The 258,578-nt window shown below is 41.7% G+C and overlaps 7 protein-coding genes and 1 non-coding gene across 15 annotated transcripts in view; 6 read left to right on the forward strand and 2 right to left on the reverse strand.

Annotated features, from left to right (window-relative positions):
• Positions 1–1,554: 1,554 nt before the first annotated feature.
• On the forward strand, positions 1,555–12,176 carry hand2 (heart and neural crest derivatives expressed 2). The gene is made up of 2 exons (XM_056368960.1): positions 1,555–2,726; positions 8,694–12,176. Exons 1-2 carry the CDS (start codon positions 2,106–2,108, stop codon positions 8,826–8,828), a joined length of 756 nt encoding a protein of 251 aa, XP_056224935.1. The 5' UTR covers positions 1,555–2,105; the 3' UTR covers positions 8,829–12,176.
• Positions 12,177–40,633: 28,457 nt separating this feature from the next.
• Positions 40,634–40,706, reverse strand: trnat-ugu (transfer RNA threonine (anticodon UGU)). The gene has a single exon. It is a non-coding gene; the product is annotated as a tRNA-Thr (tRNA).
• An 838-nt stretch (positions 40,707–41,544) lies between these two features.
• Positions 41,545–79,925, forward strand: LOC130166221 (E3 ubiquitin-protein ligase DTX1-like). Of its 3 annotated transcripts, none has more exons than XM_056371656.1 (12): positions 41,545–41,869; positions 42,963–43,189; positions 60,203–60,417; positions 62,433–63,310; positions 73,184–73,245; positions 73,421–73,582; positions 73,773–73,834; positions 73,957–74,123; positions 74,207–74,360; positions 74,462–74,551; positions 75,167–75,265; positions 75,368–79,925. In XM_056371656.1, the coding sequence occupies exons 2-12, from the start codon at positions 42,979–42,981 to the stop codon at positions 75,497–75,499; spliced, it is 2,232 nt and encodes a 743-aa protein (XP_056227631.1). In that variant the 5' UTR covers positions 41,545–41,869; positions 42,963–42,978; the 3' UTR covers positions 75,500–79,925. The 3 variants fall into 3 exon arrangements, with proteins under 3 accessions (XP_056227631.1, XP_056227630.1, XP_056227632.1); XM_056371655.1 differs by lacking the exon at positions 41,545–41,869 and adding an exon at positions 42,152–42,678; XM_056371657.1 differs by lacking the exon at positions 41,545–41,869 and adding an exon at positions 42,152–42,384.
• Positions 79,926–81,726: 1,801 nt separating this feature from the next.
• On the reverse strand, positions 81,727–83,164 carry LOC130167016 (ladderlectin-like). The gene is made up of 5 exons (XM_056372932.1): positions 82,933–83,164; positions 82,725–82,816; positions 82,476–82,601; positions 82,000–82,099; positions 81,727–81,913 (listed from the first exon to the last, which is right to left on the reverse strand). The coding sequence occupies exons 1-5, from the start codon at positions 83,162–83,164 to the stop codon at positions 81,837–81,839; spliced, it is 627 nt and encodes a 208-aa protein (XP_056228907.1). The 3' UTR covers positions 81,727–81,836.
• A 13,526-nt stretch (positions 83,165–96,690) lies between these two features.
• On the forward strand, positions 96,691–105,809 carry LOC130166484 (uncharacterized). Its single transcript, XM_056372110.1, has 2 exons — positions 96,691–96,812; positions 104,732–105,809. The coding sequence occupies exons 1-2, from the start codon at positions 96,797–96,799 to the stop codon at positions 105,583–105,585; spliced, it is 870 nt and encodes a 289-aa protein (XP_056228085.1). The 5' UTR covers positions 96,691–96,796; the 3' UTR covers positions 105,586–105,809.
• A 14,171-nt stretch (positions 105,810–119,980) lies between these two features.
• On the forward strand, positions 119,981–152,317 carry LOC130166854 (glycine receptor subunit beta-like). 4 transcript variants are annotated; one of them, XM_056372648.1, is made up of 11 exons: positions 119,981–120,203; positions 131,907–132,036; positions 139,093–139,199; positions 140,374–140,441; positions 141,153–141,379; positions 141,505–141,587; positions 142,280–142,417; positions 144,219–144,371; positions 146,669–146,817; positions 147,466–147,624; positions 150,775–152,317. In XM_056372648.1, the coding sequence occupies exons 2-11, from the start codon at positions 131,912–131,914 to the stop codon at positions 151,069–151,071; spliced, it is 1,506 nt and encodes a 501-aa protein (XP_056228623.1). In that variant the 5' UTR covers positions 119,981–120,203; positions 131,907–131,911; the 3' UTR covers positions 151,072–152,317. The 4 variants fall into 4 exon arrangements, with proteins under 4 accessions (XP_056228623.1, XP_056228625.1, XP_056228624.1 ...); XM_056372650.1 differs by having other exon boundaries at positions 150,778–152,317; XM_056372649.1 differs by lacking the exon at positions 150,775–152,317 and adding an exon at positions 148,221–148,514.
• A 9,128-nt stretch (positions 152,318–161,445) lies between these two features.
• LOC130166200 (glutamate receptor 2-like) lies at positions 161,446–241,805 on the forward strand. 3 transcript variants are annotated; one of them, XM_056371623.1, is made up of 20 exons: positions 161,446–162,691; positions 177,232–177,372; positions 183,792–184,031; positions 184,859–184,980; positions 186,497–186,571; positions 189,044–189,097; positions 189,444–189,602; positions 189,917–190,084; positions 191,505–191,609; positions 191,700–191,807; positions 195,380–195,443; positions 195,918–196,060; positions 196,684–196,899; positions 198,894–199,048; positions 201,600–201,798; positions 203,296–203,543; positions 213,994–214,108; positions 220,491–220,625; positions 227,362–227,537; positions 236,204–236,344. In XM_056371623.1, exons 1-19 carry the CDS (start codon positions 162,622–162,624, stop codon positions 227,530–227,532), a joined length of 2,688 nt encoding a protein of 895 aa, XP_056227598.1. In that variant the 5' UTR covers positions 161,446–162,621; the 3' UTR covers positions 227,533–227,537; positions 236,204–236,344. The 3 variants fall into 3 exon arrangements, with proteins under 3 accessions (XP_056227598.1, XP_056227599.1, XP_056227600.1); XM_056371624.1 differs by lacking the exon at positions 227,362–227,537 and having other exon boundaries at positions 236,204–241,805; XM_056371625.1 differs by lacking the exons at positions 213,994–214,108; positions 227,362–227,537 and adding an exon at positions 214,819–214,933 and having other exon boundaries at positions 162,613–162,691; positions 236,204–241,805.
• A 5,770-nt stretch (positions 241,806–247,575) lies between these two features.
• gpm6ab (glycoprotein M6Ab) overlaps positions 247,576–258,578 on the forward strand; it is a 29,786-nt gene continuing 18,783 nt past the window's right edge. The window contains exon 1 of the mRNA XM_056372374.1: positions 247,576–247,778. Within this exon, the coding sequence (XP_056228349.1) occupies positions 247,742–247,778 (37 nt within the window). The 5' untranslated portion in view covers positions 247,576–247,741. The remainder of the gene's footprint in view (positions 247,779–258,578) is intronic.

The raw sequence follows: 258,578 nt of genomic DNA on the forward strand, positions 1-258,578 counted from the left end.
CATTAAGAAGTTAAACTGGGGATGGTCTTATAGTTTTTGGAAAGTGGCTTTTGTGGAAGCAGCAGTAAATTATTGAAGAGGTCAATTCAAACCCAGTTTGTAAAGAAACACTGTAGCATCTCAAACACTGTACATATTACAGTCCACGGCTACAGCAACAAAGCAGCTACAATATAAGAGTCTTCACATGCACAATTATCAACAGAAACTGAGCAATTCATTCGTTTTCAATGTGTCACAATCAGCAGACAACAGGTTACAGAGTGTGAGGTCACAATTCAAAAAGGGAACAGTACAACAGTAACGACAGCAGACGCAGGCCTCTTTTAATCTTAGTGTCTTTTCTTCCTTCAATAAATAAACTCAGGCACGCTTCCTGTTGTCTTCTGCCTATAAGACTTTACTGGCGATTGTACTGGACTCACTGGGAGCTGTGGTCCTGAGGCTCCCGCTCCTCCCTCTCTGTTGTCACATCCACAGTTAACTACAGGCCCGTGTCAGGTCTCTGTGTTTCCTCTTACATTTGCAGTTACACGCCTTTACGGTTTGTTGTTGGTATGAAGCGAGTCAGCGACTGTCCGCTGCCTCGGTGTTTACACCGCGCTGAGAATGTGAACGCGTAACGGTGAAGCGCGTGGGCGGAGCTGCGAGAGCGAGCGGAGCGGAGTTAGCCGAGGAGGGAGACAGATGTGAAGGACATGATTGCAACAGAGACCCACAGCGAACCGCTGAGCTGATTACCACGATAAGGCACCATCTAAGCCTCTCTCTCTCTCTCTCTCTCTCTCTCTCTCTCTCTCTCTCTCTCTCTCTCTCTCTCTCTCTCTCTCTCACCAGTTATCGTATGCGTTATGTTTTTGGCCTAAATGGGAAAAGTCCCGGTTCTCCCGATGGTCACTCCACTTTTGTATTCAGAAAGAAATGTTGAATTATATGAGGAAAAAAACATTTTAAAGACAAACAGGCCTCAACAGAAATTTGCCTAATCAATAATCTAATCCCAGTGGCTTTAATGATGGGCAGACACTACCTTTGTATTCTGCGCTCTTCACGTACACACTTAAAGAAATCACATATGCCTAATGTAGAATATTAGCATGTTCCTAATTAAAACTGGGGAGCAGTGCAGCTTCAGTGGAGCCAATAAAACTGGTGACTGTATTTCGTTAAATACATTTTAAAATGCATCATTAAATATGTCAATAACTAATATAATGATAACCTTCAATGCAACAAACAGCAGGATCATCTCACTTTACTCTTGACCTTGTAGCTAATGGTTGCGGTGTATAGGCGTGAGCGTGGCCTGTGTGTGTGTGTGTGTGTGTGTGTGTGTGTGTGTGTGTGTGTGTGTGTGTGTGTCTGCGCGCGCGCGCCAGCAGGTCTATTTAGCAGGCCCATTGACAAGCTAACAGATCCTGCAGACAGGGCCAGCAGAGGGAGCGGTGATTCGCCATTGGCTGATGGAGGCTGTGACGTTGGTTTCTCCTCCCCGGTAGTAAAGATGACGTAGTAAATCAGACACACACTCTCTCTCTCTCACATACAGACAAGTTGGCTTTACAATAGCTCAGTATCAACTTGCCAGTAGTGACCCAGTGACTGGCCAGACTGTTCCTGCCTTGCCAAACGGCTCTGAGGCTGACAGCTGCTGACTGCCGCACAGAGAGAAGATGAAGTAGCTACAGAGAACAACAAGGAGGACAGTTTCTTCAGGAAGAGGGAGTAATAAGCGCTGCCTGCTGTGACTTTATAACGAAAGGGAGAGGGAGAGGAACAATGTCCTAGAGGAGGAGGAGTTGTTTGGACAGAACTGAACGGCCTGCAGGGCCACTACTGACAGGACGAGCCGGTCTAGCCTACCGCTGCGCGCCCGTGACGGTCGGTATTCCAGCTGTTTCTGTGGGGAAACCTCTGGGGAGATTACTCAGGATGCAAGCATCAGCTCTGGATAACCGTTAAACGGCGAAGGCAAAAGCCTACAGCTGCAGCATCCGAGAAAGACCGGTGTGCGTGCGTGCGCGCGCGCATGCAACAGAGCGTGTGTGTGTGTGTGTGTGTGTGAGTGCGTGTGTGTGCGTGAGTGCGTGTTTGTGTGTGTCACCATGAGTCTTGTGTCGGGCTTTCCTCACCACACGGTCATGCACCACCACGACAGCCATCACTACTCCCTGCACGCCGCCACGGCCGGTCGGTGTCACGAGGAGACCGGTGCTCCTCCTTACTTCACGAGCTGGCTCATAAGCCACGCGGACATGTCTCCCACTGAGTACAGCCTCGCGCCCGGCTACAGCCCAGAGTACCATGGCAACAGCGGCGGCGGGTCTACGGGCGGCCTGGATCCCCACCATCACCATCACCACCACTACGGACCCGGCGGCTTGGTTCCAGGGGCCGGCACCATCTCAGTGAACGGAGCTACGGTCGGTATGCACCACCACCACCACACACACCCCCGGACGGTGAAGCGGAGACCCACGGCCAACCGTAAGGAGAGGCGGCGGACCCAGAGCATTAACTCGGCCTTTGCGGAGCTGAGGGAGTGTATCCCCAACGTCCCGGCCGACACTAAGCTGTCCAAGATCAAGACTCTGCGGCTGGCCACCAGCTATATCTCCTACCTGATGGACATCCTGGACAAGGACGGACAGCACGGAGACACGCAGGCTTTCAAGGCCGAGCTGAAAAAGACAGAGGCTCGGGAGGAGCGGAGGAAGAGAGAGGCGGTAAGAGCGCGTAATGATTATCAGCTGAAATGAGATAAATGCTGTTTGTCCGCACAGAGCTTTTATAATAAGAGCACAAATAACTTAATCATATGTTAGCCACTCCTTTTTAGCTGCATGACCGTAACAGCCTGGACCTATAGTCCCCGCTGACATTAGCCAGTCTTCCCTCTGGTTAGCTGGGTGAAGCCCTTTAATAAAACAACACTGGGATAGTCTAAAGTTGACTTTAAGACCCGGAGAGCAACAGCTGACCGACCTGCAAACATCTTCTGTCCATGAGGTCTAAAGGCAGCGTAAGAGGAAACAGCCTACATTAGCGCGCTAACATAAAAACTCTGTAGGCCTGTATTTATTGTGTTCATTGTTTTTGTCATTGTCTCCAAAATCCATGTAAAATGGTGTAAAATCAGGTGGTAGAACATGAAACGCCTTGAATTAAAAAATGTTTTTTGAAACATTTGATTTCAGATCAGCGTCACGGGGCAAATTCCTTAAATGTAACTTTGATCAACTTTAACTTCAAATTGTACTTGTGTTGTTTTGTGTCTTATAGGCTGGCTAGAGTTTTTTTTTCTTATATAATGAGCAGCTTGAACAAATGGTTAAAAATAAATAAAAATATGAAATTATAAAAAAAGTAATAGTATATGATGCTGCTTCGTGTATTTTATATCAACGGAATATATGTAGGATCCTGCACGGCTGTTTTTTTGTTTTTTTTTACATTAACATTTGCGAGATTGCCGCCACGTTTCTTTTCTGTCTTCTCTATGATCTGTAAATATTTTCTTCATCATGACAAAATGCCATAATAAATAGGGTTTGAAGCAGCAACTAGCCAAGGATATTTGCTGATTGGCTGCAGCCTAATCTAGTTTACTGAGGAGAAGATGAAGACGGATATAGGCCTTAAATTGTCAGCTCTCAGTACAGGCCATTTTACACTTGGTGCCAGAGCAGTAAGACGATGCGATTCATAATAGAGACCAACACAGGAATGTCAATCAGGAAACCGTTGGTTCTAGAAGGTTTTTTTAATTTCGCCATGGTTATATTAGAATCCTGTGTAGGCCACATAATATACAAGTACCCTACCTGCACCAGTCCTCTGTGGAGACATCACTGTGGACCCTCCAAAGATCATTATGATCTACAAAATCAGCTTCTGTTTTTATTCCATACAGTGTTGAAGTGAGAGAGGAGGCCAGAGAGCTGGAGTCTAAACTCAGCTAAAAAAAAAGTAAACAACACAGGCTTTTCCTGTGAAGGAATTACACACACACACACACACACACACACACACACACACACACACACATAGGCTATATATACATTTAATGGAGAGTAATCTTATAGCTCAATTTATTTGGGGGGAGGAATTTAAAAATCCTGTCGTGGAGCACATGGGGCGCCTGCTAAAGAGAGTAAACAGTAAAATGTAGAATGTAAGTGTTTACCCGTAGTTGTAATGGATACTTGACTTCTTAATCATACAGTTGAGCCATATAAACAGTCTAATGGCTGGTCTATGGTCCAAACCAGTTTCCTTCCTCATCCACCTTGGGGCCGTGCAGGAGGGCCAGGTTCAGTCACATAGAGCCGCCACTATTACTCCCAGTGCTTGATGGCTTCTGCTCTATCGTCCACATCCTTCTGACCTCAGGTCTGCTCTACGCTGCTCCTTCAGCTTCCAGGGAAATGTTTGGCACATCCAAGAGATTTACAGATTTTTTTTTACATACATCTACACATGCTCTCTCAAACACAGTAGCCAGTGTTGCTGCTATTTTATTTTATATTTGAGTTATTATCCTCTTTATGATCACCGGCTAAAGGTCGTGATTTATGATCTTTTTATTTACCACTAACAGATCTAAGCGTCACGCCGTTCATTCTACATGCTCTGACAAAAAGTAGCTGCCGCACATTTATTTCATGATATACGGCTACATCTTCACCACCACATCTTCCGACAACAAGCTTTAAATTATATGTAGAAAACAAACAACACAGAGCAAGTCAGAAGAAGAGGAGGGAATAATGATTTCCAGTCTGCAGTCTCAACGTGCTGCCTATAGGAAGTGTTGTGCATAATGGGAGCCAGAAAGACATTTTTTCCTCACATTTCAAACTGCAATCACTAATAGGAGGATGTTGTCCTACTAATAACTCATGTCAAGTCTTTCTTGAAACTGCACTTCACACTCTCCTGCTACAACTGTTGAAAAGAAAATTATTAAGACGAAACATTTATTAGAGAAGTAATTGCAAATGAGTTTGATCCTCGTTGTTTTAGTTGCTCATGCTTATGCAGATTTTGTACAATTCCTAAGATTTTTTTTTCATGCACATTGCTGTACATTTTTTTTTTTATCACTGATTAGAGCTGTGCCTTAATATCAACTTATGGTCTGTTTGGTTTGTTGTACAGTGGGAAGATCTGTGGATCCAGACTTATTTTAGCTCACCCTTTGAATCCATGTTTTTATTATATTTGCTCTATTTTTCATTTCATCTTGACTTACGTAATTATTTTTATCACAGTGCAGCAGCTGATTACAAATATACATTTGGATCATTATTTGAAATAATTTTTTATAGGAAAGGTTTAAGCTTTAGTGAATGACAGACCTGCATGTTCCAGCACAACCTTTCATTTTGTTGCAGTGTTTCATCCTTTAGGAAAAGAAACAGTTCATGTTGCTGTCTGTATGTCATTGTGGTTGTGTGTGAGTAAGTGTGCAGGGTAGAGAGAGCTCAGGCAGTGGCTCAGTGTCTCCTAGAAATGACGTTTGAATACAACTAAACTGGAAGAGTAAATAGGTTTTGTAGGCGACGTAATGCGATATGCAGCCAAGCAGACTAACAGTGTCTGGACCTCTGTCGTGACAGATGAGTGGGACGTTCAGAAATCCTTCTATGAAGTGGTGCACAAATAATAAAACACTGACCAAACCCCTATTAGGTTGATATAAACATGAGGTGTGTGGGGTTGTAGATAAAAGAGCCAGTGGCTGTGAGCGTGCTCGGGTTTTTAGCGAGCCCTTCAGCTGAAGTGAGGAGGCAGATGACGAGCAGGCTACACGGCAGAAAGTGATAGTGGTTGTGACTCATTCAGTCGGAATAACATTTTAAGATGTTTAGATGTTTAGCAAACGATTATGTGACATTAAAAAAAAATGTTATAATGATTTTATAATCTGCTTGTAATTCATAACGGTGACGTATCGTAGTGGAGGCTGAAGATAAAGCGTGTGCTCGTGTAAAATCACAAATTCTTTATTTACAGATCCAGTTATTATTTTATCCACATGCATTTTTTTGTTTTCATTTGTGTTATCTCTGTGTTAGTATTTTTAATATTTGATGACGTGTGCTAAAGAAACGGCCTTTCCGAGGCTTTGCATGTCTGTGCGGTTTGCGCATTATTTAATTCCGGACACTTTCTGCTGCTGGCAGCGCTCGCATTTTATTGGACCTTGTGGTTTTATTAACACACCTGGACAGAAATAGTGAATGTGTCAGTTCGATTTTTAGGTTTTTATACTTGACCTGATACTTCAACGTTTTTGCCTTTTTTTTTTTCTCCGCAGAGAGAGAGAGAGAGGAGAGAGAGAGAGAGAGAGTCAGTGTGACTTCAAAGATCTGGCAGTTTGACGCGAACTGTCTGATCTTTTATTAGCAGCCTACTACACGCACATTTCTGGACGAGCACCAACGTTTAGAACCTCAGAGCTCTCCTTTATTAAACTCCTATCATCTTCTTTGTTTTTATTTCACTGGTAATTATACAGACTATTGCTAATAAAAGAGCCACTTAAAAGTTGAATTTACAACATATTGACAAATAAAAGCAAAAATTGCTCAGTGAAAATCTAAGCACGAGCAGGAAAATGACACATTTAAAAAAAAAAAGCGAGTTTAAATGAAGTCTATGAATAATATAAGTGAAAGCGGCAGCTGTCACAGAAAATCATTTAGCAAGTTTTGAATGATTGTGGAGCTCAGCCTCAGCCCGGTGCGGATCATCTGTCCATGTGAGATGACCGCGTTAAACTTCCCTCTGCAAAGTAAGAAACGCCAAATGAAAGCAAATGGTTGTTGTTTCCCGCCTCTCGCGCTACACTGGATGGATGGTTTCCTAGTGGATTACAGAGTGTTTACCGACCTGAAGGCTGGTTTACCGCTCCAGAACTGACATATAGCTGAAAGCAAGGCGACACATTTCCATGTAGTTTGAAAACGATGAGTCGGGACAGGTGTAAATCCTGGAGATCTTCTTTCAGCCGTGAATACATGGACTGAATATGGACGAGCAGGCCCACATTCAACACTGTGGGAATATAACAGGTCGCTTCCACTGTGTCATCAGACCACACTCTGACACTCAGACTGACGCCTCCAAGTCAATCATCATTTTCACTATTCTCCAGACATTAAGCTGCACATTGTCCAAACAATCACTTGCCGCAGCAGTGAGTGGAGAAATATTATAAAATAATAATTAGTTCATGTCCAGCTCGGCCTGTGCTTGTGTTACTGAGGTTATTCCCGCCTAGAGCGCCTTCTCTTATTTTGTTTTTAAACGTTGTTTCTCACTTATTATTATTATCATTATTAATATTGGTATTATTATTAATATTATAAGTATCATTATTATTATTGTTGTTGGTGTTGTTGTTAAGTAAGAAACGTGAAGGCTACACTCTCTCGGTAGAGGGAGTTCGACAGTAATCCAAATAATCATTAATCCCTCATCTTTAAAGATACAACGTGTGAGCACATTTGTACATGTATATGTGGAAAAGGAAATCTGCATAAAAACAATATATTTGCTATAGTGTTTTCTAAATTATATTGATTTATTTTCAATTAGGCTAAATACTGTTTCTGGAACAGTTGTTGGCTGATGGAAACTGCAAGCTTTAACAATTAAACATGCAGAATCAAAATAGATTAAATACACTGACAATAATAATAATAATAATAATAATAATAATAATAATGAACATGATAAATAAATTAGGCTAATACATATGAGGTGGTTGCAGCATTAAACATTAAGAGCTATTTCCCTTTGGTTAATGCTGAAACATTAAATCTTATCAGGGCTGCATAATATGCCAAAAAAATAAAATCATTTTGCAATTATTTTGGCAGATATGTGATTTCAGTTAGAATGTTCCTTTTTTTCTTTTTCAATGATATAAATATAAAAATGATGATGATGTGATTTTTGTTGGAAACATCTGGAGGTTAGGATTTGTAGTCCGGGGCATCTCTGCGGAACCACAACACTTATGGTGCTAACAATGCACGACAATGTTGTTACATATTTTACCTTTATCAAAAAAAAACCCCATATATTTCCATAATTGTGCAGCCCTAGTTCTGAGTGTTTGACGTGTTTTACAGCGAATAAATCCACATGAGCAGAACATTTTAGTTGAGTTAGAGAATATACCTGAACACCTGGGCCACTCGTGGGTGACTCAGTCTGATTTCTGTTCAGTCCTGTCGCTTTGAAACACCCAGCACATGACGTCTGGAGTACAGCAGCTTTATTTCCTTTCTCTTCTTCTCTTTCTTTCTTTTTTTTTTTTTTTTTAAATCAAAACACACTGTTGATGTGTCATGTTCCCATTTTGACTGTTGTATATTAATGCATATTCCAACACATCGTTACACTACAAACACACTCGTGCTACAAAGTGGAACATGAAAACCAACAGGTGCTCTCATGCGTGGTGAATGAATCTAGTTATTTGAACGTGGAATTATTTCTTCATCTGTATTTTTTCATTTGTGTTTTTAAAAAAAAATGTGAAGACAGAAAAGTAAAACTGTTTCCATGGTAACAAAGGCCACTGTCAATCGCTTATCTAGCTTTATTTTCTATCTCATAAAATACCGATATGAAAAAAGTTATAATGATGAATAAAATACAAATGTATGCGTCTGCAGGTGGAGATCCCTAAGACGACTTCATCATCATCACCTTCATTCTCATCGTTGTCCTCCTCATCAGCGGGCGACAGGAAGAGTAAAGGACGGACAGGGTGGCCTCAACATGTCTGGGCTCTGGAACTCAAACAGTAGCGCCTCCCCTCCCTCCCTCCCTCGCGCAGGTTAACAGCACTCCCTTGCTCCTCCGGCCTTGTCCTGCAGAAGAGTGATGGGACAGTACCGACCCGCTCTGATGAACTGTAATGGCTGCCATCATCGTATCTCTGGACCTTGAGGCTGTCAACTTCCCACAGAACAGTGGACGCTGTATAAACTTTTATAGCTGTGTTCACTTTTTTTTTGGAGTAGATTTATAACTCCCCCACCTTTCATCAGCAGAGACGCTTTCCGTGGCTTTGTGCTGTGTAAGGGTTTGACCTTGAACCCTGATTTCCTCTTTAAAGTTTACCTCGAGAAAAAAAAAAACCCCACTAATCACAGATTCCATGCTCTTTTTTTTTTTTTGATTGAAGATTTTAATAGAAAAAACATTTAAAAACACAAAAAATAGAAATATTTACAGCTTCACCAAATATAAAAAAAAAATCCCAATCATCATTTCCCAATAATTCAAAATAGCCTATTTGATGTGAGTGGAAGGCTAATTTAAAATACAGTAAATGTCTGTGGACTTGAACTATATATATATGTACGTTAGAGACGGACCAGCTGGGTGGGGTCAGAGGGGTTAAAATAATATATTATCTGTAACATTTGACCTCGTGAATCAATAGGATCCACTGTTACATTCATCACACATCCAACTTAACCAGCTTTGCTCAAGTTACTCTCCCTGCCTCTGCTCTCCTTTCAGGGAGCTGACAGTCTAATGAAATAGGTGCCATTTAGTGGATGGGATGTATGCTGATTTAAGAGTGGTCCATGGGCTCTTAGGTTCCAACACGTGTACCCTGCCTCTGAGAAAAGTAGTTCCTGCCACTGCTGGAGTGTGAACGGAGAGCGGCAGAGTCTCTCTTCCTATTGAGGGGAAAACAGAGTTGGGGACGTGCAAAACCATTTCTCTCTCTCTCTCTTTCTCTCTCTCTCTCTGTCTCTCTCTCTCTCTCCCTCTCTCCCTCTACTCAAATACTCAAAACAACCCAGCCCACCCCCCCCCCAACCCCCACATACTCACACACACACGGGGTGTTGACATGCGCTCTGATTTATTTAATGGAATATATTATGTGCAATGTGGCCAAAGACCAAAACAGACTGACAACAGACATTTACTGAGTTTCATTGAACAACAAGGTTTATGGGTTTATGGTTCCATCTCTCTCTCTCTCTGTCTCTCTCTCTCTCTCTCTCTCTCTCTCTCCCTCTCTCCCTCTCTGTCTTTTCTCTTGCAACTTTGAATTGTAAATGTAGTGACGTCACAGTGATGATGAAGTGTCCATGTTGTGGTGTGGAAAATATAGTGGGAGTCTAAATAATACTTAATGTGGGATGTAAACATTGTCATGAATTGAATAAACCACCACCTGGTTACATGCTAGTTGATGCAAACTGGGTTGATTTCTTACTTTAAGTCGGTCGTGCAGTTTTCTGTTCACATTCATTTAGGTTTGAGAATGACTCAGAAATCAGCAGGTTATGTTATCCACAGCAACTTCATGAGCATTTAGGAGGTAAAACACTTCTCTGTCAGTTTTGTGCTGATCCGGATGTAAATAGAACTCTCAGTTTTTAAGCTGAAAAGAAATACTTTCAAGTCGCAACAAAAACTGACACTAGATTTAAAACTGAATTTTCGACAGCCGCACAAAAAATAAATCATAGTCTACATATCGAAAGGACAAACATATTTTTAGTTGTCATATTTTATAGGACATTATTGGTGTGATTTAGATTATCCTTCGTTGTCTCCTTGTGATTTCCACATTCACCACTTTTTAAAAGGCCATATTAAATTTAAGTTATATTCACAAATTAAATTCAAGAATTTGACTCAATGACAAAAAATATTTACTTTCTAATATAACAGTTGCTGTATTAGAAACTGACAATAACTGAAAAAATGATTTGTAATACACAGACCCAAGATGACTAATCATAAACTCAGCAGTGGATGACCTTCAGCAGATATCGCTCTCAGTCCGTGAGCACTGATGTTGTATTTGTGTGAATGTTAAATGTGAATTACTCTGAACAGCAGGTGGATTTGTCGCTGTTTTTTTCCGCCTGTGGTGACACACTTCTGTGATCTGTGACACCAGCAAGAAAATATGAGAGTCAAACATTCTCACATCCCGTTGAATAATGATCAGGAGGCCGGAGCGAAAGGGTCATGGTTTCAATCTTATCGGTTTTTCTGTTAAAATATCTGAAATATGTCACAGCATGGGTTGAACTCGTCCCATCACTTTGCTCTATCTAAATGACGGCTGCCATTAAAGCCTTTCTATTTTTACAAACAATAGGCCGAGATCCCTGTCGGTCCTGCAGAGGCTTCATCATGTTTCTGTGGCAAACCTTTGTGGCGCCTTTACTGTGGCACGTTGGGCGACCCACTGCGGCTGATGTGCGAGTCCTCAAAAATGTTAACAGTCATGTGGAGAGTCTTCATGGTCAAACTGAGCTTCTTCATTTATTCTGCTACATTTCTCTGGTGCCGGCAGGGTTAGTTGTTGAGAAGACCATGAAGGAAATACTAGGGAATCTTCTTGTTTATAGCAATGCTGGTTGTTCCTATCACTAAGCACTGCCTAATTGTATACAATATATCGATAACTCATAAACTTAATGTGGAGAACGATGATTCACTACATACACACTGTTTTCCACCAATGTAAAGTGAGTATATTTGCAGCTCTAGTTATAAATGGATGTGTATTTAGCATGATTTATGAATTAAATATAAGTTTCTACGTCCTGAGAAAATAAAAATTCCATATACTTTGATTTGTTTTATATTTGTGGCAAATAAATGATCCAAAACTTGTACCAGTCAAACACAAAAACAAATAACTGCCCGACTATGATTTTTGTCATGTTAACAGCAGGAACACCGGCACGCTTTCAGACAACCCCATAGAACAGTTATTGACATGCTGCGTGCTCTTAACATTACCAAGGTATCTGATGGAGCTGTCAATCAGCTGTCCATTGATCAGGCCTTATCTGGCATCCAGGTCGGTATGCTGATAGGAGACGGGGAAAAAGAGCTTGAGAGGATAAGTCTCGTTCTGACAAAGACTAGCACGAGATGTAATGGCCTGAGTCTGGCCTCGGGTGAAGACAGGAGTGCAGATAATTAGTGAGAGAGCTGGCGTCAGACAGAGATGACCTCACAATGACCGGGACACAAACCTGCACACGCACACACACACACACACACACACACACACACATAAATACCCATGCACCTACCAAAAAGTGGAGTGGAAATAACAATCAGCCCGGGACTTTAGACCTGGACTGGCCCATCGAAACCCTTACAGCCCCTGTAATAAACAAAGGTTAAATTAACCATGATGCTTTGCTTTGTATAACAATACATGAAACAGAAGCATCAGCACATGATTATATTTGTATAATTTCATAATGTTGTTACAAAACATTACATGTTGTTATAATAATAATAATAATATAATAATGATTATATGATGATTATATTGCTCATATATTTCATATTACAGTCCACAACTACAACAACAAAGTAGCTACAGTGTGAAAAATGACCATGTAACTGAGTCAACAGTACATTGGATGTCTCTGTAATAAAATTCTGTATGTTGGAGGTAATCACAGAATTTCTAGTGAAACCAGAAAACAACACAACGTATATTAAATAAACTCAGCAGGTTGTTTTCTGCTGCTTTAAAACTTGACTTGTGTTTGTACTGGACTCACTGGGAGCTGTGGTTCTGCTGTCTGCACTCACTGCATAGTGTAGTCAGCTCGGGAGGGAGATGGTGGCCACAGTGGGACATGCAACCTGCCCGACTGGGCTGATCAACATCCATAAAGTAATATCTATATCTTGATCTCTCCATCTCTCGCTATTTTCTCCACCCCTCTCTGACACTTGATATTTTGGACATTAGCATTAGCAGGCAGGGACAGATGGAATAAAGTAGTGTCCACACACAGAGCCTCACGTCTCATAGCCAAAGATAACATCTCCAACAAACACAAACTGAGAGCTCAGATCAGCTGAGTCTGTTTTTCAGCCTTTCCCTTCACTACGACATCAGCTGCGTCCAGTGAAACTGTAGCAGGTCCATAAATTAATTATTGGATAATTCAAATTCAAATTGCATTTATCAGAATTTTTTTTTATCCAGCTCTATTATCAAACAAATACACTGACCTAAATGCAAACAATGCACATATAATGAATTATTATGGTCAACTCTTGAATGTTAAATCAGCTACTGACTGAAGCTTCAGTGGAGCCACAAAAGGAAAGTGAAACTGCAACTTTTTTACAACTTGTTTGGACCAATTTTTGGTCGTGCACATGCCACTTGCATCAAATGTAAGGATGGAAAGAATTTGACAGGATTGATAAATCCGTTACTGAGCTACAGTGGCACAGTACAGTACAGTCATACACTCATTTTTGACACCTTGCCTGGGCATATCATCAGTAATGTATCCTGAGGTTATTGGGGTGTGTTGGGTATTTCACCATCAGACTAGTCCAGGCAACCGATCTGAGGCTGTATACAGCCTGCATATTGCGGATATGATGCTGAGGCTACGTCCACACTGCCACGTTTTCATTTTGAAACATAATCAATCTTCATCCAGACGACCGTTTCAGCTCCATATCAGAAATGCTCTCTGTTCACACTAACACACCTGGAAACACATACATACGTGAGCATTCACGTGCACTGAGCATGTGCGAGCTGGTGTAAACAGGAAGCAAGCTGGCTACTCTGCAGTTGGTTAGTCACACAAAATACTACAAAGGAGGAAAAGCAAAGACAGTTGTTGCATTAAAATGCAGAATTTAACTAAACAACAGCTGCTGGCAAAGACAACACGGTCAGTAACACTGTAATTCATTATCATGGTGTATTCACCACTGGTAGTCAAGGCGGATAAGAGCCAATCAGGAGAGACCAAGGGTGTCTACATCATAATTTCCAAAGATTTCAGTTTCTGTTTGTCCATACTACAACACAACCGCAGAGTTTTCAAACTAAAACACAACCCAAAAGTTTTCAAAATAAGACCAGCAGTGTTTCCAAAAGTCTCTGTTTTTGGAGTTTTAAAACTCCAGAGTCGTGTTGAAGGCAGGATTAAATGTAGGAAAAGAAATTGCGTTTATAAACAAACAAAAGTAATGTGGACGTAGCCTGAGTGCAATGTAGGCAATGGCCCTGCAAAGACTCAGCAAATAACCTCCATCAGAAAGTACCATGTTCAAAACCTTCATCTATAGGAGTGTCAGAGCTCAATCATCGGATTCCAATGGGCTTGAGCAATGAGATGAGGGTCTGACGGCCCACATTACTTCTGGGTGTTGGGCTTCTGTGCTTTTCAGCCAATAGCTAGTGAGTTCTATAATGGTCTTGAACCCTTTCCTGACAAAGAGTCCTTGATGGATTATCCACCAAGCCTTGTAGTAAAAAATGAAAGGATAGGGAGGAAATCAAATATGGCCAGCAGCAGACACATGATGCAGTGTGGTTTGCCTTCTTGCTCCTATTATGTTCACTTGCTTTGTTGCTTCATCTGTAAGTGCTGGTTCTGTCCTCCTAAATGGCTGCTCTCACCTCACTTCAGCCTTTTCAGACCTCTGTTGTCCTGAGGGGGTTGCAAACATTCCTCATCTGCTCTTTTCTTGGTCACCACCTTCATCGGGACTCCATATTTTAGCCTTGACTCCAAATTCTAAAGATGGACCAACTAAAGGCAGCACTGAAAATGTTTGGAAACATGACACAGCACCTTCTTTGGGCCAATCAATGACAATGATACAACAACTCCTCCAACCTGAACAACCATCAACCCTCTGATACCACCCATGGCAGCGCCCCTACGGGTTGTCATGGTTTCTATAATTAACATACGGAATGTACCGAAAGTAGCAAACCTACGTCCGTCGCCATGGTTACTATAATAACGATCATGGCTTGGTTAGGTTTAGGAAAAGATGGTGATTTGAGTTAAAATGTCGACATTTGACAATCTTTGTTGTCATGGTTACACTAACTACAACAAACAGTCATGGATAATAGAAACAATATAAACAGCTAGTTTGACATGGTAATCAAACACCGCTCTCCTGTGTCGTATTCATCCATCCACCACAGCCTCCTCCTGACGTGGACTTTGTCTCTCTTTATACTACGTCACCGCACTTTCCCCTTTGCTCCCGTCATAATTACTACGACCACTAGATGTCGCCTAGCAACGAAATCTAACAATGGGTCAGAAAAACCTGCTGATGACCTATGGGCTCGTTGATGACGGAAGGAAAGTCTCCAGTGATAGGCTGTGACTAGTTGGTCGTGTCATCACAGCAGAATGCTGAGTGACTGGTGGAGTCATGGTGACAGCTGCCTGGAACTGGTCCGAGTTTCTGTTTTTTGCTATTGAAAACGAAACTGTTGAAAAATCCCAGGCGAACATCTTCCTCCCCAAGAGACCATTTAATCTTTGCCTCCTTTGATCATGCAAATGAACGGAAATAGCAGAAAATCATTCTGTATCAAATTGATCAAATAAATAAAAAACTACTACTGCATCACAGTGGAGGAAACAAAATACCTTATCCTTGTTTGCAAGGCCAGGAAAGAGCCTGACTGCACTATGATGTTTTATTCATCTTTCTAAACCTTTACATTCAGAATCAGTTTCTCAGTGTTGAAAAAAACACAGTTATGAACCAATAAGGTTTAAAATAATGGAGGAATATGTTGTGTTACACACAGCTTCAACACTGTAAACAGTTAATGGTTGCCATTAAAATGTTCATTCTTCTCTGCTCTCTGGTTGAAATGATTCTAAATGACCACTCATTGCGGGGGCCATTTGCAGACCTCTTGGACCCAGAAACTGCAGGTTCCTGGGCCTCTAATGGAGAACAAATGCCACAAATCAAACCAACAAACTTTTACATATTTCATATTTTGATATCAGACCAGGAGCTTCCCCTATGACCTGAGCCACGTGCTGTGAGTGCCTAAATATAACCCTAAAAAAGTTTAATAATGCTGTAGTCACTACAAGTGTATACTGCAAGATGTTTTGCATACCTGTGCACATTTTTACTGATCCATTCATTATCAACGTATGTGCAGCTTGCCAAAACACCGAAATGAACAACACAACCTAATTATGTGAGTAGGAAAAGTAATCCAGTAGTTACTACTAAAACACACTGAGACATCATATAAAGCATTCAACAATACATACTAGTATCTAGGTTTATACCAACAACCCCCCTCAACACACGCACACACATACACACTTATACACACACACACACACACACACGCACATCACAGACACCCCCACACACACACTTATCTCCCTTCATGTCTCCTTTCTGTCTGTCTGGCGGCCTCTAAGTGCAGTCGACTGGTGAACATGATAGATGACTACGGCTGGAATACAATTTTTCCCTGCGATAATACCAAAACATCTGGCAGCCATTACTTCATGCAGACCCCTCCCTTTCTCCCTTCCTTCTCCTCCTCCTTTTTCCTCTCCCACTTCCCGATCATTATGTGCTGTTGTGTTTCCCCTCCACCAGGGGGCCCCATTTCTCCCAAGTGACCTGGGCTGTTTTTTTTCTTTGAAGGTCCATTTTGGCCTTAAAAAACAAAGATAAGAATGATTCTTAAATGAGGAGAATAACTACGGATGATGTGTCACTGACTACATTAGTGACTATAAACTAATGCAGTCAGTTTACAGTAGTAAGCTACCTCTGGAACAGATTTTTGGTTGCTACTGTGGAACATTATTAGCCACAACAGTGAACATGGTGGGCGAATGCTGTGAATCCGGAGCACATACACCAATTACAAAAATGTGTGATTGTGTTTGTAACTTGAAAAAGCATTATGTTGAAGGCCGAATGGAAAAAGAGGCAGAGAGGGAGAAGAAAAGAGAGGTGGAGGAAAGAGGAAAGCAGAGAAGAGGGTGGGCCCTTGGCAGCCTTTGAAACAACCCACCAGGTCACTCCATTCACCCCATAACTGCTATGCTGCTATGACACAACGCTTTACACACACACACACACACACACACACACACACATGGACACATACACACACACATACACACACACACACACACACACACAGACAGAGAGAGAGAGAGAGAGAGAGAGAGAGGGAGAGATAGGGCTTTCCATCAAAAGACTATGACAAAATGTTTTTTCTTCTTCTAATCAGCCCTTGCCATGAGGGGGAAGTATTGGATTCATTATCAGCCAAACCAAAGACAGCAAGCCCATTGTTCTCTTTTTATAGATGGTTGGAAAAAAGAGAAAAGAGAAAAAGAAAGAACCAGGAAATAGAGAAAAAAAATGATCTGGAGAATTTATAGCTTCTTACCATATGGAACCTTCTTTCAATTAAGCCTGTGGAGAGCAATCAACAGCACAGCATGTCTTCAGCCCATGGCTGGGGACACAACATGGGTCACACTGCTTTTCCAGCGCCATGCCCGCACAATGAAAACAAAGTACTGGAGTCCTTTACTCTTTTTTTCTTTGTGTTCATGTTTCATTGTTCTGAATTCTGTGCTTAGTTGTGAGTTTAGTTCAAACGTATACAGCCGAGCTGCCACAGGCCGCTCCGACGTTTTTTTGTTTCGTTCTGTTTACATGCAAACAAATATTTACACATCTTCAGGATGCATTTATGAACACATTATGGGTAGGGCAGAAATGATTAGTCAATTAGTTGATTAGTCAATCCACAGCAAATGTTTGTTAATTGCTTAATCATTCATGTATTCAAAAATACATTCACTGATTCCAGGATCTGATTTTATATCATTGCACAGGAATATCTGATTGGACAAAACAAGTTATTTAAAGATGCCATCTTAGGCTTGTAGAAAAAAATGGTGGACACTGTTTCACAATTTTTTGACCTGGGGCTGGGTTCACGAAGATATTTCAGACTGGTTTGTAGTGTTGGACCAGTCTAATGTAAGTCAGACTGTTTCATAAAAATAACATTAGACACCTTACCCCCAGGCTAACTCAGGTCTGAGACCCAACAACAAAAAACAGGAAAGCATGGCGCATAATTTGAGCAATGAGAAGGGAAACATTTTTTTTTCCCAGATCAGATTTATCTCTTCACTGAATTACCAAAGTGAAACATCCAGTAACTGCTGAATTCTTCCAAAAGACAAATATTTTCTGCTGGGGTGGATGTTGGTCCTCGGTTGGCCATTTTTTTTTTATTTTGAAAAAAGTCTTAATTTACCCAGAATTCATTGTACCACAGTCTGGCTGAAGATAGTCAAGAACTAAACTGCTTTCTGCAACAAATGAACTTAGACTCAGTCAATCTGAATGATTCATTGATTAATTGTAACAATAACTGTCAGAGGAATAGATCATCAAAATAACCTTTTGTCGCAGCTTTAATTTATGACTAACAGACCATGAGGGTAAAAACGTTTGATCTAGTATTTTGATTGTTTTTTTTTTTTTTTTGTTAATTGCTAAGCTTCTGGTGTATATGAAACAACAGCAGTAAGATGTGTCATCAGTCTATGTACAACCAGCAATACAAGCTAACCTGTCACATTATTGAGCTAAGTGACATACAGTGCAGCAAACTCTGAAAGAAAGACCTCATTGTTAATGACTCTGTGTCGGGCCTGAAGATAACAATGACAAGTTTCCTAAAGTCTGAAGTTGATTATGTGAAACTCAAGTGTCACTTTTCCTTGCACTGACACTTTGTCAGCTATTCTAATTTTTATTGTTCTTATTTAGTTTTTGAATCTGTATCATACCAAACTAATTAGGTCTGAATCCCACATGGGATTACAAGAGACTGTTGTTTATCACACATAAAGAATATGACATGCATCAAATGTAAAACCAAAAGAAAGAAAAGCTTGTTATGACATTATACTGCCAAACAATATATTCATACTGTACGTATGATATGTACAAAATCAATGTCTGCTTTCATTAAAGTTGTACACCATTCTCAATAAAAAGACAACACAACATGGGACTATTTTCTGTATCATAAAGTACATAATGTAATAAAATGCCAGCTCTCAGTCAGGAAAGTACTTTGTATATATATGTATTTATATTTTTATTCTTAAATGTATGCACTTTTGGTTTAGTCCATGTATCATCAGCCCACAGCTCTTCACTTGGCTAAAAAAGATTCTCTTAATAAATGAATATATTGATTTTTTACTATTAAAAAGTCTTACTAAACTTTTACTCGTACTTGTACTTTTTTCACCCAAATAAATATATTTCTTGTCAGCATGCCTTCTGCCATATCAAGTAACTGATTCCATGGATGCACCAGCAAATGTCTTAATATCTTGCAGCAAACCGCACAGTTTTGACTGCTTTATTAATTTTTGTATATTTCTGGCTAAGTGTTGTGACATTGCTAATGCCACCAATGATTTATGATTTATGATTTATTCGTATTAATACACAACGACTCCGACTTCTCTTCCTGATCATGTGACGTACAGTTCTGGAACCATATTTTTAAGCTTACATCATCACTGTCACATGAGCGCCAACATGTGTTAATGAACCTGGCTTCCATTCACTCATTCTGGGTCACAGCCCGGAACACAGCAGAGCAGTTTAAAAGGTTTCCATGCTCTGTATCAGCTGCACAGGTCAGCAGGGTCACAGTCTCTCCTTCCAAACAATACACACAACAGATGACCCTGCTCTCCCTCCCACTCTGACCAGCACTGCTCTGACTTTCCTTTACTGGGACGTCTGGATTGAAATAAATACAGGCGACAGTTAAGACGTATAGTGAGTCTCACAAATATTTTAGAACCATGGAATCATATGAATATGATTCATATAAAATTGACTTAAATGAAAACATTATCTGTCTGTAATGTTTCCACTTGTACGTCTTTTTATTTGAATTTTCATTTTACAGACTTAGCTATGACGTTTGTGATAATTAAATGTGAAAAAGATGTTAGTAACACACATTTCTGCATGTTTTGTAATTATCTGTGCAAAAATACTTTTAACACATTTTATATGGATCTGCCCCTACACTTGCAAAGAGTCATGTAAGAAATGAACCAGATTAAAATCTAAGCAGCTTTCATTTCAGCTTCTGTAGCACTGATAAACATCTCCAGTCTGAAGTTGGAAATAGTCATCTGTAATTTAACTGCTATTTTTGATTCTCACCTTCCATTTCACGGTCACAGAGCACAATCTTGTTTAATTCAGGCAAATTGACCAAGTCAGAAGTAGTGGAAATAAAAATGCAACTAAAATCATTTCAGTTTTATTTGTATAGCGACAAATCACAACATACATGATCTTTAAAGCACTTTACAGGATAAGGTTACTTACTTTATTATAAGAGAAACCCAACAGTTCCCACAATGAGCAGCACTTGGTGACGGGGGGGTGGGGGTGGGGGGGGGTGGAGAGAGACCTCCAACAGTACCAGACTCAGGTATGATTAAACCCGCCGCGCTGTCGTCCATCTTCACTGGCTCCCTCTGAGTTTTAGTTTAACTTGATCTGAACTCCACCACGCTCTTCTGACCCACAACACAGCCACAGATCATCCGGCAGCTTCTCTAGTTCTTCCTATAACTTTTAAAACTCAGTTTTACATGAAGGCATCCGTCACGTCAAGTCAGCTAGTAACTGTACTGACTCGTGGGTTTTTCTACAACAGGTCTGCCAGCTCCATCAGCAAGGACTCACACTTTAAAATGTCTGGGTGACAGATTTGACTTGACTCTAAGTCTTGGCTCCATGCGGGTCAGATCATAAAACTCAATGATTTAAATCTCATCTAAAAACCCGTAGCATTTTACTGTTTCTTTTGCTTTCCTTCTATATTTATTCAAATATTATTTATTTTCTTTCATCTGACAAATTCACATTTTTCTATTTCTATTTTTCTATTGTAACTAATTGTGAAGCATTACAAAACTTTTACTCACTTATTACTTACTACTGTATGTTTGTCCTTTGCTTTTTTTTTTCAAGTTAGTTTTCTGTTTTCACAATATTCTCGTTTGCTATTCCATTGTGGTTAAATTCAAATTTTGATTGGTTGAGTTTTGGTTGTAATCAAATATTATATTAGGATTTTCTGACATCTCAGACTTCCAGGTCAGCTACTTAAATTGCACTTATGTGTCACTGTTAAGGGAATCCAAATGCGCCTGGCATTAGTGTGAAGCAAAACAAAAAACACCACAGGTTTTTGATTCCTACATAGAAGGCTTGCTCTCTGTTGTAAAATATCTAGATGACCATTTTTCGTTTTAAATCAAATATTCATCACGTATGAAAAGCATCCTCTGCAGCCGGGCCTGTGTAACTTCTGTTCAGGCCTCATTCTCAGAAAGTTTTGACCAGTTTTTTTCTGAGTATTTTTCCCATTTTAATAGAGATTTTACGAGAAGTTACATTTGTGATAAGATCTTTTTATAAGCCTACAACATTTTCTTTTTACCGACCTGAAATGAAAGATGATTCCAGATGGGTTTTTGGCTTAAATCAGGCCCCTAATGGAAAACCTGATGTCAGTTCACGGAGGAGTCTGTTTCTGTTTGAAATCCATAATGTCACTAGTCATGAATGTAAGTAGGTATAATAAGCAGTTATTTATAATGTATAGGTTAATAGAATGGAATCGATTTCATTAATCTGTCATGCAGTAGGTATGTGTGTGTGTGTGTGTGTGTGTGTGTGTGTGTGTGTGTGTGTTAGGGTTAGGGGAATAATGATAAAGATCCAGGAGACTAATATAAGTCAAAGAATGAATCTGAAGTGATGGATACATAAGAGTGCATTTATGTAAACACACACACACACACACACACACACACATACACACACACACACACCAATGATCCTGAAAAATGCTTCAGTAACTTAAAATAACACCTCAAATATCACTTTCTTTTCCATTATCATGATTACTAATAGTTGTAATAGTAGCAGTGATGATGGTGCTAACAGCAGCAGACTGTCCAAATTAACATGCAAGCAGCACCACCTGACAGTGATACCTGATAACCTGATATGATATTTCATATTTTGGATTTCTAACAACTGACAGTTTTACAACACAACACACAGGGATTATTCATTCTTTGTAAATCTGAAAAATCCTTCACCATTTTATATCTTATTTATATTTTAAGCCTGTTTAAGCCTAAAGAAAACTGTCTGTACATATCACATCACATCTAAAGAGAAATATATTGTGCTGGAGGTTGACATTAAAATTTTTATAAGAGTTAAATTTTAAAATATCAAATGATTCCTCCATATACTATACATGCAAATTCAACTAATAGCAACTGTCTTGCCTTTTATCTGAGTCTTTTCCCATGTATTCTTGTATATAATTGTTCATTTATTAATATTGATTCAAATAATCTCATCGTCACCACTAAACGTGGCACCATTGTTGAAAGAGTCAAGCTATACAAATGTCTTGGTATTGGGATTTAGAAGTTGTCCTCTAAGAATCATATATCGAACCTGGTGAGTAAATCAAGGCTTTTTCTCTTCTATAGGAATAAATCCTGCTTCCTGTTGCTCTGTAGAGAAACTCAACACAATGCTTTTATCAGTTTTAGATCATGACCTTGTACAGTCTCTTGTTCAGTCTTCGGCTGCAACTCTAAATCCCCTTGATGCTGTCGACCACTCTGCTCTTCGGTTCATCACTACTGATGCTTATAACCCTGGTCATTGCCTCCTGGGGTTGGATGGTCCTCTCTGTCTCTGAGAGGCCTGATTAGTATGTGTATTTGTTTAATTACAAAGCCCTTCTTGAAAAACTGCCTTCATATCTTACAGCCATATTAGTCTGGTCCACTGGACCACATGACACCAGGACTAGTGACTGGCTCACGGCCCATGTCGCTCCAGTGGAAGAACGGCTCTTGGCTTCTGTGCTCCGTCCGCCTGAACTCACTACAAAACTTTAAAAATGAATTTGTTTGTGTCATTTTAGATTCTTAATCTCTAACCTTTGATTTCTGTTTGTACCTGTTTTAATTGATTTTAGGGTCCAAGCACCAAAGGGTGCCTATTGAAACCTTGCTGATTACTAATTGTATTTATATGTTTGTTTTAATAGATGTTCTTAATTGGTATTTTTATCTACTCTACATCTTTGTAAATGAAGGCTTTACCCTCGATGATTTTTGAGTTTAAATAAAGAGTTTAAAGAAACATATATTTCTTGATAATTCTTGATATATTTATTATATTCTTGCTCTGCATGTTTTAATCTTTAATTTTATTTTTTTTTTTAAATTCTGGTTGTATTCCTTTCTTTTGTATACCAGCCCAGCAAACACGGGTGGTGTTGTACTGGTGCGCATTATATTGACATGTTTCTAAAATGGTGCTGCCCTCATGTATAAAGGTGGGGTGGACTTTCAGCATAATTCAATACAGTATAACACCATCACACAGTTTCACCTCAATAATAATCACAACAAAAACTTAACATTTCTAAGGCCTTGTGAAAGTAGAATGAATGGCAGAGCTGTTGTATCTGATTGCATTGGATTGATCAGGTGTAACTAATAAAGTAGACAGCAAAAAGATGATGACATAAACAAATGTAACTTCAAATTATTGTTAGATTTTTTCAGCATCTTGAGATCTGAGCAGTGGTGGTAGACTCTTGTGTTAGACTCATAGACTGTATATGAATACATGGACTTATATTTATTTCCTAGAGACTTACTCTAACCGAGGGGTGGGCAGTAACTAAATAAATTTACTTGAGTATATTTTTCAGTATATTGAGTTTATTTTTTAGAAACTTCTGACTTTTCTAAGAACTACACTTAAAGGCAAATATTGTACTTTTAACTCCACTACATTTCTATGAAGTACTCTTACTTTGAAGCAGAGCTTTTAGTCAGTGGGACGAATTTTCTGTGTTCATCACAGGAGAAAAACCAATTACTGTCAGTCATGTGTGAACCTGTCAGTGTCCTAACGATGGCGACGTTAGAGAAAGATGAGGCAGAAGATTCTTCACCAGAGACCTGATCTGATCTGAGGTCTGTGTTTGAAGGTTTACAAATAAAGAAAGATTCATTTACTTATCTTTGCTGTGTTTACCACGGCCAGACTTCATCACTGAGTACAGGTTCTACAGGTTCTACAGGTTCTACAGTCAGTCAGTCAGTCAGTCAGTCAGTCAGTCAGTCAGTCAGCCGCTTTAGAGTCATTAGGTTTTGTAAATGTGGAACAATACAATGTGTTGACATGATATTGGCGTGATAATCGATCTGGAGGATCTGTACTGTGACTCCAGTGATGAGCTGAGGACTTTGTCCACCTCTGCCTAACCTTAACTTAACTTTAAAACATAATGAGACTATGTGAACAGATTTAGGGCCCCACAGTGTGAGAAATATCAGCACCACACACACACACAGAGAGAGAGAGAGAGAGAAAGAGAGAGAGAGAGAGAGAGAGAGATACACACACCTTTTGTTAACATAAATAAATGAATGATAAAATAAGAATCCAATATAAAATAAAATATATCACTACAACAGAAATGTTCACCTCCGTGTACCCAGGTTTTAATTGTAAAATAAAACAGCTTCAATTAAATTAAATAATCTTTGAAAACACAGTTATGACATGAATCCATTTCCACCTTTCACTCTCTTCTCTCCTCCTCTGTCTCTCTTTTATTCTCTTTTGATTTACTGCAGTGTGAGCAGGTCAGTCACGCTGGCAGTTTATTGGTCATTAGATGCAATGTTGGCAGGTCTCACACCTCTTAATCCTGGGTGGCCTTCTCCCTACCTTGGCCTCAATCAAAATCAAACCCAGGAGTTTGTCTGAGGGGAAAACACATCTTATCTGCTCTAGTTCAATCATTTCTACCTTGTTTTTTAATCAAATAATTTTGTTCAGACAAAATTGCTTTTTTAGTCTTGTGTTCATTTACACTACTTTTCCTAAACAAAAAAGTGTAATACATTAATTTATTATAAACCACAAGATGAATAAATGACCCCCCCCCCAATAGAGAACAGAGCCCTTAGTAAAGGCTGACAGAGACAATCCTGAGAAGCATATTTAGCATATTTAGCACATTTTTAATCACAATATTAATGATGAATATCTTTAAATAAATTCTGCTGTAACCCTTCATGTATACACAGATTGCTCAGCAACTCCCATCATCTATTTCTTCATGTGAAATTGCATGGATATTAGTCACTTTAAATGATTTCAAACACACCTCTTGAACAATTCAAAGACTAAATCGTGTAACTAAGTGTAATGCACTTGCAAAATGCCTTTCATTTCTTTGTTTTAATGTTTTTTCCTCTTCTCTTTATTTTATTTTTAATCTCATGAGACCATGTTGATTACAGAAAAGTAAAACAAAAAATTAAAATTGATATTTCAGACCCGTGGAAAGTTTTACTAATGTTAATCACACAGTACCTGACAACTGACCTGTTTTCATGGGTTTCAGGCTATTAACTCATATAATGACTTTTTATATAGTAATGTTCTATAACTAATTTTAATGCAAAAATTGAGAGAGAAAAACACAAGGGCAGTACCGACTTTTCCCAGAGCCTGATGGTGCTGACGGCAAAACTTCAGTCACCTTAAGCATTTATCCTGGATTTGAGAACAACAGAGGATTTCTGTTTGGCTCCTGTTTGTGGATCAAGAGGACAGATGAAATAAAGTGAAATAAATAAAGTGAAATAAATAAAGCCACGCATAGCAGTGATCAACTTGCTAGCGGCTCACAGTGCTGGACTTTATGTCACTGCATGGAAATAACACCCATCCTGTTGATTCACTCATTGTCATGCTTTCACCTGAAAGGAAATTTAAACACCCTCGGGTCTGTGACACTCGTCTAACACACTTGATCTGGAAATGAGACTGTTGTAAAGAGATACAAGCTATCCAGCAACATCAGTAACTAACATCCCCCAGAACACACACACACACTCCCAGCTTGCTGTAAATCCTGAGACCACCCGGGTCTGAGCAGACCACCAGTCTACTGCTGCATGTTTTTGATCACCAGGTCTGGGAACATGCATAAAACCTGGTAAAAGGTGAACACACACACATATGCATGGCCATAACACTGTCACACACAGCTACACACAGGCACACACATGGTCAATAATGTAGCCCTGGGTTTTATGTTTTTATTTATGTCCGGCTGTGAGTGCATTTGTGTGTGTGTGTGTGTGTGTGTGTGTGTGTGTATGTGTGTGTGTGTGTGTGTGTCTGTCTGTGTTTGTGTGCGTGCGTGCGTGCGTGCGTGCGTGCGTGCGTGCGTGCGTGCGTGCGTGCATGTGTGCGTGTGTGTCTGCATGTGTGTGTGTGCCCAAAACCATTAAGGCTGTGTGTGACATGATGAGAACTAATGGGCTGACTGATAGAGGCACACACAGTGGGAGAGTGAGTGTGTGGATGGGGATTAACATGGGGGACACCAGAAACACATCCAGGACTAATTAGAGTTCACTTGGTACAGGATGTAAGCCAATGCTGAGAGTTTTGTATTGAAGCTGCTACTGAAAATGTCATTAATTTGGTGCAACAGCAAACTCAACTAGCACAAGTAGCCATTTACATTTGAGCAAAACGCTGTGTATTGAGACATGTAAAGAAAGAAATCATTTCAGATGGAATGAGGAAGGCAAAAGGAGGAAATGAAAAAGAAAAATATTAAGGGCAGTAAAAGTAGAACAGAAGAAAAGAAAGGAAATGAAAGAATTCAAGTAAGCACGGAAAAAGGAAAGATAGAAGGAAGAAACACGGACAACAAGAAAGAACACAATGAAAGAGAGAAGGAAATAAAGAAGGTAAGTAAGCAGTAGTAGTAAGTAAAGAGAAAATTAAACAAGGAAGGATGTTAGAAAAGAAGAAAGGAAAGGAAAAATGAATATACTAAAGTGATAAGGCAAAGTAGCCAGGAAAGAAATTAGGGACGGAAAAAAGGGGGAAAAAAAGAATGGATGAAATAAGGAAGTATAAGTATAAGGAGTATCATATCCTGTTAGACAGCCTTATGCTCTAGACCAACAATATGGGCAACGCCACCATTTAGCCTTAAAAGAAATAACCCATATAATAAATCTCCCAAAGGTTTAATTTGGTGATTCTAACGCTTTTCACAATGCTACAGGCTATGGGCCAGACTGAGGGAGCATGTACAACATCACATCCGCTCAACCCGGCCAGGAACCCACTGCACCCTGGTGGATTTTGCTACATGGCTCCAGGGTGAAGCAGTGTGTCAGTCTGCCGCAACTCAAGTAAGACATCTGATTCTCGACTTCATGCAAACCAGGAGATCAGTGCTGAGGTCAGCTCCTACAGTGGACCACCATACTGCATAGTACTAACACCAACTCCCTTTCAGCCTTTTGGAAAGCTAGGGACCAAACCCAAAGCATGCCAATACTGCAACTCACCTGATCATTGAATAATTAAATGCTAAGAGCTGAAGGATCTGAGCACAGAGAATGTAATGGATTATAAAGAGACATGCTCAAAGGTCCTATATCTGAATCCCCCGGTTCAGCTCTTCCTCCTCAGGACGTACAGCCTCTTCTTTTGATTGGATCAGATAACTTTCACCTTATAACTCGCACAAAGAAAGTCTGCTCAGGTCCACCAGGGACACCAGTAGCCCTCCAAACCAAGCTGGGCTGGACAATACTCCAGGAGCATTCAGATGCCACTCAAGCTCTCTTCACCTCAGCTGGTAACCTCTATGCAGAACTCAGTCAGGTAAAGGAATTATGGCAGATAGATATTGTCCCCTTTAAAAATGAAAAACTAAGATCAAACAGGACAAGGAGGCCATGGACTTGCTGGAGGCCAAAACTTTCAGAGTAAATATTGATGGACCGAACACTATGCAACACCTGTCTTTCGTATCCACGATGGCACAAACCTACTAGCACCCAAGAAGTCAGTTATGCCCTTCATGCGCCACACCGAAAGCCATCTAGTCAAAAACCCAGAGTTAGTCCAAACCCACATTTGAGAAATTGATGAGTTAGTGCAGGCAGGTTATGTAGAAAAACTGACTATTGACAAAATACCTACTTTGTAGAACACAATGAAAAAACATTGCATAGTTTTGAATTATTCATTCTCCTACCAAGGCTAAGCCTGAAATGACTAACTCTTCCCAGTTAAAAAACACTGTTTTTTGACACAACAAAGTGGCAATCACTGGGGATATTAAGTCATTGTTTCATTACATAAGACTCCTACCAGGAGACAAACTATAAAGATTCCTGTGTCGTGACTTGAATAGAGAGGATCCTCCAAACGTACAGTATATGAGTGGAAAGTACTGCCATTTGGCACAACTTGCAGCCTCTGCTATGCAATTCATGGTGTTCAATGACATGCACAAGCCCATCAACAGCACAGTAAAGATGTTTCAGCAACTGTGTACATTCTCTTCATTGTCCTCTAGAGGTCAAAGACCTGGTTATTAAGTTGGGAGAGATGCTATCAAGATGAGATGGAGTTCAAAGCACTTTTTCTGTAACACAAAAACAACTTTGTGTTTTCTGTGTAGCATCTGAAAGGGGTTACGGCTTTGTAACCTACTTGAGGATGGAGGATGAGCAAGGAGGGACTGGTGTTTCATCTGCTATGGCTTGATAACGAGTAGCTCCCAAAAAACAGCTCACCATCCCTCACCTTGAGCTGTCTGCAGCCCTGACAGAAGCACAGCTGGCTCAGTTATGTGCTCTGGTCAGATTCCACTGTTGTCCTGACCTAGCTACAGTCAGAATCATGCAGGTACAAAGTCTTTGTTGCCAACCGTATCACAGAGATCCAAGACCTAACCTCCCCTAACCAGTTCCATTATGACGAAAAGACTCAAAATTCTGCCAACTTTATTCAAAGAGACAAGAGACTAATGGAGCTGACCAAACCTTGCAGATGGAACAGAGGCACAGAATGTCTGGCTTTGCCTTCTGATCAATGGCCCTGATTCCAGAAAACCCATGTTTTGTAACCTCCCACAGACCAACGAACACTCAACGAATCGCTCAGATCTACCAGATCCCAGTCAGCAAAATCTTGTCCAGGCAACCCACGCAACCCAAGTACCCAAGTCTTCAGATTACTGCTAAACCCACCCCCATGAGAAGCCCATCATTCATCCAAGCTGAGGTTGAAGCACTTCCTCTTTCACAAGCTCTGTCAGAAAGTTTTACAGATGATTTTCAGGTCCTTCAGTCCAGCAAAGAACTTCCTGCTCACAGTCACCTCCTTCTCCTTTCACTCTCCCCAGTTTGGGCATAAGCTAAACCTTATCAGAGTAGGATGCAGACTCCACCTGAATCCCATTGTCCTTGATGCCAAGCATACAGTAGCCCATCTGAAAATAAAGGACTATGATACATGTGTCCTTCACCCCGGCACTGAAAGGGTCTTTGCAGAGATAAGACATTCATACTGGATTCTTTGTGTTAATCCCCAAAATGGCTGACTTGCCCCCTTGCGGTCTGTTTAACTCAGCTGCCAGTTTGGACTACTGGGATGGACTGTTTTGCCAAACTGATAAAAGATAGGGGCTCCTGTTCAAATGCCTCATAACTCACTGTATTCACATAGAAGCCCTCACAAGCCTGGACACTGACAGCTTGCTAATGGCCCTGCGACATTTCACAGCATGCCTAGGTCAGCCCTTTGAACTCCTACCAGACTGTGGGACAAACTTTAAAGGGGGGCTAAGAAACTCAGTGAAGTCTTTGCTCCTGTGAATCCATCACTAAAGGAACTGTGTGGAAAAAGGAAGATCCAGTTCAGATTTAACCCACCATACTCTCCCACCCTCCCACTTTGCAGGAATGGAGGAGAGGGAGGTGAGATCAATTAAAACAGCACTATGAGTAACACTGGGGGCACAAACGGTTATAGAGGAGGTGCTCAACTCTGTTTTGATAGAAATTGAAGGCATTCTCAACTCAAAACCACTTGGATATGTGTCATCAGACCTGGCAGATCCTGACCCCAAATCTGCTCTTCATGGGTCAGTGGGATGCTTCCCTTCCTCTGCCTTCAAACCTGCCAGAAATGGCAGAGGGACACCACAGGTATGATGTGTCTGCTGTAGTTATGGTAATGGACCCACAGTTGCAGGACTCTGGCCCGTTACAAAGGTAACCCATCTCATTTCTAGTGAGGATGGGTGTGCCCGTACAGTAGAGGTTGACATTAAAGGTGCACTATGCATTCCTGCATGATGTCACTTCTGTTAACGTTCGAAGTAAATACCAAACAAAACAGAGCAAGCTCGCCCCCCCCCCCATGTTTGCATCGGACTGGAAGCCCTTCTGGCGACCTTTGAATCAATTCCCCAATATAAATGCGGGTTTTCGTTCGTTCCTTCTCCATTTCTCTCCTCCTCGCCATATATTCATCCGAACGTCTTTTCTTTGGTCGTGTCCGTGCCTTCGCTGAGTCGTTGAGTCGTTAGACCTAGTTCACGGCGCAGTCCAGCTATCTACTGTCAGATACTCACGCTACTCTATCACCCCCCCCCCCCCCCCCCCCCCCCGTTTGCCGTTTGTGATGCCTGTGCTGTCTCCATAGACCACGCTTTTTCACAGTGTTTTCAGGGGGCAGGCAGCTAGCGGATCAAGGGGAGATGCCTATGATTTGAGACAAAAATAAAATCGCGCTGAAACCATGCAGGAATGCATAGTGCACCTTTAAGGGAAAGCTGTACATCAGACCTGAACTGATAGGAGTCCTGGATGAGGCCCTGCTCAGTCTCTGCCTTTGTTTGCTGCAGCATGTATATCTGAATGTGATATTGCCTGAAGTTACATTTCTTAAAGTTGACTGTACATCGGATGCATTATTTGAGTAAGTATATATTTGTTGTAGTTATTGCTGTTTATTTTTTTGGTAGTAAAAGAGTGCCTTGATTAGATATATTAGAGTCCCCTGTTTACTGATTATTGCTGATTATCTGGTCCTCATGCTTTAACTGGTGTGCCAAAGCAGAAGCTCTTTGGATAACCCAGCTACCCAGTTGATGATTGGACCATAGACCAATGCCGCCATCTTAAAGTGGCATCTGCCCATGCCGATTTCACTTCACCTCTTCCCTGACTCTCAACCAGACTGTATCATGCTGCTCCTCCATGCAAATTAAAGGTTTAAATAACTATGGTAACCTAGGGCTGGGGTTGGCCTAGAATGCGCTGTCTCTCAAAGCTAGATCAAATGAATGATTGGTAATATGTTATTTGATAGCCTGGTAATCTTTATATGAGTCATATTCATACTGGTTTAAAGAACAGTATTTCCCATCTTTGCTGTGCACGAATTTTGTGCGAAGTGAATTAAAGGTCTGTCTCATGTAGGCACCTTTCCCAAATATAGATTGGTTGAATTCATTGACTGAAGAAAATAAAAGACTTGGCCATCATTTGAAGTTTTACGGTTATTCTGTTGGACAACAAATTGTTGTGGCACTGGACATAGTTGGGAGTGGGGAAAGGGGAGTTTTTTTTTAATCAATCCCCTGGACAGAAGAAGGTAAAGCCATGATAGCTCTGGCCTTGAGCCTTTGGGAAGGCCTAGGGCTATAAATCAAAATGTGATTGGTCAATTCACCAGCAACTTTCAAATAAACAAACACACGTGGCTATGGGGGCTCAGGCCGTCTGTCCTGGTTATGAAGTCCTAACCAATAAGTGATACAGCTAAGCTTTTCTCTGGTTAGTCAACAAAAACACTCTATTTTCATGGTTTAGGACAGTAATCCTTTCATTTCTGATGCTAACTTGATAGACAATGGGATTAAAATAGAATTAGAATTAGAAGAAAATAATCCTTAAATGTAAGATATTAGATATAACATTTCATATGTTTGGTCCTGTCTGAACGCTGTCTGATGTAAAATAATTCAAGAAGGTACTACTCTTACACTCCTGCCGTCCAGTTGCTTGAGCTGGCTGGGAAGCAAATGAATACAATCCAGTAAAAGCAGGGATCACACATTTGTGGCTGTAGTTGGTAAATTTCCATGTACTGTAGATGTAGTCTATCTGTTGGGTCAGGCACCTACACTAACAGATCAGATGGGGTTTGGAATTTATTATTATATTTAGAGATAATACTGAGCTTTAAGGGTGTGGTATGTTTGTTAAAATGAACATAAAGGCTTTGTTTATAAAAATGTCTCATAAATTAAAATGATAGCTCATGTAGGGTATGTATACTATCTTTGTATATAGGTATATTGATAATCAAATCCGACTTGACTGACTTTTCAAGTAGGTTAGTCTCAATCAAATCAGAGATATCATTTTTCAGTAATGTCATCATACTTTGCTACAGTGAATAAAATGCTGTCCTGCAGCACCACCGTGTGGCTTTCCACTGTCACTCCTAGTTCAGAGACTTATCACAGAGCAGTTATCAGCAGTTAGTCTGGTTCTAAATTAAAACAGTTCATCTTACTTACAATATTTAAGGTCAAATACACGATTCATTGTGGTAAACATAATTTGAAAGAAATAAACAAAAAAGTGATTTCAAAGAGGAAATTTGTTCCCAGCAGCTTACAGGTGTGGCAGTGTGGTCTCAAACCAAGGGATTTTGATAGTACACCCAGTCCTTCTGTAACCTTCCCCACCCAATCTCCTCCCCGGTTCCCTGACAGGTGAATCTCCACCCACCCAGTCTAACAGAACTGACATATCAGCTTGAGATTCTTGAACAAAACTACTGTCATATATTTGGTTTTGACCTAGTCTTGTTTCCTCGCACTTAGGCACCAAGGGACAGGCGCCTAAATGATCTTCTCTGATTGGCCAAAAGTTTTCCAATCTCTGAACAGTGCCCACCCCTGGCTCCACAGATACAGACATGTGTTGTGCAAAAGTGAGAGCGTGCAGAACTTGTCATTTATGAGTGAAAAAACTGCTTTTGAGACTCGGATTAGAAGATTCAAGCAGTTGTAGTTATTGTGTTTGTGCTGCAAAAATATCCAAGAAAAAAAAATGCATTTGTGAGAAGATATTGTAGAGGTGTGCAGTTCTCATTGCATGAATACACATTCTGATTAGCAGATGTGCATATTTTATCCATGACTTCACATTATGTGATACAGGTGTGTGAATGTATGTTGCACATTCACTGGAGCAACTGTAGCAAAAATGCAGCTTGTGAGTTTCTTAATTTGTGATTTTTTAAAACAATATTTCTGCACCTGCAATGAAGAATCTGAGAAGGTGTAACTGCTGTGTTTGTGGGAGAACTTAAATTTACTGGTACATATATGTGACTATTTTATACAACTACTTATTCCACTGTGACAGGTGCTCCGTTGTTTTGCACCAAAAATACCTTCCTATTTTTGTTTAAATACTGAAGCACACCTATGATGCAGAAGTGAGTAAAGTAACCTCTGTTCCTACGGTGGCAAGTCAACTTTAACTGACCACACCATATACAAAGTCATTATATCACAACTCCTTTATTCACAAAAAAAAACTGATTCCAGTAACACTGCCATAGCGGATTATGTCCATATTGTTTCAGTATCTTGTTATCAATCAAATTAATATTATATGACAGACCGCAGCCAATAATTAAGCCATTTTTGTAAATAAATGAAGACTACACTGATGGACTCTCGCAATAAGTTTGTATTATTTTGTAATTAGAACTAGTATTTGTATTATGACTCAAGAATAAAGTGCTCATAAAATCTATTGGAAACATAACTAAATACTGCAAACAGTTGGCCTATTTAAAATAGTAAAACGCTGCCACACTGTTAAAAAAATACAGTTTTCCCAATAAACTTTACACTTTTTCCACTCTATTTCAAAATAAGAGGAAAATCTTATTAAAATGACAAGAATAAAGAGTTTACTGAAATGTTCTGTGATAAACTGAATTCATTAAATATGCTCTCTGTGGTGCAGAAGCAGAGGTTAAGACTGATAAACTCTCCGTGACCTCTTGTGATGAGGTGTTGTCCTTCATCGTTCGTATGTTAGGGTTAGGATTAGAAACATCCAAGAAACAAACTGAAGGGTGATTTCTGCATCGTCCACAGAATAGCATTTACAAGTTTTTTGAATGAGATGAATTTACAACACAGCTCACTATTTGTAGTGTGTTCATGTTTAAAAGATCATCACCACAAATCCCCTATGGAGGAAGTTGGGATGTGATGGTGTTCAGGTGTGCATAGCAACTGACTTTAATACCACAGGGATCGTGTTTTCTTCTTCCTGACCTTTCACTAACCTTAACCACTTACCTTAACCTTATACCTTAACCATTAACCTTGACCAAGTTGATGTTTTTGGAATGTTTCCATGACCAGTTTCTGAAATTTTCATACTTACTCACTAAAAATCTATTTTGGTGTAACTTGTTGGTCAAATGCTGCCAATAGTTTCTGTCAGGGGCAGCAGAACCTGAGGAGGGTGTACCAGAGGGCAGTGAGAGGGTGTCTCTCCTGGTGCCAGGTATCAATAAGCAGCGCACACACAACACCCTTCTGCATCATTCAGCTGTGTAGGATTTCATCCATACTACACTGTTTAAAAAAATTAATCTTAACTTAATGATCACAGTATAACACCAACTCAGTTAAACTTCAGTGATATCAATCTGACCATTCAGGAAGCACAAGTGATTGTGAATCAGTTTCAGCTGCTTTGGTGCAGATGAAAGTGATAACAGGTGCAATGGAGGCAAAAGCAAGACAACCTCCAAAAAGGGAATGGTTCTACATGTGGTGTCCACAGACAGTTGCTCTCTCCTGATCCTTCCTGACTGATTCTTCTCTAGTTCTGTGTTTTGCTAGTGTCCTTGTCACTACTGGAAGCATGAGGCGGTACCTGCAGCCTGTCAGGTTGCACAGGTAGTCCAGCTCCTCCAGGATGGCACATCCATACCTGCGGTCGCAAGAAGGTTTGCTGTGTCTCCCAGCACAGTCTCAAGAGCATGGAGGAGATACCAGGAGACCGGCCGTTACAATAGGAGAGCTGGACAGGGCCGAAGAAGGGCATCAACCCAGCATCAGGACCACTACCTGCTCCTTTGTGTGAGGAGGAACAGGAGGAGCACTGCCGGAGCCCTACAACATGACCTCCAGCAGGCTACTGGTGTACATGTTTCTGACCAAACTGTCAGAAACAGACTCTATGAGGGGGGCATGAGGGCCCCACGTCCTCTAATGGGACCTGTGCTCACAGCCCAGCACCCTGCAGCTCGACTGGCATCGCCAGACAACACCAGAATTGGCAGGTCCACCACTGGCGCCCTGTTCTCTTCTCAGATGAGAGCAGGTTCACACTGAGCACATGTGACAGGCGTGAAAGAGTCTGGAAACACCATGGTGATGTTATGCTGCCTGTAACATCATACAACATGACCGGTTTGGCGATGGGTCAGTGATGGTCTGGGGAGGCATATCCTTGGAGGGTCTCACAGACCTCAATGTCCCAGCCAGCAGTACCCTGACTGCTGTTAGGTACCGTGATGAAATCCTCAGAGTGATTATCAGACCTGACGCTGGTGCAGTGGCCCTGGCTTCCTTCTGCTGCAAGACAATGCCCGGCCTCATTTTGCAAGAGTGTGTAGGCAGTTCCTGGATGACGAAGGCATTGATGCCATTGACTGGCCTTCATGTTCCCCTGACCTAAATCCAACTGAGCATCTATAGCACATTATGTATCAGTCCATCTGACGCCGCCAAGGAGCTCACTGATGCCCTGATCCAAGTCTGGGAGGAGATCCTCCAGGACACCATCCACCAACTCATCAGCAGCATGTCCAGACGTTGACAGGAGAACATACAGGCACGTGGGGGCCATACACACTACTGAGTCACATTATGAGTTGCTGTGATGAAATTCATGCAATTTGGATCAGCCTGTGATTTCAATTTTTTACTTTGATTTTCGGTGTCATTCTGAATCTAGCCCTCAATGAGTTGATGAATTTCCATTGACTGTTGTTAAGTCATTTTGTTCTCAACAAATTTTACAATGTACATAACACAAGATTTTCCCTTAATTTTTATGAGCAGTGTAGTTCAGTCGGCTGTAAAATCAAGTCTTGTGCAAAAACATGAGGCATAGGCCAGGTAGTCGTGGCTATGCCTGCCTAAGGTTGTCCCCAGGTTCTGCAGGGGGGGATCTTACCCATCATAGGCAAACCAGTCTTCCATACCTGCCTGCCTGTTCTTTATTCCACACTGTACAAAAACACTGTGACAGTGACCTTGTGCACTGGGCCTGCTCACAGCAGCGTTGACTCGGATTACAGGGAAATAAAAAAAGACCTTAGTAACCACTTTGAAAAATCCCTGCAACAAAAGCTCAGACTCACTGATGGATAAAAACTCCCCCCGGAGTTTGATATCGTGCAGCATGTGAAATGACAATGCAGGAGCCCCCCAATGGCCCTATCCCTAACCCTAACCCTGTTTCCCAACGTTGGAGAGCTCTTGCTATAAGCTGTGGCACATGTACTCCAGTCACCAGAGCAGGATCCTCTGCTGACCCGTTCTGCATGTTGAGCCACAAAGTTAATGTGATCCTCTGTGGTACCAGGAGGTACTGGTAGGTTAACCAGTACCAGCAAATTTGATTATAACTCATCATAATTTCCCGCGAATTGAACCAAATAAAAAAATAAAATATCTACAGTTCACATAATCCGGTTGATATTTATGTACATTTTAAGCAGTTGAAGATCTGATCATCAAGAGTCTGTCATGTAGAGAGCTGATAAAAACAAATATTGTCAAAGTTGTCAAATTGACATTTAACCTCCTAGGACCTGGCGTCCACATATGTGGACCTCACATTTTGGGTTCTCTAGACCACATTACGAACTTTTTCTCAACAAGGGCCTGGTGACCACATATGAGGATATTATACTGCCACTCAGTAATCGAAATTTAAAACTAATGTCCTCATATGTGGACATCATTTTTCTCAAGTCCCAATCAGCCTATATAGCAAAGAATAGAGCTCGGGTCTTAGGAGGTTAAGGTGTATTGATTGATTTCCACATTTCCAAACATCAATCACGCATCAAGCAACACTCAAGAAAAAACATTCCACCTTAAAAGATGCCAGTAGCCTCTGAGCTGCTCAGTGAATTAGATTGTTATTTAGTAAAGATGAAAACACATAAAACCTCCTTTCATTCATCATTCACTCATGATGAAACTGTTTCATCAGCAGAGATTGTGGGGTGGGGGGTTATAAATTCATAAACTCATGAGGTTATTATAAAGATCAGCCCTGCCTGTGATTAAGATATTCTTTTTCCCTCTAAGATTTGTGAAGACTGGGTCACCACCTGCACTGCACTGGATTTATTCTCACTGCTAAAAGTTGCCTTCCATTTTTAATGAATTGTACAAAAAAAGATAGCAACAATTTTTGCAGTTTTTATTTTCTCCTGCAGTTTCATTGTAAAAAAAACACACCTAAAAACACTGCAACTTTCATTGCAAAGAAAAGCTGCCACGCAATCAGATATTTTAGCACGCAACAATCCCAAATAAAAGCCTGAAAAAAGCCTGTGGAATCCTGGAGGGACTGGTTAACTGTGAGCCCTAACAGTGAATCAGCTGCAGGGGGGGGGGGGCTGTCGATGGGAGGACGAGTAAGAAGGAAGTCGAGAGAGGGAGGAAGAGAGGAGGAGGAGCAGACAGCTGTAACTAAAGCTGTGTGTCTCCTCCTCCTCCTCTCCACTTTCTCCTTCGTCATTCTCCCCCGGTTCCTTCAGCTGACCCCCCCCCCCCTCCCTTTTCAGCTGATTCACTGTCATGCCTCACAGTTAACCCACCACTACCTCATGGTACCACAGAGGCTTATGGCTCAACATGCAGAACTTCTCAGTGTAGGATCCGGCTCCTGTCACCCTGCATAAAGACTGGTGACTGGAGAACATGTGACGCAGCTGATCGTACTGTCAACACTGAGCTCTCCAACACTGAGAAAAATGTGTTGAGGGGCCACATGCTACACAACGCCACATGCTGATGGCGATAGTAATACCAAAAGAGCTAACCCCCCCCTGTCTGGTTATCTTGCTGCTTACCTCCCTGCAGGTCTTCCGCTCGCTCTCCTCTACCCTTGCCTGGTCCTGATCTCTCTCTCTTGATCTTAAGCAGTTGCCTCCTTATGGACTGCTGCCTCAACGTATTGAACTCCTGCTGCTGCACTGTGTCACCTGAAACTAACATAAGAGAGGTTCAAATCATGGGCTTTATGAAAGTGGTGAGGCTGCGGGAATAAAAAACAGTTGATGACATTTCACAGTTACTGTGTGTTTAAGACTCTTTAATAAATATTTGTCAGGCTCTTTGTGTTCACAGTTTCAGTCTTTTCTGTCTTTTCAGTCTTTTCTGATTTTCTGGATTCGGTGACAGCTGAATCAGGATCAGCCTGATGGCTGAAACTAAATAAATAAGAGGGTAAAAATGGGTTATGAGATAAATGTCATAGGATGGTTAGTAGGACAAGAAAGAAGAAGAAAAGTTGCAGGAATGAGTCCTACAACCCAGAAATGAGTTAGCATGTTAGCATCTGCAATTCCCTGGTCCAGAAGTCTATGGGTTTTTGTATGGGTCTCTGGTTAACACAAGCAAAAGACATTTTTACATTTTATTCTACAACATAAAATATATAAATAAATACTCCAGTCCTGATTTCTTTAAGCTTTTACATCTGTGAACAAAGGTTCGTTGCTAACAAGCATCTAAATGAGACTACAGAGGTTGTCAGGGACGTTAAACATCATCACATTGAACATGAAAACTGATCTACTCTCCAGTCCACCTTTACAGCCTCGTTGTGTTTATACTAACTGTGTCAGAGGAAAGGCTTTTGTAGAAGAGGTCAGAGCTAAATTGAACTACAAGTGGAAGTTTAGTGGTAGTGATGGTGAAGTCATGTGACCGTGGTGTAGTTGCTTTATAGCCTAACATTAGCTTTTTAGTTCTGGCTTCAAAAATCAGATTATCCGTCTGAACAAAATGTGTCAGTATCACAAACTCAGTTTATTTCTGCAATGATCTAACAGCCCATGTAAAAATCCCATAGGCTTTTTTGTGGAGGGAACCAGGGCGATAGCGTCTGGATACTTCATCCCTGCAGCTCTCTAATGGATATTATGGACTTTTCTCTAATGTTTGCTTTCACCTCTCAGAGCCTTAAACAATATTTAAATGAAATCATCAGCGCAGTTTGGAGGGAAAACTCACACATCTTTAACATGGCACAGGGAGACATTTGTTTGTTCTTTAACAATGCAGTTTACCTTTATCTTATCATACTGTAATTGTTTTAATGTAAAGGTTAATCTCACTGGTAACTACAGCATTACTGAGCCTCAGTATTAAAACCACACATACTGAGTAAACCCACATTTCCAAGTGTTTTTTGTTAGTAATGAATTATTAAGTAAATTAATTAATTTACTTATTCAAGACAAAATGCAGAACAAGAATTATAATATACAGACTTTAAAGTGACTGTATATGTAGCCTATAGGAGGTATCGCATGCTTCTATGACACTGTGTGACTGTGTGAATTGTTTCTTACAATTAATTAAAGAGAAGCTTTTTCTGTAACATGACTGATTGAAATTGTGCAATGTCACAATTGAAAGGACTTTAAACCATTCAGTCAATGTGTAATTACTACAAATTCAGTAAAGTTTGCACACATGCAAAGTTTACAAGTGGAAATTACATTGTGCCTTTCCTTTTACATCTTCAGATTACAGCACGTCTCACTGCAGTGTTGTTTGCAATGTAACTAACTAACTGTCCAACACATTAAGGTTCTAATAAACAGAAGAAGAAAAGTTAAAGCAGAAACAGCTGGAGTGGTCTTACCTCTCCAGTGGTTCAGGTGGGAATGAGGTGAGGAGCGTGTTCACCTTCAGATCTGCAGTTGTTCCATTGTGACGTCACAGGAAGCACAACAGCAGCGGTTCTAGTTCTAATGGTCTGTTCTCATGCAGCGTTCTACTGGTGACACATGTTCCTTTGTACAAAGGTCACATGTTCAAAACATAACATGTAGCTAAGCACAGCTATATATATATATATATACATCCATCTATATATATATAGATGTAGGATAAAAACCATTTCTTTCAGAAGAAGTTCAAAAAATCCATACTACTGGACTTAGTACTTCTTAGACAAAATGTTTCACCTAACTTGCTGGACTTATTAATACATAGACGTCATGCACAAATAGTATTAGCTACTTTTTCTGTGTATTTCTTAAGTAATCCAATGTCAAAGCCAACTCCAGACTGGCAAAACATCCTCAGTGTTGAATACTCCCACCACCACGTTCCACTCTGGTTTACATACACAGGAGTATCAGTTCATTACACCTGTCTGTTACTGCCACAAATCTGACACTGGATCATTTTTCAAATCATAGCAGTATGTCTTAGCCTACTCTAAGCATACAAGGCCACTGATAAAAATTCAGAAGTGGAGTGACCATCAGCCAGGAGCAGAAGACTATAGTTGAGATAAAATAATAATATAATTTATTGTTATATTGAAGTATTATTAGACTTATTTAGCAAAGCATGCCTAATAAATTAGCAACTGAGTGTATGTATGAAGTGAAAGCAATATCATGTTCAAGATAAAACGAAAATGACATTAGGCCCCAGCGAGATTTGAACTCGCGACCCCTGGTTTACAAGACCAGTGCTCTAACCCCTGAGCTATGGAGCCGGTGATGCGCATACGTCACGATCTCATGCTCTTAACTAGATGTTTCCATTGATGGCATGCCGCTAGTACTAATATTAATTTTCTCTACATATTATGACGGTAAAACTCAATCTCTGTTGCGTGGTAGACGCTGGAAATCGCACCCAACCTTCACTGTCATAAAGAAGTAGCCTATATAGGCAACCCGGTTAAAGACAGTAAGAATAGGAGCCTCTATTGAAGTTATACCTGATATGGTATTAAAGTTACAGATACGCCTGGTAACATTAATTCAAGCCATGATATTGTATACCCGCCCTCAAAAAATACTTGATCTGCATTGAACATTCATGATTTCTCGAATGTAACCTGCCTCAATAAATCGAGGTGAGATTCCCCATTTATCCACCAGGTGGGAGAATGTAACCACCTTCAAAAGCAGTGCGTGTCTCCACGCTCCACATTACTCTCAATAAAGAGGCTGCTGTTAGTGAAATTTAAAGTTGCTTAAGGAGAAATTAAGTTTGATGCTTCTGTAACATACGTACCATAATTTCAGCCTGGTATTAATAGCATTTCAATTAAATGATGGCTGTTCTATTACAATTCAGAGAAAAAAATGTCAAAATCTAATAAAAGTAGGTCACATAAAGTCTTAAAAGTAGAAGTCAACGGTGCTTTATCAACATGGGGGAGCCTGGCATGAAATGTCTTGGGAGCCCCTCTTTGTATATTGATTGTCGGCCCTTGATTACCGGGGGGGGGGGGGGGGGGGGGGGGGGGGGGGGGGGGGGGGTTCTGGGCGTGGTGAGGGGAAAAGAGTCGGGGGACTGTTCAGTCCCCTGAAGCCACATACGAGGTTGCCCCACTGCATGATAAAGATGGACGCGAAAGGATAGCATAATGATAAACGTGGAGTTTACTTCAACTCATCATGGACATACCACTTTCTTACCCATAACCTCTTAGAGGAAAAAGATTCCTCTCTGAGTGGATTTTGCCTTTTATTATAAAGAGAAAGATGTGCGACCGCATGTGCGACCACCGAGGATAGAGGGGGAGAAAGAAGAGCCATGGTGGAGCCGAAAAGGTAGATTTAACCCATTAAGAGGTCTGTGGCGGTCCTGGATTTTGTACCAAAAGTCTTGGACTAGGAGAGTGGACCCAGAAACTCATATTAACAGGTGCGTATTCAGACCCTGCTGCTTTTTGTGCAGTGGTGAAAAGAGTTACACATGATTAAGTAGATAGATAAACAGTGTCACCATCATCAGGCTGCTGCATCAGAATATTAACACTACAATTAATACTAACACTGTAGTAAAAACTTATAAATATGATGCATAGCCTACGTGTAATAACACGTAAAGGCATCGCCTGTGGACCAAATATGACAGTTCGTTAGTTACATTTGTCTGTAAAACAAACATCCATTATTGTGTTTAATTTTCCCGGGATCCAGACCAGTTGAACCTGTTCTGCTCTTTCCCGGGTTGGAAAGTCGTTACTACCGAGGTTGCGCTGTTGGAAGCCACTACTTTCTCAACATTTCGGTTTACTAGGCCCCGGACTACGGGATAAAAACCACACATTAGTTGTTATCTACACACTGCCGAGGCTGGCTCTGCCGTGATTCATGTGCTGGTAGATGTTTCTCTCGCCCCACAAGAAGTGACCGCGGACGAGCTGGTGTTTAAAGGTATTTTCCCTACACCGAAGGGATTTCTTCCACCGTGGCAGGAATCCCATAAAGCGAAGAGGCCGTCGGCTGGAAACAAAAACGACTCGCCGAAGAAGCTATCCGTGTGTCGGTTTCTAAGACCGCTTTATTGTCTGTTTAGTCAGTGGATATTTTTGACATCGTGTTAATGTTCAAACAAAGACCATCGAGCAAAGACCGTGATTTCCTTCTCCCCCTCACCATGCGAGGAGTTCGGATCTTCGTTGAAGAATGTGTCGCTGTCTCCCAGCGTTAGCTCAGCCGCGGCTCCATGTAAGATACTAAACCTGGATTTGTTTTTAGCTTTCGGGCACAGTCGCCTTTTATTAATTCATCACCATGTTAAAAGCTCACAGTCAGACAGGGCCAGATTAAAATGGATAGCGTAATAAAAAAAGACTCTTGTGTGCAAATGCCACCTTGTTTGCTGTGTGTTCGGCCTCTGCTTCCGGCAGGCTATATTTTGGCGAACAAATCCCTCATCTCGGAGGGGCTTTGGTACTTGTAGCAGACAACCAAGTGTTTTCCTGGTGTTTCATCATTCATTCCCCTTCCAGGGCCAGCGGTAACAACATGCTCCTGGCCTCTGCCGTGGTGGTGTGGGAATGGATGAACGAACACGGCCGGTGGCGGCCCTACAGCCCCGCCGTCTCCCACCAGATAGAGGCGGCCATCCGGAGCAGCGACCCCCGCGGAGGGAGCGTGGTCCTCGGCCAGGTGGACAGCCGACTCTCGCCGTACATCATAGATCTCCAGTCCATGCACCAGTTCAGACAGGACACAGGTAAGACTGGGAGAGGGGGAGGTGCAGGGAGAGATGCAGGTGGAGGGAGAGGATGTACTGTGTAAACATGTCATGGTTGGACTTTTTATTCAGGGTGGGGGGCCTCAAAACTTAAGTTGTAATATATGAGAGTGCCACAACTGGCTTTTCAATTGAACTGTAGCATCTTAAAGTGTTGTGCATCACTGTACAATTAGTTTCTTTGGTATTTGTGTGTTGCTTGCTATTGGTCATGGCTTTTTTTTACCTTCATGTCTCATTAAAAATTGGAATATTACTTGAGTTTCTAGACTTTGTATGTCTAGATCTGGGTCTAACCTAATGGGACAAATGTAGACTGCAATGCACCATGTCTCGGTCAGTGTAGCTAAATAGAAATGTGATCAGTGAGTCTTATTAACATAATATACATTATGGTGATAATGAGCTATATTTGGGGACAACTGTGTTGAGTTGTGGCTAAAATGTGGATTGAAAGAATGAAACGGTAAAACCTAGTTTGAGTTTCAATGCTGATCCAAAGATCTATGTAGGTGCAGCTCTAAGTAGTGGCACAGATTATAAAATAAACTGCAACAGTTTTTTGTCAACAAAGTCAGCAGAGTGATTAGTATAGGCTGACTTGTTAACAACCCAATCCATAATTGTCCTCACCAATTAAAATTGAGCTACACTGGCATGAAACATTTTATTTCTAGGGGAAAAAATGTCATAATTGCACATATTGGCCACAACAGCAGTCATCACTGATGTAAACAAAGCCATAATATCACCAGAAAACAATAATAACTTAGTTGTTTTAATTGTAGACTGTGTGAGTGATAGCAGGATCTAGTCCTTTTTTAACATATAGTGATAGGGACACTTTTTATGCTCACATTTGGATTGTAGCATAGAGCCTTAAAGTAAGATTTAAGTGAGGTAAAAAATGCAGTGGTGTTATGGAGAATTAATTTCTTCTCTGTAACATAATTTAGTGGTTGGATAGTTTTCAATGAGCGAGAAATGATTGCCTTTTTTGATACCATTCATTCAGGTTACATAGGATCATAAACATTTATTTTAAAATGTACCTTATTTGTTGTGGAGTGGGTCAAAGACCCTCTGGCAGGAATTGGCTTCTATGTAACCTAGCTGTATACAGGGCAAAGAGAAAGCAGTATCACAGTATCAGGTGCTATTTTACTTTAGATCAACATCTACTGGTGCTACAAATTATTCTGTTATGCACTGAAATTTCCAATATGTCTGTGTGGTGATCTGTTGATTTACTTGATGTAAAGACTTTTGTGTGAATTCTGTCAATTAGACAGAGAGACAGGGAGAGAGAGAGAGAGAGAGTATAAGTATGTGTGGTGGCTAAGTGTTGTGTTGAGATCCAGCAGCATGATGATCTGGGGCAGCTGTAAATGACCACTTCACCACTGAGTTAGCAGCATTCTTTAGCTCTTATGCACAAGCGCTACACTCAGAATCACACACACACATACACACTCACACAGGCGCACAGCAGCTGCACACTCCTCACATGAAAACAGAAACAGAAGACCCTTGATTCTGTGGAAAGAATATTCAAGGCCTAATGAGCAGAGAGTCCATGTTAGTTGTCCTCTGTCTCTCCCCTCTCTCTTTCTTTCCCTCTTTCTGTTGTTGAAGTGTTTAGTTTCCCTCTCTCTTGTACAAGTATTTAATTTTGAAAGTAGGCAAAAGTCCCAAGGGTCTTTCAGTTTTGGCATTGACATATTGTAGGATGAGTGTGTGTTGTGGAGGAGGGGTGGGGTGTGTGTGTGTGTGTGTGTGTGTGTGTGTGTGTGTGTGTGTGTGTGAGAGAGAGGGAGTGGGGGTTGCAGACGGAGTGAGATAGTCTGTATTCTGTCCCTCTCCTTTCCTCACTCTCTGTCTTTTGCCCCTCCACCATTGTTGGACTTTGTTGAACAGATGTGAGTTACTCCATTGTTGCCGTGAGACACACACACACACACGAGGTGAAAGTCTGAGGGTTCAGAGGAGCAGAACAGACCTCTGTGGCAGGAGGGGGTTGTTGTTAGGTTTGGGGGCCACAGTTGTTACAAGTTCACTAAAGTGGAAGATGAAGAGAAGAAAGACAAAAAAGGGAGCAGTCAAATATAAAGTTGGGTACTGAAAGCCCTTTTTCCACTTGAGATCCAGTTTTGGGTCTGCAAAATACCAGGATTTACCCATCTCATATCAGACCCTTAATTTCTCCTAGTTCCTTTTGAATTTGCAAGGAACAATGTAGACAGCATCCACATAGCAGGGTGAATGAACTTTTTTTCTTGTGCCAGTTTTGCGTTTAATGTATCTGTGATGTGGCAGACAGGAAATGTGGGGAGTGAGAGAGCTGTATAACATGAAACATGCAGGACATTATATGGTATGTACCTTAATCATTTGGGTAGCATGGTATTCCAGATGTCCCTCACCCCAGCAATGTTTTCCAGCTCCTCCTTGGGGGTCCCAAGGTGTTCCAGGTTAGATGGGATATATAAAACTTCCAACAAGTTCTGGGCAAAATGTGTTTGACTTTGCACAGAGAATACAGACATAGCTCTCACCTCGGAACCACCTCGGGATCCCCCAAGTGGGAAGAAACATTTCTGGGGTGAGGGACCTCTGGAATACCCTGCTTCCCAGCCAAGTGATTACGGTACATGCCATATAATGTCCAGATTGTTCCATGTTATTTGGTTTAACGAGGACCGGATGGCTCACGGCGATTGTCCTGGTACCCCATACTTCCACAGTACACCCAAAGGATGTCCCTGGGGCACACGGTTGTAAACCTTCTCCAAGTCCACAAAACACATGTAGACTGGTTGGTCAAACTCCCTTGACCCTGCAAGAAAAGAAGAGCTTGTCCGCTGTTCCACAGCAAGGCCACAATCCACATTGCTCCTCCTGAATGTGAGAAACGACAGGCAGTAGATTAACTTCCTGTCTACAGTCCTACAGCTTTAGCTTCACTCTCACTTACAATTACTCAGGAGAGAGGTGTTCCAGGTTAGATGGGATATATAAAACTTCCAACCCCAAATGTATATTATAATATATCTTGTCCCTTATGAATGTTTTGCTGACTCAATACACTCCAAATATGCTTCTGTTTTCATAACACAATGGCAGGAGAGTTACGCTTAAACCAGTTATTAATTATGGAAGATTAAAAAATCACATGAACTAGCTTTGAGGTTGGAAAAATGAATCCCACACTGTCAGCAAATTCCTAACCCTATTCAAACTAACTAAATGTAAACAACTCTGTCTTTACCAAGACAAGGGTGTGACCTTTGCAATAAAAATATGCTTAGGTAAATGCAATTGTTGAGGTGCTGGTAAAATGGGAGATACATATTTTGTTTTACTTTAAAGACATATTTGTCATGGGTTTCTTTTGAGGGGCATTTTTCAGAGTTTGAGGGCATCTTTGTCCATGCTCCTGCAGCATGTTCTTCCTCTCGTTTCAGCTGCTCCTGCTGAAGGAGTAACATTCCCAGACCCCCACAAACACCCTGTGGCTTTAGGGTCATGGTAGAAGGGGGTAGGGTGTAGATGGTGGATTCCCTAGAGACGAAGAGGAGGAGGTGAATTGTGAAGACAAGAAAAGGGGAACCAAACATTATCCCTGACTATGTTACCATGCACAGCAACCCAGGTTATAGGGACAAAGCAGGTTATAACAGAAGGTTTAGAAGTTTCCATGCACGGCAGTGATCTGGTTACTGTAAAATCTGCACTTACATGTTCATGTGTTTTGAGATGCTTCCTTAAGGTTAAGGCTTACAGTTCCTTAAGGTTTTTTTGGCCCATACTGCAGTGCTGTAGTTAAAGAGCACACAGGTTTTCCAGAGAGTGAACAAAAAAAAGTGAAAGTGAGAAAGGTCAGCTGTCTACATGTGACAAACCTGAATTCTAGGAGCTGATATTCTCAGTTTTATTGTGAGTGTCAGTCTTGGTGCAACTTTGGATTGAATAATTTAGAATACAAAGATGCACCTCCGGGATTTCTTTTCACATTGCTGCACTGCTGTTAATGCTAGGCCAGGTGTTTATCCTCACGTCCTCAATATGTTTTTTTTTTTTTTTGTACTGACGTAAGTGTGTACATAGCAGAGAGATGAGACTGAATTAAACAATGAAGTTGCCGGCTGTAAAACCAAAACAACACGGTTAAAGAGGATTTTACAAACTCAATACTATTGAGTGGAACTGCAGAGTTGTGTGATAATGTTCTGTTGGTTTATCACTAAGAGTGACTCCTTTCACATTACACATTTGACCTGTCGTGAATTAATTATAAAATATTTATTCGTGCAGCATTAACTTTTAGCCTATTACATTTAGAAGATTTTTATGACCTTTTGTGTTAATATTTAACATTTCGGAGGTTGTTTACTTTTGTTAAATAAATAAAGGGGTTTGTAGAAAACATAACTACAGGCCTCAAAACATAGCATCATTTATTGGATTTTGTATAAGCCTTGGTATTGTATCAGCATTCATTAATAATGAAAAGTTTAAGTACCCAGCCGTGAGGTCTTATGTATATGCACTGTTATATAAACTCCGTTTGAAATCTTTTCTGAAGTGCATGTAAATGGGATGTGTGTAGAAACGCTTGCTAATTTATCGGCCCCTGCAGAATTTTGCAGAATGCTTTTACGCCTCCGTGCCGGCGGCGGCCTAGTCCTTCCCATTCTCTTGAACATGATGAGAATTTCTTCAGACTTGGACCACTTGTTTGATGTACTAATTAGATCCAAAAGGTCGAAGATCAACTTCACCGTGATGTCATAATGTTAACACTTCTGGTCATTTCAACACTGTACAACACTCCTCAGGAAGGAGAGAGATTGTGACCATGTTTCCTGCAACTTGACTGGCTGTTTAAGACATACAACATTTTGCAATAATTTCTAGGCTAAATTCTCACCACATGTTGTTGCTATCGCTACCATTTTTATGTCGACGAAGCACTGAAGTGTTGGGGAGGCTGTCCAGCAATCTTCAGTCTTGTAGCCTTTATACTTTTAGAGATATTCATGATTCATTAAGTGTCATCAGGTTTTGCTAATTCCCCATAAAAAACGATTATATATAAAATTAGCTGTTACAGATATCAGCTCCAAAAGTCATAGTACCTAGCTCCTGAACATTTTAGCTTTGAAACCACGTTTCAAGCCACAAGCATGTAGCGCGTGTTGCAGGAGTAGTAACTATTTCTGTTAAGCAATTATTGTTTGTTTTTGTTTTTTTTTTTTTTTGCATGAAAATTGTATTTTTTTCAGACTTATTTGTTTTTCAGGTCTGTACAAAAAAAGCCAAATATGGTTGCAGTTGGATGAAACATTCAAGACTTATAGCAGGTTGTTATTTATTGCAGGTTGAATTGATTTGACCACGCCCACAAATGTTTATCAGCCAATATTAAACGATATATGATATCTCAAATCAAACATGTGGGCAGTATTCTGGGGTCATCCAAACACGGTATGTACCAAGATTGGTGGAGCTTAGGTGTAAGATGCAGGATAGGGAGTCAAAAGCATAGAAACATTTGTGTAAATGCAGTGATGGCTGCTTTTCAACATTGTCGCCATATTGGACAGGGCAAGACTGGCCTGTAAACATGTTTTTTCTGGATGAAAAGCACTAATGCTTACATTTCTCAACTGATCTCAATGAGTCGTTTTTATAATCAAGGGTTTATGATCTATGTAGAGTAAAAATCAAAGTATGGTTTCCAGTTACTTACAAGCGTGATAGTTTAGGCTGTCATCACTGTTTTCCATAATGAGGTGTGTGTGTCAATGTTAGGTTTATATGAACTAAATTATTTATTTGGTGGAAAATAATTCATTGTTATGATGAGTTGGAAAAACCCACTTTTGTCAGGCACAGGCTTGGCTTGAGACGGCCCTGATATAATATCATTTAATGTACATGAAATGTGCAGAAAGTTTTTACATTGTGGATATTGCTATTGCAACCATTTTTGAGCACGTGAAGCACTGACGTACCGGGAAGGTATTCACAAAGTTTCAGTGTTCTAGCCTTTAAAGTGTCTATTATATTCCTCATGTTTCATCATATTTTGCTTATTCCCCATAGAAAACCATTCAGGGAAAAAAAATTATAAAACAATTCGTATAAAATCAACTTTTACAGATATCTGCACCAAAAGTCTCTGCAGCTAACTGCTAAACATGCTTAACAGTTTTCCTAGCATCAAGCTGGTAAAACTAGTGGTGCGCCAAAAATGTACGGAAGAAAAAGGAAGAATAATAAAGATTTAACTGCTTGCTTCAATCATACAATAAAGCGGGAGGATCTCAATGTCATTGCTGTCTGCTACCCCACTAATAACAATAAAAAGCAAGGATCTCAATAGTGTGAGTTTTGGAGCAATATCACAATAAAGATTTTGATGAGTATAGTTCCCTGACTGGTAGAGCTAAGTTAACGTCAAGTTAGCATACTGGATCCTGTGTGTTTTTGCCTGTTTTTTTTTATGTGGAGGCGTCATAAATCACCGCAGTGGGAACAGTGGGAAGGAAACCCAGAGAAAAGGGGTCACAGTCTGAGTTGTTGTTGTGAAACTCTGCGTGTCGAGTTACTGTTACTGTGAGGCCTCTGGGGGGATATCACTCCCTGTCCACAATACACACACTAGCAGCAGATTTACTGTATGTGAAGAAATACATTAATGTTTATTTCACTGATGCATTATCATGGACCCCACTGTAGTCATGAACAAATATTTTTAGCCTGGGTTTTTTTTATTTTGAACACATCCAACCCAAACCGGAAAAAGAAAAACATGACAAAAAGGTCTATGACGTTACCATTGGCTGTAACTTCACACTTACAAACAGAACAGTCACAGCTTTTCTGCCCATAACCCAGATCCCAGATCCATAACTGTAAAACACTGTCCAGGCATAACACCAGAGACAGACACACACACACACACACACACACACACACACACACACACACACACACACACACACACACACACACACACACACACACATACAGTATTTTCTGTGGCTGATGACTTGTGAGGGGGTTTAGAGCGGCTACAGGGAGGCAAAGTATTGTATAATGTAATGCAGTGTAATGGCGATAGCAGAAGAATTTACTGTTTGCCAAAGTGTTTTTAATTTTGACCATTCATTTTGTTTTTTAATGTCATTTTAATATAAAATGACTTGCAACAACTATTTCTATCTCATCTATGCTCAATGTAATTTTTCTTTAACCAAATATAATGTTGCTAGGTAACTATGATGATGATGTACCCAGTGGGGCTGTAACTTTTTGTTAGAGACTCAAATTTTAATTTGTGTGGGAGAAATAATTAAAAACTGAAACGTCGGGCTCAGCTTTTGGCACTCAGATTTGATAGTTGATTTTTTTGTGTGTGTGTTCAGGACTAAATACTACTACACCATGTATCATTTCAATCCAGGTAATGTAATGCACATTGAAATTAATTTTTTCCCAGTTGCCATGGTGTGGAAATTTTCCCCCCATTTCAAAAGAAAAGACACGTGCTGGCTTAATATCTGTAGATTAGAATTGTTACCTCCAGATGCTGCCATCAGACAAACTTTGCATCATTAATGATGTTGTCAAGTTTCCTTTTGGCATTGGGTTTAATATACCGAAATATTGCCAAATACGGGCTTTTTCTTTTCACTTTGCACCAAATCATCTGCCGTTGTCTTGTTGGTCGACTCTCCTCTAATCATGTGATAAGACTGTGTTACTCTGTGATGTGATTGTGCTCTGCTGCTGTATGGAGCAGACATTTTCAGTTTATAATTTCTTTGTCTAAGTATTGATAAGTAGTATTGAATGTGACTCTGCCGCTGATACACAGAAATTAGCCAAATGGGTTTTATGTCTATAAAAATATGCAAAAAGGTCACTAGGCAACTTATGCAATCAGTGTGTGCCAGAACACCGTGTATCACTGTGTAACACCAGTAAGACTGACAACTGCAGCAACTCTAATATTTATCCACCTTCTTTTACTAAACATGGTCATGACAGCTGGGTGGAAAATCAGGTTTGAGGGTTTCCATTCATGTTTGGGATTAATAAAAGAGGGAATCAAGCAGTGAGACAAAAATGTATAAATACACTGAGTCAGTGTTAGTAAAAGGGGAAAAAGGAGAAGTGAAGGCAAAGGAATGTATGGCATCAGACAGCAGAAGGGATAAGATAAACGAATCAAAAGAGGGAAACAAGGGAACAGAGGATGTGGGAAAGTGATGAAAAAGTACTAAACAAGAGGAGATGAAATGAGTGTGTGAAAGAAGTTTTGTCTTGGTCAGCTTGACCTTCTAGATAATCTGTGATCGTATCCCCTTTGTTTCAGCCTCTATGTTCTTCTCTTATCTCATGCTTCTACTTCATCTTTTGACTCCCTCTTCCTCCTCACTCCCATCTCCTCTTTACCTTTAGAAAACAATTCCATTGCCATTTAATTCAGCTTCCTCTGGGCATTGGCTTTGTCTTTCTGTTCTTCATTTCAGTCTTTTTTTTTTTTTTATAGTACAAGCCCTCATTTTTCAGATGGTGTGACCTTCTCAGGGGTGTCAATTTCAAATTAGACTTTAAACCTTTATTGAGACTCCCATATTATACATCACTTTTTTCCATTTCCTCAACCAGAAAAAGGCAGATAGGCAACTTATTTAATCAGTGTGAGCCTGAACACCCTGTAACACCTTGTAACACCAATAAGACTGACTACTGCTGCAACTTTTAAAAATATTCTTTTTTTAATGCGTCTTTTTTGACAAAACTTGGTCCTGGTAGCTGGATGGAAAATCAGGTTTAAGGGTTTCCATTCATGTTTGGGATAAATGAAAGAGGGGAGGCAAACAGAGACAAAGATGTATAGAGCCCTCGTGTGAAAACCTACTGGGGTAAAAGCAGTGAGTCTACCTCTGAACGTGCTATTTGCCCTGAGCAAGAAAAAGTAAACTCTGTCCATACTTACCACTGCAACTATGTGCATTCACTCCAGTCTTGCTATCTCGGGTAAATGCAAAAAGTATCACTTTGCCAAAAGACGAAATCTGTATAACCTCCAGCCTTTGCAACAACCCTCACCCACATGTGCCTCCTTATCTGTTGGGCTATGCAACTGCCAATCTGCAATTAACAAAGCTAATCTCATTTCTGCCTATGCTAACCAGATATTCCTTGAGCTTCTGGCACTAACTGAGACTAGGATCAAATCAGATCACTGCTATCCCACCTGTGCTCTCCAATAACTACACATTCTCCCATTCTTCCCGTCTGTCCGGCTGAGGAGGCAGAACTGGTCACTTAATTTTCAACAAATACAAATTCACTGAACCGTCTCCTCCAAATAACCACGCAGTTATGGTGACCGCTTCGGTAAAAGTTTCTGTGGTTGCCATTTACCATCCAGCGGGAGAAATCAGTGATTTTGTGGATGATCTCGGCTCACCACTGTATTCCATTCCTGAACATGGCTTAAACAATGTGAGCTCTGCAGACTTCCTGTCCCCAACATACTCATTTGACCTAAAACTGGTTTGTAGCCCTCCGACTCACAAAGTAAAGACAGTAAAGAACACGATCGCACTCTCACGAACAATTGTGCTAAAAACTGCCTACCAGTCACACCTCTGCACCTCTCTGACTGCTATTTAATTCGCTCCACTGTTTGCCTCTCCGAGCGGCCGTCTATTCCACCATTTCTAGTTTGTCCGTCACAAGCTCCGTAGCTTTCTCCCACCCATTTTTCCTCATTGCTCACCTACACCCCACCTCCTCTTAGCACATTTCCACACTAGAGGTCATTAATGCAAGAGTCTCCCTGCTCTACACTAACCTTGTGTCTGGATAGCCTGTGTCCTCTATCCACCAAACTGGCTCGCTCTAACCTGCCTCACCAATGGCTGACTGACACCATCCTTATAGCTGCATACTGATCTCAGAGCTGTGCAGAGAAAACAGTGTAAAACCAGTGACCCCACTGATCTCAAAGGTTATCAGTCATTCCTATCTTTTCTTCTCATCCAGCATCAGTGCTGCCAAAATAGCTTTTTACAATAATAAGACAAGCAGTAGCAAAGACATTCTGAAACAATTTTCCACCTTCAAAACATGATTCAATCCTCCATGACACCCAATATACACAAACTGCTTAGCTGATATCTTTGCCTCCTTCTGTACTGAAAAAGTGGCAGCCATCAGTAGCCAATTCTCTGAATCTCTGTCTCAGTCTCACCCAGTTAAGGGCACATCACCCTCCGAGGGTAATGCATCTGAAAGGCAAAGATATATACCAATCCTCTGCTCTCACGCCCTGCTCAGTCTCCCCAGGTAAAGGGTGCATCACTTCTGTCACTCACCCTTCTCGCTGAAAACATGTCAAAACTGCTGACTATAGTCGTCCAACCACATGTGCGCTGGACCCCTTTCTCACAAATCTGCTGCAAACCGTATCTCCCACCATTGTACCAGCAATTGCACATGATTAATGCTTCACTGTCTTTGGCAACACTTCCCACTGCTTTGAAACAGGCACAGGTAACAACTCTGCTCAAAAAGCCTTTACTTGACACTGGTCAAGGTAAGAACTATCAACCGCTTTCATTACCCAAGTGTATAGGAAGTGTGGTTTTCAAGCAGGTATCAGAATTTCTCTCACAGAATGCCCTCCTTGATTTAAATAAGTCTAGCAGAAGCCGCAAGGGCAGCTACAGCTGCAGGTCAGTCCTCGGTTTTTATCCTGCTGGGCCTATCAGCAGGTTTTTTCACGGTGAACCACTGCATCCAGCTATCTGTACTCTCTGACATGGGCATCTTGAGCAAAGCGCTTTCTTGGTTTGACTCCTATCTCACTGGGTATTTCGTCAGTGTGCCTCGGCAAGGACAAACATCCTTATCCCATCCTCTCCCCAGAAGGATCAGTACTGTGGGCTCCTATCTTTGCACTATACACAACCTCCTTGAGTCAAATTATACGCTCGCATGGCTTCTCATATCACTGCTACGCAGACGACACCTAACTATACCTGTCATTCCCACAAGACGGAACGACAGGCATGTGTGGACTTCGGCTTGTCACCCTGACTGGTCCAGTGGCAGAGAAAACATTCGCCACCTGCCCCAGGCCTCTTTGTCCTCTCCCACTTTCTCATGCACATCACACACTGCAATATCCCCAACTGCTACCTGTACTACCCGTGTTTACTTCTACCTTCAGGTCGATCCCTGAAGGCAGTTGTTTCACCTTTCAGATGTTGTACAATTTTCATTCAAGAACTTAAGAGAATTTTCTTTTATGTGGACAAAGCAAAGATGATTCATGTATTTAAAACCTGGCACTCACACAAACACGCGGTCTAACCAGTGCGTAGATCCGGAGTGGCCACATTGAGACATGTTGCACTTGATTTTGACTGTGACTGATGTGAAAGTAACAGCTGGCCAGGTCTGCTGTGTACAACACATAGACAGATACGTACACTGTACAGCTGTAACTGTCAGAGCCACTAACACCTGCTTTTATCTTTTGTGTTGGTTTGTAGACATGGGATATACCCTAGCATACCTACATTCATATACACACGCAATTACACAGACACACACACAGAATTTTTTGTGCTCATTAACTTCTAACTATAGCGTATTACATTTTGTTGAACTGCACAAAGGTGTGGGTTTCCTCGAATATAAATTGTATACATTCATCTACGAATGCTGATATCCCACTTTATGGTATATTGGTATCCGATACTGATTAATCATCCAATACCACAAATCTCTTTCTCAAATTTAAACTCTGTTTAACATGACCTCACTCCATGGAGCTCAGTGGGTTAACAGGCCCATCATAACCTAAATGTAATTCGTTTGAAACACAGTATCATTGCATAAATATACACATATATTGGTATCCGCTTAGATATGAGCTAACAAATGACAAGAAACTGGAGCACAGAAATGCCAAAGATATGTTTTGAAAAGGTCACCATTCTATATTTTGTTCACCAGAAAGAGTAGGTTTATTTTTTAACTGTAAAATATCCTGCCAAGTACATTTCTGGTCATAATTGTTTTAAAAATGTATATACAATGTGTGTGTGTGCGTGTGTGTGTATAATTCAGAAATATTTATTAATGTTATGGGTTGTGTAAAGAAAATTAATATTGGCCAAATCTAAATAAAATCTGGTCAATAATATGTCTATTATCCAGCAGGGCATTGACTTTTTTTTTTTCTTCTTATGGTGGTGAAAAAGGAAGGTATCCCTGCGGTTTGGCGGTTACACAGTTGCTGGGACTAGGCTCAGAACAGGCAAAAAACATGTTATGTTACGTTCAGCAAACAATGGAATTATGATTAAACGATTAGTAACAATAACAATAAGAGGAGGACTAATGGGGGCTAATAATCTCATTTATAAGCTAATTTGCAGTCCAGTACAAGAGCCCACATAAAGGTCTAACTACACACAAAATACACAGTCATCTACTTGACAGTCATTATGGAATGCATGTCTCCCTTTCCCATTGTGGCTCTTCCTTATTAATACATTAACACATTAATACATACACAAAGACAATATCCCTTCTGGGATCAATAGAGATGTGCATTGTTCCTTTTATTATTGATATAATGAAAGAGTGCCCGTGTGGTGGTGTCCTCTTGGAGTGGACAGTTTGTCATTGCAGTAGATGCTGTTTGTCTCCTCAGCAAGTCAATGTGTTTCGGAAAAGTCACTGTCAAATAAAAAAGAATAACCAACATTTAAATCTGCACATCATAGCAGCTTTTTATTTTGCCTCTGTGTCGGCAGCAGCCAGGGTGAGGCATCATGTTTTCGGGTTGTCCCTCTGTCAGTCCCTTTCTTGTGAACGCAATATCTCAGTAACACCAGGTGGGAACTTCTTCAAATTTGGTAAAAACGTTCATTTAGACTTAATGATGAACTGATTAGAATTTGGTGGTCAAAGGTCAAGGTCTCTGTAACCGCATAAAACACTTTTTAGCCTTAGCTCAAGACTTGACATAGCAATTATGACAAAATTACAAAACTAGTTAATATTTTATATGACTCTGGATAAGCAGGAATTATCATGAAAGTAGTCTGAGTGGCGGACAGATTCAACCACAAAGCCTTTGAGTCCTTGGGTGTGGGTGCATCTGTTCCACACACCTCGGTTGTGTCCTGACATTCTTGGAATTTAGGCATTCTGAAGAGATTTTTATGTCCATGTAAAGATGTATGACTTATTTGACATAATATATCGGTATGCATTAAATAAACCTTGAAGAAATAACATTATTCCATACTGAAATTTCTCTTACTTTAAATTTAGAAAATGTCTAATGGAAAAATGATTTGATTGCATAATTTGGCCATGGTGGAAACTGTGTGGAGCTGCTGTAGTCTGCTAGAACAGAATGGACTCTGGAGTTTGAGGGAGAAACTATATTTCACATAGTAATCACTTAGGTTGAGTGTATCCTGCTGCTCTGGATTCATGCATCAGAGAGTTAAGCCGCGTTTCGACCAAAAAGTACCTGGAACTTAATTGCGTCCCGTATATATTCAATACAGGAGGCAGCATTTTATTTTAAAATACAGGACGATCCGTGACTGGTGGCAACCTTCGCCACTCCGGTTGTTGTGGTCCTTTATTTTTTTGAAGACCTGTTTCAGTTTTTTTTACCTTCCCCCGGACCTGTTTCGCAGTGTGGAAAATGTGTTTGCTCGCTCGCTCACTCCCTGCGAACTTTTAAACATGGCGGGTGAAATAAAATGCAGCAAGTACTCGACCAGTCGGAAATGTTCAGCACTGCAGACCACACCCCCCAAAGTTCCTGAACCTTTGGAAAGTACTACCCCCCGACCAGGTACCTTTTTTGGGGGTCGATCAATTACCCCAGAACTAAATTTAGACCCTGGTTCCTGCGGTGGAAACGCGCAAAGTTCCTCAAAAGCTTCCTGGTTCCTGGGGAAAGAGGAGAAGAGGATAGGGTCATATACTTTCACAGGCGCTTTTTAAAAATCTTTTTCTCATTCACTTCATATCATTCCTGCATATCTGTCCGTCTTTTGCTGTAATGCCTCACAAGTGGTCTATTGGCATGTTAGCGTCTCCTTTTTAGATATTACTGCAGCAAATACATTATTGTACAACTACAGAGACAATAAAGTGGGTGATATCTCAGTTTGATTATTCACTTTGTCCCTGTCTCCGTCGCCACCAAACAAATGCAGCTCCCCATCCATTCAACCCCGTCCTTTTGATGTCTGTGTGTCCATGCCCCACCCCTAAACACACACACACACACACACACACACACACACACACACACACACACGCCTTCCTCTCCTTGTCCTGGCATTGACTGAATAGCCCGTTACCCCTGGAGACAGAGGTAGTTTCTGGTTGGTTGGTTTAGGGACCCTCCCCCCACCCCTCTATCCCACTAGGAGACAGAGAGACATTGTTGTGTTCTGGTTAGTTATGTGTGTTTTTGATTATTAATTCAGTTGTTCTTAGATTTTTTTTAGCAGCTCCTTTGTCAGTGACGTGTTGAACTGAAAGTGAAAACACAAGCATATGAGTATATGAATGTGAAATAAGGAGCAAAGTGGATGAAGTGCTCCGTTTAACTTTTTAACTCAGCACTCTGCAGGGCTCAGGGTCACAAGACCGGCATCCCCCTACCTCCGTGACTCTAATGGATATGTTTACCCACTCACCCAAGTATTTTAATGAAAATCATGCATCTAGTTAGAAGGACTACATCATGGCTCTGTCATCATTAGATGTTGCATAAACATATTTTCAGGACTCCTTGCCCATCTCTGATCGGCCTGCAGGCAGGCTGTTTATCTATAGCTAATAGAAACCCAACTAACTCACATTTTTTGCAGCATTTTAAATTAAGACTGAATGGAAACAAAATATGTAAACAGATATGTTGCTTAACATCGTTTTTCGGTATTGAAATCACATCACATCAAGTTGTTTAATTAATTTTCATCACACTGAAATACACAAGAATGGGATTTTAAGGTAGAGCCTTCATTCCCAAGAATTTTAGACTTCATTCTGGGAGTAATGTAACATAATGTAGTAAATTGTAGTTTCCACAAATCTTCTTTTATTTCAGAATTGTTCTTAGGATTGATTCATTAGTCATGATCAATGGAAACATGCAGTGTATGTTGCAGCGCTGGCAGTCTTGACGTGCTCTATTTGCAGATGCCCCCTCAGCCATTTTAACAAGGAGCTACAACACCCCCAGATGTTCAATCTGCATCTAATAGAATATTATATATAGTGTTAGTGATTACAGACAGAATGCGAAGCGTACCATGTAAATGCTGATTTAATTATACAGAGATGTTTTACAGATTAGTGGTCTGCATATTTAACACTTGGCATGAAGTGTCGTCTTTCTCAAGGGAGGAAATAGTAATTGTTGTAGAGGAGGAACGTGAATCATTTATTTCCTTGCTTAGATTTTTTGTGACAGTCAGGTGATTTCAGCCATTGTGTATGTGGTGTCTGTGAGCCACAGGCTACTACTGTCTTTGGCTTGGCTTAATCCTTCATGATCACTGAGTGTAAGATCCTCTTCATCATTCTCTGAGGTAGACTCTGGCTGGGTATCGCCACTGCTATCCCAAATCTAGTCCTGGACTCCAGCACCACCACATTGTCACAAGGTCCCCATTCCATGCAAATTCAGTTGATTCGATATATTTTGTTAGAGATATTTCAACTACAGTACCAATTTTATTTGGATATGAATGAGATTCTCGGAGAACTAAAGCAGTAAATTGTTCCTCTAACCTGCTGCATTAAAAATATTAATGTTTGTTTAAATTAAGATTGGACCAAAACGGTTCACATGGCTTCTTCTTCTATCAGCTTCGTCTTTCACATCTTGTGTATGGCTTTGCTTTCGTCCAGCTCTTCACTGCAAATGCAACCAAACATTTGCCTTTAGACTTTGGTGCATTCAGTGGACCCAATATCAGATAATTCAAATGAAGATCGTTTTGAAAATCCTTGTTTCAACCCAGCCCTAATCTAGACCAAAGACCATACCATTCCTCTAGTAATTTTTTTTTTATCCTTTTTTGTTGGTTGTGTGCAGGTTTTTCGGACGTTACTATGTCAGGGCTGCTTGATTATGGCAAAAATCATAATCATGATTTTGATCAGTTTTGAAATCATGATTATTTACCAGGATTACTCATTGACTTTGGAGACACCAAGCATTTATTGAACTTTAAGAAAAAAAAAAATATTTTTAACAGTGGACTTTTTTCAACTTGAAATACAATTAAATGAAAAAAGAAATGAAAAAGGTCATTTTTAAAAATTTGATAAATTATGAAATAAATAATAATGAATAAATAATCAATGTATACATAAATTAGATAAAAATAAACAAGATCAACTATGTTGTAGTGCACTGCACCAACATACTGACTCCAAAACATATTTCAACATTTTGGTAAACTATATTCAACATATACTTGCCAGTAACTCAGTCCAAGGAAATTAAAGGGTGGCCCAACCCTGAACCAGCAAAATGCTCAAGATTTCTCACTCCTACGTACGTTGCTAATGTACGCTGAAACATAACCTGGAAGTGGATGAGGGGATGAAATTTGTTGTGAAACAGAATGCAGCACAATGATTGTTTTATCTCCTTTATCTTTTTTTCATTATAGTTTGAGGCCAAAATCATAATTGAAAATAAAAATTGATTAATTGCCCAGCCTTATACTACTGGCTCGCTTCCTCACTGTTTTGGCTTTGCTTCTGAAACCTTGTGTCTTTTATTCAGCAGAGGTACTTTTTATTTAATATTATAGAACTGTGCTGGTCACTAGTAGAAGTTATAATTTGTTAGGACAGAGAAATTAACTGAGGCACATTTTTATATTTCCTCCTCTTTTTCAGGAACCATCCGTCCGGTGCGGAGGAGTTTTTATGACCCAGCCTCGGCCCCGGGTCAGGGCTGGCAGTGGGAATGGGAAAATGATGCAGGTACATGGACGCCCTATGACATGGAGGTGGCCATAGCCATCGAGAGCGCCCACAACCGCCAGCAGCCCTGCCTTGACCTGACACCACTCGGCTTCTGCTACTTTATTGATTATCAGAACATGACACAGGTTTGTTTCAATACTTCACATGGACATCAGCAACAGAACCAACTTTACCAAATAACAATGGTGATAATAATAATTGTTTATTTGTGTAGCACTTTTCAATACAAGTAACAAAGTGTTTCACTTGAGTCAAACAGAAAACATCCAAACAAATCAAAGTGAAATGTAAATTAAATTTAAAAAGACATCACACAATAAAAGCTTTTTTTTAAATATAAATTGTGTCTTAAGAAGCGAAGAAGATGAAACTGAACTGACTCTGAGAGTCTGATCTCCTCTGGCAGGTTGTTCCAAAGTTTAGAGCCCTGGCAGCAAAGGCCCCGTCTCCTTTTGTTTTCACCATAGACCCTGGAATGACCAGCAATGAACTACCAGAGGATCTCAGAGTCCTCGATCATAGGGGGATAAAAGCTCAGAAATATAAGGAAGGCAAGCCCGTATCTGCTGCCAGTGAATGAGCTGCCAGTGTAGAGATCCCGAGACTGGGGTTAATGTGAACACATTGTTTGGACTGAGTTAGGAGCGGAGCTGCAGCGTTCTGAACTAACTGTAGGAGATGGATTTTTGACTGAGACAGCTGTATAGAGAGTTACAGTCTTCAAGATGAAAGAAAATAAAAGCTTGGATGAGATTCTCCAGATCTATGGCTGAAATAAAAGACTTCAAATTGGCTATATTTCTCATGTGACAAAAACATGACTGAACAAATTTCTTCACCTGGGATTCAAAACACAAATCCTGATCAAAAATTACTCCCAAGATTCTTAGCTGAGGGCTTAACATAATTTGTTAATTGACAATTTTTCTATGCTTTGAATTCTTTTTGTGAGTGGACCAAGTATGATGACCTGAGATTAGGGTTGTCAAAAAAATCGATACTCAGACACTAATCAATACTAAAAATTAGTATTGGATTAAATACTCATTTGCAATAGTATCGATACCAACAGTGCCATCTTCCCTGCTCCAGTCCACACAACTTCATACAGCACCACTGCAGACAGGCAGGCACACAGCCCTCCCCTCACTTGCAGCTGAACACATGAACGCTAGTTGATGTTCACAACACTGAGCTGGCGTCGACAGCCTAAAAATAAATTTACATGGCAAGTGCTGCTGCTGAAGGACCTTCGCGACCTGTTTTAGCTGAAATTTAAAAAGCAAAAGTGCCGTTTGGAATTATTTTGCTTTAATATTTTACCTGGCCGGCGGCACACCTTAACCCTAGCTATTCAACTATTAGCAATTAGACGATAGCCACATTAGCCGCCTGTTAAGTCATCATTAAACTGCGGCTTTGGCTAATAATAGAACGACTAACATTAATGTGGGAGCTAGGCAGGAAACGTTATCAGTCTTGCCGGACTGTAACATTAATAGACAGTGTCAATTTAACAGGATAACATAATTATTTGTATCTGAAAAGTGTTATATTTCTCTTAAAGTCCCAGATTGAAGCTGAGAAAAGTCGACCAGCAACTAGACAGAAACGGCAGCAGCCTACCTGACAACTCTATTTAATCAGCAACGAAAATATAAGTCACCAGAAGCACACATGTTTGTATTGTTGTAATCTTTATTTAAAAAAAAAGGGTTAGGTTCATTTTTTCTCTTCTATTTTTTCTGGGTATCGAGTTTAAAATTCTAGTATCGTGACAACCCTACCTGAGATTTTGTCGTTTTGTAAATTGTAAGAAATTGTCTGACATTCAGTTTTTTATTTCAGTAAGACGTGTGGAGGGTTGTTATGTTGGACTGGTCACCGGGTCTGATTGGTAGCTAAAGTTGTGTGTCATCAGTGTAGCAGTGAAAATGAACACTGTATCTGCAGACGATGTCGCAGAGAGGGAGCATATTAAATACAAAATAAACTGGGACCGAGGAAGGAGCCTTGGCGGACACCGTAGGATGAGTTAGCAGAGGGAGAGACTGAACCAGCCATCGATGGGTGATATTTAACTTTCAGGCTGGAACATTACAACATTTTCAACATGTTTTTCTTCTTTTTGCTCCTGCAGGTGAACAGACAGAGCCAGAGATGTCGGAGGATCCAGAGGCGTGCTGACATGGCCTACCCTTTAGTGTCTGGTCCTCTCCCTGTTCCCAAAGGAGGAGGTGTAGGAGCAAGTGGAGGGCTAACAGGAGCCTTGCTGGGTGTTGGAGTGTCAGGGGCCAGCATGGGGATTGGATCCGTCTATCCTAATGGAGGCTTACTGGCTACTGGATTGGGCCAGCCTTGTTCCTGCCAGCAGTGCATGCTGGTCCTTAGTGTGAAGACCAATACAGGAAGAGCAGGGGGAGGAGCTGCAGGGTTACAGACTCTAGGTAGACGCTCGCTAACCATGCAGCGACCTAAGAACTCAGCCTCCAAACCTCTAAGTCCGTCTAAATCGGCCACACTGGGACGAGGACAGCCTCAGAACTCCAGCTACTATCAGACGCTGCCGCACGGCCTCGCCATCTCCAAAAACACTGCCTCACCAAGAAGGAACGCTCAGCTCTTCGCTCAGTCGCTGGCTGCCCTCACCACTTGCACGTCCTCTCTGGGTATCTCCTCGTCTTCCGTCAGGCCGCCTCCCCCATCCCTCCCACCTCCTCAGCCCCCATCATCCAACCCAAATTTGAACCCTCCGTCCATTCCGGCCAAGCACTCTTCATCTTCAGCCGGTGAATCAGTGCCGACTGGTACATTAATTACCCCTGCCAGCAATGTGACCACACCCCCTTCTCCAGTGCCATCTCCGTCGCCAATGGTGATGAAGCCGCAACGCATGGTGTCGTCCACGGCAACAGTGTGCCATGCCCCGTTGCCACAGAGATCCAGCTTAGCCGGGCTGAGCAGACCAGCGTTACAGAGGATTGCCATGGCCCAGTCCAGAGCACTCATAGCATCAGGGTAAGTGAATAACATACACATGTGGAACATGTGGAGACACACAGCACCAGTAGCTTCATTCAAAGCCTTTTATTGGTATTTACATGGTGATGATGATGAGGGCTGCAGAGGTTACCATATTTTCATTTTATAATTTTTTTTTATTGCAATAGGAATTTTCACAATACACATCACAAAGAAGTGTAATATCATAAATCTCCTGCTGTTTGGCTGTTTCTAAACTCAGATTTCAATTCAACCAGTTAACATGTTGAATATAATGCTGAGCAACATTTAGCGGTGCCCTTGTTTTTTAGTTGACAGTTCAGAACAAGATGCAAATAACAGCATACTTTATTGACTAAATGATATTATTGTTAAGGTGGAGTGTTAATGTTAGGTGTTAATGTTGAAATCAATGTAATTACAAAACAGACACTTGACTTGTTTTCATGGATTATACGCACAGAATGCAAAACTTGAAATACTATCCCATATTGTCATCGCAATGTGTGTCTCATGCTGGACATTTTCCTCTGTCATGCAGTCCTCTGTTACAGTGAGTTGTGTTTGTTACTCTGCACTGACTGAGTGATGTGATTTCAGAGGTGTGACTAGATTCACATTCATTCCTCTTGTAAATGTCTGTTTGTAGTTGATCAAGTGGATTTTGGGGTATTAGACCTTTTGTTTGTCGTGAAAATGGTCATTAAATACTGGGTGTGTTGAGCACAATGCTGTTAACATGGATGGAATTGATGATGTTAATGAGTTCCTTCTGAAGATGACAGAATAACAGACAGCAGACAATGAAAAATCATTTTAAATACTGAAACAATTGAGGTCCAGTAGCACCTACCCTCTGGTCATGTGTCTTGTGTCAGCAGTACTAGCAGGCAGTAAATTCTGGTGACCTTAGAATTTAATTAAATGTAGATTGATGAGAATCCACATACAAATTGAAGCTACGCCAAACAGAAGTTTTGAAATAGTAAATTGACCTTGTAACTGTTTACATAGATTCCTGTGGACTATGTGTGTTTGTCAGTGTGTAAGTATGTGTTCATGCCATTGGTGCAAGTGTGAAGGCCATGGGCTAGCAGCACCTCCCTCTCTCTAAAGCTATGTTATGTGGTGGTATGCACAGTGCAAAGAGAAGAGAGCAGCTCTGTGAGGAGTCCACTCTGACTCCCACAGAACCGTTTCAACCACTGTTCTCAACACTGGGAGATACCACATTCAGGAAATAACGTGTTAAACTAAGATGATGAACATGGTAACGTGACTGTACGTTAGCAAGTTGCCTTACTGGCATCAGCATTTAGCACAAAGCACGGCTGTGCTTAAGAAAAGCCTTTTAGAACAGCTGACACGGCTTCAGACTATTGTTTACTCTTTAATTCAACCCAAGAAGTGCTGACCTTTTGCACTTGCTGTTTCCAGCTTCGCAGTCATACCATTGAGAGGAAAGTGTTGCTCATTGACCCACAGAAGCTGATTTTAATCAGCTTCCGGTCACAAGTCAACTTCTTCAAACAGATTCTTCAGTACTGTAACAGGAAAGAAAAAAAATACATTTCCAATTTCCATGATGATACAATAGTGACTAAAGACATTTCCTGAAAGCTTTCCTATTTGGTGGTTTAAACAGCAGGTGTTTGTTCACTTCTGTGGGAAAAAGCCTCCCTATGCACAGGAAGTGAGGCCTCTTCAGTCTGAGTTCACCACCAGAGGCCAAAACATGGGATTCTTACAGATAATCATCTCGAACTGAAAACAAGGTCAGATGAAGATGGTGTAGATTTCTCGGTATTCAGACACATCCCCACAGCCCCATCCCCTCCCCCAACCCCACCACTCCTCCCAGCCCCCATCCCTGTCGCTTGTTCCCTGCCCCCTCCTCTCCTTCTCGGCTCCTCTCCTTTCTTCTCTACCGTCATGGCTCAGCAGCCCGGGCCCCTCGCAGCCTCATTGTTGGTCTCCACAGTAACTGTTGAATGACCCAAGTCTGGGCAGCATTAAGTAGGGCTCAGACTGCAGGCGTTTTTGGACCATTTAACCCTGATTCACCCCCTCCTGACAGTCGGAGGAGCGACCTGGTCCTGGACCTTGGTCGGTTCAGATGTTCGGCCCGTATTATCTGGTCACATGAGAGGTTCACAGTCTTAAACCTCGTGGACTCGCAGACTCCTCAGGTCACGTTAGCTAGCATAGTACTGTTGATAGATGTTAAAACTGACACAACCCGTGTTGACCACATCTCCCCAAACATTGTCTCATCCAGACTCGCTCAGTACAACAGTTACAACAAGTTGTTGCACCACAGTCTCCGTTTTGTTTACGCCCGCTTCTCCATGGGATTAAATGCGATGAGATCAATTGAGGTAATGCATCGCTTCCTGATTTCCCCCTCTCACACAATAATAATAATTTCCCATATTGTGTGTTGAAATCTTGTAGTGTGTTCATGTTTTTAAGATTAGACAGAAGAAACATCTGTGAAGTTTTTCCTGTGTGTGATGCAACCTAACTCAAACTCAACTAGGATTTTAAAACTCCTGTAGTCTGAGCTGTAGTCTGTAGTCTAGCTAATGCCAGCACTTTTTTCCACGGCTAACCTTAACCCAACCCGGGTTAATATATGAAGAAAACAACAGCAGAGAGAAGCAGACAATATTTATGTCGGTGCCAATACAACTTTTTTCCAATACAAATTTTTCAATGCCATTGTTTTCTTTTTCAGTTCAGGTTTTGTTTTCAATGCCAAAATGTTACAGTCACTGTTGTAGCCCCATACAAGTTTAAATATAATTATCCTTATGAATACAGATGCCATACTTCAGTAGCATGTATTATGGTAGGTTGGATTGCTTGGGGTGGGTGCCATGTGGTGGAACACCCCATCATATAGCTGGATCTGCTGATATAACAGCATGTTAATGATGTGAATATTTTTTGGGTGGGGGAGAGTAGACAATGGTACTTCTCCAGTCAGCATTGTTGCTACCCCCAGACAAACACAATCCTGAAGAGGGAGGTGTGTGTGTGTGTGTGTGTGTGTGTGTGTGTGTGTGTGTGTGTGTGTGTGTGTGTGTGTGTGTGTGTGTGTGTGTGTGTGTGTGTGTGTGTGTGTGTGGACAGTCTCAGACATAGACATTACTTGGCCGATGGGAACGGGTGGGGGTACAAGACAAAGAAGCAAGTCAGCAAACTGTCAAAGATAGCTCAGACAGTGGTGCAAGAAATCAGGACAGCAAACACACACAGACACACAAGCACACATTGTCCTTCTCTCTCACACACATCAAAAGTAAATATTGACTATCTTGATGAGAGCTGCAGTGAAGAATGTGTGTTCTCTCTCTATGGGGGGGTTATGGGAAAGGAAATGAATGAGTGGAGGTAAAAACTGGTATGTTGAGGGGAGTCTGACAGATAAGAAAAGAGGAGCAGAAATGTACAGTGAGAGTGTGTTCAGTTCACCTACAGGCTACAGACGACAGCTTGATTTGAATCATGCTGTGCACAGCAGACGGGCGAATCTCATCTGTTGCTTTTTCACATATTCTGGGAAAACATGCAGAACGACACCCTGACAAAACTAATATCCTCCAATGTTTGATAACGGGGCTGCTCCATTATGGCACAAATCATAATCACAATTATTTTGATCAAATTGAGATCATGATTATTTACCATGATTACTCATTGACTTAGGAAACACCACACATTTATTGAACTTAAAAAAAAAAAAAAAAAAAAAAAAAAACTGTCTTTTTAACCGTGGACTCTATTGAACTTAAAATACAATTCAACGGAAAAACAAATTAAAAAATAAATAAAATAAAATATGAGATGGATAAATGAAATATATACTATCTAAATGTATACAATTAAATATATAATATAAAAACTCATAAAAACAAATTAGATCAAGTACAACACATCAGCCCTGGCAGCAGCTTGTTGATAGTAAAGCTTATATCAAGCGCCACCAAAAAAAGAAAAAAACATAAAATAAACAAAGAGATTTCAAAAAATGGGAAATGTGTTGCGAAACATAATGCGGCACAATAATCGTTTTTATCTCCATTATCTTGTTCTCATAATTGTTGGAAGCCAAAATCGTAGTAGAAAGTAAAATTAGATGAATCATCCAGCCCTGTTTGATAATAGTTAAAAGAATGTGACTGGTTAAAGTTGTGACACGTGTAAACAATCACATTTGGCACTGACGGTAACGATACTCTGTGCTCCTGTTTGCTTTGCTTTTGGCTGATAGCATGTGAGTAATATTTTGTCTCATCAGTGTGCTCCACATGTAATCTTTGGATGCATGCAGATTTAAAAAAAAAACTCTTTGCTCGTAAGACATGCACCACAAACATGATCATTTCCCTTTGTCTTGTTGGATTGTGTTGTTGTTAATACGCTTTAAGTTCTTAATGCAAACAACATAACAGCAATAATAGAAAATGATGGATGGGAGAGCATTGGGTTAACCTCAAGGGGGAATGACGGAGACCAGGCAGACAGTTAGACCTGTGTCGTCGGGTGTCTGAGGCGGACTGCTGGTTTTGGTCTTTCATCATTTTTGAACATCCTCAGCCAATTTTGAGCTTTCTTTGAATTAATGCTGCATGATAAGCAAAACAAACAAAAAAAATCATATTAAGATTCTTTTTGTCAGATTTTGTGATTTTAGTTGGAATGATCATTTTTTCATTTCACTTAAAAAAAGAATAAAAATCATGATGATGTGACATCATGTTCCTTTACTTATGGAGAATATGATTTTTGGGCCGCGGCGTCTTTGTAGCAGCACAATGCTTATGGTGCTAACAACGTACACCATTTACCTTCATCAAAAAAATAGTTTTTGCCAAATTGGGGTTTGAATTATTTTTTGATTAATTATGCAGCTCTACTTTGTATTGTTTGAGCTAATTAAGTCTGTCATTGTTTATTCAACAAATGCATGTCCTTCTCAGAGCTTGCATTTAATTTTTTAATTTAATTTTAATTTTAAAAATTTAAAAATTTCACACATTCAATCCACAACAGCAAACCTGTCTACCATGTTTTGTCACATCAAATAATTTTCACTAAAACAGAGAAAATCAGCTTGAAACATCATGAAGTTGTCTGTGAAAAACTTTGTGTGTGCGTGTGTGTGTGTGTGTGAGACCATGTATGGGAGGCTTTATGTGTTTGTGACAATATGTGTGTGAGAATGTGTGGGAGTGTGTTATTGTCTGGTGTCTAAATCAGTCCAGCTGATGTCCATCTTTGCCCGGGGGAATAGGAGGAGCGGAGGGAAGAGGGGTGGAGGGAGTATGTGAGACAAAGCTGGGGGAGTGTGTGATCTGGTGGGAAGCAGGCGGAGGGGAGGAGGGTGTGTTTGAGGTCACTGGGGGTCAAAAGACTGAAGTCCCATTCAGGCCATTCCCCTCAGGCAGGGACGGGATCTTCCTTTCTCAAAGATCTCGGGCTTTTTCTTTTTCTTCTTCATTGGTCTCGTTTTCCACCAGGGTTTCCTGGTTTCCTGTTACTCCCCTAATACTTCCTCCATTTTGGTTCATATTTTATGGAGGACCAAAGTTGACATAGATAGACAGACACAAATAAATATATAGATAAATGGCTGTGTAATTAAGCAAAGTGGTAAATAATTAGTTAAATAAACTATTTTTAGATACCTGTGCTGATACAATACTTTGATATTGATACTGATACCAAAACAAAACTTCCTATTATACAAACTTTTACTACAAACCTTTTTTACTCAACAAAACAAGCCGGAAGTCTCTAAAATGTTAAATGTTGTAAAAACACAAGCAGTTACACAAAAACTTAATGAATGCAATTAGACAATCTGCCTCAAATGTAAATCAGCAGAAGGCACCTGAGGTCACCTTTTCTGTTTCTGCCCCAAAGTAAAGAAATTCTGATATGCAAGATATTTTCAAGTGCCTTTCTTAAGTATATAAGTGTGTTACATCAAATCCATGTGCTGCCATTCTAGGCGCGGCCCGTCACTCGGCATAAAACACAATACAATATTGCACAGTCACTGCAAAGAGGAAGATTTGAACCCTTTGGAAAACTGAAGATGTGTCTTCTTTTAAGACTTGGCTAGTCAAGGTCACTAATCTGTTGCATCTGGAGAGAATTAGATTTACTGTTTGTCTTCGCTCTACAACCTTTGATAGAATGTGGCAACCATTCTGTCTTATTTATCAGGAGTGTTCTGTGTATGTGCATGTGTGTCTGTGCATGCATATATGTATACATGGTATGTTTGTACATGTACTGTTTTTATACATATGCTTCTCTTGGTAGATGTAATAGACTGTAGACATTCATTTTCTGGCTAGAGCTTACATGTTAATAAAATAGAATACTTAGAAATAAAATATTAAAATTAAAAAATTAATTAAATCAGGAACCATCTGTAGAAAAACTTTAGGACGCTCTAGTATGGAAACATTTTTTCGGCATAAATAAAAGCCAACACTATCTATGCAGAAAAATCCTACACGCCCAAAATAACTCCTCCCACGTGTCACGCACTACATCATATGCTCACTAATTCCAATATCATATACTGTATATGTATATGTAAGGTAGACTGGGGTAAGACACCGCCCTGTTATTCCCCTCCTGACTACTCCATTGAGTCAATTTTCCTTTCAGATCTTTTCCTGGATGGTAGTGGTCTTGCTAATCAAAATTATGGTGACAAGATTATACATGATCAGACTTGGTTTAACTCTTCCTTACCTCATTCCGTAAAGACTTCCTTGCTCACGCAGCAGCCTGTTAGTTATTAATACACCCAGTGATGTGCAACAAGTGATTAGTGTGTGTATGTGTGTCACATCACTGTCATCGTCACTCATTGCCTTACTCCAGCACAGTTCTAACATAAGTGTTTCCCATCCATCATCACAGGCAGTCTATTTATAACGGTTATAAGGTGTTTGTCTTTCATATGTTGTCATAAATAAATCTCCATGACAAGTTTAAGATCTTAAACTACTTTGACCGCATACGACAGCAGAGCTGCTGCGCTACAGAGCGACGTTCGGACTAATCTGATCAACGTGGATGGAAATTTGATGTGATTAAGGTGTGATACCGACCACATTTAGCCGTGTATTCTCACTGTGTGCTGTTGTGGAGCTGCCTTCTGACGACTGACTGTGGGATTGGCACATCCCATCAAACATAAAAGAGTTGTCTACTGTTATTTCACCTAGATGAGACAGAATTAAGCCACAGTCGTCCTACAGATGTGTTGTACATCATTTTAATGTTTAAATGTGCTGCTAATTATTTAGTTTTAGTTTCCATGAAAAAAGATTTTAACAACACCGTGATACCTGTGATCATTTTGGTCACTATAATGGGGATGTTAAATTTTTATACGATTTCATCTCTATTTATGACTGTACCTGTAGATGGCACATGTATAAACCAGTCCACCTATGCAGGTATCCAATGTAGTACAAGTATTAAATAATGTGCACGAATCAATAAGTGTCCCATTGTTGAGTGTAGCTCTGTAGCTCAGTGTTTAAAGTGGAGGCCCATGGAAGGTGTGTGTATCTGACCCTGTGTAGTAATCCACTGTGGTGTTGGCCTCTCTGTGTATTGTTGTTCTGTTAATCTGTGATAGAGCTCCAGTTATCAGTGTGTTGTGGAAGCTTAGAGTGAACCAGTATCATGTGTCGACATCTACCATCAGTGATTGTGTTTGTTTAGCCCTCACTCTGTATGTTTACTGTTTTATTACTCACACTTTGCTTTGTTTTCTCTCTCTGGAGCATGTGAAGTAACACCTCATTTCACACACACACTTTCCTCATACTCTTTCCGTCATCCACATTAGCGCAGACTTAGACGGACACGCATGCACACACGCATCCACACACCCCAGTGAGTCATTCACTAGTGTGTTGTCATGTGTCACTGAGTGGGGTTAAGTGAAAGCAGCTTAGTGCTCTGACAGAAAGCCTGTTAAAGCTAACCCAACAACAGGAAACAACAGATCATCAACGCTCTCTGCCCGTCTGTTAAGTCTGCAGCACTGACTACACTAGTCTGTTAGTTGGAGTGAATGCATTTGCATTTGTACGAAGGTTTGAGCTGTTACCCTTTTCATAGCTCAGTTGGTAGATGAGAGGACTGTGGACATGAGCGCTGCTATCCTTTAATATGGAGCAAAGGCTGCGTCCATCCTACTACGTTTTCCTTTTAAATTGAAAAAGATCTCCGTCCACACTAACACACTTGAAAATACTTGCATGCATGAGCGTAGACGTACGCTGAGCATGTGCGAGCCGGTGTAAACAGGAAGCAGATTGTCTTCTCTACAGTTGATTAGTCACGCAAAATACTACGCACGCAAAAGCAAAGACAGTGGAAGTGTTAAAATAGAGAATATAAGTGATCAACAGCTGCTAGCAAAGACAACACAGTCAGCAACACTGTAATTCATTATCATGTTGTGTTCACCACTGGTAGTCCAGGCTGATAAGAGAGATAAGAGAGACCGTGGGTGTCCACATCATCATTTATTAAGTTTTCTGCTTCTGTATCCCAGACTACAACACAACCGCAGAGTTTTCAAAATAAAACACAACCCCAGAGTTTGTGATAATGAATTACAGTTTCTTGATTGTCTTTTCTAGAAGCTGTTCAGTTAAATTCTGTTTTTTAACACTACAACTGTCTCTGTTGTTCCTTGCTCAGAGCATTTTGTGTGACTAACCAACTGCAGAGTAGACAGCCTGCTTCTTGTTTACACCAGCGTACACAGTGTACGTGAATGCTCATGTATGTGTGTGTTTTCAGGTGTGTTAGTGTGGACAGAGATGGTTTTCATTTTAACATAAAAATGTAGCAGTGTGGACGCAGCCTCAGGCTTAAGTTAACAGCAGATCTGTAATCAGACAGTTGGCACTTACTGCCTCCACACGTCTTTAGCATGTGTGTTTATTCTCTCCTCTTCAGCAGCTGTTTTCTATGCAATATAGACTGTAATGCCAAACACACACTCACAATGTGTGCGTGTGTGTTCTACAGCCTGAGCAGGTCTATAATGGACTAATGTGCCACTGACCCACTGCTGAACAGTGGTGTTAGTGCATACATCTGTCAGCTGGAGTACTTATTATCACCTGACCCCCCCCCCGTTTGTAAGAATAAAGCTCAAACACGTGAACAGATATGAATCAGATATATATCCCATCCAGTTTTATGAAAAACAGTGATCTGTGTGACGTGTGTTAGTCATTTAGAGACGATGATGATGATGATGATGATGGGCTTTGTGATGAAGCAGGTAATCCCCCAGAAAGCACCTGTGTGACGTACATGTCTGTGAGCTCAGTGAGCAGATGGAAACTCAGAGGATTAGCTCTCATAAACACACGCAGACGGCGCAGTGTGGTCGTTCATATGTTCTCCAGCTCGCTGTGAGACACGGAGATACAAGCAGAGGAGAAGGAGAAGGAGTGAGAGAACAACAGACACACGGCAGAAAGAGGAAGGAGGAGAACTAAGCTGCTTTTTGTGTCGTTTTGACAAACTTTTGAAGTTTTCTTCAATTCTTGTCCCTTTTCAATGTTTCTGTAAAGAACACAGAGGCACACAGGAGACTTGTATATCCAGCTGACATCGTTTGCCTCTTTTCCTTTTTTGTCTTTGTGTGAATTTTGGTTTCGGTGACTTCTGACTGTGAGAATGACAGTCATCAGTTTTTCAAAGTGAGTATTCAGTCGCAGACTATTAGCCAACCTCTAATGTCTGATCAGAGAGACATTATAGGCCTGGGAGGAGAGAAGTGTGCGAAATACACTTCACTTGACAGTTTGTCTTCTGTTGCAGTGTGCCCACCGTCCCAGTGAAGAACCTCAGTGGATCCAGTCCTGTTCACCCTGCGCTGGCCGGTGAGCAGACACACACACACACACACACACACACACACACACACACACACACACACACACACACACACACACACACACACACACCAAGGAACCGACTGCCGTAGATATAGAAGAAACCAAAGAGGATTTCTCTTCTAACAAATGTTTTTTTTTGTTTTTATCTTTTGTGTTTCAGGGATCACAGGAATTCTGATGAGTGCCGCCGCTCTGCCCGTGTGCCTGACGAGGCCTCCTAAACTTGTGCTGCATCCTCCGCCCGTCAGCAAGAGTGACATCAAACCAGTGCCAGGCTTTGGACACTGTTGCAGGAAGACCACCAAGAAACAAGCTCGCAAGGGTAAAGCGTTAAAATAGTTTCAGCCTGAGTCCGATGAAAGAGAGACTTCACCAGTTGTTCTCTCTGTTTCTTACCCGCCTTTCTGCTCAGTGACGAGGCTGTTCTGTGGATATGAGAAGACAGGTGTTCACGCAGGTTAACGGCCATCCATTCATCACTCCTCTCTGTTCCCTCTCCCCTTTGTCTGCAGGTAAAACTCCAGAGGAGGTGGTGAAGAAGTACCTGCAGAAAGTCAAAAGTCCACCAGAGGAGGTACGTTATGTGTTAGTGAATGCATCTTTATATTTTATATCTTTGAAGTATTAACTCAGATCTAGAGAGAGAAGCTTTTCATAATGACTTTTCTTTTTTTCCCCTTTCCTTGTCTTCCCTAGGACTGTACCATTTGTATGGAGCCATTGGGGGGTCCATCTGGATACAAAGGTCCAGGGGTGGGGCCTGTTTCCAGGGCAGATTCAGTTGGGCGACTTGCACAGTGTGGACACCAGTACCATTTCCAGTGTCTGGTGGCTATGTATAATAATGGCAACAAGGACGGCAGGTAGGTTAGAGACACATAACACCCCTTTTCATTCCCTCACAGGTTTTAATTGAATAACCCCCGTAATCAATCTCTCTTTTCAGTCTTCAGTGTCCCACGTGTAAAACCATCTATGGTGTAAAGACAGGCAACCAACCGGCAGGGAAGATGGAGTACCACGTCATCCCTCATTCTCTACCAGGGCACCCTGACTGCAAAACCATACGCATCATCTACAACATCCCACCAGGCATTCAGGTACTTGAAAAGATCTGGGCTGACAGTAGTGTTTATTTTATTCCATGTCGTGTGACACTGTTAGAGCTAATAATGTTAACACTTCCTCCTCCTCTTCTCAGGGACCAGAGCATCCAAACCCAGGGAAGCCCTTCACGGCCAGAGGCTTCCCCAGACACTGCTACCTCCCAGACAGCGAGAAAGGACGCAAGGTAAACTCACTAGTAAAACTGCCAGTCCAGTTTGTCTTTCTGTTCGGACTGAGGACACACATGAGTGCAAGGAGTGATGTCATCACAGAGCACACACACACAGACACGGGAGAGAGAGTGGGCTGTTGGGAAAACATCCTGTCCCCGGGGTTGTTGCTCCTGTCAGTGTCAGAGTCTCTGTGTGAGACGCTTCGATCAGTGACTGTGTGGTTTTAAAACTGATTTCAGGGCTGCAGCTTCACTCTCAGAGGAAGGTGTAACCGCGGTGTTTCTGGTTTAACAGCACCGTGCTGGACAGGTGACAGGTGTGTCTACAGTGTGTGTGCTCTGAAAGACGTCACAGCAGGAAAAGGGGTGAAAATGAATGACTTCACCCAGGTGTTGTATTTACATCAATGCTGATCGAAGCCGGAGCTGATAAATACTCTGTCTACTGCAGAGTCATGTGACCGGTGAACGCTGATTGTTCCCGGGTCTCAGTGGGTTTCTTTGACCAGTGGAAAAAGGGGCTTTTCAGACACCCATTAATCTGCCTACATCTGTTGTTTATACAGATACATTTTTAAAGTTGTTTTTAAAATGGACATTTCATCTTTAACCCTACCTTGTCGTCAGGTACTGAGGCTGCTCCTGGTAGCATGGGACCGCAGATTGATCTTCTCAGTTGGTACATCAAGCACTACAGGAGAGTCCGACACCGTCATCTGGAACGAGGTGAGACTCAACACTCAAGAATGATTTGATCGTGGTGAGTGATGCATGCACATTAGATTTGTTGCCACTGAAACTAAAGGCAACTTTTCCCTTCCCTGTAAGGTCCACCATAAGACAGAGTTTGGCTCCAACCTGACGGGCCACGGATTCCCCGACCCCGGACACCTCGACAACGTCCTGGAAGAGCTGAGAGCTCAGGGCATCACAGAGGATGATGGACTGATGGAAAAGTGAAAGGACATAACGGCCAGCAGAGAAGGAGGAGACATCAGTGAGAGAGCAGTTGAGGCTGGACGGGTGAACCAGGAGAAGAGGAAGAGAAGTGGGGCCTCACCATGAAAATAACAGTGAGGAAAAGAGGAGGTCCTGAACTGAGAAAGACTCTCTCTGCCAGCACTTAAAATGAGTGCAGGGGGGACATTTCTGGTTGTACGAGACATTGATTATGTTTTGCAAAAGTGACCACTTTTCAAGGTGTTGATTGAGTCGGCGTTGGGTTCACCTGTCAATGCAAGTCTGTCCAAATTTCACAGTTTTCAAACAAGCACATCAACAGAAGTGGGAGTTTGAGGAAGCATCATCACAGAAAGGAAAACAATGCACAGGAGGAATATAAGAAATCAGAAGGAGAATGAGGGCACTCACGGTTTCAGCTACTAAACAGCTAGGTACTAAATGTCGCAAAGTGTGAATGAATCGGTACTAATATTAAGGTCAAAACAAGTTTACTTTACTGAGAGAGAGAGAGTAATATAAAAGAATGGTAAAATGTCAGAGCAGTTCAGTAGAAAATGGGGATTGAAAGGACAAAGAGAAAGAAGTTGGAGCAGTGGGGGAGGTTACGGGAGGGAGCAGAACAGGAATAATGTAGCAGAAAGAGCCAATGATGGTGAATGAATGTAGTATAGGGTAGGAGTAGAGTAAAATTAACTTGTATGGTACTGTTCAGGTACTTTTAGCTATTAATAAAAACAAGGAAACCAAGAGTGACGACAGGAGACAGACGATGTGCTTCTTGCCTGCTTGGGGTTGAAGTTTAGTGCTGTTGCTCCCTCTTGTGGTTTTTCTGATTAACTACACCTCCGCCTGTAAGCTAATGGAACAAATCCAATTGTTACTTTGAGTTATCCACCTGTGTTACTTTTTTATCGGTACTATAACCCTCATGTAATGTCATTCCTTATGTTACCTCTTACTTTTGACTCAATGGTTTTCTGTAATAGGCGTTGTTTGTTTCTGATTGTTTGTGAAATGCCAAAAGACCAAACTAAGGCCTCGTCATTTGGGCCTATTACTATTGAGCCACTGTGGTACAAGTTAACCTTAGATTCACAGGAACCAGTATTTACATCTGTCTTTATTGTATATTTGTCCCTTTTGATGGTTAACGTGGTTTCATTGGATATAGATGCTGCTGTATCCCATCAACAGTGGGATACCAGTGAGAAAATACTGAGGATGTGATGAAGGTGATTGCCTAGAATCAAGCTCTGAGAATTCGCTTCAAGGCCTCAGTGTTAAGTTCCTCTAGTTGAATGAGCTTCACTGTGTGTAAAACCCCAGACCAATGAAGAGCCAGAAAGCCCCTCAGATTGAGCAGAGTGTTAGAAGGCTCAGGAGGGTGGAGAGCACAAGAGAGGTCACGACCTGGTCTGCACAAGCAGAAAAAACACATTTCAAATCAATTTAGCTTGGTCCTGGTGGGATTGGTAAAACTTTAATCTGTGGTTGTCACTGACTAGTTAGTATTACAACACAACACTCACCATCAATATGTCACCCACAAAAAATAAGACCATCGTTGGGACTTTTTCAGACAACAGACAACTTTAAAGGTTCCATATTATATGCATTTAAACTCCCGTCTTTGTGTGTAATCACAGACATTTAATGGAGAGACTCTGAATCTGACCCATTGAAGTGTTACGTGACTCCCAGCTTTGATTGGCATGAAATTCTTCTGGTTAAATCATTGGTACTAAAGGTTAAGAACTGTGTTAGAAAATATCTGGTCCTTTGATATAAAAGTCAAAGCTACAAGCTCGTGTACTTAAAAACAAGATGGACGCCCACGGTACGTTTCAGCCAGAAACATCTAATCACTGAGATTCAAATTCTGTCATGTGAGCTGCTAACAGCAGGCTATAAGTAAAGTCTTAAAATCTGCTTTAATTGTGGGTGAAATCTGCAACTATGATGCTTTTGTTCTCAACAGTAATGACGAAGCTTTTTGAAGTGGTTACCTCTAAGATTTGTACCTCGCACTGGCCTCTCCTCCATGGCAATGGCAGCCGAGGATCAGGGGTATTGTAGTATGTATCATTTAAAGAAATATGGGGAGTACAGAATGGCCGCCAGCATTTCACGACTCATTAACTTCAGGAAATATATCATACCTGAATTTGCTTTTGATTGGCTGCCAACACTAAAGATGTAACTGTAATCTATCCAATCAGGCCTCCACTCTGGATTTACCTCATTTGACTCAGATGGGCTGAGAACAGCAGCTCATCTGAACCTCTAAATGAGATTTAGTATTGTGAGTATGTTTGTCAGTTTAGGACATTTAATTATTTTAGATTATTATTCCTCTTGGTAAACATTTTCAGGACAAAGCATCATGAAAAGCCTTATTTTTAGCCACAGAAGTGGAGTGTATGCAAAAACAACAGAAAGCTTTCTAATATGGGGCCTTTAATCTATGACTAATCAATAAGACATTCTTATCTCAGCAACATTGATAACAACTTTTCTTCTAAGCTCCTCATCCACCAACTGAGAACACACTGCCCATTCTCTGGGTTGGCTCTTTAAATGGCCCCATATCACAATAGCCCCCTTTACACAGCCTGTTCAAGGCCGGACTGTTGAGCATGTACTCTGCCTCACCGTTCTGTATGAAAGTTACAAACACAGACACAGAATTGGGGGGGGGGGGGTTCTGTCTTTAAGCAGAGGTATTCACAGAGTTGAATCAACGTCTTCTAAAAGAGACAGATGCTGCTGTTGTTTTATTAAACATTATGCCTTTGACTCTGGAACCAGCATGTTATATATGTGAAATCACACACGGGGGCAGGATTAAGCTGCCGAGCAAAGGCACCATAATGAAGGGTCTTCTTCAGGGCAATACAACAGGGCCTCTGTGTAAAAGGGGCTAATGTCACAAGGTGTGTGTGTCTGTTTCCTCTTTGGGACTTTTTCTGGTATAAACACTGACCCTGTTGGGACCAGTAGTCCTAATGTGGACCAAAGCCCAGTCATGGTTAAGGTAGGCTGTCCACAATGAATGGAAGTCAATGCAATGTCCTAACAAGGACAACTGTGCAGACTTGTGGGTATTTGTGGAAAAGAGAATCTGTGTACTGTGTATACTACCAACATGTTCCCAGTTTAGGATATTATTTGTGTAGTACATAGGGTTGCCGTCATCTTCTAACTCTGGTGATGATTGATGATGGTATTCCCTGTACAGTAACTTCTTGATTGCTTTTTAACATGAACTGTAGTTATACTTTTAGCATTTTCTTGACACTATTATAGAATAATTTTCCTTTTTTTCATTTTGTACAATTATGTTTTTTAGTAATTATACCCATTTCATTTGGTACAATCGGCTTTCGAAGACAGTTAAATACAATGTCTTTTTGAATTTGAATTGTGTACAGACGTTAAGCCGATTTTAAGATGAATTCATCTTTTCTTTGTAAAAGGAATTTGACGGTAGACTTTTATCTGATTGTTTAACATAATGAATTTTAATAGCAAGTCAAACTTTTGTACACTTGCTTTTTCTGTGAGGTAAAGAACAACTTCATTTTTTAACATATCACCTGTCCCGCTACTGGTCTGCACTGAGCCTTTCTGCCAACTGCAGCTCTCAGCATTTGTGACCCTGGTCTCGTGTCCGATCTTCTTTAACCATAGAATGGCTCAAGTGCAGGGGACATGATGAAAATGACAAAAATGTTACAAAAATCATTTCCTCTTGTGGTGTAGGAGTTTTGTCACGCCATCGACCCAAACACTGCAGTGACTCGGGAAAACACTGATTTTGTATCATCACTAAGTCACTGATTTTAATTTGTCTTTGTGTTATTAAAAAAAAAAAGGATTTGATTTCTAAACTGAACAAGAAATTGTCATAACTACATTTATTGCTTTTGCTCTGGACTTGCTAAATTGAATGAATAGAGACTGATTCACCATGATTTTGTTATTGTGGGGTTAAAAGTGTTCTAGTCTCTATGACTGGACAAATTATCAGCATGTATATCTTGTCTTTGGAGGAAAATAATGTCAGTTGGTTTAAAGGCTTTGATCCACGCTGTGCAGTGTCTGAAACCATGTGAGCAATGTAGCAAAGAGCTATTACCAGTGACTCACCATTTTCCAGTTTTTTCCCTTCTCCAAATGTGGATTTCTCTCCCATCACTTTTTCCCATCAGGTAATATCACCCCCAGATGTCTGTGGAGAAGGGCCGTCCGTTGTCGTCTCGTCTGTGAGGGGAGAGTGGGTATGAGGTTGTCACAGGGGTTCCTATGAGAAAGAGAGTGTCAAAACCTGTGATATGAAAAGCAAAGTGTAAATAATGCAAAATAAATGCTGGAGTATGAATGATTAATACAAGAAAAAAATAAAGAATGAATGCAACTTAAATGTATTGTTCTCATTTTAGTGGCCCTAGAGAAAGCTATAGCTGTATTCAATCAAACTGATGGAAGATATTCATTTTTAAATTTATTTAGATTTATTTAAAAAAAAAAATAATCAGCCCCCACTTCAACTAACATGACCCTGCCCCAGCAACTGAGACTGACGTTAAATAACGTTACTATGGCCCTTCTTCGAATTTTAAGTGCAGGAGACTATGTTGTCAAATCATCTCATCATTTTCACCTTTCTCATCTTTGTTGATGGCCAGCCAATCACTATGGCCCATCTCTGAAATGAGGAGACCTTTAAATTAATTTGTAGTATTTCAGTTCAGTATGCCGTTGTTCATTACCTGTAATGACTTGGTTGGAAATGATGGTTAAAAGCTAAATGGCTCTCTTCCAAAGAAGTCAGACCTCAAGGGACAGTCTCCTGGTGAAAAAACTCCAATCCAGTCCACCAATCCCTGCCCTCTCTGCAGCACATGTAAAGCAGGGCGTCCTCCTAATCAATGGGCTCTGGAAAAGAGTGTCTTTCCCACAGACTGTGTATAAGGATGGACGTAGCCTCTGTGACGTCACCCACAGGTTTCTGAAGAGCGGTTTTGAAGATCAGAGTGAGCTGCTCCACCGTAGCCTTCATGGCAGTGTCTGACCCCACCCACCTCCCAGCTAATCCAAAAATGCTGAAAGAGGAGATGTGTATTGGGTAAAGACTTTGTTGCATGTCGGTTTTTGGCAAGTATACAGTTGTGGTCAAAAGTTTACATACACTTGTAAAGAACATAATGTCATGGCTCTCTTGAGTTTCCCGTTATTTCTACAAGTCTGATTTTTCTCTGATAGAGTGATTGGAACAGATACTTCTTTGTCACAAAAAACATTCATGAAGTTTGTTTTCTTTTATGACTTGATTATGGGTTAATAGAAAAAGTGACAAAATCTGCTGGGTCTGTATTGTAATCTGAGTTTCTCAGTTCTTTGTTTTGGTTGCCAGGCAGGTGGTGCATGCATGTATGTGTGAATCTTACTGCATGTGAATCCCTCCCTGTTAAACCATTGGCCCTCCCGACATTTATAAAGACAAAGGCACCATCCGCTCAACCAGGTGAACACAGGGTGGTGGAGTGCACATATCGGATATCGGTCGGCAAATGATGTCGGCGGTTGACAGATCTTGCGAGAGTACGGCGCTGGGACAGAGGCAGGTCTCCAATAAAGTGTCGGAATGTTCTGAAGACGTGTGGCTTGTGAAAACTGGGTCCAATATGTATTTCGGTGACTATGGAGTGACAGAATCTTGGAATGAATACACTCAGACCTGCTGCTGGTCTCTTAAAGGGATTTTCCATTTAAATAAATGGAAATGAAGCATCTTGGTTTCTCTACTGTCTTTGATATCAGCCACAGTAGGGCTGCTATTTCAGAGGTTTGGCAAGCAGCCAACACAAAGTTTTAACCTTCCTGTCATGTTGCCTCAGAATAAAAACCCAACACATGGCATATCAGGAATGCAGCATCGGGTATACCATTGCTAGCATTACCATGCAGGCAGGTCAAGTTGGTCATGACATGGTGACTGCTAGTGTGTACAGACAGTCATGTTGACATTGAAGTTGTAGCAAAGGTCCAGGGTGACAGTTCTGTCAAGCTGAAAAACAGTGTAAGAGGGGGGGAGCAATCGGTTGAAATATGGAGGAGTTAAACACACAGTAGATGGTGTCTTCTCACGGCAGAAAGAAGATCTGGGCAGAGTTGTTTTTGAAGCCCCACAAAGAAGAAACAAGCACATTTTTTACGTTCAACAACACATTTTTATTTCATACACAGAACATATATGTAAAACATGACAGGGACATACATTCCTTCACATAAACAGCAGCATCAGGATCATCTTCAGCAGTAACACCGAGGACTAACAGTCCAACTGCCTGACCTGACACACGAATGGGAAGGGCATGTTGCAGCGATTGTTGGACCAGCCCTTGGACACTGCAAAAGCATCATCATCATCATCATCATCATCATCATCATCATCATCATCATCAAATGTGATGGTAGACACAGGTCTCTCTTACCTTGAGAGTTGAGCAGCAGGCACTGGTGGTATGCAGTGGATCTTGATGTATCCCAGTTGGAGTAGTCAAACCGTGAGCCATCTTCCCATCTCCATTCACCCTGGAGGAAGTCACTTTTAGTTTAAACAGCCTTTGTGTGGCATTTCAACATTTATGACTCAATTCAAACACAGACTGCATCATTTTTTACTAACCTTATAGGCAAAACATAATGCCACAGAATGATTTAACCATTGACCAAACTTCATGCCAGATTATACAAACATGAGCTTTAAACTGACTTTAACCCAATTCTTCATGAACGAGCTGAAAAAACACAAACTTTGTTCATCTGCTTCTGTTCCTGTTGTAAGCTGAAGTTAAAACAGGAAACCACTCACACACACATGAGTGATGTGGACACGTTGCGTAGCTTTCTGCCAAATGTCACTGAAATCCATTGACAAGCTACAAGCATTTTAAATGTTTGAACATACCTCAAAGTAGTAACCTCCAATCCAGGCAAACGCGTGGCCACCGGTCTTGACCATGCGCTGGAGGAAGTTATACTCCCAGATGCTGCCGACTGAGGCCAGACTGCCGTCGTAGCTAGCACAGAATCTCTGCAGGACGAGGAGGAGAGGAGGATTTGTTTTTTATTTCGAAATTATATACTGCACTCAAATGAAGCTGAGAAAGAGCTCCAAACTTTTCCTGTTCTACCATTATGAATGTGATTTTATTACCTCAGCGTCTGCCCAGCTGTCAGGATGGTTGGCTAAGAAGTAGCACTTGCCGGAGAAACTCTGCCAACCATCGAGGCAGAAACTGAAACGAGCTGGAGACAAAGAGGGGAACAAACCATGAGAATAGGTAATTAACAAAATGGCTGCCGGTGTCCAGCAGCAGCCTCGTGTGTTACCGTGACAGCAGTGCATTGTGTGATTTTCTCACTTTGACGGAGACCAGCTGGTCTGCCAGCAGCAACAGCAGTGTCCTCAACAGCAGTGTCCTCAACAGCAATGTCCTCAACAGCAGTCTCCTCAACAGCAGTTTCCTCAACAGCAGTTTCCTCAACAGCAGTTTCCTCAACAGCAGTGTCCTCAACAGCAGTGTCCTCAACAGCAATGTCCTTAACCACCTCTGTAAAACCAGCAACACAAGGTCTGTGAGCTTCACTGATCATATGAGAAATCATTCATTATCACTATGTTCTTTAGACACATGGCTGATAAATAGACTGACATTAAATCATTTCAATGGTCCAGTTTGTACCAGTTTGCATCGCAGCTTGTACAGTAATAAAGCAGCAGTAGTTGATACTTGTTCTATTGTACGTGATTAGAGCTGAGGTGTACCCATCACTGACTCAGGCTCAAAGCAGTGCTGTTGTCTGAGCTCAGACACTTCAGCAATGATTCACAAAGACAATGAGAAACACACTGTGGGGGTCTGTGATCTCACTCAAGATGGAAAGATTTACAATAAGATGTGCCCATCACCTGGTTCAGGTGCAGCTTTGTCTGCCAGTTGCACAGTAGCAGCTTCAGCTGGAACAACTGAGGGAAAGACAGCAAAGTAGATCAGGTTTATACAGTTAAACACTGCGCTAAACAAGTTCTACTGAGTTCAGGAACAAAGACTACGTGTAACCTGGGATGACCTAAACCCTCCTTCCCTCCTCCCATGACCCATATTCACTTCTCTTTTCCTCATCATGATGCAAATTTTAGTTGTACTGTAGTTTTATTTTGAAGTTTTAATATGTAAATGCAAACAGCCAATGACCAGCATTATTACATCCTAGTCCGAGTATGCTGCATGCTGACTGGCTCACTGACGCTGATCAGATTTACTCAGGTATCAAATCAGGACATTTTTTTTTTATCCTGGATGTCAAACCAGTCGATCAATAAGAGGATGGAAGTTTGATCCCCAGCCGTAAACACATGACAGCTGTTTCACATGTGTTACTGAAATAATGCATCCGTGTTGTGTCTCACCTGCTGCAGCCCAGACGGAGAGAGCAGCACAGAGGACAACAGACAGAATCAGAAGTGTCTTCATGATGAAAAGCAATGAAGATCTGGAGGGAGGCAAAGTTTCACATTTCATTAAGTCATGACAACACAACGTTCATCAGTGCAATGTGTAACAGATCCAGACAACAGTAACATAAATTTGACTTACAGCGAGAAGCAGCAGTCAGGTAAGTGTGAAGAGCCGGTCAAGTGTCTGGAAGGTGAGCGATGCTCTCCGCTCTTTATACCGGACTGAACACAGAGTCACCTGACGCAGGTAACTATAAAACATGTGGACTTTGCCTCCTGGGTCAGTGGCGTGTCAAGACCCAGGAAGACGGATGTTTTTCCAACACTTCCCACTATGATGACTGACTCATATCAATAAAACTATATGGGTCAACAAAGTGGTGGAATTTCCAAGCAAACGTTTCATGGCCAGTAAACACTGCTGAACTGGAACCGAACATCTCAGGTGTCCTGGAACGGTAGTGGACGTGCGAGATGAATTGGCAATAGCTAGAGAAGGAGGCCGCAGGTGTCAGTTCAGTGATGTTACACGTTAACACGAAGGATCTGCTGAAGTAGAAATAAAGCTTTAAGAAAGAAAAAAAAAGAAGTGCCGTTTCATAGGTGCTTTTGATATTTCTATACAATTGGCAAGTAGAGAAAATTCATTTGTATTGCTTTACACAATGAGGGGATTCAGTGAAACAATATTTATGTTCAGACTGTAGTTTTTTTGTTATGATGATGATATTGTTCACTATAAATTCAATCTGCTTCTTCATGATGACTCCTGACAGATTTAAAGAGAATGAATTAATATTTATGGATCTAGATAGTTTCACCACGGCAGACCAACATAAATGTAGGGGCAGGGAATTTCTCCTTTCCTTTCGCAAAGGAAGGCCCAGTGTTTCCTCTGCTGAAGGAGATAAGATAGGAAGCACTGAAGCTACTTTCCTTATCAGTTAGAGAAGTGGAGCAGCTGTGATCATGGCTGCTGCCCAGAAACTTCAGCTCGTTTCACTCAGTTTCAACCTTCATAAGAAAAAAAGACTTTTCGATAGTGGGAGTGTTCTGGGCGGAGCCAAAATGTTCCCATATTTAAGTTGATTTTGATTTATAACTTGTGATTTTATGACTCTGTGGACTTTTTTGCGTACGTCATATTCATCTGTTGTGCGTCCGTACACGTTTTGCATGTATCCTACGCTCTGTTTTACAAACAAGGTCGCAGAGTCCTAAAGATTAAACTCTTACCTCCCTGTGGCAAATGAAACGCTCAGTATCATTGAATCACATGATACTCACTGCTAATGTGAAGATTATTTCTCCTCTTACCAATAGATGGATGAACTGATTACAGTTGATTCAGATTTCAGATTTCCCAAGTGGGAAACTTGAATTGCAGTCAAATGAAAAACTGATAAGAAACGACACAAGTGCAACAATACACACAATACAATAAAACACACAGCACTATAAAAACACTACAAAACACTATAAAAAGAAACACAACAAGAACATCAGACACAAAAAAAAACAACACGCTATTAAGTGACAATTTACTTGTGAACATTTAGCAGTGTTGTTGCACACAGGAAGAAGATTTCTTTTTGTTCTATTACTCCTGAACCTGGGAACTGTGACCCTAAGGCCTGAGGGAGGGGCTTCAAACTCAGAGTGAAGACAGTGATTCGTGCTACCCAAAACAGATCTGGCCTTGAGGACAACCTGTTGATTAAAGATGGCTGTCAGTCATTTGTTGAATGATGTGACATTAAACCTTTCAAATGCTCCATCCTTATTCTGTTCTGTGATTGAATTGTGGTTTGTGTTTTCCCAGTAATACAGCATTCAGCATAATGCTTCTCAAGGTTAGGTCAACACCCGTATAACGTCTAACCCATCCCATTTGGCAAGATCTTAGTAAGATACATACTGTAACTGACCCATAAAAAAATGCTGATGCCTGTAATGACTGACTCAGTCAGGGAAACTGTTGTGAGATAAACTTCAGGAAAAGAATAACTGAGACTTCCTTCTGGAAAGTAAGCCATATACTGCACCCTGTTCAGGAAGTCTTCGTCGTGCATGGAAAGAAAGAGAAGTAAACAGAGCTATGAAATGATAGAAATTCATGCACAACAACCAGTTAAAGAGAAAGTACATTTACTTGTGTAAATGATCAGTATCAGTACTCATCCTCCTGGTAATACTGCTCTCCAAACACATCTCATGTTAGTCACCAAATGATTTCATCCCTTGATTTTAAGAACAGTTATGAACTTCATCCTCTGCACTTTAAAAAGGAGAGGAAACTTGATGTTATAAATATACAGTATATTCATACATGTTTAAGAACTGAAGCGCTGAAGAATCATCTACCAGTGGATATAACTCAGTTAGATGTCATAGGAACAGTAAAGGAGGTGGTGCAGCTGCTTCTCTGTACATTTACTTACAGTTTTTCTCAGTCGCTTTGGTACATTTCTCGAATCATCCGCAACATTTGCAAAACAGTAAGTGAATTTCTCAAAACAATTCGTACAAATAGCAAAACACCATGGATTACCTGCAAAAGCCAGTCTCTTGCTCAAAATCCTTAGTTCATCTCTCAAAAGTAAATATCTGTGTCAATGAACATGTCACTGCCATCAGATGAAAAGTCCTTGTGTTATTGTGTACGGATAAGACAGTCAAATTGCTTAGTCGTGTTGTCAATATAACAGTTTACTCTGGAGGGATGTTCTGATGTAAACTATGGCTAAAGTTTTGATGACAATTATTGTAAATTGTAAGTTACACCTTAGTGTATTGATTGCAAAAGATTGGACAAGATTCACATTTACGCTTTTACTGTTTGTACTGTAATTTGTTGACAGACCATGTCACTGCGATACAGAAAGGCCTCTTCTGCCTCTTCCTCTGTTTTGCCTCCCAACTCCTCCTCCACGCAGCCTCACTCCTCTTCCTCTTCTTCTTCTCTCTGGCTGTTGACCCCGTCCAATTCCTTGTTCTTCCATTGTCAGACATTGTAACATTGTGTTGTGCTCCGGCTATATATATATATATATATATATATATATATATATACTTGCCAGTTGGTTCATGAGATGCACCTTTGAGAATTTCAGAAAACTGGTTGATCATTTGTTGATCTAATGCTTCACATATTTCCCTTCGTTAGAGAAAGTCAAGATTCACCTGGGAGCAATTTACCAATTCAGGACAGATTTAGAAAAATAAGTCAAATGGAAATGTATAGAGATATGTTTGACATATTATGACAACTTGTTCAACCATTTTGCATGTAAAGACTTATGCGATGAACTAATGCCTAAATGTTGTGGGGGGTGAGACTATTCACAGAGACCCATTATAATACATTTTGATCAACATGACATAAGCAATTGATAATGTAGGAAACAGCAGAGAATTGAACATAATCATTTGCATGATGAACCAAAGCATTTGCAACTTGTTCAAAGAAATGAAAAACTGCTTTTTTGATTTGCACAAGTGACACAATGATGTGAAGATTGAACAAGTAGTTTTGAGAATTTCAATTCTGATCTGAGAAATGTACCAAAGCGACAGAGAAAAACTGTAACTCAAGAAATTGGATTATGTTGCTCTGGATTGCTGTGTTTGGAGGAGGTGCTCAACTAACTGTCCCTCTTAGGGTCATAGGCATGTTAGGGTCAGGGGTCTGACTTTGCGCTTCTTTGATGGTCACTTTCACCACCCACAATATGTTGTTCCACAGTCCAGCAGGTTACTCCTACCTGTAATCACACTTTACATATCCATAACATCCCAGTCAGGACTGTGTTCTCAATGGTCAGAGGTCGTTTTATTCCTGGTGCTCACTAAAGTAAATTACAATGTTCCAGAAAGACCTCTATTCACACACACACACACACACACACACATACACCATGATTCTCATGAATTTGCACTGAGGAAACACTGAAGACTAGAAAACAAAGATAAAGACGGAGTGATAAACAAAAATAATAAAATAATAAAAAATAATGAAATACTAAAACAGAGATGTATTGAAGTGAGTAAAATCAGAAATAAATGGAGAAATAAAATAAGTAACCAGAAACATTTCAGAGGGAAATAAACTGTTACTTCCAACTCGTTTGACAGATGTCGTTACTAGTTACTTTAATAATGGCACAGTGGATCATATAACAAGCTAACAAAAACAGTGTGTGGTCGGGGTCACGTCTCACGGGGCCACATCTATTTCGTTAAGGTTAAGGTTAAGGTTGCTTTGAATTTGTGGGAGTTGGATACAGGAGGCAAAACAACAATTTTGCAGGTGGCCATCTTTCTAAGACAACGACTGGCTTACACCTTTTATTTGTTATTTTATTATTTTTTTGTGTAGCTTGAATTGATGAGCCATGGTCATAAACATGCACACCTGTACTGTGAATGTGTTTTTCTGTTTTCTTTAAAGGTTTTTTAGATGTGTTTTTCTCCAAAGGCAAGTGTTTCACTGACCTCACACAATCGTAAAAACTGTTGTTTCCATTACAGAATCACCATATTGATCACATGTGGTCTATATTTATCAGATGTAACATCATGCATTGCTTCAAAGCATTGTGTCATACAGATATTGTTTTACTTCATTTTAAAGGGATGGAGAACAACAAAAGCCCTGGAAGAAATTTTAAACAACACTGCCAAATTTCGCCGAACCTGACGCTAGTATAAAGTCCTACAGTGTTTACAGTGCAGCAGGATTCTGGGAACACGTCAACAAAAATTTGAGTGTGTCCAATACTACTACTACTACTACTACTACTAACTTCAAAGTAATCTCTGTGAAGTTATTACCGGTAACTATGTTTCAGCCTGTTCAAAATGTGCCTGTTTTTATGTACTTTGTTATACTGGTGTGTCCATATTTAGACTTCTGAAGCAGGATTATATTTAGGGGAGAGCAGAACACAGTTATTTTCTCTGAGCCAACACAAGTCAGATGTTCCTCCTTGGGTTTGATAGTATCATGTATAAGTTAGTCGTTAATGGTTTTCCCCTCTGTGCTTCTTTGGGGTCTTTTGAACTGTTAATTGAAATGTGCTTTTATGGCACACGTGGAATAGTGAGGATGGCAGGGATGTTGGAGATAGAAGACTTATCTTTACTTATCTTTTCTTTACAGTTGTTGTGCAAAGCTTTAATGTAATTTCTTTAAAAAATTTTCAAAAATCATTGGAGCCAGGTGATGAATTTGAACCAAACTCTGCATCCTCCAGGGAAAAGGTAAATGTTTTAATGTGGTCAGAAAATCTAGCAACTGCAAAGGCGGTTACATTTTTTGGTTTAAGTCGTGGTTGTCGGACGCACAGGAGAGATGAGCTCCCAGATCTGAGAGATGCCAGTGAATAAAATCTGATGTGAGGTGAGGCCTTCACATTAAGAGTCTTTAAAGTCATCATCAGGGTCTTAAACTGAGTTCTGAAGTGAACATGGAGCCAGTGAGGAGAGGCTGAGACTGGGGTGATGTGCTCACACTTTTTTAATGCCAATCTGCAGGTGAGATAGTGAAGAGTGAGGAAGGCCTAAATACAAAGAATTACAATACTCCAGTGGAGTTGTGATGAATATCACTGAAGGACAGGATCGGTTTCAGTTCGGAAATGGTTCTTAACTGATGGTAACTCATTTTAACAGAGGCATCACTCCTGCTCCAGGATTCCCTTATTCACAGCTTTGCCAAATGGCAGTTCAAGCCACAAGCTTTGACACGATAGAATATCCAGTGCTAATGTTTCACCTTCTCTAACTGGCTCCTCCTCCTGCTCGTGGCCGCAAAAGGAGCCAGGAAATCAGTTCCTTCAAAAGCTGCCCAGCCTAAGAAAAGGAACATCTCTTCCCTCTCCCGCTCTCGGCAGCGCACTACAGAACAATTCACATTCAGTGATTTGTAACTGCTGTAGGTGAGAGCCGTCTGTCTATTCTGTAAATACACTTCTAGCGTGTGTCTATGTTTAAATGTATATATCACAAACAAAACCTTCCAGATACAATTCGTTTTTTTCTTTTATATTGTCTGACATTCACTTTTACTCCTTGAGCTCAAAGGATTTTTATTTAGCTTATCGTCACACTTCCAATCATCAGCTTATCAAATGTAGACATCCTCATCTCTGGAATTCACTACACACAACTTTGAAGTCGTTATCTTCTTTAATAACTTGTGTATGTACAGTATTACATCTCTTGCACATTTTAAGTATTCAAACTTCTGTCTTGAGTTATTATTAATTATTATATTTTAGATAGCTCTTTTCTACTCTACGTGTTTTTGTTAATTTGATGTTGTATTGCTTCATGTAAGATGTTTGAATGACTGGTTGAAATGAGGGGGGAGACTTTGTGTCAGCGCTCTGGGCTTCCTTCCAATTTCTATATCTTTTTTTACTGTGTAATGTCTGACTGTTACATCTGTGCAAATAAATAATCTAAACTAAAGCTAATGAATGGATGGAATGTATAAAGTTTGATGTACTACGATAACAATCTTAGGTCTTAGATCATTGGCAGGCAAATGTGCATCTGGTCACACTCACACTCTGATGTCCTTAGCTGACAGGAGATAGGAAGATGAACCCTAAAACTAAATTACGTGATAAATGAACGGCTCTGTGAGATACTCGAAGTGCACCAGGGTGAGCGAGGCTTTGAAGACATACTATGCCAAACCTCTCAGTTTAACAACGACGCCTCAGCTGGGTCATTGCGACCTGAGGCCCGTACTACGATGCAAGTTCAACATACACAGGTTAACTTTCCCTCATCTGGCTTGACTAAACCTAACAATCGCAGTCAGGTTAAGCGGTCACACAGCGGTGGTTATCAACTCGATAACACGACTCGGGTTTTCCGGATCTAGGCACGACTGGTTCACATAAAAAGGGGCGGTGTTTGCAGCACATGACCAATGTGGCTGGTAGAGCCACATTCTTTACAATGGAAGAGCAAACTATAATACTTAACAAATATGAAGACTATAAATATATCATTCAGGCAAAAAGCAGCACTGTTGCAGCTGCCAAAAGCAGGAGGGACAGATGGGAAATAATGAGTGTGTGAATGCGTGGGTTAATGACATATCATTAGGGCACAAGTAGATCTGACTATAATAACATTTATGTGTTCCAGTAAATTGATGTGCCACATAAATTAATTCTTGTGTATGACAGTATTAGCCTTATTCTTTCAGCTGCAACCCCATCGGTGTCAAAAGGACGAGGGAACAACTAAAAAACGTGAGTATGCTTACTTTAATATTTTTAAGTAGAACAACTACAAGGTGCAGTGCTTCAGTCAGGTTCTGATGTAGGAGAAAATCTGTAGTGTAAAAAAGTAACAATGAAATGACTTACAGCCAACAGGAAAAAAACCGACACAAGAAAGACAGGAGGGGGCCCTCCTACACAGGGGTGTACTCCTGCTGAGGAGCTGGCCCTTAGCAATAATGAGATCCGACCCCTAATGGAAGGAGTGGAAGGGGGTGTCTCCTCAGACCCTGGTGAGGGTGGCAGTTCCCTACAGGCCACATTTGTACAGGGTAAGTGTCAACTTCATTATATATATAAAAAGCAACTTGTCATATACACTGGCATGTCAGCTGTGGAGGCTGATCATGGATAAAATACATTTCCACCATTACATCTACATGTCTTATTTTCTAAGGTGGAGGCCCTTGATGATGAGACAGTGTCTGTGTGCTCAGAGGGAGTTTTGGGGTAACTTTACTCCTTTGTTACCACTGTCATGAAGTTCCCCAGTCTTAACACAGATGGCAAAATCGCTGACACTAATTGATTTATCTTCATTTACTTACTAATGGTGGTGGTCTGCAGCACACAGGACTTCAAGTGCACTCTAAAATGAATCAGTTGCTGAGGTCTTCATTTTGCAGGAAGAGGGAAATCTTCCTCCCGGCCAAGAGGATCACAAGTGGTAATGAATTAGCCTTAATGTAAACACGGTACTCAATGTGACATTTGCACCTTTTTTCAACTGAGCCTTGAAAAGTTACAATGTTTACATGTTAAAGCAACTGTATTATGTGTCATTTGTCTCAGGTTGGAGCAGACAATGTGAGGTCTGTCTACAAGACTGTCTATCTATCTATCTATCTATCTATCTATCTATCTATCTACTGTGGCTTGCAAAAGTATTCATACCCCTTGAACTTTTCCACATTTTGTCACGTTACAACCACAAACATTAATGTATTTTATTGGGATTTTATGATAGACCAACACAGAGTGGCGCATAATTGTGGAAAAAGTGGAAGGAAAATGAAAATATCTTTACAAATAAAAAACTGAAAAGTGCGGCATGCAAAAGTATTCAGCCCCTTTACTCTGATACCCCTAAATAAAATCCAGTGCAACCAATTGCCTTCAGAAGTCACCTAATTAGTAAATCGAGTCGACCTGTGTGTAATCTAATCTCAGTATAAATACAGCTGTTCTGTGAAGGCCTCAGAGGTTTGTTAGAGAACATTAGTGAACAAACAGCATCATGAAGCCCAAGGAACACGTCACACAGGTCAGGGATAACGTTGCGGAGAAGTTTAAAGCAGGATTAGGTTATAAAAAAATATCCCAAGCTTTGAACATCTCACAGAGCAATGTTCAATCCATCATCCCAAAATGGAAAGAGTATGGCACAACTGCAAACCTACCAAGACATGGCCGTCCACCTAAACACACAGGCCGGGCAAGGAGAAGCAGCCAAGAGGCCCACGGTAACTCTGGAGGAGCTGCAGAGATCCACAGCTCAGGTGGGAGAATCTGTCCACAGGACAACTATTAGTCGTGCGCTCCACAAATCGGGCCTTTATGGAAGAATGGCAAGAAGAAAGCCATTGTTGAAACAAAGCCATAAGAGTTCTTGTTTGCAGTTTGCCACAAGCCATGTGGGGGACACAGCAAACATGTGGAGGAAGGTGCTCTGGTCAGATGAGACCAAAATTGAAGTTTTTGGCCTAAATGCAAAACGCTATGTGTGGCGGAAAACTAACACTGCACATCACCCTGAACACACCATCCCCACCGTGAAACATGGCGGTGATGGCAGCATCATGCTGTGGAGATGCTTTTCTTCAGCAGGGACAGGGAAGCTGGTCAGAGTTGATGGGAAGATGGATGGAGCCAAATACAGGGCAATCTTGGAAGAAAACCTGTTAGAGTCTGCAAAAGACTTGAGACTGGGGCGGAGGTTCACCTTCCAGCAGGACAACGACCCTAAACATACAGCCAGAGCTACAGTGGAATGGTTTACATCAAAGCATATTCTTGTGTTAGAATGGCCCAGTCAAAGTCCAGATCTAAATCCAATTGAGAATCTCTGGCAAGACTTGAAAATTGCTGACACTCTCCATCCAATCTGACTGAGCTTGAGCTATTTTGCAAAGAAGAATGGGCAAAAATTTCAGTCTCTAGAGTCCAAAGACTTGCAGCTGTAACTGCAGTGAAGGTGGTTTACAAAGTATTGACTCAGGGGGGCTGAACACTTTTGCACGACACACTTTTCAGTTTTTTATTTGTAAAACCATATATCAGTTTGCTTCCACTTCACAATCATGCGCCACTTTGTGTTGGTCTATCACATAAAATCCCAATTACGTTTGTGGTTGTAAAGTGACAAAATGTGGAAAAGTTCAAGGGGTATGAATACTTTTGCAAGCCACTGTATATGAGCAGGATGCTAGATACTGGCCTCTGGGTGCATAAAGCTGCAGTGATATCACCACAAGACATTCCATTTATTTTGTGTTCTTCAATAAATCCAACTGCAAAGACATTTTATTTACATCCAAATCATGGCTCGAAATCACTACAACTAATGCTTCTGACCCCCGAGTGTGTGACAAGCGGCATATTATTACAACTTGTGGGTCACACCAAAGAAATCAACACAAAATTGGAAAATGATTACACATCAAGAAGAAACAGATGATCGTTGACTGTTTTTTTTTGTAAAAAAACTGTTTCACGATTTTGGTTTTCTTATTTCAAAACGAAAGGGCCGGTTAGGACGTATATGTAAAGTCCTCACATATACACATTTAGAATGTGATAGACTGGTGATGCTAGTTACCCCTGCAAATGAACTGCTTGATAAGCATCTGCTCATATATTAGTTCTGTAAGCTGGTTTCACTGCTCAGACACTGACCAACCAGAAGAGTAGGAGTGGGCGGACCGATCCTAAAAATATCTATACTTTCAATACTACGTCTCCTTTTTGAAGATCGATTCTAGAGTCAATAGGATCAATACCAGTCTCTTCCATGTTGGACTCATTTCAGAGTAGGACTGAGTTCATCCAACTCTTTGCCACTGCTGTTGTCATGTCAGGTGCACTCGAACATGAACCAACGCGCAGCACACAGCGCACCTGCTCCATCCCGAGACAATAAAAGCAACAATGGAGCACCTCGGCGGTTCAGCTGGTAGCGCGTACACCATTTCAGCTCAATCCTTCCTGCAGCAGCCGGGGTTCAAATACAGCATGCACCGTTTGCATGTGAGCCCCCCTCTCTCTCCCAGCTTTCCTGTCTCTCTCTCACTGTCCTGATCACATTAAAATAAAAAATTACTTTTAAAAGATGAATGCCTATTAATGATGCATACACCTCATAAATCATGACACTGCTGTCCCCTACATGAAAATACTAGTCACTTTGAATAATAGAAGGTATTGGTATCAATGTCGATATTGTTGATTCTGGCCCTGTATTACTTGGTTTCGGATCAAAAAGAAAATTTTGTGGTATCGCCACTTCTACAGGAGAGATTTCTAATGGCAGCAAGAATTACATTTATTTGACTTGCATTTGTTTTGTGTTCATATCATGATATGATGTAGATGGGGATGTGAAGGGGTTGCTGTTGTGTGAAAAGTGAGCCTCCCCTCAGACAACATAAAGACCTCTTTGACCCACACTCTCATGTCCCGTCTCAGATGAGTGCAAGTGTATTTGCTATTTGAAGAACAGGGGTGCCTTGTGCCACTTTGCGCTGGGTTTAAGACAGGGCCCTGCATCTTTGCTGCAGAGGTGGTTGATGCACTGTAGAAAGGAATAAACGTAGATCGTACTTCATCCGTTTTCTGCTTGCCCCAGACTCTGTCTCCTCTCCCACTGTAGCTACTAAAAGTCAATCCATTTTGCCAAATGCATAGCTGAGTTTAGCTAACCAGATGTTTACAGTTATGTTTATGTCTCCGCACCGTCGACAGCCAGAGCCAGAGGCATATTGTTTTCAGGTTGCCCGTCCATCTGTACGTCTCCCTCTCGTGGGCATGACATCTCAAAAACGCCTTGATGGAACTTCTTTAAATTTGGCATAAACGTTCTCAAGCTTGGACTCAAGGACAAACTGGTTAGAGTTTGGTGGCTAAAGGTCGAAGGTCGAGGTCACAGTGCCCTCCAAAAAAACACACAAATAGTACATATCTTCTATGAGTCTAGATAAACAGGGATGTCACCTGAAACTAGTCTGAGAGGAGGAGGCAGACAACTACGAGGAAGTCATTCTAGTTTGAAGTGTTTTTTTTTTTCTCATGCTGCGCCTCCCCCTGAAGATCTCTGAAGAGTGACTGGGTGGATGTCAAATTCAGAGGAGCTTCAACAGGAGGGACGTGGCTGTGGTGTAACTGTCATCATGGGAGTGTAACATTAATGTCTGCGTGGGACAGTTTTAGCCTTCAAATAAATAAATAAATAAATAAATATTAAAACTACAGAGCAGTTTCCAAGCCAAGTCCAGTAGCACTATTTTGTCCACTGCTTGAGCAGAACTGTGTGAGACCCCAGACAATGCAATTATATATATATGTAATATGACAGTCTGGCAGAGCGTTGTGGTGCCTATGGGTGCTAGAATGCTAGTGTTCTAGTCCTAGTGTTAAATATATATTATAATAATATAAAGATCTTGTGGGGCATTTCAAGTACTCTTAGGGGCCCCTGGGGGCCCTAAACAGCCGCTTAGTTCGCTAATGCCTTGGTCCGGCCTTGCATGTGGCTGAGTCTCTCTGATGTTTCTTCTTCTAACCATCTTGATGCTCTCTGCTCTTTCACCTGTCCACCTGGAGACAGCAGGTGGTGGGCGGGGCTCAAGGCCTGATCCACATGTCTCAGTCAGGAAGTGAGAGGAGATGAGTGAAAGCCTTGTTAAACCAAATATGAATCATAGCAGAGGATATTTACAGAGTTTAAAAGGCAGCAGTGATAGAGGGTGGAGATTCATTTAAAGGGGTAACAAGTGCAGGAGAGAGAGTAGGAGAGGCGCAGGAGGGTTGAGAGGTTCAACACAACATCTTTCCAAAACTCTCAGTCTGAGTCTTAGAGAATTATTTGGTCAAACATACTTAACAACACTTAATATTTTTTATCATATTTTTTATCCAGATGTACCAAATATACAGTTAATGTGTTTACAGGACAGTCAGCTGAAAAACACCTTCAGATAATATTGTACATTTTCTACTTGTTTAATTAAGTGACAGTGAGATAAAGGACAGAGATCTGTAAGCAAGTGACCTGGTTCTGTGAGGATGTGAAGCCACTGAAACCTTCACACAGGTCCTATTCCTTTTCTGTCTTTTCCCCCGCCCACCCAACCTCATTCTTTCACTCTCCTACTCTTACTCTTACTCTTACTGTCTTCTCACATCCTCATTCACCGCTTCACCTCCTTCACCCTCTCACTTCATTGTTTATTCACTCCATCTCACCACTGGATGATCAGCTCAGCAGGTAGGTTCACACTTTGGCTTTGCTTTTATATTGGTTTAGTCTCACATAGAGTGAAATGTGTGCAGTAGCTTCTTTGCTGATGACGTTACTGTTTCCCGCTCACTTTGACTCTCTTACCTCTCACACACCACGTCTCGGAACCAGAATACCATCCACATCCTTGTGTTTGCTCTCCATCAGCCCTATTAACTAAACATCCTGTCTGGTCAGTCCTTTGACCCTCCCCTCGCTCTCAGCCCTCCCCTCATTTACAAGTTCCTAGTTTTCCTTTATTCAACAACCTCTTACACTTTGTGTTTGGCTGATCTTTCTGTAATATTGATTGAATTTTTTCATGTATTAGTGTATCATTTAAAAAAAATATCTTCTATATTGAGTTAGACAGCCAGAGCCAGAGGCATATTGTTTTCAGGTTGCCCGTCCATCCGTACGTCTCCCTCTCGTGGGCATGACATCTCAAAAACGCCTTGATGGAACTTCTTCAAATTTGGCACAAACGTTCACTTGGACTCAAGAACGAACTGATTAGATTTTAGTGGTCAAAGGTCAATGTCAGTGTGACTCACAAAATTCTCTTTAGCCATAACTGTAGACTTCACACAGCAATTATAACAAAATTTCAAACTTATGATTCATACTTTCTATGACTCTAGACAAACAGGAATGTAACCTGAAACTAGTCTGAGAGGAGGAGGCAAACAACTGTTACACTAAACTCCAGACTAAAAACTTGTTGTTGTATAGCTGTCACTCATGTTGTTCCACTACTTTACTGAAGCTCTAACATGTTCACACTGAATTAGACATTCAAACTTGAATGGTGTATTTTGCACCATTGCCAGACGTTCAGTCATGTACAGGTTGGCGACTCTGGGATCGCCACTAGAATCTGAAGGGAAGTTCTGGAGGGTTCTACTGACTCACATGCTCCTGTGGCTTAAGAACAACAGTGACTCTGATGTTTGGATGCATTATGGTGGTTCAGGGCAGTGTACTGGGTGAAGGAGTGTGAGGCCTTTCCCCTTGTGGTTTATTGAATAAGAAAGATGTGCCACAGTTGTACCATGATGCCTCTGACAGCCACCTGCTTACTGGCAGTTGCTTTTAAATGCAGAGCTGCACGAAGCTGCAAAACTCCATTTCCTGTTATGTTACACAGACGTGTGAGGCGCACAGACACAACCACATCCTGACTCACTTTTGTTCCTTTTTGCATATGCACATTGAGCGCCAAAGGTTGTTATAGTATCTGTAACCATCTGTCATTGGGTCCTACTGAAAACACCTCCAGTCAGAGACATGCAGTGACAGAATCCTGCTTGGCAACAATGTTTTATATTGAACACCATGTGGACAAAGTCAGAAACTGAATGACTACAGACAAGGCTGGATTACCAGTTGGATCCGGACTCCCAGGTTTGATTAATCTCAGATTTGTCAGATTTGCACCACGGAAGCACAGTAACAACTAGTGCATCAGGTCTTCCACCCCCCGACTTGTGGTTCTGGTCTCATAGAGGGACTCAAGTCTTATGACCCTTTATTATATTTCTTTTTTTCTGCGTTAGCAATAAACGGATGGGAACCTTGCGTCATATTATTCCACCAGAACTGAAGGCTGCAAATAACAATTACTTTGTGTGAAAAAACAGTGAAAGAAACCATGAAAACCAGCTAATATTCTCCAGCAGCTGGCAACAGTGACGTTTCTTCTTTTCTTTTTTTCTGGCATTTTTGCTTAAAAAATTACTCACTTACCAAATTGGTGGCAATTAAATCAAATAAACCATTAACTAATTATTTCAGCTCTAGGTGCCTGGACAAATAATGAGCTGATTTTATAGTGGAGTGAAAAGGGGCCCAACAACAAATTATTGCCCCGCGGCCCCTCAAAGTTAATTCAACTGAAAAGATGAATTTCTCTGTTTAGTTTGAGTCTATTCACCATCTGTCATTTAATTCTGCAGTTTTTACCACAGATGTGATCTTTTAATCAGACTGAGACAGAGAACATGTATATGATGTGGTCTGGCAGCGTCAACATAAAAAGCTGCTATCATTGTCTTATCACAGTGATAGACCTTAATGCAAGAAAAAAAAACTATGAAAGGCGTTGTGCATGTTCACCAAAATTGTGCTGTCAGCCCATTTGCAGTAGCTTACCTTTGTGGCCCACAGGTTAGGAACCACTGACATACATAATTAATCAATTACTAAGTTTGTAAATTCTTGTCCTGCAACTAATTGGTTGCAGAATTGGTAAACTGACAACTGTGACATCCTGCTGCACCTCATGAGCACCTATGGTATAACATAATGAGGGACAGGCTGGAGTAGAAAACAAACTTACCTTTCTGAAGTGCACAGTTATGGATGGCTTGTATTGTCATCCACAGATTATAGTTCCATCTACGCAGCTCATCCTTATAGGGTCGAGTCAATCCCAGCTGACACCTGCTGAGGGAAAGGTACACTCTGGCCAGTGTATCACAGGTCTGACATATAGAGACAAACAACCACTCACACTCACATTCACACCTACGAGCACTTGGAGTCACCAAATGACCTAATGTGCATGTCTTTGGGCTGTGGGAGGAAGTTGGAGTACCTGGAGAGAACCCATGCAGACACGGGGAGAACATGCAGACTCCCAGATAATACAGTGACCTCATCATGTCATACACATATATGAAGGTGAATGCTGAATGAGGTGCTGAGGAACACAGCAGCCTGTTTATTTTCATTCTTTTAATCACACAGGAAGAACAATGTAAGAGACAGATATGAGCTCCATTGTTCTGCTCTGGTTTCACTGTAATCAGTCCTGATCATCCACTGCTCTGTTCCAACAGAGACCTTCAGAGAACAATCTGTATCTACGACCTACTAGTCAAGTTCTTTGATTCATTCTTCTGATTCAAGAGTAGCTGTCTGATTCACCTTCGTACAGTATACAGTATGTGTGACATCGTGAGCCCACTGAATCATGTTAGTTTTATTGTCCATAGCTGTGCACTTGAGAAAGGTACGTTTGTTTTCTATTCCCTTATGAGCTGCTGCTGCTGCGGCGGACTAAAGGAGGATTCAGTTCTTCACTTGTTCAGGTCCGAGCACAGACTGGTGTGAGGACCATTTTGGAATTGATCTGTTTATTGTTCTTCTCAAAAAATGCATTTCCTTTTTGAGCCTAAACATGAGCAAACTTTGCAAAGCCTGGTGAAAATACACGCGTTTTATGTGTCTTGCACATGAGTGTGGCAAAATGGCTCAATAGCGCCCCCTAGAAAATGTCAATGAGGACTGCACTCGCCCTACATTTCATGCCAAGACCTACAAAAGCCTCTTGCACCCATACCATGAACCCCACAGGAAGTCAGTCATTTTGAATTTACCACCAACTACTGGCAGAACCACTCAACGCTGCTTGCAGCTTTAATTCTCACAAAGGACTCTTTACTTGTACAGGACTGTCTATTCCATGTCCACCAGCTGAATGTTCATAATGTTCAATAGAGAGAAATAAAACTGTCCACTTGTTCTTATTCTTAATCATAGCACAGAGTAGGAGACGTATGCATCATGAATCCGTGGAGTGAGGGTGTAGCCTGCCTTTCACAACTAACAGTAGTAGTGAACTGTTCCACAAGACAATGACTCATTTAAAAAGTGGACCCACCCACACCTGACCTTTAAAGTGGTTTTCCCGGTTTCGGACGTGGGGTTTTTGTAAGCTTCCCATCACACTTACCACACTGCATTACTCAGATGAGCTGTTTGAGCCAGACAGAGCTAAGCATAGGTGTGCTTGTGCATAGTAGTAGTTGAATGGTTCACAAACTGTAGTTCCAAAATAAAGGTCTATTTAACGGGAGATAAAGTGGTGAAAATATTCAAAACGAAGCTTCAACTCATGTTAGCTTTTTTTCTGCAAGTGAAGTGAGGTGGCTAAATCAGGTTTTTGTGCTGACCCCGTCCACAGCAGCTCGTCACTCAGCTTCTGAAGCCACGGCTGCTGTCACTGAACACGATCGCGTTTTTTGGTGAATGGTGAACTGAACGAATCCGTTTGCAACTTGAGCGTGAACATGAGTGTGTTCACACTGTCTAACTTTTGGTTTCTAACATATCAGGGAAAGTCCCCCCCCCCCCCCCCCCCCCCACTCACATGGTGACACACAGAGGAGTTACCGTGGTTGAGGGAGGTGGACAGACATTTTGGGGGGCAGGGGCTCAAGTGAGAAAAAGGGCACTTTTCATAATTATTTATAGATAAAAATGTTTTAAAACAAAAAGTTAAATATAGTATCACATCTCTGACTTGCTTACAGATTTATTTAAATGCCCCTACACTCACACAACTGTTTAATACTCAACAGATTTCTGCAAAATTATCAGTTCACACAGAGACAATGGTCTTCATTAGTATTCACTATTTCTAGTTTTATCACAAGAGCAGGCAACAAAAAAGGAAACTATGCCCCACTGTTTTGTAGTCTATTAGTTTCTAGTATATACTTAGAATAACTGACTGCACCAGGGAGAGCGACTTAGTGAACAAAGAATTTTCAAGAATTGCACTGACAATGAATCCTTTGAATCCTTCTGGTGGTATATTAAATTAAAAAAATAACAAATCTTTACACAAAACTAAAAAAAAAGGCTGTTCTCTAAATAAATAAGCAAACCAATCAGAAAGCCTCTCTTAGTCTGTGCATGGCCTCCAGAGTCAGGACCTGTTGCATCTATCCAGTTGTTGACCTTTGTCAAACTGTGGAGTGCACCGAGTATCTAACTAGACTGTGTCTCGCCATCGCCCCTAAATCTCCTGTGTAATTCCAGAGAAAGAACATCCATGAATGATTAGTACACCTTCTCTCTGCAGTAGTCCTCTGCTGACTGGAAGGAGTGGCTCTCTGTGGCTGCAACAGTTCTTCGTCTATACTTTGACACCCTTCTCTGCCTGTGCTGTCCTGGGGGACTGTGGGGAGGCTGTGTAAAGCATCAGAGTTCCTATCTCAAGGCAAAGCATAAACTCAAAGTCGATGGCCTTCAGGGCTTTTTCTCTGCATGCCCAACATGTGTCAGAGAGCTTCTGCGGTTGAATTACACCCTCTCCAGGGTGCAGGGCTCTTGGCATTTCACACATGCAGTGTCTCACATAGAGCTTCTCTACCAGGTTGAAAAAGGTAATGAAGTGTAGGCTTGATTTTGCACTTTCAACTAAGACCAGATTTAAGCAATGCACATACAGAGCCTTGTCGTTGTGTTGCAGTATTCCTGACTGCAGTCCTCTGTATTGACCACTCATATTGGCAGCGTCGTGATAGCCCTCACCACGCATGTTTTGGATCTGTAGGCCGTTGATCTTTAGCAAATCAAGAATTGTTTTCTTCATCTCCTCACCTGTTGTTTTTGACACACGCTCCTTGACTTCCATTTCACACACATGAGCACAACAAAGGAGACCTGCTCGCCTGTATTCACAAAGCATCTTAGCACTAAAAGTAGCTCCTAATCACACCATCAACAGGTTGTGTTGATGCTGCCTGTACAGCTGTAGACATTGTTGTTCAGTGTCCAGGATCTACACAGAGTCATGGATCTTCATGGAGAGTGACCTGATCAGCTGTTTGAAAGGATCATATTCCAGCTGGATGTCACCTGGTGGGGGTCAGGGGAAATCCTCACACACCTCAAGCCACAGCTGGGACCACAGCTACATTACAACAGGTACAGCTACAACAGACTGTGGCTAATAGTCTAGCAGTTTGCTTTAGTTCGGTCATCTAGGACAGGTTCGTTTTTTTTGTTTTTTCATTGAGAAAATTAAATGTTTTTATAGTAAAATTAAATTCTCCCAACACAAACCTGATCATACAGATGCATTTTGGAGAATGAACTACTTTTGTAAACAGCTCCTAATCTGTTATTATTTCATTTGCATTCATTTATTTCTCAGTATTTTCTTTTTTTATTATTCCGGCGGGATGTTGCAGATGCGTTTTCACCGGCACAGACGGTCTTTCATCTTCCAATCGCTGTGGTTCCTGCAAGCGAGCTCGTCCATGAAAATTGATGTCAACCACAGCAACGGAGTAGTTCCTTACTAAAAGTTGGTCTCAGCAGCTTTGTGAAGAGGACTTAGGAGAAAACTTGTAGTTAGAAACCTTTCGTGTGACTTAGCAGTACTTAAGTTAAAATGCTTTGTGAATACGGGCCCACACACATACACACACACACACACACACACAATAACCGATGGTGACAAGGACTTAGTTACATTGTGAACCTTCAATTCCTGTCTGTAACATGTATGTGTTGTCATTGATGATCTGTTAACATACAACAAACCAATAGAATGAATAGTTATTCATATGGAACCTACAATCAAAATGATGCAGTCACTGTTCAAGGCAGGACACTACAGGCAAAAACACTCTTTTTTTCATTTACTGGTCAATTTTGATATTTCAGTTTATTTTGCTTCCATAACATGTCTTCTTTCACAGTAAATTCCTCCAACAAGCCAATTTGCATATTTCAACATTTCAGGGGGAAATACTGTCTGGAAGTTCCATAGTGATATCTTTTAGTTACTTTTTTATCCTATCCACCTGCAGTGCCGTGTAAATTGCTGCATTTTAATTAGTTAATGCCTCATTTGCATATAAAGGTGGTGATGGTGATGATGTTATTAGATATACATTTTACTATATTCACCTGTAGTGTATCCGTTTAAGTACAGTACATTAGCATCATGCCTACCATGATAAATCATGATATGATATAACATTTATTTCCTTTAATAGGACTGAAAGAGTGAGAGAGGGAGCTAACCATAGCTAATTAACTTATTACATTAGCTAAGTAGCTCATGTGTGTACGTTAGCAAGACACAAGTTAGCTATATTTGTTTTTGTCTTTTGGTTAATTAGCTGTAAAGAAGCTCCCATGGATGTCTATGTGTGCACGTGCCAGCCGTGATTACCAAACAGCTCCATAAATATAAATGCTGCTTATATAGATGATGCTTTCTTGCATGACAGTTCACAAACGGCAGATAGATGTAATAAGTGGTTTATCCTTTGGAGTAAAATCACAGTTGTACTTTAATATACAGTAGATACACTTGATCCGTTTCCCTTAAACCAAACAACAAACCCTTCACGGGTCCACCAGACCCCACTTCTCTGGTGGTCTCAGTCAGAGTGCAAAAAATACATCTGACAATCTGATAAACTGAGGGGTCAACTGTTTCTCTGGGGTGAAAGGGAACTCAGTACAGTGGCTCAGTGAGCTGAAGTCTTACAGTCCTCACAGTATCTGACTTGATAAGCTAAAGCTGTCAAATAATTAGTAGTGAAGAAGAAAGTACAATATTCCCCTCTGAAATGTAGGAGTGGAAGTATAAAGTAGCATGAAATGGTACATAAAATACTCAAGTAAAGTACAGGTACTTCAAAATTGTGCTTAAGTATAGAAGTCAAACGTGATTAACTTTCCAGCACACATGCTAATATTATCAATTTACCCAACAAGGTAAAACTCCTGAATTCATGAGTGAAAACGGGGATGTCTATTATAGAAGCTAATATCAAAAAGGTACGAGACGAACTAAACCACCGGAGACACACAAAAGACTATTAACATGAAATAATAAACTCATAATGATGTCAAAACGTATCTCTACAACAACCAACCCTCCTTCGTCTCTCTGCTCATGACTGAGCCAGCGTTTGCTAACATTAGATCATATATGACATTTTATATTGGGAACGAACTAGTGATGTGTGTCCTCTCTGCTCTGACTCATCCCCTCCTTTTCGAATTGCACTCCATAGGATTGTATAATAATAATATATATCTTTAAAGCATGCTGCCATTGCTCTAACAGTTTTTTGTTTTGTGTCTTTTTACAGTCACCATGACGACCAGGGCTGTCCTACTTCTGACTTTATTCGTGCTGAATCTCCTGATTCCTGCGTCCTCTGTTGCTAATCAAACGATGCAGAACAACACCTCCTCTGCTCCCCCAAACAACACAGAACCTACTGAAGCTCCACACTCTTCATCTACATGGACTCAGATGTTAACCACCACTGTACCACCTCCATCATCTTCCTCACAGTCCACAGCAACAACCAAACGACCTCACCTCTCGTCCACCACAACACAGCCCATAAAAGCAACTCCTGCTCCCAATATGTCTCAATCCAAGTTCATTATTCTCATGACTCTGCTTGCCATCATTGTGTTGATGCTGCTTTTGGGATGCCTCTACTTCATGTGGGGCAGGTGGTCAGGTCGGGACAGCTCCATGCCCAGGTTCCTTCAGGGTGTGAGTGAGAGGCTGACCACCGCAGTCGGAAACCTGGAGGACCGGATGGGGCTCCACCTGTGGCAAGGAGGGAAGCGAGGTGGAGAGGAAGATGAAGAAGAGGCACAGGGAAGACAGGAAGAGGAAGGAGGACAGAGAAGTGACGACGGGGGAGAAGGAGGTAGTAGTGGAGTGAGGTACGAAGAAAAGGGGGAAGACGAGGAAGACAGCGATACTTCAGATGACTATTCCAGTATGGAGGGGGAGAACCTGAGGGAGAGGGCGCAGAACAGACAGGAGGACGAGGACGATGAAGACAGTGAGGGAACGGGTGATGCGAGCGAGGGACACCACAGTGCTGTAGGAGGAGAGAGCAGTGGAGACAAACCAGGAGGTTCAGAGGAGACGGCGCTGGTCAACTCTCCACAGGAGGATGATGATGTCACTGCGCTGTAGTGATACACAGCACTGAAAGATACCAGGATTAAAAATGATCAAATTTAACAGGAACTTGATGGTGATAGTTTTTACTGAAAGCTGAAGGTTTGAATGCTGCAGTTCCTTAAACAGTAGGTTAAAGATGTATCTTTCATTTTCTATATATGTAATACTCTGTATAATGTATGGGAGTAGTCAGTGTGTGTTTAATGATCTCCAAATAAACTGTGGATATATCTTAATTTGTCTTCATTCATATTGAACAACAAAGTCTTTAATGCAGGGTTCATTCTGTCACCTGATGCTGATTTAGTTTTAGTATAAAAACATTTTCATTTTATTTAAACTGGAGTCGTTTCAATTCTAACAAGTAAACAGAACACTATCAGAACACTCACCACTCCCATTAACAGCCCATTCTCCAACACCTGAAAAAGATCCTGTTAAAATGGTGATCTTTCCAGTTCAGCATGCCACACAGACCTGTGGCACCAGTACGCTGACGGAGCTGTGGCACCAGTATTCTGACAGACCTGTGGCACCAGTATTCTGACGGACCTGTGGCACCAGTACGCTGACGGAGCTGTGGCACCAGTATTCTGACAGACCTGTGGCACCAGTACGCTGACGGACCTGTGGCACCAGTATTCTGACAGACCTGTGGCACCAGTACTCTGACAGACCTGCGGCACCAGTACGCTGACGGACCTGCGGCACCAGTACGCTGACGGACCTGCGGCACCAGTACTCTGACGGACCTGCGGCACCAGTACGCTGACAGACCTGCGGCACCAGTACTCTGACGGACCTGCGGCACCAGTACGCTGACGGACCTGCGGCACCAGTACTCTGACGGACTTGCGGCACCAGTATTCTGACGGACCTGTGGCACCAGTACTCTGACGGACCTGCGGCACCAGTATTCTGACAGACCTGTGGCACCAGTACTCTGACCTTTGTGTGGAAGTCCAAAGACAACACAACAAAAAGCAAGAGATGACGCTCCTCCATGTCAGGACAGTTTACTCAGCGACCGCTGTGCACCTACAACATACAAGCCTTCGCTCTTTGGATTTAGATCAACCACACCATCAGCTTGCAGTGGGCAGCAGCATGAATCTCACAGCAGACTCAATGCTTCTTCTAATCACCTATAATGTAAAACTGCTGCAGCTCAGATGAATGAGATCATTTCTTTAAAACAAAAGAAGCGCTGAAATTGTTTGAGGAGGCAAATGTAGGAGACCAGAGCAACTGTCTCTGTGACACTGTGAACACTCACAGTGTGAGTGGTTTCTGCTTTAGCTGCTGACTTCAGCCATATTGACGAGTCAACATCAGTTCGTTTTTTTTTTGTTTGTTTGTTTTAAACATGAAAACATGCAAGTACAAAAATGGTAAAAACTCATGTTTTCCTGTTTTTAATGTCAGAATAAAAAGATTAAAAAAAACAAAACCATCAAATGAGAAGAAACATTTCAATTCTGGTGTTTGTAAATTCCTTTTTTCATTTTTCCTTGTTGAATTGAAGAATGAAGAAAGGTGTTCAGATGACATGGATGACTGATTTCTCCACTATGTGATGTCTGACTTAAGACTGGTGATTTTCAGAATAAAGGTTGTAGTGTCAGCTACAACCAACAACCAACAACAGCTATAAACAGTGAACATTAGCTGGATCATGTAGCAGAATATGAAGTGACTTGGTGAAACTGTGAACAATCATCTGGTAACAGTGGGGACCTCTGTTGGTCACACAGGACCACACAGTGTATTTCCACATATTAATTAATTAGTTTATTAATTCACGCTACGCAAGTAAATGATACATCACACACTTCTGGTCAAGTATTTTTTATGTTTTAATGTAAAGAAAGTAACAGATCTTTATCTGTCTAGCTATGACTGTATAATGTTACACTTTGGCCATTCTATCCTCTGGGCTTTTATTCTGAAATATTCACCTTTATTTCCGCGTCATCTGAATACTTTTTCTTCATTCTTCAATTCCACAGGCAAAGATTGAAAAAAAAAAAAAGGAATTACAAACACCAGAATTGAACTGTTTCTTCTTTTTTTTAATTCCAACAATAAAAACAGAGAAACTTCTCTGTCCCATCTGGTTCACAGATTTAAAAATACTATAGTAAAACAGAAAAATTATTTTGGTTTAAAATGAAAAAACAAACTGTCTGAATGTACATGGACCCATATCCATCACTGGATTTGTGTTTTCTCTCAGGAAGAAGCAAACTCAGCTGTCGGCCCATCTGAGATTGAAGATTGAAGATTAACGTTATTGTCATTCTGACACAAGTAAAAGTGCACATCAGAACAGAATTACGTTGCACCAGGCATATGTAAGATATTAATTTGTTATGTTAATTTTATAAATATATAAAGTCTCCTCCCAGAGGGCAGAAGGGCAAACAGTCCATGAAGGGGGTGGGTGGAGTCCCTGGCACAGTTGGTGGCCTTGGTAATACAGCAGCATTTGTGTGATGTGTCCTGGATGGAGGGGGTGAATTCCCAGTGATATGCTCAGCTGTCCTCAGCGCTCTCTGCAGGGACTCCACACCAGATGGAGATACGGCTCAATGCAGAGTTTCCACAAGTGCCTGCAGGAAACTGTGGCCTAATAAAAATGCTGAGAGCTGACTACTGTTAGGCCAACATAATGATAAATATTGTATTCTGGTCAAGTGGAGAGGGCTTTGAAACACCTTTTAAACCATGTTAGAAATAAATTTACAGAAAGCTGTTTACAACTAACAGTTTACAGAGAATGTAACAATTAACTGAATTCATAAAACATGAAAACCCCAGGAAATCACAAAAGTTCAGGAGGCTTCTTTTGTCATTTCTGGCTAAAATGTTCTGGTGGGGGGGCAGAGTGAGACTCCTGGTCTACGGCCTGGTGTGGAGAGCGTGGACACTGTTTACCATAGAGGATGTAAAAACTGGTTCTACACACAGGATGTGCTGAGAGTCATTTCATGAAGCAACATTTCTCCCATTCACTTGTTCAACCTTTATCTGTACATACAAGGTTCTGACAAATGATGTCCAGCAGCTTGTAACCATAGTTACAGCAGGCTGGTGTGATGTACTGTGTTTCCCCCACTTCGTAATAAATGATACACTGAGACTCAGGAAACAAGGCCACATAGAAAGTCCTTCATTCATCTGTGCTGATGTAGCTGCAGAGGCATGTCAGGGCTGACCTGATACTGAAGAGAAATATTGTCATCCACTCTTCATTTGACAGATCATTTTATTAATGATTAAATTACTGAACAGCTTATAAATGAGTTCAAATGAGCTCCAGCTCCACCAGCTGTCACATTAAAATGTGCTTACACATGAATGCATCAGTCATCTGATGACGTAACATATAAAAAGGACCAGTCTGCATATTGAGCATGTTTCACTTATCCAGAATACAACGTTCACAATCTGATGAGCCCAGTTGCACAAAATAACCTTAAGATTTTCCTTATTTTAAGTTGATCCATAAGAAGATATATTTGTGGTTTTAAGAACCAAAAACCATCTCAATGTAGTTTTACATCTCCTCTGTTCAGAAGGTCAGCCATTCGCCGGTGGATTTCACCACAAGCGTCCATCATTGTAGTGCGATTCATGTGAACAGACTGTGCCGACATTATATCCGCTCTTTGCACCAGTCTCACATCTCCGCTCATCTGCTCATCTATTAAGCAATACAGCATGGCATCAGTAAAGGTATCTGGAGAAAACTTCATTCACCACAGCAGTTTCTTGCAGCAGTATTCTGGACTTTTGTTCCATGTTTGCTCGTGTGCGTCCATCAGAACATAAGTGTATTTCTGTTAATTGTTTCCAGCGTTGTGGTGGTTCACAGTTCTCTTACACGGTGTATTCAAGGTCATATTGTTATGTTTATTATTATTGCTCATTCTTAATTTTGTTTATATTCTGTTTCTTCTTTTTGTATAGAAAACCACAGACACCTTCATGTAGGAAAATCTTAACCTGCAATAAATGAGTGGCATTGTCATCAGAGTATGATTAATTGGATTCAGACACCATTTGTTCCTGTTCTTACCGATCAACCTGTGGAGAGTGCACATCCATAGAATCAGCACCTAAGGGTTCATTCACTTGATCATTGAGGTCACCCAGTTGGTAGTCACTAAACACCTCCTTTATATCTTCTCTCAGGCTTCTCTCTGGCTCACCAACCTGTTGTTACTAGAGCTCCAATCAGAAGAGAGGCTAAGAGCCTCCTCTCTTCTGATTGGCTCACCAACCTGTTGGCTGACTGTTTTATGAGTGATCCAATAAAAACATAGAAGACTTCTGGTAGGTCAAGGTGGGCGGGGCTTGGGGCATGGCTGAGAGTAGTGACTGCTTTGTCATGACATCACAAAGTTCCAGAAGTCCTGACGGCTTGTTTTAAGGATCAGGTTCTGAATACAGGCTGTGTGCATTTCTCTGTGGATTGAGCGCTTTGATACTTTCACAGTATTAATATAGAACCTAGGGATGTTTAATAATCAGACAATACATGGACATCTGCCTTTAGACAATATTGACCTTTACAGGTCATTATGGTAAATGTAAGTTAAACCAGGGTAATTTACTAACGACAGCTGAGTCTTTCAGGCTCTCCATGATGATGGGGGATGGGGTTGAGCTTGAGTTGAACAGTGGAAATCAGCCATAGACACGTTTGAAAGTTTGTGGACAGTGAAGTGGGTGAGCACGTCAGTGGGGAGAAAGTAAACATCCCTTTTTCAGTGTCTCTGTGGTTCCTGCACTGATTTTAAAAAACAAAAACAGACACACACCTGCAGAGGAAGAGGTCAGACTGTCTGAGCTGAGTGTCCACCACTCGCCTGTCAACCCCTGGCAGTGAGTACAAGTCAGTCGTTTGTTAGGCTGCTGTCCTTACAGACCAGATCCAAGTTCACGTCTGGATCTAACTTCAGCACAAAATGTGTTTTTGGTGAGATGACTGAAATAATGTCTGTGTTAACACAAGCTCAAGACATTTTCATGTTCTATTTCATCCTTCCTGACTGCCAGAGGTGGTGCTTTAAGCACTGGATCTTCAGTCTTGCGTATGCGCAGGTTGAGTATTTAATATCAACAGTCACCTGTGACCCCAGATGACCCAAGAGAGGTATATCTTCCGGTGTCGTCAGGGGATCAGTTCCTTTTCATGTTCTCGCTTCGCAGGTTCACTACTGTGGTAGTGTTAACTGAAACTATTTTCCCAACCTTGAAAGAAACCGTTGCCGGTAGCATTGCAACCACTTCAGTCGGAGCTGCGGAAGACTCTCCCTCTGAGAGGCTGTGACGAGCTGTCCCTCTGTTGTGAGGGAACGCGACTGTGTACCGTTCGTGTTCAGCGGGGTATAGATGTTGGTCCTCCCGCTGTGCGTATCAGCCTGATGAGCTTAGCTTCAAGTGTGTTCCACCATTTTGGTAAGTATTGATCATGTTGAGCTGATGGACTAAGCTAACAGATGCTGTGAAGAAGGGCAGTGCTCCCGCCGCCACTCCTTCTGTATAATTGTCATATGTGTTGTGTTGCTGTCTGCAGTGGAAATCATTGTTTGTTGTGTTTGAGTATTTTGTTTATTTATATGCATGTTCAACGTTTATTTGCATGTTTGTGTTTAGTTGCTTTCTTTAGTTATTATTTTGAGTGCAACATTTTCTTAGTTTGAGTGTATTGACATGCATGTTTAAGTTAATTGACACAGGTGAACACAATGGAGACAATGATTGCAGACATGGACTGACATCTGCTTCAGCCAATCAACGGCTACAGGCTGGCCACACCGGCCAATGGTGACTCAGGGGAGGGTTTCTCTCCATCTATATAGACAGAGCAGCAGGTTGGACTCAAAGCTTTTCTTGGACTGAGCCCACACACCTCGCAAGTGGTGGAGGATCCCCATGCAGGCCGGAGGACAGGCACAGTAGTGTATTGGAGGCCTTTTGAACGCAGTTGGCAGAGGCAGGAGCTTCTGCCCAAAGCTGTGAGTTCCCTATAACCAGCTCACTGTCTATTGGTGAGGTTGCTCGTATTGACATAACCCTGTCTATGAAGTGCAGACTGCTGGCTGTTTTTCTTGGTTCCAGGAGTGGAGAAGAGGGACCCTTGGTGGTGTGGGCTCGACCGATGTCAACTGGATAGAGGGCGCTAGAGCAAGGACTGGGAGTACGACAGTGAGCCCTCTCGGACTGATTATTTTAAGATTGTTAACTTGCCTTTTCTTTTAAAGACGTTCCCCCAATTTAGAGACATTTGCTACCATAAGTTTTATCCTTGTACATATCTTTGTACAATAAATATTTATTGTTGCAGCCTCTGCATTGTAGTTCATCAAGTACTGCTCACCCTCGTATCAAAGAACACAAGTTACCTTATTGGTGGTTTGTTTCTTATAATATTCTAACAACTTTATTACACCACCACCTTTCTACATAATAATCTTTAAATTTCGTTTTGTGGAAATTGAGCGGCAGGGGGGTTCACTCCAGCTGATTTTGTTTTGTGCTTGCTTAGTCGCACAGCCTAGCATTTGTTGTGACTGTTGAATTTTCTTTGAGAAGGCAGTGCTCTCGCTGACGTTCCCAGCGTGTGATTAGCTGTGGTAGTTTGGTTTAACAGTTAAGGCCATAAGGTTCTTGGCTACTAATCAAAGAAATAAGTAATAAGATAAGCGCAACGCCAGGCCTTGTGTTTTGGTTGTTTGAATCTGTTTGTGAGCAACCTAAGGTAGGTGACAGCAGTGCTCTCACTCCCCGTTCCCATAACGAGGTAGGGTGTACCTTGTTTCTGCTCAGACCACAGTTAGACAGTGTTTCCGCTGGGTCTGACTTAGTGGCATCGGCTATTAACGGCAAATTTTACTGGCTTAGTTGGTGCTTTCACCACCGTTCCCAGTGTACATACAGTATCCTCTACTCGTGTATCCATGAGTTACCACCATGTTGACACCCCATATTGTGGTGCTTGCATGGCCCCTCTTCAACCAGAGGATGGCCATGATCGTTGCCCATTTTGGCTCGGCCTCGAGCACTTGAGGAAGCACCCTTGCATGAATTGCAGCTTCATGCCCCGGGTGTTATGGACCAATAGGCTGGAGGGGGTGGAGCAGTCGCTTGGAGAGGAGAGTCTCCCCTCTGCAGAACATTTATCTCCAGCTCAACCTACCTGTCTCGGGCGTAAACAGGTTGAGGCGGCCAAAGCTGCCCTCTCCAGGAAGAGTTCTAAAACTGAGAAGGGTAAGCTCTCTTCTCAAGTGGAGCAGCTATCAGCGGAGCTGGCTCAGATGAAGTCTTTTCTCCTGACCCTCCGTCCTAGTGTTCAGACAAAGGATGCGGAAACAGCTGCTCCGCCTTTGCCTGAAGTGTTCCTTGATGAAGATGTTGTCTTAGTAGCGGCCTCGGCCACCCTCTTCCACGATGATGATGAGGAGGGTGCATCCCAAGTTTCGGAGCCGGGCTCTTGTTCCTCGTACCACGGCCCCATGGATGACACTGGCATAGGCTCTATAAGGGCTACTGTCCGCACGGCCCTAGCTCGTCTGCACATGCCATCTGAACCGGCGCCTGTTAGCGCCTTTTTTCGACACAGGGCAGCCACTACTGCCATCACTGTTCCCCCTTCAGAGGAGTATTTGAGGGAGCTGCATGCATGCTGGGAGGACACTAGAAGGGGCTCCCATCTTACTTCAGACAGCTGATCCTTGGCTGCTATGCAAGATGCAGCAAAGTTTGGCCTGGATCGCATGCCAGCTATTGAGCCTGCCATTGTGTCCCTCATAGTGCCTCCTGATGAGGCTCTGAGACCGGATGCCAGGTGTCCTTGACCCCAGTGCTGGGCCACTGATGATCTGTTGTGCAGGGGTTTTGATGCAGCGGCTCGCATGGGGCAGATTGGTAACTCGCTTTCACATCTCATGCTCGCCCTTTCGGCTTCCCTGCAGGAAGCAGGGGTGGACGCTTCTATTACGAGCCTCAGTGATGCTTGATTGCAGGCTTTTCACCTTCATGTCCAGGGAGCTTGGATGCCTAATGTCCACCTTGGTGCAGACTCGCCACCAGGTCAGGCTCGCGCAGTCACCACTGATGGAGACATGCAGGAGGACCCTTCGCAGTGTCCCGGTGAAGCCAGGGGAACTGTTTGGCTCAGCCGCTGTAGAGGCATTGGAGTGTACCGTCCAGGCTGGAAAGACTACACGACATCTCTTGAGTCTCCACAGAACTGTGCCCCCTCCTGGCAGGCTGAGGGGTGCTGCGGCTGCTGGGCTGCTCACACTTCTGACTCCTGGGTAACTTCCGCTATGGCCCAATGTCAGGATGAAAATCATCCAGCACCCAGCAAAGGTTTTAGACCTGAAACAGGAACTTTCCACCCCTCTGGCCAAGGACGCCATAGAACCAGTAAATCACCTGTCAGACCCCAGGGGGTTCCACTCGACTTATTTTCCATTGAAGAAGAAAACGGGCGGGTTTTGCGCGGTCCTCGACTTAAGGGGGCTCAAAGAGTTCATCAAGGTACTGACATTCCACATGGGTGACATAAGTGACATTTCACAGTCACTTACTAATAATAATAATAATACATTTTATTTAAAGGCGCCTTTCTTGGCACTCAAGGACACCGTACACAGTTACACAAATTGAGATTAAAAACATATTAAGAATTAATTAACAATAAAAATGAAATATAAAAATAAAAACAATACAAAAGTGACAGTAGACAGTAGCAATGATGAATCTTAGAATCTCAATAGTTAGAAGAGAATGTGTGTATCAATGTTAGGCTGACATGAAGATTAGCCTCGCGAGCATAATGTGCGCTCTTAGCTTCTATACTGTGCACTTGCGGAGCAGAAATGCTCCATTGCGAGGACGGTTTTTCCACTTTCGGATCTGTTCTGTGCGCTTGCATCACGCATACACCTGCAGTTTTTATGTGCACAACTTTTGAGACTAATTTAACACCATACACATTGTGAACTCTGTTGGTGATAAATGAATAAAGTTATTATGATTACTATTGTTATTCACAGAGCATCTGCAAACTGCAGCTTTTATCATTTTAATCCAACAGGAACAACATATTCAGCAGTACACAACAGCCTGCTTTACTTAGGCAAAATCACAACAACCTTAAAGACACACAAACTGAACTACTGCGCAATATCTGAATAAAACAAAATTAAATTAAATAAATTTCAATGAACAGTAGCAGATAATAACAATAGTAATGCAACAGCAGCACAATTTTAAATACATATTTCTTCCTTTAGAGGTTTGACAGAGAAGTATTTAATGAGGCCACTCAAATCCATGTTCCACAGACTGTCACTTTGAATGGACATCAGAGACAGGTGATTCAGTCTGTTTTGGGCCATTGTGCAGTTCAGTCTATTTTTAACTAAAAGAACGCTCCCCTCTGCCATTGGTTTCAGGCAAGGTCACAAATAGTCGGAATGCTATGTCAACATTTGTAAAAACACTGACTGTGTTTTCCTTCCTCTCATAAGTTGCAGCAGTGACCTTTCTGATGTGATTTCTTTAATACATACTCTGAATTCTCCAATTTTGTCCACAAAGTTCCTCAAGATCAGCTGCATGTTTTTTTCTGGAGTTGAGCTGTTCCTGTATGAAGGTCTTGCAGAGATGGATGGAATGGTTTTCAAAAACCCAAATGTCTGCTTGCAAAACACTGGCCTCGGTGACCATTTTGTAGTGTTGGGACACAACTTTTTTGCAGCACACTCAAAGTTGTTAATCATCCCGTAGGTAGGCCTCATAGTTAGCTTACAGTATCACATAAATCCAGCTCAGTTGCCATTGGAGTAGTTGCAGTATGTTGTTCCACATGTTGCACAGAAATGCATCCTTTCATATCACTGAGGACTAGTTTATTTAGTTATAATGACCAGGGTTACATTAAGCTTAGTTTTCCCAAAACGACAACGATAAACTAGTCAAAATGTAATTGTAGATATCTACAATTGTTATTACTGCTATTGATCAAATGTTAAAATGGCTTGCCATAGGCTTCCACACAGGTGCACTGTATGATATAATTAAGCAGTTAACATCCCATCATGCTCTGGGGCATGTAATGTCAATCAGGTTCATTGTTGGGTTGAGCTTCACTCACAAAAATGCTTAACTGGACTTTCAATAGGAGCAGAGACTGAAGTGACATCTGCATTTAGACCTATGAGACAGATGCCAGTAAACAGGGTTGGACAATTTACAGCAGTCGTCCACAATTACATACAGAGGGGCGTTATAGTAGAGCTGCAGTGTTAAACCCTCATTACACAGATGAATCCACAGCTAACAGTTCAGTGGTGCGGAAACCAGAGGCTCTGATCTACAGAGATTTGGAGAAAAGTGATGTGGTCAGATGAGTTTTCCTTCATCATGTTCTCCTCAAGTGGGCGAGGTCATTGACATACACCAAGAGAATGGTACATGCCTGAATGCTGGACCCCTTCAGCCAGGGGACCACTGACTTTATCCTGATGGGAGTGGTCTCTTCAAGGATGTCAATAGCCCATCCATAGGGCTCAAGGGGTCACTGAATGCTTTGATGAGTATGAGAATCCAAGTCATCCATTGCCTTGTGAGTTGCCAATTTGAAAACTCGAGTCTGGAGTTTTGGCTGTCGTCATCTTTGTTTTTTTGAAGCCCAGAGTAACCACATTTGGAAGAGAGTGGAGCTGGGGCTGGAATGATGGGTGGATCATTCCGACAACCTGAGGACACTAAGCACACCCACCTACATCAGCAACCCGAATGCAGGTATTCCACCTGAGTAGGGTTATTCTATAAATGACCCTAAGGAAATCTGCATTTAATTGAAAAAGCCAAGTTTGAATTTATGTCAACTTTCACTTGAAGCTCTGGCTGTTAACTCAAACCAGGCTTGAACAATCTTGCATTGTGCATGCACAGAGTACGAAGATACTATGTCACAAAAAGAAGGGAAAACGACAGCGGTGTCCTTCTCAGCGGTGGAACAAACCCTGCTGATGGAACTTTATGAAGAATATAAGGGCATTATCACTAAAAATAGCAATACTGCCACAATAACCAAGATGATGGAGATGGCCCGGTAAAAAATGGTGCAAGTTATATTTATTTATTTATTTGATTTATTATCAGTAGGCTAGATAATATCGGGTGTATGTTTAAAATTACAGTGTATCAGTTCATCTCTCATTTGAACAATTTTTGTTGTGGACTTTTAAAGTAGATGGAAGAAGATCGAAAATGTTTCTAAGGAAATCATATCTGTCGTGACCACTGGCAGACCCACGCAACTCTGTGATCATGGAAAAAGACGATTTTGTGACCACCACAGGCTTCTTACAGAAGTAAAGCTGGCTTAAATATGTACAGATGCTCACACACAGATAGCTTCTCTTATGAGTAAGTTGCTATTTACATTTAACTGTATTATGTTACGTTTTTGAATTCTTTTAAGATTCTAAGCATCATTCTCATCGTATCATTGGTTGGAGTGTTAGAGTGAGATTAGCCTGTCCACCTTCTGGTGCCCTTTGTTCTCCGCCTCTTTATCCGCCATACCTCTCCAATGTTCCGGTTACTTACCATGACCTGGCCGAGTCCTTCAGTAAGGAGATGGCACTCACCTTACCCACACAACGACCCTATAACTGCGCCATAGAACTCCTTCCCGGTGCTACACTTTTCACTTTTTTAATCTTTCCAAGCCCAAGAGAGAGGCCACGGAGCAGTACAACCGAGAGGCGTTGACTGCAGGACTTTTTTGTGAAAAAGAAGGATGACATACTCAGGCTATGCATAGATTACAGACCACTAAATAACATCACCATAAAGAACAAGTATCCACTCCCCCTGATAGACTCTGCTTTTCCCCACCATATTCTAAAGTTTGATCTCCAAAACGGTTATCACCTGGTACGCATCAAGGAAGGTGACGGATGGATGATTATCTTCAACACTCCTCTGGGTCACTTTGAATACCGGGTCATGCCCTTAGGCCTCACCAATGCCCCTGCTGTCTTCCAAAACCTGATGAATGACATGCTCAGGGATATGCTGAACCAGTTCGTGTCTGTGTATCTAGACGACATTCTCATCTTTTCCAGGACCCTCCAAGAACATGAACAACATGTAAGGTTAGTGCTTCAGAGACTCCTAGAGAATAAATTATTCATAAAGTCAGAGAAATGTGAATTCCACACCCAATCAGTTTCTTTCCTGGCATATATTGTTGAGGAGGGGCAGATCAGGACAGACCCAGGCAAGGTGCAAGCGTTGAGGGAGTGGTCTGTACCCAAGACCAGAAAAAAGCTGAAACATTTCCTGGGGTTCACCAACTTCTATCGACGCTTCATCCAAGACTACAGTAAGGTTTCCACAACCCTCACCAGACTCTCTTCAGCTAATATTCTGTTCATTTGGTCACAGGAGGCTGACAAGGCTTTCCACAGCCTCAGGACCCTTTTCTCCAACACATCTGTCCTGATTCACCCCAACCCCTTTCTACAGTTCATCATGGAGGTCGATGCCTCTGATACCAGGGTCGGGGCTGTCTTCTACCAGCGTTCACCGGTGGATCAAAAATTACACCCTTTCGCTTACTTTTCCCTTCGTCTCTCCCAGGCCGAATGAAATAATGATGTAGGGAACCGCGAACCCCTGGTGTTGGTTCTGGCTCTGGAGGAGTGGCGTCATTGGTTGGAAGGGGCAGATCAGCCATTTATCGTCTGGAGTGACCATAAGAACCTGGCATATCTCCAGACCGCTAAGAGGTTAAAGTTTCACCAGGCATGCCGGGCTCTTTTTCTTAGGAGGTATAACTTCACACTTACTTACAGGCCTGGCCAGAAACTCTCCCGGCAGACTACCTCTGAGACCCCCAGTGATCCTCCGGAGTCCATCCGTCCTCCCTCCATCGTGCTTGGTGGCAGCTGCATTATGGTAAGTGGAGTCTCAGGTCAAGGAGGCCCAGCACACCGACCCTGGTCCAGGTAACGGACCTATTAACTGTCTTTATGTTCCTATCCCTCTCAGATCCCGAGTGCTACAGTGGGGCCACGCTTCCAAGCTCACCTGCCATCCTGGAGTCCAGCGCACAATGGAGTTCATCAAGCAGCGGGGCTGATGGCCAACCATTGCCCAGGACACTCAGTTCTTTGTCGCAGCCTGCTCAGTCTGCGACAGTGGGAAGGCATCACATCAGCCTCCATCCGGACTCCTATGCCCACTGCCCTTCCCAGCCGTCCATGGTCCCACATTGCCATGGATTTTGTCACTGGTTTTCCCCCATTGGCAGGTAATACCACCATACTCACCATAGTTGAACATTTTTCCAAGGGTGTGCCTTTCATTCCCCTTCCCAAACTCCCTTCAGATCTAGAAACTGCTGACCTGCTAATCCAGCATGTGTTCCGCCTCCACAAGACCTCAAGGGAGCCCTGCGCTGTGTTTCTGCCTGACATTCCTCATCCTGGAGTTCCCACTTAGCCTGGGTGGTATACGAACACTGTAACAGCTCTCAGCTTTCTTTAAAATCCCTCGTCGCTGTCAGTTCATGCGAAATGCATTCTTGGATACTGGCTGTATATTTCAGTGTGAACAGTCAGTTTGGTAATGGCATACTAATTTGTTCATTTAGTAGGTAGTATGCAGTATATACTATAAACTGACCGGAATTGACTAATCTGTTATGTGGTGTGTTTCTTTGGTTAAATATTTCACTGCAGGGGATTTGTGTAGAGTTTTGATTGTGGTTTTAATGTGGTGCATGCACTCACCACAAGGACAGAAGGGAATTATGTGTCTGGATTACCATTTGAGTGTGTATTACTAAGTGTCCTCTTTACAATGTGCCACCCATAATCAGTGATGAGGTCTTCGTCACAGACGCATAATTTGCTTTTGAAAGGCTATCCCAGGTAACATTCCTTGTTAGCTTAGCTGCAAACCTACAGTCTTCTATTCTGTCACTGTAGTTTTGTACTAATGATCAAAACAACTAACTCTTTCCAGTTGTTACCCTGTTGTGTTTTGGATGTATGTGTCCACTTCCGCGCTGTATGAGACGCTATGGATTACGCTATGGTGTTGTTGCCTTGGCAATTTGCATCCATGAATTTGGGGGGGCGGAGCTTCGAAAGGAGCACAAAAGGGAGGGGTGCATTTGTGGTGCTGTTAAGATCAAATATCAAATATCGTTCTCCAGTATCACTTACTCCTCCTTTAAATTCTCTTAGTTCTCTCTCCATCTTCAGTTTGTGAGGTCATCTTTTTTTCTTCTTTGTGCTAGCACCTCTACTAATCTGTAAAATAATGAAGACATTTCAGTACTTCTTTTAAGAGGCTGTGAGGCAATAACATTAATGTGCTACTTCCCCCTAGGCAGGCAGAGAGGAGCTCGGAATAGGACGCAAGAGGAGTGCAGATAAAGGAACACACACAGGACAGCACGGCAGAGAGAGAGAGAGAGAGCGAGAGAGAGCGAGGACATACAGTCCGGCTGTAGCCAGAACAGCATCTTAGTGACTAACCACTGAATCCCTGTAATGCAGCAGAACTGATAATCCAACCAACCAGAGGTAAGATTCAAAGAAATATCTAATGTCTCTGCCTCTTACTGTTTTCTGCAGTTGCAGTTGTGTGTGTGTGTATAAATGTGTGTAAGACAGAGAGAGAGAGAGAGAGGAAAACAGAGAGTCTGAGATCATGTTATGGCAGACTGGAGGACAATGTTATAAGCCTGAGGTTCTGCTACCGTCCTGTCCTTGTGTGCATGTGTGTGTTGGAGAGAACCTGTTTTGCACGTGTGTGTGGAATATATTACATGAGTTGTTGCAGTTGTCCTGCTATCAGATAGAGAGCGATGTCTGCGTGTGTGTGTATGTCTTGCGTGTGTGTGTGTATGTGTGTGAGCTTCAGCGAGCTGTGTCATTGCATCTTGACAGTGTAGTCCAACGCCGCAGTATCCACCCCCCCACCCTACACACTTTACCCCCCTCTGCCACTTTCCATCTCCCTTTCCCAGTAGTTTCTCTCACTATGACTCTGCATGAGCTAAATTAACCTCCTGGAGGCTAGCTGGGCTAACAGGCTGCACAGAAATACAGAGGGCAGGGGTTGGGTGAATCTTACTGTGTATTTTATATAGAATATAAACAATACAGTCATAGTGTTTATTTACTGTTAAACAAATGTCAAGACACTGACAGCAGAAAACAGCTGTGAAGGGTGCTGGGTCCTTCAGAGGACAAAAAGGCAGGACCGAAGCTGCTCCTCCTTCGGAGACTGTGGCGCACCACAGACACTAAATCTATGGTGTAAATCATGGCAGTGAAACCACAACTTCAGGGGTTTTCTCCAAAAGTAGAAAATCTCATTCAAAGTCTGGTTGACATTAAATGTAACAGCACAAATGAGTAAAAATCCAGCCAGAACCCTGCTCTAGAGTGTGTCACATGGTTCAGGTCATACTGTGTTTCTGGATAAGGATGGTAAAATGTTTTATCTTAATATCACAGCACGGGTAGACTGTTGTTATGTCTTGGCAATTCATTACAGCTAAGCTAACAGCTCCTAACAGGCTACAACATCTGCTGATTGCCTTTGCCTGCCAACAACGAGAAAGGATACAGGGCAGAGCTCAGATGAGCTCAAGTCACCACTGCTGCTCCAGCATCCTCCACCTCTCCACCAATTCTCCACCTCTCCTCCTGTATCACATCACACACTGAGCTCAGACACACACAGGGTGAGGGTTATTAGTCATTTATTTTCCATATATCAATGAAAAGAGTTTCCTGCTGTCTTCTGCTCAACAAGAGCTTCCCAATCTCTACGCCGTGGCCGAAGGCATTTCAGTGGTCCGACAAATCATTTGCAAAACAGTGTAATTTTGATATTGTAACTGTGAAAATATACGTCTATATACAGTATACAGAACAAGTGCACACAAGACTTAGGAATATTCACATTTTACAACTCTACTAACCTTTTCAACCATCTACAGATGTCACACTCACTATCTGCACATCAACTCAAGAAAGCATTCAGAGACGCCAGAGTCACGCACAGTGCCACAACACACTTTCTGTGCTTCCATGCAGTCAGGACAACCTTCCCCCTCTGGCCTTTTTCAACCTTTCTGTGTCTGGCTCTGCAGCCACATGGATGCAGGTCTGTGGGGCAGACGTGGATGATGGTGTGGCAGGTGTAGGGATGGGAATTGATAAGATTTTATTGATAGCAATGCCATTAACGATTCTGCTTGTTGATCTGATTCTTCATTGATTCGCTTATCGATTCATGTGGATTTTCTGTGTGGAAAAAAAAGTAGGCCTATACAGGTTTTTAGTGTCAACAATTCAAATTTTATTCCGAGTCTCTCTGTAGTTGTTCACTCCCTCGAGGAGAGGTCGCTGCCTCTTGAGGTCTTGTATTGATTTACTGAAAAAGAATAAACAAAAAAACAAACGCCCCCCATCAGGAGCTCTGGCCCCCATCGTTCACTTAAAAGAGCTGGCTCACTAATATGTACCTTCACTGCTCTGCTGAGACTGGGAAGCACTCGTTGACTGGCGGCTCAGAGTGCTTCGACAAATGTTTCAGCATGTTGCTGGTGTTTCCACCCTTGTTTGAAATCTTAGTGCCACAGACATGGCACGTTGTACTGTTCAGCATCATTTTACGCGAATATAAGCCGCACTTCCTCGAGTCCTTCCTTCCTTCCTTGTTGTTCGCGCTGACTGCGAAAGCATGACGTCATTCTTTTTGCAAGGTACGCAGAACTAAGTGGAAGGCATCGATAAGGGAATCGTTAAGCATAAAGGCAAAGGATGTTGATGGATTGAACCAGTTGGAACCGGTTCTCATCAGGAACCGGTTCTCGATTCCCATCTTTAGGCAGGTGTGGATGATGGTGGGAAAGGTGTGTATGAAGGTGGAGCAGGTGTAGATGATGGTGGGGTCGATGTAGATGATGGTGGGGCAGGTGTGGAAGATGGTGTGACATTGTATATACATATATATAAATACATATTCAACCGATTCATAGTTATGATTATAGACAGTTTAGCTAGTCTATAATATAATTAAAATATAGTTTAGAGTTTATATCATTTCATGGTTTATAGTTTTTGTGGAAGTAAATTACTTTGCACTGAGGGGATAATGAAATTGAATGCATATATCATTAAAAAGGTGTGTTAAATTCAAAATAGTATTTTTAATGTCTAATATCTCTGTTTAAGAGATATAGAAGACCTTTTTATATATATATATATATATACAGTAAATCAAGCCATTAATGTGATATGTGAGAGAGTAAAGACGGAGGGACAGAAAAGTCACTTTATATCAGGAATGACCCATGTATATTATAAATTAGTTCAGCCTTCATGGATCAGACTACCATCAGCCAGTCAGACTGGTTCAAGTGAAAGAGATACAGTCATTAAACTCATCAGTTGGTTGGCTTTGCCCAGATCAGAGTAATTATATAGTTACATAAGCTCTCCAGTGCTGTTTAAATCACTCCTCTGATAAGAAAGGCCAACAGTGGAGGAACTTTACACACACACACACACACACACACACACACACACACACACACACACATATATAACTGTTCACATATCCTCTGCAGATGTGGGTAGGAATAGCCAAAAACTGTACTGAAGTTAAACTAGAACCCTAAGGAGTTAAAATAGTCACTAAAATTACACCTTGAGTAATATATAAATACTAGTAGGACCAGGAGGAACCCAGGGCCACTGCACCAGGGTAAGGTCTGATAATGGCTCTGAGGATTTCATCCTGATATCTAACAGCAGTCAGGGTACCATTGGCTATGACATGGAGGTCTGTGAGACCCTCCAAGGATATGTTTCCCCAGACAATCACTGACCCACTGCCACACTGCTCGTGCTGCATGATGTTACAGGCAGCATAATGTTCACCACGGCATCTTCAGACTCTTTCACACCTGTCACATGTGCTCAGTGTGAACCTGCTCAAATGTTTTTGTGTAGTAAATATATTCATTGCCTAAAAAAATGAAAGCAACACTTAATCATCACAGTAGAACACCAAGTCAGCTAAACTTCAATGATATCAATCTGTCCATTCAGGAAGCACAAGTGATTGTGAATCAGTTTCAGCTGCTTTGCTGCAGATGAAAGTGACAACAGGTGCAATGGAGAGGCAAAAGCAAGACAACCCCCTAAAAGGGAATGGTTCTACATGTGGTGTCCACAGACAGTTGCTCTCTCCTGATCCTTCCTGACTGATTCTTCTCTAGTTCTGTGTTTTGCTAGTGTCCTTGTCACTACTGGAAGCATGAGGCGGTACCTGCAGCCTGTCAGGTTGCACAGGTAGTCCAGCTCCTCCAGGATGGCACATCCATACCTGAGGTCGCAAGAAGGTTTGCTGTGTCTCCCAGCACAGTCTCAAGAGCATGGAGGAGATACCAGGAGACCGGCCGTTACAATAGGAGAGCTGGACAGGAATAAAGAAGGGCATCAACCCAGCAGCAGGACCACTACCTGCTCCTTTGTGTGAGGAGGAACAGGAGGAGCACTGCCAGAGCCCTACAACATGACCTCCAGCAGGCTACTGGTGTACATGTTTCTGACCACACTGTCAGAAACAGACTCCATGAGGGGGGCATGAGGGCCCCACGTCCTCTAGTGGGACCTGTGCTCACAGCCCAGCACCCTGCAGCTCGACTGGCATCGCCAGACAACACCGGAATTGGCAGGTCCACCACTGGCGCCCTGTTCTCTTCTCAGATGAGAGCAGGTTGACAGTGAGCACATGTGACAGGTGTGAAAGAGCCTGGAGACACCATGGTGATGTTATGCTGCCTGAAACATCATACAACATGACCGGTTTGGCGATGGGTCAGTGATGGTCTGGGGAGGCATATCCTTGGAGGGTCTCACAGACCTCCATGTCACAGCCAACGGTACCCTGACTGCTGTTAGGTACCGTGATGAAATTGTCAGAGTGATTATCAGACCTGATGCTGGTGCAGTGGGTCCAGGGGTCCAACTGCTGCAAGACAATGCCTGACCTCATGTGGCCAGAGTGTGTAGGCAGTTCCTGGATCACGAAGGCATTGACGCCATTGACTGGCCCTCATGTTCCCCTGACCTAAATCCAACTGAGCACCTTTGGGACGTTATGTATCGGTTCATCCGATACCACCAAGTACCGCCACAGACTGTCCAGAAGCTCACTGATGCCCTGATCCAGGTCAGGGAGGAGATCCTCCAGGACACCATCTGCCGACTCATCAGCAGCATGCCCAGACGTTGTCAGGAATGCATACAGGCACGCGGAGGCCATACACACTACTGAGTCACATTATGATTTGCTGTGATGAAACTCACGCAAATTGGATCAGCCTGTGATTTCAATTTTTCAATTTGACGTTGGGTGTGATTGTGAATCCAGACCTCAGTGGGTTGAGGATTTTGGTTTCCATTGATCGTTGTTATGTCATTTTGTTCTCAACAAATTATAAAATGTACATCACTAAAGATTTTCAACTTGAATAATTTGTTCATCAAATCTGATGTGTGATCTAAGTGTTCCCATATTTTTTATGAGCAGTGTATATGTATATATTATACAACTGTTCTTTCCGACCAAGCAATTTGATTGGACGAGAGGCATTCCGTGAGAGCTGATATAGAGTACAACAGCACTACATCACTCCGCTTCACAGGTAATCTATTAACTGTTAATCAGCATTACATCTTACATCTTAAATTGTAACAAACTTTGCAAAGATGAAAATATTTCCAGAAATAACATTCGAATTAAGCATGGCAACGCAGGTACACTGCTCTCTGTACAGTCTGTGTGTTTATGATTGTAACCATGACAACCAAGGTCCGTAATGGTGTTGGGACTCAGTCATTCAATAGACCAAATGTTTCTTTGCTCCACTGGACAAAGGAATTCACACCCCACAGTTCCTCACGGTTCACACCTGGGGATGACCCTTCCCCCCCATGGACCCCACTGGCCAGCCAGTGTGGGCCAGCGTGTGACATGTGACCCCCTAAGGTGTCACCAAACAAAACCAGTCTTCTAGACCCCTTCTCCCTCTCTTCCCTTCTTGGCTTGCTCTGGAGAGCAGCTCCAGCCCTCTCCTCTCGGTTCTTCAAAGGGCAACAAGGCCCCAGCCCAGGTCAGCTCTGCTACCTGAGAAACTAGCTCTCTCGCCGGCCTGCAACCAGCAGCCTGCAAACACTCTTCTCCTCCACAACAGCGACCTGCTTCGGATTAACTGTGAGTGAACCAAATCCTCTTCAGAATCAGCGGCTACAACACAAGGCCAGCTGATTTTCCAAGCAACAGGAGTCGTAGCAGAGTTAGCATGGAACAGCTAACTCTGTGAGGGGAACAAAGGAGATACCAGCAAGCAACACAGCCAGACAGGACTTTATTCCACCAGGAAACCCCCCAAACTCACTGGATTTTACAAACCACTGGAAAGGACCTCTTTGCTTGTTCCAAGGATCGGGTAACGTTAACGGACTGGGCCTTACCTCTCCCAGCACAGCATAGCACCGCATAGCTAATCAGCAGAAGTCTTAACTTGTTAATGTACTTGTTGATTGATGTCTTGTGGTTGTAATGTTTGCTTAGGTTGTGGTCAGTCATACAGTTAATCGAGTACTCGTATGTCACACACATAGCAGTACGTCTCAGTCCTAGAACCTGCATGAAGCTAACCTTCCCCCTCTAACCTGGTACCTTTAGATTACATGAGCTAGGCTAACAAAGAAACTCACACCCTCCCTCTCACACACACTAGGTGGTCTCAGCGGCCATTTTAGTAGTTTCTTTGTTTACCGCCATCTTTGTAGTCTTCTTTGTTCAGGTCATGTGGTCACAGTGACCACTTTGAGTCGGCCATCTTGCCTTTGTCTGTGTCCCCACAGACACACACACACACACACACACACACACACCTGTATATGCTAGATTAGACATTGTACTTTACTCTGCTCCATTGTAAATAAATGCCTTTTAAGTATAACTACTGGTGTCTTTAATGTTGCACAAGCGTGAATATTGCCAACCTCTACTCGGTAGAATTCCAATCCTTCAACTGTAACTTACTATTGATTTGGTAATTTGGTAATAGTTAGTAAGCTAATGGTTAATCAGAGTTCCAGATTAATGGTAATAAATTGAGACTAAAACCATATTGGCTATTTTGCCTATTAGTTTAGGCTGGTGCCCCGTGAACTTTAATTCATTTTAAAGATATTATTTAATATTAATATTTTTAATATTAATATTTCCTTAATTTGTGATAGCCAATAAATTGATAAACAACCAAAATCTAACACATTTGGTGTCCAGCTCATGAGGTAGAGTACTGTTAACATAATGGTGCCGCCCGTGTGAGGCCGAGTACTAATGATTTCCAGTTACTAATAGAGCTCAGACCCAACATAATGGTGCCCCGTGTGAGGCCGAGTACTGTTGGCAAATATTCATAATTGTGCAATATTAAATTCATAATTTGGCCAAAACCGCAAAGGTTGAAAAATTTTTAGTCCACCACAGGAGTAAACGTCCAGGTGTACTTACAAACAAGTGCACTGTGGTGAGAATTGGTTTACTAATTTTACCTGAAGTAATATTAGACGTCCTCCAGTTATTAATAGCTAACACTTAAGCCTTAGTATCAAGAGCCTGCTATTGTTGCTAACAATTCCAGTTGAGTTTATTCTGTAGGAAATGTAAGAACCTCAGTTCAGCATTTGAATACCACGTGTTCAATGCTATCTAGTAAAGCTGTCAGAATTGCTGCTCCCTTTAACATTAAACACTGTGTGCCGACAGCCCTGTGTAACACAGAGAGCTTATACCTGGCTGTTACTGCCAAGCATTTCAGCCTGAGTAAGAAATAGAGCCTGAGATAGAGCCACAGCGTGCTATCAGCCCTGTGAAACCCAAGTTCTGCACCTAGCTGTTACTGCCTTGCATTACAGCCTGAGTCGACTTGAAGAGATAATCTTTGGACTGTTACTGCCTTGCATCTCAGTCATTGCTTTTTGAAACATTTCTTAAGCAGACAGTAAACCTGCACTTGCCTTTACTGTCCTTAATCTTTATGCCCACTAGTGTAGCTGCCCCTCCTCCACAGGAAGCTACCCCCCATAGTGTAGGCCACTGCATTGTTTAGTTAGGCTAGTGTACTGCCAAACTACACTACAAGGTGTCTGCCAGCGCAACACCACAGCCAACTACATTGACTTCTTGTTTTATGAAAAACTTGTTTAACCTGCCTCCTTCCCAGACACAACAATGGAGAACTCCTGTGTAGAGCAGTTTATTTCTTCCCTAGCACAGAGCCTGAAGCCTGGCTACCTAGAATTTATCAGCAAGTTAAATTCCAGTGAGTGCAGTAAAGAAATAGACTTGCTACTCAGTGACAAAGGTGATGCTCAGACTGCATCCAAAGGCCCATTGTTAAGATGTGTACTGTTGAACTTCCACAGGCAAACCAGCATTTCACTCCAGAGCCAAGCAGCCCTAGAGGAGGAGGTAAAATCGCTTAGAGCTCAAAATGCTTTTCTCCTCCAGGAAGTTAAGGAAACTAACAAGAAAGCCATACGCTACTTAGGAGACCTGCATGCAGCAGAGGTAGACCTCTGTTCACACAAGGAAGAATTGTTAAGGGTTAAATCAGAATGCTTTGCTCCACCACGATCGGTCAGTGCTTGTGATTCTGGTTTCTCTGCTTCACACTCTTCCCTTAATGACAGGTTAACTCCGCCTCCACTCAGAGGATGGGACAAATTCCCAACTGACCCTAAGTCCTGGGAAATGAAGTCAGGTCCTCAACCTCCACTGAGAGACAGAGGTTACACCCACCTGACTTCCCATCTTCCTGAAACTGACAATGAAGAGACAGGTAGTTTATCCGGTAGAGGATATTCATGTTCCCATCAGCCACTGATGCATAACAGTTTCACCTGTGCTCACCCCTCCAACAGAAGGACCAAAACTTTTCCGGACTGTTCAGCCTCCTCTCTGCACCTCCATGAGAGTGATGACCGCTGTTCAGCTCCTTCCTCTAGTCCAGCTAGCATAGTCTCGCCTTCATCAGTAGGGACCTCACAGTGCCCCCGCCTCGAAGCGCTTGAGTTATTAGCAAAGGACATTGAACATTTTGATCCAGACAGCTCTGATCAACATATTGAAAACTACTTTAGGGAGTTAGATCACAACTTAATGGATTTGCCCCATGCAACCCAAAGGGAGAAAACTAAACTTGTGTGGAAGACCAGCTCAAAAGCAGTCCACAAGTTTATGCAATCACTGCCTCCCAGTGTCAGAGATGACTACAAAGAGCTCTGTCAAGCACTGACAGAAGAATTCTCTCCTGCTGCAGATGAGATAGAATCTTTGGTTGCAGCTTCTCAAATCAAACACTCCCGCCATGAACATCCCAATGACTTTTACCAACGTTTGAGGCATGCATATTTTCAGGGTAGGAACACACCAGGCTTAGAGCAGAACTCCACCTTCAAGTCTTTGTTCCTACGAAACCTCCATCCCTGTGTACGCACTCTTGTTACACTGATGACGCATCAAGGTAAGCCCACCATGCAGGAAATAAAGAAAATGACAAAAATGGCTTGGGAAACCATGGTCAATTCCAAGGCAAGGGGGAAAACAACTGAGCCTAGCAACTCAAACACCTTAGCGTCACACAGACATGTAACCTCAAAAGATCACCCTCAGAACAGATCGAAGGGGGGTGATAAAAGGCCACATATGGGTGCTGAGCGTAACCGCCACGCCCACCAAGTGCGTAGAGATAGGCACTCCCACAATAGGAGCAGGAGACGGCCTTACGCAGAAATTCTGGCTCAGACACAGGACCAGTCAACACATGGATCAGACAATGACCACGTCATCTCTGACCATGTTAATTCAGACAGTGACAATGCCTCTGAATGTTCTTCCTTCAGCTACTCAAAGTGCTACAGCTTTGTGCCACAGGTTAAAGAAAACTTAAAGCACCGGCGCTCCAGAGTTCGCCGCACTGAGTACTGACAGTAAGTAGGCTCAGGGTACCCTACACTCTTCCAGATGGACACAATGGGTTTGTCAGCAGCAGCAGCAGCAAACTAAATTCTGAATCAAATCAGATACAAGTTTAGGACATTGCATATACATGGCACACTCACCCAGACACTCCAAATCTTGTCATTCTAGGTGCCACCCTCTATATCTCACCTTAACAAACTAACATCACTGACTTTCCAGTCCTCACTAACACCACGAGTAACTAGGAAACATGTTAGTTGTTTTACACTATTCGATCATTGTGGTTATTATCTGAACTCTGCTTTGTAACCTGATTGTTCTTGCTTAGCCAAGATAGATAGCGCTGACAAATGCCCGGATGTTACCCGTTGAATGAACTGACAAATGGACTATACATTATGCTCTCAGGATGACACGTCAGGTGGCATCCTGACAACAAAGGGGGGACTGTTGGGACTCAGTCATTCAATAGACCAAATGTTTCTTTGCTCCACTGGACAAAGGAATTCACACCCCACAGTTCCTCACGGTTCACACCTGGGGATGACCCTTCCCCCCCATGGACCCCACTGGCCAGCCAGTGTGGGCCAGCGTGTGACATGTGACCCCCTAAGGTGTCACCAAACAAAACCAGTCTTCTAGACCCCTTCTCCCTCTCTTCCCTTCTTGGCTTGCTCTGGAGAGCAGCTCCAGCCCTCTCCTCTCGGTTCTTCAAAGGGCAACAAGGCCCCAGCCCAGGTCAGCTCTGCTACCTGAGAAACTAGCTCTCTCGCCGGCCTGCAACCAGCAGCCTGCAAACACTCTTCTCCTCCACAACAGCGACCTGCTTCGGATTAACTGTGAGTGAACCAAATCCTCTTCAGAATCAGCGGCTACAACACAAGGCCAGCTGATTTTCCAAGCAACAGGAGTCGTAGCAGAGTTAGCATGGAACAGCTAACTCTGTGAGGGGAACAAAGGAGATACCAGCAAGCAACACAGCCAGACAGGACTTTATTCCACCAGGAAACCCCCCAAACTCACTGGATTTTACAAACCACTGGAAAGGACCTCTTTGCTTGTTCCAAGGATCGGGTAACGTTAACGGACTGGGCCTTACCTCTCCCAGCACAGCATAGCACCGCATAGCTAATCAGCAGAAGTCTTAACTTGTTAATGTACTTGTTGATTGATGTCTTGTGGTTGTAATGTTTGCTTAGGTTGTGGTCAGTCATACAGTTAATCGAGTACTCGTATGTCACACACATAGCAGTACGTCTCAGTCCTAGAACCTGCATGAAGCTAACCTTCCCCCTCTAACCTGGTACCTTTAGATTACATGAGCTAGGCTAACAAAGAAACTCACACCCTCCCTCTCACACACACTAGGTGGTCTCAGCGGCCATTTTAGTAGTTTCTTTGTTTACCGCCATCTTTGTAGTCTTCTTTGTTCAGGTCATGTGGTCACAGTGACCACTTTGAGTCGGCCATCTTGCCTTTGTCTGTGTCCCCACAGACACACACACACACACACACACACACACACACCTGTATATGCTAGATTAGACATTGTACTTTACTCTGCTCCATTGTAAATAAATGCCTTTTAAGTATAACTACTGGTGTCTTTAATGTTGCACAAGCGTGAATATTGCCAACCTCTACTCGGTAGAATTCCAATCCTTCAACTGTAACTTACTATTGATTTGGTAATTTGGTAATAGTTAGTAAGCTAATGGTTAATCAGAGTTCCAGATTAATGGTAATAAATTGAGACTAAAACCATATTGGCTATTTTGCCTATTAGTTTAGGCTGGTGCCCCGTGAACTTTAATTCATTTTAAAGATATTATTTAATATTAATATTTTTAATATTAATATTTCCTTAATTTGTGATAGCCAATAAATTGATAAACAACCAAAATCTAACACATTTGGTGTCCAGCTCATGAGGTAGAGTACTGTTAACATAATGGTGCCGCCCGTGTGAGGCCGAGTACTAATGATTTCCAGTTACTAATAGAGCTCAGACCCAACAATGGTATCGGTCAAATCAGAAGGTTGATGGTTATTCAGGTTGGAGGAGTTGTTGGTATTTCTGTCTGGCTGATGTTGGGTTGACTGCGGTTCTTAAAAGTCACCAAATCTACAGAGAAAGTTTGTAACTTTATTCAGGTTATTATTGAACTGTGTGTTGAGGCCAGTGTTTGTCTCTGTTTCAGGCATCATGGCTGCTGGACTGAGGCCAGTGATTTTGCTGCTGTTGCTGCTGTGTTGTTGTCAACCAACCACGACCAAAGAGGGAAAATCCACTAAGAAGGGGAAAAAAGGAAAACAAGTTGTCTGTCCATCGTGAGTAAATATACTGTACTCTCCAATCACAGCCTTTCTCACTGCATGGTCATTACTATCATGGTTTGTCATTATTTTGTTATCCAGATATTATTTCAGACACGTGCAAGTTGTACCTTGTTCTTTGTGCACAATAATGACACTGTGGCTAAATCAGTTACTGACATCAACATCAGTGAATAACTCCCCATATTTATCACATTTATAAATGCACAACAAACGTCTTTCCACTGCTCCATTCTGAGTGTGACAGATGTTTGACCTTTTCCCAAGTTTCTTCTAATAGTAAAAAAAAAAACCTTTGCTCAATGATCTGTAGTATGGCATTTCTCTCTTTTTGCTTTGCTTTTCATTACTTCATTTACCTCAATGTTTTCTGCTGCCTGCTCTGAGTAGACACATGATGTGTGTGTGGGTCCTCTCTGTCTGTAACACTCAGTTGCAAGATGAACAGTTGCAACAACTGATCGATCAACAAAGATCAATACCCATTCATCATCGTAATTTCTGGCAATACCAAATAGGTCTTGTCATGGCAGTAGATAGTCAGTTGCAAGGGTTCAGGACTTAGTAATAATGATAATAATCCTAAGTCCTCTTCTCTCTGAATATGGGCCCTGATGATCATTAAAGCATAAGTCATGTAAAGAGCTAAACAAATGAAATGGTCAGAGTTGTCAACACCATAATTGGCAGGTCCACCACTGGCACCCCGTTCTCTTCACAGATGGGAGCAGGTTCACACTGAGCACATGTGACAGGCGTGAGAGTGTGAAGACGCCATGGTGAACGTTATGCTGCCTGTAACATCATCCAGCATGACCGGTTTGGCGGTGGGTCAGTGATGGTCTGGGGAGGCATATCCTTGGAGGTTCTCACAGACCTCCATGTCACAACCAGCAGTACCCTGACTGCTGGTACTGGGATGAAATTCTATGAGCGCTTGTCAGACCTGACACTAGTGCAGTGGCCCTGGCTTCCTCCTGCTGCAGGACAATGCTTGGCCTCATGTGGCCAGAGTGTGTAGGCAGTCCCTGAATGAAGAAGGCATTGATGCCATTGACTGGCCTTCACGATCCCCTGACCTAAATCCAATTGAGGACCTATATAGTATTCATTCATCTGACGGCAGCACGTACCGCCACAGCCTGTCCAGGAGCTCACTGATGCCTTGATCGAGGTCTGGGAGGAGATCCTCCAGGACACCATCCACCGACTCATCAGGAGCATGTCCAGACGTTGTCAGGAGTGGATACAGGCACGACATTTAAGGTGTATGATTAACAGAGAGCAGAGGAGCATATAATCGCTTGTTGACTGGCATGAACAGCTGATTAGCCTATACATCCCCCCTCCAACTTAACCATGACATGCAACATAGGTGCGCTCCAGTAGTCAAACAAAAGCACAACATCTCTGCCTCCCACACATGAAGTCTTAACTGACTGGGCAGGACCTGGCAGAAATGGCAGAGAGTTTACACAGGTGGGGCTCAGAAGTCTGAGACCACTTTCCCATTCACCTGCGTGGACTCAGCCACATGCAGGAGGGAGGGTTTTAAAAAAAAAAAAAAAAAAAAAAATCTTTTCAATAATAATGAGAACCAATACAAGTATCAATAAAGAACCAGATAAGCTGCACTGTATTGATGAGATAGATACACCCGCTACAACCTCACAGAAACTGGCCAATCAGATGCATCCCACAGCCAGCCATCAGCTACCCTCAGATTAATTGGTGCCAATTTGGTGGTGACTGTGAGGTGATGGAGGAGGACATAGGAACTGTACATGCACACTTCAGTGACAAGTCATATTAGTGGCAGCAAGTCCGCCCTAACTCTAACCCGTAGCTCGTAGTTTTTTGCAATATATTTGTATATATTACCATATTTTTTTGTTGATTGACATTTTTTATTCTACGTCGTTTTGTCTGATGGAGAAAATAATGTACACAAAGGAAGAACTCCTGGCTTTAAAGTTTACCAGATATTGAGTTAAACATCCCATACCGGCTGAGCTGAGGAAGCTGTACCGTGGATGCAGAGCCGAAGCTAAGCTAAAGGCTAGGAGATGGAGATATAAGCCTCATGGGAAATATCAACACCCTGGCTAACAAGTTTGATGAACTTGTGAAGAAACAGTGAACATATCGTGAGTGTAGTCTCATGTGTTTCACAGAGACCTGGTTAAACAACAACACTCCCGACCATTGTGTGGATTTACCTGGCTTCACTACAATACACCAGAGAAAGTGGGAAGAATAAAGGTGGAGGACTGGTTCTGCTTGTCAACAAGGAACTGGACCCCGGGGCCAATGAGTGTCTAAAAGACTGTTTTGAGTGCACAGATTGGAGTGTCCTGTTGGAGTCACAGGAGAATGATAAAAGCAAGGACCATGACCTTGATAGAACGGTTGAATGTACCGCAGACTACATTAACCTCTGTATGGACACTGTAACCAGCAGGGACTGTACACTGCTTTCCAAACAACAAACCCTGGATCACCAGTAACATCAAGACCCTCCTCAAGCAGAAAAAGGAGGCCTTCAGGGATGGAGAAAGGGAGGAGCTCAGGTGTGAGCAACATGAGCTGAAGAGGTCACCAGAGAGGTGTGGAAGGGGATGAGGACCATCACTGGCAATAAAGAGAAGAACAGCCAGGCAACATCAGGTGTTGTGGACAAGGCCAATGAGTTCAACCTGGTTTGTGACAAAGCCTCACCTGTTCTCTCTCCCACTGCTTCAGCTGCAGCTTCTCCTGCAGCATCCTCCACACTGGGGTCAAGTGTCCTGTCCTTTACAGCGGAGGGGGTGAGGGCGGAGCTCAAGAGGCTACACCCTGGAGAGGCAACAGGCCCGGATGGTGTGTGTCCGAGGCTGTTAAACGAGTGTGCAGCCCAGCTGACTGAACCTGTCCAGAGCATCTTTAACTTAAGTCTACAAACAAGGAGGGTCCCGGTCCTGTGGAAAACATCATGTCTTGTTCCCTATAGTAGGACGACCAGCTGAGATAAATGACTACAGACTGGTGGCCCTCACATCACACCTCACGAAGACCCTGCTTCACGTCCTGGATTGAGGATTACCTGACAAGACGACCACAGTACGTCTGTAGTAGGGTAACTGTGTCTCAGGGACAGTGATGAGCAGCATTGGGGCTCCACAGGGAACTGTTCTGGCTCCGTTCCTGTTCACCCTGTATACAGCCGACTTTAAATACAACTCTGAGTCCTGCCACATCCAGAAATACTCAGATGACACAGCTATCGTGGCGCGTATCAGGAACGGGCAGGAAGAGGAGTATAGGGACAAGAACTGCCCCCTTCTGAACACCTCAAAGACCAAGGAGATGGTCATGGACTTTCGGAGGTCTAGTCCCACCCTTCAGCCAGTCAACATTTGAGGGAAGGACATTGAGGTGGTGCATGCTTATAAATACCTAGGTGTGCACCTGGACAGTAAACTGGACTGGTTCCTGAACACAGATGCCATGTACCGGAAGGGTCAGAGCCGGCTCTTTTTCTTCAGGAGGCTCAGGTCCGCCCACCTGGATCCACCATCCAGCCTTGCAGGATTTGGTTTCTCTGAGTGTTTACCTGAAATATGCTTTTTTTTTTTTTTTTTTTATATCCAATCCCTCAGAAAACAGTCAACCATTCAGAAGAGAGGCTCAGAGCCTCCTCTCTTCTGATTGGCTCACCGACCTGTTGTTACTAGAGCTCCAGAGAGAAGCCTGAGAGAGGAGATGTAAGATTACATTGAGATGGTTTTTGGTTCTTAAAACCACAAATATATATTCTTATGGATCAACTCTTCAAATAAAATATATAAAAAATAAGATAAAAAAAAGAATAAAATACAGACCTTTAAATATTAACTTGATCAAGAAGTAGAAATCAAAAAGAAATCTAATGTAATACATTACCTTACTTTGATTAATTAAATCAGTTAATTATTACAATTGTAACAAGGTAATAAATGATCAGTAACCTCTTACATGTCAGAAGTAACCTTCCCAAAACTGCTGCCAGGGATGCTGTGTAAATGCAGCAGAGGGGAGAGACAATGTGACACTGGACATGACGCATTCATTGCTCATAACTAAAAAAGGCCGGGCTCTAACCGAACAGCCACTGGCTGGAAGCACAAGTGCAGCTGCTCTGCTCGGCTGTTGTGGCTGGAGCTGCCTATGTGGATGTGGTTATTATGTGGTGAAGTCTGTGATGCTGTGGATACAGCTTCAGGAGCTGTACTGTCACTACTCTTCACTGCTCCTATTAAAATGAACTATGAAAGTGTAATCAAGGCTGTCGTATCTGCCTCTATCACACATGACAGATGTGTTACCTGTAGACCACAGGAGATCCAGACAGGAGTAAAGCAGCTTCAATACAAAGCAAGTCAGTCCTCTGCACACACAGCCACTGCATGTAGCTGCAGTGTTACACACATTATAAAGTAATGTGTCTGAGCCACGGTCACAGCTACAGCATGTGTCAGCAGCCTCAGCAGCTGTCACTGAGATACATCATACTACATTAGAATACAGGTCAGCCTTCATCTGTGGATCAGAGTGAATGCAAAACAGATTATGAGGGAACGCAAAATAATTTCAGGAAAAACTCTCTGGGGCTCTGCACATCTAATTTAAAAAATCTTTTCTTCTAAAATCAGCTGCATCCAGAATGAGCTCACTTAAGTCATTAAATGTTTTAAACGTCAAAAGGCTGAATTTCCTTTGCAAAGACAACAATGAGCACATTGTTTGTTTTTGTATTGTGTTGCCAACAAGTAACATTTGATAGAATGAAAGTTTAGCTAATATCTGAACCACAGATCTGCCCCTTTATCATGAGGCTCTGCTCTCGACCATCAGCCCAAAAAACACCCCAAATAACACCATAAAATGTCTCCATTACAATTTGGTACGTAAATGTGAATTTTCAGATTTTCTACACTAAGGAGTCAAGTCAGGTTTTAATTTATAGCCCAATATCACAACCATCACATGTATACAACCCCCTCTGTCTTTAGACCCTCAAAAAACTCCTCAAAAACCCTGTAAGTGGAATAAATGGAAGCAACTTGAGGAAGAGGACACAGAAGATGGGCAGACCGGAAACAGATATAGGTACTGGGGGGGACGTCAAGCTACTTCCAGCTTCTGCCTGAGCCACACAACATCCTCTCCACCGTGAAGACCTGGACAGAGGGCAGACTACACCCAGAGGGAGACAGAAACAGAGAGCCAAAGTGTTGCACCTCTTCCTCGTGCATGGCCTCTTAGAAAACTTGCTGGGAGGTTGTTTTGACATTTTTGAATTTTTGATATAATCTAGGCCTAACGCTAGCTTGTCGTGATAGGTCACTGTCTGTCATTTCAATAACATAAAGCCAGCGCCTGCACCAACACCACCCTGCACTCCGCTGAACTTTGGAATGACAGGAAGTCTCTCTGTCCTCTTGTCTAATTTGTGTTAATAGTGTAAGAAATAATAAGAAATAATACTAAGATTTCAGTTACTATGATGATACTGTGTGGGCCACCTTCAGGTTTAGACACAGGTGGTTTAGAATAGTGGTTCTCACCATATGCTGGAAACTGGTCTAAATATTTCGGCACATGATTCCTCTGAGCCCCACAGCTAAGTGAGTGGACATTTGTGCTGGAATGGTGAAAAATAAGTTTGGCTAGATTAGGAGTGTGTGTGTGTAGGTGCACTGAAAACAGAGTTCAGGAGATCGACAGACAGGACACGTCACCTAGTTTGGTTTCTTACCTGTTGCTGTTTAAGGTTTTAACAAGAATTGAATCAATTTCTCCACCCTTTGTAGCAACAAAGAGGGACAGTCAACAAGACAGTGAGAGGGAGAAAGTGAGAGAGCAGATGTTTCTATGCGCTCTGATAAATGGATAAATGTAAATGAATTAGAATCACCGCCTTTCTTCCACAAACCAGAAAAGTATCAAGAAGTATGGTCACAGTCTCTCCTTCCTGAATTACCTTGTTGCATACAGACCAGAACATTGTGATGTCACAGTGATATTCACCTAAATTGTGTCATAATTCGTGAGTTATGGCCAAAAACGTATTTTGGGAGGTCACAGTGAGCTTGACCTTTGACCTTTGACCACCAAAATGTAATCAGTTCATCTTCAAGTACAAGTGAATGTTCCAAATCTAAACAAATTTCCTCAAGGTGGTCTTGAGATACCACATTCAACAGGCCAAAACCATGTTTTGTGAGGTCACCATGACCTTTGACGTTTGATCTTTGACCACCAAAATCGAATCAGTTCGTCCTTGAGTCCTAGTGAATGTTGAATGTTGAAATGTGAATGTGCCAAATTTGAAGAAGATCCGTCATGGTGTTACTGAGATATTGTGTCCACGACAATGGGACGGACAGACAACCTGCAAAGAATATGCTTGCTCTGACTGTCACTGGTGCGGAGGCATTTTAGGTAAATGATACCACAGGTACAGGAAATGTATGAAAAACCATTCCTCATTCAAAATAATATATATATATATATATATATATGTTGGCCTTCATACTGGCCGTCTGCACATTGTTGGACAGGGGGTTCATACTGTTCAGATGGAGAGACCCCCTCCGCCCTGTTTATTCTCATTGGATCAGAGAGGTTATGCTGGAGAAGAGAAGATACTCTCCCCAACGGTCTGCTGTGATGTTTTCTATGTAATTTGGCAGCTCTTCTTGAAATTTGTTGAAAAAATGGAGGCAGATAATGTGATCCATTAATGTTTAGCCATCCAGAATGACTAACTTTTCTTCAGTGGCTTAGGTCTGGTGGGTGGACACTTGAAATCAGATTGGACACAATGTTGTATTTGTATTTTTGTACTGTGAAAACACTTAGTAAATAGAACTTGATCAAATTAGGACTAAGACTATTTCAGATGATGCAGTTTGAGACAGCCACTCTCACTCTGACAGATTACCTGCAGTCATCTCACATCACATGTAGAAAAAATCCGATATTTCCAGTGATGTTAATCGTTTCCATCTGTTTCTATTAATGTCACAGCCAGTTGTCTCCAGAAGATTTGGCCCAGGTTCCAGCTAACTCCACCTCCAACATCCTGAACCGTCTGATGGTCAGCTACGACCCCAGAATAAGGCCGAACTTTCAAGGTAATGCAACAAACTATGCAGGTAATGGGTGACAACGTCCCCGGCTGTGTGAGCAGTGAGCACACACTCTGTTTCTGCTGCTGGTTGGTCACTGAGCCTGTGCCTGCTCAGTGTGTGTCTTTTCTGTATTTACATTTGTATACTTATAAGTAGCATTTCATATGGGAGTAATAATGTAGATTTTACTTCATTATTTATAATGTAATAATAACTAATGTAATAATTACTACAGTATTGCATGGACACTGCTAACTGTGATATCGTTTACCTTTTCATTAATATAAGGACCAGTATCCTCCACTCGTCAGAATCCATCCCAAGAATAGGTTAGAATAGTTTTTAGTAATAGGTTTTTAATAGTTTCATTACTAGTTTTAGTTTGTTTGTAATATGAGGTATTTGTCAGGGGCCAGATTCAAAAAGGCCAGAGAAATGATTGTGTAATAAAAACATTACAGTTTTTTAATGATGTTTTTACAACCATCCTCAAAAGACTAAACTATAAAACTATAAAAGATGTTAGTCAGCGTGTTTAACCAGAGAAATTCAACTGGAAACAACAACAACAACAACAACAGCAACAACAACATTGTAGACCAGTTGCAGCCTGAAGTGTGTGTCATTGTGTTTCTGAGCTGAGATGCAGGTCGAGTCAGTCTGAGAAAAAACTCATTCTGATGAACCAAGTCAACATGAACTCATGAGTGAACTGCACTATCCAGCTGCAGCTTTGTGGCTCATCACTTCATTAACAGTAAAATACCATTAATACACTTAAAGTGCACATATACTGGTCCCACACTGAGAGCCAATCAGCTGTAAGATACTGCTCCATCTTTCATATCCACCTAAACACCAGCTGATGTATGAAATAAACACAGACAGAGAACAAAACTAAATACACAACACACTTTCAGTTAGTTGTCATTTTTATAGTCTTCTTTTTATTTTTATTTTTTATTAGTTCACATTAATAACCTTAACCATCAGTGTGACCTCACAGGTAGAGGGGATATCTGGTCTGACCATATAAACCTCTCCGGCTCTCTGCTCTCTAATACCTGTTTTTCATGTCACACAAAAGAGTGAGTAGAAAATCTCTGTAAGAAATCTGTGTGTGTGTGTGTGTGTGTGTGTGTGTGCGTGTGCGTGTGCATGCATGCGTGTGTTTCAGGTATCCCAGTTGAGTCCAGGGTGAACATCTTCATCAACAGCTTTGGGTCCATCCAGGAGACCACTATGGTGACAGACGCACACCACAAACGCAACTTAATGTCTTTTATTTTATTTTATTTGAATTTCTGTCTCTGGTGCAGCTGCTGCTTGACACCAGCCAACCCTTTCACACTGGTCAAAATGTTAAAGCTCCATATTTTCCTCTTCTCTTGTGTTTTATTCAAAGTGTTGATCCATAAGAAGATATATTTTTGGGTTTTAAGAACCAAAAAACCATCTCAATGTAGTGTTACATGTTCTCTCTCAGGCTTCTCTCTGGAGCTCTTGCAACAACAGGTTGGTGAGCCAATCAGAAGAGAGGAGGTTCTGAGCCTCTCTTCTGAATTTTTTTCAGTGATCTAATAAAAAAAGATCCGATTTAGGATAAACACTAAGAGAAACCAAATCCTGCAAGGCTGGTGGATCCAGGTGGGCGGGGCTTGGGGCGTGGCTGAGGGCAGTGGCTGCTTTGTTGTGACATCACAAAGTTCCAGAAGTCCTGACGGCTGGTTTTAAGGCTCAGTTTCTGAATATAAGCTGTGTGCATTTCTCTGTGGACTGAGGCTTTGATACTTTCATAGTATTAATATAGAACCTAGACCTGATCTATAATCACACAACACATGGACATCTACCTTTATACTGTATGGAGCTTTAATATTGGTAATATTAGCACTAGCAGTTTAAATAGTAGTGGCAGCTGTATGAGAACAATTAACACAATGTCTGTCTCTACAGGACTACAGAGTGAATATATTTCTCCGTCAGAGGTGGAATGACCCTCGTCTACGACTTCCTACTGACTTTAAGAGTGATGCACTAACTGTTGACCCCAACATGTTCCAGTGTTTGTGGAAACCAGACCTTTTCTTTGCCAATGAAAAGAATGCAAACTTCCATGATGTCACACAGGACAACATTCTGCTCTTCATATTTAGGAACGGAGATGTCTTGATTAGTATGAGGTATTGTGTTTCAACACCAGGTCCCATGACCTGCTCCTCTGCATTAAAGATAGCACACGCTGCTGTGTCAGCGACTCTGACCACCACTGTTTCCACTGTGTGTTTGTGTGTGTGTGTGTGTCTAGGCTGTCTGTGACGCTGTCCTGTCCCTTGGATCTCACACTCTTCCCAATGGACACACAGCTGTGTAAGATGCAGCTGGAGAGCTGTGAGTACACACACACACACACACACACACACACACACACACACACACACACACACACACTCACACATAAATTAGAATAAATATAATTGCATAATCTAAATATGATTAAATGCTGTTGTTGCAGTTGAACAGAATAAGCAACACAGTGCTCTTCCCTGCCTTGCAACTGCTGATTGCGCTCAGATTTTCCAGATGCTTTACAGGTAGAAGTTAACGTGATTAACTTGAAAACACAGCATAAGAGCAGGTGTAGCTACAACCGCGGCCAGTCAGGTTTGGTGCACTCTGTGTACATTCAAATCCCAAAGTCGGACATGGCTGAGATCAGTGTTAGAGTTTAGAATCCCCTCCTGGACTGTTTGTTGTGGAGGAGGACACCTCTGTGGATCATTCAGCTCCAGGTAAAAACCTCCTGAACCACTGGAAACAGAAATGGTGGTGAAGACAACAACTCCCATGATCCCATTCTAATTCATGACATCACCCAAAAGCATCTTTGGTTATTGTTTTGATTGAGAAACCTCCAGAGGCAGAAGTTTGTGCTTCTAAGTAGCAAAGCCTTCCAGTTCAGTTCAGTAAACTTTATTTGTCCCCAAGGGGCAATTTAAAGGGCACAAAGAGTAGACATAAAAAAACACACAAATACACAACAAAAACCACACAACCAGTGAATCGTCTTTTTTGTGTTTTAGTTGGCTACACCACCAGTGATCTGGTGTTCATGTGGCAGTCTGACCCCGTTCAGATGGATGAGATTGCTCTGCCTCAGTTCGACATCAAACAGGAAGACATTAAATATGGAAACTGCACAAAGTACTACCAAGGAACAGGTCAGTAATCATTATTATGTAATTATAACTAAAGCATCAGTACTGCTGGTTCCTAAACTGTTATACTATAGTTTATAAAGATACCCTACTAGTTATTACAGTAAGTTCCCGTTAATGTAATCAACCATAGTAAAATCTTGCATTTAATGTAGCTCACACATCATATTTCATATCTGATGAATGTTAACGTTTGTTTTGTTAATATTATATGGTAATTGATCAGCTGTTACAGTAACAGTATGCAAAGTGTTGTATGACTGAGCTTTAAATGCAATGTTAAAGCTGCACCTGTCACCTCTCTATGAATGTGATCATAGTGCTGCATTAAAAAAATAATATATGTCTTTGATTAGTTCAAACACATGCAGTTCATCAGTGTGTTTTGTAATCTCTCTGCCCTGATTGGCTACATTTGGATTGAAACCTGGCGAGTATTTCCACTCAGCGAGCACTTTATTAGGAACAGCACACTAACACTGGGTAGTTCCTCAGTTCTTCATGTCATGGATCCACCTGATGTTGAAACTTTCCTCCGAGACTCTGCTAGCCGCGACTGTTGACACAGCAGGTTCAGACTCTGACCGTACCATCTGCTGCCTCAGCACAAATCCAGAACCATCAGAGCCAGGAGCTGGTTTCACAAAGACAGACTCTGACTGTGTCTTAGATGGAACAAATAGTCAGACTTCAGATAGACGTGTAAATTCATCTGTTGCAGACAGCAGTTTCAGTCCTGACTATCTTAAGCCAGACTGTGGTCCAATGTATTCAGGGTAAATAAGATTTTCAAAATAAAAAAAAAAATGGCTGACATAGGAGCCGATTCCAACCACAGAGCTCCATTTCCTCCAGCAGAAAATGTTTGGCTTTTGGAAGAATTCAACAGCTTCAAGGGCATTTTACTTGGGAAACTCATTAAAGAGTGATGCAATGAAAAGAAAAATCTGATCTGGAAAAATATCTCTGCAGTCTGTAAAAACTCTTTCCCTTGTCAACCTTTCTCCATAACAATGTTAGCAAATGACAAATTATGAGCTATGTGTACCTGTTTTTTGTTGTTCGGCGCTACTGGTCAGCACAGGTGTCATTGATTGTTACCATGGTAACATTGGTCTTAGGCATCACTTATCTTGGGGCAAGGTGTTAAATGTTTTTGGCTTAAAATGTCTTTATTTTTGTGGAACGGTCTGACTGACATTAGATTTGAACCAACACTGCAGCCTCAGGTTTCTGGTCTTGGTGGCAGGAAGTGGAACCTGACATGGTCTTCTGCTGTCGTAGGTTTTCACTCTGAAGCCTCTCTACTCAGCACACTTGTACAGAGTGGTTATCTGAGTGACCGTAGCCTTTCTGTCAGCCTGTCCATTCTCCTCTGACCTCTGACCTCTCTCATCAACACAGAGTTGCTGCTCACTGGTTGTTTTTGTTGTTGCTCCATTCTGAGTAAAAACTCTGGAGACTGTTGTTTGTGAAAATCCAGGAGATCAGCAGTTTGACAAACACTCCGACCAGCGTCTGACACCAACAATCATGTCACAGTGACTCTGACTGTGACGTGACTGTTGATGTCAGACGCTGGTCTGAGTCACATTTGTCCTCATTAACCGAAGCTCCTCACCATCTTTTGCCATGTGATTGGCTGATTGGATAATAACATGAATAAACAGGTGTTCCTAATGAAGTGCTCAGTGAGTGTCCTAAACCAAATTGTCTCATATGTGTCATATCTGGGCTGTCAGATAATAAAACTGAGTTTTTCAGTGATGTAAATGTTGATTTGTCCCTCTCTGTCTGTCTCCAGGATACTACACCTGTGTTGAAGTGATCTTCACACTGCGTCGCCAGGTTGGTTTCTATATGATGGGAGTCTATGCTCCAACTCTGCTGATCGTGGTTTTGTCCTGGTTATCGTTCTGGATAAACCCTGATGCTTCAGCTGCCAGGGTGCCACTGGGTGAGTAGGTCAGATACACATCCGACATCTTGTATTTCAATCAGTTCACATTCAACTACACAGTGTTCAACTAATTACAGAAATGATGTACATCCCTCAACACTCACGGGTCGGTGCACCACACAGGTCAGAGTTTTGCCAATGTCTTCTGGTTTGTGTCGATGGCTCGACGGAAGAAAATAATACAACTGACATGGAAATAAATTATTCATAGATAAAAAAGATTTAAAGATGCATCATGTTATCATATATCAATTTACCAGAATCTATAATTATATAAATATATTTCATTTCAGAGAAACTTATCACTTTATGCAGGTGTCTGCAGTCTTTAAACTCACATCATCATCATCATCATCATCATCACTCAATCAGTTTTCCCAGTAAAGTTCAAATATTCAACTCAGTGGTGTCAGGGCAGGCAAGCCAAGCAATGTTTGACAAGTTAAACCAAAAATAGAAATCAATTAAAGCTTCAAGCAGCGTTGAGTGGGTCCTCGCACTGTTGCATATCTCGGGTGTGTTGCCATTAGACACTAAGCTTAGCTGTAAGATGTTATTTCCTTCATGGGCTGTATGGCGGCAGATATGATGTATTGCAAATTTTGTATTACTACTTGTTTCCACTATGTGGCACTAGAGAGCATGCAACACACATGCACTATGTTCGTTTACTATGTGTGAGAATTTCATGAAAATAAAATGATTGTCAATCAAGGCTTACTTCCTGTTTTCAGTAGGTGACGCTATGACTATGATGTCTTGTTCATATGCACGTCTTCAGTGTGGGACTGTCATCAAACATGTTGACCTGCAGCTGCATTGTAATATAGTGAGCTCCGTAGGTGCACTTGTGCGTATGAATACGGTAATTCAGCGGTTGAGATAAATGTAGTACCAATGGAAAGTGCTGTAAGATAAACTGCTGAAAATATTTGAAATATTCAAAAAATTCAAACAGATATTGGATTGTGTCGGCGGGTGTTTTTTAAAAAACACATTTTTTCTGGTGGCCCCAGGCACAGCAACACACCACTCTGCTAGTGTACTGTGTTCGTGGCAGCACATTAATCTGAATCTACTGCAGGTATGCACTGACTATGCATGACTACCTCACACAACCCCACGTCCAATAGCCCTAACTAACCCTAACCCTTTAACTAGTTAGTTAGCAGTTAGCAGTATACTGTATATGCATACAACCAATCCAAGCTTCAGCAGTGATGCTTTTAAAGCAACCCTGAGATTCTGACAGCATGGGCACAAAGTCCATGCTGGCCATAGGGCGTGCAATGATTTTCGGGGCATCACAGCCAGGGGGAGGGGCAACGCCAGCCATGGCCTCCTTGAAATTCCTTCCTGATCATTGTCCTCGTTCACTATTTGCTGGTACGTTTGTTATGAAACACAGCTACTTAATCCAAGAACCGAGGGAGGCTTCTGTAAGTTCCACTGGATACACCTCACAAAGAGGGAACTGTCTTTATGACGTTTCTGACTCAGTCAGCTGTGCTGAACATATTCATAACATTCATAAACACAGCAAGCTCTAACAAGCTCTAACAAGACTCTCTTCAGAACCACATCCCATAAGGGATCCATGAGAGCTTGGTCATACATGGGTAGTTGTTACTTGTAGACTTGGTCACTAAGCAAAGACACTAAGGACACGTGTCTGAGTTGTGTCTCTATGGACAACGGGGGCAAAGGTCATTATAGGTACAGACAAAAGGAATTCATGGTCACCAAGATGAAACCTACTCGCTCAAAACAAAATGCACTAGGGCTGAAAAAAAAACTGTATTTCTGAACTTGCGCCCCAAACCAACAGTTCATTTTACTGCTGAACAACAGGTGTATGTACATTTATACAATTCCTTTAAACTCCACCAATCTGTGTGAATGGGAGAAAGAAGGCACTTCTGTGTGTGGCTCTGCTCAACAGAATGAGGAAGCAACAAAGGTCTTCACACAAAGAGGCTCCATAGGAGAAGCAAAGCGCCACACTGCCTCCTGCTGGCACCACCAGGAGTCTCAACACATCTCACAGACAAACTTTATAGCTCCAAAAGGCAATAATTAACCATCATGACTCTCATTTGAATATTAAAATAATGCCCCCAAAACAAACACATTAACACAATTACATCAAATGTGACAATATGTTTTGTGTGAGTCAGCACTTACTGTACTGATGTGAGCTCTGTCCCACAACCTTGGTGATACACATGTTCTTTATCTGGAAATAAACATTCACATGTGGTAACATGAACTTGTTAACATCTATGTGTTTCTAGGTATTTTATCAGTGCTCTCTCTGTCCAGTGAGAGTATGTCCCTGGCATCAGAGCTACCAAAGGTTTCCTACGTGAAGGCCATCGATATCTGGCTCATTGCCTGTCTGCTGTTTGGGTTTTCGTCCCTAGTGGAATACGCTGTGGTGCAGGTCAGTGCTTCCAACACACATATACACACACATACAGTGGGGTCTGAAAGACTGACACAGGAAAGTGGTCTCAGACTGTGTCATATATAGCACATCTGGGTTAGACACTCCTCAGCCAGAGAGTCTGGGATTATGGAGGAAAGAGAAACAACAGTGGTGTCGCACTAACAGTGGTTCTGGACTGGGTTTTGATGATGAGCGATTTAAGGCCATGGATGGTTTTGCTAGTGGAACACAGAGTGGTGGTGACACATGAACAGATAAGAAAGAGTTTGGGCCTTAAGAAACAGCAGTGAACGCATTCGAGTGGCAAAGTGAAAAGTCACTGGCAGTAATCGACTGACTTGACATAATGCATGCTGGTTGGAAAGTTTGTCTGACTTTTGCATAACGTCAGCAGGTCACATGACATTAAAACCTGGCGGGATCAAAGCGGCTGTAGTTTTCTGAGTCGTTCTCCTTGACCTCTGTGACAACAGAACAAAGGTGGCAGGACCCACTTTAGAAGCTCCAGACTGGTCAAGGTTCAGTCACATGAATTTGTGAAACATGAGCTGATATAAATGCTCCAAACTCCAGCCCCATCATATTTGCATATGTTTACACACAAATAAATGTCTCTCTGACTGTCTCTGTCTCTCTGTGTAGGTGATACTGAACAGCCCCAAACTGATTGAGGAGGAGAAAACCAAAATGGCCACCAAGGAGAAAGCTCTGCAAGAGAAAGAGGGAAAAAAGCCTTCAGATAAAACTAACAACACAGTGAATGGTACAGGTGGAACACCCATACATGTCAACACTCTGCAGGTACACACCACAACTTCCTTCATTTACAATCAGCATCAGCCACACATTATTCATGTCACAGTAAATGACATAAAAACAACAAGCTTATTAACAGAAATCTAAGTTTCCATTTGATTGTGACTTTTCAGAAGTAAGAACAGGTAATGAGGCTTTAACAGGACCTGGTCCGCACTCTAACAGGACGTGGCCCAGTCTCTAACAGGACCTGTTGTAGTCTCTAACTGGACTTGGTCCAGTGTCTCACAGGACCTGGTCCAGTCTCTAACAGGGTCTGGTCCAGTCTCAAACAGGACCTGTTCTAGTCTCTAAAAGGACCTGGTTCAGTCTCTAACAGGACCTGGTTCAGTATCTAACAGGACCTGGTTCAGTCTCTAACAGGACCTGTCCCAGTCTTTAACAGGGTCTGGTCCAGTCTCTAACAGGACCTGTCCCTGTCTCTGACAGAGTCTGTTCCAGTTTTTCTCTGTGTGTGTTGTTATGAAACATCTTCATCAACAGGTTTTAAGTCACTAATATTCATTTATTAATAATTAATGCTCCCGTGGACTCTTCTCTTATACAGTGTTAATTTCACTCTGGTCTCTGTCTGTCAGCAGGTGGTGGAAACTCGCTGTAAGAAGGTTTGCACATCAAAGTCGGACCTTCGATCCAATGACTTCAGCATTGTGGGGTCTTTACCTCGAGACTTTGAACTGTCCAACTTTGACTGTTACGGTAAACCAGTGGAGGTGACTGGGGCCCACAAGTCCCAAAACAAAGCAAACAAGAAACCCCCACCACCCAAACCTGTCATACCTGCTGCTGCCAAACGCATTGACCTCTATGCAAGAGCCCTCTTCCCTTTCTCCTTCCTCTTCTTCAATGTGGTCTACTGGTCCGTCTATCTGTAAGGGGGAGGGGGGGGGGGGGGGGGGGCAAACTGAACTGACAGTTGACATTACACAAATTCATGTGCTGCTCCACACTAATAAATTGAAAATTTCATGTGTGCCGAGCTGCAGACAGTCACTGCAGCTGCCCCCCCCCCTTAATGCATTAAGTAGACACTGCATGTGTGTCTGTCTGATACTTGACATTGTGCTTATTATAAACGAAACCTTGATGTGATTACAATACCCCTCTACTGTGCATTAGAAATCAGTGCTGTTCACTGACAGTAAGATTACTGCTAACACTTTATGTTAAAGGTGTAGAGCTCCTAAACTTCCAGAACTAATTGAATGAGAAGTAAATATAAAAATATACCCAGAATAGATAAATTAGTAACTTAAAATAATTACAATCATACTGTATGAGTTCATTTTGAAAGTTTATTTCTGCCACCAGGAACAAAACTAAGATTTACTGAGTTTCTATGAGATGAACTAGATAATATCAAGATAATATAAGATCCTCCTGTTGTAATTTTATCCTCATGTTGTAATGTTATCCTCATGTTGTAATGACCTGGTCTTATTATTATGAATGAGCTTTTCATCATATAACAATATAAAGTCATATAGTAACAAAAAAGTTAAAAACTAAAAGATTTGGTTTGTTGTAAAGATGAGAAAACAAGACCAGGTCTAAACCTAGTATAATGTCTGGACCACCTATTGTCAAATCCTGATTTTACAACCACAACGTTTGTTTGACAGAAACACCAAACACATAAATGAAAGACAAAGACTGAGCTGTGATGATGAAATGATCACTCAGAGAGAAAGTTAGAAGAGACAGACTATCTTCCTTTTTTTAGGTATTATTTGAGTCATAGTGTGTGTGTGAGAGAGAGAGAGAGAGAGAGAGAGCGAGAGAGAGAGAGAAGATGATATGCAGGGCCACAGGTCAGACTCGAACTCAGGCTGCCAGATTTAGACCTTAAAGCTTGAATGGCTTGCACTTCACTAGGTGAACCACTGGAACCTGAGACAGACTGACAGACTTTTTTATTTAGTCTCTGACACAGAGCACAGCCTCCGCCTGGATCCACAATAGTTTAACTCCCTCTGTTTGATATGTAGAGTTGGTCATAGTCGTTAGTCCGAAGCCTCATTACTGATGACTTCTCTCTCTCCCTCCCTCTCTCCTGCTCTCTCTGCTCAGTGTGTCTTATGTTTACTTATTCCTCTGCCTTTAGTAATAATGATACATGTGATGAAAGTAGTTTATTTGCTGTAATGGAGGTGAGGCTCAGTGTGTTGGAAGTGCTCCTCCTCTTCCCTGCAGTTCCAGAGCAGCCAGGAAACCAGAGCAGCTTAGTAGACTGCCTGTAACAAGAGGTGTAGCCCTAAGTCCCTGGACAGCATTTATACAAGTTTAATTAATAATGCACCAGGTTAGCGGAACAATTTACAGCTTTAGTTCATCTTTGATTGAATCCAGATTGAAACCAATCAGGAAATCAGTGGTGATATGCCACATGCTTGTTTTCTTCTGGCCCAGTATACGCACAGCTACATGGCCCAAATCTGGCCCATATACAGCATGACTGTTAGATGCTACTTCCACATCTGGGCCAATTCTGGCACACACAGAAAATCTTGCAGCTGTCAGACAATACCAGAGGATAACATCTGTTGGAGCAGAAGATTAATTTCCTATGTGGGACAAAACTCTTCAAATGCTCTGGTGCATCAACACCTGCATTTCCTGATCATGGTAGGATATCCAGATACAGGTCAAAATGGGGTGTGAGAGTCAGTGGAGTAAATTCCTCTCACCTTTTAAGTTTATACCAGGCCTGCTGTCATACAGAAGGATGATGAAATGAATCATAAAAATGAGGATAATGATGGATGCTCCTCTGAGGCATTCCTGCTTGTTGACTGGATCGAACAGTGGGACAAGCCCTATAATCGCGAATGTCTCTGACTGACTGATCCTATTTCCACCACTGGTCAGTGGAGTGCCGAGCCGCAGTCTACTAAGCTGCTCTGGTTTCCCGGCTGCTCAGGACCTGTCCCAGTCTTTAACAGGGTCTGGTCCAGTCTCTAACAGGACCTGTCCCTGTCTCTGACAGAGTCTGTTCCAGTTTTTCTCTGTGTGTGTTGTTATGAAACATCTTCATCAACAGGTTTTAAGTCACTAATATTCATTTATTAATAATTAATGCTTCCATGGACTCTTCTCTTATACAGTGTTAATTTCACTCTGGTCTCTGTCTGTCAGCAGGTGGTGGAAACTCGCTGTAAGAAGGTTTGCACGTCAAAGTCGGACCTTCGATCCAATGACTTCAGCATTGTGGGGTCTTTACCTCGAGACTTTGAACTGTCCAACTTTGACTGTTACGGTAAACCAGTGGAGGTGACTGGGGCCCACAAGTCCCAAAACAAAGCAAACAAGAAACCCCCACCACCCAAACCTGTCATACCTGCTGCTGCCAAACGCATTGACCTCTATGCAAGAGCCCTCTTCCCTTTCTCCTTCCTCTTCTTCAATGTGGTCTACTGGTCCGTCTATCTGTAAGGGGGGGGGGGGGGGACCAAACTGAACTGACAGTTGACATTACACAAATTCATGTGCTGCTCCACACTAATAAATTGAAAATTTCATGTGTGCCGAGCTGCAGACAGTCACTGCAGCTGCCCCCCCCCCTTAATGCATTAAGTAGACACTGCATGTGTGTCTGTCTGATACTTGACATTGTGCTTATTATAAACGAAACCTTGATGTGATTACAATACCCCTCTACTGTACATTAGAAATCAGTGCTGTTCACTGACAGTAAGATTACTGCTAACACTTTATGTTAAAGGTGTAGAGCTCCTAAACTTCCAGAACTAATTGAATGAGAAGTAAATATAAAAATATACCCAGAATAGATAAATTAGTAACTTAAAATAATTACAATCATACTGTATGAGTTCATTTTGAAAGTTTATTTCTGCCACCAGGAACAAAACTAAGATTTACTGAGTTTCTATGAGATGAACTAGCTAATATCAAGATAATATAAGATCCTCCTGTTGTAATTTTATCCTCATGTTGTAATGTTATCCTCATGTTGTAATGACCTGGTCTTATTATTATGAATGAGCTTTTCATCATATAACAATATAAAGTCATATAGTAACAAAAAAGTTAAAAACTAAAAGATTTGGTTTGTTGTAAAGATGAGAAAACAAGACCAGGTCTAAACCTAGTATAATGTCTGGACCACCTATTGTCAAATCCTGATTTTACAACCACAACGTTTGTTTGACAGAAACACCAAACACATAAATGAAAGACAAAGACTGAGCTGTGATGATGAAATGATCACTCAGAGAGAAAGTTAGAAGAGACAGACTATCTTCCTTTTTTTAAAGTTCTTTTTTTAGGTATTATTTGAGTCATAGTGTGTGTGTGAGAGAGAGAGCGAGAGAGAGAGAGAAGATGATATGCAGGGCCACAGGTCAGACTCGAACTCAGGCTGCCAGATTTAGACCTTAAAGCTTGAATGGCTTGCACTTCACTAGGTGAACCACCGGAACCTGAGACAGACTGACAGACTTTTTTATTTAGTCTCTGACACAGAGCACAGCCTCCGCCTGGATCCACAATAGTTTAACTCCCTCTGTTTGATATGTAGAGTTGGTCATAGTCGTTAGTCCGAAGCCTCATTACTGATGACTTCTCTCTCTCCCTCCCTCTCTCCTGCTCTCTCTGCTCAGTGTGTCTTATGTTTACTTATTCCTCTGCCTTTAGTAATAATGATACATGTGATGAAAGTAGTTTATTTTTGCTGTAATGGAGGTGAGGCTCAGTGTGTTGGAAGTGCTCCTCCTCTTCCCTGCAGTTCCAGAGCAGCCAGGAAACCAGAGCAGCTCAGTAGACTGCCTGTAACAAGAGGTGTAGCCCTAAGTCCCTGGACAGCATTTATACAAGTTTAATTAATAATGCACCAGGTTAGCGGAACAATTTACAGCTTTAGTTCATCTTTGATTGAATCCAGATTGAAACCAATCAGGAAATCAGTGGTGATATGCCACATGCTTGTTTTCTTCTGGCCCAGTATACGCACAGCTACATGGCCCAAATCTGGCCCATATACAGCATGACTGTTAGATGCTACTTCCACATCTGGGCCAATTCTGGCACACACAGAAAATCTTGCAGCTGTCAGACGATACCAGAGGATAACATCTGTTGGAGCAGAAGATTAATTTCCTATGTGGGACAAAACTCTTCAAATGTTGTGGTGCATCAACACCTGCATTTCCTGATCATGGTAGGATATCCAGATACAGGTCAAAATGGGGTGTGAGAGTCAGTGGAGTAAATTCCTCTCACCTTTTAAGTTTATACCAGGCCTGCTGTCATACAGAAGGATGATGAAATGAATCATAAAAATGAGGATAATGATGGATGCTCCTCTGAGGCATTCCTGCTTGTTGACTGGATCGAACAGTGGGACAAGCCCTATAATCGCGAATGTCTCTGACTGACTGATCCTATTTCCACCACTGGTCAGTGGAGTGCCGAGCCGCAGTCTACTAAGCTGCTCTGGTTTCCCGGCTGCTCAGGAACTGCAGGGAAGAGGAGGAGCGCTTCCAATACACTGAGCCTCTCCTCCATTAACTTTAAGCTGACAGCCGTCACACAGACGGATCAATGTCTGTGTAAAAGGGAGAGTCACAATGGTAGAGCACGTCAGGCCTCTGATTCCTGAACACACTCTCTAAAATCACAGACTGAGGCGGCGTCATGAGGGGGCTTCTTAACAGTAATATAACAAGATCTAAACACCATGTCTGGTTTTAGTGCAGTCCTTGTCTCATCAGACCAGGGAACCTGGTTTCTCTCAGTCTCAGAGTCCTGTAGCTGCTTTTTAATTTAAATGATTACAACTGCAACATAGCAATATGTGGGAAATGTGAGGGGTCTGAAAACTTTCTGAATGAACTGTATATTTGCAAGATAATACGGTTAACATGGTGATACGAATGTGCTCGAGTCTTTTCTTTGTTTTGTTTCTGGTTCTTATTATTTATGACCCCCAACAGGGTATCCAGTTAAAGTCTGCACTTTATTGTCCCTGCTGTGTTTATTGGTATTGTCTGGAGTTCAAAGAACTCAAAAAACCCAAAAAGCCTAAAGGTTTACCAACACTTATTCAGACCCCTTCACTTTGTTGTCATTTTAAATTGATAAAGTTTAATTGATTTAAATGTATTCAGAATGTAGTCCAGTTCTTTATAGGACCCCCTTCATCAGCAGTTCCAGATTCAGTCTTGAGTCTCTACAAGCGCTGAACCTGGATCTGGTTAGTTTATCTCAGTCTTTCTGACAGATCCTCTCAGACTCAGACTGGACAGGAAGTGTCTGTGAACGGTCCTCTTCAAGTCTCTCCACAGATGGTCTATGGGCTTCAGGTCTGGACTTTGGCTGGGACACTCAGGGACAGTCAGAGACTGATCCTGAAGACTCTCCAGTGTTGTCTTGGCTGTTTGGTTCAGGTCACTGTGGAGCTGAGAGGTGAACCGTCGCTCCAGTCTCGGGTCTCCTGGACTCTGGATGAGGTTTTCTTCAAGGACCTCTCTGTATTTGTCTCATTCATCCATCATCAGGTCTGACCAGTCTCCCTGTCCCTGCTGCTGAGAAGCCCCCACAGCATGATGCTGTCCCCCATGCTTCACTGTAGGGATGGTGTTGTCCAGGTGCTGAGCAGGACCTGGTGTTTGGAGTCCAGAGAGTCTGGTTCCTCCTGGTCTCAGAGTCTTTAAAGTTTGTCAGTCAGACTCCAGCAGCTTCATATGTCTTTGACTCTCAGTGTCTCTCTCTCGTCTCTCTACCATAAAAACCTGAATGATGCCCATCTTTCCAGCAGTTTCTCCATCTCTGCAGGGACTTCTGAAGCTCCTCCCTGACCCAGGTCCCTCTGACCTGTTCCCTCAGTTTGTCTGCACACCAGCTCTAGAAGAGTCCTGCTTCCAGTTCTTGTTCCCACGGTTCTCCTGGGAACACTCAGATCTTTGTGTCCTGACCTCTGTCTCACCACAGTTTGATCACAGAGGTCTACAGAGAGCTCACTGGACTTTATGGTCTTTGTCCTGACCCGTGGGTGAACTGTGGGACCTGATACACACAGGTGTGTGTCTTCCTGAACTCTGTCCAATCAGCTCAGTTCACCACAGGTGGGCTTCAGTCCAGGTCTAGACTCAGTTGATCACTGTTTGGAGGCGCAGTTAAGAGTCTGAAGACTTTGGTAGATGAGATTCAAGTGGTCTCAGTCCACATAGTTTGACTGACTGATCTGGACCCAACATGTTTGGTGTGAAAGAAACCTGGGATTGACATGAAAACCTGATCTCAGAGATTCTACAGCATAATCGCTACGATAGAATCTGTCTCTGTGTTTTTGGACTAACTCATGAGATGATCTTGTACACGCACAGATTCATATTAATCCATACCTCTTACCATAAAGTGTTACAGGTGTTAGGCAGCTCAGTCAGTAACTACAAAGCTTTGGCCTCATTTGAAGATTGCAGCATTTAACCCTCCCGAGCTGTTATATGAAAGTGCTTTAAGCAGCAGCTAAGCTTGGCAGCCAGCGCTTCGCCCTCTCTGGAAATATACTGCTATGTTATGAAAAGACAGCTCTCTGACTTGATATTAACTATTTTCAGGAAAGTTCAATAAAAGTTTCTTTTCCTCTGGAGCACGTGTGATATTTTACTTTTTGACCACATAGAAAAGAGAAAAAGAAAAAGAGACAAAAACTGAGCCTCTTATTTTCTTTGATTTTGACTTCTTGACTGTGTTTGATACAATCAATGAATGAACCCACTGATCGAGGACTGACCTTGGTCCTTTATTATTTTATTAATTATTGAACATTCGTCATTCATTCAGTTTTTTTTTTTTAAACTAAAAACCAAAAACATCAAATCAGAAGACATGGTTCAATTCTGGTGTTCATAAATTCCTTTTTTTTTGTTTTTCCTTGTTGAATTGAAGAATGAATAAAGGTTGTCAGGTGACACAGAAGTAAAGGTAAATATTTCAAAATAAACGCCAAGAGGATAGAAATTACCACTCTATAAAAACAGACAGACAGTTTGGTTTTTATGTATTTATTTCTCTGACATGGTCCAGAGAAGAACTCGTCACATTTTGGGGTTCTATGTATGAATGTGATTTTCTTTGAAGTCTGGTGTCTGAAACTTCTCTGTAGACTCGACTTTAGCGGCTACTCACGTGTAAAACAACTAGATTATATGATTGATTTCTCCACTATATGATGTCTGATTGATGAATTTCAGAATAAAGGTTGTAGTGTCAGCTACGACCAACAACCAACAGCAGCTATAAACAGTGAACATTAGCTTGATCATGTAGCAGAATATGAAGTGACTTGGTAACAGTGGGGACCTCTGCTGGTCACTTTAGACAACACTATCTCTGAAGGACCACACAGTGTATTTCCAAATATGAATTAACAAGGCTATTAATTCATGCTACACTAGTAAATGATACATCACACACTTCTGATCAAATATTTTTGTCTTAATGTAAAGAAACAAACAGATCTTTATCTGTCTATCTGTGCCTGTATAATATTACTCTTCATAGAGATGCCAATTTATCCTCTGGGCTTTTATTTTGAAATAATTAATCTGACCTGACTACCTTTCTTCATTCTTCAATTCCATCCATTACCTATACTGCTTATCTTTATAGGGATGCAAAGGGCCTGGAGCCAAGCCCAGTTGACATTGGACGAGGGCTGGGGACACTCTGGACAGATCAGTGTATCACAGGGCTGACATATAGAGACAAACAACCATTCACACTCACATTCACACCTATGTGCAATTTAGAGTCACCAATTAACCTAATGTGCATGTCTTTGGGCTGTGGGAGGAAGCTGGAGTACCTGGAGAGAACCCATGCAGACACAGGGAGAGCATGCAATCACCACACAGAAAGGCCCCAGCCTGAAGGCAGGTTCAAACCGTACAAACAGCAGAATTGACCCATTTTTTAAATTTGATTTCTTGTTTTTTTTTTTAATTCTGACAATAAAAAAAAGAAAACTGTTTTTGGTTTAAAATGAAAGAAATAAATTGCCTGAACGTACACAGACCCTAATCAATTGTAATTATGTGCCTGCATACTTATTAGTATTGTTACTCAAATATGTATCTTTTACTATGTGCCTGCAATGCAAATCAAATCTTTATCTTTTTAGTGTGAACATTGTGTGAAATCTTTGTTATGTGTGTCATGTCCCATCCTGATTTAGGTTATGTTTTCTGTTTTTTTGTCATTTTTGGTTTTCACTTCCTGTTTTATTTTGGTGTTTGTCTAACCTCTCCTCTTGTTCCAGATTTGCACCTCCTGTCATCATGTGTTTCCCGCCCCTGTCATTGTCACCCCTAATGTGTTGCACCTGTGTCTCATTGTTCTCCCCTCCTAGTGTATTTAGTCTGCTTGTGCCCTGTGTCCTGTGCCAGTTCTTCTTTGTTCATTGTATCAAGCATTCCAGCATTTTCTCCATGTTATTCCTAGTGGTTTTGACCAGTTTTTTCTTTACTTAGTCTAAGCCTTTGCCCTTTGGATTTGACTGCCATCTCTGCCTGATTACCTTAGATTGCCGTTTCTCGGTCAAGCATTTTTGAGTCCTCATCCTGTTGTCCTGTCAATGTGTCAATATCACTATCCATAACGACCAAACCCAGTGTTGGCCCATGGCATAGGCAGTATAGGCGAATGCTTGTTGCAACAGAAATGGAGTAAGAAAAAAATCTAAATTGTTCTTTAACTATTTACTTATACTATTAGTAGTATTATTTCAAAATAGACCACACAATAACGTAACTACATACCAAAGCCTATGAAATAATGGAGAAGCCTTTTTTTTTTTTTTTTTTTTTTTTCTGGGTTCCTGCCGCCCTCCGGCCCCCCTTCCTGGCTCTTTACACTTTACCTGTTCTCTGGGGAGGACAGGCAAGTTATATGACGTGACCCCAGAAAAGATGTATCTTTCATCATGTCAAAACGACCAAAGCTCTCTGGTGCCCAGGGAAGAAAAAGAAGACAGAAAGAGGAGGAAAAACGGGAAAAAGACAGAGGTACAGTAATGTAATGTGATGAAATGATTTGTCTTTTGCATTGGTAGTTACCATTGTTGGAGCAGAGTGTTAACTTGCTAGCTTATTTTTGGATGATAGTAATGCGGTTTGCTAAGCAACAATAGCTAGAGTTAACGTCAGTTAGCGTTATTCCACCCTTAAATTCATCAGGAAAATTTGGAAATATTAGCGTTATGCCTATTCAGGGGTTGTTTTCACCAGCTGGCTGTGTCATACATTTTTATTGACATCTGGTTAGCCAACGTTTGCCCTGCTTGTAATAGTCACACAGAGTTACTGAACTGAAATGAAATTGTTCATTTATGCTGTGTGTCATCTTCATTTACTCCTAGCCAGTAACATCTAGGCTGATGTCTACATGTATAATCTTCAATCTTCTTAATCTGTCAAAAGAAGGGTAACACTTGTGAGATTCATCAAGATGTGTAAGCATCAGCCGAGATGTTATTGGCTATGAATAACAGGTGAAGAAACAGGTGGTGTGATGTTCTCTCTTGATTGGTGGCAATTATCCAGTCTTTAGTTGAAAGAAACATGGCTTTAAGGGGGTCTACAGAGACTTTAAACAAACCAGACAATGGCAACTTTCTGAAAGAGATGGAGCTCGTGGCCAAATTTAATCAAAAATGAATTGAAAGCAGCGAAATACTGGAAAGGATTGTGGAAGAGATCAAAACAGCCAAGTATTCCAAGTACTCCATTATTTTAGATTGCACCCCTGATCTGTGTCATAAGGAACAGCTCGCTGTCATTGTCAGGATAGTGTCACTAGAGGACTTATCACTAATTCAAGAATATTTCTTTGGTTTTCTTGTGGCAGAGGAGACAACAGGGGAAAGTTTGTCATCTTTCATCCTAAAAAGACTGGACAAGCTTAATATCCCCTTTGAGGACTGCAGAGGACAGTGTTATGACAACGGTGCCAACGTGAAGGGAAAGAATAAAGGTGCCCACACTTTAAATCTGGTGATAGCTGATGCTGCAAAGAGCTCACCAGATATCACTGGCTACTTTGGATATTTAGCAAAGCTCTTCTCAGCCTCCACCCATAGATGGGATATCCTCCTGAAACATGTTAAAACCACATCATGGTCAGAGACCAGATGAGAAAGCATGATAAAAAGCATTGAGGCAGTAAGGTTCCAGGCTGGGCTAGTCAGAGAAGCTCTGAGGGAAACTACTGCAGACCCTGTGGTGAGAGTTTAAGCCCAGTCTTTGGATGAGGATATTGGATCTTAAAGCTTTTCCATTTGTACAGCCATGTGGTATCACATCCTCAACAAGATCCAGCATGTGAGTAAACGGATGCAGTCACCCTCCATGCAGCTAGATGTGGCTGTAGACTTGCTGAAGAAAAACAAGATATTGCCTCACCTCCTACAGAAACACTGGATTTTCTGATGCACGGACAACTGCAAAGGAGATGTGTGAGGAGATGAAAATGGAGGCTGTACTCAAACAAAAACGGTTGAGAACCACAAAAAGGCACTTTGTTTATGAGTCTCCAGATGAGCCTATTGATGATGCACTTAAAAAAATGGAAACCACATTTTTTAATGTGGTAGTCTATACAGCCATCTCTTCACTTGATGAGAGATTTCATAACCTTGGCGAACTGATGAACGGTTGTTCAGTTCTTCCCTGTTCTCACCTTGTGCTCCCTACAGTTTGGAATCTTACTTAACATAGCTGAATACCCTGTGAAGTCCACTTCGCAGGGAACTACTAGGCGATCGGAATGCACCCTAACTGCCATCCCTGAAAATTTCCCTTAACAAAAAATCAGACAAATCCTTTTAAATCCCACAATTTCCAACCTCCATTGACAATTTTTATATCAATTTATATCAACTGTAGCGATTTTTGTCCTGTTTCAACCAGTTTTGGTCTCATTCTGATGCGTTTTACGTTTTTTTTTAAGGAAATCCCCCCCAAAGTGCCCCCATAGATGCCCATGTTAAACGTTGAGGGGAGTTTCAAAACTGTGATAAAAACACAACCATAAACTGCAGGTACAAATATAAGATATCAATCTCTTTATTGAAGCCTTGGGCCTGCCATCATGAGGTAATCTTTTCACTAGGACTAGTAGTTTTCTCTCTGATATCCCATTTTTGAACACAACTTTCATCTTCATCAACTTCAGCTGTTTTCTGCCTTGGGAGACAGAGGGGATTGTGTGTGCGTGTTTCCCTCCTCCCCCTGGTGGCCACAGTCACCATAGCAACCAGTGTCTCAGCAGGTGCTACTGATAGTTACTGGGTAGAAATGGACAAAGTTGATTCTGATTGGCTAATTAGACTCATTAACTCTTAGCCTTCTAACTCGGGTATGAGAGCAACTCTAAGTTAAATCAACATGGTGTATTTGCATGTACTTGTGTGTGCGTGTTGGTGTGTGGTTCTTTTTAGTGTGTACATATCTTTCTATAATTGTGAAGCCAATTTTGGTTAAAAACCATTATTGTGAGGTCATTTTGGCCACTCCTGACAACTGTCAGGTTGAAGGTTGTCTGTTTGAAGGTTAAGCTTTGGCAGTTCCCAACACCACGCACTCACCATATATTAACTGTATAAGTGTCTCAACCTGGCAACACAAGGTTTTTGGAGGCTCTATGTTAGACAGCTCTACTGCCACACACAACAATATACACACGCACATGGACACCATCTTTTCGATATTCACCTTCAAAATAAGTGTCTCAACTAGGTGAAAAGAACTTAATTGACAGAAACACACAAACACCACCAGCACGATTTGAATCAACCTTCAAAATAAAAGTCTCAACATGGTAAGAGGGAATTATTTGCTCAGTTGTAAAAAACCTTATACAATTTATGCTGCCAAACACAGAAGCACTGACATTGACGTACACATGCCATCCCAATGACATGGATACACTTTCAAAATGAAAAAGGTAAGAGGTAAGGCAGGTAATAAAAGTTCAATCTTAGAAACTCTCTCTGTTAAGGTGCCAATTGATGCCAACAAACCTGCTAGCTAATGTATCTGTTCAGGTGCTAACTGACACCAAAAGACCTGGTAGCTGATGTCTCTGTTTAGGTGCTAACTGACACCAAAGGACCTGGTAGCTGATGTCTCTGTTTAGGTGCTAAATGACACCAACAGACCTGGTAGCTGGTGTCTCTTTTCAGCGGCTAACTGAGACCAAAAGACCTGGGAGCTACTCTGTCACTGTGAACCTATGATCCTTCCTGTCCTTGAGGTTGTTTACAGTCATCAACATGTTAGACAGCTGCAGAATCTGAAATCATGAATATCTGTGTAAACTGTTTACAAATGTTTTCTGATGAATGTGATAAGTAAAACAAGTTGAAGAGTGACCAGTATTTTCCTGTCACTGTATGTTCTTTGTTCACACTAAAAACAAAATCTGTTGATTAAATCATTAACTAAACAGATAATGAATCATGAGTGTTTATACACACCTCCAATATGCTTAAATAAGAGAAACAATGATAGTGGTGTGTGCATGGAGAAACACTGATGCTCACAGTGTAGATGGTAATTATCAGAGATAGTATTCAAGACCTCTCCCATCATGTTTGTACTATATGTTCTTAATAGGCTGGACCGGTGGGGACAGGCAACATGGCAACATGTTTGAAAAAGAATCAGAGACGTTCTTTAGTTAAACTGTTTCTGGCAGTCAAACTCCTTCGGACCTACTAACATCTGTGTACCTCTTCTTATAGGCTGCACTGTAGACACATTCATGGATACAGAACACATAAGTCAGGGAAGGACCAGCAGTTCCCCAGGGTCATACACTTTATTTATTTGATATAGGCTACCACAAGTCACATTAATATTTAAACAATTTATTCTTTTTTTGTCCCAGATGCTGAAGCGTTCTGTAAATACTCAGTAAACTTTGTAAAAACAGTTTGTGTTTGGTCTCTTTGTGTCTCCACACAGATCGATACTTCAATATTTAATGTTAGTTAAAATTATATTATATATATATAGCTTTTTTCTTTTTTTGAGTGTGGCCCATTTTTGTATGTGATACAACATATAGTACATCTATTAAATGAAAGATCAACCTACGCAGTTACTCAGTGTTTTATTAGGCCATATGGTTCCTGAGTGAAGATCCAGTGGGTTTCCCTTTTTAGCAGATGTTTAATCGGATGTCGTCCCCTCAGGTCGGGTGTAACCCTCTCTGTGCCCATGGAGAGGCAGCTGATCCGTGCTTCTTCTTTTTTTTTTTATGTAAAATTATAACACAATACATCCTCCCATGCCTCATGTCCACAAAAGAACGGAATCATCTACATTAAGATGATAAAAAATAATGAAAGTGAATCCATTCAGCTATTTTAATGTCATAGTGGTGTAACTGAAACATAGTGAAAAGGAAGCTTATAGAGGCTGCCTCTTTATTAGACTGTGTATAAAACCATATTTAGTAAAGCCTCCTTTTCTGTGGACATGTTGTGGAATAGCACACTCACATAAAAGCTGGACTTGATGCGTCATAATATTTTATTACTGTGTTGTATGAATCATGCAGAGAACACGGAGCCCGCGCTGAGAGCCAGTGCAGATTTTTGTGTGATTTCAGCTCAAATGAATCTGTGTGTTCTCGTACTGAACTATCAGTACCCTACAGCCTCATATTGCTTTACGTTTAACTGTCGGCTGTTCTCGGTTCCTTCTCGTGCCTCATCGGTATTCCTAGGCAATCCTCGGCGCGCGCCCCCAGTCCAGCAGCAGCAGCAGCAGCAGCGGCGGCGGCGGCGGCGGCACGCGCATCTCCAGAGAGAGGACAGGGCATCCGCAGAGCCGGAGACGCTTCTGCGCGGACCTGGAATCACGCCATGAGCCCACACCGTGTGTGATGGAGGTGATGTTTCTGTAGGAGCCGCTACCTTAGACTGCTGTGAGGAGAATCATCATCATCATCTCCACCATGAAGCTGCTGTTTGTGGTCACCCTCTTATGGCGCGAGGCGCTGTGCGGATCTCCGAGCGTCCAGATCGGTAGGATTTTCATTTGTATCACGGCCCCACCGTTCATCCGTGTGTCTCAATGATTCTCAGTGTTGGCTTCTCTTCCCGCTTGTCGTGGCCCGCGTCTTCCTCGCAGATGAGACGGGCCCGTCTCATCTGTCCTCCTCACCGCTGTAAGGGGGGAGAGGCCTCGAGCCGCTGGACTGCTCTAATTATGTCAACTTCCTCATCTTTTATATATTTGTGTATGTGCTCTTAGGCGCGTGCATCTTAAGAGCGGCGCAGTGTGTGGCGTGCCCGCGCGCGCGCGCGCATGGTAGTCTTGAAGGTGTTAAGTGGCACACAGCAGGTAAATCCAAGAGAATTAAAATTCAGCACTTCAGACGCGTTTCCTGAGCTCCTTGTTGGATCTGCAGGTACAGGTAGAACGACCCCTACAGCTCTGGACTCTCAGCCGCATCACATTACATTAAAATACATGAACAGGCTATAATTAGACAAAGGCTACCAGCACTAGAATGTGTTCTATCGTTAGATATCACATTTAGTTTAAATAGCTATCACAATGGTTTTGTATTACTTATTGTGATGCCTATAATATTTTCACATGACAGCAGGTAAAACATTAAGGTATCATTTCACAGATTAATGTCATTGTCAACAGTTTCTCATGAAAACCAACATTGATTTGAACCCACTGTCAACTTCAACAACACTTCATTGAAATATTACTGAAATTTCATCATCAAAGTTCAATATCCAAATCACAGCAGCTTCAGTTTTTGGATAAAGGTAAAATGTGTCACAACACACCATTTTAAATGAAGCATTGTGGTGTTAGAGAGGCTGTGGCCTCCAAATCATATCCTCCAGATAAGCTTGTTTGTTACAGACCCCAGCAAACATCCCATCATCATCTTTATATTTTTTTAGTAAAGTGAAATTAAAAAATTAAAAGATAACCAAATAATAGCAACATGATTTTGTTTGCTCATCGTTCAGCTTTATTATCAAGCACTGTGTGTACAGCCATGCTAGCAGCTGTCTGAGGCTGCACAGTTACGCTTTGAGCTAAAAGCTAACCACTAAAGGCTAACATGCTTATAATGACAATGCCAACATGCTGATGTGGTGTAGTCTTTACATATCTTGGTTTTGTGTCTTAGCATGCTAACATTTGCTAATTAGCACTAAACACAAAGTAAAGCTGTGGGTGATGGAAATGTCATTAGTTTTCCAAGTCCAACCAAAGCATTGAACAAACAAACACACGACGGAGGAGCCTGGTCTGTGCTGTGGTGGTTCAGGAAGTGTTTCCTCTGCTGAGGTAATAACTTTGTGCTGCTTGTGGGTACATGTCTACATTTGTGTGGATGTTGATTTGCATGGATGTTTTTGCTCTGTTCAGTCAGTGCTTGTTCTGGCAGTCTGCTACATATGAAGTTCCATATTGCGAGCATATGTAGGTGCAAAATGATGACCACATGATGTTCCCTAATGGTGCCCCCCCCCCCAATATGCTTAATGCTTGGATATAAATCTTGCTATTTTACCCGTGGTGGCATTATTGTGAGATTAGGAGCCTGAGTGTGCTGAATAGTAGGCAGTCAGCTGCTCCACTCTAGGAAGTTAGTCATTGTAGTGCAAGACAGCTGCTTTATACAAAGTCCACAAACAGCCTTCTCTTAGCCATCTACGTTGTATAACCCGAAATAAGTCCACACACTGCTTCTCAGTTCAAACACATCACTACAGCTCAAATGCCCCCCCCCTCAAAGAAATGTTTGAATTTTGAAAATAAAGGGACAGCCCTAAGGAACGTTCTCTAAAAGTTACACAAAAAATAACCTTTAGTGAAGGTTTTATTTATAAAACTGCTGGAGGTAGCATTTTGTGGTTGTATAAAGCACATACTTATGTTGCACTATATCATGTGCGGAATAATTTATTTAACAATACACCCTCAGTATTATATCATACGTGTGTATTACACAATCACAAATTAAAACTATGACATATATTATTTATATGATTGTGATGCTGTGACATGTAAAGCTTTGTTTTCACTGATTACAGACTGATTTGTTTTTGCCTCAGATTTCACAGTTTGAGCTTCAGTGTGTAGCTCAATGCAAAATGATGAACTCTGAGGGCAAATTTAGACAAGATTCACGACGAAGCGAGTTGAAATTTGCAACTACTGGCAATGTGCTGAAAACCTGCCATTTTGCATTGCTGCAACTATACAAGACAGTGTATCGTTTCCATAGCAACAGCTCTGTACTTCTGTTCCAACCGCAGCTTCTCAGGCTTTTTTGTAGCTGGATACTTTGTAGTGTCTTAAAATATGAATAGTGATGGCGATGGTGAGTTACTTGTCAGCGTCTAGATCAGATCAGATATAGACCTCCTTCCTGTCCACAGACTGTTTGGCTGTGTATGTGGTAGAATTATATTAAAGGGTAATTATAAAAAATTCTCACACCAATATTTCCCCAAATCTACTGTTTTAATTACATCTTTACAAGATATTTGCCTTTGCAGTTTATAAAAGCTAGCTAGGTAGTGTTTGTTATTGTTAGCTAATGTTTTTTCTTAATGATCTCACATTGCTAAATGTGTAAATTACAGTCGTGCTCTAAAAAAATATTCATTTTTTACATGTCTGATTTCCTCAACAGTGAAACTGATGTCATGTCTTGGTTTTAGAAACAGTAACTCTAATGTTTACCAGTTTAACAGTTTGGCTTGATCGCAACTCCAGGGCCAGCCCTATAACCTGGACTGACTGTCCAGCTGACTGACTGACTGACTGACTGACTGATCATAAACGATCTGGATAAAACAGGTTCTTTTAGGGGGGTGTTTACAGTTGCAGTGTTGTGAACTTAGCTCACTGCAAAGCAAATAAACTGCTTTCATGTATCATTATTGCTAAAGGAGGCAGAGGAATAACTAAACATAAGACACACCGAGCACAGAGAGCAGGTGAGAGGGACAGAGAGAGAGAGAGAGAGAAGTCGTTGCTAACTGCTAAAGAAATTAGCAGATCATGTAGGCATGTAAACACAGAAACACCAGCAACTGGAAATGAGACAATACTCTTACTGCAGCACAGCAATAAAACCCTGTTAAGAAACAAAGGGTTTCTGTCCACTGAAACGCTAGAGGGATTTTAATGTGAAATGGTTACAGGAAGTGTTTTGTTTGTAACGTGTAATGTAACTTTAACACGGGAGTGACTGAAGACGAGGCTACTAAGTAAAATACTAAAATACCACTATGACCAATTCTCATGGACTATAAATAAAGATGGACGTAGCCTCTGTAATGTCACCCAGAGGTTTCTAGGGAGCGGTTTTAAAGCTCAGAGTGAGCTGCTCCACTGCTGCCATCTTTGCATTGTCTGACTCTGGCTCAACTCCCAGTTAATCCAGAAATGAACAAAGAGGTGGGGTGTGGGTAGAGCTGAGACTCTGGTTTATGTCAGTTTGTGGCACGCATACGCTCAACCACCTGTCAGTCAAAGAGGTGATGCCCTCAATTATACATAACTTTAAGCCTTAATAAAATGTAAGCAGATGATTTATATAAACAGTTGTTGAAGGAGAAAATTTGCTATAGAGACCAAAACTGTTTTTGTACCAGGCTGTAAACATTATTTCTGCTGTAAAGTTGCACATTTTAACATGGGAGTTGATGGGGATTGACTCACTGTTGGATCCAGACTATAGTGGTCATTAGAGGAACTGCAGTTTTTGACACTTTGGTGTATTGTTAGCTGCACAGTTAAGAGCCTGTCTGTATAATGTTTGGAGATAAATGTAAAACATTTTATCTGTTATAACTGCACATTAAACCCAAACAGCTATTTATCCTTGTGATATTCTTCTTTAATGGTGGTGAAATGATCTCCACCTTTTATCACACAGTGATCGCACCATGGATTTGCAGGTTGTTTATGTTTAAAGACACAACATTTTAAAGCATTTAAAAATATTTTGACCTAAGATTAAGTTTGAAATTAAGGTCATTGTAAAAATAAGTAATTTGTTGCACGGTCAGCATGTGTAGTTATGATGGTGGAGCCCTGATACTGTTTTATCAAAATACACACAGCTGTCAAAACTGTACTGTACTGTCTCTTAACTCACATTGTGGTTCCTCCCAAAAACTTTAATGTTACCTGACTTAAGTTTCTCTCTAATCTGTTTGTAATGGGTGTAACACCAGCTACATGCATGGGTTGTATATGTGTGTAGTAATTGACATGGTTGTGCTGACTCGGGGTGGGCATGATTAATCGATGATCGATAATTGATTGTTAAGAATTTGTCGATCACGTGGCAGCAACCAGCAGGGGTACAATTTAAATTTTCAACACAGAAAAATGAAAACTCAGCTGCTGGCGCACGGGCTGACGTAGGCATCGCAGGTAAACATAAAGAGAGCAAGGCGAAGTTTGGTGTGGGAACATTTCGAGCTGAAAAATAACCAAGGGGGAAAAATACGCTTTCTTTAGTATTTATTGCCATAGGCATATTTTTTTTATATAAAAAATTAATAATGAATCGATAATTGATCGTTAAGTTTCCAGATGATCGATAAAGGAAATTTCCTCAAGTGCCCATCCCTAGTGCTGACTGAATGTTGTAGTGTATCCACTACAAGTTCTTCCCTAGCCCCTCCCCCATCAGTTCAGGACTTCTGTCTCATAAATAAACAGGTGAAAACAGAACCTCCTTGGTGGAGGTAATAACAATAATAATGCTAATGATAATAATTGTAGCAGTGGGAGGCTGCAGTCACAGATCTGGACTCAGATTAATCAGGCGTAAACAGCTGCAGCAGGCTTCATTCATGATGAAAGTAAAACAATTCTTCATGAACCTCTGTCTTTAACTGATTTAACTGTGGAGACGGGAGATGATCATCATAACTTGTCTTGGTTCTCACCACAGTAAATTGAGACTTGCACATGTGTGACTTACTCCCACCTCTGTTGGACAGTCATAGGCCCTGTTCAGATCTGGGATGAACATCTGTCTCAGTTGATCCGATCAGAAGGCAACACTTTAAGGCTGCGTCCATACTACAACATTTTCATTTTGTCTGGCCATGCACTCTCAAAGTGAGTAAGGTGTGATCTCACATAGCTCCTAACCTACAGATATTTAAAGAAGTCCTGTTGTGGTAGAGCATATTTATATTCGAGCTGCTGGAAAGATGTAAATGCCCCTTCCAGGTATAGATCACCAACACTAGATATTCCCATCTCGCTCCATGCTAGAAAAGCACTGAATGAGGGATTTGAGAATATTTGCTCATTAGTAATTTCATCATTACTATATCGTCACCATTATTCCACCAGATCCAAATCAACTTCACTGATCACTGTTATCACTGTTGTTGAAGTTATTCCACCTGATGCAGGTATTTGCCTATATGCAGTGAGATACCTATGGCGGCTGTCCACTGTTACCAGCAGGGTTAGTAACAGCAGCAGTGGAGTGGACAAGAGAATAGAAAATCAATATGTGGTGTCTGTTGATATTTTGTGGTGGCCCACTATAAATAAATCAATGTATGGGAAACACTGAGCTGATGAAGACAGTTGTCACACAGTCAGAAGTGTATGGTGCCATATGTATTTTAAGGTATGAGCAGGTTTCTATAGTTCCTGTTTGGTTCAGAGAGCGTTTATGGAACCTGCAGTTTTTAGTGAATGTTCTGTTAACTGCATATTTCACCTAGACAAACATTCCAGGGATGTAATGAAAACGGTCCTGAATTACTGTAGAGGAACATCCAGGGAACATCTGAAACGGAGGGTGCTCACTGGCTGAGTGTAAAGTGAGAAGCAATATTTGGGTGCATCAGTGTGAAAGACTGACTTCAGATATCATCAGCTATGTTCAGTGTACTTGTTCAGAGGCTTCTCATTTTCAGCTGCACTGAATGGAGATTAAGCAGCTGTCACTAATTAAAATTAGTGCAAAATCCACGTTTCATATGTGAATGTATACAACAGTGTATATACTGTATGTGGGTATTCACCAGAGACCCTGTCTTGTTCTACCTCTCTGAGGGTCTGTGCTCGACCTTGGTTGCTATGGTTACTGCCAATGGGGATTGAGCAGCTGCAGCCTCACAACTATGCTAGATATAAACTATGACCCACCGGTTACAGACATTGGTGTGACCTGTTGAGAAAGACTCTACTGATCAACACTAATTAACTAACCCGGGTTCGGTTCAGGATAACCCTCAGAGTTGAAGTAACAAAACTATTACAATAATCAATCACAGGATTGATGTCAATCATCAAATCAACAACAATCATTACAATTACAATTAATCAATAATGAGAAATGTCAAATATTGCATCGAATGACAAATTTCGATTCAAAGACTTGCTTGTTGTGTTTCAATTTAATTATTTAGAAAAAACCCAAATATTATTTATAATAATAGCATGTAAGAAATAAAAATCAAATAAAAACCGTATCTATAATCAGTTAATACTAAATCAGTCAGGCAAACACTCAGTGTAACAGTCATTTGCATAATATAATAGGCTTTATAATGTGGGTTATTATAATGTGACAGTGTTTAAGTTATTTAGTTATTTATTTCATTTTTCCATGTTCTTTATATTTATATTTTGAAAATGTACATTTATTACATAATGGTATTCAATGCTGATTAGAGGAGCCTCCTGGTTATTTTTTGCCGAGGGCCCCACCAGACTCACCACTGATTGCTCACCTCTCTCTGTGGTGCTTAAATAACAGTAGGAGTGGTTTTGACAGCTACATTGACAGTAAATCACTCTAGTTAAATCATCTATAATCAGCTGTAGTAAATGGGACTGTATTGAACATGGGGGAATGCACTGATTGGGGCATATTTTGACATAACCATCAACTCAATCATTAGCTTAATAACTGCGTTTTCACTTGGTACTATAGGTTTAGTTTGTTGAACACCACTGGTTTTAGCTGCTAACGTATCCATAGATGAAAATAGGGGGATAGGAGTTATCACCATCTTCAACATAGTCAATAATCATACAATTAATTATCCTAATCTGATCCCTTGGATAACTCACATCCCACATTTTACGGTCAGGGTTATTCACAGTAGTTAACTGTCTCTAAAGTTTCCCTTGAGCTTGGGACAGAGCAGAGGACTAGCTGAAACCTACTGGGACTGGACAAACCACAGAGAAACACTGAATGAAGCACCAATCCAGAAACTAATGACACATGCAGAGGGGAACTTAGGAGGGCTGAGAGTTGTTGGAGGGAGAACTCCACTAGAGTGAGGGGAGAGTCTGAATTGTGGGTCTGCACTGGGACCTGAAGTGGATCACAGAATCACAGCGACCCTCAGTCAGAGGCGTGGATTGTGTGGATGCTTTGTGGTCGACTGCATCGCTTTGTCGCTTGATTAGATAGCTTCAAATGCGCCGATCTGAGCGTCAGTGTATGCAGTGTGTGTGTGTGTGTGTGTGTGAGAGTATTATATGCCTGGCTGTATGTATGTTTGGTGAAACCCACTCCTTTTTTTTCAGTCCTTCCAGTTGCTAAATTGGTGTCGTGATTCCAGTCACAAATCAGAAACATGTTGAACCTGCAGTGCGGAGCTTTTGTCTCTCCCCCTATGCCAGTGACAGTAATTCTGTCAAACAACACAAAACACTGTGATAATAATTCATTATTTAGGTGTTATTTAGGAGTAAATGTAATAGTTACAAAGCCTACTCCAAGTATTTTACAAATACCAACCTGTCTAAGAGCAGTAAGACAACATCATGTCTGTCTCAGTTGCTTTTCTTTCAGCCGCTCCAACAAAGAAAAGTCACACTGATGGTGATCTGTGTTTGTCCTCACCTTCTTCAGCCTGTAATCCTTTCTCTGAACACTGACTTTCTTTTATCTGGAGCATCAAAAACTTTTCTCGGACACTTTCTAGGTTTTCCCACCATACTCGTGCTGCTGTTGCTGCACTGTAGTTCATCTCTAAACTGGTTACACTGACTGGGACACACTGGTCCATCATGATAAGATCATTCAACATGCTGCTGGGGTTTGTTGAATGTGAACAATGTCCTACAGACATGTTCTGTAAAGTTCACTATCTTGAATTCTTCCATGCACTTTTAGTGATTAATGGAGCCAAAGTGTACCAACTAACTATTATTTTCAGATACAGGAGAGCCCAGTAAACACTCCCTCATCCTCCTGAGCGCAGTCATTTTCCTACAGTCCATCACTCTGAAAAAAGACTCACAGCAGGAGTCCATGTGACGTCCTGACTAAGTTAACGGCCATTATTAATAGTGGCCTTGTTTCTGTTGGCAGAAGCTCAGCGAGCGTGTTAAGACTTGTCAGTCACAGAAGCTAATGCTTCAATGCAAGCAGCCATACTCGCTTAATACGGCCTCAGCCTTCCTGCTCGGGGCCAAATGTTGTGTGTGGAACTATGACCTCATTCTGCCAGCTTCACCACAAGTAGAGCAGCTGAGCTGAGGCAGAATTTCTTTTAATTGATGAAGATTTTCCTCTTCCACTGATAAAAAAAAGAAGTGCTGTAAGTGCCTTACATGTCTCAGTCTGTGGTTCTGAAACAATGCATGTAAAATAGGTAAGAGATAAATCAATATCTCTCACTGAGCTCTGCACCACTGATGCAGCTCCACTCTGTCTCCACATGCTGCTGCACAGGTGCACAGTGAACCCTGGAGGCCTGTGACAGTAAAACCCTGACCCTGATCCTGATCCTGACCATGACCCAGACCCAGACCATGACCCAGACCCTGATCCTGACCCTGACCCAGACCCAGACCCTGACCATGACCCAGACCCAGACCCAGACCATGACCATGACCCAGACCCTGATCCTGACCCTGACCCTGACCATGACCATGACCCAGACCCGAACCCAGACCCAGACCATGACCCAGATCCTGACCCTGATGACCAGAGCCAAAGCACCGAACACCAAAGTTCTTTCTTTCTATACTTACTTTAAAAAGATGTATCAGAGTTCTGAATATTAGGGGTGTACGATTCAGAAAATCTCACGATTCGATTCAAAATCCATTCTCGATTCAAAAATTTATAATACGTCATATAGTATACCACAATATATATTTCATATATATATATATATATATATATATATATATATATATATATATATATATATATATGATGCTCAGAGGTGTATTGCTATTTGTTTAAGTAGGCTACTGGAGCGCACCTACAATGTTCGTACATGCAAACATACACGCCATTAAGTTGCATCTCCTTTCAAAGGTTATGTAACCACTGTTCCTATGGTGACAAGTTTACATAGATCAGTCAACTATGATCACATCAGATGTTAGACTGACAGTGAACAGTTTGATCATATTGAGAATATGACGCAGCATCAGATAAACATCCAGCTCAGTATTCTCAGTAATATTAGACTATACCATGGATGTGGCAGGTTGTAATTAGCTTAGCATTAGGCAGCAGATGAATGAACATAAGTACTTTGTGTTCTGAGTAATTTCACTTACTGACTTGTGTCGAACAAATGAAGCCACATTGGAAACATCCATTCAGAGGAAAAGCTGAAGCTAACAGGCTAGGCTATGAAAACGCAGCTAAGCTGTCCCAGTGTAACAGACTGACTCTGTCATGTTTCTGTGTAAATGCATCACAGATAAAGAAAGTGTCAGAAGAGTAAATGATGAATGAAAGGATGTTTTCTGTCTTTTCATCTTTACTAATGAACCTTTGAATTCACTGAGCAGCTCAGACGCTATCAGCAGCTACGGCCATCTTTTAAGGTGGAATGTTTTCTTGCTTGTTATTCAATTCATGATTGATGTTTGGAAATCTATCAATATACCTTAAATGTAAATATTTAATTAGTATTGATTAGCTCTCTACATGACATATGCTTTAGTGAGGATCTGATCTTCAAGCTCTTAAAAATGTAAATAAAGCTGCAGATAACATCGAGCTGCTTCTTCCCCTTGAGATTATAAAAGCTGAAATGCAGTTCAAATGTTAGCTGTATAAAAATAAATTGATAAATAAAACACATTATATTTTCAAAGACTGACAGGACTGCTCAGCCTTGAGTGTCCACAGATCATGATGAAGGTGATAAATATAATGATGTGATCAATAGTGAAACTATTAAGTATTAAGTAAAACTATGGATTCAGACTATTATTTAACTGTCCTCTGTTGTAGCTGTTGGTCAAAACTAGACTCCCTCACTCCATTGTGTGGAGCTGGACAATGATGCTGATGATCACTGATCGATTCTGTTGATCTTTTTAACAGCAAACAGATGTCGTCCTCACTCACTACACACACCATATACAGAGTGATGGTCGTCTCAGTCTACGTCTGAGCACAGATCCTGGATTACAGTTTCTACTTAGTAACATCAGATTGATTTTTGTTGCTAACTCTCAAAGTAATTGTTTGTGCAGCTTCACTTCAGTTCAGACTCTGTTGGGCTGGTGACTGTCTGAGTCTGACCCTGAACTTGCTAACGAGCTGAATAACTTTTATAATCGAAATTCATGATAGTAGTAAGGAACTGTGTATGTATAAAAATGCTTACCCAGAGCAGAATGAGACATTTGTTGATAGGGACATGGTTTTCAAACTTTTTAGGGGAGTGAAAGAGAGAAAAAGTCCTGGCCCAGACAATATTAGCAGTTGACTTCTTAAGAACTGTGCAGATGCCATTGGCTGACATATCTTCCGTCATCTCATGAAGTCACTTCAAATTCATAGGGTTCCTCGCCTCTGGAAGGATTCTGTGATTTGTACCTTTGATAAGATCTCTCACCTGTGGCATTTACTTTTATGCTTATGAAAACCTTTGAGAAATTGTAAACACCCACTACAATTTGCTAACCTGGCAGGTAGGGGTGTTGATGATGCCACGTGCGTCCTACTTAAGATGGTTCTGGGTCATCTGGATGGTACAAAAAATTTAGTAAGACAGCTTTTTTGTCATGGTTTGCCATGGCGGACATTTTTAGGTTTGGATTTTGTCACTTCCTGTTTTATTTTGTAGTTGGTTTCCTTGTGTGTCTTAATATTTTTACTTCCTGTCTTGGTCCTGTTTTTCTGTGTGGTGATTGTCTGCCCCACTCTAATGTGTTTCACCTGTGTTCAGTCACCCTTGCCTCCCTTGTGTCTGTTTAGTCTCTGTGCTCCCCTTTGTCTGTGTCGGTTTGTTCATGTCTGGTCTGTCCTCGGTCTGTTCATGTTGCCTGTTCTAGCTGCTGTGGTATCTCCTGTGTCTCCGGTTGTTGTTCCTCGTGTGCCCTCATGCTTCGCTTTTCTGTTCTGTTGTTTCACCTGTTTTTGTAAGTTTGTCAGTTAATAAACATTTTTGCAATTCATCCCTATGTGTTGGCTGCATTTGGGTCCAGCCTTACCCGCACCGTGACGTTTTTATTGATTTCTCTTCAGCTTTTAACGGTATCCAACCTCACATTTTAGCAGATTGTCTCACCAGCACAGCACCTGGAGCTTGGTTTAATATCTTGGCTAGTTGACTTTTTAAATGACAGATCTCAGACAGTGAGAGTAAATGTCACCTTATCCAATGTTCTTTTATCTTCTACTGGCTTTTTTTTTTTTTTTATATATACACAAATGGGGTGTCAGTGTCACTATGAGGACAGACATGTTAATAAGTTTGCGGATGATTCTGTCATTGTTTCTCTGCTCAGTGACGATGACTTTGCCCATGGTCCAGTGGTCGATGATTTTAGTGTCTGGTGTGAGCACTCCTTGAATATTAACTTGTCTACAACAAAAGAAATTATCACTGACTTTCGTAGAAGGCCTCCAACCGTTCCTACTCTTTTTATTCATGGCCAGGCTGTTGAAGTTGTCGGACAGTGCAAGTACCTGGGAACAATAATTGACAACAAACGAACATTTGACCGAAATACTGCTGCTGCTTGTGCAAAGGCCCACCAGCGTATGTGCTTTTATTGTAAGCTTAGAATTTTTAATGTCGACATCTCTTTTATGAAAATGTTTTTGTTGTATTCTTGTTTTATTGAGTCTGTTTTAACCTTTTCATTTATCTGCTGGTTTGCATTACTCACCCTGAAAAACAGGAACAGGTTGGAAAGCATTGTGAGGCTGTGTAGTCAAATTGCCGGGGGAAATCTTGAGGAACTCTCTGTACTTTACAATGTCCGAGTCTTTAAAAAGGCCCAGTTATTCCTGGCTGACAACAACCACCCCCTGTTATCATCATGTCTAGATGCAGGACCAACAGATTCAAAAATTCCAAAAATTTGTCCCTGCTACCATTGTTTTTTTTTAAATAGTCTCATGTTATCCCTTGTTTGTTGCATAAATTGTTTGAGTGTTTGATTACTTTTGTTATTTACTGCTGGCTGTGCAACGAATTGCCCCTTGGGGATAATAAAGATGACCTTGACCTTGAGATTTAACTTCAGCATCACACCCCCACCTGACTGAGCTGTTTAGAGAGAAACAGCGGCTCCGATCACCTGTCACTTTCTAAGCTAAAGCGGACACATCGTCTTGTCTCATGATCAGTTTAGTTACAAACAGCTAAGTCATTACACATCTGTCATTTGTTGCATAATCTTGAGCTTCGTATGTTGGATGATAGTGTGGTCACTCTGTCTGATGTTAGTTAAGGTGCCAAAATGATGTACACTGTAAGACGCTGGAGGAAATGAGCTGAGATACAAGTTTACATGCTGACGGAGAATTCAGTTGCATATCCATAATATTAACTTTCCTTTAAAGGTCCATATATTATGAAGGTATACTGTATATCCATGTGTTTGATTATAAAGCAGGCCTAGGTTCTATATTAATACTGTGAAAGTATCAAAGCGCTCAGTCCACAGAGAAATGCACACAGCCTGTATTCAGACACTGAGCCTGAAAACTAGATCTGTTACTAGAGCTCCAGAGAGAAGCCTGAGAGAGGAGATGTGAAACTACGCTGAGATGGTTTTTGGTAGTTAAAACCACAGATATATCCTCCATCTTATCAACACTTCAAATAAAACACAGGAGAAGAGGAAAATATGGAGCATTTAAAAGTGAAAGTAAGAGAAACTTATCTGACTCTAACTAGCTTTATTGTTGTTACTTTGCTGCTATCATCTTATTATGCATCTAAATCTGCCTCTACTGTAGAGACTGAGGAACAGAAGAGGAAAAGAGTCAGACACTCTCTTGTCTGCTGCGTATTGTGGCAAAATAAAACTGAAAAAGTCAAAGAGAATCATAAACAATAACGAAAGAGAAGGAAATCCCTGGATGAACAGGGGAGATCAGTGATTGGCTATGGTTGTTGGGTCACTGATCATTGGTCGACCATGCTGCTGCTCTCCTCCTCACTGAACACAGTCAGTCAGAGCCACAGCCACATGACATCACATTCATGGAGATTTATAGTGTTTTCCTGGCCTACAAACACTTTGGTTGTGGTGAGGTTAAGCTTCGTGTTGCAGAGATAATGTGTTGATTGATGAAGGAAAACACACATCAATGGGCAAGTGGCTGCATTTATAAAGCACTGTTATCCAAAGGGATTTACAGTTTGCCGCTCATTCATCTACAGTGCAAGGTCGGGGTGGGGGACAGACTTGGAACACAGTCTGTGGTCCAAAATGGCTGAACCACTGAGTAGTTTTTATTGTTTGATCATTGCCAATTCTCCTGCGCTGTTTGTGTGTGCAGCTCCCTCTAAACGACCTCCTCTCAGGAGACATGACGATACGAGAAAATCTGGTAGTCGTCACCAAGGCCGATGGAATTCCATGATTCTGGTGACAGACCAATACTGTAAAAAACATTCATTTATAATGTCAGTGAATTATATTTTAGCAGACTGGACAGTGATGACTGTAGCTGCTAATGTTGTGAGCACGTTATGAGCTGTCACTGTTAGCAAAAACAAGCTAATATTATCCCAAACAAGCTGATGTTAGTCTAAACAAGCTGATGTTAGTCTAAACAAGCTAATGTTAGCCTAAACAAGCTAATGTTAGCCCAAACAAGCTGATGTTAGTCTAAACAAAATAATGTTAGCCTAAACAAGCTGATGTTAGTCTAAACAAAATAATGTTAGCCTAAACAAGCTGATGTTAGCCTAAACAAGCTAATGTTAGCCCAAACAAGCTGATGTTAGTCTAAACAAGCTAATGTTAGCCTAAACAAGCTGATGTTAGTCTAAACAAGCTAATGTTAGCCTAAACAAGCTGATGTTAGTCTAAACAAGCTAATGTTAGCCTAAACAAGCTGATGTTAGCCTAAACAAGCTAATGTTAGCCTAAAAAAGCTAATGCTAGTCTCAAAAAGCAGGTCTCTTCATCAAAACTGTGTAATCTTGTTTCTGTAATACTGTGTATTATAATTCTGCTGTATCTCTTGATATTTTCTTCTTGTCTGACCATGGTCCTGTGTGTGTTTGTGTGTGTGTGTGTGTGTGTGTGTGTGTGTGTGTGTGTGCGTGTGCGTGCGTGTGTGTGTGTGTCACAGGGGGCCTGTTCCCGAGGGGTGCAGATCAGGAGTACAGTGCGTTCAGAGTCGGCATGGTTCAGTTTGGGATGGCAGATTTCAGACTGACTCCTCACATAGATAACCTGGAGGTGGCCAACAGCTTTGCTGTCACTAACTGCTGTGAGTACTGGTTTTCTTTTATTACTCTGAACACAGATCAGTTAAAGGGATTGTTACTGTTGCAGATCATTTGTAAAGTCTTTCAGTTTCTGATACAGATTATTCATTAATTATTAGCATGCTGCTATCAATATGGGTGTTTGATCTGGTGTTATTTCCTGTTTCTGTCATTGTCAAACTGACAATGTGTCAGTCTGTCCTCTCTCTGGGCCCTGGTTCCTTCTGAAGATGTAAATCTTCAAAAATAAATAGTTTCAGGTTTGTGCTTGAACATTAGAGAGTCATGTCAGAGATGATTTGGTCTGATCAGTTAGAGTGACTTTAAATTCCAACACATGTTGACAACAGACAGGTTTGCTAAGCTTCAGCTCTAACTGTCTGTCTCATTAGTAATGAGACCACTGTCCCAATGGGATATTTTACCTTCTGGAGTTCCTTTACCTTTAAGAAGAGAGGGAATCCCACTGGGAAATATATCCATGACATCTGGAAGCTCCTCAGGTGTGAGATAGCAAGACGTTCTTTATTCACTTTTTAAAGTTCATCTCCAGATATGTTTTAAAATCCTCTGCTATGATTTATATTTAGTTGAAGATGGTTTTCCCACATAAAAAGTCTCATCTCCTCTTACTTCCTGGTTGAGAAATGTGGATAAGGCCTTATGCCCCGCCCACCACCTGCAGTCTCCAGGTGGACAGGTGAAAGAGCAGAGAGCATCAAGATGGAAACATCAGAGAGACTCAGCCACATGTTTGAGCCTCAGTCAGACCCAGACTCAGATGAGGAGTCTGAGACCAGAACCAGAGACTAGCAGACGGGTCAGAACGGTTAGCGTAGTTAGCATCTTTTATTTGTTTATGTTGTTTGTTAGCTTGTAACTGGCAGTGGCTGACACAGTGTTAGTGGTTGTGCTAATGCTAACTCTCTCTCTCTGTACTGACAAGGTTTCAGGTTTATTCAGCCCCGCCCAGCATCAGAGGCAAACAGTGAATTACCAGTTTTGACACCGCAGCACAGTTGGTGAAGGTTGTGATAAGCCGTCCTTACCACTGCATTAAACATATGCTCTGGTAGTTCAAGTGAAATGGGCCCAAACCACAGATGTGTTATCTGAATGTGGTGATAAATGTGTTGGTGAAGTGGATCAGCGTAGAGTCACAGAGCAGAAACAGCGGGAACAAGGCCTCGGTGCAGGCAGTGCACTGAGTCTTCATCAGAGCATGATGTAATGATGGCTCTGGCCCGAGGCTCAGAGGTCTGCTATTTAAGTGCAGTGTATTGTGATAGCATGGAGTCCTCTCCTTCTGCACCTGCTGCAGTACACATGATGTCCACACACTGTGACACTGACTTCACAAAGACAACACGTCTGTCTGCATGTTACAAATTCACGTGTCATACATTTAAACCAAAACCATGTTGTACAGCAGTCACCTAAAACGAACAGCCGATCGCAGCGTTAGACAAGTCAAAGGCCCTGTTTTGGTGTAAGGTTTAATTTAGACTTTAACTGTACTACTAGTATTACCAATGCTGCTTATTGATCCGGTACTTTAACGGTTGTCTTGTAGATCTGGCACTTTGATGGTTCTCTTATCGATCCAGTACTTTAACTGTAATCTTATTAGTCAGATACATTAACGGTTCTCTTATAGATCTGGTACCTTGATGGTTCTCTTATAGATCCGGTACTTTACCGGATCTTTTATAGATCTGGTACTTTAACGAATCACTTATTGATCTGGTACTTTAACTGTAATCTCATCGATCCAGTACTTTAACGGTTCTCTTATCGATCTGGTAATTTAACGGCTTCATCGAGGCTGACGAGTAACGCTGTTAGAAGGTGGGGGGTCAACTCAGGCAGAAACCCTGCGGTGGCATGCAGTGCTGACCAGTGGGAGGAGAGGGTGGTGGAGGGAGTTGTAAGCCAGTCCAGCAGCAGACTAGCAACAGTCAGCTGCTCGGCTGCTCAGAGCAGGTCGACGGCACCGTGCACTTGGGTGAAACCTCTGACTTTACAAAAGCTTTTCTACAAACTACTGAAGAACTTTAGTAACTGAGAGATTTCTAAAACCATCTTCTTTTATATATCATGATGGATTATTGAGTGCAGATTAATGAGCAAAAATGTCAGTTTTATCCGTTGAAAATGAAAACTACACCACGGTGGAGTGAAGGGGTCTGGATATAGTCTGAAGACACTGTAGTGCCTAACAAGCTCTTTTCTAAATAATAAATTATTAGTGTGTTTCTCTGCCACCATAACACGCAGCACTTTGCAGCATTAAAAATCAAACATGTCCTCCATATTTGAAGGTGGAACAGTTCTAATACAAGATGTTATTCTTTGTTTTATTTCACTCATTCATTTACTGGATGAAAACCTTTAATCAGGTTGATAAGACAACAACAATAACAGTCACTGCGGTAAACAGTAATAAAATGATCCACCATTAACTCATCAGTGCAGACGACCTTGTAGTCACCACTTTCTATCAGCTGAAGACTTGATGTAGATCAGGTTCAGTAGAGCAGTCTGATCCCAGTCCTGCTGAGCTCAAACCAGGAACAGTCATGTCTGAACGGACTGATCAGACTTTATTTGGTGTTTAGAACTAAGAAGAACTTTATTATAGTTGAGTTTACACTGTTCGTACAGTTAAAAGCAGTTTAAAGTAGAGTTGTTCTGATTCTGATACTAGAATCTGAAAGGCCGTTGATCTTGCTGAAATACTGGATCAGTGTCAGTGAGAATGTGAATCTGTGCACGGATCTAATACCTTAAAACTTATCAATAAACCTTATAGTTTCACACACAGATAAAACTACAGTGTTCCCAGAAATCTCTTCTTCTATGTGAAATGTAAGCTGTCGGCAATTTAGCTGTATTTCACCTCATCTGCCTCACGTCATGTTGAGCCGATATGCTAGCTTAGCAAGCCATTATGAGCAGAAACATTAGCTTGCTAAACACGTCTCACAAATGTATTAATGTATTAATCTATAACCATAACTCTATCTCCAGCATAACAACAAATATACGAGCTGAACAGAACACAAACAACTGAACAGATATGCTTACATTTGTCATGGACACGCACAGAACGTCCTCACTTACCTCGACTACTGAAGCAGACGATCTCTTCTCATGTAGCACTTGAATAATTTCCCCGTCAGGAGCTCACCCTCCTGGCCACACTGAGGGCAGTACATGAAGTTTCTGAGGGAATTCTGCACAGGTATACTTTAAAGGTATTTTTGGTGCAAAACAACTGGGCACCTGTGAAAGTGGAATTAGTAGTTGTTTGTGCATGAATTCACAATCTGATTAGCAGATGTGCATATTTTGTCCATGACTTCACATTATGTGATCCAGGTGTGTGAATGTATGTTGCAAATTCACTGAAGCAACTGTAGCAAAAAATGCAGCTTATGAGTTTCTTAATTTGTGAGTTGTAAAACGGGATTTGTGCACCTGCAATGAAGAATCTGAGAAGGTGTAACTGTTGTGTTTGTGGCAGAGAGAAAAAAATACAAGTATGCAACTCCTAAAGCGTTTTTTCATTTTTATTTTAATACAGTGGTATCATATCAGTCCTGTGTATGGACCGGTACACAGGTTCAGGTATCAGAATCAGCACATCTCTAGTTTAAAGTAAAAATAATTACTGGGGTCTGTTCGTGTCCTTTATGACTGTAAGCCGCACTGTTTTATGTTATCTAAAACTAAAACCATAGAATCTATTAATATATTGGTCCATATTGTATTCAATGTTAAGCAGCCAAATAAATCAGATCTAGAGATCAAATCTCATGGATTAACTAAAACTAAAACCAGGCTGTTCTCATCAGAGTCAAGTCACTGAGCGTGAGTGAAGTGGGCTTGTAACCAGAGAGTAGTGATGAAGTCAAATGATAGTGAAGTAACTGCTTTCCCTGCTGCGTCCAGTTTCCATATACCCCGACCAACCAATCAGATATAAATAAACTTTGACAAGGACAATATGAAATACTTTTCACTTATTTTTTAAATTTTGGGATGAAGCAGGACGATTTGGTTGGGTAGTCTGAGCACTTGGTGGAGCCCCCCCCCCCCCCGTGCCCATGCTTGTTAATGTGTCCTCGGGGATGGGAGGAATAAACAGGCTTTGATATACTTTCATTGCGCTCTGCGGAGTGTGTGGAGCATGTTATTGGTTTATTGTGACTGTCAGTGAAATATGTTGTATTCAAGATGTCCTCAGCTGCACTGGTCCTTAATAGAACATGAATTATAAACGATTATTGTTCATGGTTCAATCATGTTCATATGTCAGCATCAATTCAGGATATGATGCACATGAACTCAACAGTTCAGACACAGAGAGGAAACTGGACGTTTTATTTCCAGAGAAGAGAATGAGGTCATTGAAGTAGGACGACTAAATATAACAGACACTAAGAGTCCTGCAGCCTTCCAGTGAAATGTCCTAACTGTACAGTAACTGTTGGCTGCCTTTAATATAGAATACAGAGATAAATATTGAAGCAGTGACATAGGCCTCTGTGCCTAACAGCAGTCATCACAGCAGCCAGTGACTGATTCCATGATGTTTAACAGAAAATCTCACTGTCTTCTACTCATTTCCTGTCTTTGAGTTTTCCACATAAAGTTATTTAACCAAATATCAAATTTCACCATCCAGCCCACCTGGCTCTTAAAAACTCCATCAGATACTAGTCTGCTCATTGTCCAGTGTGTTGGTGTCACAGTGCATTAGAGAGACGTCATGCAGACATGGGCAAGAATCTGAAGCTGCTTTGCCGACTTTTCATTTGTGGTCTTTAGAAGCTCATCTTGGTCCAGTCTTCAATCTCTGGCTGTGAGAATCCTCTGTGCAGGGAACCTGGAAAACAGGTGAACAGTTTCCCAGTCATGGAAAACACATGGAAAATGAGAGAAAAAGTCAAGTGTCCTGGAAAATAATGTGTTTTCCTGGAAAAATGATTTCAGTATTCTCCTATTTTATGCTCAGGATCACTTTGATGTTCAAATGCTAGGCTAGTTTATGGATGACAGTAGTTTGAACACACTGCTATTGGTTTTGTTTAATGCTGTTAACGCAGCTCGAAGTCACATGCTGCAGGCTGGAAGAGTGTAAGTTAAGAAGTTAGTAAGTCCTTTAAATGTACATGAGTCCCTGTTGGCTGCTAACTGTCTTTATCTGGTTTATAGATCAATGTATTATTCCCAACTGTTGGATAATGGGTTAGTGTGTTTGTTTCAGTTTTGAATTGCTGAGAGTTGATAATAAATGTGAAGTCAATATAGGTGTTTCTTTGCTTTATAATACCATTATTGTTATTATTATTTATCTGTTTTTGGAGGTAAACTGTTGTAACTGTTGTAGTGGTAGCTCACAGTGGGTTAATAACCTTGTTAATGACATCACTTCCTGTTACTAGTAAAGAGGCTAAAGTGTGATTACCTGATGAGACCCAGTTGTAGTAAATAACCGACCTAATTCAACTTTGAATCTACATTTAGCTTAACTTCAGTCTAGATTTGCCAGGAGGGAAAACTGTAGGCAACTATTTATACTGGTGTTCAGGCAGCAATGGTTAAAATAATTCATAAGCATAAGGTGAGTCATGTTATGAATTAATGATGATGATAATAAGGTTTTTTTTTTCTTGTGTTCAATTTGTCATAAAATCATAATTAATTAATCATGTAAAAGATGATGTCATAGATAAGTATAGCCAAGTATAGACTGCACTTATTTTAAATCAGACTTCCACAGATAGGAACACATTGGTGTATGGTGTGATTCCTGTCTGTAAAATGAGTGAGATTATCACTGGAAATGTCCTGGAAAATGATCTCTTGAAAAGACTGGGAACTCTGTCTGTGCCATGTTGTGTATCGCTATAGCAACCCAGTGTCTTTGATTTTATGTGTATCCAACTGAGGATTAGCAAAAAACTCCCACACACTGTCTAGTACACCTGCAGACAGAGAAACGTGTGGCGCATGTTTGGGTGCACAGACTTTCATGAGGTTATTTTACCAAGAGGTCTCTCCAACACACCTGTCCATTCACAGGTAACATGACCATTGAAGGTTTAATATAATGAGATTGAATAAAGTAAAGAGTTGGAGGTCTCCATGGTGATAATCTGTCACATGCAGCTCCTGCAGGTTTGATTATAGAACAACCTCATACAACCCTACAGATTTCTATCCCAAACTTAATTTGAAATATTTATACACTCAGCTGAACCGTTTTATTCAACACATACAATGGATCATTGTCATCGGAGAGCTGCAGAGGGACGTCCCTGCTTTGTCAACTTTCAGGATGTTACCTGAGACCTGTGTCTGAGTTTCATCCTGTGTGTGTGTGTCTCTCTCTCTATCTCTCCCTCTCTCCCAGTTTGTTCCCAGTTCTCTCGAGGCGTCTACGCCATCTTTGGCTTCTACGACAAGAAGTCGGTGAACACCATCACCTCCTTCTGTGAGACGCTTCATGTCTCCTTCATCACACCTTCTTTTCCAGCAGAGGGGATGAATCAGTTCGTTCTCCAGATGAGGCCGGACATCAAGGGCCCGCTGGTGTCATTAGTGGAATACTACAAATGGGAGAAGTTTGCCTACTTGTATGACAGTGACAGAGGTAATAAGGCTCTCATCAGGTACAGCTAGGGGTTATAGCAAAGGATCCCTTCTCTGTTTTCCAAAGATCTCTCTGGGAGACACACAGTGTACATGACCTCAAACATTTATCTTTATATAGAAACCAACACCATCTGGTAATGTCTAACTCTGATTCTGACTGCACATCGATGTCTGTGTAAAGAGCTTCAGTTGTCACAGTTTCTAAGAAATGGTTCTCAAATTGGAGACCTACATTAAAATGTCAGGAGGCCTCCTCTAGATTTGATTTGGCGGCTGTGGCTCAGGAGGTTGTCAAACAATCTGAAGTTCGATTGGTCTGTGTGCCCTCAGGCAGTTTTACAATTTCTTTCATTTTTAAACAAAACTTTAAAACTTTTATGACGTTTTTATTGTCAGATTAAAAAACAAAAACAATAAAGAAGATAGAAGAAGAAACGGTTCAATTCTGGTGTTTGGAAATTCTTATTTTTTCCTTTGTTAAACTAAAGAATGAATAAAAGGATAGAATGGCCACTCTATGGATGACTTTGAAATGTCTTGTCACGTTCTGAACTCTGACCTCAGTGTATGGTGTGGTGTAAACACAGTTTTTATTTTAGAGTACTGTTAACACAAATCTCAGCTGCATCTCATTTGTAGAGTTGTGGTTATTTTTATTAAAGTATTGAAAGCTGAACCTAAATAGATTTGATAAATGATCTGAACAGAAGCAGATTCAGATCAGAACCCCCCCTGGTGCTGTCCTGTTACCATGTACATCACAGCAAACAGACTTCTAATTTCACTAACCACGCTGTGTGTGTGTGTGTGTGTGCGTGTGTGTAGGTCTTTCTACTCTTCAGGTCATATTGGACACTGCAGCAGAGAAGAAATGGGTGGTCACAGCCATAAATGTAGGAAACTTGAAGGATGAGAGGAAGGACGAAGCATACCGTTCGCTGTTTCAGGTACTGATGATCTGCTCCTACACAACACTGCTCTCTCTCACTGCTCTCTGTCACGTCTCACTGTCGCTGCTCTCTCTAACTGCTCCCTGTCACTGCTCCCTGTCACTGCTCCCTGTCACTGCTCCCGTGACTGCTCCCTGTCACTGCTCTCTGTCACTCCTCTCTGTCACTGCTCTCTCTCACTGTTCATTTTCACTGCTCCCTGTCACTCCTCTTTGTCACTGCTCCCTATTACTGCTCTTTGTCACTGCTTTCTTTCACTGCTCTCCATCACTGCTCCCTGTCACTGTTCTCTCTCACTGCTCTCTGTCACTGCTCTCTGTCACTCCTCTCTCTCAATGCTCCCTGTCACTGCTCCTTGTCACTGCACCTTGTCACTCCTCTTTGTCAATGCTCCCTGTCACTGCTCCTTGTCACTGCTATCTGTCGCTGCTCCCTGTCACTGCTCCTTGTCACTCCTCTCTCACTGCTCTCTGTCACTGCTCCTTGTAACTGCTCCCTGTCACTGCTCTCTCGCAATGCTCCCTGTCACTGCTCTCTGTCGCTGCTCTCTGTCACTGCTCCCTGTGACTGCTCTGTCTCATTGCTCTCTGTCAGTGTTCACTGTCACTGCTCTCTCTCACTGCTCTCTGTCACTGCTCCTTGTCACTGCTCCTTGTCACTGCTCCCTGTCACTGCTCCCTGCCACTGCTCTCTCTCACTGCTCTCTGTCAGTCCTCTCTCTCAATGCTCCCTGTCACTGCTCCTTGTCACTGCTCCTTGTCACTGCACCTTGCCACTCCTCTTTGTCAATGCTCCCTGTCACTGCTCCTTGTCACTGCTCTCTTTCGCTGCTCCCTGTCACTGCTCTCTGTCACTCCTCTCTCACTGCTCCCTGTCACTGCTCCCTGTCACTGCTCCCTGTCACTGCTCCCTGTCACTGCTCTCTGTCACTGCTCCCTGTCACTGCTCTTTGTCACTGCTCTCTGTTACTGCTCCTGTTCACTGCTCTTTGTCACTGCTCTCTGTCACTGCTCTCTGTCACTGCTCCCTGTCACTGCTCTTTGTCACTGCTCTCTCTCACTGCTCCTTGTCACTGCTCTCTCTTACTGCTCCCTGTCACTGCTCTCTGTCACTACTCTCTGTCACTGCTCCCTATCACTGCTCTCTGTCACTGCTCTCTCTTACTGCTCCCTGTCACTGCTCTTTGTCACTGCTCTCTGTCACTGCTCCTTGTCACTGCTCTCTCTCACTGCTCTTTGTCATTGTTCTCTGTCACTGCTCTTTTCACTGCTCTCTGTCACTGCTCCCTGTGACTGCTCTGTCTCACTGCTCTCAGCACTCACTGTCACCACTGCCACTGATTTCAGGGTTCAGTATCTCCAAGAGCGACACTACACCTCCTGTCCTCCCACAGTGTCCCCTCCCAGTGACAGCAGAGACCAGAGACAATACAAACCTAAACATATTATCAGTCACAACTTCATGCTGCAGGACTGTGGTGTTGAATCTTGCTAAACTCTAATCTGTGTTTCAGGACCTGGAGATCCGTAAAGAGCGACGCATCATCCTGGACTGTGAACAAGACAAAGTTAAAGACATCATGGAGCAGGTACATTTCAGTCTTATCAATACTGCTGCTAATGATACACTGATAAAATCCATCCATCACCAGGAGAGATTATGCTTCTCCTCCTCCAGCCTGCTGTAGAGACATCCTTTGCTGTTTAATTTGTCTCTCCCATCATGCACCAGACATCAGTGTGGTGTCAGAGAGACATTGCCTAACTGACATTGTTACGTTTAGCAGACGTTGAGTTTTACTCATGAGAATGTCACTATTTTATGAGTTGGAACACAACTTAAAACCAATAAAACACCATCATCAGCTGTCAACAGTTTTCTACGTCACATTGACCTTTGACATTTGAGCTTCCCCTGACATTGAAGGTCTGAAAATACAACACCTTCTCCAGGTGTTGTCTTGTGTCAGCACATTTAAAATTAATACACCATCCTGTCAACGTGCTTCCTTTTAGGTAGGAGCAGGGTGGAGTACTGTACTGTTTTCATTTCAGATCTGCTTCCAGGTCTGTTTCTCTTTTGTCTTTTTGTTAACAATGAGAAACATTCACAGTTCCAGATCAGATCAGACTTTAAGCTGCTGTTTTTAATTGGACTTTCCAGTTCAGCCTGGGTCTGGAAGAGGTCAAAGGTCATTTGTTAATGGTTGTGAGTGGACTAATTTATACAGACAAAGCAGTGAGTGATGCACATCATATCTATAGCTGGTCCCTGGTTCTGAAATCCTCCTGTCTATTTATTTATCCACACAGCTGAAGCTGAGTCTTTAGGTGAGAGCTGGTGAGTGAAACAGTGAACCTCTTTTTGATCAGCTCTGTCTGGGGGATCCATGGATGTTCCTGTGCTCATTAGGATTTATACTGTCTCTGGTGTATTTGGATCTGCCCTGGGATCTACTCTGAGCCTGAAACACCCAGACTGACCTCCACAAGGAGGTGTTCAGGTGTATATTAATTACATACCAGCTCCACCTCAGCTGGTTTCTTTAAAGGAGAATGAGCAGAGGCCCCAGTCCAATCCTCAGCTTGAGCAAAGACAACAGAGACTCATCTTAAAGATTTTCCACATTTCAACCAGGTGGACAGTGTAGGACTCAGAACCCTGTCATCTGAAGAACTTTGCAGAGGACAGGGGTCCAAGTCATCAGCTTGACCGCAGTCCACCAGAGCTTCTCTTCCTTACTCCAGTCTCTGCTGCTGGTTTTCATCCAGTGGTGTCTTTTGTTTTGTCCACTTACTTTTGGCGTTTTGAATTGTGTTACAGTGTTGAAGCTGATGGCTCATGTATTCAGCAGTTTAATGGAGGCAGCCACAGCCTCCTGCTTCGGTACAGCTCAACAAACACCAGCTGGTCAGAGAGCTGAGGTCTGCATTATGAAACAGGCTCAACTTTCCCAGGATAACTTTTTATTATCTTGCTTTACTGAACCTAACATTTTCTGTCCTGATAACCTGTTCTGAGGCCTTTATTACGAAGCAAGTTCATCATATCCAGGATAACTTTTATTTATCTGGGTTAACTGAACCCAACATTGACCATCCTGGATAATGTGTACTACAAAGCTGGTTATCAATTGGCTCAGTTAACCCTGGGTTTACCTGTTCGGTTAAGAGCACTTTCATGAGAAGGGGTGGAGTTGTTAATTATAAACAGCATCATCAGAACCATGAAAAAGGTTATTTATATGATATGAGAAGAAATACTGATACCTGCCTGTAAGTTTGCTTATAACCATGTCGAGAAGTGATTTTCAACAAGGTGAAATGTAATGAATAATAATAATGAAAAAATATTATTCCTATGTCTAAATATAATTTCTATTAAAGTCAGAGTAAAGATATATTGTAAATTAGTGCATGAATTATCATTATGTTTCTTACTGAGTATTTTCGCTCTTCAGTCGGATGATGAACAAACTGTTATGAACATGTGATGCAGATAAAACAGTTAAAGTTAAAGTCAGACTGTTTCTGCTGCAGAGAGGAGAGAAAGAAAAGAGGAGAGGAGTAGTTGATGTCTGATGAGTCAGTCTGACTGACTAACAGTGTGTGGATCATTGTTGGTTTAGTTTTTATTTCCAGTTGTGGTCTCAGTCTCCTCATGTTATTCTGAGCTGCAGTGATGAAGAAGAGAGTAAGAGCTTCATTCCTGTCAGGAATCCTGTCGGATTAAAGAATCTGGACTTCAGTATCAGTTACCATGGTGATTCACCCTTGTAAGAAGTGAACCATCGTTGTAGGACTGAGTTAAACCTGAAGTTACTTCCATAACCTCAAATCCTGCTTTGTGGTACAGACCTCTTTCTTTGAGGGTGGAGAAACATTTCTTATTCTAATTAAAACATTAAAAATCCAGTTAAATATTTCATGTAATTATCAGCTTGTTTCCTGAGCTCATTAACATTCACATGTTTTTCACAGGACAGAAACTACAGACTGGGAGAAATGTTTTTATCAGCTTGTTGTTGCTGTTGTTCACACCTCGTCCTCTCTCCCACCAGGTCATCACTATAGGCAGACATGTGAAAGGATACCACTACATCATCGCCAACCTGGTGAGTCATGTGCTCTCACTTCTCATGTATAAATGACGACATGGTTAATAGGCATGTTGCTACATCAGGTGACAGGTTACGGTCATCAACCTGTGTTGGTTGTTGAGTAGTTGACCTGCCTCAGTCTGTCTAGCAGCAGGCCACACATCAAATCAAAGCACCACTGATGTTCCAGTAGCTGTGGTGATAGACACTGTTAACCATCACTTCTTCACTGTAACGTGTCTGTATACCAGCACACCTCCACTACAGGACCAGGATTCCGTTACTGACATGTCTTCAGGCCCTGCGCAGTCAGTTTGAAAGAAAAGGTCAAAGGTCATTTATTAAAATGTTGTTGTTGCAGGGTTTCGTAGATGGTGACCTCTCTAAGATCCAGTACGGAGGAGCGAATGTGTCTGGGTTCCAGATCGTAGACTTTGATGATCCTGTGGTGGCGAAGTTTGACCAGCGATGGGAGGCTCTGGAGGAGAAGGAGTACCCTGGAGCTGACTCACGGATCAGAGTAAGATCAGGATTAGTCAACGTTACTTCCTCATTGAAATGAGTTTAAGTTGCTCCAGGAAAGAATCAGTTCACCTGGAGCCAGTCCAAGGATCAGCGTAGCATAGTCATGCTAACACTGCGTTTAATAATCTAATCTTTGGAAAATTCATCATCTCTGTGGATCTGACTGTTGTCGGGCCATTTAACATGTCTTTGTTATAATGAGCTGTCAGAGAGACGGATGCACTTCAACACAGTCCTCTTAGAACTGAACCAGATCCTGAACCACAGCAGGTCCAGAATTTCTGAAGTGATGATGTGTCTGTGTCTCAGTATACCTCAGCTCTCACCTACGACGCCGTCCATGTGATGACTGAGGCCTTCCGCTTCCTTCACAAGCAGAGGATAGACATGAGTCGTCGTGGCAACAATGGGGACTGTCTGGCCAATCCAGCAGTGCCGTGGGCACAGGGGGTGGAGATTGAACGTGCCCTCAAACAGGTAACCACGGATTATTACACGGATTAAAACACAGATACTGTAAAACAAAGAACACTGCAAAACACCAAACGCTGTGAAATGACAGTTCACATGTGCAGATTCAGTAGGTCCATGCACATGGGATGTTTTTAGTTTTAGAGTTTTTAGTCCTGTTACACCTGAACTGGGGAACTCTGAATCTATGGCCTGAGGGAGGGCTTTAAAATGGAAGAATATTGGCCAGACTAGGGCCGAGGACCCTATTGCTATCTGGGAGGGGCTGGTTTGTGCAGTCCAATATGGATCTGGTCTTGTGAAGCACCTGTAGATTAAAGCAGCCACCTTTACATTGTGGCTCAAGTGTTTTGTGTTTTGTTATGTTAGGACAGATTCAGTATATATATAAAGTAACATAATTTTCCTGTCAGCAAACAACATTAAAACAACAAAACACACACACACACACACACACACACACACACACACACACACACCTGCTGCAGGTCGCTGCCACGCCACTGACCTCAGCCCCTGCTGTACGCAGCCCTCTCCTCCAAATGTCTCCTGTTCATTTTAAAGTTGTAACATTTTTCCTTTTCTTCACTGTCAGGAAGAAGTTGTTCTTGTGACAGTTTGTTGCATTGTGTCCATGTGTTGTTACGAATATGAATCTTGAGTTGTGTTGCAGTTCTCATACATGTTTCTGCTCATTTACCATTTTCATATTTACAGTGTTCACACTCTATAATTGTGACAGACAGAATTATGTTTAGGTTTTTCAAAATAAGGGAGTATTATATTAACGTTAAGAATTGTTTGCAGTTAAATCTGTGATGGATGCTGATCTAGTGAAGAACAGATCATTTATGGAAGGATAAGCAGAATATTAAGATAAAAAGAAGGAAACTGCCGTACCCTAAACCCACTAATGTAACCACACACATGATTTTATATAGATCTATAGTGGGCGGGCAGTTTATTCAAATCTGGACACAGGAAGTTGTTATGGAAATATTGTAGGTGAAGAGAGGCTCTTGTTTGCCAGAAGAGCCAGAAGGTGTAGGCTTTATAAATATTCATATTCATATCTAGAGCTGTCTGGAGCAGGATAAAAACACCCCTCAGATAAATTTAAAATTGTATATTGCAAGTCAGCCAGTGACCGAGATTTTATAAAAGCTACTTCGGATCCACTCATCCTGCTCCTACACACCTGCCTCACTAAATACATGTACAACAATATATTTAATATATCATATCCGTTGACATTTGTCATAATGATTAGGAGATTACTTATTAATACTTTCAACACTCATTTCAAGGTAAAAGGTGTGTGTGTGTGTGTGTGTGTGTGTGTGTGTGTGTGTGTGTGTGAGTATTATATGCCTGGCTGTATGTATGTTTGGTGAAACCCACTCCTTTTCTTTATTCTTATGTGTAGGTGCGTGTAGATGGTTTAACTGGGAACATTCAGTTTGACCAGTATGGGAAGAGAGTCAACTACTCTGTGACCGTCATGGAGCTGAAGAACAATGGACCTGTGAAGGTGACAACCTGTTTGTCATCATCAATATCATGATAGCATGTAGCTGTGTGTAGGTAAATAACCTGTGTGTGTGTGTGTGTGTGTTCATAGATCGGCTATTGGAATGAGGTGGATAAGATGGTGGTGACAAAGTCAGACCTGTACCCTAATGACACCATGGGAATGGAAAACAAGACGGTCATTGTTACAACTATACTGGTAATAAACACATGAACTTTGTCTCCATGACAACCAGTGTGAGAAAAAACACCCAATAATTTAGGCACAGAGCTCAGACAGGGGCAGCTACAATCTATTTCATTAAATTTCTCACTCTAATATCAGGTGGAGATTTCCACTGTGGACAACAAAGTTGTGTTGCTTGATTTATTAATTAGAATTTAGAATTTTATTGTAAATTGTAAATGAAATCCAGGAACAGAATCACACAGGGATTGATTAAAGCTGGAGTAGGTAATCTGTTTCATAAAAAATTTTTGTGATATTTCTTTAAATTCTCTTAATATCCAGATAGCAATGAATAAACGAAATGCTCTGACAATAAACAGGAAAAAACACGTCCTCTGTAGCAACCTCAGTAGCGTGCCTTTGCGTACTCTGGCTGTGCGCTCGCGCTTACTGCTGCATGATTGAGCTGCTTCCGTGTCAGACAAGCAGCGGTCGCAGGTGAAGAAGAGGAAGAAGACGCACAGGAATGGCAGAAAGTTCAATCAGTTCCACCTAAGGCTTTGACTTCAACAGCAGCTTCAACAAGCCGAACAAGAGTCAACACTGACATGGCTTTTCAGCGATGGCGACAACTGAGGAGACAGAGTAGCTAAAAAGCGACGCAATGGTGGCTGTATTTCTATTACACAGGTAATTATCTTGTTTGTTTTGTTTTGGGAAGTGGGGGGGGCGGGGTTGTACTAACGTAGCTAGCTGCTTCATAAGTCGTTTCAGCTGTTTAATCATAAACCAACATATGTTTCATGTATTAGCCAAAGCTAATGTTAGATAACACTGGTTGTAAGCAACATCAGCAGAGGTGGAAAAAGTACAAAAATTTTGTATTCAAGTAAAAGTACCAATACTTTGATGAAATATTACTCAAGTAGAAGTAAAAGTACTCATCTGAAAATGTACTCAATAAAAGTAAAAAGTATTTCATTTGAAATGTACTTTAAGTAAAAGTTACTTAGTTACTTTCTTTGTGTGGGGTGTGAGGGTAGTAAAAATAGGACAAGGGGTCAGAAATCCAAAACTATTTTGTTTTTAATTAAAGAACAAGTGTAACAAATGTAAGTGCAAAAACAACAACTTCTTGTTCAGTTTAAGTAGCAACTTAAAGTTAGTTGTTTTGTAAAGTTAGTCACTGTTGGTTCTGGCCGTTGGTTTACTGTCAATGGTTCTGGCGTGTAATTTTCCCCTGTAGGTTGAATTGTTATTTTTACTCAGTAGCGGATAGGATTTATAAAGTAACTAAGTACAATACTTGAGTAAAAACGTACTCAAGTAAAATACAAAATACCGATTTTAAATTATACTTAAAAAATACAAAATACACAAAAAAAGTATTCAATACAGTAACGTGAGTAAAGGTATTTTGTTACTTTCCACCTCTGAACATCAGCTATGCTAGTAGACAGTGTAGCTAACAAGCCTATATGTTTGGTGATGTCTGCACTGTAGTTGTGAGTAGATGTGGTTTGACAGTATTTAGGTCTGTCATGGCTGCAAATGGGAGGTTTGTGGTTCTTTAGTTGTGAGAAAGACTCAACTTCACCACCTGTAAAAGACTGACTGATGAGACCACCACCCCCGCTCCACCTCCACCATTTCATCATTTTCTCTCCCACTGGTGAGTGCAACTTTATGTAATAGAGAAGCAGCTTAGCTCTTCAAACCTCTAAAAGTCAGGTCGTTAGCGACACATTTACAAACGTACAAAGTTTTTAAGAAGGTGTTATGAAAGTGTAATTGCTTAGACCACTGTTATTGATATAAATGCATTCTTCTTTCATGAGTAGTCCTTTGTTTTACATACATGAGGGTGCTCCTCACAATATTGGTTCTAGCAGTTGAGCCCATTTCTCATATTAGAAAAATATTCTTGAATTTATTATTCGTGTACCTGTGTATGTGTATGTGTAATAAACACTGTCCATAACTGCTGCACTTAATGCATAAACCAACCCTCTCAAATAATTACTTTATACCCATAAAACCATCTTCCCCTCAGCAAAATAGCCTGAGACTTTATGTAGCAATAGTCCTGTGTTGTTATACGTCCTATAAAGAGATTCAGATCTAATCATCTAAATGTCATTTTTGTAGAGATGATGGCTAATTGTGAAATTTTTTCTAGGAAGGACAGTCGCTGTCAAAGCAGATGAAGATTGCCACAGCACCCACATGATGTCACATGCAGAGCCTGGCCTGTCAGCCAACACTCACCTCTGCTTATAATCAACAGTAAATATATTGTGTGTGGTAATGATATATTTTGTATATATCTTATATTTCAGTAATATTATATTTCATATATTTATGTCCATAAAAATAAAACAAGTTACATACCACATTGGTTCACTTATTTTTTGTGTAGCATACAAAGAGATAAATGAAACATCGTCATTGACTATGCTGTATGTGAAAGGAAAAGGAATGTATCATTTAAAAAAATTTTATGGTCACATATTTTTCCAGACACAGCAACTAGTGATACCAACTGTGATCCTGCCCTAGTGCTCTGTATTGTTACACAACAAACTGTCTGTAAGCTGCATAGCTGAACTGCTGGGTGATCTCCCCCGGATCATCAGCCACTGCCCAGATGTCATTCCAGATGTGTCTGTCAATGTGCAGGACTCGCTCCTGCATAATACAGTACCATTCAAAAGTTTGGTTGTTTACATTCATTATGGTAATCATATATGTTTTCTTACTTGTAAATGAGCCATTCCGTATTGGGATATTATGACACTCACCGCTACATTACACTCCTTTCCACTCTCTCTCATCCACTCGAGCAGTGTGTGTTAGGGGAGTGGCCTTGGAGGGATGCCTGAAGGGAGTTTTTTGGTCTGATACTTTAAAAATCTGGCTAACTCAGGTTAACATCTCCCAGATTACCTACTCCAGCTTTAATGCAAAGGCTGTTTTTTCTGCAATAAAGTAAAATAAATAAAGATGGACGTAGCCTCTGTGACATCACCCACAGGTTTCTGAAGAGTGGTTTTGAAGCTCAGAGTGAGCTGCCCTACTGTCGCCATCTTGGCAGTGTCTGACTCTGCCCTTAACTCAGAGATAATCAAAAAATGGACAAAGAGGTGATGTGTAGAGCTGAGACTTTGGTGCGGCCGGTTTACGGCCATCATATGCTCACCCACCTGTCACTCAAAGAGGCCATGCCCTCCATTCTCCATAAGCCTTAATAAAATGTAAACAGGTGAGTTATATAAACAGTTGTTGAAGGAGGAAATTAGCTCCAGAGACCAAAATAGTTTTTTGTACCAGGCTGTAAACATGTTTATTTCTGCTGTAAAGTTGGACATTTTAACATGGGAGTCTATAGGGATTGACTCACTGTTGGAGCCAGACTCTAGTGGCCATTAGAGGAACTGCAGGTTTTGGTTCTTCAGTGATGGCTTCATTTTTCAGCCTCGGAGTTTGATGCTGGATTTTCTGCACCTTTAAAGACAGACCCATGTCAATCAGGAATAACTATGGTAAATTAATGTGTGTGTGTGTGTGTGTGTGTGTGTGTGTGTGTGTGTGTGTGTGTGTAGGAAGCCCCCTATGTCATGCTGAAGAAAAATGCTGAGCTGTTTCAAGACAATGACCGTTATGAAGGTATGTCTACTGTACTGTGTGTGTGTGTGTGTTTAATGATGCTCAGTGTATACTTGTTTTATACTTGTGATAAAAGACTGATCACCATCACAGCCAGGAGTTCTTGGTGGAACCTGCCGATTATTCTTTACAGTTATTCTGATTCGGACACTAGATTCAGAAACACCTCTGATAATGATGTCCCAAGCTGTTTGATCCAAATAAGAGTTTCCACTGTAAAAATAAAAAGAGAGAAAGACATTCTATCATTCATGTATTTGTACATTTTACAAAGAGTTTAACCTGAGTCACACTGACAGTAATCAGATCACATCCACAGTCAGTAGAATACAGCTGAAACATTGGTATTCGATCAGAACATTTCTTATATTGCAGTATTCAGTGTTCCATACTGTATTCTGTCTAACACTGCTGTTGTGTGTGTGCGTGTGTGTGTGTGTGTGTGTGCACCCGTTATTTTTGGACTGATGCTAGGTTACTGCGTTGACTTGGCTGCGGAGATTGCAAAGCACTGTGGTATACGCTACCAGCTAAGGATTGTGGGAGATGGCAAATACGGAGCTAGAGACGCAGAGACGAAGATCTGGAATGGTATGGTTGGAGAGCTGGTGTATGGGGTAAGATTTAAGACATGCACACACAGTAACATGGCTTATTCCATTTGAGCGGCAAGATTGTTTACTCTGCAGATGATTAGTTGCAAAAAATACTACGAATGAGGAACAGCAAAGACAGTCACAGTGTTAAAATACAGAATTTAACTGAACAACATGGTCAGGGCATTCACACACTTCAGACCATGTGCTTTGGATCATTAAAAAATAGAGCGCTTGAACTCATCTCTACTTTTACGTTTCCTCCTGATGTCCACACTGAGAATTTTTAGATTTAAACTCATCTCTTCTTCTACGTTTCCTCCTGTCGTTAACACAACTCCAGAGTTTTCAGCCCACCCAACATTTGCTTAACACAAAACAACCAGGTCAGTGTGAAGGTCAGCAATGAAAAGAGAGCATAGATAAGAGGCAGGTCAGCTGTGCACTTGTTGAATGAAAGAAGAAGAGGGTGCAACAGAGAGCATGGAGCAGCTTCTGGCTTCCTGCTGAGTGTGATATAGATTTATACAACAGTCAGTTCCCCAGTTCGAGTTGTCTGGTTCTTGCGTTTCTGTCCAACAGCTGACTACTGCACGAGGAGACCGCTGTCCAACCCTCTCCCTTTGTCTGTGTCTCTCCAACAGAAAGCAGACATTGCAGTTGCTCCCCTGACGATCACGCTCGTCCGTGAGGAGGTGATCGATTTCTCCAAACCCTTCATGTCTCTGGGAATCTCCATCATGATCAAAAAGCCACAGAAATCCAAACCTGGAGTCTTCTCCTTTCTGGACCCGCTGGCCTATGAAATCTGGATGTGCATTGTCTTTGCCTATATAGGAGTTAGCGTTGTACTCTTTCTGGTAAGTGCTGTCTGTTTATGTGTATAGATGTGTTTTGTTCTCACCGGTACTAAACTGTCACCGTCAGCTGTAAGCGTCTGGACCTGTGTTACATACAACACCCCGAGAACACGTTTTAATGTAGACCTGCACTCAGGGCTCTCAGGAGTTTACCTCCATCTAATGACTGTACATTCATAGAGAAAAGTCAAACGTTTAAGTGACAGGGAGTCATTCATTGTCTATGTCAACCAGCGTCTCTTGGCGGCAGAGAGAAGCAGACTTACCTGCAGTTCTGGAGTAGCAGGTGAACTTGTGGAAGCCATTGCCCTGATAAACCTTTGTCTGTGCTCCTGCTCACTGATGAGATGTTGCCCTGTGTGGAGGAGGCTCACCACTGATCTTTGAGCCTGGTGTGTGTGTGTTCTCCTGTCAGGTGGCTCTACACACTGTGTGTTTCCAGTCTATCACAGTTAGTTACGTGTGTAAAACAAAAGAAAATACACCAAAAAGGTCGAGGTTACGTTCATAACGTGTATAGCACAACTTTATAGGGGCTATTTGTAAGTTTTGCTATTGCTACATAGCTAATGTTAGCATTACCAGCTGTTTTTACTTGCCAGCCAGTCTAAAAGAAACATTATGTGTTCAGCATCAAACTTCAGTTCTTTACTCACCAACAGCTGTATCCAGAGGTGGAAAGAAACATCAGTGTTAACTCTAGTTTTGCTTCTATTTCTTCTACTAAAGTTAGCATGCTAACCAGCTAGCTTTTTGATACTGAGTCACTGTAGCCTTCAGTCTGAAGAAGTCTGATAGTCTGATAACTTCTTGTGTTGAAAACAAAAAGATGGCTGAAGCTCTTGGTGAGACTGGTAAGTAAAAAGCTGTTAATGCTAACATTAGCTATGTAGCAATAGCAAAATTTACAGATATCTCCTTTGATGCTAGCAGTTACATGGTGTGTATAGCTGTATTGATTAATAGATGGAGTAAATGGGTGTGAGACAGATGTGACTGTGTAGACAAACCTTTTGTCCTGTTTATCTGTGAGCTCAGCAGCTGTTACCGTTTTCTCCACTGGGACATTTTTAGTTGGTGTTACCACACTGAGTAAACTGTGGAAAAAGCAATACAGTGGCCTCGAGTTAAGATCTTTTTAATTTTGTTAAATTGCTGTTTCACAAAAAAAAAAATGGTCAGGACTGAACATTAGCTGTCAACTTACAATTATTTAAAAACAACATTAACTGATTTTATAGTGTGACAGAGAGTTTTTCTTGAAACATACAATCTGCATACATAGTGGAGCAGATAAATATTAATCTTTCAAATGTGGATACAAGCACCAAAATTGGTATGTTTATCCCTCTGGGATAAATCTACTTGAATGTAATGTTATGTTTTTGACTCTGATTATGTCAAATTCACAATTGTTAAATTTTTACAGAGTTATATTTGTAATTTCTAATTTGTAATGTAAAAAATTAGTAAAACATTATGTAATTGCAAACCATTTGTTATTAATAAACAAATAATTGCGCCAAGTTTAGTACTTTTGTCCACATATGAAAGATTTCCCTGAGTCATCTGCTGCACTAACAGTTCAATCAAATGTGTGGGTTTTACAGTTGCAGTTTTCAGGCTGTTACTGATGTGTGCTACATGTACACTAAACAGTTTTAATGTAAAGATATAAAATTGGACAACGTGTCACCCACCACATCGGAGAAGGTACTCTGTCTTTGTGAAGGTTGGTCCACAGTCTCACACACCTGGCTCATTGCTCCAGGTGTCATGCCTGACTGTCACGCTGCCTGTAGAGGTACAACATGTGACTCAACATGTTCATGGTGCCTGTGTATTCAACCTTTGCTTTTGTCAGTACAAAATCCTGCATGTGTGCTTCCCCTGTATGATAGTCAACACCTCTCTTCCAAAGTAAGACTGTGTTTTCATTAAAGTCCAGTGCAATAGGGAAAATCAAACCAATAAATGCTATTATCATCCTGTAGGTATCCAGATTCAGCCCCTATGAGTGGACTTTAGAGGAGCCGGAGGACGGAGCGTTGCCCCTAACAACCGAGTCCACTAATGAGTTTGGGATCTTTAACTCCCTCTGGTTCTCTTTGGGCGCTTTCATGCGACAAGGTTGTGACATCTCACCAAGGTTGGTACGACATGTTCCTGTAGCTTGAATCACTTCCTGATCTGTTCTGTTAATGTATTTTCTCCACAGCTGTTGTCCACCCTGTCAGAGTCAAGGCAGTACATATGGATACAGGACTGCACTGAGAGGTTTCTATATGAGGGTACCAGAGTGTTAGATATTCTCCATGTCATTATGAAAAGTTAAGTAATCCAGGAAGCAGAATATCAAATGCAAAATACAGAAGCAAAAAAGCTTAGTGAATCAACCTCTGAATCACCCAGTTTTAACTGGTCATAAATCTGATCTAATCTTCATCTAAGTCTTCAGCTCAGTCCACAGCATCTCTACTGGATAAAGGTCTGGGCTCTAACTGTGGACCACTCCAGAAGGTGGATTTTCTTTGATGTTCCAAAACACTTTAAGTTAAGAGTTTCCTTAAAGTCTGAGATAGGGTTTCCTAAAGATAAAAAGTTGCACAAAACACCTCAAGTCTTGTCCATAAGATTTCCTCAAAATATTCACTGAACTATTTAAGTGATTCTTTAAGTACTAGGAGACACCTTTAACGATGAGGTATTGATTTTACATCACAGATTTGACCTGCAGTCAGTTTAGGATTTGACGGCTGTCTAGAGTTGGATCACTCTATTTTTCTGCAGTTTAATGATTTCTCTGTGGTTACATGCCACGTGATCTTTCTGGCCAGGTATAATCGAGGTATTTTATGTCCGCAGACTGCTCACAATCAATGGTCTCCATGGAAACAGCTAAATTTTAACGCTGTAAAATCTCTTTCAATGCTGCAAATGCCTTAACGTCTTTCCTTAACTAAGGAAACCTTTTATGAGATTCTGTGCAGGGGCGCTTCGATGGCTCACCTGGTAGAGTGTCTACCATTAAGGCTCAGTCCTAACCGCATCAGCCCGGGTTCAAATCTGACATGTGGCCCTTTGATGCATGTCATTCCTTTTCTCTCTGCCCAACTTTCCTGCCTCTCTCTCACTGTATCAAGAATAAAGGCATAAAAAGCTAGAAAACTTAAAAATGACTTAAAAAGAAAACAGAGATTCTGTGCAACACCCTTAATTAATTCCCTCAGCTAAGGAGAGATTAAACCTTAAGTGTAGAAAAACGTATGGTGTTTTGTGCAACCGACCTCTGGCTCACATTAGCTGATGTCTGTGTGTTCTGTAGAAGTCAGTGTCTCTAAACCACACCTCCAATCTGGTTTCCCTGACTGACTCCAGGTCTGATAACTCCTGACTCCAGCTAGCTTCTGTTCATGTCATTAGTCTGTTGCAGCTACACTGTGGATGTTTGATCAAGAACAACACAATGATTGTTGTTGTTAGTTTAATAAATTGTGTTTGTTAATTGTTGTAACTTGGATGAAGAGCTGATTCTATTTAAGGGTAAATTTATTAATACACTCAGGTGATTCCAAAGGTTCACTGATGCTTTCTTGTCACTGTGGCTGTAAACTGTGTATACATGATGGTAGAGCCACAGCTTCTGACTGTAACGTTTCCTGGTGACATGCTGACGATATACAGACAAACTGATGCAGACACAGTGCAGTGGGGATTTATTGTTATTTGGTGAGAGCTTCGAGCGATGAACAAACCGGGTGTCTTTTACACTGAACATATGTGCCAGTATCCCTGCAGAAACAGCCGACCTCTCGACTTCATAACATCATTAAGCTAGCGATAAAACCGCCACAGGTTACTTCCTGTTCCTTACACTTCAAAATAAAAGCACTCCCTGTCAACACTGTTCACCATAATACTAAATCATTACCATTACTAACTGACTAATTCAAGCAAACATTTTATTGTAACTTTAATTGTATGAAGTTACACAAGCTACTGAGGATCCTGGCTCTGTGTTAGCATAGCTACATATGAGCTGTGTCCCAGTTCGGGGACCACATCCTTCAGAGGCTGTGTTCAAAGACAGAATGTGTCACAGCAGCGTGACTAGACTGTCCCATTTCAAAGACATCATCAGATCTGTCTTTCTTTTCCTGGACAACAAAGACAACAATAGGTTTGGATAGATAGAGCAATAGATTCATTGCTCTCCGGTAATGAAAGCAAACAACACCGACAGAGAGCCAGAGGATTACACCGTTGAATGGGGCCTTAAAACCTCAAGTTTATGTGGGAAAAAAAGCTATGTGTTTTCAAGGTTGCTAGGTGAAAGGAGCTGAACTTTGTAAGGGCGGGAACAGCTGGTGACACAAAGCGAATATCCTTAGTAGATCAGACGTCTCATTTCAGTTCGGCCTTCGAAAGTGTGGCCCTACGTAGCTGTTGTAGACTGTGTTCCCTGAAGGATGCAGCCCCTGAATCGGGACACAGCCTCTGTGTCCTGAGACCAGAGGAAACTCCCACAAAGGTCAGAGGTCATCAGTGGTTGCGCTAGACTCTGTACTCAGTATCCTGTAATAACAGCACACTCTGGCCTGCTTGTGTGTGTGTGTGTGTGTGTGTGTGTGTGTGTGTGTGTGTGTGTGTGTGTGTGTGTGTGTGTGTGTGTGTGTGTGTGTGTGTGTGTGTGTGTATAGATCTCTGTCAGGTCGTATAGTGGGGGGTGTGTGGTGGTTCTTCACTTTGATCATCATCTCATCATACACGGCCAACCTGGCTGCCTTCCTGACCGTGGAGAGGATGGTGTCTCCCATTGAGAGTGCTGAGGACCTGGCTAAACAGACAGAGATCGCATATGGCACCCTGGACTCTGGATCCACCAAGGAGTTCTTCAGGGTAAGAACTTCTTTAGGGCCACACAAAGCTGACATGTTCAGATGAAAGTAGGCAGATGAAAGGAGAGAGCTGTTGTTTCTGAACAGAGCGTGGAGGCCTCCTGGCCTCATGTGGTGTTTGGATGACAGTGGTGGAGAGAGCTGTCTAACTCCACAGTCTCCCATAGGTCAGAGGTCAAAGTACACATAGCTGTGAAAAGCAGAGTGAAGAAGTCACACAAACACTGAGCTAACAAACTGTTACAGTCCAGCTCTGCTCGGAGAACCAATCACACATCCTATCTGCACACAAGGATGTTTGAGCTTCATCGTGCAGAATGATGAAGATGATGGTCAGAGTTTGTTTTCACCTTCATCTACTGAAGAGAGAATGATTCTCTGTGCTCATCTTAAATCTTTCCACGATCCACCGTTGAGTGAAGCAATAAATGGAGTCTGGATTTCTGAATGAAGGAGATCGATGTGGAAACTCTCTGGTCCTGCTCTGTGAGACCACTCTGACAGTCTGCTGGTCCACACCATAGACTGTAAATAAAGATGGACATAACCTCTATGACGTCACCCACAGGTTTCTGAAGAGTGGTTTTGAAGCTCAGCGTGAGCTGCTCCACTGTTGCCATCTTGGCAGCCCATAACTCCCAGATAATCCAAAAAATGGACAAAGAGGAGGGGCAAATTAGCAAGTAAAAGAGCTAAGATAACAAGCCAGGTATGGTGGGTGCAGTCACTGATTCCTGGTAATTAGTGCTAACATACAGATAAATAATACTAGAGTTTCATTCACCTGTAAAAACAGGAGGAAAATCTTCACCAATTATCTGTCTGATATGTGAAGAATCAACACCACAAATACACCTGTCACTCAAACCGGCCATGCCCTCAATTATACAGAACTTTAAGCCTTAATAAAATATAAACAGGTGAGTTATATAAACCGTTGTCACGAGGTACGAAATTAGTTTTAGAGACCAAAACTGTTTTCTTTACCAGGCTGTAAAAGGGACATTTCTGCTAAAGTTCTAAAGTTGGACAATTCAACTTGTGAGTCTATGGAGATTGACTCGCTGTTGGAGCCAGACCTGAGCCAGACTCTAGTGGTCTTTAGAGGAACTGCAGTTTTTGGTACTACAGTGTTGGCTTCATTTTTCAGCCATGGAGGTTGATGCTTAGTCAACACATCCAAAAAGGTTGGGAGTCCCTGTGTAACCAGCTCAGTGTGGACACACTCTATGTCTCCCTCCACCTCCAGCCTCTGTTCTTTAAACAAATCCCCTTCGTCCAACCCAGTGCTGTTCATGGCCCTGTAGTAATGGAAGGAGACTGACACAATTATGGATCTGAATAAAATTATAGATTCAAATAAAATAGCTGTGTTCACCATGCTTATTAGTACACTGTTGTTTACAGGAAAGCTCCACCTTGAAGTACCCTGTGCTTCAGAATTGACAGGGTACACACTACGTCACAGTGTCTCATCTGCGTCTGTCTCTGTTTTTAGCGCTCTAAAATCGCCTTGTTTGACAAGATGTGGCAGTACATGAAGTCAGCAGAACCCTCCGTCTTCGTCAAGAAGACGTCGGAGGGTGTCCTGCGTGTCAGGAAGTCCAAAGGGAAGTACGCCTACCTGCTGGAGTCCACCATGAATGAGTACATCGAGCAAAGGAAACCCTGTGACACCATGAAAGTGGGAGGAAACCTGGACTCCAAGGGCTACGGCATCGCCACGCCCAAAGGATCACCATTAAGGTGGGTGGATCAGTATAACAATGCTAGCCAACCTGCACTGCCATGTACCATTCACACTACTAACCTGCTGCCTAGCATACTGTCCCTCTCCCCATCCACTCGGCTCATTTCTCCACACTCTAAACTCTGACAGTGCCACTCACGCAGTGGCCTCGCGCTCTGTGCATTTGGAATCTCCCTCAGCGTCCTGAGGTCATGATCAGTAGAAACACTGGCTGAGTGCCTGCTGTAGCAGTCAGGTGGTCATCAGCCAGTGTATGAGCTGAGGCTGTGCTCAGGTGCAGCCCTGCTCAGGAAAGTGTCCCACCATGGGGAGCGATGTAGTCTGGTCCCAAGCCTTAGTGCCAGTTGGGTGTTGCAGTATGCGAGTGTGATGAATGGAGCATGGCGGCTTACTCGTTGTTATAATAATCCACCTACCCTGATGACATCATCGCAGTGGTTTGTATTCTCACCATGGCTACCACCTCTGACCAATGGCTAGTGGTGGTTGCCGTGACAACTGGGGAAGGGCTGTTTGAGTTAAGATTTCAGGTCTTATTGTCAGCCATCCTCTGCTTGATCCATGTCCATTCAAAGTGACCTCATCTGTTTCTACTGAGGAGAATCTGGCTGCAGGTTCACGATGAGCTGGTTCTTCAAGACCTGGATCAAGGGGGTGTTGTCCATGAGTTTGTCATCTGAACACCTTTTTGTGTGTGTGTGTGTGTGTGTGTGTGTGTGTGTGTGTGTGTGTGTGTGTGTGTGTGTGTGTGTGTGTGTGTGTGTGTGTGTGTGTGTGTGTGTGTGTATGTCTACGTATGTGTACATTTGTTTTCCATTGCACTGTGTCTCCTTCCCAAAGAAACAATTGATTTCTTTATTACAGATGAGATTTTAGTCATTTATTCACGTGAACTTCCCTTTTTATTCCAGTTTTCTAGATTTTTCAAGGCAGCTGTTTCTCAGGAAGGTTCTTAGCAAGGAAAATGGAGACTTTGTTCAACTTAATTAATTCCAATTAACTGAGTGCCACTACAGACAGTGGTTTTTGTTCTATTTCATTTTCAGTTTCTTAAATCACTTTCAGAAACCAAGAGAAAAGATGAATATAGAAAAACTGTAAATAAAAATAAAAGAGAAGCCAGACACACTGTGCAGTATCACTCTGTCTGTGCACAAGGACACACACACCTGCAAGAGCACACAGGTGACAGCATACAACCCTGCCGGACATGGGATTAAACAACACAAGGTTTAATTCATGAAATCAACAAAAATTTAATGAAGAGAAGAATCATTCAACATATTCGTGAGACCTGCTGTCACACAACAGGCCTCGTGCCAGAACAGCTTCCTTCTCTTTTCAGGAAGTGATTGTCAGTGACATAAAGCAGGTAGAGATCTGAGGAGCAGATACTCTCTCCCTTCCCATTCTGACTTCAAACATCTCATTTCAGCGGCCGCAGAGATCTGACAGTTCACTGTCACCTAAATAAAATGAGAAAGTTCAAATCATTTTCCAGAAAGATGCAGCCACAGACATGTTGGCCCCGCCCTCTCAGCGTCAGACTCCAATGTACTTCCTTTTGAATGTGCATTAACACGTTTGCGTTTGCACATTACAGTGGGGGGGGGGATTAACCAAACCAACAACGGCATCTGAAACAGTGTCTGGTCCCTCCGGAGATCACTCTGGACGAGTCGTTCTGTTTCTGAGACTGTTGTGACGGTGAGAACCTCAGCAGGGAAGTCAGTGTGGAAGTCAGTAAGTGTTAAGAACAGCCAACACATTGCCGGTTATTTGACGGATTTGTTGACCATAAGAAAAATATAGAATAACACAGTCTTATACTTTGAACTGTGTAAACTGTCTTGATAAATATAAAACCTGTAGATATAATAAAGTTCATGTTACACAAACAAACCATGTACAGTGATAGAACAGGACATCTTTACTCTGGAGTCCACATGAGACGGACAGGGAAGGAGCTGCTCCCCATTTATACTCACGTTTGGAACCCTAATTGTCAGGGCCAACATTTATTAGAAAAATAAAAATACAGTTAAACCCACAGTCTGTAACTTCTGCCTCTAGGGGTCTCTTAAAAAAAAAAAAAAAAAAAAATTCAGTGATTCGCAGACGCTCTTCAGGGACACAGGACAGGACGTCTCCAGCAGCTGGGAGCTGAGCTGTCTAACATTTCCTCAGCTTGTTTCTCTGATAACTTCAGATCCAGACGTCCGACGACTAAAATCCTTCATCTAGTTCAAATATAGAGTTAAAAACCACCAAGATGTAAAAAGTGTATGTGATAAAAGTCAATGTTGAGCTTCTGGCGGACAAACACACTGACAAATGATCATAGAGGATATGATGATTTCTTTGGTTTGAGAATTAATGGAAACATTTGTGATAATGTAAGAACACAACTCAACTCTAATTATTTTTAGACATTTTAATGTGGGAAAGTTACAGATTATAACTTTAATTAGAGTCATCATATTTAATGTTTAGCTTTAAATTGCAGCCTATTGGCCATGAACATCCTCTTCCCTGATGGTGCTGCAGCAGGTGTGTGTTTGGACAGTCAGACACACCCTCAGAGACAGGAAAGACCCCGCCTCCTGTTTCATTCTACATGACTACGATGTTGACTGCATCACTGTGTGTGTGTGTGTGTGTGTGTGTGTGTGTGTGTGTGTGTGTGTGTGTTTTGCTGCATGCAAGCCACTGTGTTTCTCACTCTTGTCTTTTCAGCACACTGCAGATGGCTGTATGATTCTGTGTGGTTCTGTACAGTTCTGTCTGCCCTGCCTGTATTCTGCAGAATGTTTTTAATGATGATCACTGCTACTGTATAATTCAAATTTGCAGTTAAAGCTGCATTAAGCGATTTTTTTTTTTTTTTTTAAACACTAAAGTACAGCAGTAACTCATAGTAATGGGTCATGTATACTCCAGAATAGTGACTAGTCCAGTTCACAGCAGATCTATTATCTGAAACTGGGACTAGCACCTCTGCAGACCAGAGCTCCAGCTGGGACAGACTGGTAGGAGGAAGCAGATGAGATGAGTTGTGACATATTTCCGAATGAAACAGAATATGTGGAGAGGGTTTAGTTGGACTCAAACCAAATGATCAAAAAGTGATTGGATCCCTCAAAAGTGGGCGGGGCTATATGGCTAAAGAGAAATACAGAGCTAAGGAGATGTAGAGGACTATTAGCTGTTAGCCTTCACATACACCTCCTTCATCTGTGTTGTTAAACCAGGTTTACCAGCTGAAAACACACACCTCTTACTGCAACACAGCTGTTACACAGCCTGTGTAAAAAGCCTGCAAGAGGCTGCTGTGATAAATGTCACACCTCTGATTCCTGAACGCTGACGAGCTCTCTTAACTCACACAAAGGAGCAGCATCATGCCGGATTTGTTCTGCTCAGTATAAACAAGCCAAGGCAGCATGAGGGGTCTTCTTAAAGGTAATATATTTGGATATATCTGTTTAAAAGGGGCTGATGATACTGCCCTGCTAGCTGCCCAGGAGTTATTCAAGTGAGCCTTTAAACCGTCAGGACTTATGGAAATTTGTGATGTCACAACAAGGCAGTCACCAAGCCCCAATCAGAAGAGAGGCTCAGAGCCTCCTCTATTCTGATTGGCTCACCAACCTGTTGATACTACAGCTCCAGAGAGAAGCCTGAGAGAGGAGATGTAAAAATACATTGAGATCGTTTTTGGTTCTTAAAACCACAAGTATATATTCTTATGGATCAACACTTAAAATAAAACACAAGAGAAGAGGAAAATATGGAGCTTTAAGACATTTATACAATATGAAAAACAGGCTGTAGGAGAAAGACATGACTACATTTCTATTCATATTAATCCAGTGGCTCAATTGATGGGTGTGGTCATGTTTTGAATGGCATCATCAAGGCTAGCTACCAGGCTAATGTTGTTGACGTGTTGAATGTCAGTACAGTCTTCAATGACCTTTCATTCCTGGGACCAGTTGCACAAAACACTTGATTTTCACTAGATTTTCCTTTAAGTCTGACTTAAGGTTTCCTTAAAATAAAAGCAGTTGCAAAAAACACCTTTAAGTCTTTTCCTTAAGGTTTCTGTGAAGTTCCCGTTGACAGGAGGTTGAGAGAGCAGCACAGTCCTGTGTAATGTTGCCGGGTTCCTTGTTAACAGGTACAAGCTAATGCCAGCAAACAAATGGTCCCCATGGAAACAGTAAAATTTTACTGCTTAAAATCTCTTTCACTGCTGTAAATGATAACCTTTTTCCTAAAGTAAGGAAACCTTTTTAGGAGATTCTGTGCAACATCCTGAAGTAACTCCCTCAGCAAAGGAGAAATTAAACCTTAAGTGTCAGACTTAGAGGTAGAAAAGGTGTTTCGTGCAACTGGCCCCTGGTCCTCGTACATGCATATACGAGTTAGCTTGATCTGGTTATTGTTGATTTGACATGAATCTATACATATAGGCCAGAGATATGATGAGCAAAAGAAACAGACTAAACCTCTCTGACTTTTGTCTGATTTAAGGCCTGTTGGTGTGATGGTTGTACAGGGGGGGAGAGTCACTGAGAACCATTGGGGTTGGACTGGAGAACCAAAGCAGTGAGTTTAGAGAAGTTACAGAGCAGGGTGGTGACTCATCACTGTCAACCCTTTTACATCACTTAACCCAATTTTAAGACAAAAATATCGCTTAATGTAGCTTTAAGTCCGACCCTTATCCTACTGTGTGACTGCCGTTGTGGTACTATACCATGGTAGAACCAGAGACATATAAATATTCTACAATTTGCACTTAAGAAAACTTTTGAATTGATTCTAAATCATGGTTGAATTATTCACTGAATACAAACATGATAATCTACATGTCTCTGCTCCTAGCATGATTTCACTGCTGTCATTTAATGTGTTTTTTTTCCCATGTTGCCACAGCTGCAGTCAAAGATGATTCATGTTATAATCTAAATGTTGGGTTCAGTTCAGAAAAAAACACAAAATTGAACTGTTCAATTCACATGAGTTTCATATTCAAATCATGACACAATAATATAACAATGAGCCCTGAGATAGACTGACCACTGTCCAGGTGTACCCTGCCTCCCAATGTCAGCTGGGATTGGCTCCAGCCATGATACACAACGTTCTCTGTAGACAAGTTTGCTTGATTGATGCATGAGATACCACTAGCAACTACATTGGCCTGCCATTCCTTCATTACTGTTATTTATAAAGCTCTTCCTGCTGGACTGAGGCTCTTTAGAAGATTCAGAAATCCATGACATGATAAAAAAAGGCCCATTAAAACAAACCGCTGAGCTGGCTGCACAAAGATGTATTAGCCTAGTCTAGTCAAGTTAACTTGGTCAGATTTAGTCTTGGATCTGCCGTGATGCAAGAATGAATACTACAAAGTTTTTAAAGCCTAAAATAATTCAAGCGTTCTCAGACATGATGCTGTGTTCAGGTTAAGTGGACCCAAAGCTCTTGTTCTAACCTCACTGTGGCAGATACAGCCCATAATAACCTGGGCTGCCAACCATTGTTTGCCCTGCTGGATGTGGCATGTTTGCAAGCCTTGTACAGGTTTTTGTACAACACTTCTGTTGTGCTACTTGCAATGCGTTTCTGTCTTTGCTTGTGTTTTGTCTATTTGCTTGTGTTTTCTTAAGATAAAGTTATTTGAGCGCTCTGGGCCACGTTAAGAGCCATCCACACCAAGAACAATAACTGTATCGATAATGATAAGGATGTGAGCGTCCACTCTGATGAACGATGATGTTCTTTAGACAGTCCCCAGGTGATGACCTATCACACTGCACCTGAAAGTGTTTCCTGTCGCATCAATTGGCTTACACAAAAGAGGTCACAGAAATGAAAGATATTGATAAAGCACTTGATTTAGCTTCTATTTCGCTTTTATTTATCATTATTCTTTTAATAAGAATATGAATAAAAGGAGAGAGAGACAGAGAGGGAGACAGGCAGAGAGACAGAGAGAGAGAGATGCTGTTTATGCCAGTGACTTCACTTTATTACTGATAGGTAATATGTTCAATGACCATTTTACTAATCCACCCATTGTGTGGAACAAATACACCTTTGTGTTCTGAGTGCTACTCTTTAATAGTAATAATAACTTTATTTATATAGCACTTTTCAAAACAGAGTTACAAAGTGTTGTACAAACATAAAAACAAAACAGCAATAAAAGACACAGAGAATAGAGGCAACGTGTAGTGCATAAGTAGGTGTGTTAAAACAAGGAAATCAATAGAGCAACAAAAGAAAATAAAACCAAAAGTAAGTAAGAAGTTGTGGGCAATCTGGCAAAAAGTTCATGACCATCTAATTGAGTTGAATCACAAGCCATGATCTGAATCATGTTTCCGCTCTGATTTTATTTTGAAAGTCCTGACTGGAAGTTGTGATTCGTATCTTTCCAGCGCTTTGCCGCTTCCGTCAGATGTTTGTCTGCTCACTGCTACTCTTCACCCACAATGCTGTCTTTTGTTGACAAACTGTCACAACCAATCAGACTTTTCTCGTAGTTCATATGGAGTATTCATTTGGACAGCGCTGTTATTTATTTATTTAATTTTATTTTCATGAGGTGCCATGTGGAAGTGTTTTAATTTGAAAGTTTAGTCTCTGCCCCAGCTCGTCCCTCTTCCTGTCTCCCTGCCTGCAGCAGGTCTCTGGTCCTGTGGACTGACTGTCACTCCACCATCTTGGACTGCAGCTGGTGACAGTGGTTTTTGTTGTCTCCAGCTCCGGTTAGTGGTCGAGCTGTTTAACAGTTAACATGGTCTGGTTAGCAGAGACTTAACTTTTTTAAAAAAAATTTAATTTAATGTATCTAAATATAGAAACTTCTTAATGAGGCGATCAGTATGAGTAATTGAAGTGGATCATATGACAGAGATAGATCATCCAAGATCATCGGATCGCCCTCCTCTACTACGGTTCATACATTAGTCCATTATTCTATTTTCTGAATGTGACTCCCTGTAAACTCAAATGCATTTTAATTGGCTGTCAGTGTTTATATTGTTCATCAAAGTGATCCCCAATATTGTTCACCACTGTCATCATTACAGTCGTTGTGTGGACTCACGATGTTTAAAACGATGTTATCTTCAGTTGGAGTTCATGGTGTGGACGGCTCTTTACTCAGCACAATCTGTGATCTGCATTCAGACACATGTTCCTTTAAATCGATATTCAACATCAGCTGGATGAACTGAGGGGGGGGGGGGGTGACCATGGTTGCATGAAGTGGGTGGAGCCCCCAGCATGTTTAGAACAGGTGTGAGGGGAGCTGTGGGATGATGCAGAGCAAACACAGAATGAGGTTAGAAAAAGAAGTCTTTATTTCACAGGGCAGTTAGTTTCCTGCTGTTCCCCAGGTATTTAACCTCTGATACCTGTCATGTCATTCGTTAGTATAATTAAAGGGAACAGATGAAAGTGCTCTCCTGGTACTGTTAGTACTCGCTCATTAAAGAGAAAGTACTAAAGTATTAAAGAGAGCACCAAAACTAAAAAGGTTCTGGTATTATTTTTAATTACAGGTCAGAATTATCCTGCTCTGTTTTCAGTCTCACTACTACAACATCTCAACAACACAGATATAAACAACTAGCAAACTGACTCAGGTGTGTGTCATTGGACAGTCTTAGCCCCTCCCATGGGTGTGGCTACAACCATAACATCAAATCGTCAAGCCAGAGTCAGTACGAGTGGTAAACTAACACATTTATATTAGTAACAGTAAAGGACAATTAAGAAATGATCAGACTGAATCGTTGACTGGTCTAAATTAATTCCCCTTCAAAATAAGAGTAAATTACAGGACAAACAATGAGACATGTAGGCTATTAGAAAAGGTTTTAGAAATTAGCATGAAGCTAAGGGACCCTTAAAGTAAACACACAAGTCCTCTGCTGTTAGCTTAGCCACATACAGTGATGCCCTGGTTTGCATATACACTTGTATAAGCACCAGTCAGTGGCTAACTTTGTGCAACCAGCCCCCGGTCTAGTCATGTGGTACAAACTAGAGTAGGTACTCCTTTAATCTGATGAAAACAAACCAGATGTAATTGTAGTACGACCCAGAGGCTCAAGTCCTGATCCAGAACTATGGATCTTAAGTTGTTACTGAGGGTCTGAAACTGACGTGACAGAGCCAGATCCTCCCTCCAGAGACGGGCCCCTCTGTTTAGTGATGTGGGCAGAGTGGTGCCCTGACCTAAACCTTAGCCTTGTTTCTGTGCTGCAGCTTCAGTCTGACTGAAAGGAAAACCAGCGTTAGTCACAGTTCTTTTGCTGTTTGGCCGTCAGCTCTATCAGGTACAGTCACACTGAACACGGTGATGAACCAGAGGTCAGCGTCTGATACAGGTGCAGAGATGAAACGATCACAGTTATCACTATTATCTATAGTGTATTATATAGTGTTAAAATATGCTGAAAATGTTTATACAGTAATATAAACCACAAATAAGTCATCAGCAGCACTTTTTGTTGCATCTAAACATTAAAATAATGAACTGCTCTGTGTCTCAGCTGAGGACCAGGGACCAGTATTAGTCCTGGGTTTGCCTGCTGCATGTCCATTCTGTTAACAAGGGAATATTATTATTTTCCTGCTCTAACGTCTTTCAGAGAAGAGACACTGTGAACGCACACTTGTCACTTGTCCAGCACAGTGAAAATAGACCAGACCACAGACCACACTGTTCAGGGATGACAGAGTGAAGCTGCAGCCCCAATATAAGTTTCAAAAACACACAATCGGCGATCGAAGCGTCTCACAGAGACTCCGACACTGACAGCAGCACAAACCTGGGATGAAACGCCATGGATCTGTTTTATCTAGTTAGCACAGCAGCTAGCAGCTTGCTGTTTCTCCCCTGCGCGTGTGCTCTGTAAGTGCATGTGATGACATCACTCTCTGCAGTTATATGTGTCCTCTCCGAACAGAAACACATACTCCTCTGGCAGTGGAAGAGAAGTCAGTCGTACTGTGGCCCTGAGAGCTCAGTTTAAGAAAACACATGCAAATACACAAAGTTCTGTCCAACAACACAACGGAAGTGTTTCATGGGGGTTGGGGGCGTGGGGGTAATCCTAACTAATCCTAACCATTGTTCTAGTCCAGCCCGTGGCTCTTTGCGCCATATCATCCTCTCTCTCTCTCTCTCTCTCTCTCTCTCTCTCTCTCAGAAAAATAGCTTAAAAAGAAAAAAAGTGATGAACCTGCTGTGACGCACTTGTTATTCAATGCTTTTAACTTCAGAAGTCACAATTGGGCATTGAACAGTGAGTCCCAGCCAGATTCATCACTTTTTAGTCCCCTGGAAACACTTCTTGCATGTGTTGTGATTTGCAGTGCATGTGTTGCAGTGCGTTGAGCCCTCAGGGCCACTGTACAGTCGCATTTTTATCAGGTTTACACGCATTTACAAAACCTGCTTCTACCTGCTAATGTTGGTGGAAAAACTATATCAGAAGGCTGAAAATTCTCCAAGCACATGCACCAGTCAGACACAAGTGCTCCACAGAGGCGTGGACATACAGAGAAAACTGAGAAACTTCAACACCATTTAAAAGAAGTACTGCAGTGAAAAAAGGAAAACATGGCACAAGATTAAAAAGTTGTTAGTGTGTCATTCATTGGTGAGCTGCAGCAAACAGTTAGTCCTGATCCAGAGGAGCTGTCACTGCTTTCCTCCACGTGTCTGGGAGATGGTTGCTGGTTGATGGTACAGTACCTAACGAGTTAAATTAACCACAGTAATTAACCCCCGGTAATCAACCACAGAGTGATGGTTGAATTTAAACGGTAATACTAACCATCTGGCATTTTTATAGCGGCTTAGCGTGAAACCGTTTCATCTCTACTCAGGTGTTTCAGTCTGATTACCTGACAGCTTGTTCCTGTCGCCCTGTTGGACCCTGGTTTTAGTCATGTGACCAGATTAGTGATGTTGGTGTGTCTCCATAACCAGTAGAGCTGAAGGCCAGAGCTACAGAAGACACTCAAACACCTCACAGAGCAGATGACCAGACAACACCAAAGTAGCAGACCATAACACAGATATACACAACAAAGGTCAATGAGAGGCTGATGAGTGGATGTTTTGTGTAGTGATCTTTTCTGATAAATAATGATTTGATAAAAAAGAACTGGCTCTCAGAACCCAACTGTATCTGTAAGACATGCATATATTACTCAGCTAGCTGCTGAGACATGCTTATGCTAATGCTAATCTAGCTAAGCTCATAGTGATAAGTTTGCTGCTAAGAAAGGGGAGTTGTTGCAGCTGTGTGTAACTGTTCATGCTCAGGAGTCAGAGTTGATGCTGCTAACATGAATACCAGCAGGAAGACTGACATGACACCTGAACTGCTAACAGCCACTGTGTTCATGTAGAAATGCGGTGAACCTGGCGGTGTTAAAGTTGAACGAGCAGGGGCTGCTGGACAAACTGAAAAACAAGTGGTGGTATGACAAGGGAGAATGCGGCAGCGGAGGAGGGGAGAGCAAGGTTAATACACACACACACACACACACACACACACACACACACCTAAACAACACACACACACACACACACAAAAGGTAATACTGGGTTATCATGTGTAAAAACAATGTAAAGAAGCAGCACAGCTACAACGCCACAGCCATGTTAGCAACGTCGAGCTACAGCCTTCACATTAACATAAGAACAGATGCATGTTTATAGACAGAAGCCAGATGTGGTCACTGATCAGCACCACCAGCAGGTGGCGTTTTTGTTGATGCTGCTTCTTTCACTGATGTGTTGCGCCCTGTTTGGTTGAGGTCAGGGTCAGGGCAGGCTTCAGGGGTGAGTCCAGGGTCAGGTGACCTCACACCAGATGGTAGCAACAGCTGATAAATGGTGTGTGACCGGGGGAAAACTGCTGCTGCTGCAGGAGCAGAAAGGCTTTTCAATGCAGCACATCTCATCCTCTGTCTCAGGGGCCAAACAGAGGGGCCCCAACAACATGGGACTCAAACATATTACCATTTAGCATTTGACAGTAGACGGAGAGTGTCTGCTTTAAAACTCCTTCCTCCAAAATGAACCAATCACTCCTGTCAGCGTGGTGTTATGCTAACGACAAACAGGATAGGCCCTCTTTTGGCTGCTGGACCAGAGCGTGAGAACCGCTGCCCCACTAATAACATAAGATAACATTGATAATGATGTTATTTATGTTATTCCCATTGAAGAGTGCCAGTAAACCTTGCCGTATTGAAACTGAATGAGCAAGGGACCCTAGACAAGATGAAAAACAAGTGGTGGTACGATAAAGGAGAGTGTGGCTTCAAGGACTCCACCAATAAGGTTAGTTGTATATGTCTGTGGATCAACCAAACACACTGTCTGTTCTCATATTTAACATGCACAGTAATCTTGGTTCTGTATGTGTCAGTGAGAGATTACAGTAGTCCTACAGTGTATGTGTGTGTATCTGTAAAGTCCTCACACAGTCTGCTTAGCACAGGTTAGTTACAGCTGTTAGTCATGTCAACCACATGGAGGTCCACCTGTCACACTGTAAGTATCATAAGTTTAATGTCGATAAAAGACAAAGAGGTGATGTCCTGAAAACAGAATGAGCTCAAACCCACTGAATCCACATTGTATCAGCAGTTAGGCTTTTATTTTTTATTCTGTCTGTTTTTATCACAAGTCAAAGGCTGTCTGTCCGTCCATCCGTCTGTCTGTCTGAAATTGTTGTTGCTAAGGTAATGTCTGTAAAGTAAGAGATGGAGATTTATTTACAATACTTACAAACTACATACAGTGCATGTGTAAAGTTTGAACACACTTTCTAATTCAGTGGTTTTTCTTTATTGTTTCCTACATTGTAGAAGGAAGCTGAAGACATCAACACTGTGAAATAATGCATATGGAATTATGTAAACAAAAACAGTGTAAATGATTCTAAATGCTTTTAGAGGCTCCTCAAAGGAGCCTCCTTTACCTCTGATGACAGCTGTGGTCGCTCTTCATTCTCTCACCAGCTTCATGAGGTCGTCACCTGGAATGGTTTCTGACGGTCCTGAAGGAGTTCATGTATGTTGAGCGCTTGTTGGCTGCTTTTTCTTTCACTCTGCGGTCCAGCTCATCCCAAACGATCTCAGCTGGGTTTAGGTCAGGTGACTGTGGAGGCCGGGTCATGAGATGCAGTACCCCTTCACTTTCCTTCCTAGTTAATTAGGCCTTACACAGCCTGGATGTGTGTGGATCATTGTCCTGTTGAAAACCAAATGATGGTCCTAGTAATAGGATGGCATGTGGCTGCAGAATGCTGTGGTAGTGATGCTGGTTAAGTGTGCCTTCAATTCACCAGCACCCCTGATTCACACAGTCTCCTTCAGACACTGGATGTTGAGATGTGTCAGTACTTGACCTCTGTGAAGCATTCATGTTGACTCTTAATCTGAGCTGCTGCTGAGGCGGGTGAACTTCTCCTTATGATTATGATTAGTTTGTTTATTTCATCATTTATTTGGCTACCCCTGACCTTAACCCTTCTGCAACAGGACTGGTACTAGATTGTTGCTAAGCAATACATAAACATTTTCTTGACCTAATGATGTCATATGAGTGCACCTGGGGGTGTGTGCTGCAGTATCACGGTCTCTTCCCTTCATCCTCTTCTGACGACAAGACATCATTTAATTCAAATGTTATTTCTGGAATTATTTTCACCTTTGCAAAGTTTGTTACAATCTAAGACAGGTAACGACCGTTGTAACGCTAATTAATTGTTAGTAGATCACCTGTAAAGCGGAGTGATACATGTAGTTAAAGGTCCCAGTGCTGTTATCAGCCCTCATGGGATGACTCTCATCCAATCAAATGACTTGGTCAGAACTAACTGTTGTAAAATCAAAGTTGTTGCACTTTTCTGGATTGACTGAGCTTCATGTCTTGAAGTAATGATGGACTGTTTTCTCTTGACTTAGTTGAACAGTTCTTGACATAATATGGATAAGTACAGTTGTCTAATAGAGCTATTTACTGTGCACCAACATGACCACGACGCAACACAACTGATGGTCTCAAACACATAAAGACGAGGCAACAAAAATTCCACTAATTAACTTTTGACCAATCACAGCTGTTAATTGAAAACCATTCCAGGTGACTGCCTCATGAAGCTGTTTAAGATAATGCCAACATTGTGCAAAGCTGTCATCAAGGTAAATGGTGTCTACTGAAGAATCTAAAAAATGAAACTTTTTTTTTTTCTACATAATTCCCCGTGTTGTTTCATAGTTCTGATGTCTGCAGTTCTACAATGTAGAAAATATTTACTTGCTTTAAACAACGCTTTGCATGCTAAAGCATTAAGACTGAGTCACATATCAAACATGATGTTAGCAATGCAGGTTCCCAGAGGTTTCACAGAATCAGCTTTGCAGATGGAAGCACATTGGGCCTCATATCAGAACAGATTGTTGGAAAAGATCAGTTCCCGCCATTCCAGAGAACTGGTCGTATTCTCCAGTTTTCTCATACTTGGAGCGAAGTGGGTTTTCCAGACTTGAACAGAAGAGACTGTCCTCCTGTACAAAATGAGCCCACAGGTCGTCTGTGCAGCAGGTTATTATGACCCATAGTTACGTTTTGCTGCTAGGCGACATCTAGTGGTCGTAGTAATTATGACAGGAGCAAAGGGAAAAGTGCGGTGACGTAGTATAAAGAGAGACAAAGTCCACGTCAGGAGGAGGTCGTGGTGGATGGATGAATATGAAACAGGAGAGCGCTGTTTGATTCCCATGTGAAACTAGTTCATGTTTCTGTTATCCATGACCATTTGCTGTTATTAATGTAACCATGACAACAAAGATTAACTGATGTTGAGGAAGTACTACTTTTAACCAAAATCACCATCTTTTCCTTAACCTAACCAAGCCATGACCGTTATTATAGTAACCTTGGTGACGAAGGTAGGCACGCCCCTCTCGGTACAGTTTGTGTGTTTATTATTATAAGCATAACAACCGAGGTCCGGTACGCCTGCTGCTGACTCAGCATGGGTCCACACTGCAGAAAAATACAACAACTTACCATAAATGAAATTCGGTATCTTAGTTGACGAGGCTTGAACCGTCCCTCTATGTTTCTGTCACAGGACAGTGCTGCTCTGATGACGTCACTGACAGATTTACCTTCATGTCTCTGGATTAAACGACTCGACCTCTGACTCTGCTGAAGGTTTTATCTGATTTCTGAAACTGAAATTCATCTTTTTACTTGTCTGGGATATTTTTCTCACGATGGAAGCGGAGCAGGAAGCCTTATACGGCTCCTCCTTCTGGACAGGTGGTATTCACCTGTCTGAAATGAGCGAATTAAGACAAGCTTGTCCGGTTACGACTGTTAGGTGAATCTGACTTGGAACTCGTACGAACAAACCTCAGAGAGGATTTTAGGACAAGAAGAGAAGAATGCTCTTGCATGAGGCCCAATGTGTTTATCAATGCCTCACTGTCTGCTGAGGAACACTGAATGCAACAGAACAAGGCCTCAGTATACTTCTAAGGAACAATGTCATATCACATATTATCTGATCATATCGTATATACAGTACATATACCTATGTGTGTGTGTTATATACATACATATACATACACATTTACATCTATATATGTATATATGAAGTTTTAGAACTCCCTTATTCTTCCAGTTTTTACTGAAATGTCAGCAGCTCATGTCTCAGTGAAAAAACCTTGAATGGTGCAAAGGTCACTAGCTGTGTTTCCATTGCAGTTTTTGTGCTGAATAGAAGTGAGTTTTTAGAAAAGTCCACAGAACACAGTTGTGAATGTTCTGTGTTTCCACTGAGTGATATTATGTCAATAAAGCTGGTTTTCTCCTCTCACGATGTCATTCCAGTTAAACATGGTGATGGATTTCAATCATCTGTTAATTGTTGCTGTCCGCTGTAGTATTCAGTCGAAGGTGACCAGGGCGTCTGGTGCATCTAATGATGGAAAGGCAAACCCCTTATATTTGACAGCGGCTACGTATCAGGGATTTTTGGGAGATAATAGTCTAGAATGTCTTTGGATGTGACTTAAATGCAGAAAAAGTGTTTCCATTTCACTTTTACGAAATATTGCTTTGTGCAATAGTCTGAAAAACTGCCTCATCAGAGCGTAGTAATGTTTTTGCCACATTTGACAATTTTTTTTCAAAATTCACGTTGCCATTACTGGTTTTTCAGTGGACAATTTCAAATTGTGCATTAAGCAGGTTAATGGAAACACAGTCAGTGATAAACTGACCCAGGTCACCAAAAACTGAAAAATCTTGTAAATGTGATAGAAAACAGACCTTTTTCAGGGATGAAGACACTGGTCAGTTAATACTGCCTCACGGTCCACCAGCTGGTTTTCCTACACAGACCTGACTCTGGAAATGGGAAGAGAAACTGAAGGTGAAGGTGAGAGCATGGAAGACATTTCCACTGGTGACAGTGTGATGGTGGAATATACTTCATAACATAACAGCGTTGTCAACAAGGAGATGTGGTCGAGGAACAGCCAAAGAGGAGAATAAGTGCTGTGATCAGACAATGGCTAATAGCTGCGTTAACATCTGTGGAGACTGCAGAGTTGGACTGGGACAGAACTTCAGACCCGGACTGAGCTGCCGGGACCAGCTCGCACCCTGAATGCCAGGCACACAGAGAGGGCCGGGACAGAGACTGACGGGGCCAGGAAAAACTTAATGGATGGAACACTTAGAACAGTCGGTTTCTCTCTACAATATTGTCAGGTCTTGACCTTACCTTGTACCTTCCTCTCTCCATGTTAGCTTAGCATCAGCTGTAGCCACAGTTTGTTGTCTCACTGTTTGCTCGGTATCCTGGTGTTCGTCAGTACAACATGTGACGGGTTGTTTTATAGCCGTGAAGACCCTAAAACACAAGTTAGCTAGCACAGTGGTTTTATTTGGGTGGATGCAAAATTTGAAATGCTGCTGAAACCCTCTGTCTGTACAAACTGTGTCACTACAACCTCTGATCATCACCATGACAACACTCTACTGCAGGAAGTAGGACTGTATACTTCTGTCAGAGAGGAGGAAAACAGGCAAACTGGTTGGTCAGAGCCTCATCCTGCAGCAACATCATGAGCCACAAGACCAGCACAGTCCTCAGACCGGAACTGGACAGAAGCTGACGGTGACACGTTAGTGGAAACTTGGACCAACTTTCTGATCAATGATTCATTTCATTGGAGGGAGTTCAGCTGATGGAGGAGTCAGACATTTAGATTCAGTTTAGTTCGACAACAAGATTCAGTGATTCTTTATTTTGAAATCTACAACTGTTTGTTCTAAGCTTTAATATCAGAAACTGAGACATTGACTCATGTAACTTAAAATAACAGCTGGAAGAATGGAGGTGTTCTAAAGCTTTAGACTGGTAGTGTGTGTACGTATTAGAGAGATATATATTACACTATATATATATATATATATATATACGTATGTGTATGTATGTGACATATATATTATAAATATTATAATATATATTATATTATTTATCACATGATCACTGTCTGGAAACATGTATAAATACACTAAATGAAAAGGTACATTCACACAAAATTCATACACACAAAATGTATTTAAATGTGTGCAGCTCAGGTTTAGTGTAGTTGTCGATGACTCTGCTCTTATGTGAAGCTCTTGTGTATTTATGATGAGTTAAATGTGAACAGGTGACAGGTTAGTTCAGTTTGAGCAGAAAATGAAATGAGGTCTGTTTTAAAACATCCCACTAACCCCACTTCTGTCTGGGTGGCTGCGCTCTCTCTTGGTTTGTGTGTGTGTGTGCGTGTGTGTGTGCGTGTGTGTGATTGTGCATGTGTACTAGGAGAAGACCAGCGCTCTGTCTCTTAGTAATGTAGCAGGGGTCTTCTACATCCTGGTTGGAGGTCTGGGTCTGGCCATGATGGTGGCTCTGGTGGAGTTCTGCTACAAGAGTCGCGCTGAGGCCAAAAAAATGAAGGTACGAACTTCAGTTTCACTTTCTATTTTAAACATTTACAATTGCTATCATAGTGTTATTGCTACGAAACTTTCTCACTAATCTGAGTTTTTGTGATGAGTCAGAAGATCAGAAAGGCTAAAATCCTGATTGCTTAATGTGATGTGTGTTGTAGTATTTCCATATGTGTGAAATTCTAAGCAGCTGACTGGAGACTTGACACAGAGTCGACACGGCCCGTCCTCTTCTCTGTCAAACCTCATCAGTCACAAACGCAAGTCTTGCTCCGGTTTGAGTCCAAAACAGTCCCAGATCAGCAGAAGTGTCTCAGTGATACTTTAGGTGCTGGTTTAGGTTTCCAAGTATCCCAGAATACCTGTCCACTGTCCAGTGTCCATCATCATCCCCCTGAGGAGAACAGTCTCATCTCTGCCCTGTGGAGTGTTTGAACACATGTTTCCTTTAGGGTGTGAATGTAGGTCTCTGCTGCCTCAACAGTAGTTAATGTTTTTTCTAAGATGGTACAACAGTGATGCCTCTTATTTAATGTGTTCCTATGTACTGAAAAGACTTTTGTAAATCTAATTTGATTCAGACAAAAATTAGGCGTGTGTCATCTTTGACCTTTATTCTTTTACCTTTACCTGTCTCTGCTGTCATTTCCTCATGTCTAATGTAATGATCCAGACTAAGAACACTGTAATCATGGAGCAAAGACAATGCCAGTACACTCTATCCCTTTTTGACAGAACATCATTCAGAGTAACAAACTGTGGTCATTCAGTGTAACAGACATATTTAAACACTGTCCTGTATTTACTACAGTGTATAAAGTAAATATGTGATCAAACTTCATTTAATTATATTTTATTTCACTTCCTTACAAAAATGGATAAAACCTGGTGGTTGGAAGGATAAAGGCAAAATATAATATAATATATGATGTGTTATCTAATTATTTGATGCTCTCGATGAGCCTCCTAAGATTTCTTTATCACACTGAATGACATGTTTGTGGTGTCTTCTGTAGATTGTTGTTAAAACAAATGATAACTTTTATTTTTTGCTGTGAAATATTTAAATGAAAAGCGATACATTCTAATGCAGAGGAAAAAAAAAACTAAATTTGAGTGAGGCCTCCATTAAATTTAGTTTTACTTTTCAATATATGATAAGGTCATTTCTTCTCCTGTCTGTTGGTCAACCTTGTAGTTGAGATTGTTTTGTACAGAAAGTTACAGCTGTGATGATCCAAGCTGAACTGACTTAGACTGACTGTCCCAGCTGCAACCTGATTGTACTGGTCCCTCATGGTCCAGGACTGGATCAGATCCCCGGTTCTGATGCTACCGGGGGTGCAGACAAGTGTGTGTTCAACCATATATACATGTTTTTTCACTTATTAATTGACTGTTCACCAGCAGTGTTAGTTATGTGTTTTTATTTGGAGTTTTATTATTATTGTTTATTATTCTGCTGGTTGGGTGGACTGAACTATAACTGGTGCAAAGGCTACATGTCAGCCATAAGACTGAGTGGAGATGCTTTGTGGAGCTGTGGGTTCTGGGTGCAGCCAGCTGGCATGGTGTCTGTGATGTGCTGGAGAACCAGCACTTCATCAGAGGGGGGCCACAGGGCGGGGGTCATTTGGACACTGCAGGCGCTTTAGGTTCAGGGACGATGGTGGCTGTGTTGAAGCAGGTGGAAACGCTTTCCTGTGACACGTTCAAAATATAATGACATCAGTCAGATGGTGGATGTTACTCATCTTCACTGTCAGCACGACTCTTACTGACAGAGGCAGGTCCTGTGGAGGTGGAGGAGACTCCACAGCTGACTCCCTGTTGAGGAGGTGATGTTCTGGATCTGCCACAAGTCCTTGCTGCTGCTGGTGTTGAGATCTCTCTCCGGTCTGCGCTGATGTCTCTGTTCTCAGTCTTGCTCTGGGGGTGGTGTGTGTGTGTGTGTGTGTGTGTCCCTGTCACCTCCAGCAGCTTCTTGACTCTGCATTGAGCCCCTCACCTCTCCATTCATCCAGCTGCTCTGGTTGGACAATGATTTCTCTGTGTTTGTGATCACCACAGCATCAACACATGTACTGATGTATGATGTCACTGATGAAGTATGTTCCTCACAACCCATGTGGTTCTCCTGGGTAGCAGTGTCTGTGAGCACGTGCCCAGGGCTTATATAGGGATTTGTGAGGAGGTGGAACCTTTGATTGGGAGATGGGGAACATGTTGGTGGGGCTGTATGTTTGTGCCTCTAATTGAAACCATTAGAAACCACAAGGGAGGGCGAGAACAGGTCTGGTTCACCAAGGAAACACAGCTTAGTAAATACTGTAGATGTTAGATAACTCTCAGATGAACTTCTGACAATGTATCGCGGAGCACTACGTTCTGACTGAAGGTCAGATGGTGATATTCACACCGTTACAGACTGTACAGACAACTACTGCATCTGATGATGTCTGATAACTGATAACAGTGAAACTCGTTAGCATTGCTTTGATGTAGAATCACCTCAAATACATAGAGAATTACTCATCAGGACCCATGTGCATAATTTCTGTTGCTAGTGGTCTCAGGGTGCTGGACTTTGGGTGGAGCCCTCAGTTCACTGTGAGGAGTTTTCATGTACTAACATCAGCGGTCTGTTTCCTCCTGGAGCCAGTTCACTGTTGCAGCTGGGTATCTGCTGACTGCTGGGGCTTCATGTTGGTGGCTTTGGTCTTATTCCACCGTTGAGCTGGCTCCTCAGCACCTGTCTTACCCTCTGGAGGTATTTGGCTGTGGCTGACCTCCTTCTTTCTTCGTTATGGCTCCTATCGGCCTGTGGGACACCCAGGTACTTGTAGCTATCCTGTATCTTGGCTCTCCTTTCTTCTGGTAACTCCGCCCCTTAACAACGAGGCTTGGGCGAGATCCAAAATGTAATATCTCAATGTACAATATTTTTGAATAATACTGAAGATTTCACAACAGTAAGTTCCAATCAAGTAATTTGACTTCTGGATTGGATTCCATGAGTGCTGATATAGAGCACAACAGCACTGGGACTTTTAACTACATGTATGACTTTAGAGGTGTTCTGCTAACACTGTGCAGGTCGGGACAATGTTTATGTGTTGGTTAGCAACAGTCCAGTATCAGTCCAGTTGTGGAACTATTTGTGTCGGCACAGCTGTGACTGTCTTCAGTACTCAGCCTGCGGACTCATACCAGTGACCGAATCACAGCCATGCTGATATTCAGTACAGCATCACGACCTCGAATGTGATATTGATTAATCAGTCTCATCACAGCAAAGACAGAGAAGCTCATCAGTGGGAGCAGATTGACTGGACACTGAATGGACGGCTAGTTTAAATTGCCCCTGAGCCTAAAACAGGCCTGAACCAGACTCCATCTGACAGGAGCTCTGGGTGAGGAGAGGATCTTCACCATATTGTTGTCTCCCACAGTGTCCCTCATCCATACATCGTATGAGGGCAAGCCATCCTGCAGTTGATGCTAATGGTGAAAAAACAATGTCAAACAAGACATGTGGTGGTATGCTGTCAACAAATTTCTGTATGAAACAAAACTACATTTTTTTAATGAGGTAGTGGGATGAGGAGCTCCCTGGCATCCTGCCAGCACTTTCTCTGACGGAGGAAAACGCCGCAAGGATGCACGGCCTCTGCTATGATGCCTAAGAGGAGCTTCCATGTCGTGGAGAGGCAGTTTATCGGCCGGTAGTTGGAAGGTGCTGTACCCTCGTGGGGATCCTGGAGACGCCTCTGACTGTGTTTTGTCTGGGCACAGTTTTTATCCTTGGCCCAGTGGCTGCAGCTGTGGCGGGGTGACACTGCTCTCCTCAGATCTCCATGCTGCTCTGTACTGTCCCCTCTGTTGGAGCCTCTCAGTTCTTTCTACTGATGTCAGAGCTGTGCTAGCTTCTGCTGCTGCTTGGTCATTGTGGATGTTGGCCTTCTGCTCATCCATAGTTCCCACATGTGTTTCAGGCCTGTGTAGTACTGGGCTGACTGGGATTTGAACCCTGATCTGTTGTACGAACCAACTGCTATGACAATGCCCCCATCCACATGTTACAGGGATCACTGATGGTCAGATGAGGATGGAGATGATGTCCATCATATGCTATGACTTTCACAGTCACCAGATCTCAGTCCAGGTGAACTATGGGAGATGTTTGAGCCATGTGTTAGACAGCGCTCTCCACCACCATCATCATATGTTTATGAAGAATGGTTCATCCTCCAGGAGAGTTCAGAAAGCTGGAGCAGTGAAGCTGTTCTGACCCAACACCTGACTGAGACATTTGATGTTGGTTTACCAAAAATACACACTGAAAATCAAAGTAAAAATTTTAAATCACAGGCTGATCCAACTTGCATGACTTTCATCACAGCAACTCATAATGTGACTCAGTAGTGTGTATGGCCCAGCGTGCCTGTATCCACTCCTGACAACATCTGGACATGCTGCTGATGAGTCGGTGGATGGTGTCCTGGAGGATCTCCTCTCAGACCTGGATCAGGGCATCAGTGAGCTCCTGGACAGTCTGTGGCGGTACTTGGTGCCGTACGATGGAGTTTCTGACAGTGTGGTCAGAAACATGTACACCAGTATCCTGCTGGAGGTCCTGTTGTAGGGCTCTGGCAGTGCTCCTCCTGTTCCTCCTCACACAAAGGAGCAGGTAGCGGTCCTGCTGCTGGGTTGATGCCCTTCTTCGGCCCTGTCCAGCTCTCCTCGTGTAACGGCTGGTCTCCTGGTATCTCCTCCATGCTCTTGAGACTGTGCTGGGAGACACAGCAAACCTTCTTGCGACCTCAGGTATGGATGTGCCATCCTGGAGGAGCTGGACTACCTGTGCAACCTGACAGGATGCAGGTACCGCCTCATGCTACCAGTAGTGACAAGGACACTAGCAAAATACAGAACTAGAGAAGAATCAGTCAGGAAGGATCAGGAGAGAGCAACTGTCTGTGGACACCACATGTAGAACCATTCCCTTTTTGGAGGTTGTCTTGCTTTTGCCTCTCCATTGCACATGGACAGATTGATATCCCTGGTTTAACTGACTTGGTGTTCTACTGTGATGATTAAGTGTTCCCTTTATTTTTTTGAGCAGTGTATATACATATGTATGAATGGAAAAGTTCCATTCATTTTTATGGGACAGTGATGGACAGTGGTTGTCAGCAGGCAGGAGAACCAGACAAAAACAGGTAAGTGAGGCTGAAAAGCTACAGACAGGAAGACTCAGAGACTGGCACAGAATTCAAAGGAAAAACTCTTTACCTACTGAAAGGTTCAGTACACAGGAGGACAGTCAGTGATACAAGCACAGGGGTAATAGACAAAGGCGAGGTCAGAAAAACTTGCTAGGATTATTAAACCAGGAACATGAAACTCGAAGTAATTATGCCGGACTGCTGGACAGGTGAAATAACAAGAAGGTTGAGTGATTGAAAGAACTATGATGCCCTTTACTGTTTCAATGGTTGCAATTCATTTCATCAGCATCTAATTGAAACACCCACACATCTGGGCTTTCACAGGAAAAACCATAGAAAATCAGTTAATTCTCAGTCTTTATTTAATGTTTTATGAACCTGTGAGTACCTTTTACAGAACATCACATTTTCCTTAATCCACTGAAAGAAAGATGATTCTGAGTTTTGTATGACTTCAAAATGATGTCAGTTATTTCAGGTTCAATGAATGTCAATGAGCCTTCTCAGAAATGTAACAGCTGCTTGCAGAGGTACAACAGTAGACTCAGAGTGAAGTAAAAAGAGTTTGTGCACAGTGTGAGCTGCAGATCGGGGGGAGCTGGCACGGATGCAATGGTAGAGACTGCAGCCTCAATCTGTAGAAATACAATCCAACATCTTTTAATGACACTGACAAATGACACAAAAAAACATTTCATTAAGCTGATATTGGTAATTTATCACAGTCAAGTCCACTAACTAAACGTGTACTGTGCCGTGACCCATCTGCTGTCCTTGTGTCTTTGTGTCCTGGTGTTGGATATCTCAAATTGAGTCCATTGAATTATTTACTGCCCTGGAATCACATTTTTTGTGGTTGAGGATATTGGGTGTCCCAGTGGTACTGGGAGCTTTGTTGTTGGGGGCAGGAACCACTGGCTTGGTCTCCCATGGCAAATTGGTTCAGACTAGAATCAGTTTAAACACTTTAAGGAATAGGCCTCCTTGAAATACATCAACCTAACCCAGAATATCCGGACTGGAAAATCCTCCTGAGCCATGCCTGGGTGCAGAGGTCACTTTTGAGGTCAGGTTTGTCATTGGGGTCCAATCAGGTTCATCTCAAAAGAAGTCACATGTGGGCCGTCACCTGCGAAGACAAACACAGGTCTGGTGCGCTGCCAATGGCCTGGCAGGTAGAGGTGCTGAACAGCTGTCTCCGGGGATGTGGAATTTAAGAAACAAGAACTTTTTAGTAACATTTAGAAAACACAAAAGTTTTCATCCTTTGTCTTAGCTTGTAAAGCCTCACTGTGTAATTGTCATATTTTTATTCTCTCTGTCTCTCTGTCTCTCTTTCTCTCTCTCTCTCTCTCTCTCTCTCTCTCTCTCTCTCTCTCTCTCTCTCTGTCACCGGTTCTCACACTGTTGTTGTCACTTGAATCAGTAAGAGTCACACAGCTGAAGAGTTCATCATTGTTACATAAACACGACCATTATAGTAGTAACAATGACTTTATTTTTGTTATAAAGGTGGCAGCCAACACCTTGTCGTCCCCCCAGCACACAGGAAACTACACACACACTCTGTCTTCTCCTCAACATGCCCCCAACTTCAACCTGCTGTCCCCCAGCCACCAGCCAAACTACGCCACCTATAAAGAGGGCTACAACGTTTACGGCATTGAGAGCGTCAAGATCTAACACGGGTAGGAGAGTGATGATTGATGGCTACGACTTCCCTCACCTCACAGTCATAAATGATGTTGAGACAATTCACTTTTAATTGGTATTAAATACCATCAAACAATAACTGCATTCACATTATGGTGGTGCTCAGCAGCTTCAGTGGCAAACTATATTTTCACTGATCAAAATGTTCACTCACCTCATGCTTCCTCTTTAACTCTTTACCTGTTGACTTAATGTGACTCACTGGTCACTGTCAGTCAAATGTCACCATCAATGAAACGTCATAGTCAAATAAACATCAGCGTCAATCAAACATCACGACAATCAAATATAATAATAATATTAATAATAATGATAATAATTATTATTATTATTATATTTATATAGCACCTTTAAAAACAGTTAGTTACAAAGTTACAAAGTGCTTTACAATAAAAAAAGAAATGCAAATAATAATAAAATAATAAAAATCCAGACTAAAACTATAAAAACAACAGTCAATAAAAGGCCATGCGATAAAAGTGAGTCTTAAGAAAAGATTTAAAAGAAGATACAGTGTTTACCTGCCTGTCATCTGCAGGCAGGGAGTTGCAAATCCAAGGAGCCCGAACAGCAAAGGCTCGGTCACCATTGGTAACAAGTGGTGATTTTGAAACAGTGAGCAGGGCCCTGCTGGATGATCTCAGGCAGTGGTCAGGCTCATGGGGAGAATGCAGGTCATAGATATAGGGAGGAGCCAGACCATTCAAGGCTTTAAAAACAAGCAGTAAAATCTTGAAATCAATTCTGGAACTCACAGGTAACCAATGAAGGGCAGCCAGCATTGGTGTGAATTGGTCACTTCTCTTACTGCAAGTTAAAAGCCTGGCAGCAGCCTTCTGAATTAACTGCAGTCTTTGGATATTTCGTCTGCTGATACCTGAATAAAATGCGTTACAATAGTTCAATCTTGATAAGATAAAAGCATGTACGATCTTTTCAAAATCAGCAGACGAAAGGAATGATCTGATTTTAGCTAGGCGCCTCAGCTCCATATTTTGATATCTGCGAGGCAGGACAAGTTGCAGGGTGCCTCCCTGGAACCAGGCTTTATCAAGACGTACAACTGTGTGTCATCTGCATAGCATTGAAAATTAACATTATATCTATGCATGATTTTTCCCAGGGGTAGTATGTAAATGGTAAACAAGAGGGGGCCCAAAATAAACCCCTGGGTGACCCCACAAAACTGAGGTCAAGGAGAATTAAAATTGAGGTCAGGCAGTTGTAGGCTCCAAGCAGTAAAGTCATTGGTGACCCAGACCAGAGCAGTCTCAGTGGAGGGAGCAGAAACCTGACTGAAATTTCTCAAAGTTTTCATTATTACTCATAAAAGAAAGTAGGAATGCAGTCTGAAGGGCGGGTAGATGATTTTGAAGGTTTAATGGAGCATTCAAGGGTTGACAGAGAGATTAAACTAAAGTGCGTTAGTGAGGAAGGTGGGCAGGAAGGCGGGCAGAGTCAGGGGAGAAGAGTGGAACGTGGAACAGCATTGTCTTGTGATCAGAGAAAGCAAAATTGATCAAATTCACATCATCCACACAGAGAGTACATGGTCAAGTGTGTGCCCTTTGTCATGGCTTGGCTATTTTACAAACTGGATGACACTAAAAGAATCCAGAAGTTTAATAAAATCTGAAATAAACGAAGAGGAACAGGTGCAACAAACTTGGCTATTAAAATCACCAAGGATAAGTACATATTGTGACATGATGACTGATAAAAGATCCGAAAATCAGGCCATTTATTCTTTAGAATAAAACTAAGATTCTCGAAAGTGGAGATGCAGCCAAGCAAGACTAGAGAACAGCTAAAAACATTTCTGCGTATCACTGCAAGTCCTCCCCTTGATAAAAGACTTATTAGCAAGTGATCTTACATTAAGTAAACAGAACTGTGCTTTTTTAGTGGAGGGGCTGGACAAAGTGGTTTCAAGAGAGATGAGATTGTTTCTGTGTGGAATGTGATAAGATTTTTGTGCTCTGCTTGGCCAGCTCCAGCAGAACCTGCACTGTCAGGGGTAGGGCTATGAAATATAGAGTCAAGATGAGGGGCAGGGTCTTGCTGAGTAAACCACCAATTGTGGCTAAAAAATTACGAGTCAGTTTTTTCTGTTCCCTTCCTATTAGGATGCAACCCAACATGTTTGAAAATGTCCCATTTGGTCCAAAAAGAATCAAAGTGATCAATAAAACACAGTCAAGTGGCAGTAGTAAAATTTTTCATCCACAGGTGCAGGCTAAAAACATGGCTAAAACATTAAAACATCAAACAACATAAAATTAGCCAGTAAATACCCCAGTCCTGATTTCTTTAAGCATTTACGTCTATCAAAGAGTCTGTAAAACCTGGTCGCTAACAAGTGTCAAAATGAGACTACAGAGGTTGTCAGGGACGTTATACGTGATTACATTGAACATGAAAACTGATCTACTCACCAGTCCACCTTCACAGCCTCATTGTGTTTATACAAACTGTCACTAACTGAGTCAGAGGAAAGGCCTTTGTAGAAGAGGTCAGATCAAACTACAAGTTGAAGTTTTTGGTGGTGATGGTGAAGTCACGTGACCGTGGTGTAGTTGGTTTATAGCCCGACATTCTCAAATTCCTTTGGCTCTTAGCGGAGGGAACCAGGGTGATGATAAGTTCCGAGTTGGCCTACAAACATACATCATCCCTGCTCCAATTTGTTGGGCAAACATTTTATGGAACACTCATATCAAATGAAAACATGTAATAGTATTTAATGATATAACCTGTTTTGAAATGAAACCCACAAATGAACCTGTCACACCAGGATACTGATCAATCTGATTAATTAATATTCCTCTACATTGACTCCTTGCTAATTAACATCACAACAATGAGACAAATGTTGCCACTGAGGTCAGCTTGCTGAGCGATATGATGTACTGTGTATTCAGTGCATGATGTGAATGCAGAAATTGTCCTGGATAAACAGTGGTACCATGGAGACCATCAGAGTCTAGATTAACACTGAATATCTGGTCTAAACTGTATATGGCTGTGATATTCCTTTCCTCTGTTCACTCATTACCCAACAGCTTGCTCACTTCCTGCATCCCTATCCTCTTAGCACTCCTCCTACCCTCTCTGCACTCCTCTGTCCTCCTCTCCTTCCTTCATTCCCCTAATCCCCTCCCCACTCCTCTTCTTCTCACCCTCCACCTTTCTCTTTTTACTTTTTTCATCCCTGGTCCTCCGTACGTTCCCTGTTTCTCCTATTCCTTTCTTACTTTCTAGCCAATCATCCTCTTTGATGGACCGACTCATTGGCCAATCACTCCCATCTATCTTAATGCCAGCTTTTCTGTAGGCAGCCCCATGACTTCATTTAAAAGATGGAGTGGTTTGGACTGGTAGCATCATCAAACACTGGACACCTTGGTGAGTGCACCACCACTGCATTACAGTGGTGGATATCACTGCTGCATTTCAGTTGACTTACTTGGTACAATGCATACAGTATGAGATATCACAGCCTGAGTGAAGACACCTCAAAGGCAGATGACCTGTGCTGACCTACTGTATGTCTGCACATTTATATTTCAGGCACCATAGTCATTGCTCAGTTCTTATGTTGTTCTCCTGGCTATGAACACCAAACCCAACAGAGTTAGCTCAGTGTTTTGTTAAGACTGGACCTGGCTCAGGATCAACTGAAATGTTGCAGTTCTTTTGTAGCAACAATGGCCTCATTTGGTTAGTTGGCTACTCACGGAGGACAGATTTTCAGGAACAATTGTTCCAAATACTAGAATCATTTCTTAATCTCTGATTGGCTAGTTTACTTTTACACATACAGAACTACCCTGAAGAAGTGATAAAACTAAGGAGGCCAGAGTTTGATTTTTCTTTGCAACAAAGCATGTCCTGCTCTCCACTCAGAGAGCTTTGGCTGAGCCAGAGCTATGAACTGTGTCCGTGTCTTTGACACATGTATTTTCTGTTTTCTTTTTCTCTGTATTACGGGGTAGCTGAGGAACTGACATTGGAGCAGACATCAACAACTACTTACCAATGTCAGGGGGCCTGGTTATGGCCAGTATTTCCATGTAGATAGAGCTTGAAGAGTAGGTTTGGTCAAGCTGCCGGAGGTGCTCCTAGAATCTATTGACCGCCTTAACACAGTCTCCTAATCATAATTCCCTCTTTCTGCACACTAGTGTATATTTGCCTCAGGTCCTAGTTTGAGTGTGTTAAAAGTTTTTGAAGTAACCACAGTAACCAGTAACCAGTATTTGAAAAGCTCATCACCTTTCCAGTGTTTAGAACACAGCAGATTAAATAAACCAAATATAAGTAATAAGTAATCAGGAGTAGTGCTACTTCCCCACTTCTCTGCTACAGGTCAGTCAGCTCACAGTGAAGCTGGACTGAAGGACATTGCCTCTTCAGAGCTGAACAAAGGTTGTTAAAGCTGTAACTTTGACCCATGTTGCACCTGCAAGTGTTTCTCCTGGAAGAGCGCAGGATACACCTGTTGGTGTTAGCTCAGATGTGGGATCGTTTCAGTAGTTGATCTGTTTACCTCCAGGGAGGATTCCCACCACCCCCTGTTCTTTTCCATCACACACAACACATTCCTTTATGGGACAGGATGTTGGTGCTTGAGGCCCTTTGTTGTGTCTTTCATACAAGACTGCACTGCCCCCAGTTCTATTGCCCACAAAGACAGAAGACACATAACTAGGTTACTGTATCTGTAGTGTGCCTTTTAAGTTCCTAAGCTTTTGCCCACCCACTTTGTGTGCTGTGAGAGTGAGATCGCCATCAGTGTGTGGGTTTGTGCGCCCACATATTCATCTTTGTAGCCAGTGCAGCAAGAGGCAAAGACCTGTCAAAGCAGTGGCTTTCCCTTGGCTTGTAACAGCAGAAGTTTACCATTACCTCCCTGTGTGACAGCACACCCAGCCTGGGGCAAGAGCAGCAACATGGGAGCTAAAAACCATATGAGTGATATTTGCCAGTTGGTTCTGCTTTGCCTCTTGCCCTACAATGCACCCACGTTGGAGATTAACCTCCAGAAGGAATATATACAGTAAGTTCCATATGTGTTGTACCGAGTGAATCAACTGAAAGGGAATGAAGAGATGAATGTATCTGTTTCCTGAAGGAGAGGAATGAGGTACACCAGCACACTGCCTCCTGACACAGTTGGGTTTGGTGAAGAGTGGATAAAACAATGAGAAGTGAAATTCAGAGGAAGCTAATAAGACTTTCCTCATATACACTCAGTGAGCACTTTATTAGAAACAGCACACTAACTATGGGTAGCTCCTCAGTTCTTCATGTCATGGATCCACCAGATGTTGAAACTTTCCTCTGAGACTCTGCTCCATGTTGACGTGACTGCATCACATCCACTCGTCATTAGAAGAAGGGGGTCTTCAACTGTCCAGTGTTGATGAGTCTGTGTCCACTGCAGTTCTGGTCTTGATGACAGGAAGTGGAACCTGACTTGGTTTTCTGCTGTTGTAGGTTGGACGTGTTGTTCACTCTGAAGCCTCTCTGTGCTCAGCACAGTTGTACAAAGTAGTTATCTGAGTGACCGTAGCCTTTCTGTCAGCTCCAGCCAGTCTGTCCATTCTCCTCTGACCTCTGACCTCTCTCATCAACACAGAGCAGCTGCTCACTGGTTGTTTTTGTTGTTGCTCCATTCTGAGTAAAAACTCTAGAGACTGTTGAGTATGAAATTAACAGGAGATCAGCAGTTTGACAAACACGTCTGACACCAACAATCATGTCACAGAGTCACTGAGTCACATTTGTCCCCATTAACTGAAGCTCCTCACCTGGATCTGCTGCCATGTGATTGGTTAATTGGAATACTGAAGGTGTACAGGTGTTCCTAATAAAGTGCTCAGTGAGTGTCTGTCATCACAGGTCTTTAGTTAGGCCACACAGAGACATGATATCCTGCACTATGTGTATTTTACCTTCTCTCCTTCAGTGAACAGAAGTTATTGTCATCACATTTTGTTTTGATGATGCTGTAGCAGCATCAGTCTCCATAGAAACAGATTCCGAACAAGGAGATGGGAGGAGCCTCCTGCCTCCAAGCCAGAGTTCATACTCCATACTGACACATACAAACACAAGCAAATAATCCTCCATTCATTCATTACATAATGCTACAGCGTGTCATGCTGCATTCAGTGGCTTCAGGAAGTTTTGTCATGGATTTTAAAGAAATTATTCACATTTCTGTCTCTCTTTCTCTCTCACTTCCTCCTTCTCTCCATCATATACATACACATATTTATATTTATACATGTTCAACTTTATATTGTATAAACAGTATGAGCTAATGTGAATTTTATGGGAAAACAATGTTAATGGATAAAATAACCAGACAGGATTATTAATGATTATGAATTAAATACTTAAAAATCTACTTTAGTAGTATTTAGTATTTCTGTTGCAGGTACTATAGTACATTGATGTAATATTAAGCAGCTGTGTTCATTGATAAGCAACATTCCCCACATTGACATTTGACCTCTGACTAATACCCCTTTCAGACAGCAGACAACTCTCCCTTTATCTCTCCCCGTCAGTTAAATGACGTTTAAACATCTGTATCACTGAATTATTTTCGGGCCCTGGTAGCAACAACACTTGACCACAGCTGGGCAGCCTCTGACCCCCGTCCAGCCCTGGTCAGGAGGAGGGTCATGGAGGAAGGTCAGCTGATAGATAGAACCCCATCGCAGGTTGGACCTGCGTCTTTGTGTCGGTCTGAACGGGGCAAAAGTGTCACAGCAAAGATCTCACTCTAAAGGTTTATGTAAATGAGGTTGTTCGGTCTTGATGAGACTTGAGCACAGGATCAAACCTCCACACTGTCAGACATGTGACGAGAGTCTAAACCACACAGGTCAGAGTGAAGAAGTCAGGTGGCCACAATACAGTAATAAATAAGGAACACTTTGAATGTGAGCTGTGGAGGAGACAGTGTACAGATGTTTTAGGTTCATAAGGGAAATGTAAAGCTTGTGTGATTAACTGTTACATCACAGTTTTATACAATGACTCATTTGTTTTCACATGACGTCAACAATGTGTTAAAGGAACAGTTCAAAAGTTTAGGAAAGTATCAGCTGTTAAATAAATCTAATTTGTGTGTTTTGTACAGAGGTGGAGTCAGGATGTGGTAGTTAGACTAATGCACCTACCTAATTATTTAACGCTGCATCCACACTGATGGGTTTTCATCTTAAAATTAAATCCATCTCTGTGCAGATGAGTGTTTTAGCTCCATCCACACTGACACACCTGAAAACATGTCACATGACCGTTAAGGTACACTGAGCATGTGCGAGTCAGTGTAAACAGGAAGCAGATTGTCTACTCTGCAGTTGGTTTGTTAAATTAAAGACAAATGTAGCATTCAAATAGAGAATGTCACTGATCAACAGCTGCTAGCAAAGACAACAAGGTCAGTAACACTGTAATTCTTTATCATGTTGTATTCACCACTGGTAGTCCAGGCTGATGACAGCCAATCAGGAGGACCGTGGGTGTCCACATCGTCATTTCCCAGGGTCTCAGTTTTCAAAATAAAACTGGTCCAGCAGAGTTTCTGAAAATCTCTGTTTTAGAGGCTGAAAACTAGAATTGTGTGAATGTAGAAGAGTTTTAAATCTAACAGGTCTCAGTGTGGACGTCAGGAGGAAACAAACAGGAATCTAAAATAGTTATTTCAGTGGCTCTGCAGCACACAGAGACACTTTCTTTTCTTTTTTTTCAAACTTAATTTTTTTGGAGTTTTCACAAAGATATAAACAGAACAGCACATGACTACTGAAACAGACAAACACATGTACACAACCAAATATGGAAAGAAATCACAGTGGAGTCAATATTCATACAACTATTTTAATGAGGTGTTTCATAAGTCAGTGCTGTGTCCATTTGTTCCAGATCTTTTTAAACATATTCTCGCTGACTCTCAATTTGTCCATGATGAACATGTCTCTTCCTGACTTGGAGCATTTACATTAAACAGCTTTCTGACTTGCTGTGAGTAGAACCTTGGTCAGATAGAGCTCTTATCTCATCACAGGACCTTTAATGTTCCCGATACGTAACATCACAGGACACATTTGGAATTTCATATCTCTGAATATTTTAAGAACTGCATTAATATTTTACCAATATAGCCTTATCTTTGTGCTGTTGCAGCAGATGCATGAATGGTCAGACATCAGAGTCTTTTCCTTTTTTCAGATAGTCCCGAACAAAGTTCTCAGAGCAGACGCTTGTGTATGTGAACCTATATGCAGAACCAGTGATTTCAGTGTGACTGCTACGTTGGATTAAAACATATGAAACAGTACAAAAAGCTCATTATTCCAGTCTTTACGGCACATTTACAGCCTATAATGAAAAACAGTATCATTTATTTATCTAGCATTAGTCATTTTGAATCCAGCCTTCCTAAAACCACAAGCTGCTGTTTTTACATTTCTGCTCCACATGAGATTCATATCCGTCTCCTGGCGTCATTCTCAGACAGGAAGAAAATAACACACTATCCTCAGGGTTAGCTCTCAGTTGTAGCAGCTGTCTCTCTGCTGTGATGATTCAAATGTGGTTAACATATTTTTCCCTTGTGCAGATGAAATTCACAGATGCAATGCGCTCCAAAGCTCGTCTGTCCATCACAGGATCGACCAGTGAGAATGGCCGTGTCCCGGTGGCTTACCTCCGTCCAGGATTACCCATGAGCCTCAGCATGACTGATCTCTCCTGACCACACCTGAGTCAGTGCCTTACAGCCAGTCCAGACACATAGTTCCTTCCCCTCTGAAAGTAAACGGAAACGCTTGTCATCTTCTTCAGTGACACATCACCATCACTGAAGCCGATCAGCCCTGATTTTCAATCTGGAGTTTAGCCAATCACATCTCTCTGAGGACTCCTGATCTCACTCTGTACATCTAGCCTAGAAAGACTGGACCAATGTCGTCCGCACACCACTTGGCTGTCAGGCGTCAGCAAAGACCTGCCCACCTATGGAGTGAATCTCTTGACCATCAGCGAGTGATGGCTGCTCATTTACAAATTCATGAAACACAAGCACAGGGGACAGTTTTCTAAACCAACATGCATCATTGTTTAGTAGATTTTTTGCCATGGAGGCTCATCTTGTATAGAATTATTAGGACAACAGTGATGCTGACGTTAACGCAATAACAGCATTAACCTGGGATGTGATCAGGAATCATGGGTATAAAGTGAGTGCAAGTGCTACGAACAAAAACTGACATCCTGAAAAATCACATCCATGAAATAATAGTAATTGTGATAGCAGATAATGATAATGATGTTATTATTCCTGATTGTTTTCCTTTTTCTGCCTGAAAATCCCTAATTAGTAGAGACTTTTACCAGACCCAAGAGATGCATGGACTGGCGCACGCACACACACACACACACACACACTCACACACACACGCACACACACTATACACAGGGCTGGGCAGACAACAAGTGTGTATGTGTATAATTTTGAAATTTACGTTATTAGAAAATAATAAGGATTTCTGACTTTGGCGACACCTAGTGGTCACATCAAAAACACCAGACGAAATCACTGAGAGCCACTGGGTTAAAACAACACAGAGACTGCACAGTTTTCACTGGGATGGACTTGGATTTAGTCCCAGTCAGTATTTGTGGGTGAGAAAAGGATATTCAATCCTGGGAACCGCACTTTGACCCCTGGTGGTTCATAAGGGAAGTGTGAGGTGTAGGTCAGAGGAGGAGCTAGAAGGAGCACGCTGTCAGTAGAAGTTAACTGTAGTGACGTTGTAAGGTTACAGCCGACCTGGCATGAGTTAAAACACGAACACAACAGGTTCCACTAGTGGATCTGTTCACTTTCAGGTCAGTTTCAGGCCCTTTTACAGGTAAGGATTCAGTTATTTTCCAATATGATCCTGACATGTTGTACGTGGACACACACCCACTCTTGTGCAATCAGGTAAAGAGACAGTGTAGCTGTACATTTGCCAGGTGAGTGAACGCTCTGTGATGGATGAAATGAAGCGACCAATGGGGATCAGTCAGAACCGACCTGAGCAGCGGCTAGGGGGGCAGAAACTGTAGTCATGGTCATGAATGGTTTCATCCCAAAAAACTACACCTGTGGCTGCTGTTTACACCATGGATCTGAATGATTTGCTAAAATCATAAATAGTTTTTATGTTCCGTTGATGTCACATGTCACATCGTGTTTTAGGCAAATGTTTAATGTGCTGGACCTGCAGCAGCAGTTTGCTTCCATACTGGACACACTGGATGTTGCTGCACTGCTCTGCATGGATACAAAATGATATCACATGCATTCACTGCTCATTCATTTACTGAACAGGGACAACACTAATAAATCCTGTTACACTGAATGCAGCAGATGTAATGCAGAAAGTATTTCATGATGTTCAGAAAAAGGTGCTGGACTTCTACAGAGTCAGTGAACCTGCGTATCTTGACCTTTGGTCTCTATTATCAGTCAAGCTCCAAAAACACACAGTCCTGCAGTTCCCATAATACAACAGTATTACTTCATATGCCCCTTTGTGACTGGTAAATCCCTACATCTATCAAACTCTCTCTGTGTTCCTGGTTTGTGGCACAGGCTATTAATATAGTAGTCCCGTCAAACCCATCATCTAACAGCTCACAGAAGTGTTTCTGATCCCTGTGGGTTGTTTGATGTTTGCAGGTCAGAGGAGCCTCATCTGACTTTACTCTCTGTTCAGACAGACGCCGCTCTCTTCCCTGACAGATTTTATGCTTCATGAGACCTTCGCAGTGTATTCAATCATCGGATGTCGAGGCTCTGGCACCTTTTAAATTATGCCTTTTCTATCCTGGAAAAACTAAAAAACCAGCTAATGTTTCAATTTTCTCTTTTCACAATCAGTTCAAATCTCACAGAAGAACTGACTTTATTCAAACCAGTACGACTGTTCGTGTTCATCCCCACTGTCTCTGAAACACCTTTAAAAGAACAATATGCATGTTTTTACTATTGCTACATAGCTAACGATAGCACTAACTGCTGTTTACTCACCAGTCTAGAAGAAACATTATGAGTTCAGCATCAAACTTCAGCCCTTTACTCACCAACAGCTGTCTCCAGAGGTGGAAACAAACACCAATGTTAACTCTTGTTTTGTTTCTATTTCTTACTAGCTAGCTCTCTGATAGTGAGTCAAGATGATGTGGCTGCTCAGAGGACATATTGTAACCTCTTGTATTATAAGGACAATGATGGCTGAAGCTCATGTCAGGTGACATCACCTCCACCTGCTCCTGTCAAGAAACTACATTCAGCAGCAGAGACAACTTACATATCGGTCCTTTAAAGGATGTATAATGAACAACCTTATCATCACATTTAAATAAAACACTAAATCAGGGCCTTAGAATCTGAGTTCACTTCAGTTAAACGTTTGTGAAAATCTCCTGGCCTCATTAAAGAACAAAAGGGTCAGCAAGTAGATAACTGACTCAGAACATGATCAGTCAGAGATCTGAGTTGTGTCCCAGTTCAGGATCTCATCCTTTGAGGCTGCATCTGAAACCGAAGTTCACCTTATGGCTAGACTGTCTCATTTCAAAGAGTCCTTCTTTTCCTGGACCACGAAGGATCCAAGAGGTGGATCCTTTGTTGCCCAGTAATGAAAGCAAACACCACCACAGAGACTGAGGATTACACCCATAAATATAAGTATTGGTAAAAGTAAGTATTTCAGTTCAATTTACGTCAGTGACCCCTGAAATGGGACACAGCTATAGACAAATCCATCCAAGATTAAATGTTACGATTGGATGAACATATTTTGAAACTGTTAGATGAGACGATGTGACATCACTATGACATCACCAGGGTTATTTTTTTCTGACTTGACAACTCTCCTCCAGAGCCACAGGAGACATGACACCTGATTGATGGTGTGCCACTTTAAATACAGGTTTATATAAATTACTGCCCATCTCTGTCTATAGGTCAACACACTAACACAACAACACACACACACATGCACACACACACACACACATTCCTAATTACCTACAGTACATCAGTACTCACTGACACACATTATATCAGATACACACTTCTTTGTACGCACACATGCACACAGTGTTGTCATACGAGTTCAGAAAGCCAACCGGAAGATGTGCCAAACAGACTGAGAACCAATCAGAGCTCTCCATGCTCAGCCAATGGCAGCTGCTGATACTGAAACCTGAGCCAATAGGGAGCTCTCACTGCTGTGAGGTGGAGAAGAAACTGTGAACAAAAATATTTCTTTTAATAAAAATACTGCACTGATGATGATGATGATGAAGAGGAGGAGGAAGATGAGGATGAAGAGAACGTTTGCATGTCACTTTGAGTTTTTTCTTTCAGATGAACTTGTCAGCCTGAAGCTTTGTGCCTGGCTGCATTTTAGTGTTTAATAATGATAGTAATAATAATGATATTAACAATATTAATTGCAGTATAAATGTGGTTCTTGTTACGTATAGTGTATGCTTTTAAGAACTCAAGTCTGCTATTTTCTTTCACCAGGAAGCTGTTATTTGTGCTGCTAGTTAGAAGCTAGCTGGTTAGCTGACAAACTTCTACAACATGATAAAGACGTGACAAACGCCAGGTAATGAGAAGCTGAAAATGTCAAGGTATCTGCTTCCATTTCCTCTCATGGATTCATATCAGTTTTGCAATGACCACATGTGGTAACTCTCATCAGATTTTCATGGTGTTACAATCAAGTTGAAATGATTTACCACAGAACGGCTCCCAGACACGTCAACCACTGAGAGAAATGTGCAAATGATCACTCTTCACTTTGCCTCTGGTACAATTTCATTTTCTATTAAATTCATCAATTTTGATCAAAATCTTGAGAGTTGTTTTTTCAACAGAGCAAATGAAGTCTTTGAAAAATGGGACACCCCAAAAATCTGCTACTGAAGCTCCTGTCAGACTGCATTTATCTCTCTGGGGAAATGTGAAGATTTTAATCCTGTCCAGAGTGACGTCTGCCTGTTTCTACTGTTTTATATACACATGTATCATTGGCTGGACCACAAAAGCAGGACCAGCCCTATGATCTCAACTGACTGACTGACTGACTGACTGACTGACTGACTGACTGACTGATCATATTTCCACCTCACTGAGTTGGAGTTTCTGGATCAAACAGGTTATATTAGGGGGTGTTTACAGCTGCAGTGTGAAAACTTTGCTAATTGTCTCTAGATTTGTCTCTAGAAGAGACTTTTTTCAAACAGACTGGGTATAAACCTGGTTCAGGTCTGGACCATGTGTAGATGGTGTCCAGGGACTTAGGGCTACACCTCTTGTTATAGGCAGTCTACCGAGCCGCTCTGGTTTCCCTGCTGCTCGGGAACTGCAGGGAAGAGGAGGAGCACTTCCAACACACTGAGCCTCTCCTCCATTACAGAAAATAAACTATTTTCATTACATGTATCATTATTACTAAAGGAGGCAGAGAGAGCAGGAGAGAGGGAGGGAGAGAGAGAAGTCATCAGTAACTGCTAAAGAAACTAGCAGATCTGAATAGCATGTAAAGAACAGAAACACCAGCAACAGCAAATGAGACAATACACTTAAGTTACAGGAAGTGAGTTTGTATTAACATGTAATGCAAAAACACCACTCAATTCTACAAATCAGACAGAGGCAGTTAGACATAAAGACCTGCCTCTAATAAAAGTCTGTTACGTTTTGGAGTTGAAGTGAATAAAGACCCAATTATTGTGGATCCCAGACGGAGGCTGTGCTCTGTGTGAGAGACATTGTGACCTCTAACTTTCTCTTTGAGTGATCATTGTACAGTAAATACAGTTGAAATCACAGCTCAGTTTGTCTTTGTCTTTCATTTATGTGTTTGTTGATTTTGTCAGACGACATCATGGTTATAGAACTAGGAATTGACCAGAGCTGGTCCGGACATATACAAGGTTTAGACCTGGTCTTGTTTTCATGAAGTCTGTGCAGCACCAATAAATGTTAAATGATTAAGAACTGTATAATCTCACAATAACTGTATTGTCTTTAACTTAAAGTGCAGGTATTTGATGTATAATTAAAAACAAAGGTCAGACAAAGTTCAACCTCACTGTAACACAGGTGGTCACACTTCAAATTAAAGCTAACTGGTGAACAAGTTCTAGAAGAACCTTTGGACTCCACAGTTTTCTCTCTTCTGTCCTGGTTGTGTCTAATGGAGCATGAAGTCATGAATTTCCCCTAGGGGATAAACTAAGTATCTATCTATCTATCTATCTATCTATCTATCTATCTATCTATCTATCTATCTATCTATCTATCTATCTATCTATCTATGCCCATGGCTCCACATGAAGGAGCTTGATAAAGATGGAGAGGGAGCAGGAGCATCAGCAGGAGACTCAACCTGAGGTGAGCAGGTACAGGTGGAGCCAGACTACCAATCACAGAAGACACAACCTAGTCAATGTTCTGCCTAAAAGTATTAATTTGGATTTGTAATTAATCACATTAGTGATGTTGAACAGGGGGCATTCAGTTTTGTTGTGTACTGCATATAAAATCCAGTCAGAGTGAAATCTGACTTTTGTAGGAATAAAGCTAAACTGATAGATGCTAAAATGCTAACACCAACATAGCCCAATTGTCCAGTCCAGTACCTGTAGCAGATGCTTTCCTCTAAGCTATCTTGGAACTTCTAGTTTTTAATACTCTGAGAGGATTCTCATTGTCTTTTTTCTCTGATTTCTACATGGATTTATAAAGAGTTGGACATGGCCATCTGAGATAATAACATTCATGGTAAGTGTAGGTCACACTGAGGGGTATCAATTAGGCTTGGGCGATATCCAACATTTTATATCTCCATAACGTCGATCTCAAATATCAAGATATGATAATATTTTCACGGTGATGGAGGAGGAGGGGGTGATGTAAATATATATTTTATGTTTTGTTTTCTTTATAATCCATAGTTATATTATTGCATTTTATGTTTCAGGTATACATGATGCTAAACTAAACAGCAGTTTATAGTTTTATTTGTCACATGCTAAGGTACAAGGTACAGTAACACCCTTTTTCCATCAAAATGATCAGATATAAGCTGGTTTTTTAAATGCAGGTAAACCCCACCAATAAAAGCCGATTAACACCTTTAGTTTGTCTTTCTGTTCGGACTGAGGACACACACAACTGCAAAGAGTGATGTAGTCACATGCACACACAGACGCAGTGGAAAGAGAGTGAGCTGCTAGCTGCTGTGCAAAAAAAACCGATCTGTCACATCTCATCCTCAGGTTGGTGCTCCTGTAAAAGTGTCGGAGCCTCCGTGTGAAATGCTTTGATCGCTGAGTGTGTATTTTTAAAACCTGTAAGCTGCAGCTCACTCAGTGACAGGTGTGTTTACAGTGTTCTTGCTTTGAAAGATGTTACAGAAATGGGGCTAAATTGAGGTTATTTATTTGTGGTAATTTACCACATGTATTATCAGAGCATCAACCTCCAGACTGAAACACTGAAATACCGAACACTGCAGTTCTTCTAATGACCACTAGAGTCTAGTAGTGGCTCTAACAGAGTCAATCCCCACAGACTGCCATGTTAAAATGTCCAACTTTACAGCAGAATTAATACAAAAATTATAATTTAATCAGATTTAATAGCTTGATAGCTTAAAATTTAAGAACTTCTCTTTTGTCTGCTGGATCATTTCCAGAGAAAATTCTGGTAAAAAATAAACAGAGAAGCTGAAAACCTCACGGTCTCAATAAAGCAAAAGATGTGAAGAAAAACACACAATTCTTTGGAGATTTCACACACACTAGTTTAAACTATCCCAAAGCTTTAGGAGACTTCCTGAAGTTTCCATCACAGTTTCAAGGTTGAGGATGATTGAGGCTTGGGGCCAGGGACAGGCTGGTGCAGTTTTCACTCATATCAGCTAGAGGGCGCTTCATGGCCACATGTGGCACCTCTTACTGTCAGCATGAACAGATCTATGGAATGAGATCCACACTAATGTACAACACAACGAGCAGAGGAGGAATAAACTAACACTAACCACAAAGACGTGGGCTGGTTTGAACCAGCTGCAGAAGATCGTACTCATAAACAACTGTCTGATGTTTCTTTGTTCTGTTCTACACACAAACAGATCATCATCATCATCATCATCACCATCACTAAAATGAATCCGTCTCGGTTTGATGATCTGTTCTGACTGTCACGTTTCACCACATGATACCACAGAGCCTGCAGACTGTAGAATGTACCATGGTGCATCAAATAAAGCATGGACTGAGGCACATAACAACACTCACTATGTGCTTTTAGGGATTAAAATGGAACGTTCTAAAAGTGTGTCTTTACTTCGGCCGTGCTGCTTCAGCTCTGCACGTATTTGAATACATAACACAGCTAGCTTTAAACTGCTTTGTCTAGCTAATGAAGATGTAGGATAGTGTGTGACAAAGCAAAAGTTTGATGACTGTAAAAAACATCACTGCGGGAAAGATTTCAAGGACTCACATGGAAACTGCAGCTGAAGCCGATCAGATATCAATAAAGACTTAACACTAAAATGCTTATTCAAATGGGTTTTCTTGTTGTGCATAATAATAATAATAATAATAGTAATAATAATAATACCATACCATTTCTTTAACATCTGTGAGTGTGTGTGTGCAGCACAGGCTCATGAGTTGTATAGCTCAACCTTCACTACAATATACTGACAGGTTACAGCGGCTTCATTCAGACCCTGTCCCTTTATATTGACTTTATTGTATTGTATTGCCACCGGTCTACAGTCATTAAAACATTATGACAAAGTGAAAACATGATTTCACAAATGTATTTAGAAACATGCTTCACTGTAGGGCTGCTATTACCCAGGTGATGAGCAGGACCTGGTGCTCACCAGATGGTGCCGAAGTTTTTAGTTTTAGTTTTTTTTTTCCTTTTACTCAGAGTAGTTAAGTAGACTTTATTTATGAAGCATGTTTTGAAACCAGGGTTACAAGGTGCTGTAAAGCGGAAACATTAAAGAAAACATTTTTAACAGCTTCTTAAAACTGTCAACTGAGCCAGTGTTTCTTATGCCTAAGGGAGGTGGTTCCGGAGGGAGGGGGCCATAGGGGAGGGGCCACAACTGCAAAGGCACAGTCATCTTTGCTCTTACAGATCTCAGGTCAACTAGAAGGTGCTGGTAAGTGGACCTCTGTGACCTCAGTCAGTGGACACATTATTCGGAAACTGTGGGACCTGATACACACACACACACACACAGGTGTGTGTCTTTCTGAACTCTGTCCAATCAGCTGAGTTCACCACAGGTGGACTCCAGTACAGGTGTAGACTCATGTCAGTGATAATTAAATAAACAGGAAGCAGCTGGTCAAAGTTTGGAGCTGCAACATGTTTTCACTTTGTCATTATGGATTATTAAGTCTAGATTAATGGGTTCAAATGTCAAAATAAAACCTAAAACACAATAAAGTTTGGGGTTGTGGATACTTTCTGATGCCTTATAATGATAACCAAAACTCAATGTTTGTGGCATTTAACTTTTTGCTCTTTTGTGTGTGTGTGTGTGTGTGTGTGTGTGCGTGCGTGCGTTTGTTTGTTTGAGTCTTTTATTTGTTTCTACATCATAATGAGAGAATCTATAGAATTTTGGCCACCTTATTCAAGACTTGTGTGCGTTTAAAACAGGTTTTGAATTTATTCCTGATTGGGAACTCGTACAGTGCTTAAATAAAACACACATCTTGTCTGAGGCTTGTACATGTTGCCCCTACAAACTGCATCCTCTCCTTTGCACTCATAACGCTGTGCAGTGTCAGTATTCACACCTGTAGCTGTGTTTCCCTGCTCCCTCCTCTGAACCCTGTCTCATCAGCATCACTGGGCTGACTCAGTTCTCAGGCTGCAGAAGAAGAACAGGAACAACACTGTTTAGAGATGATTAATCAGACATTGTATGTTCTTGCTTTGGCACATGGTAAATAAATGTATAAAAAAGTATAACTACTGGTGTGTTTTATGTTGCACAAGTGTGAATATTGCCAACCTCTACTCTACTGAGAGCTGCCTCTCTACTTTTACTGACTGCATCTCCAAATCAGAGATCTGTTATGGAAGATGAAGGATTGCTCTATTCATGTTGGGAGTGAGTGCTGCTAAGGAGTTCAAGTATCTTGGAGTCTTGTTCACAGTGAGGGTAAGATGGAGCAGGATATTGACTGGTGGATCAGGGCAGCGTCAGCAGTAATTGGGGGTTTTACTGGACCGTTTTGGTGAAGAGGGAGCTGAGGTGGAAGACAAAGCTGCATTCTGGCCCTGACCCATGGGCCTAAGCTCTGGGTAGTGGCAGAAGGAATGAGATTGTTGATACATATGGAAATTTTAAAAACTAAAACATTTTGGAAGACATAACAACGAGTCAACAAAAAAAGAAAATTTGTACAACATCATTGTACAACAAGTTAAGACCAGGATATTATTTCATTCCACCTTAACTGTTTAGCTGCTTACTTTATATCAGTGGTCGGCAACTGGTGGCCCAAGGACCAAAATTGGCCCACCAGCAATAATATCTGGCCCGTTAGATTATTCTGATAATCAGATATACTTTTTTAAAATTTTACTACATCAGACTGTCACATATTAAGCTATAATTTCCAAATAAAGAATCTACCCTCACATGAAGAATGCTTGTTATTCTTTTATCTATGTTTAGAGTGAATGACAGACACAAACATTCAATCTCAGTGCAAAGCACCCGGTGCTAAAATATACCCACTGTAACCTCCAGTGTGCCCTGAATACTTAGCACTGTGGGTGGCTGGCAACGATGGCCCCAAGCTCAGGTCACCACCAGCTGCTCCCACCTGCACCTGCTCCGCCGTGCAACAACAGTGAATCAGAACATTTTACATGTCAAACTGTTTTGTTTTTCTGTTTCTTGTGGAGAGGAGGAAACTTCTGTGGATAATTCAGCTCCAGGTAAAAACCTCCTGAACCACTGACACTGAAGGAATCCAGACCAAGAGAAGCTGAAGACTATTGTGATTGAGAGACCCCTAGTGGCAGAAAATTACAAAGTGTGTTGAATAAAAGATAAGATTTTCGCTTCCTGGAGGATTAAAATCAGTTTGTTTCCCTCATAGACTGAAAATAATGACGGACATAGCCTCTGTGACGTCACCCACAGGTTTGAGAGTGAGCTGCTCTACCGTCACCATCTTTGCAGGGTCTGACTCCGCCCCTAACTCCCAGCTAATCCAAAAATGGGCAAATAGGTGGGCCGTGGGTGGAGCTCAGGCAGTTCATGCCAGTTTGTGGTAAGCATACGCTCACCCACCTGTCACTCAAAGAGGCCACGCACTCCATTATGCTAAATTCAAAGCCTCAATAAAATGTAAACAGGTGAGATGTATAAAAATTCATCCACGTACAGTTGTCATGAAGGAAGAAATTAGCTATAGAAACCAAAACTGTCTTTTGTACCAGGCTGTAAACATGTTTAATTAAAGTACAACTGTAAAGTTGGACATTATAACATGGGAGTCTATGGGGATTGCCCCACTGGTGGAGCCAGACTCTAGTGGTCATTAGAGGAACTGCAGGTTTTGTCACTAAAATGTTGGCTTCATTTTTCCTTGAGTGATTTTCGGGGTTCGATCACATTAAACTCTGAAACATAAAATCTCAACAAAATTAAAATATACTGTTTACTGTGACTGTCTTTGTTTACCATGTTTCCTAGTCTCAGTCTTGACTTGGACTTATGGTTTTATATAAAGGAAATATTGAATTTTGCTGTTTATGTTGCTGTTTTCTGTGTTTGATGGAGACATTATGTAAATAAATATCTGTGGGTAGATGAAGTGATGCTGGAGGAGCACAGAGAGAGGAGAGAGAGCGGAGCACTGAAACAGGGACTTCCCTGCGCCTCCATCATCTGCAGGGAGGGAAAAAACACTCACACACATACACAGCCTCCCACATACACACACACACACACACACAGTGCTGAGAGCTAGCAAGGGGCTTTAAACAGCTTCATACGAAACAGAGACAAAAGGACTGTAACCTGCCACAATGGAGGAAAACATGGATGAATCGCAAAGCCAGAAAGGTAGGACGGAATAACAGTTTGTTCTTTTTTATCTTTCATCAGATGAACCATTCTGCCATTGTTCTGTTCATCCTTCTGTCCTGGTGTCATGGGATTCCTTTGTGTGTGTGTTGTGTGCAGAGAGATGAAGGATAACGTACTCGTCCTGCAGAAAACAACAGCATCACATCTTAGTTTGTACATTTAATATGAACATTTTCACAAGCTGTTTTTTTTCTCACCACTCTGTTGAGCAGAAATGCAAAGACAGGCTGGGAATTTTAACGGTGCTGTCTATACGTGTGCTTGTGATAAGACCAGGCGTTAGACTGGCCCGTTCTGTTCTGTGTTTCCATGAGTAGCTGCAGAACAAAGCAGAGTGTTTGGGGTGAGAACGAGAGGAGTTGGCAAACAGTGGAGGGTCGTTGTTGTTTTGGAGGCTGGACGGACAGATGGACAGACAGATGGATGGATGTATGGATGGATGGAGGAGGTGGGAGTGGCGGGGAGGGGGAAGGGGTGGTGGAGGGGGAGCAGATAGAAGGAGGGAGCGTGGGGCAAAACCTTGAAATAAAGAGTAAGAACGAGGAGGACGAGGATAAGTGGAGCAGTGATTGATGCCTCCACTGGGATTTTCTTTGTTCGGCTCCATTGTTGATGCTTCACGCCTGTCTGAACCCCTTCTCCTCTCCTCTCCTCGCTCCCTCGCTCTATGCGTGTCACCCTTTTTTTTCTGGTGTCTGTGTCGCTCTCTACCCTTTCCCTCCATTTTCTTCTTCTCTCACTGGCTCTCTCCCTTTCTGTGCTTTTCTTCAGCCTTTTTGACTCAGTTGATTTCAGACTTGATTTTCTGGGTCTATCAGCATCTCTCTCTCACTCTCTCTCTCTCTCTCACTGTCTCTGGCGCTTTCTCTCTTTCTCTCCTCCATCTATTTTGACTCATCTCTCACTCATCTCACTCACCTCCATCTCGCTCTGTCGGTTCCCGCCCTCTTTCCCAGCCTCTTTTTTTTCTCTTCATCTTCATTTCAAATCATACACATTTTAAATCACCTTCCTCTGTATGTTTATGTTTCTACATTTTGTTTTCATGTTTTCATGTTTTCATCCTCTCATATTGTTGTTGTTAGCGGTGAAAATGGGCGTGTCCATTTTCTTCATAGCACCTTCAGTCTGACTCAGATGTGAGCAGCGCTGCTTATACAAACCATGGTCGGGCATTTGTGATGAAAAATCAAATGTTATTTGCATTAATCGCCGTGGAAACGTTTATTAACACTGTATCTATGGTAACGCTGTTGTGGAGCTGTCTTCTGTTGTGTGATAGGCAGACTCCTGTGTTTTTTTTCTGGAAGGAACCTGTTTTAGCCAATCACAAAGCATTTTTCTCTCCAGGCTCTGAGCCCCTCTCTCCTTCTGTTCATCCATTCATCTCATTCCCACATCCCTGTCTCTCCCTCCTCCTTCATTTAATAAATAAGAAGTACAGGTGTGTGATGACATGTGGCAGGACAGGTGACAGGGATTTTATAATAAGAGCATTAATGATGTTTTTCACAGCTGTAACTGTGTGATCCAGAAACAGATTCTGATTGGTTGTTTGTCACAGACCTGGTTCAGGTGTTGAATCAGTTTAAATTTAGATTTAACTGTGTAGCCTGTTGCACAAACTGTGAGTGACTGTCTGTTACTGAACAGATGAATGATGTGCTGCTGGCCAATATCATCGATAATGAACAATTCACCTGTGCAGCATGAAACGCAGGGATTCAAATATCTACTAATTATTTTAGAGCATTCAAAGTAAGTCCCATCTGATGCCAACTTAAAACAAAAATGTATTGAATCACTTTAAATCAATTATATTATGCCACATGATTATAATAAAACTAATCCCAGCCCAAGTGGGAGGAGCTTTGAGAGTTCAGCTGTGGCTTGGATCAGTATGAAACTATCTGGTTTGTTAATAACAGGTCAAAGGTCAATGGTACAAGCCTCTGAACATAAAAACTGATGGGGAAAAATTAATCACAACTCCTATGGTGCATTTCAGCAACAAACATACAGCTGGCTTCATCACAACAGAGGCCGAGGACCATGGGTGCTGTAGTGTTTATGCCAAAACGACACGACAGCAAAAGAAATCCGAGCAAAGTTGAAAGAATTAAAACCAGTGGCCATTATCTCAAATATGTAAATCTACAGTTACCCATGGTTCTGTATCCACATACGCTGATGCCCCTCCCACTTCACAACTCTATAAAGGTTAAAAATCATGATCACATGACCAAGTGTTACACACCAGGTGACATGAATTAGACCAATTAAAATCCGGGTTGTGTCCCTCCCTCACTCCCTCCTCCCTCCTCCCTCCTCCCTACTCACTCTCCAGGGAGTTCAGTGTAGAGGACTGTACAGTGAGCTCATCAGCAAAATGAAAAAAAACACTTTTGGACGCTACTTGGGTGATTTTCTCTGCACCGTTTTTCAGTCTTTCAGCAAGAGCCAAATGCATGATGGTATATATTGCTTGATTAGTGACCATCAGCTGTACAGTTGTAGTGGACTATAGAGGGAGTAGTGAGTGATTTCGGACATCCCTGATTTAACCCAGGGATCAGCGTCCTACCTGCTCTACCACCTGAGCCACGCCCCTTTACACCTTAACAGCCATTTACCTTGAGGCTTTCTTCATATAACACAGACCCACAGTCTGAAGAACTGGTACTCTGAAACTCCTTGAGCTGCATCATGTTAGGAATAGTGATTTTTTATGTAGAGTGGTTTCAGGAAGTCTTCAGACCCCGTCACTGTACTGTGTAGTAGATTTCATTGTAAATGGTCCATCAGTCCACTCTCACTGATACACTAACATGTTTTAGAAATGTATTCAAATTAAACACCTGGGGCTGCTTTGATGGCTCACCTGGTAGAACATGTGTCACATGGGCTACGTCCTAACTGCAGTGGCCATGGATATGAGTCCGACCCCTGGCCCTTTGCTGCATGTTATCCCCTCTCTCTCTCCATGACTTTCCTGTCTCTCTCTGACTGCACTATAACAATAAAGGCAAAATGCCCCAAAAAAATCACTTTCATAAAATCTGAACCTTTGATTAACTAAAGTCTTCAAATTGTGATGAGCTGCTTCCTATTTACTTTAATTATCACTGAGATGAGTCTAGACCTGGACTGAAGTCCACCTGTGGTGAACTGAGCTGATTGGACAGAGTTCACAAAGACACACACCTGTGTGTATCAGGTCCCACAGTTCACCTGCAGGTCAGGACAGAGACCATAAAGTCCAGTGAGCTCTCTGTAGACCTCTGTGATCAAACTGTGGTGAGACAGAGGTCAGGACACAAAGGTCTGAGTGTTCCCAGGAGAACCGTGGGAACAAGAACTGGAAGCAGGACTCTTCTAGAGCTGGTGTGCAGACAAACTGAGGGAGCAGATCAGAGGGACCTGGGTCAGGGAGGAGCTTCAGAAGTCCCTGCAGAGATGGAGAAGCTGCTGGAAAGATGAGCATCATTCAGGTTTTTATGGTAGAGAGACGAGAGAGAGACATTGAGAGTGACATATGAAGTTGCTGGAGTCTGACTGACAAACGTTAAAGACTCTGAGACCAGGAGGAACCAGACTCTCTGGACTCCAAACACCAGGTCCTGCTCAGCGCCTGGACAACACCATCCCTACAGTGAAGCATGGGGGACAGCATCATGCTGTGGGGGCTTCTCAGCAGCAGGGACAGGGAGACTGGTCAGACCTGATGATGGATGAATGAGACAAATACAGAGAGGTCCTTGAAGAAAACCTGATCCAGAGTCCAGGAGACCCGAGACTGGAGCGACGGTTCACCTCTCAGCTCCACAGTGACCTGAAGCAAACAGCCAAGACAACACTGGAGAGTCTTCAGGATCAGTCTCTGACTGTCCCTGAGTGTCCCAGCCAAAGTCCAGACCTGAACCCCATAGACCATCTGTGGAGAGACCTGAAGAGAACTGTTCACAGACACTTCCTGTCCAGTCTGAGTCTGAGAGGATCTGTCAGGAAGACTGAGATAAACTGACCAGATCCAGGTTCAGAGCCTGTAGAAACTCAAGACTGAAGCTGATGAAGGGGGTCCTATAAAGAATTGGACTAAAGGTCTGAAGAGTTTTATCAATGGTAGATTGAAGTTTTTGATTTTTGAAACATTTCCAAAAAAATTTAAAAACATCTGTCACTCTGTCGTGATGGATCATTGAGAGAAGACAGCAACAACAAAGTGTGACTGACTACTTCCTGAAACCACTGTGTGTTATTTGCTGTATGGTGTATTTTGCTTCTGCAAAATAATCTTCATCATAGTGTCATGTTCTCTCATATGATCTGACAGTGTGACAGATCTGAAACAGGGCATCTGACAGAGGTTTTGATCTGATCTTCTTGTCGATGACTTCCTGTAGCTTTGATGTCGGGGATTTGAGTTTTGAGATTCTTGATCTGAATCTGTTTGTTTGACTGTTTGTTTAGTCTGTGTATCTCTGGGGCCGACTGGAAACCCTCCACTTCTGTTTATCAGGTTCTTTCCCTTTCCTGTTATTATGACACACAATTGTATGATTGTGTATCTTCACTGCCAAAAGTCATGTGAAAAGTACTGACCTGAAGGTTCTTATATTAACGTGTAAATCACTGAAACAGCTCAGATCACACTCAACATCTTGTCTTTATGATAGTGTAACTTCTAAATAACTTGATAGTCACTATAATGATTAAACAGGTAAGGACTCTAGTCCTTGATGTTCATATTGTACAGACATGAGTGGAAGAAAAAGGGGTGGGCCGACAAATAATTTGCTAAACAATACAATTTTGATGAAAATAGGTGGATGTAGTAATAAAAAAATAAAATAAAATATAAATATTTTAATTTTTTAAAACAAAATCATTTTTATGAACATTAAAGATGTTTAAAAACCCTAAATGTTTTATTTTTGTATTAAGGTCTATCACTGTGATCAGTCAATAATAGGAACTTTAATGTTGTCGCTACCACATCACATACATGTTTATTATCTCAGCTAACATCACATCCATGGTCGAAACCTGAGAATCAAAAGGACAGAGTCAGAGACAGATGGTGAATCAACAAGTGATCTCTCCCCAAAAAGAAAAAAAATTAAATTGACTTTCCTCTGCTTTCAGTTCAATCCTGAATGTTTGATCGTTATCATTAAAATAAAAAGTGCTCTGAGCGTTATTTAGCCTCCGGGGTCGGATGTGGGCCGCCAACATTTTAGAGATTCTCAAGTGGCGTTGGAGAGGTTGGGAACCGCTGATGTAAGGTATTTTGAGATTCATATTTAAAGGTGTAAAAGTTGCAGAATCACAGATGTTGTCCTTTAATTCTTAAAATATTCACTCAGTCAGGAGATAGTGGAGTCAGGGGCTGTTCAGGAACATGATGTTAGCAATAATGTGCTGCCCTGAAAAAGCAAATAATTATACAAATATGGAGTAGACTTAAAATTAATCTTGGTGATTTTCCTGAAATACATTTTAGTTTTTCTCCTGCAAGTTATATGTTATATAAAGATATATGTGATATAAATATTAATCACAGCAACAGTCACTGTCTTTATGTTTTTGCATTACATTTACTCCGTACTAATCTAATATACAGCTGCACTTGACATAGTTTTATGAATATCATAGTCATCATCAACACAACTCAGATTGAAACCTCAAACTGAACCTGGTCCCTGAAACTGAACCTGGTCTCTGATGTGAACGTGGTCTCTGATGTGAACCTGGTCTCTGGATGTGAACCTGGTAACTGATGTGAACCTGGTCTCTGATGTGAACCTGGTAACTGATGTGAACCTGGTCTCTGGATGTGAACCTGGTAACTGATGTGAACCTGGTCTCTAGTTGTGAACCTGGTCTCTGATGTGAACCTGGTCTCTGATGTGAACCTGGTCTCTAGATGTGAACCTGGTCTCTGATGTGAACCCGGTCTCTAGATGTGAACCTGGTCTCTGATGTGAACCCGGTCTCTGATGTGAACCTGGTCTCTGGATGTGAACCTGGTCTCTAGATGTAAACCTGGTCTCTGATGTGAACCTGGTCTCTGGAGATCTTTGTAGGTCCTGGTCCACCTCTTGGAGACTTGGCTGCTGTTAATAAATGTAGCTTCATTCATTCAAAAATACATTTCATTTCCTGTCATTTATGATTCCATCAAAATAAAACAGAAAATAAAACAAACATCAGAAGAGGTTTCTGGTTTAGTATGAAGTCAAAAATATGACACATGCAGGAAATGATAACTCCAACAGGTGAAATGAATTTCTGATGTGGAGGTCAGAGGGAGAGCTGACAGCAGTCAGAGAGAGGATCATCTGCTTCATATCCATTTCATTATCTTGGCCGCTAATAGAAAGGCACTTCATGGACAGAGAATAAGTCAATACACATGGACTTAGCCGGCCCACAGGGGAGGAGAGAGGCGGAGAGGCAGTGGAGGGAGCCACATAATTTCATTACTGAAAAGTAGCTTGAGTGTGAGCAGCTGAGAGTCTGAGCATCCAGCCGATGCTGATCCTGATGCTCTGATACATCATTATTCTGCTGGATCAGCTCTGTGGTCCTGATACCAACAGATTCTGAGACTAACCAAATATGAGCAGACGGGACTTTTCCTTCTGTAAGAAACGAGCCCACAGGTCCTGTTATAATGACCCGTAGTTACATTGTGTTGCTAGGCGACATCTAGTGGTCATAGTAATTGTGACAGGAGCAAAGGGAAGAATGTGTTGAAGTAGTATAAGGAGAGACAAAGTCCCCGTCAGGAAGAGGTTGACCATTTATTCATATTATAGTAACCATGACAACAAAGATCATATAATGTTGAGGAAGCATTTATTTTAACCCAAAACACCATCTTTTCCTAAACCTAACCAAGCCATGACTGTTATTATGGTAACCATGGCGACGAAAGTAGGTACCGCTCTTGGTACAGTCTGCGTGTTTATCAAATTATCCGTGACAATCAGGGTCTGTTACACCTGCCGCCATACAGGCGCTGTCTCAGGAGACGCTGCTATTGGACGAATCAGAGGGTTGATGGTTGATCAGGTTGGAGGACTGGCTGGAAAATGAAATGCTATCAGGTTTACTGAGCACGTTCACGTAGCCCAGCAGATGAACCTTTCACACTGGATGTTTCATGAGCTATCCACCATCAGGAAGAAGATGGCTTCTCTGTATAGAAGATGACCGAGGACATTCATCCTCCCCGGGGGGGTGAATCGGGTTCGTTGTCATGCCCCCCTCAGATCAGTCGTCTTCTAAATGTTCCTGTCCACGCTCTGAAGGGCTGGACCCCCCCCCCCCCCACCCCGCTGGGTGAACGTGTGGTTCCCAGCTGTGGATCAGAAAATTCTCGCTGAGCCTGCTGTCACTGAGTCCTGGCAGCGTTTCCACTGCTCACCATTTCATGGAGCCGCTCCAAGTGAGTGTGTGGATGACTTCATCCCGACAGTCTGAGTCTGAGTCTCTGCTGCTCTTCACACATCACAGTGAAGAGAAATGACTCTGTTTATGAACCCTGTGTCAGGGGGATTCTCCTTTTAATAACTGATTTAAATAATTGTCTGACAAATTAATAGATACTAAACGACCTATTGTTCAATGTCTGTGGTGCTGAAGAGCTGATAAAGAAACAGCTTTAGTTAGTTAGTTAGTTAGTTAGTTTAGTTGAGTTATGTTCAGTGTCTTGTGGCTCTGCTGTTCTGCGTCTCTTGTATGAAACTGGGTAAAGTCAGTAGAAATCACAGCTGTAAAACTATAAAACCACAGTGTGTCAGACTGAGCCACTTTAAAAATGTCTGCGGAGCATTAATGGAAAATCGTGAATCAGAGTTCTCAGAGCAAGAACCAGCAAACGTAGAGAAGGTCTGAGGAGAGAGCTGTGAACCTGCTTCACTGAGGAAACAGAATTTTCTAATATCTGACAGACTGTTCAACACACAGAAGATCAAGTTCACACACACACACACACACACACACACAGACTGACATCAGATAAATTGTGGTGTGGTGTTATTGACATTTTATTATAACTTTTAAATTAACTGCTCTAACTGTGACATTTGTAAGTCGGCTTGTTTCGGCTGCTCACAGTTTAGCGCCTGTTAAAGTTTAAATGTGCCTTTCATTTTGGCGGGTCATTTTGAGGAGGAGATGACCTTTCACAATATGAGCGGATCAGTAATTATAATCATTTTCAGTGTTTACAGCCTGTGTGGGTGTGGGCTGCCTGCCTCACATCCACCACTGACATGTCACTGAGGTTCCCTCCTCCTCCTCCTCCTCCTCCTCCTCCTCCTCCTCCTCCTCCTTGTATCGTCTTCCACATGAATAAGAGACAGGAGTACATTAATTCTGGTTTTCTTCCTGTCACTATCACAGGTTCCAATATCTAAATGAACAGACTAGAGGGCAATGTGACCATATTAGCCACATTAGCCCAGATGTTGCTCAGCCACTGTGGGGGCTGGATAATCTCCTCTTTGACCAGCTGTAGAAAACTGAGCAGGCCTGTGACCGCGGTGCGTTCACTGACACAGACAGTGCTGTAAAAGAGCACAGCAGCAGTTTACACAACAGAGTAATCAATACGTCTTCACAAGTATCAATACAGAGTATCAATACAGAGTGAGCAGCATCTTTCAGCACATCCGCACTTATCTCCAGCTGCTGCAGGTGAACACAGGTATCAAACCCACATCAGCACAGGACCGGAGACCTGAGACCTGAGACCTGAGACACCTGGGTCACCCCAAACCACAGACTGGTTCCTCTGTGGCTTTACTGTCTCCTACAGCTGTTCATTCATTGCTGTTAATAAACACAGAGATAATAAATTATATAATAAAGATTAGGATAAAGAGTATCTGAGTCACACACACACACACACACACACACACACACACATATATATACATACACATATATATATATATATATATATATATGTATGTATGTATACTGTATATGTACTGTATGTGTGTGTGTGTGTGTGTGTGTGTGTATAAAGTGAAGTGCATGTCAGTCTAAATGGTGCAGTGAACTTGTCATCTTCCATTAGAACAGGCCTTTGACTCTTTGTGCATCTTCAGGCCAGTGTGTGTATGTGTGTGTGTGTGTGTGTGTGTGTGTGTGTGTGTGTGTGTGTGTGCGTGCGTGCGTGCGTGCGTGCGTGCGTGCGTGCGTGTGTGTGTGTGTGTGTGTGTGTGTGTGTGTGTGTGTGCGTGAGTGTGCGTGAGTGTGTGTGTGTGTGTGTGTGTGTGTGTGTTTGTCTCTTTCCTGTATGTGTGTCTATGTGAAGGACCTCAGAAATCTTCTCTCAGAGCTAAGACACACTGATCAAGACACACACACACACACACACACACACACACAGCTACGTTGTTTGTTAGACAATCAGCTCTGTCCTCATAATGAGCTCACTGTGAGAGAATGAATGTGTCTGTGTGAAGACAGCCAGACACACACGATGATCACAGACAACGCAGGCTTGAGTTATTATTTCTCATGAGTAATCTGTCCACTGTTTTCTTTCAATGAATCAATTTATTGTCAGCAGACAGTAGATTTCCCATCATCCTCTGCTGCAGCCACAGGTGAGGTTGTCACATGTCCCAAACATATTCAGTTTACGATCACTAGAAACCTCAAGGCTTTTTTTTTTAAAGGTTAGCCTTCTGATCTATCTCTGTTGTCATCTCTGTTTCAGGTGATCTGACTGCTTTTTTATTATTGTTAAGCACCTTGTGTTGCAGTCTTTGTATGAAAGGTGCTTTAAAGATAAAGCCTGATTTGATTAGATTAGATTAGATTTGATGTATGTTAAAGAACAGCCTCAGGTCCTGACATCTGTTGATGGACTGATGAATGGACTGGTAGATGCAGTTCAGTCTGTTCATTCTGTAAATGTCACTGAGGGAAAGAGCAGAGTTTGATATCAGGTGGACTGTGGTGTGAACCCACTAGGGATGTGTATGTCACTGATGTTTATTACATTTCTGTCCATGAATGGGACATAAATTATCATTGTTATTATTATTGTTAATGTTACCCAGACACGAATGTAACATGTGTACATATAGAATTTCCATATATGAAATATATGTACAAATGAAAACATATATATATGTATAAATTACATATGAAATATTACAAATTTCAACAATTTCATATATTGACATATACTGTATGTCCAGTCCATACGTCTATGTATGGATTATTATATTGTAGATATATGTTACATGAATATATGTCCATCACACAGCCTGTCAGTATGTTGTAGGGTCCAAAAGTCTAAGACCACTTTCCTGGAATGAGAAGATATAGACAGGTTTAAAATTAATGACAAATTCATAAGAACAACATTTGTAATCATATAGAATTTTTATATCCATGTTGTTTTAATAAACTTGCATACATTTATAGCCTGGGGAAATTGAACGGCACAGGACACAGAAATATCTTTTGGGGTCTTTATTCTGAACAGGAAAATGGTTTTCAGTAGAAAAGGAATAAAAAATGAAGCAAGTGCTACATGACACTTGGTGTATATTCAGTTCTGAAAAAAACAGCTCTTCTCTACACGCTGTCTGTTACCTTCAGATACAGCTGGTCTGCTCAGATAGCTTTACTCTTATCAATAACCATGAACCTCTGGTGCCAAAACATCCACTACACAAGACTGTAGAGGTCAGTCTGTTAGTGCACACAAAAGTGTGCAAAAATACTTCTACCAGCACAAAAGAA

Source organism: Seriola aureovittata, chromosome 3, assembly GCF_021018895.1.
Source record: "Seriola aureovittata isolate HTS-2021-v1 ecotype China chromosome 3, ASM2101889v1, whole genome shotgun sequence".
Taxonomy (NCBI): Eukaryota; Metazoa; Chordata; class Actinopteri; order Carangiformes; family Carangidae; genus Seriola; species Seriola aureovittata.

Bases quoted from the DNA above. Each gene is read 5' to 3' on its own strand.
- LOC130166854 (XM_056372648.1), top strand. From the start codon at position 131,912: ATGGCTGCTGGACTGAGGCCAGTGATTTTGCTGCTGTTGCTGCTGTGT. The intron at 141,588-142,279 runs GTGAGTACACAC...TTTGTGTTTTAG, and splicing joins TAAGATGCAGCTGGAGAGCT to TTGGCTACACCACCAGTGAT. The intron at 147,625-150,774 runs GTACACACCACA...TCTGTCTGTCAG, and splicing joins TACATGTCAACACTCTGCAG to CAGGTGGTGGAAACTCGCTG.
- LOC130166221 (XM_056371655.1), top strand. The intron at 63,311-73,183 runs GTAAGTGAATAA...CTTCTGTTGCAG, and splicing joins AGAGCACTCATAGCATCAGG to TGTGCCCACCGTCCCAGTGA. The intron at 73,835-73,956 runs GTACGTTATGTG...TGTCTTCCCTAG, and splicing joins TCAAAAGTCCACCAGAGGAG to GACTGTACCATTTGTATGGA.
- LOC130166200 (XM_056371623.1), top strand. From the start codon at position 162,622: ATGAAGCTGCTGTTTGTGGTCACCCTCTTATGGCGCGAGGCGCTGTGC. The intron at 184,032-184,858 runs GTAATAAGGCTC...GCGTGTGTGTAG, and splicing joins CTTGTATGACAGTGACAGAG to GTCTTTCTACTCTTCAGGTC. The intron at 203,544-213,993 runs GTGGGTGGATCA...GTGTTCATGTAG, and splicing joins CCCAAAGGATCACCATTAAG to AAATGCGGTGAACCTGGCGG.
- LOC130167016 (XM_056372932.1), bottom strand. From the start codon at position 83,164: ATGATCAGTGAAGCTCACAGACCTTGTGTTGCTGGTTTTACAGAGGTG. The intron at 82,817-82,932 runs GTGAGAAAATCA...CTTTGTCTCCAG, and splicing joins ACCAGCTGGTCTCCGTCAAA to CTCGTTTCAGTTTCTGCCTC. The intron at 81,914-81,999 runs GTAAGAGAGACC...ATGCTTTTGCAG, and splicing joins CCTGCTGCTCAACTCTCAAG to TGTCCAAGGGCTGGTCCAAC.
- hand2 (XM_056368960.1), top strand. From the start codon at position 2,106: ATGAGTCTTGTGTCGGGCTTTCCTCACCACACGGTCATGCACCACCAC. The intron at 2,727-8,693 runs GTAAGAGCGCGT...ATGCGTCTGCAG, and splicing joins AGCGGAGGAAGAGAGAGGCG to GTGGAGATCCCTAAGACGAC.